The 280,389-nt window shown below is 48.6% G+C and overlaps 1 protein-coding gene across 6 annotated transcripts; it reads right to left on the minus strand.

Annotated features, from left to right (window-relative positions):
- Window positions 1–7,126: 7,126 nt before the first annotated feature.
- Window positions 7,127–144,913, minus strand: LOC147725710 (uncharacterized). 6 transcript variants are annotated; one of them, XR_015309802.1, is made up of 7 exons: window positions 144,766–144,913; window positions 86,221–86,247; window positions 61,362–61,455; window positions 51,609–51,722; window positions 10,582–14,106; window positions 9,659–10,253; window positions 7,127–9,614 (listed from the first exon to the last, which is right to left on the minus strand). XR_015309802.1 is itself a non-coding variant. In XM_086964396.1 (6 exons), the coding sequence occupies exons 1-6, from the start codon at window positions 144,787–144,789 to the stop codon at window positions 10,095–10,097; spliced, it is 3,945 nt and encodes a 1,314-aa protein (XP_086820522.1). In that variant the 5' UTR covers window positions 144,790–144,913; the 3' UTR covers window positions 7,127–10,094. The 6 variants fall into 6 exon arrangements, 5 of the variants coding, with proteins under 5 accessions (XP_086820522.1, XP_086820523.1, XP_086820519.1 ...); XM_086964396.1 differs by having other exon boundaries at window positions 7,127–10,111; window positions 10,438–14,106; XM_086964397.1 differs by lacking the exon at window positions 51,609–51,722 and having other exon boundaries at window positions 7,127–10,111; window positions 10,438–14,106; window positions 144,766–144,895.
- Window positions 144,914–280,389: the final 135,476 nt, after the last annotated feature.

Consider the following 280,389-nt stretch of genomic DNA (forward strand, 5'->3'; position numbering starts at 1 on the left):
AGTGTGGCTCTGGCAGCCTGCGATGGCAGAGTAATGGTGGTATGGATGCAGCACGGACGCCAGGTGTCAGAGCTGGCAGCAGTGTGGCTCTTGCAGCCTGCGATGGCAGAGTAATGGCGGTATGGATGCAGCACGGACGCCAAGTGGCAGAGCTGCCAGCAGTGTGGCTCTTGCAGCCTGCGATGGCCGAGTAATGGCGGTATGGATGCAGCATGGACCCCAAGGGGCAGAGCTGCCAGCAGTGTGGCTCTTGCAGCCTGCAATGGCCGAGTAATGGCGGTATGGATGCAGCACTGATGCCAAGGGGCAGAGCTGGCAGCAGTGTGGCTCTTGCAGCCTGCGAGGGCCGAGTAATGGCGGTATGGATGCAGCACGGATGCCAAGGGTCAGAGCTGGCAGCAGTGTGGCTCTTGCAGCCTGCGATGGCCGGGTAATGGCGGTATGGATGCAGCACGGATGCCATGGTGCAGAGCTGCCAGCAGTGTGGCTCTTGCAGCCTGCGAAGGCTGACTACAGGCGGTATGGATGCAGCACGGACGCCAAGTGGCAGAGCTGCCAGCAGTGTGGCTCTTGCAGCCTGCGAAGGCTGAGTAATGGCGGTATGGATGCAGCATGGACCCCAAGTGGCAGAGCTGCCAGCAGTGTGGCTCTTGCAGCCTGCGATGGCCGAGTAATGGCGTATGGATGCAGCACAGACGCCAAGTGGCAGAGCTGCCAGCAGTGTGACTCTTGCAGCCTGCGAGGGCCGAGTAATGGCGGTATGGTTGCAGCACGGACCCCAAGGGGCAGAGCTCCAAGCAGTTTGGCTCTTGCACCCTGCGACGGCCGAGTAATGGCGGTATGGATGCAGCACGGATGCCATGGGGCAGAGCTGCCAGCAGTGTGGCTCTTGCAGCCTGCGATGGCCGAGTAATGGCGGTATGGATGCAGCACGGATGCCATGGGGCAGAGCTGGCAGCAGTGTGGCTCTTGCAGCCTGCGAAGGCCGAGAAATGGCGCTATGGATGCAGCATGGACCCCAAGTGGTAGAGCTGCCATCAGTGTGGCTCTTGCAGCCTGCGATGGCCGAGTAATGGCGGTATGGATGCAGCACAGACCCCAAGTGGCAGAGCTGCCAGCAGTGTGGCTCTTGCAGCCTGCGATGGCCGAGTAATGGCGGTATGGATGCAGCACGGACCCCAAGTGGTAGAGCTGCCATCAGTGTGGCTCTTGCAGCCTGCGATGGCCGAGTAATGGCGGTATGGATGCAGCACGGACCCCAAGTGGCAGAGCTGCCAGCAGTGTGGCTCTTGCAGCCTGCGATGGCCGAGTAATGGCGTCTTGCAGCCTGCGATGGCCGAGTAATGGCGGTATGGATGCAGCACGGACCCCAAGGGGCAGAGCTGCCAACAGTGTGGCTCTTGCAGCCTGCGATGGCCGAGTAATGGCGGTATGGATGCAGCACGGACCCCAAGTGGTAGAGCTGCCATCAGTGTGGCTCTTGCAGCCTGCGATTGCCGAGTAATGGCGGTATGGATGCAGCAAGGACCCCAAGTGGTAGAGCTGCCATCAATGTGGCTCTTGCAGCCTGTGATGGCAGAGTACAGGCGGTATGGATGCAGCACGGATGCCATGTGGCAGAGCTGCCAACAGTGTGGCTCTTGCAGCCTGCGATGGCCGAGTAATGGCGGTATGGATGCAGCACGGACCCCAAGTGGTAGAGCTGCCATCAATGTGGCTCTTGCAGCCTGCGATGGCAGAGTACAGGCGGTATGGATGCAGCACGGAAGCTATGGGGCAGAGCTGCCAGCAGTGTGGCTCTTGCAGCCTGCGATGGCCGAGTAATGGCGGTATGGATGCAGCACGGATGCCATGGGGCAGACCTGCCAGCAGTGTGACTCTTGCAGCCTGCGAGGGCCGAGTAATGGCGGTATGGATGCAGCACGGATGCCATGGGCAGAGCTGCCAGCAGTGTGGCTCTTGCAGCCTGCGATGGCCGAGTAATGGCGTATGGATGCAGCACGGATGCCATGGGGCAGAGCTGCCAGCAGTGTGGCTCTTACAGCCTGCGATGGCCGAGTAATGGTGGTATGGATGCAGCAGGGATCCCAAGTGGTAGAGCTGCCATCAGTGTGGCTCTTGCAGCCTGCGAAGGCTGAGTAATGGCGGTATGGATGCAGCACGGACCCCAAGTGGTAGAGCTGCCAGCAATGTGGCTCTTGCAGCCTGCGATGGCCGAGTAATGGCGGTATGGATGCAGCACGGACCCCAAGTGGTAGAGATGCCAGCAGTGTGGCTCTTGCAGCCTGCGATGGCAGAGTAATGGCGGTATGGATGCAGCACGGACCCCAAGTGGTAGAGCTGCCAGCAGTGTGGCTCTTGCAGCCTGCGATGGCAGAGTAATGGCAGTATGGATGCAGCACAGACGCCAAGTGTCAGAGCTGCCAGCCGTGTGGCTCTTGCAGCCTGCGATGGCCGAGTAATGGCGGTATGGATGCAGCACGAGCACCGAGGGGCAGAGCTGGCAGCAGTGTGGCTCTTGCAGTCTGCGATGGCCGAGTAATGGCGGTATGGATGCAGCACGGACCCCAAATGGTAGAGCTGCCAGCAGTGTGGCTCTTGCAGCCTGCAATGGCAGAGTAATGGTGGTATGGATGCTGCACGAGCACCGAGGGGCAGAGCTGGCAGCAGTGTGGCTCTTGCAGCCTGCGATGGCAGAGTAATGGCGGTATGGATGCAGCACGGACCCCAAGGGGCAGAGCTGGCAGCAGTGTGGCTCTTGCAGCCTGCGATGGCAGAGTACAGGCGGTATGGATGCAGCACAAATGCCATGGGGCAGAGCTGGCAGAAGTGTGGCTCTTGCAGCCTGCGATGGCAGAGTAATGGCGGTATGGATGCAGCACCGACCCCAAGGGGCAGAGCTGTTAGCAGTGTGGCTCTTGCAGCCTGCGATGGCCGAGTAATGGCGGTATGGATGCAGCACGGACGCCAAGGGGCAGAGCTGCCAGCAGTGTGGCTCTTGCAGCTTGCGATGGCCGAGTAATGGCGGTATGGTTGCAGCACCGACCCCAAGGGGCAGACCTGGCAGCAGTGTGGCTCTTGCAGCTTGCGATGGCCGAGTAATGGTGGTATGGATGCAGCACGGATGCCATGGGGCAGAGCTGCCAGCAGTGTGGCTCTTGCAGCCTGCGAAGGCCGAGTAATGGCGGTATGGATGCAGCGCAGACGCCAAGTGTCAGAGCTGCCAGCAGTGTGGCTCTTGCAGCCTGCGATGGCCGGTATGGCGGTATGGATGCAGCACGGATGCCAAGTGGTAGAGCTGCCAGCAGTGTGGCTCTTGCAGCCTGCGATGGCCGAGTAATGGCGGTATGGATGCAGCACGGACCCCAAGGGGCAGAGCTGCCAGCAGTGTGGCTCTTGCAGCCTGCGATGGCCGAGTAATGGTGGTATGGATGCAGCACGGATGCAATGGGGCAGAGCTGCCAGCAGTGTGGCTCTTGCAGCCTGCGATGGCAGAGTAATGGTGGCATGGATGCAGCACGGACGCCAAGTGTCAGAGCTGGCAGCAGTGTGGCTCTTGCAGCCTGCGATGGCAGAGTAATGGCGGTATGGATGCAGCACTGATGCCAAGGGGCAGAGCTGGCAGCAGTGTGGCTCTTGCAGCCTGCGAAGGCCGAGTAATGGCGGTATGGATGCAGCAAGGACCCCAAGGGGCAGAGCTGCCAGCAGTGTGGCTCTTGCAGCCTGCGATGGCCGAGTAATGGTGGTATGGATGCAGCACGGATGCCATGGGGCAGAGCTGCCAGCAGTGTGGCTCTTGCAGCCTGTGATGGCCGAGTAATGGCAGTATGGATGCAGCACGGATGCCAAGTGGTAGAGCTGCCAGAAGTGTGGCTCTTGCAGCCTGCGATGGCAGAGTAATGGCGGTATGGATGCAGCACGGACCCCAAGGGGCAGAGCTGCCAGCAGTGTGGCTCTTGCAGCCTGCGATGGCAGAGTAATGGTGGTATGGATGCAGCACGGACGCCAAGTGTCAGAGCTGGCGGCAGTGTGGCTCTTGCAGCCTGCGATGGCAGAGTAATGGCGGTATGGATGCAGCACGGACGCCAAGTGGCAGAGCTGCCAGCAGTGTGGCTCTTGCAGCCTGCGATGGCAGAGTAATGGTGGTATGGATGCAGCACGGACGCCAAGTGTCAGAGCTGGCAGCAGTGTGGCTCTTGCAGCCTGCGATGGCAGAGTAATGGCGGTATGGATGCAGCACGGACCTCAAGTGGCAGAGCTGCCAGCAGTGTGGCTCTGGCAGCCTGCGATGGCAGAGTAATGGTGGTATGGATGCAGCACGGACGCCAAGTGTCAGAGCTGGCAGCAGTGTGGCTCTTGCAGCCTGCGATGGCAGAGTAATGGCGGTATGGATGCAGCACGGACGCCAAGTGGCAGAGCTGCCAGCAGTGTGGCTCTTGCAGCCTGCGATGGCCGAGTAATGGCGGTATGGATGCAGCATGGACCCCAAGGGGTAGAGCTGCCAGCAGTGTGGCTCTTGCAGCCTGCAATGGCCGAGTAATGGCGGTATGGATGCAGCACTGATGCCAAGGGGCAGAGCTGGCAGCAGTGTGGCTCTTGCAGCCTGCGAGGGCCGAGTAATGGCGGTATGGATGCAGCACGGATGCCAAGGGGCAGAGCTGGCAGCAGTGTGGCTCTTGCAGCCTGCGATGGCCGAGTAATGGCGGTATGGATGCAGCACGGATGCCATGGTGCAGAGCTGCCAGCAGTGTGGCTCTTGCAGCCTGCGAAGGCTGAGTATAGAAGGTATGGATGCAGCACGGACGCCAAGTGGCAGAGCTGCCAGCAGTGTGGCTCTTGCAGCCTGCGATGGCCGAGTAATGGCGTATGGATGCAGCACAGACGCCAAGTGGCAGAGCTGCCAGCAGTGTGGCTCTTGCAGCCTGCGATGGCCGAGTAATGGCGTATGGATGCAGCACAGACGCCAAGTGGCAGAGCTGCCAGCAGTGTGACTCTTGCAGCCTGCGAGGGCCGAGTAATGGCGGTATGGTTGCAGCACGGACCCCAAGGGGCAGAGCTGCCAGCAGTGTGGCTCTTGCACCCTGCGACGGCCGAGTAATGGCGGTATGGATGCAGCACGGATACCATGGGGCAGAGCTGCCAGCAGTGTGGCTCTTGCAGCCTGCGATGGCCGAGTAATGGCGGTATGGATGCAGCACGGATGCCATGGGGCAGAGCTGGCAGCAGTGTGGCTCTTGCAGCCTGCGAAGGCCGAGTAGTGGCGGTATGGATGCAGCATGGACCCCAAGTGATAGAGCTGCCATCAGTGTGGCTCTTGCAGCCTGCGATGGCCGAGTAATGGCGGTATGGATGCAGCACGGACGCCAAGTGGCAGAGCTGCCAGCAGTGTGGCTCTTGCAGCCTGCGATGGCAGAGTAATGGCGGTATGGATGCAGCACGGACGCCAAGTGGCAGAGCTGCCAGCAGTGTGGCTCTTGCAGCCTGCGATGGCTGAGTAATGGCGGTATGGATGCAGCACGGATGCCATGGGGCAGAGCTGCCAGCAGTGTGACTCTTGCAGCCTGCGAGGGCCGAGTAATGGCGGTATGGATGCAGCATGGACCCCAAGGGGCAGAGCTGCCAGCAGTGTGGCTCTTGCAGCCTGCAATGGCCGAGTAATGGCGGTATGGATGCAGCACGGATGCCAAGGGGCAGAGCTGGCAGCAGTGTGGCTCTTGCAGCCTGCGATGGCCGAGTAATGGCGGTATGGATGCAGCACGGATGCCATGGTGCAGAGCTGCCAGCAGTGTGGCTCTTGCAGCCTGCGAAGGCTGAGTACAGGCGGTATGGATGCAGCACGGACGCCAAGTGGCAGAGCTGCCAGCAGTGTGGCTCTTGCAGCCTGCGAAGGCTGAGTAATGGCGGTATGGATGCAGCATGGACCCCAAGTGGCAGAGCTGCCAGCAGTGTGGCTCTTGCAGCCTGCGATGGCCGAGTAATGGCGGTATGGATGCAGCACGGATGCCATCGGGCAGAGCTGCCAGCAGTGTGGCTCTTGCAGCCTGCGAGGGCCGCGTAATGGCGGTACGGATGCAGCACTGATGCCAAGGGGCTCCACCTAGCACTGCGGAAGGACTGATAGGGCCAGATTATATCCAGGAATATTCAGCTGATTCACTTCAAGAGTCTGTGGGAGCATTTATCAATAAGAACAGGTTCATTAATTCATCCCTCTTCATTAGGCTGTGTGATAGAATTTGCCATGAGAGAGAAGAAGCAACAGAGAGAGAGTGACAGTTTTGCAATGAGAAGAGTCCTTAGGGCAGCAAGAATTGTTCGACTGATGACTATAGGTAGCAAAAGCAGTTCAGACGAATGGCATAGATCTGTAAATATGCAACTCCGACCTCACCTTGGGTCTAAAGAAGCAACCTGGACTCAAAACTGCACTAACTTGCAATATCATTAGCTAGGGCTCAGATTTCTAGGTCATCCAATTTGCCCAGGATTCATGTAACTAACACTTCCACCTTTCACGTGAGCCAGACAAAAGGTATTCTTTCTAAAAGCTCAACAGGACACACATAAACCCCAAGATCTAAGGTCAAGACACACTGAAGCAAAGAAGGAACAATACAAGTTTGCTTAATGTGGAGACTTCACACAAAACAAGCAGCCAATGGCTTGATATTAGACAAGGCCACTGAGGTTTCTGAGGAAGATCTAACAGCTGCCACGGGGGGTTGGGGGGGGGTGCGCTGCTGCAGCTCCCTTGAAGCCCTGCTTGAAAACCTCTACACTGTGGGGTGGTGGCACACTTCTGTGGGAGGCCCTAGCTAGCACACCAAGAGCTGACAAGTGTCACTATGTTCCTTCAGAGTTTACTATTCTGCATTTTTGCATATTAGTGAGGATTGCATGAGAGAGACCTGTGTGAATACCCCTGTGTGAGGCCTATCTGTGGGCTCGCCTAGAAGGAGGGGAAATGAGGGCACCTTTGAAACATTATCAGGAGAGCGGCTACTGTTAGTGAACCTGGTGCAAAGTCCGACTGTGGGAATGTGAATGCCTGCAGTAAATAAAGGCATCCATCTAGAAGTGAGATTGGTCACAAGTTTATGTAGGAAGTAAAACAAGGCAAACACTGTTCAGAGTTAGAAAAGGTTTATTAAGCAAACATTAAAAAACATTCACTTTTTATATTTTACTAATAAGCAAAGGAAAAATCCCGACAACTTCAAATGCAAGAAACAATGTGGAAGAGATGCAGCTGGCTCCGTAGAGCACATTGAAGACAGGGCCACAACACTAGGGGACAGACACGAGCGGAGACGCAGAGATGCTAAGCGCTGGGCAGTTATCTCAGAAAGACCCAGAGAGAGCCATGCATATGGCCAGGGAAGGGTAGTAAACATGTGGATACCTGGGGAGGGGAGGAAGGATGCTGAAACAAGGTAACAAACAGAGAAGGGCTCAGAAGCAAAGGGGAGAGTGAGTTATTTACAAGAGAGGCAGAAAGACAGACACAAAAGAGGAAGTGAGCAAAAGCACAAAACAAGGAGCCTGATGAGAGAAGAGCGAAAGAAAGTGAGAACAGCTAAATTGAGGTTATGAAAAATGTGTGCATCGACAACACTATTTTCAAAAGACAGGTGTAGTGCACTGGGGGAGGGGGAGAATTGGGGGGCGGCATGTGGCTCAGGTGAAACAAATAATAAAGGGCACGAAGCGGGAAACACTTGCAAGAGCCAAATAGCATATAATCAATGGGCAACAAGCCTCCCCATGGGGCAAGCAGGAAAAAGGGGTGGTAGGCACACAGATGTGGGGATTCTGGTGAGAAGTGGGATGGGGCAGGTACAGTAGAGCAGAAAAGACAGCGAAATTACATCCATGAGCAACCAAAGAAGAAAGCATTACAAAAATAAAAATAGGGCCAATTGAGCAGGAAGGAACTAAAAGAAAAGCACAAAATGGCAAAAACAAAGGGGGATGGGGGTAGGAAGGGAGTTCAAAAATACCAAGCAGAAATGGGGATGCAAAGCAGACAAAGGGCAACGCAGGAAGGGCAAAAAGAGGGGGGGGGGAATAAAGCAAGAAAGGGAAAGAAGCACAAATGTTAAAAATAATAATTAATGATAAACTGCTTCAGGTTGCTCACAAGAAAAAGGTGCTAGTCACAATCCTTCCAAAAGCAGAAACAGCAGAGAAAAATACTAGGGTGTTATATAACAAACATCTTTTACCACTTGGTAGTAACAAAGACATTTTAGAAATATTGCTTTTAGAGTTTATATTATGATTTCAAAATACAAATATTTGGATTTAAGCGCACCATATAATCAATGTACATATGCATTTTTCTAAATTATCTGGATTCAAACTTAGGCAATCTCTAAGTGCACGGAACTTGTGGCCCAATAGGATCATCAATTTGGATCCAGGGTGGGGACAGACTTGTTCAAACTCAATAGAAACTTCACACCTCAGGGCAACCATAATCATGCTTTCAAATCTACACTGAAGAAACTTCTTCCAAATGTGCTTCACCTCTACAAACATTTTCAACTCAATCATTCAGATGTGCTCATTAATTAATATTCAAGAACACACCCACCAAATACAGAGACCAACAGACTCCGTTAGAGAGCGTTTTGAGTTTCGAAGAGAGTGCACCCAGGACAGCTGAAGTGCCTCAGTCACGACGCCAACGAAATGCAGTGGTCATCTTATTATGGAATCTTTTGGTAATGCTACAATAAACTGCCTTTATTTTATCCAATATTCCACAAGTAACTCTTTAAGGGAATAATGAGATCATATACCCAAAACTGGTTATCAATGTGTATATGCTACTGTCTTAAAAATCTGCTTGGTCGAGTACATCTGTAGCGCCTTCCTCTGCAATGACACAGTTACATTTGTTGTGCAAATGCATTTAGATGATGCTTCCATGATTTTCTGACTGGAGTGACTTCAACAGGTTTGTCTTTAAATAATTTATTTTTATGGTTCTTTTAGGAGGCCTGCTTTGGGACATCCTTATTAAAAAGAAACAAATGTAAAGTCTTCACTGTACGAGGATGAATGTGGGTTTGAATTTCTTGCTCTGCTTTAAGGTCATTTCAGAATAAATGGTGAATCTAAGTTCTGAATGGAAAGACCCATATGTTTAGGAAATTTAAGAGATACATTTTTGTCCGCTAAGCACTTGCATCTTTTTTCAAATCAATTGGGGATGGCAGAATTATATGGTAACTAAAAGGTGATTTAAGGTTCTGAATAGGTTTGACTAAGTTTCACGAGCGCATGGGACCTCTCCGTATCAGTTGCGACATGCTCTAGTATTCCTTACCAGTTTTGTTTTCACATGGTTTTAGAGTTGAATTTTGATGCTTCTTCTGTTCGCTCGCTTTCACAGAACCGAGTAGCAGCTTACGCTCTCTCTTCCTTGTCTACTAGTTGCCTTCATCATAGATTCTTTGGTGTTTTTCAAGACCTACTTCTGCTCACATTTAGGGTGAGTGAAGGATCCCTATTCCATATTTTTCTCAGTACACATCTATAGTATCCTCCAGCGCGCGCACACACACACACACACACACACACACACACACACACACACACACACACACCTACACACACACACACACACACACACACACACACACACACACACACACACACACACACACACACACTATGTTGGTCTTCCTTCTGATTTTACAGCCGTTTGTCATGATCTGTAAAGCTCTAGCCACATTCAATGTTAGACACGGGTCATTTATACTTTAGTACACAAATAAATGCCATTCCTCACGTAGGATTTCAGATGCTTTAGATAATTTTTCTGATAAGTAAACTTTCTCCCACACCCCCTGCATGTACAATTCTGTCCATCAGCTTGTTGTTCCTGGAGTTTTTCAAAATCGGTAAATTTCTGATCACACTCCTTGTCAATTAAAGGTTCATTTTCTATTCCGTTCTTAGTACACAAATAAAGGCCCTCCCTGAAGTAAAATGTCTGATGCTTAAGATAACTTTTATGATAAGTGAACTTTCTCCCACACCCTAGGCATGTACAATTTTTTTCGTCTTGCTTTTCCTGTTGTGTTTCAAGATTTGCAACACTCTGGCCAAGGTCACTGTCAATCAAAGGTTTGTTTTCCTTTCTGTTCTGAGTGCACAAATAAAGGTCCTCTCCTAAGTTAGCTTCTTCCTCATGATTTTCATGATGTTGTCCAATATCCATCTTATCGGTAGAGCTCTGATCACTTTCTTTGTGAGTGAAGGATTTATCTTCGGTTTTGGACTTCGCACACAAATATCGCCCCTTCCTCAGGTAAACTTTCAGATGCTTTAAAAAACTTTTATGATAAGTGAACTTTCTCCCACACCCCAGGCACGTACAATTTTGTTCGTCTTGCTTTTCCTGTTGTGTTTCAAGATTTGCAACACTCTGGCCAAGGTCACTGTCAATCAAAGGTTTATTTTCCTTTCTGTTCTGAGTGCACAAATAAAGGCCCTCTCCCAAGTTAGCTTCTTCATCATGATTTTCATGATGTTGTCCAATATCCATCTTATCGGTAGAGCTCTGATCACTTTCTTTGTGAGTAAAGGATTCATCTTCGGTTTTGGACTTCGCACACAAATATAGCCCCTTCCTCAGGTAAGCTTTCCGATGCTTTAAAAAACTTTTATTATAAGTGAACTTTCTCCCACATCCACGGCATGTACAATTTTGTTCGTCTTGCTTTTCCTGTTGTGTTTCAAGATTTGCAACACTCTGGCCAAGGTCACTGTCAATCAAAGGTTTGTTTTCCTTTCTGTTCTGAGCGCACAAATAAAGGCCCTCTCCTAAGTTAGCTTCTTCCTCATGATTTTCATGATGTTGTCCAATATCCATCGTATCGGTAGAGCTCTGATCACTTTCTTTGTGAGTGAAGGATTCATCTTCGGTTTTGGACTCCTCACACAAATATAGCCCCTTCCTCAGGTAAGCTTTCCGATGCTTTAAAAAACTTTTATGATAAGTGAACTTTCTCCCACACCCCAGGCACGTACAATTTTGTCCTTCAGCAAGTTTTTCAAAATCTGTAAATTTCTGATCACACTCATTGTCAATTAAAGGTTCATTTTCCATTATGTTCTTAGTACACAAATAAAGGCCATCCCTGAAGTAAAATTTCTGATGCTCAAGATAACTTTTCTGATCAGTGAACTTACTCCCACACCCCATGCATGTACAATTTTGTTCGTCTTGCTTTTCCTGTTGTGGTTCAAGATTTGAAACACTCTGGCCAAGGTCACTGTCAATCAAAGGTTTGTTTTCCACCCTGTTCTTAGAACACAAATAAACGCTCTTCCTCAAGTGAGATTTCTGATGCTTTTGAAATGTTTTCTGATTAATAAACTTTCTCCCGCACCCCATGCATGATAAACATTTTTGTTTTTTTTGCATTTTCTGTGGTTTTTCAAGATTTGTAACTCTTTGATCACATTCACTATCAATCAACGGTTCATTTTCCTTTCTGTTCTGAGCGCACAAATAAAGGCCCTCTCCTAAGTTAGCTTCTTCCTCATGATTTTCATGATGTTGTCCAATATCCATCTTATCGGTAGAGCTCTGATCACTTTCTTTGTGAGTGAAGGATTCATCTTCGGTTTTGGACTCCGCACACAAATATAGCCCCTTCCTCAGGTAAGCTTTCAGATGCTTTAAAAAACTTTTACGATAAATGAACTTTCTACCACATCCACAGCATTTACATCTTCGTCCTTTAGCAAGTTTTTCAAAATCTGTAAATTTCTGATCACACTCATTGTCAATTAAGGGTTCATTTTCCATTATGTTCTTAGTACACAAATAAAGGCCCTCCCTGAAGTAAAATTTCTGATGCTCAAGATAACTTTTCTGATCAGTGAACTTACTCCCACACCCCATGCATGTACAATTTTGTTCGTCTTGCTTTTCCTGTTGTGTTTCAAGATTTGCAACACTCTGGCCAACGTCACTGTCAATCAAAGGTTCATTTTCCTTTCTGTTCTGAGGGCACAAATAAAGGCCCTCTCCCAAGTTACCTTCTTCCTCATGATTTTCATGATGTTGTCCAATATTCATCTTATCGGTAGAGCTCTGATCACTTTCTTTGTGAGTGAAGGATTCATCTTCGGTTTTGGACTCCGCACACAAATATAGCCCCTTCCTCAGGTAAGCTTTCAGATGCTTTAATAAACTTTTATGATAAATGAACTTTCTACCACATCCAGGGCATTTACATTTTCGTCCTTTAGCAAGTTTTACCAAATCTTTAAGTTTCTGATCACACTCATTGTCAATTAACGGTTCATTTTCCTTTATGTTCTTAGTACACAAATAAAGACCCTCCCTGAAGTAACATTTCTGATGCTTAAGATAACTTTTCTGATAAGTGAACTTTCTCCCACACCCACGGCATGTACCATTGTTTTGTTCTTGCTTTTCCTGGGGTTTTTCAAGATCTGTAATTCTCTGATCACATTCAATCTCAGTCACGGATCCATTTTCCATTCTGTTCTTCGCACACAAATAAAGGCCCTCCCTGAAGTTAAATTTCTGATGGTTAAGAAAGCTTTCCCGATATGTAAATGTTTGCCCGCACCCCGTGCACGCACAAAGTTGTTCTTCCTCATGCTTTTCATGAAGTTGTCCAATATCCATCTTATCAGTAGAGCTCTGATCACTTTCTTTGTGAGTGAAGGATTCAGCTTCAGTTTTCTGCTCAGCACACAAATACAGCCCATTCCTCAGGTAAGCTTTCTGATGCTTTAAGAAATGTTCCTTATAAGGGAACTTTCTCCTACACCCACGGCATGAAAAATGACCTTTCTTAAGCAATTCTTGGCGGTTTTCAACCTCTATGGAGCTCTGTTCACTAATGGAGTCTGTGCACGCTTTCTGATGGGTTCGAAAACGTTTACGAGTGAATTTTTTCCCACACCGACTGCATGTAAAAATCAGTTTTTTTACATGCGTTTCTTGGTGTGTCTGACGCTCCATTGTAACAGTACCACTCTGGTCACAGTCAATAGAATTATAGGGTGTATCTTTCTTCCCTTGTTCTGTACACACATTAAGCCTGTCTCTCAAATGCATTTTCAGGTGGTTTTGAAGATGTACGTTTCTAGTAAGGATCTTGCCGCACTCATAGCAGATATGAAGTTTCTTTTTTATTTTTTCATCATGGATAATTCTCTGGTGGGACAATAAATAGCCCTCTTGAATAAATCCATTTCCACATTCTTCACATGCAAACGGTTTGTGATCGGTATGAATTGTCTGGTGAGTGAGAAGATCTACTTTGCTCCCAAAGATCTTGTTGCAATGATTGCAAGAGAAGATTGTCTCACCCCTGGTTAAGATACATGATTCTTCTTGATGCTTCAGACCTGCGTGAAGACTCTGGTCACTTACTAGAGGCTCTGTCTGGATACAAAGCTGTCCACAATCCTGCGGAGTCTCCTGGTGTCCCTCGCTCTTCTGAACACTTTGGTGGTTGGACATCAGATGCTCTGTTTGACTACAGTTGCTATCACCTATGTGCGTTTCTAGATGGGCCTGTAGATCTCCCTTTTGCACAAAGACATCTCCACACCAGGTGCATGCAAGTGACTGGTTTGTCATTTGGGTTTCTGAATTTTTTGAATGTTCTGCTCCAAGTGTACCACTTTCTTCACTGTCAAGATCTCCGACTGGCTTAAAAGCGGTGTGGCTTTTCTGGTGCTTTAGAAATTCTTTAGAAGAAATGAAATATTCCCCACATTCTGTGCATATAAAGGATATGTTTTTGTTTTCTTTAGAATGGATTTGGGCGCTTTGTTCTGTAGCATTCACAGCACTTCGTGTTGCATTGGTGCAGAGTAATGGCATTTGGTCTTTGTGCAATCTGCGGTGGAGCTCCAGGAGCTTGAATTGATCAAATGTTTTCTCACACTCTTTACAACGGAAACGTACACCTTCCTTGTGAACTTCCTGATGGCTTTGAAGTTTCAGCTTATTTTTAAACACAAGGTCACATAATGTACAAGCAAAGACAGTTGCACGCTCTGTGAAGTTCTCAGTCTCCTCCCAATTTTCTTCTTGGTATGCTGTAAAATAAAAACATCTGTAAATCATCATACAATGTTCCAAGAAAAAGGATTTTAAAAAGGGATCAAAAAAGAACAGGAAGAAGGCCAGATGAAGATCTGCCACAAACCAGTGACTTACACCTGTTTGTGCTCATTAGACTGCATTTATATCTACTCTTTGCCTTTTATTTTCTTCTCAGAGTGTCTTGGACGGTAAGCTGATTTCCATCCAAGTGTTCCATTTACAAAGGAATTAATCTTACCTGGAAGTAACAGTGGGTCTCAAAGCCCAAGCACAGTCATTGCAACCGTAGCTCAACACACCAAACACCACCAAACCATGGGAGAGAAGATTATAGTGTACATTCATCACACTAGAAAGGCTAATGATAAATCGGGTTCATCATTAACCTACGGCAAGAGGAGTAGAGAGACATCCATCACTTCCCTTTGTAGTTGCATTGCATTCCATTCAGTGCCTCCCGGGAGGGAAGTAGCGTCATCAGTAAGATATGGGGGGGGGGAGGGGGCGGTGGAGCTTTAGATCTTCTAACCATCATGATGGCACATAATATTAAGAAACAAGCTACTTACCTTGTGTAACACCGTATCTGGTAGAGACCGGATCTAGCAGCAGATTTCTTTCCTTTCAATTCTCACCTGCCCCTGCCTGGATTCTGAATTTTTTTTCAGCAGTACTTCTGCACATCGGTAGATAGCTTTGTGCAACTATGTAGTGACAAACACCGGATGTGGCACAAGTCCATACATGTCCTTTCCATTATGCTGACGTCAGTTTGTTTGCGACTACATTCCCCACCAAAAACCAGAGAGCCACTTACAGAAACTGGCTATGGAAACAGTGTGCCAATAAGGAGATCTACATCTCCCTTTCTCAATGCATTAATAAGGAGGATTTGTCAAATATCAAGCAGGATATAGAAGGTAGGAAGAAATCAGTTTGCAGAACTGGGTCAGTAAGGAAACTGTGGCTAGATCCGCTCTCTACCAGATGAGGTGTTAACGAAGGTAGGGGCGGTGGTGAGCCCTACATTTTTCAACAATCCCATTGGCATAAACGGTTACAATACACTTCATAACAAGCAGGGAGCATGAGAGGGGCTATTGGGGCAGCGGAAAAAGAAGACTAATGCGGATCGGTAGGGGTACTAAGTGAGAGAAAATGTAATATTTTTAAATACGTAAGTGCAAACAACTCACCATATCCGACAAAGCACCTGTACCCAACTATTTACCAGAAGAAAACGTTACTTACCTCCGCTAACGCATAATCTGGTGTAGACCATATCTAGCTGCTGATTCCTTACCTTTGAATTTTCCAGGCATCAGACAGGATCCGGAAACTTTTGCATGAGCAGTACCCCGGCACGGTGTTGGGTGGCTCCCTTCAGCTCTGCGTGGCGTGGCGTAGTCGGCGCCGGATAGGACGTCTTGGTTACCTACATAGGCGCCCAGGAATGCAGACGTTGGTTTTTCACTATTTTTCAGAAAAGGAGGGCAGTGCTATGAATTAGACTGACCAGTGAGTTTCCAAACTAGGGCCCTGAAAAGGGGATCAACCCTAGCTCTAATAACGTGTCTGCAAAGCTGGGAGGCATGGGTGGGTCTATAAGGAATCTGTAGCTAGATATTGTCTCTACCAGATACTGTTTCTGAAGGTAAAAAATGTGTTCATCTGATAGAGACTTCTAACTGCAGATTCCTTATTTTTGAATAGATACCCAAGCTATACCATCCAGTCAGTAGGCTGCGGACAAATTACTAGACTAAACATTATATCATGACCGAACAGAAGAAATGCCCGTCCCTGCGGACTGGACTGTCCATGCAGTAGCTCTTTGCAAACGTGTGCAGAGATGCCAATTTTGATGCCTGGCAGATATCCAGGACTGGAACACCACAAGATAACGCCGTGGTCGAAGCTTTTTCCCTGGTGGAATGGGCCTGTACGTGTGAGAAAGTGCTATCTTTGTTGCATTGGTATGCCCCCACTTATTGCTGTACTGCTGATGTGCATTGACAGTGTGCCATGGGCTCCTGCCCACCAGGTGCCCAAGGCCTGTGTTCCTTCCCAAAATCTGTGTTGAAACAAAACTCTGGCCACCTGTCAGCCCCTAGTAAATGGTACCCTAGGTACCCAGGGCATGGTGATCAGCGAAGACACCTATGGGCTGCAGCACTTATTGTGCCACCCTTAGGGACCTCTACCCTGACACCCACACACTGCCTTTGCAGGCTAAGTGTCTAAGTACAGAACTAAACAAAGAGTCGACATGGTACACATCTCTGTGTGCCATGCCAGGTGACTGGGTACGTTTTCCCAATCAAGTATTGCTCTGGGGAAACCAGTATATCTTTCAGCATAGTGACACTGGCACCTGTATCCCTCAGGCCTACTACTCTAGTTCCATTAATAGAGGGGTATTACAAATACTTTTTCAAGTTGGGTGGTAACCCAGCTACATTTGCAAACTCCGTTTCCCCCAAGGGGACTAGCCTAGCTTGAGTGTATTCCCAGATATGCTATGGGTACTCCTCTGATCCCATCTGTATGCTTGCTGTCCCTTGAGTAGCTGTACTGGGTGCCTTAGGGGCTGTGTTGTTGGGGCAGTTTTTGTCTACAGTTAAATGTCCCAACTTCTTACAGTTGTTCCAATAGGCCTTGTTAGGATCAAAGTTCTTCCCCTATAGGGCTGAGGTACATAGGGAGTAGTTTGGGACACACCCACCTGTACAGATTTTTGGGGCCGTTTGGAAGACTCAGACTTTTTGTCTTGGAGATTCTTACCACCTTTCCCCTGGGGAGGTTTTGTAACCACCTTCTTTTGGTCACCCCCAGTGGTTGTCCTGGTCACCCTAGTCTTGACCCAATGGTCTGCCTTCTTTCCCAATTCTTGGGGAGAAATTAGACCGAGGTTTACCAAACGCTGATGCAACTTTTCATTTGTGCAGTTACTCAAAATGTGTTCCTTCATAAACAAAAAGTCCAGGAAAATCATGCACATTATGTCCAGTTAACCAACGACCCAGTGTCTTTACTGAGTAGTCTACAACATCTATCCAGGATTGGGTCTGGGTTTTGTGAGCCCCCCTGAACCCAATTCTGTACTCCTCAGTAGTGAGCCCAAATCCCTCGATCAGAGTTTCCTTCATGAGGTCATAGGACCCTGCATCTGGCCCAGAGAGGGTCAGAAGCCCGTCTCTGCAGTTACCAGAGAACAGTTCCCCGCAGGAACGCCCCCCAGAGATGTTTCTTTAATCTTCTCATATCACAAGCCTTCTCAAAGGCTGTGAACCACTTGGTGATATCATCCCCTTCCTCGAATTTAGGGACAATCCCTTTGGGGATTTTAGGATCTTAAGATTGCTCTCTGTCCTTGTTATTGGTATTGCTGCCACCAGAGATAGGGGCTAAGCCCATCTCTTTCCTTTCTTTTTCCAGAGCCAGGAGTCTGGACTCTAGATCTAATCTCTTGGCCAACTTTGCTAAGAAGCTGTCCTCTTCATTGGGGCTCTCCCCAATGTGTCCTCTGGGGCCTAGCCCACCTGTGTGGTTCCCAGGCTCCCAGAAGCTGACTCTTGGAGTTAAGGGTAAGGGGACCCTCACTTCTCTAGAGATATGGCAGGGGGAGGATTACTACCCTCCTCCTCCTCTTCTTCTGCCTCCTCTGACTGGGTGTCACCCTGTTCAGAGGGGTGGCCTTTTGCATACTCAGCCAGGAGCTCCTGGAGCCCTTGTTTGGTTGGATGCAGGCCCATGACTATCTTTTTAATTTTGCATAAGGACCTCAATACCTTTAAGGACAAATGTAAGTAAGGTGAGGTCGAGCTCCTCAACCACCAGGTCCATGGTTTATTCTTCACTAACAGCTGGGTTTCTGTTGAGACATTCTAACCTGACAGTTCTAACCCTCTACCCTAGGTATAGTGACTTATTTTTCTGAAATTCTAATCTGACTGAAGCAAGGCCCCACCAGACTTTCAGTATTTTGGAAAAACCAATCTCAGAAATCTAAAGGCAATTTAAGAGTTCTGTCGTGTGATCAGATGGTAAACAAGTAGTCCAACAAATGCAAGTTTGTATCCCACCGCTGATCCACTAATGTGAGAAAGTGGCTCTATTTATACTGGACCAAAGTAAGGTACAGTGTGTATAGAGTCCACAATGCCCAGAAGTATAAGGAGTAGTTTCTGTCCTATAACTCCAGTTCTGTAGTAGGGGTATCTCTGTTATAGTCATAATCTAGTGAAAAGTCCCGCCCATGTGCGTGGACCCCGGAGCAATCAAAAGTAATCTCTTAAATTGTCAAAGAATTGCAGAACTGCAAAGACACTTAAGAGAGAATTTAAAGACAGATAATGCAGCCTATATCCACAGGCTACACTGTCCAGTACTTCAACTAGAAATTCCACCAAAAACAAACCACAAACAGCACAGCCTGTCCAGAGTTCTCCACAGAGAAATCCTTCCCCTACCAGCTGAAGCCTCTGGAATGATAGAGAAAGTGGTGGACAGACAAGCCCCGTAGGCTGCCATTATATGGCTCAGAACAGGATACTGTGCCTTTAAGAAAACTTTCCAGAACTCTCCCAGTATCCCAGAATGCACAGCAGGTCCCTTTTACTTTCAGTTCTTTTTGAAGGCGTAACACACCAGACCTGTAGCATTCCTACATGAATATTCCTCTCCACCGGTGAGGAGGGCGGACGCTTATGACTATAACAGAGATACCCCTACTACAGAACTGGAGTTACAGGACAGAAACTACTCCTTCTGTAGTACGGGATCTCTGTGTATAATCATAAATCAGTGAATAGAATGGCAAGCCCATCCCCACACCAAAGCGGCGGTGGAGAGAAGAAAAGTAACATCACTATTGTGTGAACAGATTTCGCAGAGAAGCCTGCCCAACCTGAGCGTCTGTCCTGGCATCCGTGTCCAGACAGTAATGCTTCAATCAATCAATCAATCATGGAATTAATATCGCGCACTACTCACCCGGAAGGGTCTCAAGGCACTAGGGGGAGGGGGTCTGCTACTGCTCGAACAGCCAGGTTTTGAGCTGTTTCCTGAAGGCGAGGTGGTCCTGGGTTAGCCGCAGGCGGACGGGCAGGGAGTTCCATGTCTTAGCCGCCAGGTAGGAGAAGGATCTTCCTCCGGCGGTGGCTCTCTGGATGCGAGGGACGACGGCGAGGTTCGCGGATCATAGCAGGCGGGTGGGCATGTAGAAGGTCAGGCGGTCGTTGAGGTACTTTGGGCCTAGGTCGTGGAGGGATTTGTGTGCGTGGGTGAGGAGTCTGAACGTGATCCTCTTGTTGACAGGGAGCCAGTGCAGGTCTCTCAGGTGGCTCGAGATGTGGCTGCGACGGGGGACGTCCAGGATGAGTCGGGCGGAGGCGTTCTGGATACGCTGAAGTCTTTTCTGTAGCTTGGCTGTTGTACCGGCGTAGAGGGTGTTTCCGTAGTCTAGTCTGCTGGTGAAGAGGGCCTGGGTGACAGTCTTCCTGGTCTCGTTCGGGATCCATCGGAAGATCTTGCGGAGCATGCGGAGGTTGTGGAAGCAGGATGAGGAGACGGCGTTGACTTGTCTAGTCATCGAAAGGGAGGAGTCCAGGATGACGCCCAAGTTGCGGGCGTGGTTCGTTGGCTTGGGTGCGGTGCCTAGGGCCGGGGGCCACCAGGAGTCGTCCTATGCGGAGGGCGACGGTCCCAGGATGAGGACTTCTGTCTTGTCCGTGTTCAACTTCAGGCGGCTGATGTTCATCCACTCGGCGACGTCTTTCATCCCTTCGTGTAGGCTGGCTTTGGCGGTGTCGGGGTCTCTGGTGAGGGAGAGAATCAGCTGGGTGTCATCGGCGTAGGAAATGACGTTGAGGTTGTGTTGGCGTGCGACGGCAGCGAGGGGTAATGCTTAGCAAAGGTATGGAACGACTTCCAAGTGGCCGCCTTGCAGATTTCTGCAATTGGAACATTACGCAGCAAAGCAGTCGTGGCAGCTTTGCCCCTGGAGGAATGAGCCTTAGGTTTACCCCCTAAGGTCTTATTAGCCTTTTGGTAACACAATTGTATACAGGACACAATCCACCTAGAAATGGACTGTTTGGAGGTAGCAAGATCGGCCCTGACTGATCCATAATTGATGAACAATTGGTCTGACCTACGAATATCTTTAGTTTTATCCAGATAAAATTTCAACACCCTCCTAACATCCAGGGAATGTAGAGACCTTTCCGCTGGAGATGAAGGATTCTGAAAAAACGTAGGCAAAGTTATGGTCTGGTTGACATGAAAATCAGAAATAACCTTGGGAAGAAATTTAGGGTGAGTACGCTTAACAACCTTAGCAGCATGAAATACAGTATAAGGTTCTTGGCAACACAACGCCTGAATTTCACTAACCATGCGGGCCGATGTGATGGCCACAAGGAACGCCGCCTTCCAGGACAGGTGCTGCAACGAAGCCTTATGATTAGGTTCAAAAGGCTCCTTCATCAATCTGGACAGCACCACATTCAATTCCCATGAAGGCGAAGGAAGCCTGACAGGAGGGAATACTTTCTTCAAGCCTTCCAAAAAATCTTTGATCACAGGGATCTGGAAGAAGGAAGCCTGTGAAGGGCATTTCCTGTAGGCAGTCAATGCAGCAAGATGAACCTTAATGGAATGGAAATTAAGGCCAGACTGCGCCAAATGTAGAAGATAAGGAAGGATGACATCCTCCTTACACGTCGTAGGGTCATAGGTCTTGGACTTGCACCAGATGCAGAATCTCTTCCACTTGTATGCATAGCAAGTCCTAGTGGAAGGTCGCTTAGCCTCCTTCAGTATGTCCATACAATCTTCGGGTAGATTCAAATGGCCATATTGCACTCTCTCAGGAGCCATGCCGCCAAGACGAGAGGTTTGGGTGCACCATCTGCCCCCCGAACTTCGCGAGAAGGTCCGGCGTGCACGGCAGCCGTATGTGAGGAAGGAGAGATCGGTGAAGCAGGTCCGTGAACCACCACTGTCTGGGCCATTCCGGGGCAATCAGTATCCTCCGCACCCTGGACCGGGACAGCTTGATGAGCACCGCCGGAATCAGGGAAATGGGTGGAAAAGCGTACAGAAAGCTGTTCGACCAGTCGATCCATACGGCATTTCCCAACGTCCCCTGCTGGTAGTACCTGGAGGCGAAGTCTCAGCATTTGCTGTTTTCGGTTGTGGCAAACAGATCTACGTCTGGAGTCCCCCACCTTGCGAAGACATCTCCTAGCACTTCGTCGTTTATGACCCATTCGTGGTTTTCCTGAATCAGTCTGCTCAGTGCGTCCGCCTGAACATTCTGCACACCTGGCTGATGGGTAGCCGTTATCGTAAGTCCTCTGGCCAGAAGCCAGTGCCAGATCGCCTGCGCCTCCTGCGACAGAGTGCGTGATCGCGAGCCCCCCTGCTTGTTGAGGTAATACATCGTGGTCGTATTGTCTGTCTGTACAAGCAGAGAGTTGGTCCGAAAGGACGGATGAAAGGCCTTCAGCGCCAAGTGAACAGCTCTGAGTTCCAGGAAATTGATGTGGTACGTGGACGAGACCATGTCCCTTGAATCTGCAAGTCTTCGGAGAGCGCCCCCCCAGCCGTGGAGAGACACATCATTCACGATTGTCCTTGCGGGAATGTCCTTGTGAAAGGGAACCCTTCTGAGGAGGTTCTCCGCAGAACACCACCACTTCAGAGACGGAAGAGCTTGCAGAGACAGTCGTATCGTGTTCCCAAAGAACCAGTCCTCTGATCCCACTGATCCTCCAAGCACTCCTGCAGCGGTCTCATTTGCAGCCGTGCATGAGGCGTGGGGAAGATACAAGAGGCCATCGATCCCAGTAGAGAAGACACCGTCCTCACTGTTGTAGCTGGAGCGGTCATAAGAGCCCGAGCCTTCCGAAGGAGTGATAACCGTCGCTCCTCCGAAGGAGACACCCTTGCTGACAGCATATGGATGGAGGCTCCCAAGTACTGAACGCATTGGACAGGAGTCGGGACAGACTTGGACATGTTGATGTGCAGCCCCAGCTTGTTCAATAGAACGCACGTCTTCTGGAATTGTGCTTGAGCTTCCGAGAAGGAGGAGGCCTTGATCAACCAGTCGTCCAGGTACGGGTAGACAAACACCTTGTTCTTCCGCAGGTGTGCAGCTACTACTGACATGCACTTCGAGATCGTCCTGGGCGCAGACTTCAACCCGAATGGCAGTACTGTGTATTAATAATGATTGGCGCCGACTTGGAACCGCAGGAACTTCCTGTGTTTCTGTGCAGTGGGCACATGGAAGTACGCATCCTGTAGGTCTATAGCACAAAGCCAGTCTCCCTGTTGCAGCTGAGGGTAAATCTGCTGCAACGACAGCATGCAAAATCTCTCTGCAAATCCATTTGTTTGCTTGCCGCAAGTCCAGAATGGGCCTGAACTCGTTCTTGTCCTTGTTGCGAACCACAAAGAACCGTGAGTACAGACCTCTTCCCCTTTGAGACAGAGGTACGTCTTCTATCGCCCTTTTCTTTAATAGGATGTCGGCCTCTGCCTGGAGCTCGCGCAGCTGAAACTGCGAGCTCACCGGCGGAATAGCTGGAGGCGGACTGGTGAACCGAAGACTGTATCCATTGCAAACAATATTCAGCACCCACTTGTCCTGAGTAATTTTTCTCCACTCTGCCATAAAAAATTGAATGCTTCCCCCCACCGGAGTGGGTAATGGATGTAGGTGAAGTAAACGCTCAGGGCCTAGACCAGGCCGGGCCTTTGGTTGCTGTTGCGGACTGTTGGCCTCCTCTGCCCCTCTGGCGTTTCTGGAAGGGCTTCCGGAACTGCTGCTGTTATTGTTGCTGCTGTCCCGAAGTCTGCCCTCGCCCACCGCCTGAAGCTCCAAACCGTCTCTGGAACGGGCGGTAGTAGTTCTTCTTCTCAGGCTGCTCTAACCCGACAGATATCAGGGTTTCGGCTTCTGCTTTCATAAGGGCCATTTCATCGTCCGCATGATTGCCGAACAGGGTTTGCCCAGAGAAAGGCAGGTTGGCCACCCGCTATTGTGCCTCCGGCTTGAATGAGGTGAGGCGCAGCCAAGCGTGACGCCGTTGGTTGATGCCGTGGCAGTATCCATGTGCCGCCAGGAGAGATACATCCACAGCCGCGCTGATGATCTGGTTCGACACTATCATCCCCTCATTTAATATCTCTAGAAAGTCCTCTTTCTTGTCACGAGGGAGGAGTTCAGCGTGCTAATCAGGACACCAGTCTCCATGCTTAAATTTGTATGGTAAGTACTTAGGTACACCCCAGATTGGTCACTGGTGTACCCTCATCAGTCCCGAGTATATAGTACTAAGGTACCCAGGGCATATATTTCCAATATACCCTGGTATTACAAAATTTGGAACGGTCTGACCGCAGCAACAAAACACTATTTTGACGAAAATGAACCGTCTGTTTCCTCGCCCCTCACTTTATGGGAAGCGTAAGGACAGTCCTACGTGGGTAGGTCATCTCCTTAATCACACACTATAAAAGAGAAAATGCGAAAATGGTACTGACACTCAAACACGAACTACAAACACTAGAAACACAACACTCTCATGACCGCTCAGACGCTAAAAAGCATCTACTCCAGCTCAAAAAGCAAGAATATATGGAATACTTGTGGGAAGATGTAAAAACCCAAACAGCCACACGCCATATCATATACGAAGTAGGAGATAAAGCTGGCAAGCTGCTGGCATGGGTAGATAAAAGGGAGCGAGCAAGTCGCTGGGTGGCAGAGCTCCAACAAACAACAGACCCTAAACCATAGTAGACACACTAGCGCACCCCTATGCCAAGGTGTACAACCCAGCAACCACAATTCAGCAGTAGGAGGCGGAGGTGTTTCTCAGAGATATCCAGTTTCCTACACACAAAAGAGGACGCAAGATTACTGGAGTCAGAACTCACTCCTGAGGAGTTACAATAGCAATAGAAAACATACAGGCGGGGAAAGCTCTGGGGCCAAATGGCATTCCTATTGAACAATATTGAAAAAAGTGCAACTATAATCACCCCCTACCTACTTAAAAATTACAACGCAAGCTTAGAAAAAGGAGAACTCCCTAAAGAGCAAATAACAGCAACGGTCGTGGCCATACACACACACCAGGGAAACCAGCCCCAGACAGTGCCTCCTACAGACCCAGCTCTCTAACACAGAATGTATTTATTTATTTAGTGTTTTATAGAGCGCGAACCAGAACCGTGAGGGTATCGGTGCCCTTTACAGTAGTATCAGGTGGGATAAAGGACAAAGGGGGAGGAGAGCCAAGGGATAGGGAAACAAATAGATACGGTATATGACAAGACAAACAATCATAATATCAGACTACATTAACCCCTTAACCGCGCCAGTGCGGAACGTTCTACTGAGCGGGCGGGGCTGCGACGGCCAACGGACGTGCGCAGCACTACAAAGGTAGTGCACGCGACGGCCGTTGGCCGTCAGAAGCAGCCATGAGGTTAAGGGATAGGAGCAAAAACAATACAATAAGCTAGAAAAGAAGTCTCATCACCCTAGAGGTTTGTTCAGAAGTGCAGGGTGGGTAACGTAAGGGGAGGAGGCCAAGGGATACTGCCGTAACGATAGGTAAAGTCAGGTTACGGAGGTGATTGTAACGTGAACTTTAGGAGAGGAATTTGCCCATTAGGAAAGTTTTGGTCTCCTTTTTGAAGTGAGCTAGAGACTGTATTCTTCTAATGGCGGGTGGGAGTGAGTTCCATTTTCTTAGGGCGGCCCCAGAGAAAGCCCGATTGTACGTTCTTTTTTTTCTTGAAGCGTGCAGGTTGGAGCAAAAGGGCTCTGGCGGACCAGAAGGTTCTTGCTCCCTTCGGATAACACAAGTTTCTGTGCAAGAAAAGCAGGGGACTTGGAATAGAGAGCCTTGTGGGTGATGCAAGCCAGCTTAAATTGGATTCTGGCCTGAAGAGGCGGCCACTTCAGAGCTTTAAGGTGGGGCGAGATATGTACAACTTATACGGTAAGAGTCAGACTTCAGCGGTAAACATATCACAGGAGGCTCTAGTATGATCAACCTCGGGGCGAGATAGTGGGTAGCTAAACCCCGTTGTTTAATTGTGATTACAGGGATACGGATATACAACTAGCCTGTGGGATTGGACCTTGATTATTTTGGACAATTTTGGCAAGTTGCAATCAATGGAGGTAAGCTCCTTCATATCCTAACACGGATTATTTATACATAGGACAGGATAATACTGCCTATGCAGAATCAGTGCAAATTAGCTTTAATAATAAGGGTGCAATATATTATTAGGCATGCAGCCTCAATAGACGTGATTAAGCAGCCAGGTTAATACGGCAGCTCTGAAATAACTCCGATTTTGGGAAGGAAATATTTACAATACTGGAGGAACCATTAATAAGGTAGGAACCTGTTCCATTGGAAGGAAACAGTTGAATCACATGATCTCTATATATACATCACCTGAACAATGGGACTGGACTATTTTGACCATTATATTTCGATTTTCAGGGTTGATCCTGATTTTGTGAAGGTACCAGCATCTTAATTTTGATGCACAATTTTCATTATTCAAGCACTTGGGTTCTACAAAATATTTGGAAATTATCGTGGTAAATAATGGGTCTAGAGATTATTAATAGACACCATAAGCAATCATGTATCATTGCAACTAGTACTTAACTTATGAGATATGTCTATACTGTATTTTAAAATAGCAGCATGTTTGGCTACATTGCACCTATGTTTCTTTACGGTCTTGACACGGTCTGCATGAGATTGGTGGTTGGTTTTTGGAACCATATGTAAGAATATGATTACAAATAAACGTTCTCTGTATTATTTCCAGCCTTGACAAAGCCGTAGGTGTCTTAAACCTAGGCGAAACGCGTTGGCGCAAGGAGTGAAGTTCTTATGGAATAAAAGCTATCTGGCATAATACCATTATGTTGGAGTTGGGACTTATAATTTGCAATTGCATTTGAATTTTCTGTGTGCTCCGGGGCATTGTGTTTTATGTGATTTCAACTTTGGTTGATAACTAGTGGGGGAGGGGAGTTGTCTCCCAAAACTCTTGGATGCACCAGCATTATAACCAGAGGAATTAGATTCATATGCTTAAATTCTATATGAGCGCTAGTTACCCGCAACACCCGAAAGTGTAGACGTGGGGCGAGATATGGTTGAACTTCTTGGAGCGAGTTAGAAGTCTGGCGGAGGCGTTGAGGCAGGCTTTCAAGGGTGCCAGAGAGATCTTGGCTAGGTCTGCGAGGGTGGAGCAACCATATTCTAGCCTAGAGATGTCTAAGGCCTGAATTGCCAATTTTAGATCTGTGGGGAGGGAGTCGAGGAAAGGTTTATGGCTTCGTAGGTAGTTCAGATGAAATCTGGCAGTTTTGGCCATCGCGTTGATGTGGTCCGCATGTTCAGGTTGCCGTCTAAGGTAATTTAGCAGAGACAACAATGGTAGGAAAGCAGTTTAGCGCTGTAATAGCCTTGATCCAAACTTGAATGTCTGTATTGGCATTAGGTGGAGAGATTAAGAGGAATCCGTTTTTTTGGCATTGAGTTTGAGCTGGTTAGATGTGAGCCAGTGAACAGTCAGCCTCAGGGCCTCATTCAGGGACGGATATCCTCTGGAGAAGAGATTTTGAAGTAGAGCTGTGTGTCGTTGTCATACATGTGGTAGGAGATATTGGCAGTACCTCAGAGCGGTTCGAGGTAAAGATTGAAGAGGGTAGGGGACGAGGTTGATCCTTGGGGGACTCCAACTGTGATCGGAGAGGAGGCGCATAGGTTGCCGTTGATCAGGACTCAGAGTGGTTCTGGAGGAAGGACCTAAACGAAGCCAGAACGGTGCCATCCAGGCCCATCCCAAGTTTGAGGTGATTCAGAAGAATTTCGTAGTTAACAGTGTCAAAAGCAGAGGATAGGTCAAGGAGGATCAAGAGACAGGTTTTGCCTTGGTCAGGGGCTTGAAGGGCATCATCTACAATGTGGAGGAGTGTGGTTTCCGTGCTGTGCCCAGGTCTGAAACCAGATTGCAAGTCGTCTAGAAGGTGGAAATTGGTGATGTGTTGGCTCAGCTCTTGTTGTACACATTTTCCCAGCACTTTAGCTAGGAGAGGCATGTTTGAGATAGGTCTGTACTTGTCAGGAGAAGCAGGATCTAGTGTAGGTTTTTTAGAATGGGGACACCCTGGCCGGCTTTGAGAGGGTCAGGAATCGATCCCTGTAGGAGGGAGGAGTTGATTATTGTCGTCCAAGAAGAGATGATAGCCTGAGAAACAGAGGCAAGGCAGTTTGACAGGAGAGGGTCATTGAAGTGATTGTTGGGGCTTAGAGAGGAAAGAATTTTTGAGACCGAATGTTCATCATAGACTTTGAAGTTGGACCATGACGCTTGGTTTTTGAGGGAGGTTTGGGACGGCAGTTCGGAGTGGGGAGGTAGAACCGAAGGGGTTTGGGAATAGGTAGCAGACATGAGTTCCTTTCCTAGGGCAGAGAGTTTATCACAGAAGGAGGAGGAGAATTGCTTGCATGGGATTGGAGACATAGGGGTTTCTTTGGTTGATTTAGCTAGTTTGTTGGATTGGTGTTTGACCAACTCGAATAATTTGCAAGGTCTATTCTTAGCATTATCCAGTTCAGCTCTGAAGAATTATTTTTTAGAGTTGATGATTTTTTTGTTATAGGCGTTTCTGGCCAGACGGAGAATTTTAAGATGGTCTGCGGAAGGGTGATTTTTCCAGTTCCGTTCTGTTTGCCGGAGAGAGCTCCTCTCATTGTTAAGGGATCAGTTGAACCAGGGGTTCCTGTCTTTGATCTGTGTTCTTTTCAGTTTTAGCGGGAGAAGGTAATTGATTATATTGGATATCGTTGTGGAATAACGTTCAGTGAGGATGTCGACCGTGGAGATATGGGGGGTAGGGAGGGAGGTCAATTGCACAGCGGGGAGCCTATTTCTCGTGGTCCAGGTTCTTGATGTCTCTGATCCATCTTTTGGGGATCACCGGTTGCTGTGTCCATGTCTTGTGAGTGCCAGACAGAAGCTGATCGTGTGGTGGTCAGACCAGTCGCCCGGATCTAAGGAGGTGAGTTTGACCGCAGATTCCTTGAAGATGATCCAGTCTAGAATGGCACCTTTTGAGTGAATAGGGAGGGAGCAGGCTTAGGTAACGGCTTGGTCGGCCAAGAAGTCTCTGATGGCGTTGACCTGCGGGTCCTTGGGGTCGTTCCAGTGCAAGTTGAAGTCTTCAAGGAAAATGTCATTGGGGTTCTGGGTGGCCTTGGCTGTGATGATTTCCATGAGGTAGTCTGTGAAGGTGTCATTCTTGCCTGGTTGGTGGTAAAAGATGTGCAGTCTGCACTGAAGGGAGGTGTTGTTGCAGACGGAGAGGGCAAGATAGTCGCAGGAATCAGTAGGTTCGGCCAGAAGTTCAGTGATAAGGAGGTTGGAGCGGTAGATGCAGGCAAAGCCACCCCCTTTTTTTGTGATTGCCTGTCCAGCCTTACGATAAGATAGTTGGGCGGGACTAGAAGGTCTAGGCAGGGCAAAGAGGATTCATTTAGCCAGGATTCCGTCAAGAATGCTATGTCGATGTTTTGGTTCAGGATGAGATTGGCGACATCAGCTGCATTCTTTACCGTAGAGCGGCAGTTAAGGAGACCGGATACATGGGGGGAACAGGTATGAGAGTCACGACTCGGGTCGGAGGTTGGGACTAGCGCTAGGTTACTGTTGACTATCCTCTGTTGCGGAGAGTGGCTGATCTATAGGGATTGATTGCAACCGTGCGTATAGGTTCGGGTCAGAGGAGCATGAGTATTCATAGCTAACGAGGAGGTCTGCAATTTCATCCTCCGAGAGTTCCATAGGGCTAGTCGTAGCAGGGGTAGGTTTGTAGGGTAGAAGGCGGGCCTGTACTTCTTCCGTGAGGTAGCAGGGCTGCCTGTGAGGGCGCAGGTGTCTCAGGGATAGCGGGAATGGGTGGAGAAAGGGCTCAGAGTAGGAAGTGGGGAGGGGGGGGGAAGAGTTCTGTGAGAGCCTGACATCACAGAAGCCAAGATTTTGGCCAAAGCGTTAGCAAATAGACTTACAAACCACCTAACTAGATTGATCCACGCTGACCAGTCAGGGTTCATGCCAGGCAGAAACACAGCCCTAAATTTAAGGTGACTCCAGAACGTCTTAGGAAGCAAATATACGATACAATAAGAGTCCGTACAACTGTCCCTTGATGCCTGTATGGCTCTTGATATGGTAGCGTGGCCATTCCTATTTGCCGTTCTCGTATGGTTGGGTTTCGGACCTAGGTTCTGCTCATGGGTAAGATTTGCTGTACACAAAACCCCTTGCACATGTAGTGGCGCATGGGCACATATCCAAAGAATTTCCGTTACGGCAAGTTACAAGACAGGGTTGCCAGTTGTCGCCACTGCTTTTTGCCCTGGTGTTGGAACCTCTGGAGGCATGGACAAGGCAAGAACAGATTACTCACGGGCTCTGTTGGACAGAGAGCTGCAAGGATCACATATCCCTATATGCAGACGATATACTGTTATACAGGGCCTCTCCCAGCCGCTCATTGCATAGATCCTGCATATCTGCGACGCTTATGGGAAACTGTTAGAGAGCCAATCTCGGGAGAGGACAGATTTCGCACCTGACCCCCCTGGGACCCACCTCTCTTAGGAATACAGCCGAGCACTGATGGGAGACCCTCAGGTTGAGGATCTCGAATCTAGAATCGTACGCGCTGCGCTAGCACCACTTCACAGAGAAACACCACACTGGAGATTTTTAAGAGAACGTATTCTTTATCTCTTCGAATAAAAATGGATCTTTATGATCCGCAGATTCTTAAGTACAGGTGAGCCGGGGCTCAAAGAGTCTTGGTAGGGATAGGGTAGCGGGACAGTCTCAAAGTTCCAGGTATCCTGGCGCACAGCTCTCAATCCTCGAGCTGGGGGATACGAAGTGATCTTGGGTCCAGCCGGACCAGAGTAGTCTCTCGAGCCGCGATCGAATCAGCAGGGCTCACGGTAGCAGGGGAGCCGCGACAGCGTCAGCAGGGCTCAGTGATCTTCTTGGTTGCAAAGGAGCCGCGAACGAATCAGCAGGGCTCAAGAGCTTCTCCAGATAGTAAGGAAGCCGCGACCAGGTCAGCAGGGCTCTCTTAGTCCAGGATACAACTGCCGGATCGTTCCAGATCCGCCACTGATATAGGACTCCCTTCCTTTGATGTCCGGAGTCCTCGCAGGCGGAGGTCTTAGCCCCTGGGAGCTGGTTGTTGGGGGTTCTGCCTCGGCGGCTCCTTTCATCCTTTCAAGTTGGATCTGGAGGGATCCCAGACACTCAGCAGGCCTGGAGCCAGCCCTCGGGGAGGCCGGATGGGTGATCGAAACTCATCTCTCGAGGGGAGGTGGAAGGTGTGACCAAGCTACTCCTCCCTCTCTCGCTCACAGGGAGCGCTCTACCCCCTGGCTGGGGATGGCGCTGTCGGCCGAGGTCGGACTGGGGCCGTGGCGGCCATCTTAGGTGCAGGGACATGGGTCTCTGCCTCGGATGTCTGGAAAAAGGGGGACTAGGACGGGAAGCACAGGGTCGGGGACGTATATCATGGCGGGTAGGATCGGGTGGTTCAGGGTCTGGGGAAGCTGTCTAGTTCAGGGGTGACCACGCCACGAGGCCGGGTCCAACACGCGTCCCCCCAGCTGAAGGTCGGGGAGAACTACCCATCCTCTTGGGGATTTTCCTCGCTGAGGCGGAAGAACCTGGAGAGGCCGTCAGCGTTGGCGTGGTCGGTACCAGGGCGGTGTTCTACTGTGAAGTCCATCCCCTGGAGGGAGCTCGACCATCGCAGCAGTTTGGGGTTCTCCCCTCTCATCTGCATGAGCCACCGTAAGGGTCAATGATCTGTCTGCACTCGGAAGTGGGTTCCGAATAGGTAGGGTCGGAGTTTCTTGAGGGCCCAGACTACTGCGAACGCTTCTCGTTCGACGGTGCTCCATCTCTGTTCTCGAGGTAGTAGCCTTCTTCTGATGAATGCTACGGGCTGATCTATGCCTTCCTCATTGAGCTGGGATTGTACGGCCCCGATGCCATGTTCGGATGCGTCGGTCTGGACCACAAACTCTTTGGAGTGGTCTGGGGCTTGGAGTATGGGGGCGGTACACACTGCGGTCTTCAAGGCGAACGCCTTTTGGCAGACTGGTGTACAGTGCACGCGCTTGGGCTGCCTTTTTGCTGTCAACTCTGTGAGAGGACCCACTATGCTGCCGTAGTTCTTTATGAACCTCCGGTAGTAGCCGGTGAGGCCCAGGAAGGCTTGAACCTCGGTCTGGGTGGTGGGGGGCTCCCAGGCCAAGATGGCGTCGATCTTCGGTTGGAGCGGGGCGACCTGCCCGCTTCCGGCCTGGTGGCCTAGGTAGGTCACTGACCCCTGCCCAATCTGGCACTTGCTGGCTTTCACCGTCAAGCCCGCCTGGCGCAGGGCTAGCAACACCCTCCGGAGGTGCCAGAGGTGGTCACTCCATTGGGAACTGAACACCGCAATATCGTCCAGATATGCGGCACTGAACTCTTCCAGCCCGGCCAGGACTCGGTTCACCAGTCGCTGAAAGGTGGCCGGGGCGTTTTTCATCCCGAACGGCATCACTCGGAAGAGAGAGTGCCCGTTCGGGGTGGAGAAGGCGGACCACTCCTTGGCTCCCTCTGTGAGCACAATTTGCCAGTAGCCGCAGGTCAGGTCAAAGGTACTCGGGTAGCGAGCAGACCCCAGGCGGTCAATGAGCTCGTCCGCACGGGGAATGGGGTTGGCGTCTGCCCGGGTGACTGCGTTGAGCCCCCGGTAGTCCACGCAGAACCGAAGTTCGGGGACAGCTCCAGGGGCCGCGGCTTTCGGGACCAGCACCACGGGACTGGCCCAGGGGCTGTTGGAGGGCTCGACCACTCCTAGGGCGAGCATTTTTGAGACTTCTGCCTGGATGCAGGTCCGGACTCGATCAGGCACTCGGTAGGCCCGGTGGGCCTACCGAGTGATTCTGGGGACTAGGGAGAACAAATCTGAGAACTGCCCCAAGAGCTGGCGGCAGTCCTCACGCTGCTGAGGGGTGAGGGAGGAAGAGAGGTTCACTCCATCTACGGAGCCATCTTTTTCTTTGGCACACAGGAGGTCAGGGAGAGGCTCAGTTTCCTCTTCCGCTCCGTCGTCGGTGGCCAAGAGCAAGCTCAACTCCGTCCGCACGAAGTGAGGCTTGAGGCGATTCACGTGGAGGACCAGAAGGGGGTTCCGAGGGGACTGGACGTCCACCAAGTAGGTCACTTGGCTCTTCCTCTCCACTTGTCTTGGAGGGCGCAGGGTTTCACAGGGGACATCACCCAGACCTGCTGGCCCGGTTGAAACTCGACCAGAGTGGCATTCTGGTCGTACCAGCGCTTCATTTCCTCCTGACTTGCTTCGAGGTTGGCTTCAGCCAGCGCTCGGAATTTCCGTGTCTGGTTTCAGAGGGTGAAAATGTAGCGGAAAGCATCGGGGGAGGTGCCCGGGGGGCTGCTTCCCATCCCTCCTTGACCAGGCTCAGGGACCCCCGAATGGGGTGCCCGTACAGCAGCTCAAATGGGCTAAACCCCAGGGACTTCTGGGGGACCTTTCGGTACGTGAACAGGAGACAGGGAAGGAGGACATCCCATTTGCGCCGGAGGGGTTCTTCTAGGCCCATGATCATCCCCTTCAATGTCCGGTTAAACCGTTCCACTAGGCCATTGCCCTGGGGATGATACGGGGTGGTGAATTTGTAGCACACTCCACATTGTTGCCACAGGGACATCATGTACTTTGAGATGAAGTTTGTACTGCGATCACTCACGACCTCGCGGGGGAAGCCTACTCGGGAGAAAATCCCCATCAGCGCCCGGCCCACCACGGGGGCAGTCACGGTGCGGAGGGGAATGGCTTCGGAGTACCTGGTGGCGTGGTCCACCAGGACCAGGATAAATCGGTGACCTTGGGAGGTTCTGGGGTCCAGGGGTCCTACTATGTCGATCCCGACCCGCTCAAAGGGGGTGCTGACGACTGGAAAGGGTTGGAGGGGAGCCTTGCGCGCGCCTCCACTCTTTCCACTAGCCTGGCACGTGGGGCAGGACTTACAGTGGGTCTCTACATTCGATTGCATTTTGGGCCAATAAAAGTGAGTGACTATGCGATCGTAGGTCTTATCTTGGCCCAAGTGTCCCGCCAGGGGTACATCATGGGCCAGACCCAGGAGGAAGTCTCGGAAGCGTAGGGGTACCACGAGCACCCGGCCAGACCCTAGTTCCGCAGACTTCTGTTCACTATACAGGAGGCCATTCTCCCAGTACAAGGAATGAGTCCCAGTCTGGTTGCCTGCAGCTTGGGCCGCCGCTTGTCGTCGGAGTCCGACCAGGGACGGGAAAGTGGCTTGCTCCTGGCAGAACTCCTCCCGGCAGGGGCCCCCCCTCGTGACGCCACTGCGCCAACTCGGGCAGATCATCTATCTCAGGGAGCTGGGCGGCCTCAGGATGCAAGGCCTCATGGTCGGGGACGGGTTCTCCTCCTGGGGAGAGGCCGGGGGCTCCGCTCGATCTTCCCTATCTTCCTCTATAGGGAGGTGGTTGGGAGGCTCGGCGTCAATCGCCCCGATGTGGGGTAGTCGGGCGGACATGGAGCGTGTGGTGGCGCACACCCACTCGGGTAGGCCCATCATGCCCAGGTGTGTCTTACGTTCTACCTGTCTCCATGGAGAACTTTCCAGGTCGTTGCCCAGGAGACAGTCTACGGGTTGGGAGGCCCTGACAGCGACTCGTAACTTCCCTGTCACTCCCCCCCACTCGAACGGTACTAGGGCCATCTTGCATAGACTCTCTGTGTTGTCAGTGGACAATACGGGGCATAGGACATTCGGAATGATCTGGTCCTCCCTGACTAGGTGGCTGAGGATACCTGTGATACTTGCCCCGGTGTCACGAAGAGCCTCCTCCCGGTGGCCGTTCACCGTCACTAGTTGTCGGTACTTCTTGGTATTATCGGGTAAGGGGGCCCCAGGGATCATCTCTCGGTCTCCTAGGGAGACTAGGACCATGGCGGCGGGTTCCCACTATTCGGTGTCCTCCATCTCCTCCCCTAGAGCTACATTTGCTACCTGTCTGGCTGGGGGAGCTGTTGCAGAGGGTCATGGGACCCAGGGGGTACCTAGCGTAATGCCCGGTTTGTTGGCATCTGTAACAGGAAATCGTGACCCTGTGCCCACGGTAGCCCGGGGGTGCGGAAGTTGCTGGTATGGTCTGGGTTTGGCCTCTGGGGGGGCTATGCTGGGGTCCTGACTGGGAATCCCTCCCCCCACCCCTCTGGCGGGGAGATCCCCGACTGTTTTAGGGGGGGAGTCTACTACGGGACCCCGGGGGTCCCGGGTATTCACCCAGCTATCAGCCTCCACGGCCAGCTTCCTCGGGTCGGCAAGCTTGCTGTCAAGCAGATGCTGGCGGAGTTCCACAAAACAGATCACGGACAGATGTTTCCAGAGCATGAGGTCAGTGAGTTCTTCCATGGTGGTCACTTTGCTGCCCTTGACCCACCCGTCGAATGCTCTGCTGAAAGAGTTGACGTACTCCACCCATGTAGTGCCAGGAATCTGCTTACAGTCCCGGAACCGCTGACGGTACATTTCTGGAGTGAGGCCATATCTCGTCAGGAGGGCCTCCTTCATGTGGCTGTAGGAGTTCTGCATAGATGATGGTAGGTCGAGCAGGGTGTCTCTCCCCTCACTCAGGAATCGGCCCCACAGCCCAGCTCCCCAATCTTTCTGCGGAACTCGGTGGGAGGTCATGGCGACTTCGTAGGCTTTAAACCATTGCTGGATATCATCGTTCTTATAATTCTTATAATATTCTTTCACCACATCCTTGGGGATGTGGACTTTTGGTTCCATCGGGGGGGCCGCTTCTCTGCTCCCCAAGGTGCGATTCTCTTCGCTCCGGGCCTTGAGCTCGATTTCCTTCAGGCCGCGCTCGTGCTCCAGCTGGAGTCTCTTGTCTTCATGTTCTCGTTGGAGCTTCTTTTCCTCCAACTCTCCTTGGACTCGTAGTTGTTCCACCACTAATCTCTTTTCGGCTAGCTTCAGTTCACATTCAATTTTGAGTTTGGCCAATTCAAGTTCATGATTGCGGGTCCTTTCTCGGTCCGCTAGTCTCCAGGGGAGAGGCCACCATCTGGGAAGCTGCTATGTACCGGAGTGCTGCTGCCTGCTCTTGGGTTGGGTTCGGGGTCGGTCGGTTATTCCTCCTCCTGACGGGGGAAGGTGGTCTTCGGACTCAACCCAAGTTTGTAGAGCTTTTTGCATATCTTCTTTGGTATTTAGGCCTGTGGTAGCGATTCCTCGTTCCTTGCAAAATTCCTTCAGTTCTCTGTGCGTGTAATCTTCTAATCGTTCCGGAAGGAACGCGGGGCTTGCATCACCCTGAGTGGCACCCTTGGTATTCTTCTCTGCCATCCCCGTTTGGTAGTGCGTCAGCCGCTTACTGTACGATATCTAGATTTACGGACTCGGATCCCACCGCTTGCCACCAATGTTAGAGGGCCGATCTCGGGAGAGGACAGATTTCGCACCTGACCCCCCTGGGACCCACCTCTCTTAGGAATACAGCCGAGCACTGGCGGGAGACCCTCAGGTTGAGGATCTCGAATCTAGAATTGTACGTGCTGCGCTAGCACCACTTCACAGAGAGACACCACACTGGAGATTTTTAAGAGAACGTATTCTTTATCTCTTCGAATAAAAATGGATCTTTATGATCCGCAGATTCTTAAGTACAGGTGAGCAGGGGCTCAAAGAGTCTTGGTAGGGATAGGGTAGCAGGACAGTCTCAAAGTTCCAGGTATCCGGCGCACAGCCCTCAATCCTCGAGCTGGGGGATACGAAGTGATCTTGGGTCCAGCCGGACCAGAGTAGTCTCTTGAGCCGCGATCGAATCAGCAGGGCTCACGGTAGCAGGGGAGCCACGACAGCGTCAGCAGGGCTCGGTGATCTTCTTGGTTGCAAAGGAGCCGCGAACGAATCAGCAGGGCTCAAGAGTTCTTAAGGTAGCAGGGGAGCCGCGACAGCGTCAGCAGGGCTCGGTGTTCTTCTCAGGTTGCAAAGGAGCCGCGAACGAATCAGCAGGGCTCAAGAGTTCTTAAGGTAGCAATGGAGCCGTGACAGCGTCAGCAGGGCTCGTTGGTCTTCTCGGTTGCAAAGGAGCCGCGAACGAATCAGCAGGGCTCAAGAGCTTTTCGGGATAGTAAGGAAGCCGCGACCAGGTCAGCAGGGCTCTCGTAGTCCAGGATACAACTGCCGGATCGTTCCAGATCCGCCACTGATATAGGACTCCCTTCCTTTGATGTCCGGAGTCCTCGCAGCACATGGAAGCTGGTTGTTGGGGGTTCCACCTCGGCGGCTCCTTTCAGGTTGGGTCTGGAGGGATCCCAGACACTCAGCAGGCCTGGAGCCAGCCTTGGGGAGGCCGGATGGGTGATCGAAACTCATCTCTCAAGGGGAGGTGGAAGGTGTGACCAAGCTACTCCTCCCTCTCTCGCTCACAGGGAGCGCTCTACCCCCAGGCTGGGGATGGCGCCGTCGGCCGAGGTCGGGCTGTGGCCGGGGCGGCCATCTTAGGTACAGGGATATGGGTCTCGGCCTCGGATGTCAGGAAAATGGGGGACGAGGACGGGAAGCCCAGGGTTGGGGATGTAGATCATGGCGGGAAGGATCGGGTGGCTCATGGTCTGGGGAAGCTGTCTGGTTCAGGGGTGACCACGCCACGAGGCCGGGTCCAACAGAAACACTCAGGGTATACCATCAATAGGAGCAACTCCATACTTTACGTTCTGCAAGGTCAGCCCCCGAGACAACCTAATGGTTGCGCAGTAAAAATAGTAGAGGATAGCTTCAAATTCTAGGGATCCACATTACTTCTGACTGAGGATTTCATGACCCAAAATCTGCTAGAACCTCTAAAGCGATTGTGTAGAGACACTAAACATTGGCAATCATTGCCACTAACACTCCTAGGAAGAGCAATGTAGTAGAGTAGGATCTGCTTCCTATGGTTACCCCCACTTTTTGCTGTGTTTCACTGGTTTATCGACTTTAGTCTGGCTGTGGCCCTGATCAATCGGGACCACAGCCTAGAGGTTCTCTCTCTAAATTGATTACCTGTACGTTTGGTACACTCCAGATTGGTTACTGGGTTACCCTTGTGAGTCCCTAGTATATGGTACCCTAGGTACCGCAAAGGCCTACCAGGGCCTGAAGCATGTATTATGCCACCCCTGGGAAGCCTGCCAAAATAGCACCACAGGTCTGCACTTGCAGCCTGGGTAAGGTGGTGTAAGCACCCCTTACTTAGATATAGTATACCTGACAGATTGTAAATCGGTTCCTGAGGCGGAAGCCGGGAACGTGTAATTAGCTTTTTAACTTTTAAAATTGTATATGTAATTGTACTGCTTACTTTATTTTTGGCACTGATTTGTCCATTTTAATAATTCCTGACTGCACGCACTGCCTGCATTTACGTCTCGCCCCCCACAGCAGCCGATTAGGTGCTGCCTGGGATCACCCCCTTTAGCCGCCATCTTGGGTGAGTAAGAGGGCGAGCGGACAAGTTGCTCGGCCCTCCCACCCTCACAGGCATAAAAGTCACACTCTTTGATGCGCGTGCAGCCTGACAGATTGTAAATCTGTTCCTGAGGCGGGAACGTGTAATTAGCTTTTTAACTTTTAAAACATTGTAAATGCAATTGTACTGCTTACTTTATTTTTGGCACCGATTTGTCCATTTTAATCATGCCTGACTGCACGCACTGCCTGCATTTACGTCTCGCCCCCCACAGCAGCCGATTAGGTGCTGCCTGGGATCACCCCCTTTAGCCGCCAACTTGGGTGAGTAAGAGGGCGAGCGGACCAGTTGCTCGGCCCTCCCACCCTCACCGGCATAAAATGGTCACCCCTCCTCGAACGCGCAGCGGAGGAGCGCAGCGGGCGTGCCGGCGGTGCGCCAAAGGTGAGCCCGTCTGCGCCCGTCCGCCCTGGGACCGGGCCTAGGGCCACCTCCCCTGGTACTTGTTCCCTAAATCTTCCATCCCAGAGAATCCAGTACAAACCCGATTATTTAAAAACCTTACATAAGACAATTCATACCTGCAACCCCACAGATCTGGGTCAATTGAACTACTCCCCTTATATTTGCCCTAATTGTCCCTTTCTTGCCATGGATAATCCCCATTTACCTTCTCCTGCGAAGAATAAGCAAAATAAGCCTCCTAGATCCACCAAAGTAGCACTGGTTAATGTAAGATCGCTCTCTAAACACACATATGAAATATCTAACATCATTGAAATCTGGAATCTGGATATTCTTTCCTTACAGAAACTTGGGGTGACCCGTCTTGTGGTCCCGATTTCACCACGGCCACTCCGGAAGTCTTTACAAATATTAGACCCAACAGGCTTTTAAAAAAAGGAGGAGGCATAGCGATTTCACCACGGCCACCCCGGAAGGCTTTACAAATATTAGACCCAACAGGCTTTTAAAAAAAGGAGGAGGCATAGCGATAATACATTGCGACAATTACATTTTACGAACGGAGCCCCTAACCATTAGCTCGTGTGAAGCAATTAATTTTACGTTTTTTACTCCCTATTCCAGTTCATTCAGAGGCATCCTACTATACCGGCCCCCAGGTCCACGCTCAGTGTTTCTCTCATCTCTGAGCTACCTCTTAGAACCCATAGCAGGGGAAAATAACTTCTCCATCATAGGAGATTTTAATTTCCACTTGGAAATGTGTAAAGACCCAGACACGATCACTCTCCTTACTGAAATGGAAGCAGTAGGACTAACTCAATTAGTCCACTCTCCTATGCACTCCAAGGGACATACGCTAGATGGAATATTCTCCAATCTCAAGTCTCTTTCCACAGAGAAGATACTCCCCCTTTCGTGGACTGACCAAGCAGCTGTATGTTTCAATATCTTCCCCCCTAATCCTCCTTCCATCATACCCCTCAATACTAACATTTTTAAATCATGGAAAAGCATCGATTTCGATGCCTTCAACTATAAACTACATATGATGCAAGGTATTAACACATCCAATCCAGAATTAGCTGCCGCCACTTACGCTAACTGCTTCCAGAATATACTGGATGCAACAGTTCCCATCAAGAAAAGATCCACTAACAGAACATCTAATTTTGTCCCTTGGTTCAATGAGAGCCTTAGGCTTGAAAAACAAAGCTGCAGACGGCAAGAACATAAGTGGGGCAGAAACTATGACCCTGATGAGAAAATAAATTCGCTATAAAGATAAACTAAGTAAATACAAACAAATGATCATTTGTCAAAAAAGTAGATACTATAATAATCAAATTGAGTCAGCACAAGACTCAGTTAAACAACTTTACCAGGTTGTCACACAGCTAACAGTACAGGACAAAACAATTACTAAAGAGGCTTCTCAATCTATGTGCAACGCCCTAGCAATTTACTTTCAAGATAACATTTGTGACATTTATTCTAAATTTAATAAGCATACCAAAAATTTCACAAATTCTAATAAATCATCTGATCCTATTATGAACAATGTACCAACTTTTTCCTTTGACCAGGTCTCGCCTGAACTAGTTCATAAACTTATGATGACCGGTGCCCTCCCACAATAATTAAAATGGCTCCTGACATTATCTCTCATATACTCACTGATATCTATAACGCCATGTTCACTTCAGGTATCTTTCCATCAATATGGAAAAAAACAGTAATCAAGCCACTTCTCAAAAAAACCACACTGGATCCATCCAACGTCACTAGCTACAGGCCAATAGCACGTCTTCCTTTTCCTGCTAAAATCATAGAAAAAATTATGAACATCCAGATCTCTGAATTCATAGACCTTAACAACTGTCTTGACGACTCACAGTTCGGATTCAGAAAGGGCCACGGCACGGAGACTGCTCTGATAAAAGCATCTGATGAAATCAGAATGATCTTGGACGGAGGGGGTGCCGCGGTGCTTATAATGCTCGACCTCTTCGCGGCCTTTGACACAGTCAATCATACCATCCTGATCGACCATGTCAAAGAAACCGGAATTTCTAACAATGCCATCTCCCTTCTTTCTTCCTTCCTGGCCAATCGGGAACAATCTGTGACTATGGGCGGTTACTCATCCTGTTCATTTGCTCTCCCCTGTGGTGCCCCCCAGGGATCCTCGCTAAGTCCAACGCTTTTTAACATTTATGTGGCGGACTTGGCAAGGATCATTAAAACTAATCGCCTAGCAGTTACATCATATGCTGACAATACACAGCTTGTCCTGGCAATTAATAACAATGGACTAGAAGTAGCCAATAACTTACAACAGGGAATGCATGCCATCAACAATTGGAGTAGTAAAAACTGCATAAAGCTTAACTCGGATAAAACAGAGGTCATGGTATTTGGCAAACTCACTCCTATATAGTCCCCCACTTGGTGGCCACAAGATCTTGGACCCCCACCTATTCCAGTCAACAAAGTCAGGAACCTGTGAGTGATCTTTGACAATAAACTTTCTTTTACACATCAGGCAAATTCTATAGTCTCTGCTTCCTTCTTTACATTAAAATGATTAGAAAACTTCTACCCTATCTTCCTACAAATACCATAAAATCTTTGGTTTCCACCTTGCTAATGTCCCGAGTTGACAATTGTAATGCCGTCTTGCTTAATGCTCAAGAAAAGGTACTAAATAAGCTCCAGTTGGTGCAGAATGCAGCCGCCAGACTTATTACTGGAACACCCAAATTCAAACCAGTTTCAAAAATCATTCGAAAACTTCAGTGGCTGCCAGTGAGACACGGAATTAAATTTAAGGCTCTGTGCAAAGCCTTTAAAACCATCCATGTAAAAGGACCAACTTTTCTAAAGCACTCCCTTTGCCCTTATAGGCCATCACGTACCCTTCGATCCTCTAGGGCAAATCTCCTCAAGATAGCTAAAACAAAGAAAGTTACATGGGGTGACAGATCCTTTTCAATTGCCACCGCAAAACTGTGGAACTCACTGCCAAATCAAATAAAAAGCACTACAACTTTAATACCCTTTCGGAAACAAGTAAAAACTTGGTTATTCAATCAATAAACAGCTATATTGTGATCTTTCTGTACCTCCGGGTGGTCGTGCGCTTAACAAGTTTTATAAATAAATAAATAATACATCTACCATTTAAAACAGACACATATTAACCTATAAGTCACTCCTATGGCAGGCCTTGACAATCCTGAAGACAGAGTGCTTGGTTTTGTGTGAGAGGGTGCCCAAGCATGAGCTGAGCCCATCTGCAGCTTTCGTAAATCCTTCCCTATAGCTGGTCTGTGATACAGCCATATCATATACTCGTAAGTGCATTATAATCCTCGCGGTTAATGCTAACTTTGGAATGGCTGCATCAAACATGATGTGTTTGGTGTCAAACACTGGAATACTAACCCTTGCCAGTTCTGGCGGCGCGGGTAGCATTCCACCCTTCTAGAGAGAGAAGACATGTACACACTTACTTACCCGGTAAAGGTTTAAAAGAGCCCCAGCATCACAAATTGGATGCTGCTGCCACAGACACGAGTCTGACCTCCTGCTGCTGGACGAAACTCCGGCAGGGGAGGCTTGGACAAAAGGTTTCCTGTCCAGAGAGTTGCCAGCACCTCCCCAGACAGGCTTTAATGAATTGGGGCTGGGTGGGTGCATTCAGTGAATGCTTTCCGGACCGTGCCTGGGGCACACAAGGTGTCCCCATGCATTTCCAAGTTCAAAATGGTTGCTGGGGCACTCAGACCCAGCTCTGGTACGAAACTGGACAAAGGGGAAGGGGTGTACCCACCCCCTCCCCAGGTCCTCCCATAGGTGGGACCCTAGAGTTAGTTCAACCCCTAAACTTGGTATAAGTATAGGTACCCAACACAGTCACTAGGACTTTAGATTACCCTGGATGAAACTCTGAAACAGAAATCTTGGACCTTCGACATTCCATATCGACTGGAAGACGGAAGAAATCTCCCTTGGGGTCATGGAGTGACTCCCCTGTTGAAACAGGCACCAAAGAAGTATCTTCCTAGTCTGCTTTTGAGGTTCCAGCCGGATCCCAAAGAATCTGTGACACAGGACACAGATTTCCAGACATCTCCGAGGCGGACACGAGTCCCCAGCAAAGCTGAGACCTGTAGTGATCACGAGTGACGTGGGACCGGAACTCGTGGACATCCTGAATATTTGCTGCTGCACCTACTTCCTGAGCTTTCCCGAGGTTGTGCATTGGGCTACTTGTAGTCCAAGCCCTGAGCACCTTTTGCATCGAAGATTGTGGGACTAGACTCCACGAGTGTTCCGTGGGCCCGCTTTCAGCATTTCTGCTCGAGGCTCCTTCGTGATCCTTAGTCCGTTGACTGGTGGTACCCTACAAAGGTAAATCCTTTGTTTCTTGGGCTCTCTGGTTGCTCCAGACGTGCCCTGACTCCCCTCCAAAGGGTGAGTCCCTCAGACCTTGCTGGTCTGCACCTAAGCCAATCTTTCCATCTTGCGTGGGTTGCTGTTGCCAAGGCTTGATGGGTCCAATCCGGATACAAACACTGCAGCACTCGACATCCGACGTGGGACAGCTCGAATACAGCTCCTGGTTGTCGTCGAGGCCTCCTGGACCTCGTGGCTGAAGAATCAAGCTTCACCTACATCACCTAAAAGCACTGGCGAGTGACCCAGACCCCGTCCCCTCTGTTTTCAGGTTCTTCACATCTCCGATTCACCCTTGGATTCATCTGGACACTTTTCCTCTGGTCGTCTGCATCACTTCTTTGCAGCTCTCTATTGGAAACGACAATGAAACCAGACACGAAAAGAAACCTATGCACCCGACTTCCCTTGGTGAGGTAACACGAGTACTTCGGTGCTCCTGTGGGTCTCGACTCTCGAAGTGTCCAGTACTGAAAGGATTTTACCGTAGTCCACTCCTAAGTGTCGTTAAACTTTAAAACTGTCACTTTAACTTTCTCCATAGAAGTCAATGGTGATTCCCAGCTGTGTTTAGACATTGCACGCGTCTTCCGTGGGTCTCCTGCGTCCCTACCTTGGGTGGTTCATGGTTGCCCCAGCGGTTCTACAGGCTCCAAGCCTGGTCTCTGTGTTGAGAACGGTACTTATACCACTTTCTTAGTATATGGCTTGTGAGGCCCCGAGAGCAAAACGTATACTGTGCTAATTTACTGTGTGCTATGTAAGTTCTTGTATTGTACTTTTGCCGCTAGCCTCATAAAGAGACTAGAGGGGCGTGTTTAGAATAAAAACCTATTTTATATATATACCTGGTGTGGTGCTCTTTTCATTTGGTCATTCAAGAGATTATAGACTGGTAAAACAAGCTGCTTTACATTCCCCCCAAGACTTAGCCTGAAGGCTGCTCTACACAGCTACCACTAGGATAGCTTTCTATAAAGGCTGTCTAAACCTACCATCAATAAGGGTCGTTTGGACTGGTGCAAGGTGCCCACTAGAATAGTAGACATCATATGCCAGGACAACTTCTCATAAGCAGCACTCTTCAAAATGATGGCCCTTCCCCGATTTCTGTATGCCCTACAGAACACCCCATTTTTGTTCCCCCACAGCCTACTTCCGGGCTATAGAGACAGAGGTGACTAAACTCCTGTGGAATGGAAAACCGGCCCGGATAGCGATGACCAAATTATTTTGAACATGGTACGAAGGAGGAATCACACTACCAAATATACAAACATACTATTGGGCATCCTAACTAACCGCAGTAAATCACTGCATCCATATCCCTCACACTGATACGGCCTATCACCTCGATAGGCTTGCACTATGTGTAGAGGGACTTTACCCAGCACTGTATAACACTAACAACAAGATGGCTTTATTAGGGCCGACAAAAAATACAATTGATCTTTGGCATATAGTGCACAGAAAGCTCCGATGGAACAAAAAGATAATTCAAGCAACGCCCCTTTGAGATACTGGCATGCTAGGCACATAACGCAACAGTAAAGGGTTCAAGCAATGGGATGCCATAGGAATAGCACGGGTGGGAGATTTATGGGCCAAGGGAAAAGTAATTCCATTCACCCAACTCCAGGACCAATACGAGATGGCACCTACAGAAATGTTTTGTTATCACCAAATTAGGCACGCATTGGAGGCAGCCATCCCGCCTGACACCGTCCTTCTAGAGGCTTCTTCCTTGGAGGACAGACTACTGACGGAATATATCAATAATCACTGGGCCCCCACACAATCCCTCCGGGAGAAATGGCAGAAAGAGGTGGGAGAATTGGACAAGACGGATTGGCAAGAGGCACTGGCATCTCCAAGGGAGGTGGCAATTCCTTCAAAACTACGCTTAATCCAATTTAAAGTGCTACATCGGATTTATTAAACTAGGTCTACACTATATAAAATCGGAAGGTCAGACAGTTAACCCTGCTTACGACAATGTGGAGCAACAGGCACACTTTATCATACACTGTGGGAATGTCCTGAAATAGTGACATACTGGGAGGCAGTTTTGTCCACAGTAACAGTAAGTGGGGCCCCTGTACCACCAGAGCCTAGGAGATGTTTATTAAACATATGGGACGCCACAGATCTTAACAGTGCAGCACAAACCTGGGCGACACTAGGTATGACTATAGCGAAGAGGAACATCGCAAAACAATGGGGGCACGGAGTTCTCCCACTGAAAGGGATTGGAGTAATGACATGGATATGACGATCGTGGCAGAAAGAGCAGTGTACAGGCCTAGAGGATGCCCCCAAAAGTGGGAAAGGGTGTGAAAATGGAATGCCTTTAGAGGCAACATATGTGCAAAACCGGCTGGTGATTCATTAATGGAGAACAGTGAATGAACCGTAAATTATAGAATGACCCTAACTGTAAAGAATTCTTGTATTTACAATGTATAAGTTATCATGTAACAGAAGAAGAATCTACAACGTGTGGGAAATAATGGTCTCTATGATTATTGAAAATAATAATGTTTTGTACCAAATAAATACCGTAGGCGTGCATCTTTGGTGAACTGCTCAAGGTCCTCCGGCCCGTGGGTCCTCCCGATGGTCTCCTTTGATTACTGTGGGCTCCCCGGATTGCTCAGGGCCTGCCCTGGTGTCCCTGTTTGTGGTGAGTCACCTACACCTTGCTGGTCCCGATACTGTAGCTTCTTCACTTTCCTCGTTTGGTCTTCCACAGCATTGCCTAGCCTGCACAGCTGCAGTTTTAAGGTCACGTCAGCTCTCCTGCAACACTCGACATCGGCGGGCATTCGTCTTCCGTGCCTCCTGGTCACTCCTGAGTGGCATAGACTCGGTCCCCTCTGCTTGCAAGTACTTCTCATCCTGAATCCACCTTTGGGTACCACTAGACATTTTCACCTTCTCCAGCAGCAGCATCTTCCGGACGTCCTTCATTGAGTTTGACGGCGGTTTCTGAAGCCACTTCACACCTATGCATCCGGCTTCCGTGGTGTAGGTATCCTGGTTCCTAGGGTATGCACAGGTGAGTTGGATCTTCAACCTTCTGTCTTCCACAGGGTTTCTTCAGGGTCCCGTGGGAAGAGTCCTTCTTTAAAATTGCAACCACAACGTACCCATTGACTTGTATTGAACCTGAAGTCTTGTTCCCACTCTGCACACGGCCCCAGTGGGGTTCCCGATTACTTACCTTAGGTGGTTCCTTGGGTCATCAGCACTTCTACGCCTTCTGGGTATAACCTTGAGTCATGGTTCGCATACCACTATTTTAGTATATGGTTTGGTCTCCCCCCCCCTGCCCCCCCACCACCCCCCGGTGTACTTACCCGTTTCTATTGAAATGTATTGTGTGCACGGAGTATAAATCCGGGTAGAAGATATCTGTGTAGGTTAGGGAGTGTCTTATAATAAATACATATTTTTATAAATACCATGAGTGGTTCTTTTTCACTTAACCTGTACATATAAGATTATGTTCTGGTAAAACAGCTGCCTTACATTCCTTCTGGACTAAGCCTGCTTCTCTCAACAGCAACCCTTACAGAGCTTTCTAAGGTTGTCTAATACCACTAACATCATGATACGGGTTACCCAAGTGTGAATCATATACAAAGCCAGCTTCTCACAACTTTACAAACAAATATGGCAGTCAAATGCATGAAAGTAACTAGTGTCAAGTAGAAAATAAGCGTTGGCAAAGCCAATAGGTCTCGCCTACGCAAGAGCTTTGCGCTCTGCTAATATGTTTTAGCCTTGTTGCACACCAGCGTGGCTGCTGTTCAGCATTGCTACAAGTTAAGTGGGGTAAAGGGAACTGGAATGGAGTGGTGTGGTGTGGAGGGAGTAGAGTGGCACAGCATGCCCTGGAGTGGCATAGAGGGTGTTGCGTAGAGCAGAGTGGTTTAGAGTAGATTGTCGTAGCATCTGACGGCATAAAGTAGATTGTCAGAGGGGGACGGCAAGGAGTGGAGTAGTGTAGGAGAATAGAATGGCATAGAGTTGAGTGGTGTAGTGTCAGAGGGGTGTGTTACAGAGGGGAGTGGGGTCATAGAATAGCATTAGGTAAAGTGGCATTGAGTGGTACAGAGGGAGTTGCATAGAGCGTCAGAGTGAAATAGTGTTGAAGAGTTGAATTGAGCGTCAGAGTGGAGTATCGTAGAGTGTAGTGTCAAGAGTAGCCTAAAGTCAAATGGCATAAAGTACAGTGGTGCAGAGTAGATTGGCAGAGAGTGCATTGATTTTAGGGTAAAGTGGTATACAGTGCACTGATGTAGAGCTGAATGGCGTAAAATGCAGCGATGTAGAGTGCAGTGGTGTGGAATGCAGTGCATACAGTGTATCATAGTACAGTGAAGTGGCGTGGAGTGGTTCAGCGTAGAATGGAGTGGCGCAGAGTGCAGTGGCATGGAGGACAGTGGTGCAGAATAGATTCGCGTGTTGTAGAGTGATGTAGAGTAGCACTGTATGGTTGAGTGGTGCAGACGGCACTGCTGAGAGTTTGCAACAGAGTGGAATGAAGTGCAGTGACGTATAGCGTAATGGTGTACAGTGGCATAGCATGCAGTGGTGTGGAGCAGAGTGGTATTGAATGCAGAGGCGAAGAGTGCAGTGACTGTGCAATATTGCAGGTTGGCATAGCTGGCAGTGGTATAGAGTGCAGTTGCGCAGAGTAGATCGGTGTAGAGTGGTACAGAATAGAGTGGAGAAGAGTACAGAGGTGCAAAGTAGAATAGATTGGCGTATTGTTCAGTGGCATAGAATGTTGTAAAGTATAGGGGTGAAGAGTGCAGCGGTGAAGAGTAGCTCGAGAACAGTGCACTCCGAGTAAAGTGGTGAGTGCATTGGCTTACAGTGCAATGGTTTAGAGTAGAATGGTGTACAAGGTAGTGGCGTAGAGTGGTGCATCACAGAAAGTAGTGGTGCAGAGTGCAGTGGTTTAGAGTAGTGTACAAGGTAGGGGCGTAGAGTGGTGCAGAGTAGAGTGGCGCATCACAGAAAGCAGTGGTGTACAGCAGATGGTTTCAGAGTAGAGAGAAGTGGCGTCAAGTGGAGTGGGGCAAGGAAAAGTGCAAAAGCATAGGGTAGTGGCGTAAAGCACAGCAGTGTAAAGAGGAGTAGAGTAGCAGAGTAGATTGTTTCAGAGTGGAGTGAAGCAGAGTGGAGTGGTGAAGGATAGAGTGCAGTAGCAAAGATTAGAATGGAGTGTAGTCAACTGGGATTTAGAAGCCAAGTAGGCACTGTTGAACAATGTCTAAATTTGAATTTGATTATGGCCAAATACACCATTGTTAAAAAATCCCCTCTTTATTTAGGTTTCATGGATCTGAGTTCCGCATTTGATTTTGTTAATCGTTATAGGTTGTGGTCACTTCTGCTTGATTATGGTTTGGATGACTCACTGGTGTATTTTCTTTCTTATTTACATAGGGACCTAAAAGCGAGAGTACGAATCAGTAATGATGGCGATCTATCCAATGATGTTTTTATTAGCAGAGGAGTTAGACAGGGCTGCGTACTCGCCCCACTGCTTTTTATTTTATATATCAACGGGTTGAGTAGCACTTTGAGTAAGATCACTAAGGATGTCCCAATTATAAATGGCTCCCCCATTACTACCTTACTTTATGCGGACGACGCAGTATTAATGGGGCGTACCCCGAATGCTTTACGCATTTTAATCTCTGGGTTTGTTGCCTTTATGTCCGACCTTGGTTTAAATACCAATTTAAAAAAATCTTTTATCATGAATTGCGGACCAAAAAAGTACAATATTACATCAATTAAATTTGGCGACAATATTTTAAAATGCACTAGCACTTTCCCCTATTTAGGGTTGTTATTCTCCAACTCAGGCTCATGGCAGCCACATGCTGCCTATGCGAGAAATAAAATTGGCAAGTCAATCAATTCAATTTTATCTCTCCGACAACCCAAACTGGCTGATGTCGTTACCCCCCTGCTCAACATTTATCGCACTCAATGTCAGCCAACTGGGACATATGGAGCAGAAGTGTGGGGTTACTGTAACAGCACGGCTCTCCAGTCAGAGGAAAATAGATTTTGTAGGAGGGTGCTGGGGGGAGCTCTTTGTGCCCCTACATTTATCTGTCACAATGAACTGAGGCTGCCTTACATTGTTGATTTTATTAGGTCTAGGCCTGCGCTTTTCTGGATCAAAATATGGTTAAATCCAGCAGCATCCTTAACGCGCAGTATAATATCTGACTGTTTGTTAAGCGATAGATTCCATCACATACCTTGGTTAAATGCAGTCAAGAATAGCCTGCAGAGCGTGGGTCAAGGTGCTCTATTTAGTTCCCCTAATTCTATTGTACCCGCTCACAAGAATAGTATTAAACGGGCATTGCTTGACTCGTATAAAGAGGAACGAATGAGATCTGAATCTATTAAACCTGTTGTTACTAGATATCTGCGCACTATTGATTCGGGCAGTGATAACTTGAATAATCTTTTCAGATACTTGTCAATCCCAATAGGAAGATGGAATCGGAGCCTTTTATTCAGGTTTCGGGATGGAAGCATAGTCAATTTGCTCAGCTTCCCCCTTGGCTATAACAAAAAACTAGAAGAGTTGAATTGCCCCTGCTCTCAGGGTGGAAAACAAAGCTTATTGCATTATCTCTTCTTTTGTGGCCATTACAAATTGTATACCTGTCAATATTTAAGGCCGATTCTTCGCAAATACAACCTCAGAGACTTCAATCTTGCACTAAAATGTTTTCAAATGCTGCACACAGATGAAGTTATATATACTGTAAGCTGCTTTATAAAAGTTTGTGTGAGATCGAGGGCAAGTATGGAACATGGATAATGGATAACAGTACTATGCTATCTTATGCACTTTTTGCACTTTATCACTCTGTTATAAATTGACTACAGACTCAATTGTATATGTGTCTTGATATAAACAACCACTTCGGGAGTATATAAATTGAACTCTGTGACTAAGCACACTAAACAGATTAATGTTTCTCCCTCCACTATGTATTTCGCACTTTATACTATGTACATCGCACTTTATGATATATATGCTGCTTAATCCCAACTGGATAATCAGTTTTTAATCTTTTATACATGTTTTTAATCTGTTTTAAATGTATTTTCATTCTGTATGTACTTTTATGGATATACTAAAATCCGAATAAAGATCATTTGAACTTGAACTAGAATGGAGTGGCCCAGACTGGTGTGTAGTGCACTGGCAGAGTAGAGTGGTGCAGCGTAGAATGCAGTGGCGCAGAGTGGAGTAGTGTGGCGTAGAGTGCAGTGACATAGAATTGATTGTTTCAGAGTGGAGTGGAGGGGTACAGGGTAGAATGTGGTAGCAGAGAAGTGGCGTAAATCGCAGTGGACTAGAGTGGTGTAAAGTGGCGTAAAGTGGAGTGGTGCAGAGTAGAGGTGAAGAGTGCAGTGGCGTAATATGTAGTGGTACAGGGTAGAGTGCAGTAGGATATCGTGCATCGGCGTAGAGCCGAGTGGACTATGTGAAGTTACGTAGACTGTCGCACCAGACATCAGTAGTGCTAAAGCCGGTCTTGGTGGTAGGTCATTGCTGTTTTAGTGGAACATGTTCACTTATTTCATTGTGGACAACACACGCATCCGTTAAATAGTATTAAAAACTGTGTTTTGTCATATGCAGGATGTTGAAGACTGTAGTGTTAATAATGTAGTTGTTTCCGGCGATCTGTTTGTAGATTTCAGGAAAGCAGTAATCTGTGCGGTCTGGGTTTTTACAGCACGGTGCGGTTGCACATGCTGCAAATAATTAGGCTATTGCTCTTTAAGTGCAGTTGTGTAGGCTACACCTTTTGGCTTGCCAATGCTTGTTATTAGTAAAAGGGTTTGCTGCTCGGACTCACAGACTGTAAATAGAAATATCATTAGACATTCACAAGAGTCACATTAAGCAAAAGCAAACAGTGGCTTGATAGAAGCAGCTCAACATGAATATTTGTTGCCTCAGAATGTGCGTGCACCTCCTCTCCGCAAGGCTTGCTTCAAGGGTTATGTCACAGCCTCGTAAACTGGAGCACAGGAGGGGGCTCCATGGGGAGAGTAATCTGCATTCCAATAAACGCTCCCACTTTGAAGTCACAGAAAGAAAAGTAAACACCAAGCTCCCTCGGAAGACAGAGCCTGACATTTGACCTTTGTGTTTAAATGCACAGCAAAAGTATCAAGACTATAGCGATTTAAAGGCCTGTTTACAGAAAGTGATATTTCTGGAGGATTCAGTAAACAAGGATCACGCTAGGAAAGGGACAAACTCAAGCTGGACAATCTAAAACAAATAAAGCCACCAAAAAGAAAGAAAGAAATAGGAGTTACAAACCAAAGAGCCAATGGTAAGCAATGGGCAGAAAGCATTCCCAGGGAAGCTTTCCGTGGGTCCTCTAGATGCCGTTTGCAAACCAGACAGCTGTGCCGTCTAGTATGCTTCAAGATAAATAAGGTTTAAAACGCTTATGCTATTTAAAGTCATCAAGAGTTGCGAAAAAGCAACATTTTCTTATAGCAAAGCAATGCCAAAATGATGAAGACAGCCTAAAGTTCAGGGATCTTTCCCAAAGGAGCCAGAAAACAAAACTGAAGCGACTGCCACTAATGGATGATCGGACGGAAACTTTCCTTAAAAGAGAACTGTTACATTTAAATTCTTACAGCTGTTCATGCGAAAAAAGACCAAATACATTTTTTTTAAAAGATGAGCTCTGGCAGCTGGGGAGATGGCAGAGGAGTACGAGTCTTCAGAAAGAAGGAAAATGTCACATCCAAGGAATCCGGAGGGATTTGGACAAAGGAGATCAGTGTTATGCTTTAGGAGTATAGATTATTGAACACATTTTATGTTAAGTAAACAAACCTGTATGGGTTCGCCGGTGGCATTGAAGAGAGACGAAATGGCGAAAGCTCTTTGTGCACATTCTGCATGGATAAGGATTTTCCGGCAATGCCTTTTTAGTGTCTGGGTTGTTCTCTGCGGAAAGAAATAGGTCACATTATTAAATAACACTTACTCTGGGAATGAGTGCTTGGTCTGTTAGTGAACAGAGGACGCTACAATAGGTCCTAGGTGGTCCTTTGTGTAAATAGCAGCAGATGACGCCTTGACTGGTTCAAAGGAGGATGCCCACAGTGCCGGTGAGGGGCCACACTGCTTACATTTAGTTGTGAGCTTGAGGGAGCAAGAGTGACAGTCACTCTGCGCACCATACAGAGGGATTTGAAGTCATTTCTTCTTGTGCTGGAAGCGAACGTAGGGCGGTAAGATCTGGCATGGCGGAAGCACCGAAAGCAGCCCCAATAGGAATTCTACTGCACAATTAGAATAACTTATAAACAATAGAAAGGTAGATAGCAATACATACAAAGCTTGACTACAATCACAACCTTTACTAGGGTGGCTTCAACTGCTTTGGCCGGAAGAAATACAGATTCAGTGAAGAGTAGAACTGCCCAAGTTTCAAGATGTTTCCAGAGTTCTGAATTCACACCTTTTCTTAAACCTTTAGCGGGGATGGGTCGCAGTGACATAGGGTGATCGTTTTTTCAGAAGCATTATCAGAACCACCTGCTGCAGGTAAATAGGGACAGTGGCAAAGGTATAATGTGAAACAGGCAGCGGCAGAACACTAAGATGAGAGGGAGGGCAAAGATTAATAGAGAGACATTTCATGCTTGATAGGCTGGAAAGAACAGCTTCCTGATCTAATTGGCCAAGGATCAACCAGGGGAATGTTTTCAGCTTGAGGGCGCCAGCGACCCTGAGGGTCCGGGTGCGCCCGCCGGCCCAGAGGGTTCTAGCTCCAGCTGAGCTAGAGGGTCAGGGCCGAAACTATTTCCAGATTCAGGGTTGGACTTGGCTACAGACTCAGTGTGGCAATTTACTACAGTACTAGTGAATCCATAGGTGATCCAGTGAAGGAAAAGAGTGTTTGGGCGATGGGATTCAGGGTTGTAGTTCGCACCAAGACCCAAAGGGGCAGTTGCAGGGGGGGGGGAATCTATGGAATGGCGGAACACTGAGGGTCGATCAAAGAGCAGGGGCGGTTACTGTCTCTAATGGAAGATGCTTACGGTGGCACCCTGAGGCGATCTGCAAACCCTGACAACCAAAGGAATGGAAAATCGGAAGGAAGGGAGCAACGTAGTAAGCAGGGTGGGAAACCGACCAAGTACGGAAAAGTAGTGAGGAAGAAAGGGAGGAGTGAGTGATCCTGGCAGCAAGGCGACGACAGACACACACCTAGGTACTAAAGAGGAGTGAGTGACCCAGGCAGCAAGACGACGACGGACACACATCCAGGTACTAAAGAGGAGTGAGTGACCCAGGCAGCAAGACGACGACGGACACACATACAGGTACTAAAGAGCAGTGAGTGACCCAGGCAGCAAGACGACGACGGACACACATACAGGTACTAAAGAGGAGTGAGTGACCCAGGCAGCAAGGCGACGACAGACACACCTAGGTACTAAAGAGGAGTGAGTGACCCTGGCAGCAATGCGATGAGACATCCAGGTACTAAGGAGGAGTGACTGACCCAGGCAGCAAGACGACGACGGACACACATCCAGGTACTAAGGAGGAGTGAGTGACCCAGGCAGCAAGACGACGACGGACACACATCCAGGTACTAAGGAGGAGTGAGTGACCCTGGCAGCTGACGACGACGGACACACATCCAGGTACTAAGGAGGAGTGAGTGACCCTGGCAGCAAGGTGATGACACTCCGGTACTAAGGAGGAGTGAGTGACCCTGGCAGCAAGACGACGACGGACACACATACAGGTACTAAGGAGGAGTGAGTGACCCTGGCAGCAAGACGACGACGGACACACATACAGGTACTAAGGAGGAGTGAGTGACCCTGGCAGCATGACGACGACGGACACACATCCAGGTACTAAGGAGGAGTGAGTGACCCTGGCAGCAAGGTGATGACACTCCGGTACTAAGGAGGAGTGAGTGACCCTGGCAGCAAGACGACGACGGACACACATCCAGGTACTAAGGAGGAGTGAGTGACCCAGGCAGCAAGACGACGACGGACACACATCCAGGTACTAAGGAGGAGTGAGTGACCCTGGCAGCAAGACGACGACGGACACACATACAGGTACTAAGGAGGAGTGAGTGACCCTGGCAGCATGACGACGACGGACACACATCCAGGTACTAAGGAGGAGTGAGTGACCCTGGCAGCAAGGTGATGACACTCCGGTACTAAGGAGGAGTGAGTGACCCTGGCAGCAAGACGACGACGGACACACATACAGGTACTAAGGAGGAGTGAGTGACCCTGGCAGCAAGACGACGACGGACACACATACAGGTACTAAGGAGGAGTGAGTGACCCTGGCAGCAAGGCATTGACACCCAGGTACTAAGGAGTGAGCGAGTGACCCTGGCAGCAAGTTGACGACATCCAGGTACTGAGGAGGAGTGAGTGACCCTGGCAGCAAGGTGATGACACTCCGGTACTAAGGAGGAGTGAGTGACCCTGGCAGCAAGACGACGACGGACACACATACAGGTACTAAGGAGGAGTGAGTGACCCTGGGAGCAAGGCATTGACACCCAGGTACTAAGGATGAGAGAGTGACCCTGGCTGCAAGGCGATGACACCCAGGTACTGAGGAGGAGTGAGTGACACTGGCATCGAGGCGACGACAGACACCCAGGTACTGAGGAGGTGTGAGTGACGCTGGCAGCAATGCGATGAGACATCCAGGTACTAAGGAGTAGTGAGTGACCCTGGCAGCAAGGTGATGACACCCAGGTACTAAGGAGTGAGCAAGTGAGCCTGGCAGCAAGTTGACGACATCCAGGTACTGAGGAGGAGTGAGTGATCCTGGCAGCAATGAGACAGCAGACACCCAGGTACTAAGGAGGAGTGAGTGACCCTGGAAGCAAAGCGATAACACCCAGGTACTAGGGAGGAGTGAGTGACCCTGGCAGCAAGGCTATGACACTCCGGTACTAAGGAGGAGTGAGTGACCCTGGCAGCAAGGCAATGACACCCAGGCATTAAGGAGGAGTGAGTGACCCTGGCAGCAAGGTGATGACAGGCACCCAGGTACTAAGGAGGAGTGAGTGACCTGGCAGCAAGACGACAACAGACACCCAGGTACTAAGGAGGAGTGAGTGACCCTGGCAGTAAGGCGATGACACTCCCGCAATAAGGAGGAGTGAGTGACCCTGGCAGCAAGGCAATGACACCCAAGCATTAAGGAGGAGTGAGTGACCCTGGCAGCAAGGCGATGACAAGCACCCAGGTACTAAGGAGGAGTGAGTGACCCTGGGAGCAAGGCGATGACACTCTGGTACTAAGGAGGAGTGAGTGACCCTGGCAGCAAGACGACAACAGACACCCAGGTACTAAGGAGGAGTGAGTGACCCTGGCATCGAGGCGACGACAGACACCCAGGTACTGAGGAGGTGTGAGTGAAGCTGGCAGCAATGCGATAAGACATCCAGGTACTAAGGAGTAGTGAGAGTACCTGGGTGTCATTACCTTGCTGCCAGGGTCAAAGGAGTGAGTGAGTGACCCTGGCTGCAAGTTGACAGCATCCAGGTACTGAGGAGGAGTGAGTGACCCTGGCAGCAAGGCGATGACACCCAGGTACTGAGGAGAAGTGAGTGACCCTGGCAGCAAGGCAATGACACCCAGGTACTAGGGAGGAGTGAGTGACCCTGGCAGCAAGGCGATGACACCCAGGTACTAGGGAGGAGTGAGTGATCCTGACAGCAAGGCGACGGCAGACACCCAGGTACTAAGGAGAAGTGAGTGACCCTGGAAGCAAAGTGATAACACCCAGGTACTAGGGAGGAGTGAGTGACCCTGGCAGCAAGGCTATGACACCCAGGCATTAAGGAGGAGTGAGTGACCCTGGCAGCAAGGCAATGACACCCAGGCATTAAGGAGGAGTGAGTGACCCTGGCAGCAAGGCGATGACACTCCGGTACTAAGGAGGAGTGAGTGACCCTGGCAGCAAGGCGATGACACTCCGGTACTAAGGAGGAGTGAGTGACCCTGGCAGCAAGACGACAACAGACACCCAGGTACTAAGAAGGAGTGAGTGACCCTGGCAGTAAGGCAATGACACTCCCGTAGTAAGGAGGAGTGAGTGACCCTGGCAGCAAGACGACAACAGACACCCAGGTACTAAGGAGAAGTGAGTCACCCTGGCTGCAAGGCGATGACACCCAGGTACTGAGGAGGAGTGAGTGACCCTGGCATCGAGGCGACGACAGACACCCAGGTACTGAGGAGGAGTGAGTGACCCTGGCATCGAGGCAACGACAGACACCCAGGTACTGAGGAGGTGTGAGTGACGCTGGCAGCAAGACGACAACAGACACCCAGGTACTAAGGAGGAGTGAGTGACCCTGGCAGTAAGGCGATGACACTCCCATACTAAGGAGGAGTGAGTGACCCTGGCAGCAAGGCAATGACACCCAGGCATTAAGGAGGAGTGCGTGACCCTGGCAGCAAGGCGATGACAGGCCCCCAGGTACTAAGGAGGAGTGAGTGACCCTGGCAGCAAGGCGATTACACTCCGGTACTAAGGAGGAGTGAGTGACCCTGGCAGCAAGGCGATGACACTCCGGTACTAAGGAGGAGTGAGTGACCCTGGCAGCAAGGCGATGACAAGCACCCAGGTACTAAGGAGGAGTAAGTGACCCTGGCAGCAAGGCGATGACACTCCGGTACTAAGGAGGAGTGAGTGACCTGGCAGCAAGACGACAACAGACACCCAGGTACTAAGGAGGAGTGAGTGACCCTGGCAGTAAGGCGATGACACTCCCGCACTAAGGAGGAGTGAGTGACCCTGGCAGCAAGGCAATGACACCCAAGCATTAAGGAGGAGTGAGTGACCCTGGCAGCAAGGCGATGACAAGCACCCAGGTACTAAGGAGGAGTGAGTGACCCTGGGAGCAAGGCGATGACACTCCGGTACTAAGGAGGAGTGAGTGACCCTGGCAGCAAGACGACAACAGACACCCAGGTACTAAGGAGGAGTGAGTGACCTGGCAGCAAGACGACAACAGACACCCAGGTACTAAGGAGGAGTGAGTGACCCTGGCAGTAAGGCGATGACACTCCCGCACTAAGGAGGAGTGAGTGACCCTGGCAGCAAGGCAATGACACCCAAGCATTAAGGAGGAGTGAGTGACCCTGGCAGCAAGGCGATGACAAGCACCCAGGTACTAAGGAGGAGTGAGTGACCCTGGGAGCAAGGCGATGACACTCCGGTACTAAGGAGGAGTGAGTGACCCTGGCAGCAAGACGACAACAGACACCCAGGTACTAAGGAGGAGTGAGTGACCTGGCAGCAAGACGACAACAGACACCCAGGTACTAAGGAGGAGTGAGTGACCCTGGCAGTAAGGCGATGACACTCCCGCAATAAGGAGGAGTGAGTGACCCTGGCAGCAAGGCAATGACACCCAAGCATTAAGGAGGAGTGAGTGACCCTGGCAGCAAGGCGATGACAAGCACCCAGGTACTAAGGAGGAGTGAGTGACCCTGGGAGCAAGGCGATGACACTCCGGTACTAAGGAGGAGTGAGTGACCCTGGCAGCAAGACGACAACAGACACCCAGGTACTAAGGAGGAGTGAGTGACCCTGGCATCGAGGCGACGACAGACACCCAGGTACTAAGGAGGAGTGAGTGACCCTGGCAGTAAGGCGATGACACTCCCGCACTAAGGAGGAGTGAGTGACCCTGGCAGCAAGGCAATGACACCCAAGCATTAAGGAGGAGTGAGTGACCCTGGCAGCAAGGCGATGACAAGCACCCAGGTACTAAGGAGGAGTGAGTGACCCTGGGAGCAAGGCGATGACACTCCGGTACTAAGGAGGAGTGAGTGACCCTGGCAGCAAGACGACAACAGACACCCAGGTACTAAGGAGGAGTGAGTGACCTGGCAGCAAGACGACAACAGACACCCAGGTACTAAGGAGGAGTGAGTGACCCTGGCAGTAAGGCGATGACACTCCCGCACTAAGGAGGAGTGAGTGACCCTGGCAGCAAGGCAATGACACCCAAGCATTAAGGAGGAGTGAGTGACCCTGGCAGCAAGGCGATGACAAGCACCCAGGTACTAAGGAGGAGTGAGTGACCCTGGGAGCAAGGCGATGACACTCCGGTACTAAGGAGGAGTGAGTGACCCTGGCAGCAAGACGACAACAGACACCCAGGTACTAAGGAGGAGTGAGTGACCTGGCAGCAAGACGACAACAGACACCCAGGTACTAAGGAGGAGTGAGTGACCCTGGCAGTAAGGCGATGACACTCCCGCAATAAGGAGGAGTGAGTGACCCTGGCAGCAAGGCAATGACACCCAAGCATTAAGGAGGAGTGAGTGACCCTGGCAGCAAGGCGATGACAAGCACCCAGGTACTAAGGAGGAGTGAGTGACCCTGGGAGCAAGGCGATGACACTCCGGTACTAAGGAGGAGTGAGTGACCCTGGCAGCAAGACGACAACAGACACCCAGGTACTAAGGAGGAGTGAGTGACCCTGGCATCGAGGCGACGACAGACACCCAGGTACTGAGGAGGTGTGAGTGAAGCTGGCAGCAATGCGATAAGACATCCAGGTACTAAGGAGTAGTGAGAGTACCTGGGTGTCATTACCTTGCTGCCAGGGTCAAAGGAGTGAGTGAGTGACCCTGGCTGCAAGTTGACAGCATCCAGGTACTGAGGAGGAGTGAGTGACCCTGGCAGCAAGGCGATGACACCCAGGTACTGAGGAGAAGTGAGTGACCCTGGCAGCAAGGCAATGACACCCAGGTACTAGGGAGGAGTGAGTGACCCTGGCAGCAAGGCGATGACACCCAGGTACTAGGGAGGAGTGAGTGATCCTGGCAGCAAGGCGACGGCAGACACCCAGGTACTAAGGAGGAGTGAGTGACCCTGGAAGCAAAGCGATGACACTCTGGTACTAAGGAGGAGGAGTGAGTGACCCTGGCAGCAAGACGACAACAGAAACCCAGGTACCAAGGAGGAGTGAGTGACCCTGGCTGCAGGGCGATGACACCCAGGTACTAAAGAGTGAGTGAGTGACCCTGGCAGCAATATGACGACATCCAGGTACTGAGGAGGAGTGAGTGACCCTGGCAGCAAGGCAATGACACCCAGGTACTAGGGAGGAGTGAGTGACCTTGGCAGCAAGGCGATGACACCCAGGTACTAAGGAGGAGTGAGTGACCCTGGCAGCAAGACGACAACAGACACCCAGGTACTAAGGAGGAGTGAGTGACCCTGGCTGCAAGGCGATGACACCCAGGTACTAAAGAGTGAGCGAGTGACCCTGGCAGCAATATGACAACATCAAGGTACTGAGGAGGAGTGAGTGACCCTGGCAGCAAGGCGATGACACCCAGGTACTAAGGAGGAGTGAGTGACCCTGGCAGCAAGGTGATGACACCCAGGTACTAAAGAGTGAGTGAGTGACCCTGGCAGCAATATGACGACATCCAGGTACTGAGGAGGAGTGAGTGACCCTGGCAGCAAGGCAATGACACCCAGGTACTAGGGAGGAGTGAGTGACCTTGGCAGCAAGGCGATGACACCCAGGTACTAAGGAGGAGTGAGTGACCCTGGCAGCAAGACGACAACAGACACCCAGGTACTAAGGAGGAGTGAGTGACCCTGGCTGCAAGGCGATGATACCCAGGTACTGAGGAGGAGTGAGTGACCCTGCCATCGAGGCAACGACAAGCACCCAGGTACTGTGGAGGTGTGAGTGACGCTGGCAGCAATGCGATGAGACATCCAGGTACTAAGGAGGAGTGAGTGACCCTGGCAGCAAGGCGACGATACCCAGGCATTAAGGAGGAGTGAGTGACCCTGGCAGCAAGGCGATGACAGGCACCCAGGTACTAAGGAGGAGTGATTGACCCTGGCAGCAAGGCGATGACACGCCGGTACTAAGGAGGAGTGAGTGAATCTGGCAGCAAGGCGATGACACTCCGGTACTAAGGAGGAGTGAGTGACCCTGGCAGCAAGACAACAACAGACACCCAGGTACTAAGGAGGAGTGAGTGACCCTGGAAGCAAAGCGATGACACTCTGGTACTAAGGAGGAGGAGTGAGTGACCCTGGCAGCAAGATGACAACAGACACCCAGGTACTAAGGAGGAGTGAGTGACCCTGGCAGTAAGGCAATGACACTCAGGTACTAAAGAGTGAGTGAGTGACCCTGGCAGCAATATGACGACATCCAGGTACTGAGGAGGAGTGAGTGACCCTGGCAGCAAGACGACAACAGACACCCAGGTACTAAGGAGGAGTGAGTGACCCTGGCTGCAAGGCGATGACACCCAGGTACTAAAGAGTGAGCGAGTGACCCTGGCAGCAATATGACGACATCCAGGTACTGAGGAGGAGTGAGTGACCCTGGCAGCAAGGCGATGACACCCAGGTACTAAGGAGGAGTGAGTGACCCTGGCAGCAAGGTGATGACACCCAGGTACTAAAGAGTGAGTGAGTGACCCTGGCAGCAATATGACGACATCCAGGTACTGAGGAGGAGTGAGTGACCCTGGCAGCAAGGCAATGACACCCAGGTACTAGGGAGGAGTGAGTGACCTTGGCAGCAAGGCGATGACACCCAGGTACTAAGGAGGAGTGAGTGACCCTGGCAGCAAGACGACAACAGACACCCAGGTACTAAGGAGGAGTGAGTGACCCTGGCTGCAAGGCGATGATACCCAGGTACTGAGGAGGAGTGAGTGACCCTGCCATAGAGGCAACGACAAGCACCCAGGTACTGTGGAGGTGTGAGTGACGCTGGCAGCAATGCGATGGGACATCCAGGTACTAAGGAGTAGTGAGTGACCCTGGCAGCAAGGCGATGACACTTCGGTACTAAGGAGGAGTGAGTGACCCTGGCAGCAAGGCAACGATACCCAGGCATTAAGGAGGAGTGAGTGACCCTGGCAGCAAGGCGATGACAGGCACCCAGGTACTAAGGAGGAGTGATTGACCCTGGCAGCAAGGCGATGACACGCCGGTACTAAGGAGGAGTGAGTGAATCTGGCAGCAAGGCGATGACACTCCGGTACTAAGGAGGAGTGAGTGACCCTGGCAGCAAGACAACAACAGACACCCAGGTACTAAGGAGGAGTGAGTGATGCTGGTAGTAAGGCGATGACACTCCGATACTAAGGAGGAGTGAGTGACCCTGGCAGCAAGGCAATGACACCCAGGCACTAAGGAGGAGTGAGTGATACTGGCATTGAGGCGATGACAAACACCCAGGTACTGAGGAGGAGTGAGTGACCCTGGCAGCAAGCCGATGACACCCAGGCACCAAGGAGTGAGTGAGTGACCCTGGAGCAAGGCGACGGCAGACACCCAGGTACTAAGGAGGAGTGAGCTTTGTGTGCTGAAGTCCACTGGGGATATCCCGCTGGGAGAGGTAGATTTAATTGAGTAAACAACCATTTCTGAAATCTTACCATAAACTGGTGCATTAGGAAACAGTATTGGATGCTATTTTCAGTAAAGTAGACATCTGTCCATGAGCTAATTAAAATCGTTCTCCGAAACCACAGAAAAACAGGAATATGCTTTGGATAGAAGCAAATGTCGACTTACTCTGTATCTCATGGAGGACTACGTTCTCTTGGACCAGGTCTAGCGGGAGCACAGAGAGGAAATCATCATTCTGTTCAGCAAGCATCTCTACCATCTGAAATTATATATAAAAACAAATAACACCACCTATTAGTCAGCCTTCAGTCAAGCACCCTGCGGAGAAGATAAAATGATATGTTTGTTCTTACTTTAGCACGGTTATGTGGGCAGCAGAGAATTGGTGCTACTTTTACTATAACGTTTCTGTGACAAAAAGCTTCTAGATAAGTTTTAGGACAGCCTATAGATTCTAGGTTTTGAACTGCATGGGTTTGTTAAAGCCAGGATTTTGCTGAGTTTGTCCTCTAACTCTTTTTAGGGGCATGACTTAAGCCTGCTATTGGCCAACAGGGTCATGTGATCTACTGTGAACAATAATTTGCTTTCATAAACAGGTTTCACATCGCAGTTTTCTGCCTGTGACCTACAGAGCCATGTAATCTACTGTAAACCATCTCCGTTCATATGTAGTCTTTGCCCCAGTGATCCGTCACTTACAGGATCATGTGATCTACTGTGAACCATCTCCACTCATATGTGGGAGTCCTCTCTGCAGTGTTCTACCTGTTGCCTACAGGGTCATGTGATCTACTGTAAACCATCATCTCCCTTTACATGCAGGTTTCCCCAGGAGTCCTCACTGCAGTGTTCTGCCTGTGGCCTACAGGGCCATGCGATCTACTGTGAACCATCTCCACTCATTTTTTTTTTTTTTTTTTTTAAGACGTTTATTAATGTTCAAAGGTGCAGTACATATAGCAAAGCCTACAACCCTGCGGGCCGGCTGCAAATGAACGGTGAATCGTAAGGATGTAGGTCAGCATAGGAGGGCGTGTCATTGCGCCCCTTGTGTCCCCGGTGTACTAGGACATAGATAAGATAGTCACATTATCTTAAGTTCAAGAAAAGAAAAGTCCATAAATGACGCCTTATTTTTCATTTTTTTCTAGAACTGAGCCATGAAATCGGCAAACTAAACAAAACAGTTCGTATCGGTATGTCCCAATGTTCCTATCGCGACCTCACCACTTGAAGTCCGTCCCACTTGCACGGTGTTAGTAGGAGCCACCTCTGATCGGTGTGTTGTTTGCCGATGCTGTTACAGTGCAACAGGAGGTCAGAGGTGTGTATACGCAAGCGTGCTCGAATTTAGAGTGGGACAGCCCCTGTGGGCCATGGTGGTTCGCCGGTCGCCGGCCTTGTTAGTGGAGCATGTGGCAGAACCATCTCCACTCATATGTGGGAGTCCTCTCTGCAGTGTTCTACCTGTTGCCTACAGGGTCATGTGATCTACTGTAAACCATCATCTCCCTTTATATGCAGGTTTCCCCAGGAGTCCTCGCTGCAGTGTTCTGCCTGTGGCCTATAGGGCCATGTGATCTACTGTGAACCATCTCCACTCATATGTGGGAGTCCTCTCTGCAGTGTTCTACCTGTTGCCTACAGGGTCATGGGATCTACTGTAAACCATCATCTCCCTTTATATGCAGGTTTCCCCAGGAGTCCTAACTGTAGTGTTCTGCCTGTGGCCTACAGGGCCATGTGATCTACTGTGAACCATCTCCACTCATATGTGGGAGTCCTCTCTGCAGTGTTCTACCTGTTGCCTACAGGGTCATGTGATCTACTGTAAACCATCATCTCCCTTTATATGCAGGTTTCCCCAGGAGTCCTCACTGCAGTGTTCTGCCTGTGGCCTACAGGGCCATGTGATCTACTGTGAACCATCTCCACTCATATGTGGGAGTCCTCTCTGCAGTGTTCTACCTGTTGCCTACAGGGTCATGTGATCTACTGTAAACCATCATCTCCCTTTATATGCAGGTTTCCCCAGGAGTCCTCACTGCAGTGTTCTGCCTGTGGCCTACAGGGCCATGTGATCTACTGTGAACCATCTCCACTCATATGTCGGAGTCCTCTCTGCAGTGTTCTACCTGTTGCCTACAGGGTCATGTGATCTACTGTAAACCATCATCTCCCTTTATATGCAGGTTTCCCCAGGAGTCCTCACTGCAGTGTTCTGCCTGTGGCCTACAGGGCCATGTGATCTACTGTGAACCATCTCCACTCATATGTGGGAGTCCTCTCTGCAGTGTTCTACCTGTTGCCTACAGGGTCATGTGATCTACTGTAAACCATCATCTCCCTTTATATGCAGGTTTCCCCAGGAGTCCTCACTGCAGTGTTTTGCCTGTTGCCTACAGGGCCATGTGATCTACTGTGAACCATCTCCACTCATATGTGGGAGTCCTCTCTGCAGTGTTCTACCTGTTGCATACAGGGTCATGTGATCTACTGTGAACCATCTCCATTCATATGCAGTCTACGCCTCAGTGTTCTTTTCACTTACAGGGTCATGTGATCTACCGTAAACCATTATCTCCGTTTGGTGAAGCGGCCAGGGCAGCTGACTTCGGAGCACAGGGTTCACGGTTTGATCCCCGGCTCCGGCGGCAGCTTAGCTCAGTACTGTGCGACTCTGGGCAATAGCTCACCTAATTTCCATGACGGCAGCCAGCGCCTTGAGACCTGTAAGGGTGAGCTGCTTGCGCTTTACAAATCCGGATTTACAATTTTTACATTTTACATGCAGGTTTCCCCGAGAGTCCTCTCTGCAATGTTCTACCTGTGGCCTACAGGGTCATGTCCATGAGAACTTCATATGGTTATACTTCTGGCCTCTTGTCCACCCACACATGGTAGGAAGCATTTTAAATCAGGAGAAGAGCAGGAAGCCAGGGTGCTAAGACTTTGGACATTGTCTAGAAGTGTCAGTTTTCAATCACATAAATCAGAGAAAAGTAGCCTTTTTAGACCCATACCTTGACACTCACAGGGCATTCTGGGTAGGACACTGTGCTCTACCCAAGCGAGCCACACCACACTGCGTTTCTAGGCTTCATAAACACTCTGGCTTGGTAGGGTCCCCAGTATGCTGGCAAAGCCAGAGCCCAAATAATGCAGAAATTCACCAAGGCAAGTTTACCTGCTTTCTCCAGGTCCCTATGATAAAAACTACAAATAATCCAGCCCTCCTATAACTTGCCATGGGAACGCTTGAGGCCCCAGTGGGGCAGACAGACTGTTGGGGGCTTTAGAGGTGGAGCTGAAGTCCGATGCCAGGACAGCCACCAATCCTTCAGAAAATACAATGTTTCCTATCAATACTTGACTACCATCCGTCTCCAGTCTTGGTGCCGGGGGCGAACAAAGGAATGTTGGAGAGGCTGCAGCAGAAGGGGCACCTTAGTGCGCTTACTATGGCATTGCCCAAAGCTGGTCCAATCCTGCGGACAAGCCCTGGATGCCATAGATGGAGCCTTAAATACAACAATCCTGCGGTTTCCTGACAACACTATACTGGGGAATCCTAACCTGATGACAAACCCTCTGCGGTGGATGATTGAGGGGGGCAGATTGCCCTGGCTTTAGGGGTCGCTAATCAGGACATACTCTCTGCCTTGGTCTCAGATAGGATCCCCGATTATACAGCTCGGTTACATAAACTAGGATATATTTTGGAGCTGGAAAAGCTATCCTTAGCAATGGAATCGAAGCAGGATACCTACCCTGAACTGTGGGCCCCATATATCACCATTCTAACCACCAAAGCCACCTAATTGACTTGCACACCTTATCTCAAGCGGTTGCAACTGCACCCCTCAACACAAACCCCCACTGAAACAATCCCGCCCAGGTGACTGAGTAACCTCCCATGCTAACTCTGGTCTGCAGCACAACCTATCATACCAAGGATGTATGTCATTTATGCTACTCTTATGGAAGGAGTGATGGGGGTACGTGTAAATTATGTGGAATGTTTTAGGAGTTTGTTTTTGGATTAGGATTTTGGGGACACTGCCGGCGCAGGGTTGTAGGCGGACAGCTGTATAGGTCACCTGATTTGCTTCTGCTTTCTACAGTAAACACAGAATTGATCCATAAAATAAAAATCTATCAATTGCATCCAGTGGGCTTTCTGCAGCCACCCCTTTTTACAGGGCTGGATTCAAGGTAAATCTTCAAAACTCTGCCACAGGGAAGACAAAGGCTGTAGCAGGTTTTGGGATTAAGGTATGGTCAGGTGCCAAGACAGGCCATGCCCACTCAAAAACAGCCAGCTGCATTTAGGAGCTTTCTGCCCTGGGTTGTGTAGAGGAAATTAGGGATAACCCTCCCAATCTGTGCCATGGGAGGTGCAGAAAGTCTGCTGGTTTCATTACGAGGTGGGGCACCTCCCGAAACTAGAGCAGGCTGTCCCATTCCCCCTCCCCCAAAATATCCAATCCTTCGTATCTGCCAGGGTGAAATCACCCCATTTTATTATTTGAATTAAAAGATTGTGGCTTTTATGCCACCTTGGATGGCAGATTGGGGTTTAGCCATCCGATTACCTTCCGGGCAAAATGTGCACACCTCTTGTGCCTCAGTTGTGGGTGCTCCAAGGTAAAGAGCATCAGTCGGGGGTGTGGACAAGATGGCGGAAGATACATAAGGGACCTCTTCTGGGACCTGCCTAGGATGTGGCGGATGCTGAAATCAAGATAGATAGGGCACAAAGGACTGGCCAGCCCTGATCAAACACAGCACCCCCTGCGGTCATCCTAGTTTGTGTACACGACTTCCAGGTCAAAGAAGAGATCCTGCGCAAAACCCGAGAAATACTCCTGATCACATTCAGGGAGGAAAACCTGATCCTCTACCAAGATCTAGCCTCCCTCACACTGCAGAAACAGAGGGTGTTCCGCCCTGTTACAGCACACCTCCCCAACCAGGAGATATCCTACTCATGGGGCCACACTTTTCCCCTAATCTTTCGCTTGGAGGGTAAACTCTACCAACTACGATCCTTAATGGAGGCCTGCCGGGTGTTAGGGCTGGACTCGCCTGAGGGGCGCGGATTAATTGGCCCCCCTCTATCCCAACTGTAAGAGCGGCATCTGTGTTGGAGGAGGCAGGGATCGTGACAGAAGGCGAGGTGACCAGACTCGCTGGAGATAATGAAGGGACAGCAAGCAGCTTTGGCAAAACCAAAAGTAGCTGGGAACTCTTTAACATTTCAAACGAGTATAGGGGCTGGGCAGTGAGAACGGGGAAAAAGTTGGCCACATGCAGGACCACCTATGGCTAAACGTGCAGCCCTGTTTGGCTGCAGCACTGAAAGTAAGCTGTTGTTCCAATTTTCAAGTTACTTCCTTTCTATTAGTTTTTTTGTATTTTTGTTGGGGCTCACAATCACTTCCACAATTGACACAGTGAAACCCCTACAGGCCAGCTGCAGAACTTATGGTGGCGTCTTAAAGACTTCCTATGCATGACAGGTAACAACACCACATACCTTAACACTCGTCCCTATCCTCCATGCAGCACACCCCACTTAGAATCCTTACTCTCAATGTGAGGAGGGCTCAACAACCCGATAAAATGCAGGGCAGTGCCATCATACTTGGAAAACTCGAGTGCAGATATGTGCCTCCTACAACAGACCCATTTGCTCGACAGGGTCTGTCACCGCCTTAGGTCGCACGCTTTTCCCCGCGCTCCTTCCGGGAAGAGGGGAGGTGAGGGGGAGGAGGGTTGGGTGCAGAAAGTTGCTGACTTAGAGGTAGGCTCCTCACTTATAGCTTCACACTTGAGTGCAAGACCTTGGCGGGCTCAATCTACAGAAGGTTGGCTCAATCTACACCCTGAACAACAGACAAGAGGTATTTCTCTGTACATCACTGGAAGAGGCAATGTCCACTGACAAAAGAAAGATTTTGCTGGGTGGAGACCTCAACCTGGTATTTGATAATACTTTAGAAAGATCGGCACAGAGACATGGGCAGGCGGGGGCCTTGTTGAAGGAGGCACATGCACGGATGAAAGACTTAGGGCTGTGGTGGCCGGCAAAAAACCTTCCAATAAGTTTGTGTTTAAAATAGGGACACACCTTGGATATAGTAAACACTTTTCCCTATCTGGGCCTTTTGTTTGATGGTGAAATTCAATTCAGCCCACTGGTCGAGGAACACTGTACTAAGCTGGTCTCTTCGAACGGTGCAATATTAAGCTTTGCTCATAGGCTGGGACGATGGTGCCCCAACAAGTAATGACTCTATATGGTTCAGTTAGTATGGCAAAGGCCCTGTACGGTGCGGAGGTATGGGGCTTCAGGGACTGTAAACAACTACAAGTAGAGGAAGACAAATTTCTCTACAGAATCCTGAAAATCCCACACTCCACCTCTGCCGAAATTGCTCACACAGAACTTGGGATTCCATATATTTCAGACTATGTCGAGTTGAGGCCAATTATAGCATGGATCAGAATTTGGACCAACCCAGAGGCAGCATTGAGCAGGGAAATTGTCACCGACTGTTTGCAAAGAGATAAGGGGTTACAAATTCCCTGGTTAAAATACGTTAAATGCACTTTAGAGAATATAGACCAGCATCTAATTTTTAGTGACCCTTCCTCAATTTCTATCAGTTGTAAATCAAGTTGCTTTTAGAAAAATTTGAAACTGTTAGGCTTGGTCCTAGACCCTTAAAGAGATCAATAGCAGCTCATGGTCTAGTCAGTATTGGGGCGGGTATGGAACCCTATCTGTTTTTGATGTATAACCAGCATGATAGATTTTTAATGTGCCGTTTTAGGCTCAATCTGTTACCTAATATTCTAGCTTATCCCTCTGATTTAACTGTAACGATTGAGCAGAAAGGTGTCTGCGGCTGCGACAATAGGTCTCCGCAGGACACCTTTCATTTTGTACATTTATGTTCATTTTATCGAAATCCTAGGCGTAGATTTTTGGTTGACATTCTCAGGAAGCAGAAATTTCGCCATGCAAGAGCTGCACTGCTTTTCTTACAGAGAGCTAGTGATACGCACACCTTATGCTCTATTATAAGCTTTTTAAAAGTAGCAGTAATACTGAGAAACACAAGAAATTAACCAACCTTTGTACATAATTATTATCTTTCTCTATGAATTGTACCTTCTACTCCCTGTAGTTTTAATTTGTCAAAAGTTCAGAAATGCAATTTATGTATTAAATCTTTTATTAAGCACAAGCAAGTATCATGCACCTCCAACATGGTGTGTGGGCCTGCACAACATTGGGGAAGCCGGAGCCTGAGACTCCACCGCTATCCACGACAGGATCAGTGGGCACAATGGTCGTTAACACAGCAAGCCGCCTACAACCCAGTCGGGCCGGCCGAGTCATAAGAGGTGCTACAGAGGTGCGGGCTATGTAATCCGAGTGCAATTATAAAGAGACATGGAAAAAACATAGAACTTCAAACAACCCCCCTTACCCTTCCCACCCCTACCCCCCCCTCTCCTTGTCCATTTCCGGGAATAATCGATTGGCTATTGTCTTCCATCAATGGTCAGGTGGTGCTGCTCTCGCCGGGCCGGTGCGCTTGTGGGAGCTTGTCTTGGGCGTTGGGAGAGGTGTTTCATCAAGGCGCAGCAGGCGCAGATAGCGTGGGCAGCTCACCTCTCGGAATTCCCCGGTAAGTAAGGCGAGGAATGGTCGCCAGAGCTCCGCAAATTCTGTTCCCCTCCCTGCCGCTGCCAGTGACAGTTTCTCCATTCCCAGGATCGCCCAGATCCGGTGGAGCCACCCCAGTTGCTGCGGCGCCTGGGTTGCTCTCGAATGGGCCACAATGTTTTGGACCGCCGCCCCCAAAGCAAGTGCAATCAGCCGCCCCCTCCAGGACTCTAGGGGATACATGAGATCGTTCGGGAGGCCTAACGAAATGTATGCGGGGAAGCGCGGCAGCTGAGTGTCTAAGTGTGCATCAATGAGATCCAGGATAGGGTCCCAATAGGGGCGAAGCGCCGCGCAGCTCCAGAGTAAGTGGTCCAGCGTACCCAGTTCCCCGCACCCTCTCCAACACCTATCGCTGACTCGGGCATCCCATTGGTGCAACCTCTCAGGGGTGTGGTACCAGTATGTGGCTACTTTAGTCAGTGTCTCGGTGAGCCCGGTGTGGTGTGCTGAGTGCCTGGCCCTGTGGTACACCCCTTCCCACTCCTTCCTTGTAAGCTGCCGCCCCAGGTCCCTCTCCCACCTAACCTGTCCCGCGTTGTATGTGTGAGCCTGGGTGAGGAGTAACTGTTGATAGAGGTCTGAAATCAGTTTTTTGTCCGAGGTGCGTGTCAGTAACCACTTTTCATAGGGCGTGAGGTGTCGTCGGGCACCGGGCTGGAGCGAGGGGTGGAGCACCCAGTGTCGCACCTGAAGGTACTGTAGGCGTTCCGATTCAGCCACACCGTAGTCCGTCTTAACCTGTTGGAACGAGAGGATCCCCTTGAGGTCGAACATGTGGCCCGCCGCCCTACAGGGAGTCGTTCGCCAGTTCGTGAAAGTTCTGACGTCCAAGCCGGGCGTGAAGTCAGGGTTTTCGAAGATGGGGTCATAGGCGAGGGAAAGGTGGTCAGTCCCCTGGCTACGGCCACTCTATCCCACACCCTCAGCGCGGTGCTTGTGATGTCAGAGGCATAGAGATTAGGGGGCCTGTGCTGGCGTGGTAGGAAAGGCACTCCCTGAAGGGTACGACCTGCCACCGCCTGGTCCTGGAAGAGCCAGTGCTTACCGGACTCCAGTTGAAACCACTCCACGAAGGTGCGCAATTGCGTCGCCTGGAAGTACAGGGCGAGGTCGGGCACCCGACCCCCCCATGGGCTGGGGGCAGAGTGGCGAGTGTGTGCTTAAACCGCGGTCGGCGGCCATTCCAGATGAATCGCGACAGCTCCGACTGGGTCTGTTGCAGCCAGCCATCTGGAGGATTCAAGGGGAGCGTCTGGAACAGGTATAAGATTTGCGGTAACAGCGTCATTTTGACGGCGGCGATTCTGCCCAGCCACAATAGTGTAAGCGGCTTCCATCTCCGTAGCTGCTCCCAGAGTTTGTCAGTGAGCGCCGCGTAGTTGGCCCGTGCAGTGCCCCGCACAGTAGGGGCTAGGCGGACACCCAGGTAAGGGATCGCCGCGTCCGACCACTGTATTTTAAATTCAGACTTAATCTCGGCCACCACGTCCGGCCCCAGGGAGATGTTTAGAGCTTCGGACTTCGCTTCATTGATTTTAAAACCCGAGGCCAGGGCAAATGTGTGAAGCTCCACGAAGAGAGCACGCAGGGACTGCATCGGGTTTGTGAGGGACAGCAGGACGTCGTCTGCGTAGAGGCTGATTTTGTGCGTGTCAGCTCCGAATTTAATGCCGGAGATGAGCGCATGTTGTCGCACCCTCTGGGCCATCGGCTCCATGTAAAGCGCAAATAGGAGCGGCGATAATGGGCAACCCTGGCGCGTGCCTCTGCCAATATCGAATCTCGGGGAAGTATGGCCGTTCACTCTCACGGTGGCGTTGGGCCGGCGATAGCAATTGAAGATGCGGTGGCGGAGCTTCTCCCCAAACCCGAAGTGGCGGAGAACCTGGTCGAGGTAGGGCCAGTGTACCCTATCGAATGCTTTCTCCGCATCGATGGTGAGGAGCATGCAGCCCGGTTTAGTGCGCGAACCAGCCTCAATGAGGTGCAACACTATCCTGGTGTTGTCGCTGGTCTGCCGTTGGGGGATAAAGCCCGACTGGTCAGGGTCAATTAGCTGCTGCATGTATGGGGCAATGCGGCCTGCCAGTATGCCGGTGTAAAGCTTCAGGTCCACATTCAGCAGCGAGATGGGCCTGTACGAGCCGCAAACCGTCGGGTCCCGGCCCGGTTTGGGAATTACTGAGATAGACGCCTCCAGCAGGTCCGTGTGAATGGCACCAGGTTTGTCGAAGGTGTTAAACAGGTCGCGCAAGAGGGGGGCAAGCTGCTGACAAAAGGACTTGTAGAAGGCCGCGGTAAAGCCGTCTGGGCCCGGGGATTTCCCGACTTTGAGGCGGGCAATCGCGGAGATGACTTCCTCTAGGCCTATGGGCCGTTCCAGGAAGTCTGCTTGGGCTTGGGTGAGGATGGGGAGCTCAGCCCCCTGTAAGTAGGCCGGTCCGGCAGCCGGGTCCAGGTGATCCGCGTCGTATAGCGCCGCGTAGAAGTTGCCGAAGGCCGCCGCTATGGCAGCGTCCTCCGTGAGCTGGCCGCCACCAGCAGATAGGAGGGAGCGCACCTGTTGCCGTTGGGTTTGCGCCCGCAGTCGGCTCGCCAGGAGTTTCCCGCAGCGGTCGCCTCCGGTGTATTCCGCCACGTCTTGATCTAAAGCCGCCAACATTTTACGCTCGGCGCACAATTGGCGCCATGCCCGAGCCGCCCCCGTGCGTTGGTGCATTTGTTCCAGTTCTGCCACCCGTTGGGTAAGTTCAGAACGCTTCAGGGCCCGTTCCATGTTGTTGGCGGTGGCTATGGAGATACGTTCACCGCGTAAGACCGCTTTGAGGGCCGCCCACTGCGTGGCCTTCGTGGTATCGTCGTTGGCGTTGTGTTCCAGGAAGTGGTCAATCGCGGTCTGGAGCCGTGTTTGGGTGTCGGGCAGGTGCAAGAGGCCGTCCCGCAATCTCCAGTGTCGCTGTGGAGCCGGCGCGGTCCCCATTCGAAATGTCGCAACTACCGGGGAATGGTCGGATAGCGCGGCAGGCATTATCTCCACCTCCTCCGCCCGTAGTGCCAGCTGCGAGGAGCATAGGAAATAGTCAAGCCTTGCATAAGTCTTGCGCGCAGCCGAGTAATATGTGTAGGCCGTCGTCTGGGGGTGGATGTGTCGCCATAAATCTACGAGTCCCAAGTCTGCTATGTGTGTGTGCCCTGCAGCAGTGAGCGCCCCTACCTGCCCGGATCTCTGGCCTGAGCGGTCTGCTGTGTTGTGAAACACGATATTGAGGTCCCCTCCCAGCAATAGGTGTGTATATGTGGTGGATGTGGAGGCCTCCAGTGCCGTGTGTAGGAACCTCTCCTGTCCCTCATTCGGGGCATAGACTGAACCCACAAGCAAAGTGTGGCCTGCAACCTGAAAGCTATAGAGTAAAAGCCGCCCTTTAATTTCAGCTTCTTTCTGGAGGACCCTCCCCTCAAAGGACTTCGCCACTAGAATTGCTACCCCGGCTGCCTTTTTCAGGGAGGAGGAGAAGAACTGCCAGGGAAAGGCGCGTGATTTGAGTCTGTGCTGGTCGCCACGGACAAGGTGCGTTTCTTGGAGGAGGCAGATATCTGCTTTGGAGCGTTCAAGAAAGGACAATATGGCTTTGCGCTTGTTCGGACTGTTGAGACCCCGCACATTAAGCGAGAGGACTGTTAGGTGTCGCGTCATGTCTGAGGCAATAGGGGAAGTGCCAAGTCCCACCTGTAAGCGCCAAGTGCGGGCCGACGGACCAAGGAAGACACTGCGCTGGGAGTCCGAACGACCCCATCTGTGGTGGTAAAATCCCCTGGACAAGGAGAGCCCCCCCAACCCTCACCCTCTACCCCCAACTCTGGTGCAACCTCCCCCCCCACCCCCGAACCCTTGTAGGTCCAATGTCCAAACAATGGAAGAGGTGCAAGTTCCGGTGCCACCCCCTCCCTACCCTCTGCCCCTGTCAACTCAACCAAAAAGAAGTCTGAACCATCATAGTCCCAGATCCAGGTGAATGTCCGCTGGATCCGTGGTAAGGGAAACACTTGGAGTGGAGGCGATGGCGACGGTGTCGGCGGACAGTGCACATCCCCGACTGGGTCGTCCATCAAGCAATGGCAAAGAAAGGTGTGGGTTAGCGAGGTGTCACCCCCGCCGCCGGAGCGAGCGATCCCGGTTGAGCCGTAGCCCCGAAGGTCCATGAGCCCCCGGCCGGGGGTCAGTCGTTGTCCTGGCTCACCAGACCCTGTGCGACGGTCTCCACGGCTGCACGTTGGCCTTCTTCTATCTCTTTGGTGGCGGGACGCCGCGGCCTGTGCCGCCGCTGCCGCCATCGTCCTGGTGCTTCTTCGCTGGCGGTGCCCCCCACCCCCGGGTCCTCAGCCACGGCCGGTTCCTCGATGTTCAGGAGGCTGCATGCCTCCCTGAGGGAGCGGACCTTGTGGAGGTTGTTGCCCATCTTGAAGACAAGTCTAAAGGGGTGCCCCCAACTGTAGGCAATGTGGCGGTTCCGCAGCTCTGCTGTGACAGGTCGGAAGATGCGTCTTTTCTCCAGGGTCAGCGCTGCAAGGTCCTGATACAGAGCTGGGGAGTGTGCACCGTAGGTCACCGGCGCCATCTGGCGTGCTTTGTTGAGGATCTCCTCTTTGGTCCGAAAGTCCTGGACGCATGCTAGGATGTCGGCCGGGTGGGCCGTTGCCGCTCTAGGTGGGCCCGTTCTGTGCACTCTGTCTAGGCCCAAGGGAGAGTCCGCCGATCGGCCTAGGATATGATTGAACAGGCCCCGGGTGAACTGAAAGAGGTCCTCTGTGTCTGGAGAGTGCTTCACCCCCCGGATTCTGATGTTATGCCGCCGGGAACGGTTCTCCAAATCCTCAGCGTGGGTCTGGAGGTCCACTTGCTGGTCATGTATGCGCACCAGTTCCTGTCGCAGTGCCTCAATCTCTATATCCCGCGCATCGCTCTTCGTCTCCAGCTCTGCCACTCTCTCATCAATGGCGTAGGTATCGCGGCGCACCTCTCTGATCTCGTCTTGCAGTTCTTTCTTCAACATTTGTATGTCCTCGCACTGCCCCACGAAGAGCGACTCCAGGAAGGAGCGTGTGACCGGGCCCTCCGGATCCGCCTGTCCCTGGGATGGAGGGGTCTGGCATTTCTTCTCGGAGCCCACTCGGTGGCCGGCCGGTGCGACCTCCGCCTTCTTCCCCACCGCACCGGGGGTGAAGAGCTCGGCAATGGAGCGGTCCTTCCTTGTCCTAGCGTTGGACATGGCTCCCGCGTTGTCCCTTGTCTCGCAATCGGCCGCTTCCAGGACCGCAGGCCCAGGTCGTAGGTGCTGGAGAGGAGAGCGCGTTCGATGCGGTGGCTATGTGTCCAGCCGGGTGCTGACGTCCCGATGGGTCAGTGGCGCCGAGGGGTAACCTCCGGCCGGCGACCAGATAGGGCAGAGTCCACTCAGGCCCACAGCGTGAGAGGGCAGGGCCGGGCAGGTCCCCCCGCAAGCCGCCGCGCACCAGCGGCAGCCGGGTTGGGAGCCAGGCCAGCGGCGGGCTTCACTTCGGCCTCGACACCAGGCCGCACAAGATGGCGGATCTTCGCGCCTCCGGCCACTTCTCCCACCGGCCGGGCCAGGCGGAAAGCGGGCCCGCGGCGGGGGGGGGGGGGCCTGGTGGTGCTAAGTCTCTCCCCCCCCCCCGGTTACCTCGCCGCCGCCGTGCTGAATCGCCGGGTCAGGCGTAGGCTCCCTCGCGCCTCGCCCACGTGCTTCGCCCGGTCCCGGGCTCCGCTGGTGAGGCCGGCGGCGGGCGGCAGTCGATGTCCAAGCGGGGGTCGACGTCAGGTGTGGGTGGTAGGTCTGCAGAAGCCTCCGCGCTTGGTCGCGGGAGGCCTCGCGCGATACCGCGCGGGCCGGACCTACACTCTGGGTTGCAGCCCGCCTCGGGCGTCTTCAGGCGGCCCCGCGGCTCCTCCCACCGCGGCCTCACTCTCGTCCCCGCTCGCGGCCCCTGGTTCGTGCTGGGCCCCAACTGCCGCTGCCTCCGCGGCGAGTCTACGCCGGTGTCGGGCCGTCTCCGGTCACTGCACCGGCTCAGGAGGCTACCGCAGCCGCGGTACCGGGGTCAGGCTTCTTTTGGGACCGGTTTCGGCCGGGCCAGTGCTATTTTAATGCTGAATTCGGCGTCCGGCGGCGGGAGCTCAGCAAAGCACGTCCGCTCACACCGCCATCTTGGCCACGCCCTTCCAGAAATGTAATTTAATGAAATTTTTATTGTGTAGTGTATTTTTATGATGGTTATTAATCGTCGAAATAAAGATTTACTGAACTGAACTGACTTAGGGCTGTGCATATTTTTTTTTCCAACGCACATAAGACATACGCCATGTTAGACTACATCCTGGGCATGAAGGATAAACACGCACTCATGACAAAGACGGAGACCCTCACAGAGGTGCTCTGACCACAGCTGTGACAATCTTGCTGTCCATCCCAGCGGCGGAGCGCCCCTCCAGACAATGGCACTTGCGAGACGCCATTCTGCAACGCCCAGAAGTGATAGCGCAAATCCAACAAGCGATCACGAACTACCTACTACACAATGACTCTCCTGACGTTTCTACTGCAGTACTACCAGAAGTGCTCAAAACAGTTATAAGGGACAAATTTATTGCGATCTCAGCTGCGGACAACTAAGTTCGCAAAGAGAAACAGGAAGCCCTTTCCAAGCAAATCAGGGAACTGGGGGTGGGGGGGGCTGGTGACAGACGATAAAGCCATGGCGAACACTGTGTACTCGGACCTGTACACAGGTCAACCTTTAAACCCAATAGACGGCAGCCGGTATCTCCAATTAGTGCAAACGACCCCCTCACTCCAGAACAAGCTGAAATGCTCGATGGAGACATACGCATTGAGGAAGCCTTATAAGTTATCTCCCAGCTGACACTGGCGAAATCCCCAGGCCCAGAAGGATACTTATCGGCCTTTTGCAAAACCTACCTTGTCCTAGCGCTCCCTCTGACACAACTGTTTACCACCTTTGCCGACCCCAGGGCAATACCGGCCTTGATGCAGACTGCTTCAATAGTCGTCATCCCCAAGCTAGGCAAAGACAATTCACAATGCAGTTCATATTGATCAATCTCCCTCTTAAATGTTGACCTGAAGCCGTTTACGGGCATCCTGGCAAGCAGTTTCAATCCATATATATGCCCTCTATAAATCGGCCCAGACCAAGGGGGCTTCATCCCCCAGAGATAGACTAGCGATAATACCAAACAAGTCCTTCATGTTATTGAGAAAGCCTTGTGCGCCCCTGGCGAATACATGCTTTTAGCGATCAACGCAGAAAAGGCCTTCAATAGGGTCAATTAGCACTAATTGGAACAAGTCATTACACATTTTGGCTGGGGGGGGGAGGGGCTGAAGGGGATGCTCAAGACTCAGATTCTAAATTGCTATTGCACACCCACGACGACTGTCCAGATCAATGGCAATGCCTCCACTCTCAACGATGGTGGAGGCATGCGCCAAGGCTGCCCCTCGCACCCCAGCTATTTGCTCTCTACATGGAGCCATTGGCATCGGGCTTGATGGTCAATGTCGAGAAATCACAGGCATTTAGTCTCTCCCTACCACCTCAATTGGTGGACCAGCTGACAAGGGAATAACGCATTCAATAGACGACTTAGGCAATCCCGGACCTGGGGATCAACTTGGCTGCCACAACGCAGCCCACCACTTCCAGTAACTACTGCTTGCTGCACAGGCAAAGCCACAGCAACTTAGGGTGGTGGAAACCTCACCTGAGCTCCTGGCAGCAATAAAAATGACAATTCTCCCAAAGAGACTATACCTCTTTCAGACTCTACCTCTCCCGCCACGCTCTGGCAGGAACTCCGATCTCCAGACAGAGCTACTTGGCAGGGGAACAGACCTCACATGAAGAAAGCCCTTGGCTTTCTTCCCCCCCAGTATCAGAGGCCTGAGCATTCCGGACCTTCAACTATACTACCAGGCGGCGCAATTGCACTACCTGATTGAGTTGAAGTGGGCCGAATCTGAGAAGCACTGGTTATTCCAAGGTGGTGACAATCAGACTGTCACTCTATGGGCATCCTGTTTGACGAGGAGGGAGTGCTCTTTCCCTCAGATACATGTAGATTATGGACTTCCCGAAACAGAGCAACCCGATTATTTGCAACCCCAACATTGGATATCACACCCACAAAATAAACCGAATGCACAGCGACATCTCACCCAATACAAAAAATGGCGCCTAAATAAAACATCAGACAAGGGACTGATCTCCGAACTACATGCATCTTTGAACCTCCGTAAAAGACATGTACACAACACTAGCCGGGCCAGGTGGGAAAAGGCCCTGACGAGAACGCTAGGAGACAAAGAATGGGAAGGAATATATAACAAAGAGCTGGGTTTGTGGCACTCAACCAAACACTTACTAAAGTTGCTACCTTATAGTATTATACCCCGGTGGCAGGCCTCCAGAGCAGTCAGTTGGAACAATCTGCGATGTACTAGCCAACAAGTTCTACAAAATGAAAAGTGGTCGATGAGGGAGCCTTACCTGCGGTTTAGTTCTCGTTCAGTTTTCTATCCGTCCTAGTGCCCGTTGGGTCTAGGAATTCCCTCAAAGCAGACGTGAGCCTGTGCACTTCAGCGTTACAGATGAACTAGTAAGTTACCTTCGGTAACGCTTTTTCTGGTAGATACAGTATCTGCCTGTGGATTCCTCACCTTGTGAATATCCCCCTGCGTCAGCAACGTTCGGAAAACTCTTTTGTAGCACGCCGGCGTGGACGACGTCACAGGAGCACGGCATCGCGCACGACTCCAGCAGACAACACCGACTCCTTATTAAGCCTACGTCGGCGTGATGACATCAGTTCCGCCCTTTTTTCCGTTCCTTCGAGGCACCCGGACGGACCAATGACAGCAGATATACATATATACAGTGTACATAGTACATACAATTCAAAACTGCACACATAGTGCGCAGGAAAGGTATTAAAAACCCCATATATATACAAATATAAAAATCCATAAACTCATGTATAGCAGAGTGAACAACGGGGAGGCGGGTGGGTCAGTGAGGAATCCACAGGCAGATACTGTATCTACCAGAAAAAGCGTTACCGAAGGTAAGTAACTTGTTCTTCTGATAGATACATCTGCCAGAGGATTCCTCACCTTGTGAATAGAGTCCCACAGCAGTCCCCACTCCCGGAGGAGGGTGTCCACTCTCCTATACCAGAAAACCCTGGAGGACAGAGCGCGCAAAGTGGCCGTCCCTCCTCACCTCGGTATCCAAGCAGTAATGCTTTGCGAAAGTGTGGAGGGAGGCCCATGTCGCGGCTCTGCAAATATCCTCAACAGGTACACCCCTAGATAAAGCAGAAGTTGCAGACTTTGCTCTAGTTGAGTGAGCTCTTATACCCTCAGGAGGGTCCTTACCCGCCAGGGAGTAGCAGATCTTGATGCATAAAATTATCCATCTTGAAAGTGTGCGCTTGTGCACAGATCTTCCTTTCCTGCAGCCAGTAAATCCAACGAACAGCTGGTCATCCAACCTGAACTCCTTTGTCCTGTCCAGGTAGAAGCTCACCACCCTCTTAGGGTCCAAGCGATGAAGCCTCTCCTCCTCCTTGGAAGGGTGAGGGGGAGTATAAAAAGGTAGGGAGGGTAATGGACTGTCCTAAATGGAATGGAGTAACCACCTCAGGCAAAAAAGCAGCCCTGGTCCTGAGAATCATTCTATCAGCATGAATGGTCAAGAACGGGAGCTTAGAGCTTGAAGCTCACTTACCCTCCTTGCCGAGGTAATCTCGGCCAGGAAGACCGTTTTGAAAGACAAAAGTCTGAAGGGACATGAGTGTAAAGGTTCAAAAGGAGAACCCATCAAAAATGTAAGAACAAGGTTCAAGTCCCATTGAGGCACAATAAATGTTGTAGGAGGAAATTTATTGGTAATGCCCTTAATGAAACGTAATACAATCGGAGATTTAAACAAAGAGGGCTGGTCAGGCAAACAAAGGAAAGCCGATAAGGCTGACAAATAACCTTTGATAGTTGCCACTGCAAAACCCTGCTGGGCTAATGAAAGTGCAAACTAAAGAATACTGGACAAACGAGCTCTTAAAGGGTCAATGGACCTCTCCCCACACCAAGCAACAAATTTAGACCACCTATAAGAATAGTTGGACTTGGTGGACTCATGCCTGGCTGATAACATGACATCCTTCACATCGTGAGGGAGAGAAAAAGAACTCAGGTTGCCCAGTTCAATCTCCAGGCATGAAGGTGTAAGGTCTGGAGGTGGGGGTGTAGAACCTGCCCCTCCATCTGGGAGAGGAGGTCTGCCCTGTGAGGGAGACGTAGCGGCGAGCACGAGGAGAGGTGGAGAAGATCTGTGAACCACACCCTTCTTGGCCAATCCGGGGCGATTAATATAACTTGGGCCCGGTCTTGGCGAATCTTCCTCAGAACCCGAGGAATCAATGGTATGGAAGGAAATGTGTAAAGGAGTTGCGAGTCCCAACTCAACTGAAACGCGTCTACCAGAGCTCCTTGCATCGGAAACTGGAGACTGCAGAACGACGGGCAGTGAGCATTCTCATGAGTGGCAAACAGGTTCACCTGAGGAGTTCCCCACATCCGGAAGACGTGACGTACCCCCTCCGGGTGTAGCCTCCACTCGTGGTCGGCCGAGAACTGCAGACAGACTGTCTGCACGTACGTTCAGAATCCCCGGCCAGATGATTTGCCATCAGACAAATCTGATGGTCCTGAACCCAGGACCAGAGACGCAGAGCCTCTCTGCAGAGACACCGCAACTCCACTACTCCCTGCTTGTTGACATACCTCATCGCGGTGGGGTTGTCCGTCTGGACTTGAACCGACCGACCGCGAAGGGAAGGGAGGAAGGCCTTGAGCGCTAAACGTATCGCCCGCAATTCTAGAAGGTTGATGTGAAGCAACCTTTTCTCTGGAGACCAAAGACCTTTGACCTCCAGGTCCCCCAGAGGAGCACCCCACCCTAGAGTGGATGCATCTGTTCTCACTGTGGCCACCGATGGAGGCAGCTGGAAAGGCTTTCCTTGAGACAGATTTCCTTCCACGCCCCACCAAGACAGATCCGCCGCAGTTTCTCTGGAGATCCTCACTGACTCCGAGATCTCCGTCGTGCTGATACCACTGCCTGCGGAGACACCACTGGAGTGCCCTCATGTGCCAGCGTGCATGGTTGACCGACAGAATGCAAGAAGCCATCAGACCAAGCAGACGAAGGACCTTCAGGAATGGGACAACCGCTTCATTGTGAAATAAAGGTATTATTTCCTGTATGTCGCAAATCCTTTGAGGAGGAGGGAATGCACGACACACAGTAGTGCCCAGTACCGCACCTATGAACAGGTTGCGCTGGGAGGGCACCAGGTGAGATTTGGGTACATTTATTGAAAAAAACCAACCCTTCGCAACAACTGAGTTGTCTCTTGCAAATGATGGAGCACCTTCTCTGGCGACTCTGCTTTGATCAGCCAGTCGTCCAGATAGGGGAACACTGGAATCCCCGACCTACTGAGATGTGCGGCCACCACAGCCATCACCTTGGTGAAGACTCAAGTCTAAACGGAAGGACCGCAAACTGGTAGTGTTGCGAACCCAGAGTAAAACGGAGATACTTCCTGTGCGACTTCAGGATTGGAATTTGAAAATACACATCCTGCAAGTCGATTGACACCATCCAGTCTTCTTCCAGCAGCGCTCAAAGAAACTGCGCAAGAGTGAGCATCTTGAACCTCTCCTGTTTGAGATAGAGGTTTAAAACCCTGAGGTCCAGGATTGGACGAAGTCTGCCATCCTTCTTGGGGATCAGGAAATGTTATGTTATGTTATGTTACTGGCATTTATTGTGCGCACAGCTGCTCCAGCGAAGGAGCGTCCCGGCGCCTGACAAGGAAGCCACACAACATAACTGAAGAGATGGACATTAGGAAGGGAGAAGACTACGGGAACAGAAGAGTCTTGACAGCCCTACGGAATGAAAGCAGGTCGGCGAGGGTCCGGGTTTCAAATGGAAGGGCATTCCACAGAGCAGCAGCATGCACCCGAAAGGAGCGTCCCCCAGCTCGGCTGCGTTTAAAACGTGGGACTGCTGCTGATTCACGGTCCGAAGAACGTAGAGAACGACTCGGAATGTAGGGACACAGAAGGTTATGAAGGATCTGGGCAGAGGGACCTTTTAAGATCTTAAAGGACATACAAAGCACTTTAAAGTGGATCCTCTGCCTAATGGGTAGCCAATGAAGAGCACGCAAGGTGTGGGAAACAGGACAAAACCTAGGAAGGCCTACAACTGCTCTGGCAGCTGCATTTTGCACTCGCTGGAGACGGGTGAGCTCGGCCTGATTTAACCCTATCAAAAGGGAGCGGGCATAATCAAGCCGAGACAACACCGTCGCCTGTACCACAAGTTGACGGGTCGTGGCGTCAAAAAATTCAAGTTACGCAAGATGCCAAAGCAGCAAGCCGCAATCCTTTTAGTGTGGCATACAAAGCTAAGAGTAGGGTCCAACCACACCCCAAGATTTTTTATCTCCGAGACCGGAGTGGGGGTGGGACCCAGCTCAGGGGGCCACCATGTATCGCCCCAGAGTTCCGTCTGTTTGCCAAAGACCATAATCTCTGTTTTTTTGGCATTCAGTTGGAGACAGTTGGACGTCATCCAACTGGCCACCGTCCGTAGTCCGTCCCGGAATCTTGGGGCCTCCACCCCAGAATCCCCTCTGATCGTGACCGCTAGCTGAGTATCGTCCGCGTATGACACCATGGTCATACCGCAGTGCTTTACGACCTCAGCCAGCGGCCTCACGTAAAGATTGAACAACATGGGACTCAGCGAGGATCCCTGCGGGACCCCAAGCGTCAGAGGATGGAATTTGGACTGATGGGGCAGGACAGCCACACAGAAAGAACGGTCCGCCAGAAACGATCGGAACCACTGCAATGCGGTGCCAGTCACGCCTGCCTCCTCAAGGCGCTGCAGGAGGATCCCATGCGAGACGGTGTCAAAGGCGGTGCTCAGATCTAATAAAACAAGCGCCGCCGTTTGACCCGCATCGAGCACCGCCCGCAAATGCTCAACCATGAATAGGAGTGCGGTCTCCATACTGTGGCCAGCTCGAAATCCATTCTGTGTGTCATCCAGAACGTTAGTGCGCGAGAGATGGTCAGAAAGGGCGATGTTGACATGCGCCTCCGCGACTTTAGCTGGCCACGGGAGAAGCGATATCGGGCGATAGTTCTCTGATTTACTGGGATTGAGAGATGGCTTCTTCAATATGGGCATTACTACTGCCTGCTTCCACTTCAAAGGTACCAGGCCTGACGTAAGCGAGATGTTAATCAGATCGCAAACTGGCAGGAGATTAGAGGGTGTCAAGTCTCTAAACATTGCTGGCTTGAGCGGGTCTGCATGAGACCCCAACTTAACTTGAAAGGCCAGAGTCTTAAAAATCTCCGGTGTAAGGCAGGGGAAAGAATCTAAGACCACCTGTCTGGGGAGACTATGCAGCCCGGCGCCTGTATGCCCGACCGTGGGAAAGGCTCTATAGATGGTATGAACCTTCTCCAGAAAAAAGGCCGCCAGCGTTTCAAGGTGAGTGTTAGAGCCATTAACGTCCACAGAGGGCTTTTTAGCCACAAGGTCCTTGAGAGCTTTAAAAATGGTTTTGGATGGATTCAGACTGTTGCGGAATTCCAGGGCATAGAATGTTGCCCGGGCTCTGCAGACAGCTTGATGATAAGACTTGAGGGTAGCCATATAAAAGGCTTTTTTACTGTTGTCATAAGTTTTCCGCCAGTCTCTCTCTGCGCGTCTGCAAGAGCTTTTCAACGCACGCAGTGTACCATCATACCAAGGACTTGAGTCACGCGATCCACACTTGCTCGATGTCATTGGAGTAAGGGAGTCAAGGGCTCTGGTAACCCATTCGCAAAAACGGTCATAGCCAGATTCCACATTCTCCACTGGGCCCAGTGGGTCTTCGGAAAGAAGACGGTGGAGGTCTTCCAGTTTTAATTTACTCCAACGACGTCTGAGCAAGACTCGCGCCGAGGGCTTAAAAGGAGACTCTGGCAGTGGACATTGGATAGTCACCAGCGAGTGGTCTGTCCAAGACATGGGAAGAGGGGTATCATCCCTGACCCCTCTCCTGCTTCGGAACCACCTCTATCGCACCCTTTCTGAAAAGAGCCAGGACTTCTTCCTGCAAGAGAAGCAGGTGGTCTTCCGAACAAAAACCTTGGCAAGGAAGGTAATTGGGGGGAAATTCCCGAAAGGGAAGAGCATACCCATTCTCTACGAGATTGAGAACCCAAAGATCTGATGTAACCGATTCCCAATCTCGTAGAAAATAGGTAAGCCGACCCCCTACAGGACCCGCATGATCCAGAATTGTGGATCTAGGGCTGCTTTGCTGTTGTAGGTGGGGGGTGGGTATTAGAGGAGGAGGTTGAGGAGGAGGAGGCTTGACTACCTCGGGCACGACCCCTTTGTTTAGCTCTATAGGACTTGTACAAAGGATTCTGCTGTTGCTGCTGCTGTTGGTTCTGCCTATAGGCACGAAATGTAGACCTTCAAAAACCCCTGAATTTCCTGGTGGAAGTGCCTCTAGCCTGTAAGCCCAAAGACCTTGCAGTCGCCCTGCTATCTTTAAACCTTTCTAGGACAGCATCAGCCTTCTTCCCAAAAAGGCCAGTGCCATCAAAAGGCAAATCCATTAGAGCAGCCTGGACATCAAATGAAAATTCAGACGATTTTAACCAAGCGGTCCTTCTAGTGGCGACTGAAGATCCCATTATTCTAGCCACAGAGTCCGCCGTGTCCATGCCACTCTGAATCACCTGGTGAGCCGCAGCCTGCGTGTCAGACACAACCTCATTGAAGATCTTCCTATCCTCCTCCGGATGCTTAGATGATAACTGCTTAACCGTGTCCATCAAGGCATGTACATATCTTCCCAGCAGACAAGTAGCATTTGTCGATTGCAGGGCCATGCTACTTGACAAGAATACTTTCTTGGCATTCTGATCCACTTTTTTTCGAGTCCTTATCCCCTGGAACCTCGGGAAAAACACCTGCCGACTTTTTCGAACAAGCCGCCTGAACAACCAGACTTTCTGGCGAAGGATGGGAAGTTAAGAAATCAGGGTCACCAGGTGCCACCCTATAGCATCTCGCCACAGTTCTAGACACCGCAGGAGCAATCAAGGGCTTTTTCCAGACTTCCATTATCGGTTCAGTAAGAGCCTCAGTGAACTGGAGAGTCGGCTCAACAACAGAAGAGGGTGAATGTAGAACCTCAGTAAGGATGTTAGATTTAAACTCTACTGAAGGCAAAGTCAAGTTCAGCAGTTCTGCAGCCTTTTTAATTACAACATGGTATGGAGCCACATCCTTAGAGGGTGCATCAGAAACTGCAGGCAACCCCCATTTCGGTGAAAATTCCAAACCACTTGCACTATGCAGATCCTCAAAATATCTTCCTGATCCTAATCCTGAAGCTCTCCTTCCTCTACTTCCGGATCCTAATACTCCTTTTTTTCCATGAGACGCTGTGCTCTACGCCTCGACCACTCCAACCGAACCGAAGTCGTCTGATCCGGTAACGACTCCGATGGAACCGGGGCCAGCGTCGAGTGAGGAATAGCCTGAGGATGGGAAGCCGGAACCGGCGTCGAACCTAGATTCCGATCCCGAGGTCGCTCCGGAGCCGGCGAAGCCGTGCGCGGAGTCGATGACCTCAGCGGCGCCGAACCAAGCCAAGGTGGATATGGCGTCGGCATAAACGGCAGAAAAGGCGCCAGGGCGTAACCTTGAGTGACGCCCAAGTTGTACGACGATGGACCCATGGGACCAGCCCGTGCACCAGTGGGGTACATTGCTCTCGCATACACGCCATACATAGCGCTAAGGAAATGCGAGGGGTCCTGAACAGGACCAGGAAACAGAGGGTACGAACCCACTGGCTGCTCCAGAGGAGGGTGCACTGGAATCGCATCTTCACGACCCTCCTGTTCCTCTGGATGATGCACCGGAGTCGCCGAAGCCTGAGGATTCTCAACGTCTTCTTCCTCATGCTGAGAAGACGGACACGGATCCAGAGACGGATTCGGTTCCGGAGAAGGCCCTCGGGACTGAAAGGGCGAGGCTTCACCTTCAGGCTCACGAGATGGTGAGGGAGACAAAAAGTCCTTATGGTGCTTACGAGATGAAGATCTCTTCTTCGAATCCGACTCCTTGCCGGAATGATGCCTCGAACTATGCTCCTTCCTCTTACGTTTTTTCTTCGAGGAACCCGAAGAATGACCCGAAGCAGACTTAGATGCCGACTCCGATTGGGACCTCGACCTCGATCTCGTCTTTGACCTCGACTTCGGCCTCGAGCGTCTGGATCTTGACCTCGAAGACCTCTTGGCATCTTTTTCCTTTACCTTGGCCAGAAGAAGTTTAGCCTCCCGTTCACGCAGAGCCTTCTGTTTCATTTTAGAACAGGATCGACAGCCTCCGACATCGTGGTCTGAGCCCAGACACCACAAGCAATCACTATGAGGATCGGTTATAGACCTTATCCTGGCAAACGATCCACACTGCTTAAACCCGGTCTTCTTCAACGAAATCTTCGGCGAAGAACAACAGCTCGAAAAGATACAGAAACACACAAATAGCAACAAAGTTACTATCCGCAACACAAGAGATCCCAAGAAACCGTTAGCGTCGACGACGCGGAAAAAAGGGAACTGATGTCATCACGCCGACGTAGGCCTAATAAAGCGTCGGTGACGTCAGTCAGAGTCGTGCGCGATGCCCTGCTCCTGTGACCTCGTCCACGCCATTGTGCTACAAAAGAGTTTTCCGAATGTTGCTGACGCAGGGGGATATTCACAAGGTGAGGAATCCACTGGCAGATGTATCTATCAGAAGAAGAATTTGTGGGTTTGTGGGCATATTACTTCAGTCAGAGCTCCTCCCCTCACTGTTCCAGGAGTCTCCTGAACTACTCTCAGTCGGAGAAAAGGAAGTTAGACGGCTGACTGTCTAATGGGTTTTCCAGAGAAGAGAATCACTTGCAGCTAAGTGGCTTGGCAATAACAATTAGTTTTGATTTCATTATTAAAATAATGTTATTTGACTGAGGAAATTTATGCTGCTGTAAATATATGGAAGTATGAAATACAGATAACAAAATAAACTTACCTTGGGGTGAAAACCTTTAGTTCGTTCCTGAAAGAAATTAAAAGACAAGTTGTTAAAAAGACATTAAGAATATAATTTACAGGGCTGTACCACAGACAGTATTCTAGATATGCGCAGCTGCGACATGCGTGGCGGGCGGAGGCGGCGCTGGTGGGGCCCTTACCAGAGTATGCACCGCTGGAAGGGCGACTGTTGCAGGAACACATCCCGTGTAAGGCAGTTTCCCTGGCCTAGAAAACATTGATCAATAATATACCGGATGGGCTGGTAAAGCTTAGAGAATCGTGGGAGCACGATGTGGGGGAGATGGATACGGTGGATTGGGATACTCCCCTGATGCACCCCAGGGAAGTAGCCATCAAGTCCCGCCTGCGTCTTATCCAGTATAAAATCTTGCACAGGGTGTATTATGATAGGGTACGTTTACACCACATGGGGAGGGCTAGCGACACACAGTGCCTCAGATGTGGTCAGGAGAGGGGGGATTTTTACCACACTGTCTGGTTGTGCCCCGTCATACAGGCGTATTGGGCGGAGGTCCTGAGGGAGTTGGGGGGAGGTACTGGAAGTCACCCTACTGCCAGATCAAGAAATTGGTGCTGCTAGGCATACCGAATGATATTGACCTGAGCCACCCCCTCATGATCTTCATAGTTCTGGCGGTAGCTAAGAGGGATGTGGCGCGGGCGTGGGGGCCCCTACCCCGCCAAGATTGGATGAGTGGAGGAGGGGTATGGACCTATACATGGCAGCAGAGAGGGTCACGTACAAGGCAAGGGGGTGCCCTAAGAAGTTTAATAGAGTATGGGGGAAATGGCGCTGATACCATGGCTTGGATGGAGAATTGTGAACCAGGGAGGGAGGGGTACTCGGCTGCTCTGGTTAGGAGGTGGGTCTAACTGGGAATGTGTTTTACTATTTTGGGGCTCTTGGAGAAGCAATGTAAAGTCGAGAGAAAGACGAGAGTATGGTTTCGCGGGAGGAGGGTGGGGGGGGGGGGGTGAAGGGTGGTGGATGATAGTCTTCTGTGACATGCTTGTTGTATTTATGTACTGTAAAAAGCAAATAAAATTATTTTTTTAAAAGAATATAATTTACAACCACAATGGATAAGAAGAAATATATTCAAACGAGAACAATTCAGCTTAGGAGATTGAGGTAGGTTATTCCTCATGTAAGAAAGAGTTAGCAACTATAGTTAAAATAGGAAAAGAGAAGTACTAAAGAATAATATTGTTTGTTTAGTTCCTTAGAGAACAGTTCTAAGCTACGCAGAAATAAAATAACTTGCACACTGTGTAAGAATAGAATAACAAGAACCAGAAGAGAGGCTCAGTATCCAGGAAGTTTAGGTAGGCTAAAAAATGTTTCGAAAATAATATAAACATAAATAAAGGAGTACAGATAGAGTAGGAGTTGTAATAATTCTCATGTGCTTAGTCTCCTAGGTTTCCTCGATCGCAACTTTACGGAGAAAAAGTCAGACTAAGAGGGAGAAATTTGGAAGCCAGCATTCCAGGACAGTCTCTTTGTTATTTTATCCAATTCCCCCTTTCCCTTTGGGGGTCTGTTGGAGACAAGATTGAATGTCAGTCTCCAGAGTATCTCTGAGGGGGTGTTGCAAAATAGCAACTTCTGTTCCTGTGGAAGTTCCTGGTAAGAGCATGTTTACATTTGACTGAATGAAGTGCCCACATTTTATATTTTTAATATATTGTTTTAGTAAGCTTCTCAGGCATACCAGTTGTGAGCCCACATCTCCGAGCCCCTGGCCCGGACGATGGTCCTTTCACTGTGGACTCGCCCTTCATACTGACCCCCAGTTGTGGAGAAAATGTAATAGGTTTGGACCTGTTGTAGTTACATGCGACTATTTCATGCTCCCGGATGGCGATTATATGACCATAGGACCAACTGTGGTGACTGCTAAGCAGTGTTTGTCAAAAGAGGAGCCTCTTCCTGTTGAGTTTAGAGAGGTTCCAATGACATTATGCGCTAAGGGGATACAGATGTAGAGTTGTTGCAGATCTCTCCGGTTTCCATTAGAGGTAAGGACAATGCTGTCCTGCCTCGTATTCCCCAGTACAAGATCCCGAAGGCAGGCGAACAGGCGCTGCTGCAGATTATACAGGACTTGATTGCATCTGGTGTTGTGGAAGAGACAAATGCTAATGTGTGCAATAGACCAACAGAAGCACGGCGTTGACAACCACACACACACACACTCAACAACAGGAGAACAGCACTGCTGCCCTCCTCGCCCCCTCACACACATGCCAGGAGCATGCTGCTGCCCCCCTCACACGGGTGCTCGTGAGAGCAGCCGAGCCAGCAACACATCAGGGAGTGGAACAAAGGCATACCCCGCACGTGTTGTGAGAGCTGTTGCACAAGCTGCCCTGAGGGTGCGGATGAGAGCGGAACGAAGTTTTTTTTTACCTGATATTGGCCCCTGTAAACTTCGGGACCTGATGTGCAAAATTGCGCCGACAGATTATTAACTCGACATCAGTCGGGCCGAGAGCAAGATATACCGGGTCAAGCTAGCACTATATAAAACTTTTAAAATAAATAAATAAATAAATCTCAATCCCCTCTGGATTTACCCTGCAACTTGAAATGGCACTTTAACCTTTCGGACAGTGCAATCCCCGCTGAACTCCAGGGGCGATATTCATCTGACCGCGCTTGCCGTAGCTCCGATACTGGCTGCGTCCGTTACACCCCGAGTGACATCAATACAGACACGTCGAAACCGGACGTCTAAATCTAACTCGATTCGCTGCCAGGGTGATCGCAGAGTGTCTTGTGGTCTCCATCTGGGCCCCCGCAGGAGCCTCAGACGTTAAGATTGCCCAAGGTGGCGGGGGGGGGGGGGCTGGCTACTACTGCCGCAGTGATTGACACGGTCCTGGAGCTGCCAGCAGGAGCCAGAGGTGAGTGTGGCTCCGGAGCTCCTCTGTTCCGGAGTAACAGGGGCTGTATAAGGAATCCCCCTCGATTTACTGATTTGACCTGGGAACTTTGTTTGAGGCAAATTTTCTCTCAGACAAACCCTCATAGGGCAGTGCCTGACCTGAAGATGGCAGCTGGGGCCAGCCCTGATTACCACCGCAGAGGGCTCCTGAGGCTTTGGGGCACTCCCAAACCTAGCAGTAGGGGCTCTCCAGCTGATACCCCCTTGTGATGGCGCTCTATTCTGGGGGCTTTTTGTGACCTGGGTATCATCTGCAGGGAGGGGCCTGGACAACGCCTGACCTTAAGATGGTGCCTTCGCCTTTTAACTCCATTCTGCCCGCAGCCTAGCTACTTCTCTGGCAGCTGCCACTACGGGACGTTGAGCCCCCGGGTGGACTGCGCCTTGATAGCATCAAAACATTAGCCCCCATCCACACCTGGGTTCTGATTTGACTGCGGCTCTCATCTCTCCTACTCCCCATGTGAACTTGACCTTTTTCAGATAAACCCTGATCACTATACTAACAGCAGAGTCCGAGCAATTTGGCTGATGCCCAGTGGAGCTGCCTCGACATCTATAGAGGAGATCAGCCCTGGTTCACCCCCTCTGCAGTCACCTACCGAGCCGGTCATTGGACACAGTTTCTTCCCGTCTACCTGTTTATGTCTCCCCTCCCACCAACAAACTACTGTAACATTGCATTTCTGTCCTAGGTTTAATCTATACTCTTACAACAGATGTAACTTGTAACTCACTGTTCCTCATGTAAAGCAGTCTGATACCTCCGGGTCTAGCCGGCGCTATATAACTCAAATAAATAAGTTTAAAAAAAATAAAAGCCCTATTCTTCTTATCTTAAAAAGAGCATCCCCAGGATCCCCAGAGGATCACCCCGATGTTTACCGTTTTGTGATTGAGCTGCGAGAGGTGAAGATAGTCCTTCCCTGGTTCACTGTTGTCCCAGACATCACTGCTCTCCTGACCACAATTCCTTCCTCTGCCACATACTTCTCAGTCATTGATCTGAAGAATGTGTTCTTTAGCATTCCTATACACCCAGATAGTAGGTACTTATTTGGATTCTCCCTGGCCGGCAGAAGTTTTAGATTCTGTCGGCCTCCTCAGGGCTATACAGAAAGTCCAAGTATTTATAGCCAAGCTTTAAAAGATCAATTAAACTTCCTTGTCCTTCCCTAAGGCAATGTCCTATTACAGTATATGGACGACCTTATGATAGCTTCAGATACTAAAGAGGGTTTCAGGAATGCAACTGTTAAATTATTACTACATTTGGCACACCATGGACAAAGTATCCCTTTCTAAATTTCCATATTGTCGACAGGAGGTTACACCAGTGGGTCACCTACTGTCGAAGGAAGGGGACCAACATCTGAGCGTATTGCCGCCATAACAAAGATTACTATCCCTAAAACCACTGCACCGGAGCAGGACCACTTGAGGAACGTGCAGACCGCTATCCAAAGGTCAGCAGAGAGCAAATAGGCTGCAACGAGCCAGAGGCACACCTGACGACAGTTAAAACCAGAAACTGCCAGGCATCCAACTCGCGTTGTGGGGCGATATACTTTTGACAAAAGATACACAGATGAAATATTGATGTACATCAGAATACTCAGCTAACCTGTAGCATCTGGAATATTGAAATATCCAATGAGACACAGACGAAATATTGGCATATATTAGAACACTCAGCTAGCATTTGGAATACTGAAGGACCCAAATGAGAGAAAACATTCATGTAACCTTCACTAACTATAAGGAACCTTGAAGTATCCAGCTGCATGCCAAGGTGATACTCTATACACACAAAGAAATGACCAAATGAATTACCTAAGATAAAGCTATAACTACTTGAATGAAGTGACCCCAATCACTATTTTGTCCTGAAGAAGGTGGCTCCATATCTTTTGGACTTTGAGCACCGAAACGCGTTGACGCCTGTTTTTTTCTTGAAAGAAATCCAAAAAAGCCAAGGCACCATATGAGATACAAGAAAATGTCTTTGTACAATAGGTTAATTGAAATTTATTTGGCAATTGGATCAGTTTGAATTACAAATGTATCATTAATATCATCTTTCCAGTGGGGTAGTACTCTAATGTAATGTCCATGTGATTGTGTAAAGTATAGGATATATCAGGATGCTTGTTCCTTTTTAAATGCTAGTACAGTTTTTTAGTTAGCCTAAGCGAAGTGAATTTTATGTACCTAGGAAGAGTGTGCAAAATACATGATCGATAAAGTCCTCGGATGTTCCCGATTTTTAATCATATACGAAAGTATTGTTTTATGTAATGCATTTTTTATACATGTGAATAAATTGTGATAAATACCTCATTTTAGTGTGGGATTATATTGAGGAATCATTCAAGCGCTGTAAGAGTGACGAATGTGTGGTATGAAAAGCATTAAGTTGTAGCAAAGAAAAAAAATGTAATAATATTTCCAGGGATTTCTCGGAGGCTTTTTGTATCCCTAAAACGCAACAAGATGTGCGAACCTCTACAGGTATCACCTCGTATTGCCACCACTGGATTCTTAATTTTGCTTTACTAATAAAACCTCTACTGCATTTAACAATTAAAAATGTGCATGAACCCCTGCCCTTAACTCATGGCTGTCAGAATGCTTTTGAGCAATTAAAAATAGAGCTTTGCTTTTCCTGTGCTTGGTACCCCAGACTACCAGAAGCCGTTCACGTTGCATGTACACGAAATGGCTCGTTGCACGCTCTCGGTCTTAACACAGGCCTTTGGAGGTAAGCAAAGGCAGAGTGCTTACTTCTCCGCTCTGCTTGACAAAGTCCCTAGAGCCCTCCCGAGCGGTCTGAGAGCGGCAGTGGCCATTTCGATCCGACAATCGGCAGGGCTAGTCCTGGATACTGATCTTACAGTTATGGTTCCACATGCTGTGGACATACTTTTGAATAGAACAAAGACGCAGCACCTTACTAGTGCACGTATGACTGGCCATGAACTCACCCTGTTTGCACCACGTCACCATCAAAAGATGTGCTACTCTGAACCCAGCCACGTTACTACCCCCTCCCTTCTGAGAGTGAGAAGAAGGACATGCATGATTGCATCTACCGTACGGAGGAGGAGACGAAGGGACTGGTAGACTGGACTGATGTTCTCCTATATTGTATTATACTAATATTGGTGCTTGGGATAATGTACTTTCTCGAAGAAAAATATCCTATGCATACATTGATTGGTACTATGCCTGTTCCTCCCGAACACATCTTGGTTACTCTAGGGCCCTACAAGGAGGGAGCACAGAAAGTCTTCTAAAGATAATGTCTTTATTCAGACCCTGGATCAGACACATGCTGTTTAGAATATGACAAAGAGCTGGTTGTGTGGATTGTTGCCCTTGGTGACTCAGAAGTCAGAATTTGTTATCCATGCCCCTATCATATGACAGTAGTTGCGAGGGGTGGTTTGCATTGCTCAGCATGGTCCGTTCCCCTTCCCAAATTAGTCCACTGGATTGAAAAAGTACTTGTTCTCATACCCTGACCCAGAATGTACATTTCAAACATAGGGTACCTCCTGGTGACCCCACAGGTCAAGAGCCATTTGGCAGGTTATTCTTGAGTTCCTGCATGCAGGCGTTCAAGGGGGTAAGGAAAGGGAATTGGTCCCAGGTGGAGATGGAATATTTCCTACAGTTCAACATGTCTAAGTACTATCAGTCCTTTCAGGCCAGCAACGTTACTGAAGACAAGCAGATACCTTTGTCAGTGGTGGATGTCATTGCCCCGTATTGCATCCAGGGGGTTGAAGAGTTAGGAGGTGGGGAGAGCAAATGCAACACCACATACAATCTGAGAGTAAAGAGTCTGTTCCTTTTCCCGCCACCTAATGTTTATTTCGTCTGTGGAGTTCACGGTTACGTTTGGCTCCGTGAAGGATGGTCGGGAAGGAGTTACCTCTATGGCCTGCTGCCACCAGAGTACATAGCCACACCCAATTATCATAAAGACCATTGTTTGCATCGAAGAGGTGCCCCTGCACCCCGGTCTAGGCGAATTATTAGCACTGATGACATAGATCAGACTGACACCACCTTACAGCAGTTCACAGATTCCATGAAAGGCATCATACCTTTTTGGGGTCCATTGGCTAACAGTCTCAATATCAGACGGCTCACTCGGGTAGTGGAAGGGGTCATTAATATGACTGCATGAATATTGACAAACATCACAGTAGAGGTCCAGGCTACGAGACTTGTTGCCCTTCAAAATTGTATGGTTTTAGATGTTATCTTAGCTGATAGGGGTGGGGCCTGTGGCATCATTGGTAGTAGCTGCTGTGTATACATCCCAGACCACGCCCCACTGTATATGCAGACATACATAAATTGCACAAACTAGCCTCAGAGATACATCAGGAGAATGAGACATGGTCACTTCAGGGTGGCTCTGGAACTTGTTCACTACTTGGGGCTGGTAGATTCACATTTTTCTGATTACCAGAGGAGGTATCATGCTGACCTGCTGTCTGTGTACACACTGTGTCCTTGCCCGTTGTGCCTGCTGTATATCAATGTTCAAGAGACGTCCTGCAGCTCTGAGGCGTGATTCTCATGCAAACACTACGATGATGCAGGGTATTCAAGACTTGCTCAACATCGATGAAGGCATATTCCAGTACTAATTATGTGTTAATATGATGCGATAATAACACTACTGTATAATTCATATGCTAATAATGGTAGTTCATGTGTGAATATTTCCCCTCCTCTGTTTTAGAATTGGAAAGATCCTTACCTGATAGCACCAATAAAAATTAGCATGCATGCTAAACGGAGGGTCTGTTAGATTTGAAATGTAATTTCCGTAATGCGCAGAATCGAAATGCCCTTTACGCTATGCTTCAACTCTATTTCGTGTTTAGTTAGCATTCATTGAACCATCTTTATTGGCCCTATCTTGTTTTGTAACCAAGTTAGAGTTTCTGTTTCACAATGCCCGCCTCAGCAGAAAGGTTGCCACTGCGCCTCCAGTTTGTACTTCTCAGGCGTGAAGCTTTGCTACACTAATGAATGTCCCATTTATTATTAAATACCTTTGCTGTTAGAAAGACTTGTTCCCATACCTTGGAATGGTAGGTACACTGGCCAAGCAGCCTTGAGGTCAGGATAGCATGTTCCCAGCCCTGTGCCACACTCATCTATGTGTGCCTTCTTTGTTCATCATGGCCTGAGCTGGAAAATTCTGATTTAGGCGGGTCTTTAGAGGTGTTGGAAATGTATATTTTGTGTTACCGTGTAGACACGGGTCAGTCCCCGCGGCAGTCACCTCAGGAGACTGGTCAAACTGGGTTCCACTGCAGCGTATTACCAATAAACTAACTGGTTTGTATTCTCTACTGTCTTCTCGACTCTTCACTTATTGGGAAGGCAGAAAGGTGGTTGGGAGTGACCAGAGTGACCATAAATGGGCCACTTCCTTCACTCCCATATAATTCTGTGGAGGACTTTGCGCCGTTCCTCTCCTGTTGGACCGCCCAAAATGAATAACTGGGGTGAATCCTTGGTGGCTAATTGCAAGATTACTCGCAAGGGTCTGGCCACTTTATGCTCAATCGTCCACTTGGACAGTGCTGACTTTGGCAGTCAGAAGTTCTCTGATGAAAATGTAATCTATTGTTGTTATGTTCCTAAATGTGGGATGAAGTTCACACTATGGCTCACGTGATTTCTCTAGAGTTAACAGGGAAGCTAGCTTGTGGTTGTTGAGAAGGCTCTGAAGCGAGCCAGCCTTGATGGTTAAGCTGCTTGTTTGAGATTGACAGCCCAGGCCCCTCGTGTCGAAGTCTCCTGCCAAAATTGAGACTGGAGTGAAGTATTTATTTAGCAGTGTTTAAATTCAATAGTTATGGCGTTTAAGGCCCCTGGATGAAGATCGCATGGATCATGAAGTCCCTTGACGGCAGGTCTGTGTTGACGTTGGTGTTGGCCGGACTCGACACGCAACAAGCCTTGGTAGGAGTAAGGACTCAGGTACCCAGGATATTGGTGCTGAGAGGCTGGGAGGGGCCAGTGGCTCGATACTCAGTGACAGCAACAGGGCTGACCACCTGGACTGGCGAGTTGCTACCTCTGTGGGCGGATGGCCAGCAAGACGAAGTACCGGGTCGATAAGGTCAATGTCTGCAGATGCAGGGGAATGCTCTTCCACACCAAGGGAGGTGCTGCTAAGTTGGTGAAAGTAAGAGCAGTTCTCCAAGGGCTTGAGGTTCAACTTCTGTAGGAGTCCGTTTTTGTGACTGTCAAGGTACAAGCAGCCAGGAATGGTTTGGCGCCAATTTCGGGGTAAGGATCTCCGTTCTCATGACTTCGGCTCTTCTCTGTCCTTCCTTCAGTTCCCAGTAGACTAATCGGAATCCTGGTGTAAGAAAGACCCGTAAATACAGATTTTTATTTTAATAAACAAGTTTTATTAAGTTTTGCACAAAGAGTGTAACAAGACACTGTTCATATAGCAGAACGTGATACAGCACTTAACCACTGAGCAGACTATGGCATTAAAGGATACTTCAGGATAGAGCAACACCAAGAAACTTATCACAGGGTACAGCCCTAGGTCAGTTGTCATAACCATTTCCCTAATACTAGACCATGCTTCAAAGGGCAACCCGGGCCTCGTAAACTGTTTTCTCCTACTGTGTACACCAATCAACACCCCGCCGCTGTCGCCACTTCAAAAGGGTGGGGGAGCAGGGTTTAAATACTGAATTTAGTGGCGTTTAGGAGTGTATGGTAGTGGCCTTTGGGCTACTTAACCCCTTCCATGCTCATGACGAGCTGAGCTCATCATGAGGCACAGTTGAGCTGTGCTGATGACGAGCTGAGCTCGTCATGAACAATGGTAAATCTGGGAATGCAGCGCAGAAGGAAAATATCGCTAGCAGCCAAGGTGTTAATCCTGGGGTGAACCCACCCCCTATGTAACCACTTCCTGGGGACAGTGAGCACAAACTGGACTCTGAGTACTTAGCTTACCCAAATTCAATATGGTGAAACCCTTCACTAGCTGTCCACTTCAGGTGGCCCACATTACAGGTGTGCCTGGCCTAAAAAGTGTTGCAGCAACAAATTATGGATTGAATGCTGAACGAGCCAAACATTCATCCAAAGTCAAGAGATCTGGGTTACCCCCATCGTTCTTTTGCTTACTATGCCACCCCACTGTGGACCCAGCCATATGCAAATCAGTCTTGATCCTGTTACTCATGGCAACAGTCCAGCCTGAATTGCCAAGCTGGGTCCTGCCTGCACCGGAAACAAGCATCCTGGGACAAGTTTCAGGGTAAAACCTCTTATCAGCCAGGCAAGCCTGAATCCAGTTGAACAAAGAGGAATGGACCCACGTCTGGGCAAACCCATCTCACTTAGGGCAAAACGTGCTGTGGCAACAAATGATGGACGGAATGCTGAATGAATCAAACGTTCGCCCCAGTCAAGAGATCTGGGTTAAATCCATTGTTCTTTTGCTTGCTAAGCCACCCCAGTTGGACCTAGCCTTAGGGCAGGTGGTGGCATTCACCCAGGTCTAGGGGGAAGCAGGTGTTGCATAGTCAAGGCAGTGGAGGCTTTGAAGCCTCAAACCTTGACATGCTAGGTCACTAGCCATCCTGCTGAGAAGGTGTAAACAACTTCCCCCGGAGTAGGCATTGTTTTTGGCCTCTGGAAGTGCAAGCTCTCACCTACAGGGAGTCAGGAAATAGTCTGTGGTGGCAGGCTGGACAATACCAGTCAGCCAGTACACTGGAGGACCACTAGGGTTTTAGGGGAGTACATCTAAGGTGTCCACTGGGTGCATGTCATAAATCTAGCACTGGCATCAGTACAGATTTGTTAAGACAAGGTGTTTGATACCAAACATCATTGGTTTCAGGGCAGCCATCATGTATCTGGATACCTCGTAATGACCAGTGCCCAGGACATGTCTTCAAGATGGCTGCCTTATCACGTGCAATATCTAGCAATGGAACTAGACCTCACAGGCGCCTATCTGCTCATGTGGATGGACCCTCAATATAATGCAGCCGGTCTTAGGACTCAAAAGCCTGCTGTAGTCATGACTTACATACAGTACAATAAACATAGAGAATCTACCCATGTAAGATAGGCAAAAGATTTCAAAAGAAGGTCTGGGAAGGGAAGTAGTGAGCGGTAGGGTCAGAAGTGAATGGTAAGTGAGTGTTAAAAAATACCTGGCATGTGAGGGCTAAAAAGAATTTTAATATACCTCCCAAGTGGTATAGTTAAACAAGCATTTGCAATGCAATAGGTCTCTCATTAGGAAAGTTTGAGCTATTGGTATTGTAAATGACAAATTTTGTATTCATGTGTTGGTTTTGAAAATAGCAAAATTAATAGCTTTGTCATTTACAATGCCAATAGTTTTAACTTTTGCAAGTGTGACACCTATAGCATTTGTAATACAATATGTGTTGTTTTTACGTGACTTCGATGTATTGATATTACAAATAACAATGGCATTTATTTATTTTTTAATAATTAATACTTAAATAAAAGTTATTGTAATTTATAATGGCAATAGATTAAACTTTTGTAAATAACTTTTGTGAAGATTATGTTCAGTGCATTTTATTGTGACGAAAATCCAGGAACAGAAGTGAAATATTAACATCTTTTTGTGACATTTGTAACAAAGCTTGAAACATTGAGAGAACATATTTGAACCAGTTGTTGTTGAATGGTTGCACAGATTGATGCTGTGGTGGTGCTAAGTGATGTTGTGGTGGCAACAAGTGATGCAGTGACGTTCAGTGATGCTGTGGTAGCGCATAGTGATGTTGTGGTGCCCCTGAGTGATGCTGTGGTAGTGATGAGTGATGCTGTGGTGATGCGATAGATAGATTGAGTGAGTGCCATAGATAGATAGATAGAGGGAGGGCGATAGAAGGACAGTGACGGACAGAGGAGAGAGAGAAGGACAGTGAAGGACAGAGAACAAGACAGTGAGGGACAGATGAGGGAGAATAATGACAGTGAGGGACAGAGGAGACGGGCAGTGAGGGACAGAGAACACTGGCAGTGAGTGACAGAGGAGGGAGAAGAAAAACAGAGGGGCAGAGAACAAGGACAGTGAGTAACAGAGGAGGGAAAACAAAGACAGTGAGGGACAGAGGAATGAGAAGTAGGTCAGTGAGAGACAGAGGAGGGTGAAGGACAGTGAAGGGTGAAGGACAGTGAGAGACTGAGGAGAGGGACAGTGAGCAACAGAGAAGGTAAAAGAAGGACAGTGAGTGACAGAGAAGGAGGAGGACACTGAGGGACAGAGGATTTTATTTATTTATGATTTTTATTGAGCGCGCGGCTACCCGTACGGGGGAGTCCCGGCGCTGGGTAAGAGTGGTCTGCTCAATTCAGACACTCTGTTCATCACCACCCCCTTTTGTAAATCGATTTTGGCCACTATAGGTGTGGCAGGGTATACTCAGACATGAGTCCCTTTCTCACTGCTCCATCAGGATTCAAGCAAGCCGGGCCGAAGAGGCTGAAATGCCAGAAACCGGTCCCCGGTAGCTTGTCTCCTTTCTGGTAAAGAATTGGCTTGGTAGTTTAGTCTGCCCTGTTCCCATGATGCACTGGGCCAGGGACAGACTGATTTGCATATAGCCAGGTTCTGAGCTGGGATGGGGCAGTGAGATAAATAACGGTGATGGATCAAGCCCTGATCTTTGGACTGGGTAAGAGTGGTCTGCTCAATTCAGACACTCTGTTCATCACCACCCCCTTTTGTAAATAGAGGACAGCAGCGGCAGTGACCATGGAAGCTAATAGACTGATCGAATCAGAATCCCAGTTCAGGGGAAAATTGAAGACATGGCTGTTCTCCAGCTGAGGTTTAACGGGAGGGAATTCCATAGCTTTGCAGTAACCACCGCAAAAGCTCTACCACCTTTTCTAGATCGATGGAAGCGGGGAGGGAGCAGTAGACGGAGGTGGTTGGATCCAAGGGCTCGTGATGAGTGGACTAGCTTGAGCCTGCGTCTGAGATAATCTGTTCCCTTCCCATTCAGGGCTCTGAAGGTCAAGACCAGGGCTTTGAACTGGATGCGATGGAATAGGTGTAGGATCTTTAAGTGTGGGGGGATAGGGTGGCGATCTGGGGCCCCCACGTATAGGCTATTGGAATAGTCTAGATGGAAGGTGATGAGGGCGTGCACAATAGTGCTCATAGAATCCATGGGCAGGTAGGGGGGAGATCTTTTTTATCATGCGCAATTTGCCAAAGCATGCGGAGGTGACTTTTTGATTTGAGTCTTGCATGATAACTCGTTGTCAATTTGAAAACCCAGATTCCGAGCGGATGAAACGGGAGACGGGAGAGGGTTCAGCTCGGACGGCCACCACAAGGATGGCAGAGATGGGGATTTTTGGTTGAAGAACAGCACCTCAGTTTTATCGGTGTTCAACTTCAGAGTATTAGAGGTCATCCAAGATTCAATGTTTGAGAGGCAAGCTTTGAAATTACAGGGCTCGACAAATCTGAAAAATTGTACTAGTCCTGCAGGTCTAGTAACTTGGAAAATCCCCTCGACCCAACTGCAACCTATTTGACCTCTGTCTTTGAAAACAGAGCAAAAGTGACAAGTTAACAAGATTTAAAGGCATCTTTATTGCTTAGTTCCTTTGTGAGCAATAAAAATGCCTTTAAATCTTGTTATCTTGTCACTTTTGCTCCGTTTTCAAAGGCAGAGGAAAAAAGTTAGTTTGTTTCCTACTCGCCAGAAAGGGCGAGTAGGAGCTAAAAATAGCTCGTCCTCATCCATTCTCCCTCGCAAATGCGAGCGGGCGAGTGGATTTGTCGAGCCCTGAATTAGCTAGTCCATTGTCAGAGTGGTCTCTAAACGAGAATATTAGCTGAGTGTCATCAGCGTTAAGAGACCACTCTGACTCCATAGGCCTCTACTACCCTCACCAGTGGAGACAGACATTGAAGAAAAGGGGGCTCCACAACTTAGGGGTTTCTTATCTTTGGAACGGAAGGGTCGGCACCACACTGGTTGCGTTCTATCCGTTAAAAATGATTTTAACCCTGCCAAGGGGGTGTCACGTATCCCTATATTGTGGAGTCTGTCCAGCAATATGGAATGGGAGACAGTGTCGAAAGCTGCGGACAGATCGAGGAGCACTAACATGGATACCTCGCCTCTGTCCACGGTCTCCCTGATAGTCTCCGTGACTTCTAATAGCGCTGTCTCCGTGCTATACCCAGATCTAAATCCGGATTGAGAATCATGGAGAAGATTACAAGATTCCAAATAGTCGGCCAGCTATTCTTGCACAACTTTTTCCAATATCTTAGCAGGTTTGGGTAGAAGTGATATGGGTCTGTAGTTGCTGTGAATGGACGGATCAGCCTTTGCCTTTTTTAGAATGGGAATCAACATGGCCTGTTTCCATTCTGTAGGGAAGTGGCCAGAAGAGCGGGAGGAGTTCCAGATAGAAATGAGAGGGGGAGCGATCAGTGGAGCCAGGGTAGTGACCACCTGGGCGGGAACCGTGTCGGAGAAACAGCGGCCCTCATCCTCCTAGACCTCTCCGCGGCCTTCGACACTGCCTGCCACCGTACCCTAGTACAGCGCCTCAGCAACGTCGGAGTCCAGGAGAAGGCACTGGAGTGGATCATCTCCTTCCTCGCCGGAAGGACACAGAGTCCGCCTCCCTCCGTTCAGATCTGAAGCCACCGAAGTCATCTGCGGCGTTCCTCAAGGCTCCTCCCTCAGTCCAACCCTCTTCAACGTCTACATGAGCCCCCTCGCAGACATCGCACGCCAGCACAACCTCAACATCATCTCCTACGCCGATGACACCCAGCTGATCCTCTCCCTCACCAACGACCCCGCCGCCGCCAGAACCAACCTACACGAAGGGATGAAAGAGGTAGCCGAATGGATGAAGGACAGCCACCTGAAACTGAACTCGGACAAGACGGAAGTCCTCATCCTGGGATCGTCACCCTCCGCCTGGGACGACTCCTGGTGGCCCCCCGCCCTAGGCAGCGCACCCAAACCAACAGACCATGCACTCAACCTGGGCTTCATCCTGGACTCCTCCCTCTCCATGACCAGACAAGTCAACGCCGTCTCCTCGTCGTGCTTCAACATCCTACGCAAGATCTTCCGGTGGATCCCCACCGAGACCAGGAAGACGGTCACCCAGGCCCTCGTCACCAGCCGTCTGGACTACGGCAACTCCCTCTACGCCGGAACCACCGCCAAACTCCAGAAGAGACTCCAGCGGATCCAGAACGCCTCAGCACGACTCATCCTGGACATACCCCGTCGCAGCCACATCTCCGGACACCTGAGAGACCTGCACTGGCTCCCGGTCAACAAGAGAATCACCTTCTGACTCCTCACCCACGCACACAAAGCCCTACATAACCAAGGCCCAGGATACCTCAACAGCCGCCTCAACTTCTACGCTCCCAAACGCCAGCTTCGATCGACCGGCCACGCCCTCGCCGCCGTCCCCCGCATCCGAAGAGCCACCACAGGGGGACGGTCCTTCTCCTACCTCGCCGCCAAGACATGGAACTCCCTCCCGACCCACCTCCGCCTGACCCAGGACCACCTCGCCTTCAGGAAGCAACTCAAGACCTGGCTGTTCGAGCAGTAGCGGACCCCCCCTCCCCTAAGCGCCTTGAGACCCTCTGGGTGAGTAGTGCGCTATATAAATGCTTGATTGATTGATTGATTGAACCTGATTTGCACCGCTGAATTTTTAATAGGGCAGCGTCCATTGAGATGGGTTTGAAGACACTGAAGATCTTTTCGCTAGAGGGGGTGGAGTGCTGAGACGAAGAGCCCTCTCCGGGCCCCTTAATGCAAATAAAGGAGGAAAAAATATCGACAATTTTGTTGTGAAAAAAGTCTGAGAGGCCATCACAAAGTTCCTGACTAGGTTTCGTAGGACAGGTGAGGGTTGACGGTTTTGTGAAATCTTTCACAATTTGATAAAGGGTTTTGGACGAATTATCCGCAGAGTTAATTTTCTTAGCAAAATATTCTTTTATGGTGGCCTTTTTTAGTTTGTGGAATTGTTTTAAGGTAGGTATGTATTAGCAGGGGGGTCGTAGGTAAGTCACCACAGACGTTCGAGCTTCTTACATTTTCTTTGTTCCTCACGGAGAGTCTGAGAGAACCAGGGGGCAGAGGGTTTCGTACAGACAGAGGAAAGGGTTTGTAAGGGAGCAATAGCGTCTATTGCTGTGGAGAGGTAAATGTTAAACTTATTAACATCGGTGTCTAGGTCATCCGAGGATTGCCAATTCATGTTGGTCATCGTGGGTTCGAGCGCGTCGCAGGTAACTTTATACCACTTTCTACCCAAGTTCTCAGCCCTACTGTGCATGGCCATAGGGGACAGGGAAGTTACATTAAAAGGGATAAGGAAATGGTCGGACCAGGTCAGGGGCAGTGGAGGCAAGGTTGTGAGGACCGACAGATAAGTAAATACAAGGACCCGCACTGTGAGTAGAACCGTGTACTCTCTGGTCTAAGTTTATGCCAGCTAACGTTTCCACCAGGGACCTCGCTTTTGAACAGAAAATGTTGTTAACGAGAAGGTTGAAGTCTCCTAAAATGGTAAAGTGAGGGTGTTTCAGGGATAGGTCTGCAAGGGTCACTAATAACTCAGTGAGATATGAAGGCTGTGTACCAGGGGGGTTGTAAATCAGAGCTCCTGCAAGGATCAGATGAGTAGAGTCTGAGATACTGAAGTACATCGCTTCAATAGGGACAGTGTTCGCTAATTTCCTAGAGGTTATCTTCCATTGGGGCCATAATATAATGGCGATCCCTCCTCCCACTTTTGTACCTGGCCGACTGATCCCCACAAAGTGATAATCCGGGGGAATCGCCAGGGAGATGTCCGGATTGGAGGTGTCTTTAACCCAAGTCTCGGTCAAAAACATCATGTCCCATGAGTAGGAAGTTAGGGAAAGCAAAATGTCGCCCGCATGCCGTGGGAGAGAACGGCAGTTCAGGAGACAAGCTTTTATTTCCCTGGGAGACTGTCTGTATGACTCAATTTTGCAACCTTCTAGAGGGCTATCTGTTAGAGGGGCGAAAGAGAAGGAGCAGTCATTACACATAAAGTGTCTTGTAAGCTGCTGAGAGGAGTTGCACTTGGTGTGGCATCTACCGGCCATAGGCCTCTGAGCTAATAGTGGAGACCGTGACCAGCAGGTTCGCCTCGTTGAAGGACCACCGGCAGCATGCCTGGCGCTGGTCGCGGCACAGGCTTGGCTTAGGCCCGCCAGCGGCACGCCCGCAGCGCGCATACGCAGCGCGCATACGCAGCGCGTCCGAAAGTGCATATCCTTAAGTGGTTGACGCGCTGACCCCTGAGTTGTGATTGGCCGCCCTGCCTACCCTCCACAGCAATCGGGCAAGCCCATGGTGGACCGGGGTAGAGGCAGAAGTAGCTGGAGTTACAAGTGAGTGCAGAGGAGATCAGGCACACAGAAGGCATTTACAATAAAAGCAGATTTTAAAAGTAACAGGACAGAGTTAAAAGCAGCATAACCTGTAGCAGCTAGCTAGCTATTTTTAGCCAGCATTGGAAGGGACGTCAATGCATCACGGCACCATCGCCTGTCATGGGGGTGCAGTAATTACAGCCTCGCTCCGGGGAGGCTTTGTTAGCGGTGGCGACGCGGGGAACATCGAACCAGAGAAAGAAGTAAATGGTGGGTTCCCCCCTGGGCGCCAATGCCGCGCGGGAACAGGTTTCAGAGGCAGAGAGGCCAGTGATGGGTGTGGGGCTTGGGGGTAGATAGGCTTTGCTGTCAGCACAGTGGGACTTATGACTCATTAGTGGACTGGCAAGGGGATACGGTGACTTAGGGTCTCCTTCTTCAGTAAGTGCTTCAGCTACAGAGGGTGCCATGAAATGAATGGTCATTCATAGGACGGTAGTTAACAAGCTCTCTGTTGGGTGCATCTGAAAAACAAGTATAACAGAGACAGAAACTAACGAACAGCCATAGAAAGATCCCAACAGTAACAGACAGATGCAAAGACAGACAGGAAGTAACAGATTTGCAGATACAGAGTTGGCAGAGACCAATGCTTGTGGCAACAGAAAGAGAGTGTGGCCCGCGCTGGAGAGGGAGGGGATGGGCTGCCTGCAACTCGAGTTACCATATGGAGAGGCCAGCAAGTTCGGGAGCGCATACCTTTGAAGAGTGCTGGTGTGCGATGTGCACGTGGGGGGCGGGGAGCGGCAGGCTTGGAAGTCTGATTGGGGGTTGGGGGCGGCGGTAGCCTTTGTAGTGTGGGAGGGAAAGAGCATATGGGGATGGGGTGTGACTGAGGCCACGCGCATGCTGGCGAAGCGTCACGCTTCAATAGATCACATGAACTGCTTGTAATCCGCTTGTTCAAAGAGTTTGTTTCAACTTCTATAGATCTCGACATCTGCAATGAGCAAGCGCATTGGCAGAGGTCGAGACCTAAAAAGGTGCAGTGGATGTTTTGTGTAATTAATGTACTTAACCTTCTATGTGCTTCTGACCCTACCACTCACTACCCTCACACACACCACGCATAGCGATTACATCAGTGCTCCCATGTACTCGCTGGTTAGTAGCACGCCGCGTTCCGTAGAGGGACGCGAATACCCCTATGAAGAAGCATGACACCAAGGGCCCTTTTGATGTGCGAGGGGTATTTTAAGAACACTATGTGCTTCCCACCAATGTAGGAAACTCTTCCTTCCCAGACCTTCTTTTGCAATCATTCGCCTATCTTACATGGGTGGATTCTCTATTTTTATAATTATAGCTGGGAAGATTGAATCTGCCCCGTGTGTCTGTTATTGTTAATTGGTATTTATATAAAATTAAATCACCATCAGGTCTCTTAGCGCTCAGGAGGGAGTGGCTAACTGCTAGACAACAGAAGGGATCGAATGTGAAAAGATTTAGACCCTGTTTAAGACCTCCATAAACAGGATTGTTTGAGCTGTTTCCTGAATCGGAATAGAGTGGATTACTTTCGAAGTTGTTCAGGTAGCTGGTTCTAAAGCTGGTGGACCAAGACCGAGAAAGCTCTGCCCCCTTTTGATACAGTATTGTACCGTGGGCAGAACAGATGACAGGCCTCAGAGGACCACAATGTGCGTCCGGGAACATAGATCTCAAGGCGTTCTTTAATGTAAGTTGGGGCTTGGCCATAGATTGCTTTGTGAGCAATACAGAGGCCCTTGAATTTTGCTCTTTGCCTTATAGGGAGTCAGTGGAGCTTGAGCAGCAGAGGAGTGGCATGAGACCTTCTTGGGAGCCGGAAGATCACTCTGGCTGCATCGTTCAGCACCACCTGCAGTCTGTTAGCCAGTTTGTGCAGGAGGCCAATGTATAAGGCATTGCCGTAGTCCAACCTCGAGAGGATAGTGGCCGACACTATCATCTGAAGTGGGGTGGTCGAGAGGAGAGGGACAAGTTTCCGCAGCTGCCTTATCAGGCCGGTGCAGATACCAACCACAGAAGACACTTGGTTGGCCATGGAGAGCTCGGAGTCTATTTTTATACCAAGACTCTTAACGACCGACATGGGTCGGGGTGGGACCAAGTTTTTGGGGCCAAAAAAGGTCCCTCCAAAGGGAGTTTTTGGTGGGGATAACAAGGACTTTTGTCTTGTCCGGGTTGATTTTTGTGAGTTTGCGGTCATCCAACTCACCGCAAATCTGAGAACGTTTTGTGCATGGTCCTGTGCTTGGGAGTATTGTTGCTAAGGATAAGTTGTGTGTCATCCGCGTAGTTAAAGATTCTACCATCCATGTTGGCTAGACCTGCTGCCAGTGGTTGCAGATAGACATTAAAAAGGAGTGGGGATAGGGCTGAGCCCTGAGGCACTCCACAGCTCAGCATACCCTTGTCTGATACCAGCTCACCCAACTGAATTCTCTGGGGCCGACCTGATAGGAAGGATTCGAGCAATTGAAATGCCAGTCCATGGATGCCCAGGGCAGTAAGTCTGTTCAGTAGTTGAGCATGGCTGGCAGTATCGAATGCCGCAGATAGATCTAATAAAATCAGGGCACTGGGTCTTTTACTGTCAGCCATCAATCACTCTGAGCTTGTCAAGTAATCACATCATGACTAGCTCAGTACTGTGGTGTGCCCTAAAACCTGCCTGGCGCCCCTGGAGTAGATGGTGGTCCTCCAGGAAAGATGGACACGTTCCCTATCCACTCCCTCTTTTGATATATATTACATACAGTACAGGCAGTGTAGCTTGGATGGGACATATGGAGTGTACCAGGTCGTGTTTTCAAAATGGTTGGCACCATTGCACACATCCTGCACCTTAGGGTGGTATAATGCATTCTGCAGCCCCTAGAGACCCTCTTTAGTGCCCTTGCCCTGGGTACTAGGGGTACCATTTACTAGGGACTTACAGGGGTGCTAAAGTCCTTGTCAACTAAGTTACAATTAGACATGGACATTGAGTTTGGGAAAGAGCACTGACGCCTAGTAAGAAGTGTCCCAGTGCACTCTCATAGTGAAATCTATACTACTATTATAAAGAGAGAACTTGCACCTTTAGGCAAGGTAAACTCGGGAACTACAGCGCCAATCTACACACCCAAGACATCTTAGAAAACCTCAGGGCAAGCAGAAGGACATAGGCTACATAAAAATAAAACGTTTTCTAAAATATTAATAAATTTAATAAAGTAGTCCCTTGCAACTAGCACCGGCCGGGACGTCTGCGTGAGGGAGGAGCGGCGTTGACCAGAACCAGGAAGAGCGGAGGACAACAGCGCCGGTAGGAGCTGCGAGAACCGGAGGAGCAGTGGCTGTGAGAGGTACGTTGCTGGGGCGGAAGGGAGTCGGCGGGTGCACCGCGCGGGCTGCTACCTAATTTAAAACTATTGTTTATGGAGTCCGGCCGGGGACACGGGAGGCGGGGGGGGGAGGGGCTGCTACTTAACTTAATTCGAGTCCGGGCGGGAGGCGGGAGGTGGGCGGGGCGGGGGGGGGGGAGTCGGCGGGTGCAACCCTCGAGAACATGCTGCCCCAGCCACCTTCTGCCCTGGGGTAAAAATGCAGCCCCCAGCCCCCTTCTGCCCCAGGCAACGCTGGGGCGGGCTGCTAGTATAATAATAAAATAAGTAGAAAACCAGCATGAATTCACATGTGTCAGTCACACAATCAAGAAATCAAAGAAAATACAAAGAGATTAAGCAGTAATTATAAACACAGAATTGACATCCACTTTGGATTCAGGGCTCCTCTAATCAAACTAAAACACACACACACACACACACGTGCAATGTTAGGAGACTCGCGGTACTTGATATGTTAGAAACAATCTATAGAAGCAAGACGGGAAAGATGCATGAACAGATTTCAACACACTTTGCACACCACACAAAAGATCTAGGGCTGAAGAAGTACAAGAGCTTTTCTTTAACCTGGCAAATGATGTCAAAGAATTGCTAGTGACATAGGCTGAAGAAACAAACATATTAAGGTATAATGAAGTGCCTGAAGGAGAGATTTGGCCCACAAAAAAAACCTCAACTATGACGAGGCATACCAAAAGGAAGATGAAATGATGCATGACTTTGGAACTTGTCTGCACAAACTAGTAACCTATTGCAACTACCACGGGTTTAATAATGTGGAGAAAGCAAAGTTACAGGTAATAGAAAGCTGCCACCCGAACCAGAGTCAAGCTATTAACCCTTTAATTGCTGCCGTCGGCCAACGGTCGTCACGAGCGCTACCTCCCCAGTGCTGCGCACGACCGTTGGCCGTCAGGTCAGCATTCGTTCTCCGAACGTTCAGCACTGGGCGCTGAACGTTCGACGCTGAGAAAAGGTTAAAGGACCCACTGGATTCAGTAAAAACTCCTATAGAGTCTGAATTGAACACATAACGACCAGGTGAGAACCCCACCATTTTACATGCTCATGTTTAAGTTGACATATTTTCCTGCATGTTGACACTTGACAGACATTTGCTGGCGTACCCAAATGGAATAATATTCTCTGAAATGACTTTGCTTACATTTACATTTCTTCGTAAGAATATTCTCAGTCTTGAGTATTCTGTACAATGGCTAAGTTCACTGCTCAAAACGATGTTTGTTGTTGTCCACTCTGCGACAACTTTGCGAGGATAGAATCAAAAATGGAAGCCTGGCTGGGGCTTCAGCATGGCAACATTTGTGCAGTTTATTATATAAACATGATAACTACTTGTTTAATTAGGGGAGCATTTTGCCAACACTGTTGAGTCGCCCGATGCCGGATCTCCAGCCCAGCGGATTTTCGTTTACCTCCTATGAGGGATGATGCCCAGCTCGATACCAAGACAGGCTCCCAGATGAAATATACCCACAGGTAACTGGGGAGTTGGATCTTCTTAAGGGATTCTAGTAGATTCACCTTCCTTAGGAACACTAGGATACGAAGGAGAACAACAACTGTTCTGTATAACAGCACAATGGTTAAATTGTTCATTTCTTTACCATTCTTGTGATGCTGATCACTCTGTTTTGCTTCCTTCTATTGATAATTGCAGTGCACATATTTTACACAAAAATCTTATTGCTTCAATAAATAATTGAAATGCCAATTCAAGTATTTCTTGTCTCTCTCTTTGGGCATACATGAGTTACCAAACAAATGGGCTTTAGATCGGTTTCCACAATTTCCTTGGAGAGTCAGGGTAGTCATATTCTGAAAATTAGACATACCACCTGTTGCCTTTCAAGGTTATAGGTGCAGGTGGTGCACTGTGAGCTAGCAAGGACTGTGGGAACATATCCCGATGGTGTGCGTGGAAACAGTCGTGTGCAGTTTTGACATGAATGCTATGCAAAAATGCAGTTTTACTGTGAAAGTATAAACCATATGACATCGGCTGACGGAGCAGAAGTGCATACAATATGAATTGAAACAGAAAGGATCGTAATTGCAGCAAATGAAACTTAGGGAAGCGAGAACCTAGTGAAATTGCTGAGAACCTGGCAGAATGTTAACTTGGAAACTAAAATGTGTTATAAACGTGGGATGATATTTCGTACGTTGGAGTATGTCCGGCCAAAGGGCAAAAATTCCACAATTGTAAAAATATAATCAATTTGCATCTGTCTGCTAAACCAGAAGAAATTACAGCAGATTTAAGGACAGTGCAATATATGACAAGAACACTAAACGGAATAGGAATGTCAGACGAATGGATGATTTGAAATAGAAAATAATTATGAGGTTTATCCTTTAAAGGGGGGGGGGGGAAATCACATGACAACTATTACAGATGGAAGATAATAGTTACTAATTCTTGTGGACCAAAACAAGATGAAGTAAACATCTTCAGTGTGGCTAATAGTGTTTGAACATCTAACAATCGTTGTGCTGGATAGTGAGGCCAACTACTACATCGTTGGTCTAACAAAATATAAGATGGACAGTAAACATTGCCCTAGACATCCAATGCCAATATATTCCAAAAGGAAGAACGCATTACTGGGAAGAATTTAGGCAAATTTTAAGAATGGAAGTGTGTCATTGCAAGAAGAGATAGATGTGCTGTAGTGGGAAATTCATGCACCTTGCTTACTGAGCAAGGAGACTGCAAAAGTGATGAGGAAGGCTGTAATGACATAGAGTTACAAATAATCCTTATATAATGCAGTGCGGCTGAGAATTATTTCAAGATTTCGGTTGACAAATAACTTCACATAAATGAAGCACTGAAAAGAATAGCACAAAATCGCAGAGGAGTACCTATACATGCCCAATTAAAGGGGAAGGAAGAAAAAGAAACTTTCCCGAAAAACATTATAATAAAACTACTGACTGGATCAACCCCTTGGGTGTCTGGAAATGTGTCAGGGACACAAAATGGAATGGTTGAGACCCACGCCTGTGTTGACATGTGCATACCGGATACTAACACTAACCTCTTGGATCTCCGTTAAACATGTTCAATTGTTTGAATGGAGCAGACACATGCATAGAATGTGAGATCATAGACTCAGTGAATCTGATGTGGATACAGACCAGGTGGTGGCAATTCAGTTACACACACAAACATGTGAAGACATCAGAGGATTGGTTTTAAACAGGATACCGCAGCTGGGAGGGGGAATCAACAGCACAAGACATTGTAAAATGCTTCTCCTTTTTAGGTCTCGCCTGGCGTTGCAGCGCGAAAGCGCGGTCGCCAGCGAGATCTACCGGATTGTCTTGCCTCCCAAGTGATACAGGCCGGTGCACGAGCAGATTGTGGTCAGTGGACGCGCCGTGCTTGTAAGACGCACTTGCATTTTGAACGCGCGCGCACACGCACCAGCCGCCCCCAGCCACTGCATACATATTCGATCGCGCACTTGTGAAACGCACTTGCAATCTGAACACGCGCACACACGCCCCAGCCGCGCACACACGCCCCAGCTGCCCCCAGCCACTGCACTCGTTTATCACATTGTTATTTTTCTCTTACAAACATTATACACAGTGATCAATAGGTTTCTTACTTTTTTTTCAGCAATACCAGTAAGACCGGTTTAATGTGATAAATATTTATGCATACAGTGCCCTGTTTTCATTTGTTGGTACACTAAAGCCAGACCAATTGGCTTTGCCAGCCGATTGTTTCTAGTCTCCAAGGAAACTTGACTTCCGATTGACTGGTAAGAAGTGATAGTACATCAAGGACCTGTCATGAACAGTGTTCTTCGCAACAAGTCAACGAATGCTCAAGTCTTGCCAAAGTGGGATATTTGCCGCACAAAAAGGGCGACGTGTTCCCATTCGTGCGAAAAATAACTCTCCTGGCGGGTGACAGGAATTTGGGCTTTATAATTTGCCTGTTAGTCCGCAAAATTTGTAAATGGAGCACCGCTGAAAACAAAGTCAGTCATGGATAGGACAAAACTGCCACTACCTAACCGCCCTGGCAGTAATGCGTTTTTGTTGTTATGATTGGCCCAGCCGTGGTCTAGGAGGGGTCGCGAGGCACGCCCACTGAGTGCGACAGAGAGGAAGGATGGCCCCTGCTTGCTGCTGCAAGTAACGCTTGGAGCCATAGCCGGGGGAGGCGGTGTCAGCGTTTTTTAAAAATTTGTATTTATTTATTTTATGCGTTTTTATATAGCGCGGACTTTACCCGAAGCGCTTCACAATAGGAACAGTAATGACACATGAGAAGAAAATCAACAAGTGAGCATGTTACAAAAGCAAACGTTAGGTTACATGAGGCAATAGTGACAATTGTGCATGTATCAAGAACAAACAAAATACAAGAGGTAGCAAACGGTACGTTACAGCTAAAGATCTACTGTTACAGCTAATGAAAGAAATCCTTGAGTTAGAGGACAAAATCAAGTCATCTACTGTGACCACTGAAGCCCTCACTCTGGTACTTCTGGCTTTAGTCATCTCTCGGATCGACTACGCCAATGCCCTATACGTTGGCATCCCACAATACCAAATTAACAGATTGCAGCTGATACAGAACCAGGCAGCCCGCTTCATCTACCATCAACCAAAACATCACCATGTCCGTCCTCTTCTTAAGGCCCTACACTGGCTTCCTATCTCGGAGCGCTGCAAGTTCAAACTGGGCTGCCTGACTCATAAATCTTTGGCCGGCACCGGTCCTTCCTTTATTTCCTCTCTTCTGCACCTTTATACTCCCTCCAGGCACCTCCGCTCCTCTCATCTTGCGCTCCTTCAGACACCCCGTTTTAGGCGCAAAAAACATGGAGGTCTTAGATTCTCCTTCTTGGCACCCTCATTCTGGAACTCTCTGCCGCTGGAACTAAGACTCTCCTCCTCTCACTCTCACTTCAGGTCTCTCCTAAAAACCCACCTCTTCCGTAGCATTTACACATAACACTCTTCTCTCCTTGTCTCCTGCCTCTCACCGAATAAAGTGAACAGCGCCAAGAAACCGTCCGGTGTAGGCTTTACAAGTAATTTTTACATTACATTACATTACTGTCATAGATGACACTAAAAAAGCATTAGAAGACCTTGACAGTGAATTAAATTCCTATAGCGACTATTTAACATGAGGCAATAGTGACAATTGTGCATGTATCAAGAACAAACAAAATACAAGAGGTAGCAAACGGTACGTTACAAGAGGAACAAGCAATTGCAATGCAATATGTCTCACATTTACGCGAGTCTAAGCTATTGGCATTGTAAATGACAATGCCTTTTATTTAAGTTTTAGGAGCGGTTCCGTCATGAGCGCCGGTTGGGCTGTGCTCATGATGGAACCGTTCCGTCATGACCACACCCGTTTTTAAGAACGTTCAGCACAGCGCGAAAATTGCGCGCCCCGCTGAACGGGTTAAACTCGCGTAAATGCAAGACCTATTGCATTGCAAATGCTTTTGAGGTCGAGTTATACTCGAACCTATTACTGCTGAACCAAAGTCTCTTAAACCAGCCGGATTTCCTACAATGGGTGCTAATTGTTCATCCGTGACTTCTCGAGCGCGCGCTTGGCCCGTTCCCTCCCACTCGCTGGCATCCCGCCTACCCACCAGGCTTAAGCTTCTCCAGCACGCCAAGAGTTTCACTTCAAAGGGTTCCCTCTCCCGCCCCCTGCTTCACACTTCAAAGGAAAGCGCCCACGCCCACGCAATGCCGAGAGCATTTCCCGGACGCTTTTCATTTTTTTTTTGTTCCATGTACTAAATCAGAATGACAACAAACTAATGTATTGCATGGTATTGTTTCAATTGTAAGCAATATGTTCAGCTTTCACAAAATTATTGATCCTTTCAAATCTAGACACCTCATCAGTCCAAAATTGAATACTTTGTTCTAGCTTAGTTTATAAATGTAATACTTTAGCATGGTCTAAAAGATGCATGTGAATCATATATGCCAAATTTGTTATCGTCCTTTTCAAAATCGTGTAGTCTTTTGAGATTCATATTTTACGTGTGCTCACTCGTATTGCAGAAATTAACGTACTTTCCTGCATGGAAGGCTGTTGAAAGCACCCCAGTGACCTTTAATTCTGTACTTCTATTATTGCTGTCTTTCTGACCACCGGGGTTGTAAAGTGCTACAAGAGTCAAAGTAGTTCTGATGACTCCGCAAATGTATTCTGCCCACACTTAGTGCTGTTTGCTTTATTTCAAGCTCCATTCTTTTCAAAAGATTGGAATGTCCCTATATAAGGTGTATGGGGGACCTTGTCATCACTGTAAACTAGTGAAATGACCAGTGTTGAAAGGTCTCCAGGACGCTGCTTGCTTTGATGTTTGCATAGTACATGCAGTGATGCCTTCTGATGTTCAAATTAGCATAAAACGCAAAGGATGATGGGATAACCAAAAGGTGGCGAGTACAAGCAGTATGCGGATTGTTGAAGGATGAATTAGTTACCATATGAAAATTATTTGATCCATGTACGTAGAGTTGGTGTTGTCCGTTGTTTCCTTTGTGGCTTATGTATTTTAACTATATTTAGAGCTAAGTAGGGACCTCTTTCACTCTGCTGTGCCATTGGATGCTGTAGCGAAGCCTGCATATCTAAACTGCTGGAGAAACGTTCCTGAATTGATTTTCAGCGCCGTCACTTTGAAAGCGCTACTTGACAGCGCTGGTTAAGAACTGCTCGCGTTTCCCGCTGCGCGGGAAACACTTGTGTGAGGATTGAAGGCGGCTGGCGGTGGCTGGACAATGAGAGTAAACTACAAAGCCCACAAAGCCATCTGGGCCAGGAACAACTCCCCGCCACGCCCCCCTCACCTGGCTACAATTGCGCTGAAGGTCCGCTGTGGAGCGGAGACCTCTTTCACTCTGCTGTGCCATTGGATGCTGTAGCGAAGCCTGCATATCTAAACTGCTGGAGAAACGTTCCTGAATTGATTTTCAGCGCCGTCACTTTGAAAGCGCTACTTGACAGCGCTGGTTAAGAACTGCTCGCGTTTCCCGCTGCGCGGGAAACACTCGTGTGAGGATTGAAGGCGGCTGGCGGTGGCTGGACAGTGAGAGTAAACTACAAAGCCCACAAAGCCATCTGGGCCAGGAACAACTCCCCGCCACGCCCCCCTCACCTGGCTACAATTGCGCCGAAGGTCCGCGCATCGCGGAACGCGCGCGGGCGTCACCGGGCTAAGCACGGGCAAAGGGCGGGCCCTCTGTGGCCCTCAGTGACCGAGGTAGGCTGGGCTGGGCCCGGTCATTTACATTTTGTTATTGCTTCAATGAACTTGTGTTAACTTTCATAGATTTGTGAACGATTCGCGTACTGACATAATTACACCGTTCCTCATACTTGCCTGGCCGGGCAGGGACTGTTGATACTCCGGTTTTTACAAGTTTTACTCTTTTATTTATTTATTTTTTTTGATTAAGTCTATCGCTGTGGAAAATAGTGTGGAAATGTCTAAAACTCTACGCTCAGGAAGGGTAGTGGGAGAAAAACCTGGCCGAAAATTAACTACCACCCGCACAAGAAACAAATCAGTAAACAACCCACCGTTGAAAGGCCAATGTCAACTATCTGAACTTTGGGATCTATCTGGTGTAAAAAAATCCAAACTGGCTACTCCAGAAAGATTAGATACTAAAGCTCCGGAGCTTCATACACCAGCCCCCATAGACCCCCTACTGCCTCTGGTACAGCAAGGGGCCCTACAATCAATGGTAGGGGGGTCTCCCTTACGGGAATCTACAGAGGGGAAGGTGATGGCCGTAAGTGATCCAGTGCATATACCACCGATCCCTCAGTCCCCTATGAATGATAGGCCGGGGGGCGACTTGTCGGCACTATCTATTGACCTGGAACTATGGGGACGCTACGTAAGCCCAGCTAAAGTGGAGTCTTTGGAACAGTTTAAAGCTTCAGGAGCTGCCACCCCTTCTGGGTTGTTGCTGTATAGTAGCACCCCCTCGTTAAATGGCCACGAAATATCCGACCTGTTAAATGTTTCCAGGAGCCCCGACCTTAATCTCTTGGATAATTGTTGCGCGGTGGAAGCACGAGAAAAGCCGATCTCAGAGTCCATGATCGCTCTGGAAAAACTCCTAGCCTCAATCTTACTGCTTTTGGGGAAGTTTGTAGGCAGCTCGGACTGTATTCTTGAATCAGTCACTCAAATCTTAAAGACTTTGCTGCTAAAACCGCCAGCTATGAGTAATGCCTCTCCTCCCAAGTCTGAGCATTACTTGTCTGAGGGGAAAACCAGAGTCACCAGAGGGGAACTGGATAGGAAGGCTGAATCTCCTATTCTGGAGTCCCACAAGGATATGCCTCTTACTGCAGCTCCTAACTGTATCAAAAACTCAGTTCTGGAGATAGAGGAGGATGATAAACCTTTGCCTGGCCCTAAAGCGGTCCAGGAGTTATTTCCTATTTTCGTGCCTGAGAGCGGAAAAGAATTCCTGGACGACAAACCGGAGGTAAAAGAAGAAAGGGGAAAAAATGGTAAACAAAAAATTAATAAAGGTAACAAGAGGAAACCAATCCGAAGATACAGAAAGAAAAAGCAGCGGAGGATTATTTTCCAAAATATTTCAGCGTCAAGGGAGAATGATGAAATCAATGTGGAGCCCTCTTCTACTTCCTTAAAGGTGGACATTGATCTGAACTTAACTACTTTAACCTTTGTAAAGGGGGAAAATGAACATCGTAGTCTGTTTACCCAGGAAGATACACCGCAAGCAGGGGGCTCTCTCCTATGCTCTCCTTCACGGAGCGCATTAGGAGTGCCAATTTCTTATCCATGTGGGGCCCTTAACCCTTTGGCCCCCCCCTTCGCTGTATCAGTAGAGTCTGAAAATTACTGCCCTCCGGCCCGACCTGTAAACATTACTAAGGCCCCGGTGGATGTGCGTGTGTTAGATTTTGTTCCTTTATTTGATACTGACCTTTTGTTAAATAGAGCTTGGCTTCTCAAACGTTTTAGTGAGGTTGAAAGTCTCTACCATATTCAATCTAGAGACATAGAATTGGTGTCTCTGTTGGGTGGAAGTAGGGTATTGAGTATATGGGTGAAATTTTATTCGCCTATTATAGTAAACTTGATACTAGAACAAGCCGAAAACTTTCAGCGCTTAGGTATTGACATTCTCCCTATTGCCAACCCAGGCAAGTCAAATCTTTTATGTAACCAGGCGCTTGGGGGTGGTGAGCAAAATGGGGTAACCTCTCCCCTTAGGGACCTAAAAATCTGGGTCTCTAGGGGAAAACGCTCAGTTTCACACGTGAAGCCACTTCCACTAACTGAGAACTCTTCACTCATAGACGAAAATAACCGGTGGAATTGGCTCCATAGTGCATTATCAACAAAAACAAAGGATAACCCCAAATTGTTTCACCATCTTTAACACCGCATTAAAAATAATTTCCTGGAATGCGGCTGGATTCCACAGCAGCCCAGAGAAACTTGCTTTTTTATCTTCTCTGGGTGCGGATGTATTGTGCATTCAGGAAACATGGTGCATTGATATGCTAATACCATCAAAAGATTTTTATGTTCTGGAAGTACCAGCTGCGCCCTCTAAGAAAGGGCATGCCAGGGGGGGGATTGCCTGCTTACTGTCAAACAAATTGCAATGGAGATTCTCCCATTATATTGATCCTAGTAGACTTTTCCACACAATAACCCTAGAAAATCTGTTCCATAATGGTAAAAAATATCCTATGGTAATTTTTAATGTGTATATACCCCCTGAGGAGTGTTTTAATGCCAGTCTGCAGCAGGTTTTCCGATATATTGAACAGATAAAAAACTCCCCATCTTCCCCTGTAATCTTGCTTGTAGGTGATCTGAATTGCAAAGTTTCTAATGCTAGTCTAAAACTCTTCAGGAATAAAGTTAAGGAAGAGGTACATTTTATTCCCCAGACGCTTTTTCCTGAGAATCTGGTGACAAATAAAAGAGGGAAGATTTTGTTAAAAGAACTAGAGACAGGGGATGGTATTATTTTAAATGGAAGATTCCCATCTGACGTCCCCGCTAATTATACTCATAAATCCCCCTTTGGGTCATCTATTTTGGACTATGCTATTGCAGACTATGGCCTGTTTCCCCATATTCACGACCTTAAGATTATTCCTACGTCACTCAGCGATCATAGTATATTGTTTTTAACGATGTCTTTAAATCCTTTGAATACGGTGTCTTGGTCGCTTAATGGCAACGAGGCTACCTTCCACGTCTCTTCAGGAAGGTGCTTCTGGAACTCTGCCGCCATTAATGGGGTGCAGGACCTTTTGGCCGATACCCTAATGGTAATAAACGAGTGGAATGGCAGCGAATTAGTTTATTTTTAAGAATTCATGCGAAAGATGTTATTGTACGCAAAAAAAACTGTTCCCCCTAGGAAAGGAGAGGTAGTCCCCAATGTATTGCGTACTTTGAATAGGGAATTAAATAAACTAGTTCGCGAACAGTATTTAGAAAGAGTCCTGGAACGTGGGAAAGAAATTGCCAGGTTAAAAAGAAAGAGAAGCAGACTCAAGCAAAAAATTAAAAAGGAAAGGGAGGATGAAGTTTGGATTAAACTGAGGGAATCTGCTGTACATGGTAAAATTAAAGACTTTTGGGCAATAATTGGGAAGGGATGTGGTACACGCCATAGCCCCATCCCCATTCCTATACCAGAAGAGATATGGTCCTCTCATATCCGAGAGCTCTATGCAGGGAATGGGACTTCAGGTACTGATCACTCCATACATGCTGCCCCTGAAGACCTGGTATTCCATCCATCAGAGAAAGAAATCGAGACGGCAATAAAAAATATGCGACCCTCTGGGGCCATGGGACCGGACGAGCTCCCTATGACGGTCCTCAAACAAGATCCCTTAAGTTGGAGCAAAATTTTGTACCCCTTGTTTAAGGCGTGCCATCTCTCCAAAATTATTCCTGCTTCCTGGAGAGGAAGTATCTTGGTCCCCATCTTTAAGAAGGGTACAAGGGACAGCCCTAGTAATTACCGCATGATTGCACTCCTCGACTCCATCGGAAAGGTCTTTGCGAAATGTCTCCTTAGTTCTCTTTCCGATTGGGTCGAGGACGGCAATATTATGCCGTTTGAACAGACCGGTTTCCGAAGGGAACATGGTACGTTAGATAATCTTACCGCCCTTCAGGTGATCACTGATAAATATGTCCAGGTGAGAGGAGGAGTGGTATATGCCGCCTTTATTGATTTCTCCACAGCCTTCGACAAAGTAGATCGTGGAACGCTGTGGAGAAAATTGGCGACGCTTGGTGTCCCTATCCCCCTGTTGGAACTGGTTCGGGTTCTGCATACCGAGACTTGGTGCAGGGTCTTAATGGGGGGCGAAAGGGGGCTTTCGGCCAAAATACCATCTCGGAATGGCCTTAAACAAGGCTGCTTATTGGCTCCCCTTTTGTTCTCCTTATATACGGCTGACCTCCCTGCTGCCGTGTCTGCCAGTGAGGGGATTGCCCCGATGATAGGAGGGACTCCAATATCCTGCCTGATGTATGCCGATGATGTTCTTATTCTTGACTTGACTCCAATCGGTCTTGCAAATCGGCTACAGGCACTCCAGGCCTTTGCTAGCGATCATTACATGAAGATTAATATTACTAAAAGTAAAGTGATGTGTATAGCTGGTAAGAAGAAGTGCCGCTCTACAAATTACGGTTGGGCTATTGGGGGGCATAGATTGGAGGTCGTAACCTCCTATACTTTTTTGGGAAAAATATACTCGGCCAATATGAGTGAGAAACTCCATATACAGCATTGTTCTCGCAAAGCTCTTGCCCATGGCAATGGGTTAAAGTCCCTATACCAGGCAACGGGGAAAAGGCACTTTGCTAGTCTTCTAGAAGTTTTTAGAGCAAAAATCCCCGCAACTATCTTGTATGGTATCGAATTAATAGAGGTGAAAAACTGGGACTTTTGCCACAAGATTGAGGGGAAACTCTTAAGATCCCTCTCGACCCTAAACAATGCTTGCCCACTAGCCGCTTGTAGGCTTGACTTTGGACTCAGGAGTTCCTGGGTTCAGGGGCTATGCGCCCTAATAAGGTGGGTGGCTAGTTTGCTAGAGCGAGAGATGGCACCCTGCGAGTTCTCCTCAAAAATGAACTATTGGGCAATTTTAAAGAGTTCTCTAAACTCGTAAGCAACTTTAGAAGGGCTGTAAAGATACTTAATCTTGATGAAAGTGTTCTATTCTCCTACTCTCCCACGCAGTTAAAACATGTCCTTAAGGAGGCTTCGTGGGAGTTTTGTTTCCTTTCTGATAAAAAGTCAGTTGGTGACAAAAGAAATGTGGAACCTCTCATCTCTTCCTACAGGTTGAAGCAGCCACAACCCTATGCCCTATGGAATCTACCGCATGGGATACGTAGATTTTGGTTTTTACTACGCTATGATTTAATTCCACTAAATCTACTGTTATCCAAATGGCATGGTACTTCTGCTTTGTGCAATTTATGTAAAATGAACAACCAGGACTGTATGCATGTATTATTGATTTGTCCTATGTTACGTAATTTGCGCAATCGTTGGCTAAAAGTAATTTGTCTCCGCCTTAGCATTGTCACTTTTAAGGATTTTCTTCATGCACTTTATTGCCCTCCGAACGAAATGTTCTGTTCCTACATTTTTAACTTTTTTAAAGGATTTTTAGCTATTTATTAATATAACTGGAGATATTTGGTCTGTCCGGCCTTGCATGATAGATTTGCTGATGTATATCGATTGCGGATCGAATTTTGTTCTCCAAACTTTTTCTTTTTTATCTTTTGTGTATTTGCTGTTGTGTATTGTACTTGTTTATGTGGCCCTCTTTGAGAGCCAAAACATAATAAATAAATTTGAAATTTGAATAGGGACAAAGCAAAAGCAACTTAAATCTTCGTATATAATACAAGGTCACTAAACTCTTATTTGTGGAAGTTCAACTGCCTACTTTGCTGTAAATAATCTTTCCTACCAAGCGAAATTCTTTGAGCAGAGATGAATTCCATATAAGAATTTCTCACTTCTGCAGCAGGTGCAAAAACAGCCGACAGGGCCTGTGTTTACAGAGTGGCAGATTTTTCAGTTTTTGCGAGGGAGCACCATGAGAAAGAGCATACAAGAAAGGGGTTGTCTGGTGTTTGTCGCCTAAAGGATGGCAACCAAGTGTGGTTGGAAATCCCCTAAGGCCACCCACATCCTAGCAGGTGTCTCTCAACTAACACTCCCCAAAACACGGGTCAGCAGAATACGGTTTGCTTTTGCTGGTGTTTTCAACGACTGGCCTCAAGATAGAAACATGATATTCTAGACATGCTGCAAAGTCCACCAACGCAGTCCCTTGCAAAGCAAAAGCAACTGCTCCCCTCTGCATAAAATCCTTTCCTATTCCACCTGCACACAGCGCAGAGCATTTTCAATGCTTGATGGGCCAGAGTGTGTGTACTCAACAGTTTTCACCCTTCACTCTCGTGTAGAAACCATATGCTATCTTTCTTTCTCGCTGAATTCAAAGACCTGTTATAAGGTCTTGAATCCTACACTTTTTGCCTACCCGGGGTGTCGATGGAAATTGATCAGCAAAACGAACCTATATCACAAAAATCGACTTGATTCTTCAGGATTGGGCAAGGGGGTAGGGCTTTGTTAGGAGCTACAGCACATGCTGGAAGTGTGCTACTGAAGAGTAGAACAGAAAAAACAAAGTGTGTTTAAGAAGGGCTGAAAATCCTAGCACTGAAAAAGCTAAGGCTTTAGTTACATCTCTCCTAATGGCTGTTTTTTCTTGGTTGTGGCCAGTGGCTTTATTCAAGGTAAGGTGATGTTAATTGGGCGATGAATATTTGGTCTGACAGGCTGAGGCAAGTAGCAGATTCATCTGACGATGATGACCAGTGCTTTAAACTTTGTTTTTTTTTTAGGTCGAGCAGAGTCTGCTGAGACCTATTGTTGCCCGTATTTGGGAATGTAGACACGAGAGGGGCACGAGCGCAGATTTCACCTCGTGGGCGCGCACGCCGCCATGCCCCTCTCATGCCTCATATTCCCGTGCGCAAACACACTCACACAGCCACACTCACGCATGCGCACATACATAGCCACACGCACCCCCCCTTAAACAGACACACGCGTACACAGACAGACGCGCACACAGACACACACACTCGAACAGACACACGCGAACACACAGACACACACGCGTACACCCCCACCCTCACCCCCACTCACCGGGCTCCTCTCCCCTTAGGCATGGGAGCCCCTTTTCGATGTTCTTCACGACGGGACTTCAGCTGCCGGACATGGTAGGGCGGGGGCTGCCCGCGCATGCGCGGCATTTCTAACCGGGGCTCTTCAGAATGAAAGTGAGAAATGCCGCGCATGCGCGGGCAGCCCCCGCCCTACCAGGTCTCGTCAAACACCACGTAATACACGCAGTGGATAACCAGTGAGGCCGTTTCAGAAACCCGTGAGGATTTTAGAAAGTAACTATTGTATTGAAATTGCATTTATATAGCATTTAAAATCGAATTGGAAAGAAAGAGCAACCGTGTGAATTGGTGATGCACAGAGGATTAACCCTGAAAAACATTCCTGGTGGGCGGACAGTGCTGATTGTGAATGGGTTATTAGTAACAGATGACAGGGAGAACACTCCAACGAGTAGAGAGTGGTCCTTGATGTCCAAGGGGAAGTCCGCAAAGAACATCATGCACCGGTTAAGTTTCGTGACTTTGTTATGAATTAATTGTCCCACCAATAATTATGAAGCAATAACTTTTCCAAGTACGGTTTAAACGGTTTCCTTTTCATTGGTTTTTTCATTGGTAAATAGGAGATGTGAGACAATATTAGAGTTCACTAGAAGGATTTGTATATTTTCTCCTCATTTATCTTTAATGCAAGCCACAGTCCTCTTCTGACTCAGTTTGGACACAATCTTTCATAGTATTTCATGGGTTAACCACAGAGTCAACATCTTTTTCCATGATCATTATTGCAAAGAAATAGACATGTGTATACTGTGCCTGCGTGCAGATATCTGCCTTCGTGCTCTCGCGCCTATGTCGTCACTGCCCACCGTGCCACTGAAACCAGAGATCTTTGTGAGGTCACTGCATTCCGGAGGTGTTTGGCGGTGATTTACAGAGAGCAGGCGGGGGAGCTCCTGTTTCGCTGCCGGTCGTTGCTTCCTCTTATTATTATTTCATTATGCATAATTGGCAATCTGAGAAATAGACGGAAGCCTTCGTGTGAACCAGCGGCCTGCCTGAGAGCAATTTGGAGGAGGTTGTGCGCCCCTGGGTGGGAAGCGGCGTGGGTACTGGCTGGCGCCCTTTGATTAAAGACAAAGGCCCGACCGGCTGTGGGGCAGGTGAGCGGGCACCGAAAAGACTAGAAGGCAGGCTGCAGCCGGCAATACTGTGAGTAGAAAGGCTCCTGCTTAAGAGATACTGGGCCACAACTATCATGCATGTTACCGGTCGCAAACTGCCAATTCGCAGAATTGCGCCGTTTGCGACAGGTAAAATGCTTTTTGGTATGTATGAATTCCTATTTGCTATATGGTTACATGTTACCGACTCGCAATATGGAATTTCGAATACACAACAATTCCGTATTAGGAACGGGCGTGTTCAGGATGTCCCATCATAATACCGAATCGCAGTGTAAGATTTCATTTCATTTAAGACCACTGCCTGCTGTTAAAAAATGACAACAAACGTTTCTATGGTTCCACCGATACAGCTTTCTATATAACTTGTGTTCACCACAAAAGCTCCGTGGGCCAATGCCTACCTGCTTTGCACACCCTTACAATAATGAGGCCTTCTGTCTCACTCTCTCCTGCCCCTTCCCTGTATTGGCCTCTCCGCTCTTCCTCTGTTTCCGGCTCTCACTCTCCTGCCCCTTCACTGTCTTGGCCTCTATTTCTGTTTCACTCTCTCCTGCCCCTTCACTGTCTTGGCCTCTCCACTCTTCCTCAGTTTCCGCCTCACTCTCTCCTGCCCCTTCACTGTCTTGGCCTCTCCTCTCTTCCTCAGTTTCCGCCTCACTCTCTCCTGCCCCTTCACTGTCTTGGCCTCTCCACTCTTCCTCTATTTATGTCTCACTCTCTCCTGCCCCTTCACTGTCTTGCTTCTGTTTATTGTATTTGCACAAATCTAATATCTTGGTCTATTCCTTTTCAATAATCAGGCATTTTTAGTTTTTTAGGTGTTTATTTTTTTGATGGGTTTATTTATAGGCTCTTTCTATCTACCTGTCGCCCTCACTCTATCTATCGCCCTCACTCTATCTATCTATGGCCCTCACTCTATCTATCTATCGCCCTCACTCTATCGCCCTCACTCTATCGCCCTCACTCTATCGCCCTCACTCTATCGCCCTCACTCTATCGCCCTCACTCTATCGCACTCACTAAATCTTCGTATATAATACAAGGTCACTAAACTCTTATTTGTGGAAGTTCAACTGCCTACTTTGCTGTAAATAATCTTTCCTACCAAGCGAAATTCTTTGAGCAGAGATGAATTCCATATAAGAATTTCTCACTTCTGCAGCAGGTGCAAAAACAGCCGACAGGGCCTGTGTTTACCGAGTGGCAGATTTTTCAGTTTTTGCGAGGGAGCACCATGAGAAAGAGCATACAAGAAAGGGGTTGTCTGGTGTTTGTCGCCTAAAGGATGGCAACCAAGTGTGGTTGGAAATCCCCTAAGGCCACCCACATCCTAGCAGGTGTCTCTCAACTAACACTCCCCAAAACACGGGTCAGCAGAATACGGTTTGCTTTTGCTGGTGTTTTCAACAAATGGCCTCAAGATAGAAACATGATATTCTAGACATGCTGCAAAGTCCACCAACGCATTCCCTTGCAAAGCAAAAGCAACTGCTCCCCTCTGCATAAAATCCTTTCCTATTCCACCTGCACACAGCGCAGAGCATTTTCAATGCTTGATGGGCCAGAGTGTGTGTACTCAACAGTTTTCACCCTTCACTCTCGTGTAGAAACCATATGCTATCTTTCTTTCTCGCTGAATTCAAAGACCTGTTATTAGGTCTTGAATCCTACACTTTTTGCCTACCCGGGGTGTCGATGGAAATTGATCAGCAAAACGAACCTATATCACAAAAATCGACTTGATTCTTCAGGATTGGGCAAGGGGGTAGGGCTTTGTTAGGAGCTACAGCACATGCTGGAAGTGTGCTACTGAAGAGTAGAACAGAAAAAACAAAGTGTGTTTAAGAAGGGCTGAAAATCCTAGCACTGAAAAAGCTAAGGCTTTAGTTACATCTCTCCTAATGGCTGTTTTTTAGGTCTCGCCTGTCGATGCGCATGCGCATCGAGCAAGGCGAGAGTATTGGGACTTATCCACTCTTTATCCACACTGCAAGGAATCGTGGCGATTCCTTGCAGTGCCCGTGACTTTTAAGCTCAATGCGCATGCGCATTGAGCTTAAAAGCGCGTGCACGTCCGTCTTTGTTTACCCGCTCCGCCCCCTCCCCTTCCCGCCGTGTCGCATTTCTCCTCCCCCCTCCCCTCTCTTCCCTCCGTCTTGTTTATTTTACCCGCTCCGCCCCCTCCCCTTCCCGCCGTGTCGCATTTCTCCTCCCCCCTCCCCTCTCTTCCCTCCGTCTTGTCTTGTGAGTCTCTGTAACTGTACCCTGCCTTCAGCGTCACGCTGCCTACGGGGCCAGCCTCCTACAAGCATCCTTTCGCCTGTTAGCATTAAGGGCGCTCCTACCTTGCACTCTCCTTACTGAATATTCGCACCTGCGAGCTCCCCTTCTCCTGCACTCTATATGCGAACACGTTGCTATTGCAAGCTTCCTTTTGTTTGCACTCGCTAGTGGAAATTTTGGCTGCTGCAAGCGTCATATTCCTTACACTCTGGTTGGCTGTTGCAAGTTTCACTCTGCTTGCAATCGCCGATTGAAAGCTTGGCTGCTGCACGCTTGCTTGCACCCTGTGGTCGAAAGCTTATGTCAGGCAAGTTTGCTTGCACTCTCCGGTTGAAAGCTTGTCTGGTGCAAGCTCCCTTGCACTCTTGTTGAAAGCTTAGCTACTGGAAACTTCATTACTCCTGCACTTTACCACACACGCCCCTAATCTCGCTGCACAGTGGTGCCAGACTACTGCAAGCTTCCATCCACACGCAGGCTCTCCTGCACACCAACGTCATTCTTTTCGTGTGACCCGCCACAGACCGACCTTTCTACAGGGCTGAGGAGGGGGTGGGGGCAGCAGGGCGTCCTTTGCAAAAGGTTTTAAACTGTACAGTTTAATCGATAAACTTTCCATTTGGTGCATCAAGCAGGCATGCATTCCTGAATCAACACTGCATGACCCAGTTTGTGGTAATTGTACAGTTTTTCAATCCCTGGTTTAATTTCGTTCCTGTTTTTTTTTTCATTTCTTCAAGTTGTCTCCTTAATTTAAGTGTAAGGCTTGCAAATTATTATAAACATAGATAAGAACGGAAAGACACACTCCTTTCACGTGCCCCTGGCTGTAAAAGGAAGTGACACATAGGTTGAAAGCCTACAGAGCGTGTTGTGCACATGAAAGTGACAATGCGGAAACAAAGCAGCTGGCTGCTCTGGAGTCTGCAGAGATCTTATCGACTCTATAACCGTCTCCACCACAAATGGGCCCCAAACACTGTCGATCGCACAAACTGGCCGTATGTTAAAGTGATGCTGACACTCTAATGGATGTTTTCCACTTTGAATTCTCCCAGCTCTGCCCAGAAGAGAAACTTTTTCCTTTCAAACTGATTTGCCCAGTGCAGTTCTATTCACTTTAATCCTAAATGTGAATTCCTGCTTGCGTACAATAATATTGTATTTGTGCACACAAACGAAATGGATGTGTTCCTAAAAAGCAGGGAATACATACATGAAATAAATGCACATTTGAATCGTTCATTAAGGATAAAAGCATATTTGGAAATTAATTTGCCAGAGTGCCTGTGTCAACCAGGGAGGCCTTGAGGACAAATAGCTGGGCTTTCAGAAACTTGATCCCAAACACGACTTGCTCATAATATGAATGTCTCTTTTTATGAGTGCCTAAGTTCATTGTGTTTTGTGGCTTGGAGATAACACGCACAAATCTAGTCAGACGCAAATGCTATTTCAAAGTGTTTGTATATTGAAGTCAAATCGTTTTCCATCAACAAGCACATTTTCAATGTCACTTCACATTGTGAAATGAATGGAAACGAACAGCTGTGTTAAGAGATATATTGTTTGCATTAAGAGATATATTGTGTGCATTAAGAGATATATTGTGTGCAACTACTGATTACAGAATATGCAGCCCTTCATGTGTGCGGTCTGTGTGCGGACACACATTTATAGCATATCTAGTTTTAAAAGCCACCATATTTTTCGTATTTTACACTGGCAGTGAGCTGCTCTTTAAGCAGGAGCTTCCCATGCCACTGACACTGCCCCAGCCCTTACAGTGTATCTGAAATGGCAATATGGAATTTTTTACTTTTACTAGAAGGCACCACAGTTTTCACCTTTTACAGTGGCAGTGAGTTGCACGTCAAGCAGGCTTTTCTATTCCGCTAATACTGCCCCAGCCCTTCCAGACTTTCCAACTCACACTCCACCTACACATAATACCAGTACACTCAAAATCACATAACTACTATCCATATAATGCCAATGCACACTATGCCACATAATTCCACTACACACATGCACCCCACACCAAACATTTACCCGTCACACAATTCCACAACTAACAATTCCAACCCAACCTACATAATTCCACACTGCATACATGTACTCGACTGCACAACACACCCTCACACCCTCTCACCCTCACACACCCCCTCACCCTCACTCACCCTCACTCACTCACCCTCAACCCCTCACCCCCTCACCCTCACTCGCCCTCACCCTCACTCACCCTCAACCCCTCACCCTCAACCTCAACCCCTCACCCCCACTCGCCCTCACCCTCACTCACCCTCAACCCCTCACCCTCAACCCCTCACCCTCAACCCCTCACCCTCAACCCCTCACCCTCACTCACCCTCAACCCCTCCCCCTCAACCCCTCACCCTCACTCACCGTTACTCACCCTCACTCACCCTCAACCCCTCCCCCTCAACCCCTCACCCTCACTCACCGTTACTCACCCTCACTCACTCACCCTCAACCCCTCACCCTCACCCTCAAACCCTAACCCCCTCACCCTCACTCGCCCTCACCCTCAACCCCTCACCCTCAACCCCTCACCCTCACTCGCCCTCACCCTCACTCACCCTCAACCCCTCACCCTCAACCCCTCACCCACCCTCAACCCCTCCCCCTCAACCCCTCACCCTCACTCACCCTCAACCCCTCACCCTCACTCACCCTCAACCCCTCACCCTCACTCACTCACCCTCAACCCCTCACCCTCAACCCCTCACCCTCAACCCCTCACCCTCAACCCCTCACCCTCACTCACTCACCCTCAACCCCTCACCCTCAACCCCTCACTCACCCTCACTCTCACTCACCCTCACTCACCCTCAACCCCTCACTCACCCTCACTCATCCTCACTCACCCTCAACCCCTCACCCTCACCCTCACCCACCCTCAACCCCTCACCCTAACTCACACTCACCCTCACTCACCCTCACCCTCACTCACCCTCACTCACCCTCACTCACCCTCACTCTCATTCACCCACCCTCACCCTCACTCACCCTCACTCACCCTCAACCCCTCACCCAGTGCAATAGGTCTCGGAGCATTTGAGTTAGAGCTTTTAGAATTGTTTATGGCTTTTTTTATTTGTAATTCTTTAGCATTGGCTACAGGAAACAAAAATGCTAAAGATTTACAAAAAAAAACCATAAACAATTCTAAAAGCACTAACTCTAATGCTGCGAGACCTATTGCATTTCCAATGCTTGTTCTTGGTTGTGGCCAGTGGCTTTATTCAAGGTAAGGTGATGTTAATTGGGCGATGAATATTTGGTCTGACAGGCTGAGGCAAGTAGCAGATTCATCTGACGATGATGACCAGTGCTTTAAACTTTGTTTTTTTTTTAGGTCGAGCAGAGTCTGCTGAGACCTATTGTTGCCCGTATTTGGGAATGTAGACACGAGAGGGGCACGAGCGCAGATTTCACCTCGTGGGCGCGCACGGCGCCATGCCCCTCTCGTGCCTCATATTCCCGTGCGCAAACACACTCACACAGCCACACTCACGCATGCGCACATACATAGCCACACGCACCCCCCCTTAAACAGACACACGCGTACACAGACAGACGCGCACACAGACACACACACTCGAACAGACACACGCGAACACACAGACACACACGCGTACACCCCCACCCTCACCCCCACTCACCGGGCTCCTCTCCCCTTAGGCATGGGAGCCCCTTTCCGATGTTCTTCACGACGGGACTTCAGCTGCCTGTCTGAAACTGTACTAGTAGGTACTGTGGCGCTTTAAAATACTTTTGCTTTTTTTCAAAGATCTGTGGAGCCTCATCCGCTCCTTGTTTGCTTGTGGCTGGCTTTTACGTCCTCGGCCAAGAAGTGCCTGCCTTTTCTTTTTCTAGCAGCAACGTGTTCACAGAGAGTTTGAGCTGCTTGGTATCTCGAGAGAGAGGGAGAGCAGCCACCTCTCCCTTTTCACAGTGAAGGCCTTTCTCTTGTCAAATACTGCCATTGCGAGCACCATTTCTCTGTCATAGAATTGTATCACCACCTCTTCAGGTGTTTGCAAAATGCCAAAACCATATAATTTTCACAAGAGCAAACATGCTATTTATCTTTCAAGTAGTTCTGTAAAGTGGCACTACTCACAATACTGGACGTTCACACATGCCCACAATCCTAGTGAGCCACCAGCTTGCAATGGTCCACCTCATAAACGTGCCAGTTATCCCTGAACAACCCATAGTGCTGTGATATCAGACCGTGCCACTCCACGCACCTTGCAAATGTCAAATAATAATAATAGTAAAAAAAACTCCATCCGGAGAACTGGTATCCTGTCAGTCTCATTCACCTGTTCTCCGATTCAAAATGGCAAGTTTTTTTTTTAGGCTGGTAAGATGCACATACCCCATCCCTGCTCCCTTCTATGCGCTTGGCCACCTCCCTTGTGGACTTGGACTCTCCTAAGAACGATCTTGCTTCGTTCTTAGATTCTGACCGACACAAAGCTGCCTGGAACCACTGCCTGTGTGGAACCACTGCTGCTGTATTTTACATGTAAGTGGTGTCTCAGCCAGCATGGGTAATCAAACACTCTGCACTCTTTCTCTTATTAATCTAACTTTGACGGGTTCCAAAAATACACTGATCCATTCATCATCTTTGACAGGTGCCTGGTAAGGCCACATTTAATATAATGGCCCTGAGAGCTCAACATTTCAGGCTCATTTTACTGTAGTTAAAAGGCGGGTACTCCTTAGCAGTGTAGCTCTTGTCTTGATTTTCGGGTGAAATTTCCTTAATCGGAAATTCAGGAATGTGTTCTTTGATTTAGGAGTGGAAGGGGTTTTCTATTTTCTTCCATTCGCAGTGTTGGCAGTGTTGAACATTACTCACCTGTGATGAGCCTGGAAGAGGTAGTGACCTCACAGACGAGTGCTTTCAGGCCTGTTGTGTTTCACACACTGACTTTTAGAAAGCGAATCAAACTTTTCTTTTGATTTTTAGGTTACTCCTAATGCTGTAGTCATTGTGTCTCTACATAGGTTTGATAATGACATCCTCTCAGCCGAGTAAAAAGATACAGGAAGATATTGAGAGCAATAAATTGAAATACAATATGTACATATAGAGCTACAATTAAAAGGCGGAATCTTGATTCTTATTCAAGGACACTTTTCACTAGGTAAGACCTGGCAAAGTGTGTCCATGTAATATAGCCCTGAGTGTCGAAGGCAAATGCTGAAATGTAAAAATAACAATTTCAGCAATAACTCTAAAACCCTCAGGGCAGTCTCCTAATGGAAGGGTAACACCATAACCGGAAATTATCACACTCCATGCTTTCGGGATTTTCAGGTAAAATATTGCTGCATCAGGAGTGCCTTAAAAACTTAAGTGTGAGGGCTGTGACAGCTGTGAGGGCTGTGACAGCTGTGAGGGATGTGAGAACTGTGTGGGCTGTGAGAGCTGTGTAGGCTGTGAGAGCTGTGTAGGCTGTGAGAGCTGTGTGGGCTGTGAGAGCTGTGTGGGCTGTGAGAGCTGTGTGGGCTGTGAGAGCTGTGTGGGCTGTGAGAGCTGTGTGGGCTGTGAGAGCTGTGTGGGCTGTGAGAGCTGTGTGGGCTGTGAGAGCTGTGTGGGCTGTGAGTTGTGTGGGCTGTGAGTTGTGTGGGCTGTGAGTTGTGTGGGCTGTGAGAGTTGTGTGGGCTGTGAGAGTTGTGTGGGCTGTGAGAGTTGTGTGGGCTGTGAGAGTTGTGTGGGCTGTGAGAGTTGTGTGGGCTGTGAGAGTTGTGTGGGCTGTGAGAGTTGTGTGGGCTGTGAGAGTTGTGTGGGCTGTGAGAGTTGTGTGGGCTGTGTGGGCTATGTGCGCTGTGAGAGCTGTGTGGGCTGTGAGGGCTGTGTGGGCTGAGAGAGCTGTTGGCAATGTAAATAACAATGCCATTTATTTATAAGTTAAAAAAAAAAAAGAAATGTCATGAGCAATGCCAATAACTCTAACTTTTCCAAAGGCGAAACCATTGCATTGTAAATGCTTGTTTCATTGGTAAATAGGAGATGTGAGACAATATTAGAGTTCACTAGAAGGATTTGTATATTTTCTCCTCATTTATCTTTAATGCAAGCCACAGTCCTCTTCTGACTCAGTTTGGACACAATCTTTCATAGTATTTCATGGGTTAACCACAGAGTCAACATCTTTTTCCATGATCATTATTGCAAAGAAATAGACATGTGTATACTGTGCCTGCGTGCAGATATCTGCCTTCGTGCTCTCGCGCCTATGTCGTCACTGCCCACCGTGCCACTGAAACCAGAGATCTTTGTGAGGTCACTGCATTCCGGAGGTGTTTGGCGGTGATTTACAGAGAGCAGGCGGGGGAGCTCCTGTTTCGCTGCCGGTCGTTGCTTCCTCTTATTATTTCATTATGCATAATTGGCAATCTGAGAAATAGACGGAAGCCTTCGTGTGAACCAGCGGCCTGCCTGAGAGCAATTTGGAGGAGGTTGTGCGCCCCTGGGTGGGAAGCGGCGTGGGTACTGGCTGGCGCCCTTTGATTAAAGACAAAGGCCCGACCGGCTGTGGGGCAGGTGAGCGCGCACCGAAAAGACTAGAAGGCAGGCTGCAGCCGGCAATACTGTGAGTAGAAAGGCTCCTGCTTAAGAGATACTGGGCCACAACTATCATGCATGTTACCGGTCGCAAACGGCCAATTCGCAGAATTGCGCCGTTTGCGACAGGTAAAATGCTTTTTGGTATGTATGAATTCCTATTTGCTATATGGTTACATGTTACCGACTCGCAATATGGAATTTCGAATACACAACAATTCCGTATTAGGAACGGGCGTGTTCAGGATGTCCCACCATAATACCGAATCGCAGTGTAAGATTTCATTTCATTTAAGACCACGGCCTGCTGTTAAAAAATGACAACAAACGTTTCTATGGTTCCACCGATACAGCTTTCTATATAACTTGTGTTCACCACAAAAGCTCCGTGGGCCAATGCCTACCTGCTTTGCACACCCTTACAATAATGAGGCCTTCTGTCTCACTCTCTCCTGCCCCTTCCCTGTATTGGCCTCTCCGCTCTTCCTCTGTTTCCGGCTCTCACTCTCCTGCCCCTTCACTGTCTTGGCCTCTATTTCTGTTTCACTCTCTCCTGCCCCTTCACTGTCTTGGCCTCTCCACTCTTCCTCAGTTTCCGCCTCACTCTCTCCTGCCCCTTCACTGTCTTGGCCTCTCCTCTCTTCCTCAGTTTCCGCCTCACTCTCTCCTGCCCCTTCACTGTCTTGGCCTCTCCACTCTTCCTCTATTTATGTCTCACTCTCTCCTGCCCCTTCACTGTCTTGCTTCTGGTTATTGTATTTGCACAAATCTAATATCTTGGTCTATTCCTTTTCAATAATCAGGCATTTTTAGTTTTTTAGGTGTTTATTTTTTTGATGGGTTTATTTATAGGCTCTTTCTATCTACTTGTCGCCCTCACTCTATCTATCGCCCTCACTCTATCTATCTATCGCCCTCACTCTATCTATCTATCGCCCTCACTCTATCGCCCTCACTCTATCGCCCTCACTCTATCGCCCTCACTCTATCGCCCTCACTCTATCGCCCTCACTCTATCGCCCTCACTCTATCGCCCTCACTCTATCGCCCTCACTCTATCGCCCTCACTCTATCGCCCTCACTCTATCGCACTCACTCTATCGCACTCACTCTATCGCACTCACTATCGCACTCACTCTATCGCACTCACTCTATCGCACTCACTCTATCGCACTCACTCTATCGCACTCACTCTATCGCACTCACTCTATCGCACTCACTCTATCGCACTCACTCTATCGCACTCACTCTATCGCACTCACTCTATCGCACTCACTCTATCGCACTCACTCTATCGCACTCACTCTATCGCACTCACTCAGCACCACCACAGCATCAATCTGTGAAACCATTCAACAACAACTGGTTCAAATATGTTGTTATCTCAATGTCTCAAACTTTATTACAAATGTCACAAAAAGATGTTAATATTTCACTTCTGTTCTTGGATTTTCGTCACAATAAAATACACTTAACACAACCTTCACAAAAGTTATTTACAAAAGTTTAAGCTATTGCTATTATAAATTACAATAACTTTTATTTAAGTATTAATTATTTTAAAAAATTAAAAGCCATTGTTATTTGTAATAGCAATACTTCTAAGTCATGTAAATACAACACATATTGCATTTCAAATGCTATAGGTGTCACATTTGCGAAAGTTATAACTATTGGCATTGTAAATGGCAAAGCTATTAATTTAGCTATTTTCAAAACCAACACAGAAATAAAAAAAATGGCATTTACAATACCAATAGCTCAAAATTTCCTAAAGCGAGACATATTGCATTGCAAATGCTTGTCTTGATTAATTTTTCCATTTTCTAGGATTTTGTACTCCATTCACGTCATCACCTGTACAACTTGCATGGGAAGACATACCTTGACGATTCTTCTCTCTACATCATGCATTTGATATACTTTATAAATTTGTTTTAATAGTCTGAGCTTGTAATTTTTCTCAGCATCCCTTCAGCAACATACCATGAACACGCAAAATATATTCTATCTCTTAAAATTATGACTAAATCACAGTCCATGCTCACTTAAAAAGCAGCAATATAATCTGTTCCACTTGAAAAAAAATAGTACGTTTGCATGCATCCATCCTATACGCATGTATGTAGTATTTCTGTAGCGCAAACCTAGCTAAGAAGAATCAGAGCTCCGTACATGGTCAAAGACAAGCATGATGTCAGTGGGTGATAGAGGTAGTTAGTTTGTGGACCGTTATTGCATTGTAATGTAGTGTTCTTTAAATAAAAGTGAGCCCTCACCTCTTTCCTAATTTGGACTGGCTACAAAAGGCTTGCTGCAATGTTTTTTTTAGGTCTCAACTATTATATCCCGCAGGGATAAATAGAAAAGAGTATAGTAGGCAAACCAAGCTCTGAAACCATCGCGGATTGCGTTCAGTTCATGTGGTGCGCTCGTGCGGAACTCGAGTCCACATCAAACCCATCAGCCTCCCTCCCACAGGCATCTGAAGCTTCCCCAGCGTGCGCTCGGCCTCAGGCATTCACCCCAGCGCGCGCTCAGCCTCACTTCTCCTCCCCCCTAATTACATTCCTGCTGTTTCACTTTCACGGCCGTGAGGCCATGCTCTCACTTCAAAGGAATGCGCACCCCACCCCTGCAATGCCGAGAGCATTTCCCGGCCGCTTTTAATTTCATTTCCCCAAGCCGCATCTTGTTCCTCGCACACTCAATGGTGAACGTGCATGTTGCGTCTCTCTAGCCCCATCCTGATTTCCGCGTCATAAAGTAAGTGGCTTTAACTTGTTTTTTTTTATTTTGGATCCATTTCACTCCAGTCTCTTGCCCCTCGTTCACTATCCCTCCTACATTTCCCCATTCCACCCCATCTCTGCCCTCCCCGTCCAATCCTCTTTCACACCCACCTGATTTTCTTCTCCTAAGCCCTGCCCATGTTTCTTTCGCCCCTCTCTCTCCTCCTCCCTACCTCGCCACCCAGTTACTCCCCCGCCCCTCTTCCTTTCTATCGGCATTTCCCTCAATAGCTTTTTAGTGGCAGGCTGTTGTATCTTATGCCTCTCTTAATTTGCCAATCCGCCAGGCTCTGGTTTTGGTTCGTGGTTTCTAAACGTTTAAAATGCGTTTGCTTTACCAGCAGCAGCTTTTGTCGCAAGTTCACTCATGCTACTGCTCTTGCCAAAACTACTAACAATAACATTATGGTTCACAATACCTCGCCACCCCGTTACTCCCACGCCCCTCTTTCTTTCTTTCTATCGGCATTTCTCCCCAATTGCTTTTTAGTGGCAGGCTGTTGCATCTTATGCTGTTTTTACTTTAAATCGCCTGGCTCCGGTTTTGGTTCGTGGTTTCTAAACGTTTAAAATGCTTTTGTTTTACCAGCAGCAGCTTTTGTCGCAAGTTCACTCATGCTACTGCTCTTGTTTTAGAATTGAAGATGTTGGGTTTACTTTTTGTGAGATTCATGAAGTGGTGGTAAATGTAAGAACTTTTGGCCAGGCTATATGACTGTTGACTTGTATGGCAAAGAAGTGATCTTTGGATAAGACTTCTAGGTTGTCACATATTTCCAGGATGCTTCTAGAGGAGGCAAAAGACTTATTCTCCAACGAGACTTTGAAGTCCTAAGTTACTAGGAGGAGGTTGTGGTGAAGGGCAGGCATCTGAAGCTTCCCCTAGCGTGCACTCGGCCTCAGGCATTCAAGCGTGAAGCTTCCCCAGCGCGCGCTCTGCCTCACTTCTCCTCCCCCCTAATTCACCCCTGCTGTTGCTTCCCGGCCGCTTTTAATTTCATTATTCCCTTGTTTTTGGCACCACACAAATCTCAATATTCAATGACCTGGTGATTATTATTGTTTGTTCTCGTTACAACCGAACTATATTTACATTTTGCCATTAGGTATATAAAACCACAAACATCTTAAAAACTTAAAGGCAAGCAGGACTAGTGTTGTATAGACTAACGTTCTAGCAGTTTATTTTAAGGCCCATATGTCAACTCATACATAAAGTGTATATCGTGTTGTGTGACTAATGGCATTCTGGGACCCCCTCCGTTATATGACTCCCTAATGTGGTCTGATCTGTCGGAGGCTCCCTCTGTTGGCTGAAATGACACTTCACCACCACAGCACCACTCCGCACCACCACCACAGCATCACTCAGCACCACCACACAGCACCACCCAGCACCACTCAGCACCACCACATTATCACTCAGCAATCAATCAATCATACAAGTTTGTATAGCGCGCTACTCACCCGCTAGGGTCTCAAGGCGCTGGGAGGGGTGGTGGTGGGGGGGGGGTCGCTACTGCTCGAAAAGCCAGGTCTTGAGTTGTTTCCTGAAGGAGAGGTGGTCCCGGGTCAGCCGTGGGTGGGTGGGGAGGGAGTTCCATGTCTTGGCCGCCAGGTAGGAGAAGGATCCTCCTCCGGCAGTGGTTTTGCGAATTCGTGGGACGGAGGCGAGGGAGAGGCTGGCGGATCGGTGTGTAGAATGTGAGGCGGCTGTTGAGGTATTTGGGGCCCATGTCGTGGAGAGCCTCATTGTGCGTGGGTGAGGAGTCTGAACGTGATCCTCTTGCTGACGTAGAGCCAGTGCAGGTCTTTCAGATGGGCAGAGATGTGGCTGTGACAGGGGATGTCCAGGATGAGTCGTGCCGAAGCGTTCTGTATGCGCTGGAGTCTTTTCTGGAGTTTGGCTGTGGTTCCAGCATAGAGGGTGTTCCAGTAGTCCAGACGGTTGGTGACGAGGGCCTGGGTGACCGTCTTCCTGGTTTCGGGGGGGATCCACCGGAAGATCTTTCGGAGCATGCGCAGGGTGTTGAAACAGGATGACGAGACGGCGCTGACTTGCTTGGTCATCGTGAGGGAGGAGTCCAGGATGAAGCCCAGGTTGTGTCCATGGTCCGTTGGCTTGGGGCGGTGCCCAGGGCTGGGGGCCACCAGGAGTCGTCCCAGGCAGAGGGGGATGGGCCCAGTATGAAGACTTCTGTCTTGTCTGAGTTCAGTTTTAGACGGCTGAGCTTCATCATTTCGCGACGTCTTTCAATCCTTCCTGGAGGCTGGCTCTGGCGTGGAGGGGTGAGGGAGAGGATCAGCTGGGTGTCGTCAGCGTAGGAGATGATGTTGAGGTTGTGTTGGCGTGCGATGGTTGGGAGGGGGCTCATGTAGACGTTGAAGAGGGTGGGCCTGAGCGAGGAACCTTGCGGAACGCCGCAGATGACTTCGATGGCCGCGGATCGGAACGGGGGAGGCGGACTCTCTGGGTTCTTCCGGCGAGGAACCAGATCCACTTCAAGGCCGTTCCTTGGATTCCGGTGTTACTGAGGCGCTGTATCAGGGTGCAGTGGCATACGGTGTCGAAGGCTGATGAGAGGTCCATGAGGATGAGAGCAGCTGTTTCCCCGTTGTCGAGCAGGGACCTGATGTCGTCGGTAGCTGCGATGAGGGCGGTCTCGGTGCTGTGGTTTGCTCAGAAACCGGACTGCGAGGGGGGTGGGGTCGATGGATCCGTTTGTCTCGCGGAAGGCGGAGAGTTGTTTGTTGACGGTCTTCGATGACTTTGGCAGGAAAAGGGAGGAGCAAGATGGGGCGGAAGTTCTTGAGGACCGTGGGGTCCGCAGTGGGTTTCTTCAGGAGGGCGCTGAGCTCGGCATGTTTCCAGCTTTTCGGGAAGGTGGCGGATGCGAAGGAGCTGTTAATGATATCCCGGAGTTGGGGTGCGACGATGGAGTCGGCTTTGTTAAAGATGTGGTGTGGGCATTGGTCGGTTGGGGAGCCGGAGTGGATGGTGTTCATCGTGTGGGTGGTGTCTTCGGTGCTGACCGAGGTCCAGGTGCAGAGGGTCGTGGTGGGGGGTGCTGGTTCGGTGGTTGGGGGCATGGTCTGTGCGCCGAAGCTGTTGTGTATGTCGGCGATCTTGCGGCGAAAGAATGAGGCTAGTGAGTCGCAGAGGTCTTGCGAGGGTGTGATGTTGTGTTGCAGGCGCTGGGGTTGGAGAGCTTTTTAACGACGCTGAAGAGTTCTTTGCTGTTGTGGGTGTTGTTGTCCAGTCGTTCTTTGAATGTTGTCCTTTTGGTGGTGCGGATCAGCTGGTGGTGTTTGCGGGTGGCGTTCTTGAGGGCAGTCATGTTTTCTGTTGTCTGGTCGAGGCGCCAGGCTTTCTCGAGGGTGCAGCAAGTTTTCTTGGAGTTTTTGAGGTCGTTGGTGAACCACAAGGCTTTCTTGCTGTCGGGTCTGCTGGGAGGGTTCTTCAGTGGTGCGAGGTCATCGGCGCAGTTGGTGAGCCACCGTGTGAGGTTGCGGGCTGCTTCGTTGGGGTCCGTCATGTTGGTGGGAGGGTTCTGGCTGAGGGAGGTTTTGAGCTGGTTGGAGGTGATCTTGCTTCAGCTTCTGCAGGGAACCTGTTGTGGGTGGTGGTGGGTCGTGGTTCTCCTGAAGTTGAAGTAGACGCAGCTGTGATCTGTCCAGTGTAGTCCGGTGAAGTGGCTGAAGGAGATGTGCTTGCTGGAGGAGAAGATGGGGTCGATCGCGTGGCCGGCTTGTGGGTGGATGTGTTCACCAGTTGCTTGAGTCCGAGGGCGGCGAGGTTGTCCAGCAGGGTGGCGGTGTTGCTGTCATTGTTGTTCTCCGGATGGAAGTTGAGGTCCCCTAGGAGGATGTAGTCTGAGGAGGTTAGAGCGTGCGGGCTGACGAAGTCTGCGATGGCTTCGCTGAATTGTGTGCGTGGTCCCGGGGGTCTGTAAATGAGAGTGCCTCTGAGGGTGGTCTTGGGATCGGTGTGCATCTGGAAGTGAAGGTGCTCGGCGGTGGTGAGGGTGTCGTCGGAGTCGGTCGTGTTTCGGATGGTGTTTCTGTGGACGATGGCAAAGCCTTCTCCGGTTTGGTTGACGCGGTCCCTCCGGGTGATCTTGTAGCCATCCGGGATGGCTATGGCGATGTCGGGGGCTGAGGAGACGTTCATCCAGGTTTCTGTGAGGAAGGCGACGTCTGGTGATGTTGTGTCGAGGAGGTTCCAGAGTTCGACGGCGTGCCTGTGGATGGAGCGGGTGTTGAGAAGGATGGATTTGAGGTGATTGTTGCTGGTGCTAGGCTTGACGGGTGCCGGGCAGATGAATTTGCAGGTTTGGCAGGTGAAGGGTCTGTGGGAGCGTGTCGGGGTGGCTCTGTAGCAGGCGGGGTTCCGGCCGGCGTTGAGAGCGGGAGGGTGGCGCGTCGTATGTCCGTCGGGTGAGCTGGCATCGTCGAGGGCCAGGGGTCCTGGCGCTGGGCGCGGTCCAGGCGCAGACGGGCTTGCCTTTGGTGCTCCTTCGGGAAGCCAGCGGTGCCCCCACTGCGTGCGTCCACTTCGCGGCCTCCATATGAGGGTAGAGGGAGGGCGGAGCAGCTGGGAGGTGGGAGCGGGGTGGCCAATGGGAGTGAAGGGGGCGGTGCCGCGGGGCACAGCGGAGAGAACGAAGAGGGTATGGAGGGAGGGGGAAAACAGAAAGAAAAGAGGGGCACAGTGGGGAAAAGGAACTGGTGGAGGCAAAAAGGGGTTAAGGGCACAACAGAAGCAATCTAGGCACAAAGGGAAGGAGAAAAAAAACGAGGCAAAAACGGGAAGGAAATCGAGCAGGGGCAGTCAGCCCAGAACCTAGGCAACACAGCAACAGCCGGGACGCAGGCAAAGGCAGCGGATCCGGTCACACAGAGAGCTGCGTGGCGGTGAGGGGAGCGACCTGCCTGGTGACAGGGTCAGAGGTCAGCAGGGTAAGCACCACTCAGCACCACCACAGCACCACTCAGCACCATGGCATCACCCAGCGCCACCACAGCATCACCCAGCGCCACCACAGCATCACTCAGCGCCTCCACAGCATCACCCAGCGCCACCACAGCATCACTCAGCGCCTCCACAGCATCACTCAGCGCCTCCACAGCATCACTCAGCGCCTCCACAGCATCACTCAGCGCCTCCACAGCATCACTCAGGGCCTCCACAGCATCACTCAGGGCCTCCACAGCATCACTCAGCGCCTCCACAGCATCACTCAGGGCCTCCACAGCATCACTCAGGGCCTCCACAGCATCACTCACGGCCTCCACAGCATCACTCACGGCCTCCACAGCATCACTCACGGCCTCCACAGCATCACTCAGGGCCACCACAACATCACTATGCGCTACCACAGCATCACTGAATGCCACAGCAACACTCGTCGCCACCACAACATCACTCCACGCCATCACAGCATCAATCTGTGCAACCATTCAACAACAACTGGTTCAAATATGTTCTCTCAATGTTTCAAGCTTTATTACAAATGTAACAAAAATATGTTAATACTTCACTTCTCTTCTTGGATTTTCGTCACAATAAAATACACTGAACATAATCTTCACAAAAGTTATTTACAAAAGTTTAAGATAATTCCCATTATAAATTACAATCACTTTTATTTAAGTATTAATTACTTTAAAAAATTAAAAGCCATTGTTATTTGTAATATCAATACATTCAAGTCACGTAAATACAAAACATGTTGCATTACAAATGTTAGAGGTGTCACATTTGCGAAAGTTATAACGATTGGCATTGTAAATGACAAAGCTATTAATTTTGCTATTTTCAAAACTAACACATACATATAAAAATTGTCATTTACAAGACCAATAGCTCAAACTTTCCTAATGCGAGACCTATTGCATTGCAAATGCTTGTTTTTGTGGCGCTGCCTTTCAGGCTATAAGTGCAATGTGCTGTGTACTGCCACTACGAGCCAGAAAAGTAGGATGGATTCGCTGAAAAGTGAACAGTGAGCGCCGACTGGGTTCGTTGTATAGCCCCCGTAACGAAAGCAAACACTAAATACCATCATTTTCCTACTACTTTAGACACCTGTCCACTACTTACGGGACCATCCATGAGTACAGCCTCACATCTGTCGTCACCAGCTGATCTCTTAACGGATGTAAGTTGTCCTTAAAACCGTGGCACTTCCGTGTCGCACATCACCCAAGCCTGTGGCTGAACATAGTCTGGGATTGGTCGTTGCTATCGTGTAAAATGCCTTAGTGTTGGAGGCATTGGGGAACCCAACCAATACCAGTGCACCATATATCATCGTTATAGTGGTGATTGGCCGAGGAGTCCGCACGTGCCGCTGTTCACCCCGCCTCTTAAAGTTGGCATGGTCCGCCCTTGTTTAAATTGCTGCTTTCTGGCCGTGGCTGGGTGTTTGAATTGTATACGCTTTTCGTAATCTGTGCGGCTCAGGCGGCGTGCTGCACTGCTTACGAAAAAGTTACAATATTGAAAAATTGGAGTTTGCGAGCCACGCCTTGCTTTTCTCTGGCAAGGCTCGCAAAACTATTTTTCAATATTCTGTATTTTAGGTGCTTGGGCCGCTCTCTGGCCAGCTCTCAAGATGGCGGGGACGGGACAGCGCAAGTCTGATGTCAGCACCTGGCTTGCTTTCATGGTCTGTGTTGAGTTCTGCAGAGGCTCCGTAAACCTGGCACCTCTATTGCTCCCTCCTCCCTGCTGCCCCTGCCACTCGCCTGTTTTTCCCCCATCACATATTTTTTTTTCGTAGCACAAGAGCTGCAATTTCCTGTCCGACTGCACCTTGCTGAAAAAATGCACTTTGTCGCACTTCTCATATTGTCTTTTTGCAGATGTTGAAAGCATTGACAAAGCCAATGGGTTTGTATTTGCAAAACTCATTAGCTTTGCCAATGTTTGTCTCCTGAATCTGATGCAGCCTGGGACTTCCTGAGAGCTGTGGAAAAGAGATGCCACCTTGAAAGGTAAGTTTTGTTTAGGAACCGCAGTTTTTTTCTGAGTTCGTTTGAAACGCTCCTATTACATACTCTTTCTCATGCATTTATTTTGAAACAAGAATGGTCACGCTTTGGCATTTACAATGCTTTTGGGCTGCGTCCTGACTTCTTTAACCCTACTCTCATCTGTTCCATTAATCCCTTCTAGGTTCACGGCTATTGTTGTCTAATTGTGGCGCCCATAGTTGTCATTGCTGTGTTTATGTGGAGGATCACGCTATGTTCCTATGCGATATGCCTCACTAAATAAAGGGTTAACAAAAATGTTATGTGGGTGCCACCACTTACTTTGTATCCCACCTGCCAATGTAAACTTAACTATTTACTGATGTTTATTCGTGTTTGGAATCTGCCAATTTACTCTAAGCAGCTTATCACAGCATGCATACTTGATAAATACATTCTGACATGTACCATCTAATAAATGCAGACCGGAAGCAGCAATATATTTGTTTTTACTTGCAACTTGCCTTAATTTGTGATTTTTATGGATTGAGAAAATCAGAACAGATGAATTTGACAGACCTCCCCAGCAGATCCATGCTTAATATATTTATTCATGCCACTGTCGATACAACAAATAGAAGACCTTGAAAATAATAAAATCGCAAAAGGGAACGGAGCTCTCGTAGGCCCATTGCAGTAGCATAACAAATCATCAAACTTAAATATTTACTCTTTATTATTCTCCAGTCCTTTCCACAAATTATTATCATATGTCGTGATCACATGGAGCTGTTCAATTTCCATTGTAAGGTCCACTGCCTTGTTCTTACAGTCTTCATTTGAGCTGTGTCTCTCTCTCCACTCCCAGTGGTCAACACTTTATTCAAGCGTGCTTTTGCATATTGTTCAGAGACATTAACCCTAAATTTCTCACAGCTCATGACGGAGCATTCTAGAAACCTACTTCGAAAATAAGCTCCTCTCATTTTCAGCTAAAAATAGCCAAAGTACAGTTTTTATGGACCTTTATCGACTAATCATCTGAAATCAACTTCCTGCATTGACAACCCAAAAACAAACAATGGGTCAATTTAACCATCTGGAGATATAGCTGCACTGAAAATGCTTGTTTTCCCATTAGACTAACAATATTTCCAGAATATGAGGTGAGCTACTTTCCAACCACAATATTTCGGAAAAAGCTTAGGCAAGTAGCATTCACTAAGTTCTGTGTTCAATTAGACTGTGTCAGCTGGGACTGCATGAAGACTCGGGGCTCTCTTTGTGCCAAGAGGGAATATAAATATTCAGATCCCCGCCTTCTAGGTGTTCAAGTTTGCTTCAGTCAATTTTAGTCTTTAAAGCTCAAAAATATTTTGTCAAACAGCATTTTCTGTGATGCTCTCTTAATAGCTGCTATTTTGTAAACAGTTTTGAGTTTGTTGTTAAGTATTGTATTGCACCATTTATATAGCGCTTACTATTCCTGTGTGAGGCACTAAAGTGCTTGCCTACCTGCGTCATCTGACAAGAAGTAACTCTGAGACAGGTTAGAGTGCAGGTACAGGGGCCCTTTTATCTTGTTTGCAGTTATCTTGTTGTATTCTTCCCTGTTTTGTTAACGAAGTTGGAGGCGACTTAACAATGCATCAAGGACAACACCTTTGGTGCTGCTTTTTTGCCTTATTGCCCCACAAGTGTGTTCAATGAATGAATGCAATTAATTGTCAACGCATGTTCACCCGAAACCCTTGTTGTGCTACAACTATGCCAGAATGCTACGAAGTGATGTAACTGAACAGACATGTTTTAAGGGGCTTTCTAAAGGCAGTATCATTAACTGTGGAGCAGAGTCCCAAAGGATAAGTGGTTCAAAATTCAAGGGTTAAGACAGGAAAAAAAAGCTTTCCATTCAACACATGCCTGACTTTAATGGATAACAGTTAACAAAGATACGTAAGGAGCAGCCTAGGGTTGGTAGTAGATCTCAATAAAGACAGACATTATACAAAGTCCAAATTTAGTATTTCCAACAGTTGGACTGTTTAAGGGCAGATTTAGATTTTACCCACGGCTACTCTGCTATTTTCTTAGTACACTGTAAGCCTATAGATTGCATTAAGCCCTAAAGCTACTTCCGAACAAGACCTAGAATGTCTCCTACAGAAGTGCCCCCAAACGACCCTGCTCACTAAATTGAGCCTTGCTTAACTTACTTCCTTGAGTCAAAGAAGTTCATTCCACCCTCAAAGTGACATTGCTGGTCCTTCCATGCCATCTTTCAGTAGTCTTCCTACCTTTGGGCCATCACCATCATCACACCCGGCAAAAGCTCAGTACTTTCCAGTTATGCATGCCACCTTTGTTGTACTATGAGCACTGCATCAGGCACCAAAGAAATCCCCTTGGACACAGAACAAATGTGTTGACTGACTGTGTCTTTCGAGTTGTGATATAGGATATGTCCCAAGAACTCTTTAGTATGAGTCATTGTCCAGTTTTTCTTCCGCCGAGGGTCATACACTTGCCTCATCCAGTTTTGTTTTACAATCAGTGCAGCAATCCATAGTTTGCTTTTTGCACCGTAGTGAAAGAAGTACTCTTTTTGGCAGAAACTATCATTGCTCAGTTGTTATACATTGCTTATTCAAGCTAAGCTATTACTGTCAGATGCTGTTTTTTAGGCTGAGTCTGGGCAGCTCATGCGCTGCTCTGCAAGACATGCTGTAATGAGGTAGAGACTTTAAGCTCTGCCCACTCCCCACCCATATTTTTCATTGCCTGGGTCATTGTCTACTGAAAACTGTGCCTGTTCATTGGTCAATAGGCTTAGTCGTCCCTTCTTAGTACCTCCCACAAGGACACCTCCCTGTTACGTGTGTTGTTACTCAGTAGGCTTTAATTACAGCCTTGGAACACTATTTTCTCAAATAGCGTGTCCTGCCTGCTGTTGAAGGCAGGACACGCTCTCTCCTAACGCGTAATTTATTTTAAAAATCTTTATAACACAGGCGCTAAACGCATTTCCAACGCTAATGGCATTGTAAATCACAATGATTTTATTTATCTGTATTAAAAAACAACACATAAATAAAAGGTATTGTCATTTACAATGCCAATAGCTCAAACTGTCTTAAATGCGAGACCTATTGCATTGCACATGCTTGTTCAGAGGAGCCGCTGGAACCTCCTGTGGACTGCCAGGAAGCTCATGATGAACTTGACAGCTGTGTTCAAAACAGCTGGAGAGAGATCCTGGAAACTTTCGATGGAGGCACTACACAAACGAGGTGAAGAGGCAGGAACAGGAAAGGCACCAGAGATACTGCAGAAGGGAGGCGGGGGGGGGGGGGGGGGAGATGGGGGGGTGATGATGGGGGGGTTGACAAAAGGGGGGGGGTGGACAGGCGGGGGAAGGGTGACATGGGGAGGGGGATAACACGGGGGGGGGGAGGGAGGTGACACCGGGGAGGGGGATAACACGGGGGGAGGGGCATGACAAGGGGGGGGTCCTCACCTGGGCGGGGGCCGGCTGCGTCATGTCCGGGCAGTGTCAGCAGGAGGTCACCGGGGGATGCACGCGCCTCCACCGGCTCCAGCTGTTTGAAAACCAACGGCAGAGCCGCGAGGCCCCGCCCACCGCGCCGGGCGTGGACAGAGACGACGGACTGCGTCACTCCAGCCAAGGACAGAAAGGGCAGACTATGACACAATAACAATGAACAGAGAGGACGGACTACGGCACGGCAGTGGCGAGGACAGACGGATGACTGTTGCAGGTCTAGTTGTTATCCTTTCCTCCCCTCCCTCCTCCCTCTCCATTGGTTAATGTCATGACGTACATCGGAATGTTCAGTAATATTTATATGACAGGCAGCCCCCTGAGCCAGTCGGCTTCATTTTTTATTTATTTATTTATTTATTTATTTATGCAATTTTATATAGCGCGGACTTTACCCGAAGGTGTCAGAGCGCTTCACATAAGGACCAATAATGAAATACAAGAACAAAATACAGATGCATACAATACGTTACATGGATCAAAAGTGACACTAGTGAGCAACCAAAAATACATGAGGTAGCAGTCGGTGCATTACATGAGAAAAAAAAGTGAATGGGTGCAGGTTACAAAGATGTACAAAACACAAGTCGAAGAATAGTACTGCAATAAAAGGCAGACACTCCATCACAAGAACAAACGTTACGTAGGCAATGGAGGCACTTGTGCAAGTATCTAAAACAAACAAAATGTGTGAGGTAGCGAACAGTGTGTTATAAAACAAAAGTGACGTGTGCAAGTTCCAAAAGGGTACCATACACAGGTGATTAGGATATTACTAAACATTTAAACTATCAAAACACACTGGGGAGGAAGACCATTCTCCTGGCCAAAAGACTTTCCAGTAATGGGAGGTCTTCCTTCAAACGAAGGCAAGGGTGTGAGTTAGACTTGGAGGTGCCTTTGGAGGAGGAGAACTTTAAGGTCCCGTTTGAAGGCCTGAGAGGAGGAGGTAGTCCGGAGCTGAGGCGGGAGAGAGTTCCAGATTCTCACTGCGCTGCCTGAAAAGGATTGGGCCATCGATCTTTCCTTCTTGAAAGTGGGGGGTTCAAGCAGAAGATTTTCCGCATTCCGAGAAGGTCTAGAGCCTCCAGAGAGTTTCAGTTTATTCGACAGGTAGCGAGGAGAGGAGGAGTGCAAGGCTTTGTGGGTGATACAGGCAGTCTTGTAGATAGCTCTAGCCTCGATGGGAAGCCAACGCAAGGAGGATAGCAGCGGTGTGATGTGGTCGCTTCTTTTAGCCCCATAGATGAAACGGGCTGCCGAGTGTAGGACCGATTTCAGGGGGGATAGGTGGGATTTGGGGAGGCCAGTAAGAAGAGAATTGCAGTAGTCCAGTCTGGAGAGGACCAGCGATTGCACCAGTGTTTTAAGGTCATGCTCAGGAAAAAAGCGACGAATTCCCCAAAGAAGTCGCAGTTGGTATCGTGCAGACTTTGCAATGGAATTGATGTGAGGGATTAGATTGAGATTCTTGTCGAGTAAGACACCAAGGGATTTTGCGCTTTCAACAATGATGTGCTTATTGTTGAGTAGATTTGTCTGATCCATCCAAGATTGAACCGGGGGAGGGGCAAGTGAGGCAGAGAGGAGGAGGAATTCAGTTTTGGAGGGATTCAGAATCAGTTGGTGCGTTGACATCCAGTTTTGAATGGAGTCGAGAGTTGATCTAAGGAAAGTGAGATCGTGGGTGGAGGCAACTTTGAGGTAGATTTGAGTGTCATCTGCGTAGAGGTGATAGTTGATCCCAGATTTACTTAGGAGATTTCCCAGGGGTTCTATGTAGAGGTTGAACAAAGTAGGTGCAAGTATAGAGCCTTGAGGAACCCCTTGACCTACCGCCAGAGGAGATGAAAGGCTGTTCGCTATTTTGATCATTTGGGATCTATCTGAGAGGAAGGAAGCAAACCATTTAAGCACATTACCCTCCATGCCCATTCTCTGTTGCAGAATGTTGAGGAGAGTGTCGTGGTTGACAGTGTCAAAGGCTGCAGAGAGGTCAAGGAGAATAAGGAGACAGGACCCCCCAGAGTCGAGTATCCTCAGCGCGTCATCAATCACTTGCAATAGGGCTGTTTCAGTGCTGCAGTTTTGGATGAAGCCGGACTGACATTTGTCAAGAAGATCATTGTCCTTGATATAACAAGAGAGTTGTTTCGCTACACATCTTTCTGTGATCTTCGCAAGAAAGGGAAGGTTAGTGATGGGGCGGTAGTTATTGAGGTCATTCGCATCAGCAGAGGGTTTTTTAAGCAGAGGGGTGACCTGCCCTGTTTTAAAGGAGACAGGAAGGGAGCCTTGGCAGAGGGAGAGGTTGACCAGAGTGGTCCAATAGGACAGTGAGTGGGAATAGAAGTTGATAGCAATGGCACTAGGGATGGGGTCAAGAGAGTGGTTGGAGGGCTTTGTTTCGAGGATGCATTTGAGGAGGGCATCTTCAGAGATGAGGTCAAAGTTCTGCCAAACGGCTAAGGATTTGCGCTCCTCAGGAGGGGTAGGGTGAGCTACCTGAGCCACAAGGGATTTCACTTTTTCGTCAAAGAATAGAGCAAAGTCTGTTGCTTTCTTGGTAGAGTCCTCCAACTTGGAGGTTGGGGGAGAGTGGTTGGGAATCTTGATGAGATCAAATAGTTTTTTGGGTCTATTTTTGGCAGAGTCAAGGAGGGTTCTGAAGTGCGACGCTTTCCCAAGGAAGATGTTCTTATGGTATTTGGATCTTGCAGAGCGAAGAGTGGCTAAGTTATCGGTGGAGGGCGCTTGCCTCCATTGTTTCTCCAGGTATCTTAGCTGCTTCCTTTCTTCATAGAGGGCTTTGTTGTACCATGGTGCTGAAGGAGTGGGCCTAACCTTTTTGCTTTGGAGAGGAGCGACCTTATTGATTTCGACTGCAAGGACTTTGAGGCATTGTGAGGTGAGTACGTCCACATCAAGGTTCGGGTCTAGCTTGGGAAGTGATAACAAGGATGATTCACAGAAGGAGCTAATGTCAATATTTTTAACATCACGGAACCAAGAGGTAGCCCTCTTAGGTTGGCCAAGAGTTATAGAGTGAGAAAGGTGAAGAGAGAATGGGATGAGGAGGTGGTCAGACCAGTCCACCTGAATAGGGGCAGTGATAGAAAGCCTGTCTGCTTTGGAGATAACAAGGTCCAGGATTGAGCCCTTAGAGTGTGTTGACTGTGTGCAATGTTGTATAAGATCGTTTGCAGAGAGGAAGGTGGCAAGTGAGCTCGCAGAGGAGTCTTGCTGTGAGCCCCAATGGAGATTGAAGTCCCCCACAAAGGTCTGATTGTCACTTTCTGAGTATTGGTCGCTGATGAAGTCAGTGAGTTCTTCAACAAACAGAGGGTCGCTACCCGGTGGACGGTAAATGACATGGAATCTGATGGGTGAGCGATGGTGCAAATGGAGCTCAAGAGAAAGGCCTTCGAAGGTGCGGAAAGGGCTGAAAGGAAGAGCCTTCAGTTGAAGGGAGTTTCTAAAGATGACTGCAACACCACCCCCAACGCCGTCGGCTCTGTCTTTCTTGAGTATAGAATAGCCTGTGGGTAGTAGGAGATCAAAGATGGAGTGAGAGGTGTCGTTGAACCAGGTCTCAGTGAGAAAGAGCATGTCAACATTGTGAAGGGTGATGGTATCGGAGATTTGAAGTTTGTGTCTTACTGCTGATCCTGTACAGCTGTTCCTTTCCTGACGTGAGCTCGTCTGTTAAAGTACTTCACATTATCATACGCTTCGTTTCCTGCTTCATTGAACTTCCGTTCTACAACAATGACAAACAAGCATTTGCAATGAAGAACACTCACATTAGTGAAATTAAAAATTCGCTGTCAGAACAAATGGCGAGGATAACGCATTTCTTTCTTCACTCTTGTTAACAGCACGTTTTTTTTTTTGTTTTTTTTTTGTTTGTCCTCAATTCACTACCGATTAGCACCAGTCAATACGCCCTTCTGTGGTGTGCGGGGGCATGGGCCTCGCACGTGGACATTCAGCGCACACAGAATAACGGTGTGCCGGAAAGACCCCGAGCGGTCTTCCGCTTCTTTATTATATAGCCCGGAGCGAGCCCGCCCCGGGGGTGTGGGGATGCATGTGGATATAGATACAAAGTATGGATGAGGCCGGGTGGCTCTCTACATCCCTCCTTCAATTTAGTTCGTCCCTATGGCTGAGAGCTCATTAGGGTGAAGTCCAGGCAAAGTCTCTTAGTCTCTGGCTCGGGCCTGGATTGAGCCTCAGGTGGTATCGGCGGCTTCTGCATGCGGGGGAGCCGGCAACCCCGGCCGGGGTTGTCTCACCACTCCGCGCTGGAGACGTGGGGACTGCCATGGTATTATGGGGTGCGGCAGCCTGGCTGGTCTCTCCGGTCGGCCCTTCTCGGCCAGGTCGCGAGGTTGAGGCCTCAGTCCATGGTCCTTCTTCGTCCTGAGAGGCCTCTTCAGGTGCTCTTTCAGTGACACCTGCGGGAAGGCCAGCCGGCCCTCCCGCCTTCTTGAAACAGGATATGTTCCTGGTAACTGTCTGATGGCCTCGACGCGCAGTCACCATGGTTCCTTGAATTTTCTCCACTGCCCATCTCTCGGGTTCATATGGTGTCCGGAATTTCCACCCCGGATGACGATCTTGGACTACCACGGTGTCTCCTTCTCGTATGTCCGGTTGTTGGGCATGCCGAGCCTCACTCGCCTTCTGGTTGGTGGTTAGCCTCTGGGATTGAATGGCTTCACTGTCCCTTGTCTCGGGCGTCCAGTTAGACGGTATATTGCCTCAAGGTGCCTTTTTGAACAGGACGTGCGCTGGGGCACATTTCGTGGTGCTGTGTGGGGTCTGTCTGTAGGCACTTAGAAATTGATCCAGGGCAGCTTCCGGGTCATTTCCGCTGTCCACAGCGATCCTGAGGACTCTATTGAGGGTTCTCATGAGTCTTTCTACTTCCCCATTGGCCTGGGGCCACAGCGGTGTGATCTTTCGGTGTCTGATTCGGAGGTTTTCCAGATAATTTTGGAAGTTCCTTCCTTGAAATGGCGGTCCGTTGTCAGATTTTATCTCTTCAGGGAGTCCCATCGTCGCAAAGATGTGGTTGAGGTCTTTTCTGACTTGAGGAAACGCAACTGACTGGATGACCTCCACCACGGGAAATTTGGAAAATGAATCTACCACTACGAGCGTGTGTCTGCCATCGGGGAAACTTCCAAAGTCGATGCTCAGATGAGTCCAAGGGGTTTGAGGTGCGTCCTCCGTGATGACCGGTGCTGGCGCCGGGTCTCCTCCCATTATGGTGCAGGCGTGGCAAGAGCGTACCATCTCATCTACCATGTTGTCCATGGCAGGGAACCAGACTTTGTTCCTCAGCCTGGCTTTGGTCTTGTCCATCCCCTTGTGGCCCATGTGGGCGATTGTTAACATGTGTCGTTGGAGGCTCTCGGGCACTACAATTAGATGTCCTCTGAGTAAGACCCCTTCATCTCCTACGCTCAGCTCGTTTCGGATTTGCCAGATCTGTTGCCTGGCGTGGCTCACTTCAGGCCTTAGGCTCTGGATCCCGCCTAGGAATCGCGTCCAGCGATTTTCTTTGAGGGCATGCTTGACCCGGGTTAGTGTCTCATCAGCGGCTGTGGCCTCGCCTATCTCCTGCAGCGTCATTGTGTCCGGGCAGGCTGCTTGGGATACCATGTGGACAAACTCTTCCGCCCGTTGTCCGTCAGTGAGTGGGAGAGCCTGCCTCGTCACGTCTGGATGCCGGGAGAGATAATCTGCAGGGTTGTGTGCCCCCAGTCGGAACACTAAGTTGAAGTTGTATCCTTGCAATTGGACGCCCCCATGTTCTATCCGCGGAGGTGCAAGTGAAGAGGGGCAGTAGTGGTTTGTGATATGTCACTATAGTGAACTCCTGTTCACATAGATATAGATGAAAGTGTTGGTACGCCCACTTTATGGCGAGGGCCTCCTGCTCGATCTGAGCATATCGAATGTTAGTTAGGGCCTTACTCACGTATGCGACTGGTTTCTATTCGTCTCCGCCGTATTCTTGCAGTAACACGGCCCCCAGGCCCACCGGGCTGGCGTCCACAATCAGTTCCGTTTTCCGGCGTGGCTGAAAGTATGCCATTACCGCCTTGTCAAGAAGGCTCGCCCTGATGTTCTGGAATGCCCGATTAGCTAAGCAAGTCCACTCCCACTCCTGATCCTGTCGAGTGAGTGCCCTCAATGGTTCTGCCAGGGCCGCTAGATTAGGAATGAATCGGCCACAGTAAGTGGCCATGCCAAGAAAACTCCGCACCTCGGAGGGATTCCGCGGGGTGCTTGCGGTCCGGATTGCTTCCGCTTTCTTCGGGTCCACCTTTATCCCCTCTCGTGTGAACATGTACCCAAAGAAGTCGATGGATTCTTGGTAGAAGGAACACTTTGACCGATGCAGGGTCAACCCGTGTTCCGCCAGCCTCTGCAGCGTGGCTCTCAGATGGGTGTGGTGTTCCTCGAGAGTGTTGGAGTATATGAGTATATCGTCGCTCAGATTGATTACCCCACTCAACCCGGACAACACCTCCCGTATTGCGTTCTGGAACACTTCTGCGGCGGAGGATACGCCGAAGCTCAGCCTCTTGTATCGTCGGAGTCTGACGTGGGTCGAAAAAGTCGTTATGTAGCGGCTCTCGGGTTCCAACTCCAGTTGTTGGTACCCCGCGTTGAGGTCCAGCTTGGAGAACCACTTCGCCCCGTTTAGGTCAGCGACGATGTCATCCATCGTCGGAGTGATATGGTGTTCTCTCTTCACGGCGGCATTGGGGAGCCTCATATCAACGCACAGTCTGATGGCGCCTGGCTGTTTGGGTTTAGGCGCCACCACCAGCGGCGACACCCACGGGGTCGGGCCTGACACCTTCTCTATGACTCCGAGATCTTCCAGTCTTTTGAGTTCGGCCTCCACCTGTGGCCGCAGGTTGAACGGCACTCTCCGGTGCCTGAGAGCGACTGGGCGCACAGAGGTGTCGATGTGTAACCGAACTTTCTTTCCTTTTAGTTTTCCTAAGTCGCTGAATAGTGCTGGGAACTCCTGCAGCATGCTGTCCGCATGTGACTGATGGACTTGATTTGAGAAAAATACTAACCCCAGGTCTTCGGCTGTGTGACAGCTCAGGAGTGTGCCTTTCTTTCCTTCCGTAATATGGAAGCGAGCTTCCGTCGAGTATTCGCCGTTCACGATGGTGGTGCTGATGACCCCTCGCAGTGGCAGTGGGTCAGTGCCCTGTAGGTGTAGATGCGTGCGCTTGAGGGTGCTAGTGCAGGCTTGGGTGACATTTGCTCATATTGTTCGGAGTCCATAATGTTCACCGACGCCCCTGCGTCTATGAGTACTCGCATTTCGGTGCCTTCGACGGAGACAGTGCACATGGGTGGTGGTCTTCTCTTCGTATGATACCACGTATACTTCGTCATCATCGACGTCTTCGTACTGTGATCTTCTTTCCTGGGCTTGGCTATCTGGGGGTGGATGTTCGGGCTCCAGCGACAGTCGCCTGACTCGTTGTGTTAGTGACTTGGGGCCATACCCTCCACGTGGTCTTGGAGCATTTGGCCTGTACCTCCCTCCTTGGCATACTGCTGAAAAGTGGTTCAGCCGGCCACACTTTAGAAAAGTTTTTCCTTTTGCACTGCACGTTGCTGTCGTAGGGTGGTCCTCCCCGCAGTAGGCGCATTGCGTGCCTCGGGATTGCCATTGTCGCGGACGGTTGGCCTGCGGTCTTCTTTGTAACGCGTCCACTCTTTCTTCCTTGATTGGCGCCATTTTGGACCTTGCTGGTAGTGCATTTGGGGAGCGCAACGCCGCTTCCATTTCTTCAGCCCGCGCATCCGACAGTTCGTGCGACCGGGCAAGGACGAGTATTTCATCTAATGTGATCCCCGGCTGTCTGAGAATGAGCTTCCTTAGCAATTTCGAGCGACACCCCACGATGATTTGGTCTCTTATCTCCTCTCTCGGATTGAGGAATGGGCAACTACTGGCCAACCGGCGTAGCCTGGCATAGTATATGTCTTCCGATTCAGCTTCCGTTTGCCATTCCTTCTTGAACTTGAACTTCTCGAAATCATTGTTTTGTTGGGGGTCAAAGTGGGCGTCGACCGCCGCATCGTAGTCGTCTTCCCTTCCAGTGTCAGGGAGAGTCTCAAAAAGGTCATATATTTCAGGGCCTCCATACAGAATGAGGAGGGACCTCTTGACTGTTCCGTCCGTTTTGGGGGTTCCCTTAAAGTATAGGTTGAGTCGACCGAGCCACGCTTTCCACCGCGGCGCTAGAGGTGCGACCCCTGTGTGGGCATGGCTGATAGTCTGGGGACCTGTGGCGAGGTTCTGAGCAGGTCCTGCGGGGCCAGGTGGTGGTGGTGCTGTCGCTGTGGCTCCTTGCACGGCGTCCGTCATCGTGCTCCCCTTTCACGGGAGGTGCTGCGGCTCCCTGGGAAGTAGTAGGCTAGGTCTTGTCGTCCCAGCTGTTCTGAGTGGCATTCTGTGGGCGTGTGTGACTCCGGACAGGTAGAGCAGGCGTTGTTGTATGGCTATTCCCTTCCAAAATGCTGCATTCAAGCTCCTAAGGGTCACTAGTGTGTGTTGTCCTGCATACGCTTGCTTTGGCCAATGCTTGTTGGATGTGGTATGCACTAGGTTCTGTGTGTTCTGCCAATGCTTGTTTGCGGTGGTAGGCGAGGCAGGCGGGGCTGCATTGAGGTGTTCCACGCAGACTGGGGAATGGCTAGGCCAGCAGGAAAGAGAATGGAGCTGACGTGCAGCGTCGCTCCTCTTCACTCCTCCCCCTTCAGGGGCTGCGCGCGGTTGTTGCACGCCTGGGGGGGGGGCGCGTGCCTTGAGCCGAGTCCGCTGTGTGAGTGGGCCGTGCAGGCCCCGGATGCGCAGCGCGGGTGGGGCCACTGATAGTTCACTCACCCTCCAGGCGCACGCGCGGCGAGTCCCGCCAGCTGAAAGCGCTCCTTCGAAGGAGAAGCGTGGGCGGGCCTCGAGCCGTCGCGCGGGCAGGTCGTCGGCTTGAGCGGGTGGGCTCCGCGATACACTCCGTCAGGCGCAGGCTGCGCGCTGAAGAGCAGGCACCAGCGGGGCACACGTGAGGTTGGTACCGGCCTCGTTGCCAATGTGGTGTGCGGGGGCTGGGCCTCGCACGTGGACATTCAGCACACACAGAGACAGCAGGTACACAGAGTAACGGTGTGCCGGAAATACCCCGAGGGGTCTTCCGCTTCTTTATTATATACCCCGGAGCGAGCCCGCCCCGGGGGTGTGGGGATGCATGTGGATATAGATACAAAGTATGGATGAGGCCGGGTGGCTCTCTACACCTTCATGAGTGCCAAAAGTCGTATACAGATCAATCAAAATTACTGGGTTATTTCGAAGTTTGTTCTGCCCTCCTAGTTACTGAAATGAGAGGGTGTGATTATTGGACAAACAGATCTTCAATATTTTAGCAGACTATAGCAGGCCTGCCAAGTATCACGCATCAGGCGTGACGCTACCGCATTTCAGTGTGGTGTTCCCACATCACAGCACTGAAATACATTGTTACACATTTTTGCCACTGACAGCACTCTGCTGACAGCGCTGAAGGTGGTTTCCCGCTATGCCAGGTGCCAGCGCGTGCCGGAACTCAGACACACCTGTGTGCGCCTCGGGCCGCAGGCAGCAGACTTCACTTGCCGCCAGCAGCAGCACAGTTAATAAACAGCTAAAGATCTGCTCTCAGACTCAGTGTTACAAATGTTACAATCTGCCCTGCTGTCATTGCGATAAAGGCTGTGGCGCCGTGGGGGGTGATTCAATCGGATGTGACCTTACGTCCTCCTGGAACAGAAAGGAAGTGAGGTGGAAGCAGCGATGGGCTGGGGAGTCGTCTCTGGGATTGTCATCGGTCGGCACTGCCTCCCTCTCAGCATAGTTTGAAACTGAGTGAGCTGCTGCATGCACAGCAGCAAGGTAATAATTTAATTGAACCTGCGGATGGCACAGTATAGTATGTGTCTCAATAGCTTAATAATAACAAAGAGACTCAGGAAAAAGTGTCCAAGTAAGGAATCTTTATTCCAGATGCAGAGACCCATGACAGCTCCAGTAAACAGAAAGTCAAAGAATGAATAGACCACAGCTAGAATTCTAGAATACAGAGTACAGTGACCCTATACATTCTTATTACCTCACATTAGGATTACACACAACTTTATTAATAAGCAAGAACATATGAGAAACAAATATACACTCTCTACACCCACCTTCCTATAACAAGAAAAACAAGAAAAACAAAATAAAAGCAAAACAAAACAATTATTAATACACAAAATCATTAGAACGAAAAGGAGCAACTCTGAGCCGAGAGCTACTCCTCAATTGTCTGCCATCACCCGATCCACTAGAGATTTATTGATTAGCATTTTCATCTATATTACTAGAATGTGAAATAACAAAGCCATCTGAATAAGGGCGGTGTCTCAAGCGCGGCGCTAAAATGGATACAATCATTTTTAACTGATCGCAGTTTCCAGGTAAGACAGGGTGTCTACTACTCTAGAGCTGTGAAACTGGATCAGGGTGTGCCGCAGGGCTCCGCCCTGAGCCTCACTTTATTTAATCTATATGTATCCCCAGTGGCGAGTATTGTGGACACGCGCTAGTACTCCTAACGCGCTAGCTGCTTCAGGTCACGCTGTGTTTTTACCTCTCCCCTGTTATTTTAAATAACTTTTAATTTTATCTTGTGTGTGTGACTGTCTCCCCGGCACTCGCTCGTAACGCCAGCTACTTCCGCCCCGTACCCCGGTCCACCACAGGCTTTCCCAATTGCTGTGGAGGGTAGGCGGGGCGGCCAATCACAATCTCTGGACGCTGGGAGGGTGGAGTCTGGGGTCAGCGCACCAGCCATTTGAGGCCAAGCTATTAACCTGATCGCTGTGGACGCGCGCTAGTAATCTTAACGCGCTAGCTGCTTCAGGTCACGCTGTGTTTTTACCTCTTCCCTGTTATTTTAAAGAAAGTGGAGAAGTGTGGCTCAATGATTAGAGCTGTCAACAACAGAGGGGGGAGAGAGAGAAAATAAATCGAAATGGATTTGTTCTCCCATAACATATGTAAATAAACAAACAGAATCTACTCCTCGTGTTTAGGGTGTATCATTCACAGATTGGGAAACACCCTCCTTGTTTTTAGGTCCCCTCACACACCAACAGGCCCCTTGGTGTCATGCTTCATCATCGGGGTCATCGTTCCCCTCTACGGGGAACCGCGTGCTGCGACCTACGGATACGCGGGAGCACTTGGTAGACTATGTGTGGTGCGGACGAGGGGTTGTTTTTATGTGAGTGTATGGTGGGGTTTAGAACTAAGTGAAGGTTAAAAAGGACCTGGCTCGTGGGGTGACTAAAAAATATTTAATAAGCCCCCGGGTTGGTGCTATTAAAATAAAAGTGTGGGAGGTTACCACGCAGACAATGTGCGTTACCTCCTCTCTGTGTGCGTCGACATGTTTTGGTGTAAAGACACCTTCTTCAGGACGGGGTACACGAATCCCCATCTTACTCACGTTTCTCTAACTCGTATCAGAATCTCCAATAAAAGTGAGAATTACAGTGCAGGTAAAACAATGTACCTAGCAAAACGTTTTTTAGTCAACCTGTAAAAGAAAATGTTAATGTTAATGTTATGGGTGTCTTATATAGCGCTCGGCTACTCCAAGGAGTGTCCCGGCGCTTTCAAACCCACAACAGACTACAAAAGGCAGGCAATAAGGGGAGAGAGATCAAGCAAATTACTGTGCATAAAGCCACGTCTTCAGACCCTTTCTGAAGGTCAACAGAAAAGAAGACAACATTTTTTTTCTGGTAGTCTACTTCTCCACATCCATAGGCAAATGACCAGTAGTTACAACTGACAAACTTGTGGTCAGGATTGTTACTATAAGTGCCAATTATGCCTACAGTGGGATGAATATATAAGGACAAACTAGACTCACTGACAAAAAACATAAAACACACACTTTTGTATTGTGGTTATGGTGTTTAGCGTGGTTTCAGAGCGTTACACCATTTGTGGAAAAACTGTCTGAGCAAAATTGTATTGTGCCCCTGTAAAAAAGAGAAGAGACGCTTCATGCTTTAAGTATTCACAACATACTGTTTTGAAGTGGATGAAAAAGCTTCATGAGCCAAACGTCCGGATCTGGTATGCTATTTAGCACCTGTTTGGAGAAAAAGAATATTGAAATCCCTATTTTACTTACATTAACGTTGTGGAGACACTAGCCGCTCTTAACTCCTTCTACTCACGAATTCAGCAAGGAAATTCCTCCCGATCGACCCCTTCGTGGCTCCGGTGATTATGCCAGAAGGAGTCTAAAGTACGGGTTTTTATATCCTTCCCCGAGGTTGAGTTAATTGGGCGATAGGTTAATTGGTGTTTCCTTATGCTCATATAAGGATTTCTGCTGGTTCTGCTTGCGACTCGTTAAGTAAGCGTGTTCTGTTTGCGCATGCGCACCTGTACACGTTTGTTTCAGTTTTACGAGCGCATGCGTTTCCATCGCGGTAGGATCGTTTTCTCGCTTGCCGCTTGGAAGGGCAGTGTTACAAAAAAGGCGCATGCGTTTCCGGACGTGCCTATCACATTCCTGCTACTGTTATATTGGCTGTATGGGTGAATTTCAGGAACCGGTTCTGCAGATTCAGCCAATCCATGAACTCTGATACAGATTCTTGGTTACCCTGCCCTATCACAAGCACATCGTCGATGTACCTCTTTAGAAAAGGAAATGCAGCAGATTTTAGTGACATTTCTGGGAGAGTGGCCAGACAGGGTTTAGGACAATATATCTGCGTGCACTCAGCTAGTGTCTACTGTTGTCCAAAAAACATTCTCCGTGGGAGCAGTAGGTAATCTCATGGGAGACTGCCTATGCTAACTGACCCCAGGGAATATTGTCATTCAGGCCAACGGTGCTAGTCCCAAGTCTAAAAACCCATCTTTGTTCTTTCTCAAAGAGTCCTTGATCAGACGGTAGCTGTTCAACTACTGTCCATTTGATATCGTTGACACAATGTTCATTTTTCAAAAAATGGGTGGCCATTTTTGTTGTTGTCTTTTTGCACCGTATGTTGCTCTTGTGCTCACCAATTCGCACTTTCACTGGTCTTTTGGTCATACCAATGTATTCCAATTTACAAGGGCAGGTAATCATGTAAATAACATTCTTGCTGGTACAGTTAGTTAGCTTTCGCTACTCCCATTTGGTTCCATTGGCAAAGGTCAAATGTTTACTCTTCTGAGTGAGGTGGCAGCTTGCACAATTACCACATGGGTAGTGACCTCCTAGACCATGTTGTGAGAGTTGTAGCTGTTGTTGTTGTTTCGGGCGTGTATGCACCAGCATGTCCTTGAGATTTTTGCCTCGTTTGTGGGCAAAAAGAGGTTTCTCAATGTCTAGAGTGCCACTCGTCAGAATGCGCCAATGTTTGTTTAGGAGTTTAGACACTTCATTAGTTTGGGGGCTGTAAGTAGTCACACAGATCGGTCTGGTGGCTACCTGATTGGTCTGGATTTTGTTTTCTAATAAAGCTTCCCGGTGGTTGTTTCTCGCCCTCTTCATGGCATTGTTGATGATCCTCTCAGGATACTGTCTTTTCTGTAGTTTGTTTTTTAAGTCCTGTGCTTGTGCCTTGTAATCTTGGATTTGGGTACAGTTTCGTCTTAACCGCAGAAATTGTCCATACAGTAAATTGGTTCGTAAATGTCGTGGGTGGAAGCTGTCATAGCGGAGGAGACAGTTCCTTGCGGTTGGTTTGAAGTGGGTATTGGTATGTAGTTTGCCATCCCTGGGAAAAATGTTCAGGTCAAGGAATACCAATGTCTCCCTTGAAACTGTATGGGTGAATTTCAGGAACCGGTTCTGCAGATTCAGCCAATCCATGAACTCTGATACAGATTCTTGGTTACCCTGCCCTATCACAAGCACATCGTCGATGTACCTCCTCCAGGTGTTGATGTGATGTCTGTATGGGTTGTTGGCGTGTAGGATTTTTGTGCTTTCTAAATGGTGCACGTACAGACCCGCCAGGCTCGGCGCGAATGTACTGCCCATGCTGGTACCGTGGTGTTGGAGGTAGAGGGTCCCCTCATACTCCAAAAAGTTTTTATTTATGGCCAGCGTGATGCATTCCATTACCACGCCTCTTGGAGTCTGATATTTCCAGTTGGCACTGTACAGAACCTCCTCAATGATAGCTATGGTCTCATCATGAGGGAGGCTCGTGTAAAGGCTTTCCACGTCAAGATTTGACATGGAAAGCCTTTACACGAGCCTCCCTCATGATGAGACCATAGCTATCATAGCGTGGTAATGGAATGCATCACGCTGGCACTAACTAAAAACTTTTTCGAGTATGAGGGGACCCTCTACCTCCAACGCCATGGTACCAGAATGGGCAGTACATTCACGCCAAGCCTGGCGGGTCTGTACGTGCACCATTTAGAAAGCACAAAAATCCTACACGCCAACAACCCATACAGACATCACATCAACACCTGGAGGAGGTACATCGACGAGGTGCTTGTGATATGGCAGGGTAACCAAGGCTGAATCTGCAGAACCGGTTCCTGAAATTCACCCATACAGTTTCAAGGGAGACATTGGTATTCCTTGACCTGAACATTTTTCCCAGGGATGGCAAACTACATACCAATACCCACTCCAAACCAACCGCAAGGAACTGTCTCCTCCGCTATGACAGCTTCCACCCACAACATTTACGAACCAATTTACCGTATGGACAATTTCTGCGGTTCAGACGAAACTGTACCCAAATCCAAGATTACAAGGCACAAGCACAGGACTTGAAAAACAAACTACAGAAAAGACAGTATCCTGAGAGGATCATCAACAATGCCATGAAGAGGGCGAGAAACAACCACCGGGAAGCTTTATTAGAATACAAATTCCAGGCCAATCAGGTAGCCACCAGACCGATCTGTGTGACTACTTACAGCCCCCAAACTAATGAAGTGTCTAAACTCCTAAACAAACATTTGCGCATTCTGATGAGTGGCACTCTAGACATTGAGAAACCTCTTTTTGCCCACAAACGAGGCAAAAATCTCAAGGACATGCTGGTGCATACACGCCCGAAATAACAACAACAGCTACAACTCTCACAACATGGTCTAGGAGGTCACTACCCATGTGGTAATTGTGCGAGCTGCCACCTCACTCAGAAGAGTAAACATTTGACCTTTGCCAATGGAACCAAATGGGAGTAGCGAAAGCTAACTAACTGTACCAGCAAGAATGTTATTTACATGATTACCTGCCCTTGTAAATTGGAATACATTGGTATGACCAAAAGACCAGTGAAAGTGCGAATTGGTGAGCACAAAAGCAACATACAGTGCAAAAAAGACAACAACAAAAATGGCCACCCATTTTTTGAAAAATGAACATTGTGTCAACGATATCAAATGGACAGTAGTTGAACAGCTACCGTCTGATCAAGGACTCTTTGAGAAAGAACAAAGATGGGTTTTTAGACTTGGGACTAGCACCGTTGGCCTGAATGACAATATTCCCTGGGGTCAGTTAGCATAGGCAGTCTCCCCTGAGATTACCTACTGCTCCCACGGAGAATGTTTTTTGGACAACAGTAGACACTAGCTGAGTGCACGCAGATATATTGTCATAAACCCTGTCTGGCCACTCTCCCAGAAATGTCACTAAAATCTGCCGCATTTCCTTTTCTAAAGAGCAACTATTTTTTCACCAAGAGGGAACAGGTGATCCATTGTGTGATTAACATCGAACGCACACAGCTAATATAACAGTAGAAAGAATGTGATAGGCACGTCCGGAAACGCATGTGCCTTTTTGTAACACTGCCCTTCCAAGCGGCAAGCGAAAAAACGATCCTACCGCGATGGAAACGCATGCGCTCATAAAATTGAAACAAACGTGTACCGGTGCGCATGCGCGAACCGAACATGCTTACTTAACGAGTCGCGAGCAGAACCAGCAGAAATCTTTATATGAGCATAAGGAAACACCAATTAACCTATCGCCCAATCAACTCAACCTCGGGAAAGGATATAAAAACCCGTACTTTAGACTCCTTCTGGCATAATCACCGGAGCCACAAAGGGGTCGATCGGGAGGAATTTCCTTGCTGAAATGGTGAGTAGAAGGGGGTAAAGAGCGGCTAGTGTCTCCACGACGTTAATGTTAGTAAAATAGGGATTTCAATATCCTTTTTCTCTAAACAGGTGCTAAATAGCATACCAGATCCTGACGTTTGGCACATGAAGCTTTTTCATCCACTTCAATACAGTATGTTGTGAATACTTAAAAGCATGAAGCGTCTCTTCTCTTTTTTACAGGGGTACAATACAATTTTTCTCAGACAGTTTTTCCACAAATGGTGTAACGCTTTGAAACCACACTAAACACCATAACCACAATACAAAAGTGTGTGTTTTATGTTTTTTGTCAGTGAGTCTAGTTTGTCCTTATATTTTCATCCCACTATAGGCACAATTGGCACCTATAGTAATAATCCTGACCACAAGTTTTTCACCTGTAACCACTGGTCACTTTGCCTATGGATGTGGAGAAGTAGACTACCAGAAAAAAAATGTTGTCTTCTTTTCTTTTACAGGTTGACTAAAAAACAACGTTTTGCTAGGTACATTGTTTTACCTGCACTGTAATTCTCACTTTTATTGGAAATTCTGATACGAGTTAGAGAAACGTGAGTAAGGTGGGGATTTGTGTACCCCGTCCTGAAGAAGGTGTCTTTACACCGAAACATGTCAACGCACACAGAGAGGAGGTAACGCACATTGTCTGCGTGGTAACCTCCCACACTTTTATTTTAATAGCACCAGCCCGGGGGCTTATTAAATATTTTGTAGTCACCCCACGAGCCAGGTCCTTTTTAACCTTCACTTAGTTCTAAACCCCACCATACACTCACATAAAAACAACCCCTCATCCGCACCACACATAGTCTACCAAGAGCTCCCGCGTATCCGTAGGTCGCAGCACGCCGTACCCCGTAGAGGGGTACGATGACCCCGATGATGAAGCATGACACCAAGGGGCCTGTTGGTGTGTGAGGGGACCTAAAACAAGGAGGGTGTTTCCCAATCTGTGGAGGATACACACTAAACACGTCAATGATTAGAGCGGCAGACCCTGATGCAGAGGTCTAGCCCGGGACTAGGGTTCAATTCCCTGCCTCGGCGGGTCTTGTGTTCAAAATTCCACGGACCTGATAATTCTCGCCTCGGGGCCTCTTCCAATCATGGAGTCCCACTCTGCAACTCTGGGCAATAGCTTGCCTAATCTCCATAACGGCCCCCACAACGCTAAGGATGCCTGGCCTCCACCTTGGGGGTGCCCAGGAGTGGACGCCTCACAAGGAAAGCCAGGATGGGTTCCACAGCGGTATTCGTACAAGCGCCTTGAGACCCTTGCGGGTGAGTAGTGTATCAAGTATCAATTTACATTTACAACTTTTAATTTTACCTTGTGTGTGTGACTGTCTCCCCGGCACTCGCTCGTAACGCCAGCTACTTCCACCCCCTACCCCGGTCCACCACGGGCTTGCCCAATTGCTGTGGAGGGTAGGCGGGGCGGCCAATCACAATCTCTGGACGCTGGGAGGGTGGAGTCTGGGGTCAGCGCACCAGCCATTTAACGCCAAGCTATGAACCTGAACGCTGTGGACGTACGCTAGTACTCTTAACGCGCTAGCTGCTTCAGGTCACGCTGTGTTTTTACCTCTCCCCTGTCATTTTAAAGAACTTTTAATTTTACCTTGTGTGTGTGACTGTCTCCCCGGCACTCGCTCGTAACGCCAGCTACTTCCGCCCCCTACCCCGGTCCACCACGGGCTTGCCCGATTGCTGTGGAGGGTAGGCGGGGCGGCCAATCACAATCTCTGGACGCTGGGAGGGTGGAGTCTGGGGTCAGAGCACCAGCCATTTAATGAGATGCACTTTAGGACGCGCAGCGGGCGCGCCGCTGGCGTGCCAAAGGCGCGCCTAAGGAGAGCCCGTCTGCACCCGTCCGCACCTGTGTTGCGACCAGCGCCAGGCAGGCTGCCGGAGGACACACAATAAGGCAAATACGCTTGTGAAGGGGCGGACCTTACCTCCCGGGCCCAGCGATCCCGTAGGAACGCCCATACGGGCGACAACACTAACCCACAGCCAAAACCGGCTACACCTCTCTCTGTCTCCCTGCAGGCGCCGACAGCAACACCGGAGCACAGCGGACCGGAAGCGACCTGGATTGACCCTGGAAATACAACGGCCACTAAAGGACCGGAAGTGACCCCGCCTGACCCCGGAAGCCTTTCCTTAGGAACCCGAGCGGATGATAGAAAAGCCGGCGACACAGAGGTGGAGAGGTTCCCAGCGGTGGACTCGTGGCAGGAGTTGGCGAGACGCGAAGGACCGGCAGCGAAGACTGTAGGAGAGAGGACGAGGCGAGAGAGGGAAGAAGAGGAAGACGTTTGGTGCGAGGATTGGTGGCATCCTCAGGAGGTGGCTGGAAAGCGGCCGTAACTCGGATGAGAGTTACGGCGGGGCACGTGAGTAAACTGTTACCATTCTCCGTGTTTCCCCCTCCCTGTGTAATTAGTATAAATAGTGTAATTCTTGTACAGAAGTCACGCGCACCCCACTGTATATTATAATCACCCCCTACACTGTATAATACCTTCCACCCAACCCCCACCCACTATTGACACTCTTTCCCTACACCCCGTCTTTTCTTTCCCCTCTACCCCTACCCTACCGTCCTCCCTCACGGTCTATTTCCATCCTTACACTCCCGGTGCCGGTGTCAGACGAGTGAGTTCCGTGACCATTGGAACTAACTGCCCTGTGTCTCTTTCCTTTATCTCCGAGGGACACCCCAACGCCCGCAACCAGGAAGGAGAACACCAGCCCTGCAGTGGAAGACCTACCTGTATTCTCCTCATCGGACCCCCTCGCGAGGAACCCCAACCCGAACACCGAGGATTATACCTAATCACCGTGCCCAAGGGCTTGACTTTTCTGTATATAAATAAAACCCTTGCTAATCATAGCACACTACATCCGGCCTCCACGCCTGTTATTCCGGCCCGCCCACCCCCACACTCCACAAGTGGTGTCAGAAGTATGATCGCCAGGAAGCATGGAGGCCGCCGTCAAACAGCTGGCAGAAGGCCAGGAACTTCTCGGCAAGCTGATGGAGCGGTTCCTCAAGACCGCAGAAGATGACAGGGGACAGTTGCACGACGTCCTGAAGGGGCAGGGCACGGCCCAGGACCAAGCTCTGGAAAAGTTAACGACCGTCATGGGGCAGCAAAGACCCATGACATCACTGCCCTCGGTAGTCCTGCAAAAGTATGTGGCTGGCGAAGACCCCGATTTTTTCTTCACCAATTTTGAACGCCTCGCTCAGGCTGCTGCTTGGCCCGCTGATCGATGGGGTCATTACCTTGGTCCTCTTCTGACAGGAGAATTGCAAGCAGCCTATCAGCAAGCAAACATCCAGGGTCAAACCCCTTATGCGGATATCAAAAAGTGCATATTGGAACGTCTGGGGTAGACGATGAAACATACAGGGTTCGGCTCCGTCAGGCCAAGGAGGGGCCCCAAGAAAATCCCCGGGCATTGTCGTTCCGCATACAAGACTTGGCCGACCGATGGCTAAAACCTGAGACCTCCAGCAAGGCAGAAATAATGGCCAAGATATACCTGGAACAATATCTAGCTTCCCTACATCCCGCCACGCAGAAGTGGGTCCGCCAACATGCCCGACTGACCCTGGACAGTGCTGTCGAAATAGCCAGTGCCTACAATCGAGCCCAGGAATCCCAGCAGGTGAAGGAAGAACACCCTGCTCACATAGCTCGTGGCAGCCATCCCCGACCACCGAGACCACCTCCGGTGGTCCGAAAACCAGAACTAGCCCCCTTGATGCCCTATCCGGTCATGCCGAGACCACCTCAACCCGGTCCTCAATGTTATCATTGTGGTGGATTCGGGCACATAGCCCGCATATGCCCCCAGAAGGAGGAACCCATGGAGATAGGGTTGACCAGGAACTATGTATGTCTCACCACAGAAACAACCCCTCTGCCCTTCCGTTGCCCCGTACAGATCGACGGACACAGCATGATGGCGCTTGCAGATACCGGGTGTCGCCATAGTGTTCTGCGTCCCCAAGAACTACCTCACGCAGTGGGACCCGTGACCGGGTCGGTGGCCATCAAATGTGTCCACGGAGACACAAAATGTTACCCAACAGCACAAGTACGTGTGCAACACCCTACCGACAAAGGAAGCTTACTGACAGTCGGTTTGGTGCCCAACCTACCCGAACAGGCAATTTTGGGGAGCGACTACAGCGGTCTTCCCCATCTCCTTCAAGACACCACAGACTCCTTGAAGAAATGGTGGGCGGAGGCTCCGTTCTCCCGTGATAACCCTGCTTCAGTGGAGATTCCCAAACCCTTGAAGACCAAGGCCCAACGAAAAAAAGAAAAGAGGGGGTTCGCCCTGGCCTGCCCCGCACAGGTGGACAATCATCCGTGGGAAACCGATCGGGAGTTCCGTGCCGCACAACAAGAGGATCCAGTGCTGCAGGATGCCTGGGGTCGTGCGCTTCCCGATGAAGACCCCTTACACGTAGGTCCCTACTTCTTTATACGAAACGGACTCTTGTATCGGAAAGGAGGGGCCCAGGCTAAAACTCAATTGGTTATCCCAGGGCTGTTTCGAGATAAGGTATTGTTTCTGGCTCACAGCCATCTGTTAGGTGGACATTTCAGTGATGAAAAGACTGGAGAGGCGATTTTGGAGAAGTTCTACTGGCCAGGCATGTATGCTCAGATTAAACGCTACTGTCGGGAATGCCCGGTGTGCCAGAAAACCAGCCGGTACCGACCACCGAGAGCTCCCCTACAGCCCCTCCCTCTGATTGATATCCCCTTCACTAGGGTGGGGATGGACATTATAGGCCCCATGTTACCCTCCAAGAGCGGCTGTAGGTATGCCTTAGTGGTAGTGGACTACGCCACACGATTCCCTGAAGCTGTGCCTCTCCGTCAACCAACCACCCAGAACATAGCCAAAGCGCTCATTTCCATTTTTTCCAGGGTGGGGTTTCCACGGGAGATTTTGACCGATCAAGGCACACCCTTCGTCTCCTCCCTTATGCGTCAAGTCTGTTCCAATCTGGGGATTAAACAAATAAGAACTTCCGCCTACCACCCCCAGACGGACGGCTTGGTGGAACGCTATAATGCCACGCTAAAGACCACCTCGAAAAAACTTTTGGATCTTGAGAGCAAAAGGTGGGAGGAGTTGCTTCCTTTGGCCCTCTTTGCCATCCGGTGCAAAGCCCAAAGCATCACGGGTTATTCGCCCTACGAACTGCTATATGGTCGGGCTCCCCGGACTCTTTTGGATATGGCTCGTGAGGCCTGGGAAGCCGAGCCCGATCGGACCCGTCCTCTCCCTGAATACGTCAACAATCTGAAAACACATTTAGGAGAGATCAGAGAGATTGTGAGACAGAACCTGCTGGCCGCCCAAACTTCTCAAAAGCAACAATACGACAAGGGAACCAAACCCCGGTCTTTTGTCCCCGGGGACTTAGTACTGTTGCTCCTTCCCTCCTCGGACCATAAGTTGCTAGGACAATGGCAGGGTCCCTTCACTGTAACAAGACAAGTGACTCCGGTCACGTATGAAGTCCAAACAGACGTTACCAGGGGGTCCGCCCAGATATAGCATATCAACCTCCTAAAGAAATGGGAGGGCCCTCTTCCCGTCTTGTCTGGTGTTAGCCCCCTCCCCTTTGAGTGCTGCTTTGATGCAGAGCTGTCGGAGAGCAAGAAACAGGACCTGTGCCAGACCTTGTCATCAGTACGAACGGTGTTTTCCTCCCTGCTGGGACACACTACAGTAGTGGAACATGCCATCCATACGGAACCCGGGAAAATAGTCAGACAGCGACCATACCGTGTCCCGGAAGCCCGAAGAGCTGTCATAAAAGAGGAAACCAATCAAATGTTAAAAATGGGCATCATTGAACCCTCCTGCAGTAACTGGAATTCGCCCATCGTCTTAGTACCAAAACCCGATGGCTCCACCAGATTTTGTATAGATTTCAGGGAGGTGAACAAGATCTCAGCCTTCGACTCATACCCTCTTCCTCGTGTAGACGAGATGGTCGAACGCATCGGCAGGGCTAAATATATAAGTACCCTTGACCTCTGCAAGGGATACTGGCAGATCCCCTTGAGAGCAGAGGACAAACACAAGACGGCCTTTTCCACCCCAGAAGGCCTGTTCCAATTTAAAGTTATGCCCTTCGGCCTTCATGGAGCCCCAGCGACATTCCAAAGGGCCATGAATCAGGTCCTACAACCCCACTCCCACTACTCGGGCGCTTACCTAGATGACATAGTCATCTATAGTGACACCTGGGAACAGCATCTGTCTCATGTACGGTCAATTGTCACCTCCCTAGGCGCCTCCGGCTTCACCATTAACCCCTCCAAGACTACATTAGCGGCCCAGAGCGTGAAGTATTTAGGGTACCTGCTGGGGGAGGGGCATATCCGTCCACAAGACAGTAAGGTCAGGACCATCCAAGCCATTCCTTTTCCCCAAACCCGTAAAGAACTCCGTGCTTTCCTGGGTATGTTGGGATACTACAGGAGATTTATACCCAACTTCTCCCATACTGCAGCCCCCCTGACAGATCTCCTGAAGAAAACAACGAAAACGGAAGAGATCCTCAAACACCCAACCACCTTGTTGTTACGTGCCTTTCATCTCAGGGGTGGGGGAATCGTATCGCCCGACGCCCGAGCCATGTTGATTTTTATCACGGGCAAGAAGATTTAATGTCTATTGTGTCCGATGGACAAGTAGACATTAAATCGCGTACATAAAATACAGGATTTGCGCACTTTGGGACTCACGACCAATCAGAAAGCCCGAACATGCTTTTAAGGCCTCTGATTGGCTAGCAGCCCATGACTGGCTGTAGCCTGTGATTGGCTGGGGGACTGAAGCGTCAGTCTCAACAAGCGGCAATGTCAGCAATCTGGTGTCTCGCTTTCTCAATATCAATGGGTTGGACGTGCAGAGAACCACGAGGAAGCCGTTTCCATTTTAACACACGAGGATAGCACAAATAGCTCGATGCTGGGGCGCGACCTTTAGAACGAGGTGAGAAGAAACTGTGACATTATTGTTAATAGGCTAATGCAAAGTGAACTTGCGGCATCAGGGTCGTAGGAATACATTTCACATTATTCTCTCTGCTCGCAAATGGAAAAAGAAATGCAAACATCCTGCTGAGAGCTCCACTGATAACAGTCAAAATAACGCGGCATTACGCTAGTGCCCAGTTCAGATTCCACTAGAGAAAACAGAGCGTGCTAACTTGGGGTTTGGAGCGAACTGACTAAGATCAGGGCGGGGGAACTGCAGGTGTCTCTACATTATATGTGGTAACTGGTATTGTATTGTAAGTGGTGCTCATGAGAAGCGCTCCGATACCTTTGGGTCGTGATCGCGCTATATAAACTCATCAGCAAAAAATAAATGCTCACCTGACCAGCACGGTGCTTTCCTTTCACAGACGAAGCAGACTCTGAAGCTTTCCCTTTTTTAAAGGTGAAAGGAAAGAATCCTGCATCTTGAACTCAGACTCTACCCTCATCAGTGCAAGAGGTGCATGGAAAATGCCTCGGTGTTTAGGCCTGTGTCCTAGCTTGATAATATAACTTGCATTTGTACAGCACACATTTACCCAGAGGGGTAATTTTGTGCTGAATAATACATTTTTATTGTTACCCAACTTAATGAAAATGTGTTACATGCACACTAGTTGATAATTGGTTGCAGGGCACATGGACACATCTGCACACATGCTGTACAACCACTCAGTACAACAGTTGCATTTGAGAGTGAATGACCATGCACTGCATAATTGGATTTGCATTTGAAATATATATTGCTCAGTATGTTGCAATGATTGCAGTGCAGGTTCTCTCTGTGCAGACCTACCTTAGTAATTTATTGAGAAGGCGGGGCAAGCAGTTACCTTCCCAGGACAAGTAGATTTATGTAACTTTTTGTCCCCTGGCCAAGTAGATTTTTGAAAAATTTCCACACCCCTGCATCTACTCAAACATTCCCTAACAACGGAGCCAGTACTGATGAGTCCTGACTATACCCAGCCCTTTATATTGCAGACCGACGCGCCTGACCAGGGTTTGGGGGCGGTGCTGTCCCAAAAAGATGCAGAGGGGGCAGAAAAACCTGTCCTGTATCTAAGTAGGAAATTGTTTCCCCGAGAAACCAATTATTCAGTGGTTGAAAAAGAGGCACTCGCCATTAAATGGGCGATCGAAAGCCTCCGGTATTACCTGGAGGGGCGGGAATTCATTCTGTACACAGATCACGCCCCTCTGGAATGGATGGCACGTAACCGTGGTAACAATGAGCGAGTACTCAGGTGGTTTCTCTCTCTCCAACCCTTTCGCTTTCGAACACTACATCGAAAAGGGCTGGAGCAGGGCAATGCAGACTACCTCTCCCGGTATCCACCTTCCCCAACCCCTATAAGAAACAATCCTAGGGAAAGGGGATGTGAAGGGGCGGACCTTACCTCCCGGGCCCAGCGATCCCGTAGGAACGCCCATACGGGCGACAACACTAATCCACAGCCAAAACCGGCTACACCTCTCTCTGTCTCCCTGCAGGCGCCGACAGCAACACCGGAGTACAGCGGACCGGAAGCAACCTGGATTGACCCCGGAAATACAACGGCCACTAAAGGACCGGAAGTGACCCCGCCTGACCCCGGAAGCCTTTCCTCAGGAACCCGAGCGGATGATAGAAAAGCCGGCGACACAGAGGTGGAGAGGTTCCCAGCGGTGGACTCGTGGCAGGAGTTGGCGAGACGCGAAGGACCGGCAGCGAAGACTGTAGGAGAGAGGACGAGGCGAGAGAGGGAAGAAGAGGAAGACGTTTGGTGCGAGGATTGGTGGCATCCTCAGGAGGTGGCTGGAAAGCGGCCGTAACTCGGATGAGAGTTACGGCGGGGCACGTGAGTAAACTGTTACCATTCTCCGTGTTTCCCCCTCCCTGTGTAATTAGTATAAATAGTGTAATTCTTGTACAGAAGTCATGCGCACCCCACTGTATATTATAATCACCCCCTACACTGTATAATACCTTCCACCCAACCCCCACCCACTATTGACACTCTGTCCCTACACCCTGTCTTTTCTTTCCCCTCTACCCCTACCCTACCGTCCTCCCTCACGGTCTATTTCCATCCTTACACTCCCGGTGCCGGTGTCAGACGAGTGAGTTCCGTGACCATTGGAACTAACTGCCCTGTGTCTCTTTCCTTTATCTCCGAGGGACACCCCAACGCCCGCAACCAGGAAGGAGAACACCAGCCCTGCAGTGGAAGACCTACCTGTATTCTCCTCATCGGACCCCCTCGCGAGGAACCCCAACCCGAACACCGAGGATTATACCTAATCACCGTGCCCAAGGGCTTGACTTTTCTGTATATAAATAAAACCCTTGCTAATCATAGCACACTACATCCGGCCTCCACGCCTGTTATTCCGGCCCGCCCACCCCCACACTCCACAACGCTGGTCTAGGGCTCAACTGCTGGCCATGAGGCCTTCGACCTGTAATAGTAGCCCCAAGTGCAACCTTTCTCAGCTACTTGTCGAACACTTTGTGTGCAAAGACTGCTGCTTCCTTCTAGATACACCTACTATTTGTCTGAGTAAAAAATACTATAAAGCACCAGACCGTGAGTCGCCCGGAGAAGTTAAGGCGTGCCTCCTCAACTGTCGATCTCTCCCACGACATGCAGGCGATATTTGGCTACCTCTCACTATTCATTCATGGGACCTGATGTTTCTCACTGAAACTTGGGTCAAAGAGTCCTCTAACCCAGATATATCGCTTGCAATTCCCCTAGACTACCACTTTGCTGGGATTAGTCGGCCAGGCACTAAAGTGGGAGGTGGGATCGCCATTATTTCACGGTCCCAATGGAAAATAACCTCCAGGAAATTGCCTAACTCAGGCCCTATCGAGGCGATGTACTTCAGTATCACGGACCCTACTCACCTGATCCTTGCTGGTGCCCTAATTTACAACCCCCCAGGCTCACAGCCCTCTCATCTCACTGAGTTATTAGCCACCCTTGCTGACCTATCCCTAAAATGCCCACATTTTACCATCTTAGGTGATTTCAACCTACATGTGGATGACTCTTCCTGTCCTAAAGCGAGGTCCCTAGTCGAAACATTAGCTGGAATAAGCTTGGACCTGAGAGTTCATAGCCCCACCCACACGGCAGGCCACACCTTAGATCTGATTTTTACGAACCTGCCATCTTTTTCTACTCTGCCACCACGTCCCCTGGCCTGGTCCGACCACTCGCTCACCCCTTTTACTCTGACTATCCTCCCCCTATTAACCACACATAGTGTAATTCCGAACTTGGGAAGAAAATGGCACAAAGTCACTTGTGACGCACTTGAACCAGCACTTTCGAATAAGGATTGGCATCCGTCAGAGGATTTAGACGCCGATGTGAAAAATGTCAATACCACTCTCACCACAGCGATAGATGCAATCGCCCCCTTTTCTCCTCCTTCACACCGACGAGGGAGCATGGCAAGGTCATATCAGTCCAACCCCCTCTACCGGCTAGTGTAACCACTTTTGAGGCGTTCAAACCTATCGTAAGGGATTCCGCCCTACACATAATGCAAAAATGTAAATCTGGCTCCCCCCTAGACCCAGTTCCGACTCAAGTATTCACGATGCTGACCCCCTAATTTGGTATCTGGAATACCTCCCTCTCCTCTGGCCATTTCCCGGCGGAATGGAAACAGGCAATGTTGATCCCCATATTAAAGAAAGTGGATGCTGATCCGGCGGTATTTAGCAATTACCGACCTATCTCACTACTCCCCAAACCTGCCAAAATTTTGGAAAAAGTAGTATAGGAACAGCTGGCTGACTACCTGGAATCTAACACTCTCTTGCATGATACTCAATCCGGATTTAGATCCAGATATAGCACAGAGACGGCCCTCCTGGAAGTGAACAGAGACGAGGTGGCCATGCTGGTGCTCCTCGATCTGTCCGCGGCCTTCGACACCGTATCTCACTCCATACTACTGGACAGGCTCCATGACATGGGGATACAGGGCACACCACTGGCATGGATAAAATCATTCCTAACTGGAAGAACGCAACAGGTGTGGTGTCGACCCTACTTCTCACGATAAGAAGCCCCTCAGTTGTGGAGTCCCTCAGGGGTCGGCCCTCAGCCCTCTCTTTTTTAATGTTTACATGTCGCCGTTGGCGAGGGTTGTTGAGGCCTGTGGAGTCAGAGTGGTCTCTTACGCTGATGATACTCAGCTGATTTTTTTCATTTAGAGACCACTCTGACAAAGGGCTCACAAATTTTAAATTTGTCCTCACTAACATTGTTTCATGGATGACATCTAACACACTAAAATTGAACACTGATAAAACTGAGGTGTTATATTTTAATCTAAAATCCCCATTGCTGTCCACCATATGGTGGCCGCCTGAGTTGAACCCACCCCCCATCCCTGCCAATTCTGCCCGGAACCTTGGGTTTTATATTGACAACGAACTATCATGCAAAATACAATTTCAAAAGGTCACCTCTGCTTGTTTTGGCAAATTAAAAATGATTTAAAAAATCTTCCCCTATTTATCCAGGGACTCGTTGAGGAACGTTGTACACGCCCTCATCACCTCACATCTGGACAACTCTAATAGTCTCTATGTAGGGGCTCCTACAGATCTACGTCATCGATTACAGATCGTCCAGAACGTGGCGGCAAGACTGATTTGCCACGTCCCCTACCGGCACTCCATTTCCCCACACTTAAAGAACTTGCATTGGCTGCAGATATTTCATCGCATCCAGTTTAAAGCCCTGGTCCTGACCTTTAGAGCACTTAATGGGAATGGACCAGGCTATCTCAGGAACAGGCTGAAGCAGGTCCATTCAGTTTGTTCTCTCAGATCTAACCACCTGCGTCTCTTGTACCCTCCCCGTTTCCATCGCTCCAGAAGAGGAGGTAGAGCTTTTGCGGTGGTTACTGCTAAGCTATGGAACTCCCTGCCGCTTAACCTCAGACTAACTGAATCGGAAACCCAATTTAGGTCCAAATTGAAAACACATCTGTTCTCCAGCTACTAGCCGCCTTGGTCACTACCGTTACTGTCCACAGCGCCGGGACACCCCCGGTGGGGGTAGGCGAGCGCTTAACAAATTTAATAATAATAATAATAATAATAATAATAATATTAATTGTGGAGAGCTTTGGGATCCAGATCGTGTCATATGCTGATGACACACAGCTGGTGATTTCGCTATCACGGGCGCCGGATCAGGCTGCCTTCAACTTCAGAATTAAGTTGTTTTGGGCGTGCGTCGGGGAAAAAGGAGTCGATTAGATCACCAGATTTGATTCTTAAATTCTTTTATTCTTTTATTTCGTATGCATGGGTAAAAAGTTCTTTACAGTCCAACCAACGCGTTTCGTTCTCTTACCGAGAACTTCATCAGGGATGAAAGTACATATATATAAATCATAAGTAAGAAAACTAAACTTCATATCACAATACAAAAAAGCGGACATAAAAATAACTTCAAAAAAGTACAACAATAGAGGTTGTCATGATCTAAAATTCTCAGATTTAACTTGAAATTTCATTTCTTGTGTTAACAATACAGCCAAGATACAATATACTTGTACAAAATCTTTCTATATTCTATAAATGGGAGAGAAATAATCGATTTCCAAAAGACAAAGTCATGATCACATATTCAATAATATGGCCATAAAAGTCAAAACATAAAGCCGTAGTGTATAAACATAAGGAAGACAAAAAAGAAACGAACAATTTCATTGAATTTTCTAGTGAAGCTTGAGAGCCTAAAATAGAATTACATGGGTTGAGGGTAAAAGAACAGTTATTAAAACATTCTCTTTACCGAAATATCCACAGAAATGCACATTGGGATCCAAAAAGGAAAGGTAACCTTTCTAGCGAGAATACCAGTAATTGCCTTATTGGTGTATATAATTCTTGATAACGCTAAAGGGCATGTCTCATTGGGCAAGAGTAACAAATTGTAAAACACTCTTAAAAAGTGCCTAGTATCCTACCATACTAAACACTACAATGCTAGCCTGGATATATCTCACCTTTAATGTATGTAGAATCTCCAGAGTTTCCTTACTAGCTGCCTTCCTAGCAAGGAGAATTGTAAAGCGGGATTCAGACGTGTCCCAAGTAACTCTCTATAAAGGACCAGAACAGTGAATAAAAAAATATAAGAAGGTGTATAATTCATACAAACTGTCAAACTCGGCATCTATATTGCCATTACTGAACCTATAGACTCTTAGATCCGCTATACCAGGTAACTCCGTTCTATCATGTTAAAGGACATGTCTAAGGAGCGTCCTTTATCATCCATAAAATGGTATTATGTTCAAGACACCTATAGACTCTTAGATCCACTATACCAGGTAACTCCGTTCTATCATGTTAAAGGACATGTCCAGGAGGCGCCCGCGCTTTAGCTTAAGATGTTCAAAGTTTATGCGCAGGTGCTGTCATTATAAAAGATGGTGCAAGTGTAGAGAACGAGTCTTTTAGTGCCTCTACCTCTCCTGGTCGTCACAGGGAACGGTCAGCCGGGGCCATCACAACACAATGCTCCTGGCACTTGGCAATCATGGGAGCGGAGTCAGCACTACGAAGCAAAGTCAACAGATTAGTGGTAAATTGTGGGTGGCGCAGCACCTCTCGCCCTGTATCCTTGTAGGACAGTGCACCAGGTACCTCTCTTCTCGGTGCTCCTGAAGCGACCTTTAAAACCCTCCAACAGGTGCAAAACGCAGCTGCGAGAGTCCTTATGGATGTTCCCAGAAGGCAGTCTGCTGCTCCGGCCCTCAAAGCGCTTCACTGGCTCCCCGTGAAGGAGCGGGTGAAATTTAAAGCGCTATGTACAGCCCACAAAATTCTACATGGCAAAGGTCCCCCCATCCTTGCTAACATGACCCTTCCTTACAAACCCCCACGTCTGCTGCGCTCGGACCAAAAACATCTTTTGCAGTCAGCGAGAGTAAGGAGAGCCCGTTCTGGAGGCAGGCGTTTCTCTGTGCAGGTGGCGACTCTTTGGAATTCTTTGCCCCTCAAGATTCGCTCAGAGCCCAAGATCCTACCATTTAGGAAACTTCTTAAGACCTACCTGTTTCCACAGTAGTGATTAGCTGAGTCTCTCCTTCTGGTCTGTTGCGCCGGGATGCCCCCGGGTAAGCTGAGCGCATTACAAATTTCATATTATTATTATCAAGCGCAAGGGAAAAGTCCTTTGTACCAGCCCCATTAGTAACATCCCAGAAGTCAAACAAGTGTCTCCGTGGTAGAAAAACATGACCAAGGTGGCAGATGTGTATCTGACTGTCTCGCTGCCACCCTAACCTTATGGGCCCTGCTTATTACTTTGTTATGTAGATGTTGCGCGGCATGTGAAGGAGCAGCTAAACTTGGGTTATTATTACGTTTTGTTTAATCGTGGCAGCAGCATTATTTCTATTTAATCTACCTTTCTTTTTTCGTTTTGCACCCAAAAAAACATACTTTTTAAATACTAGACACTGTATTAATACTATTTTGGATTATTTGCGTAAATTTTAGTAACACTTACGTATTACCTTGGAGATAATCATTTCACAAATATCTGTGATTTTTTTTGGTTGGCTGGGCGCTACTTTATGTTTTACACCAGCACCCACGCATCATTTTGAATAAATAAATAAGCTTTATGGACCACATAGTTATTTTATTTGCAAAATCTGCGTATTCTCAGTAGGGTGCTAAATTTATGATGTTATGGCTGAGTTATTTATGTTGTGCCTGAGATCTTTGTTTATTTAAGAGAAAGTGGGAGTTTCCTTCAACATTCAGTGCGCCATGCGCACTTTCACTTTCCAAACAGCCCGCTACTTTTCAAGGAAATAGGTTTTGCATTTACAAGAGTTTGAGCTATTGGCATGGTAACTGCCAATGCCTTCTATTTACGTGTTAATTAGCAAAACAGATAAATAAAAGGCATTATCATTTACAATACCGATAGCATAAACTCTCGCAAATGCAAGACCTATTGCATTGCAAATGCTTGTTTAATAAGAACCCAACCACCTGGAGACAACAACGTCACTTTAACATGTTTTCTTTTATCACAGTTCTCCTTGTACAATGCTTGTTTTTGTTTGACATGTTCTCTCAATTTATGCAAATCCACAGTATCAACTCTGTCCATCAACCAAGAGGGAGTGAGTAAAATGGGTTTCCTACCTCTCAACAATGCATAAGGAGAAACATTAGTGGTGGAATGAGGTATTATATTGTAACTCCAGACATTTTGACTCACATACTTAAACACATCCGACTTGTTAGCCACTACAGTTTGCACACCTTCTTTCAACAACTTGTTTGCTCTTTCAACCAGACCATTGGAGGCCGGACTATATAAAGGTCCCAATATATGTCTAACAGAGAGACAGCTCCCTGAAAATTTTCAAACTCATTCAATGGCATAATTCTGTACAAAGCGAGCATAATATTCGCTGAGACCTAAGAATGCCTGTTGTAACTGAAGTTAATGCCCCTTTCCCTTTCCCCTGTTCCCTGTTTTCCCCCCTCCTCTTTACCCCATGTTGGTACATTCCCCTGGACCGCCAGGCGCTCGCTGTGGAATGTTGACACAGTGACCCGGGCCTCCAGGTTGACAAGCTGACGGCAGTCTGTGTGTTATTCTGGCAATAAAGTAATTGACACTTGACTCTGGTGTCATTCGTCACTACATTTCTTGGCGACGAGGAGAAGGAAACTGGGCCAGGGACAGTGACTGCCGTTTCCCTGGTGTTTACTGAGCGCTTGTCAAGTAAAAGAAAATATCCACGGAGCCTGTGAGAAAAGAACATGAGCGCGAGCAACCCTTTCCTGCTGTCACGAATGCTGTGTAAATCAAACAAGTAAGGTGACAAGGCTTATCAAAGCAAACCAAGTTCATAGACTATCGGAAAAAGAATTATATTTCCAATCTTGGTGGGGGTTGTCGACTGGATCGAGTGCCAGGTCGGGCACAGCGCTATCTTTTTGACAGGGTTTGTCAATAATATATGAGGGTGGATTTCAGGCTGAAAGAGGTCGGGAGCTGTCTCCAGTCAGAGACTAATTTTTAAAATAACATTGTTGTGGGAGTTAATGCAATCGGTTGCCAGGTCGGGCATCGTGCTTCCTGTTTCTGCTGGGAAATTTTAAGAAGGAACTAAAGCTGAGTTGAAGAAAGGAAAAAGGGGTGAGAGTGCGCTCATTCCCGTGTGCCGGTCGGGCACAAGCTTAAAGCAGAGGGGAAGTGCGCGCTGTACGTAGACACTAATGGTCATGACTGAACCTTTCACACGAGCACAGTTTGAAGGTGGTCTGTGGTACATTTTTAGCCTGTTTTCTGCTGTGACAAGCTCGTAGTTTACCACACAGCGCGAGGCTCCAGCGTGGACAAGCTGTCTCGGCGCTTACTGTTCATGAGTGATTGGCTTCACTTCAAAGCTCCCTGCGCGCACTGTTAAACAGCGCTGAATAATCCTCTACGCTAGCGGAGCGCTCACCTGCAATCCCCATGTGGGGACTCCGAGTTTTATGTTCGCTTCCCACTCTGGTGAGGGCATTGTGCTGAGGTATTGTGAGGGGCAGCAGTCCAGTGAAGTGCGTTTCAAGGGATAACAGCGCCATTTCAAAAGCCGACTTCTCTCTGACTGGAACATTCTTGAGGGGAAGCTTCTCCACAGGAAGTTCCCGCCTGCAGGAGAAAAAGCAGGCAGTTTAATTGGACAAAATTCTTGTAACTGTGGAGACAGAAAGAGGACTGCTTAAACCTCTGTGTTAATGTTATGGTCTCAAAGTGGTACAAGTATTAGGTGGCAAAGTTATAAAAGGGAAGATTTATGGCAAATGCGAGTGAAAATCCCTCAGTTTAACATTGGCAGCTACTGTGGAGAGTTGGCTCAAATATTTTTCCCTACCCTTTCATATATTGTTACCCTTAGCTGAGATAACATATTCCCACTAGGTTTTTAGGAAATACATGGCAATGGCAGGTGCAGGAATGAGCCAACCTCCACCTTTCCTCAATGAGTTAGGAGAACCAGTTATCCCATGGAGGAGGTGGGAAGGTATCTTTAAATCTTATCTGATAGCAATTGGGGGTAGCAACTACACCAATATAAGGAAACAACATATATTGCTACACAATTTGGGCACACATGGGAGGAAAATATACGAGGACATAACTGGGAGATTGATTGAGGATGAGCAAGAGGAAGTGGACGAAGGTGTCAATGTTTATGAAAGCACGCTGAGGGAACTAGCGTCTCATTTTAAGGAGAAAATAAATGTGGTGATGGAAAGACATAAGTTCTTTAAGAGAGTGCAGAAGAGGGAGGAGAAAGTGAGCAATTATATAGCGGTATTGAGAGGATTGTCCGCCACGTGTGAGTTTGGTCAACTCACGGATTCTTTAATAAGAGACCAACTGGTGAGATGCACCAATGACTACAAGATACAAGAGGAACTGCTTACCAAGAACCCTAATCTAGAGGAAGCAGTAAACATAGCTAAGGGTCTAGAGCACACAGCACGATGCATGAGGGAAATGAGAGCCCCTGAGGGGACAAACAGAGAGAGATCTGAAAGCAAATCTAGTACTGAGGGTGAAACAGTTTGTAAAGTAGGTGACAAAAGTAAAGAGGTTAATCGCAGCAAGTCTAGTTCCTCTGTGTGTTATAAATGTGGTAGTCCCAATCACATGGCAAACAACTGGAAATGTCCGGCAAGGAATGTACAGTGTAGAAAGTGCAACAGGTGGGGACATTTTTCCAAGGTGTGTAAGGCTCCTGGAAAAGCAGTGCATGTCATAGAAGAGTCACCCCAGGAAGAGGAAAGGGAAAAGTCTTATGTTTTCCAAGTGGGGGATGAGGAAGATAACAGTGATGAGGCTTACCCTAAATGTGATGTTTTACTTGATGGAGAGTTGTTTAGCATGTATGCAGATTCATGCTCCCCATATACTTTAGTAGACAAAAAAATGTTTGATGATAAATTCGCCAACCGTTCTGTAAAATTGTTGCCACCAGACATCAGTCCAAAGGGTTACAACGAGGGGAAAATTCCACTTGAGGGCATGTTGACCATGAGAATCTCATTCAAAGATAGACACACTATAGGAAAGGTGTATGTGTCAACGAGAGGATCGACCCTACTGAGTTGGAAACATCAGAAGCAGTTAGGCATCACTCTTGATCCAAACAACAGAGAGCAGGTGTTGTTAATTGATCCTGTGGGAATATCAGAGGATCTCACTAAAGAGTTCAAAGAAGTGTTCAGTGACAGATTGGGTGTCTTTAAGAATTACATGCACAAGATAGTGCTAAAGGATGGGGCAGTACCAGTGGTGCACAAGACGAGGTCTATACCATTGCGCATGAGAGAGCCCCTTCAGCAGGAACTGCAGAGGCTAGTCAGAGAGGGGGTCATCACAGAAATTGAGAGTTCAGCCTGGTTGGCCCCAATTGTCATCATGGCCAAGGATAAAGGGAACAGCATAAGACTCTGTGTGGACCTGAGGGACCTCAATGCGAATATCCTTGTCGACAGGTTTCCTCTTCCTAGAATAGGGGAGATGCTAAGCACCATAAGAGGGGCCAAGTTTTTCAGTGTGCTGGACCTATCGTCAGCCTATTACCAAATCAAGCTTCACCCGGATTCCCAACTACTGACAGCGTTCACTACCCCATTTGGTAATTTCAAATTTCAGAGAATGCCCTTTGGGTTGGCATCGGCAGCTGCTGCTTTCCAAAGAGTCATGCAACATGTGTTGAAAGACTGTAGGAACACCATCTGTTTCCAAGATGACATACTGATCTTTGGAGGTTGCGAAGAAGAACACAATGAAATGGCCAGAAGAGTGTTGGAAAAGTTAAAAGAGGTAGGCTTCACCACGAAACCCTCCAAATGCAAACTAGGAGTAAGTTCGGTGGACTACCTTGGACACACCCTATCTGAAGACGGCATCAAGCCAAAACTTGACTTAGTGAAGGCAGTGGAGGATGCTCCCACTCCCAAGAGTAAAGAGGACATACTTTCTTTCCTAGGTCTTGCAGAATATATGGCCAAATTCATTAAGGACTTTGCTATGGTGTCGCAGCCGCTAAGAGACCTCATAAAGAAGGACAGTGTTTTCAATTGGGGAAAGGAACAAGAAATGTCCATGAAGCGTATAAAGAAGGCAATCATTGAGGCACCATTTATAGGGAAGTTTGATCCTAACGGTGAAACCATCATCTCCACAGATGCGAGCAACAGAGGCATCGGGGCAACTTTGGCGCAGAGAGAAGGCAGCAAGATAAACGTGATAGCCTTCGCATCTAGAACACTCACAGGGTCTGAGAAAAATTACTCGACCATAGAGAAGGAGGCACTAGCTGTCTATTGGGCCATTTGTCACTACAAATTTTTCATTTGGGGAATTCCGTTCGAAGTACAGACGGACCACAAACCTTTGGTTTCCCTGTTCACCAAGAAGGACATGGAAAGTATGACGCCAAGGATAGCGAAATGGGCAGTGGGTCTACAAGCCTACAACTTCCGAGTATACTACATACCTGGACAACAAAATAGAGTTGCAGACTTCTTATCGAGAGCACCCGCAGAAGAAGGAGAGGAAGAAGAAGTGAAGGGCAGCTCAATCCTGGAGGTGCGTCTAGCAGCAGTGGAAAAGGGGTCATGGGAGACACAGATGGAACTCGATGAAGTATTGAAGAAGGTGAGGAGACATATACTATCTGGATGGCCCAAGAAATGCAAAGACACGGAGACAGAGATCCAGCCATATTGGAATGTGAGGGAGGAGCTATCGGTGGATGGTGATTTCATACTGAAGTCAGGGAAATTAGTCCCACCTGAAGCCTTAAGAGACAAAGTAGTGGAATTGGCGCACGAGGGACATCTAGGAAGAAGCTTGTGCAAAGCCAGACTTCGGGCAGACTACTGGTTTCCTACAATGGACAGAGAAATGGAGGACAAGGTACGGGACTGCTACGCGTGCGCTCTGAGTGACAAAACTAAGATCACAAGAAGAGCACCGCTGTCACCAGTTGAAGTACCGGAGGAACCGTGGAGCAAGTTAGGCTTTGATATAGCTGGTCCCATCCATGGCAAGGGACCCCAAGACTGGTACTTATTGGTCCTAGTAGACTACTTCTCAAGCTGGATAACCTGCAAGACCGTCCACGGTGTGAGCACCAAGGTGATAGTAGATTTCCTGAAAGAGGTGTTCACATTAGAAGGCATACCCTCAACACTGGTGACCGACAATGGAGTGCAACTGGTCTCGGAAGAGATGAAGGATTTCCTTAAAGACTGTTCAGTGACCCACATTCGCACACCACTGTATTGTCCTAAAGCAAACGGGAAGGTGGAGAGAGTCAACCGGATGCTGAAGGAGTGCATACAGTTGGCCAACCGTGCAGGGGAGAACATAGAGGAAGCCATAAGGGACATGTTGTGGGCATACCACACCACGCCTAAGTCCACCACGGGATGCACGCCCTTTGAGTTATTGAGGGGAAGAAAAGCAGGCACCAAACTCACACCAGGTTGGATGGGAAGAAAACAAACAACGGAGATCGAGCACAAAGAGGTCAAGAGGAGAATTGAAGACAGTCAACAGAAATACAAGGAATGGTACGACAAGAAGTGGGGAGTGAAGGAGAGAGAATTTCAGGAAGGACAAGGTGTTTATGTAAAGAAACCCGTGAGACTATGGAGAGGCGGCAACAAGTTCTATGCCTCCAAGAACGTCAAGCGGCAAAATAGAAACTCCGTGGTCGTGGAAGATGGGAGACTATGGAGTCATGATCGAGTGGTTCCAGCAGAAGGGCGAGAACATGGGACAGAAGTGAGAAGAGCTGGTGGTAATGACATCAGTGAAACCATCAGACGAGACAGAAGGAGTGACAGATTCAGAACCTCTCCTCAGTGGCACAAACAGTACATAATGAGATAGACACATACACTAAAGTCATAGCATTCATATCGCCAGGGGCTAGATATCCTGTTCCTTCACCTGTTTCTTCCCTTAAGGGGGATGATGTGTTGTAACTGAAGTTAATGCCCCTTTCCCTTTCCCCTGTTCCCTGTTTTCCCCCCTCCTCTTTACCCCATGTTGGTACATTCCCCTGGACCGCCAGGCGCTCGCTGTGGAATGTTGACACAGTGACCCGGGCCTCCAGGTTGACAAGCTGACGGCAGTCTGTGTGTTATTCTGGCAATAAAGTAATTGACACTTGACTCTGGTGTCATTCGTCACTACAATGCCCTTAACGAATCTTTGTCTATTGGTTTGGGTGCATCCTTAATAGCTTTTAGTAACGATAGCTCAAACAATCTCTTTAATTTCCAGGGTCTCCTAATCTACCGCCCACCTGGGCCTAAGGCCTTGTTCTCACACACATTAATGACACACTTGGAATCGTATATGGACTGTCACCCTTTTATCATTCTTGGTGATTTCAATTATCACCTGGAATTAAATAATAATCCAGACACAAGCAGACTATTAGATAATCTGGCAGCCTTCGGATTTAGTCAGCTAGTCTTGGAACCTACTCATCAGGCGGGCCACACTTTGGATGGCATTTTTTCTAACAGTTCAGAGATAAGTCTGTCTAAAGTGGTAGCCCTCCCATGGACACACCATAAGGGGATATACTTTAAACTCAGGGTTGCATTGCCAGCTCACCGAAGGCAAACTAAACCAGTTAGGATAAAGACCAGGCGTTGGAATAAGGTTCAAGCGGATGACTTAGATAGAGCACTGGGTCAAGTTTTACTGCCATTGGATGAAGACAATAACGATGCAGCATCCATATTCAATGAATGGCTCCTGACAGCAGCCAATCATGTGGCACCTGAAAGATGGTCAACAGTTAGGAAACTAAAGCCTTCATCTCCCTGGTATAGCTCTGAGCTGAAGGACCTAAAGACAATCTGTAGAAAAGCGGAGCGTTTATGGAGACAAGATTACAGTAGCGACAAGAAAGTAACTTACAATCTTGCTCTCAAACAGTATCAACTGGCAATCATTGCCGCAAAAAGACAATTCTACACAACCAGGATCAAGGAAGCTGGTAATTCCTCTAAGGAACTGTTTAAAACGGTTACTTTGCTTTCCAAATCTCAGCAGGCAAGCTCTTTTCAACCTGATCAAAATATGTGTAACAAATTGGCTAACTTTTTCCAGAATAAGGTCCAAGGGCTCGATTCACAGAACTAACTTAAGACAAAATCCTAAACTTACTACTTTTGGTATTCACAGAAGTTAGGATTTTGTCTTAAGTTTGTCTTAAGACAGACTTAAGACAGACTTAAGACAAAATCCTAACTTAAGTCTGTCTTAAGTCTGTCTTAAGACAAACTTAAGACAAAATCCTAACTTCTGTGAATACCAAAAGTAGTAAGTTTAGGATTTTGTCTTAAGTTACTTTGTGAATCGGGCCCCTTGTAATTTATGATGACCTCCTGAATACAAGAGCAGGTTCAGACAAGCCAGATCTATCACAGGTGGAGGCAGAACAATTAGATGCTAGATTAGACAGGTTCCCGGAAATTACGAAGGAGGATGTTTGTAAACTCCTCCTCTCCATAAAATCAGGTTCACCCAAAGACCCCTGTCCGGCCGCGATCATGCATTTGGCCGCTAGCAGAATCTGTGAACAACTGACCCCTTTAATAAATCAAGTGCTGGAGTCCGGCAGCTATCCAACTTGTTGGAAGAATGCTGCGATTAGGCCCATCCTGAAAAAGTCTACCCTAGATCCCACCGAGCCCAAGAACTACCGTCCGATTGCTGGTCTGCCTATAACAGCCAAAATACTAGAGAAGTCAATGAATAAGGTATTAACCAACTATTTAGATTCTAACTTGCTGCTGGACTCAACCCAACATGGCTTTCGAGCACACCATTCCACTGAATCTGCCTTGATAGTAGCGGCTGAAGAGATCCGCGAAATAGTGGATGGAGGGGGCAAGGCAGCCCTAGTATTATTAGACCTGTCAGCCGCGTTTGACACCGTGAACCACGCGGTTCTAATTCAGCGGCTGCAGGAGGTAGGGATTGAGGGCTCTGCTCTGGCCCTCCTATCGTAATTCTTGGAGGGGAGGGAGCAGTGCCTGCACTGGGAGGGCATGCAGTCTGACAGTTTTCATGTCCTCTGTGGGGTTCCACAGGGCTCAGCATTGTCACCAACAATGTTCAACACCTATGTTATGCCCCTGGCCAGTCTTGTTAGGAAGCATGGTTTTACCCTGGTGTCATATGCAGATGATTTTCAACTTATAATCTCGATAGCCAAACAGCCTGAAGAGACAGCCATCAGGGTTCACGAGTGTTTGTTTGAGATCATGTCCTAGATGAACCATAGCTTCCTAAAAATCAATACTGATAAGACTAAGGTTATTGAGTTTGGCCAGGGGCGATCCCTATATAATATAGTATATAATGTGACTCTAATGAATCCGTGTGAATTAAAATGTAATCTTGGAATGCTTGGATTCCTTTGACTTGTGTAAACAATTGGTCCCTTAATCTTTGGAAAACACTTGCAGCGGATGCTAAACCGAAAGGCATCCGCTTATACATGTAGACTCCAAAGGGAGAAACAAATGTGGTAAGAGACTGAGATTCTTTGGAGAGGGAAATCTGATGATACGCTGAGCGTAGATCAATAGTGGTGAAATACTTGCTACCCCCAAGACTGGCAAGCATTTCTTGAATTCTGGGTAGGGGATGGCAGTCGACCACTATGTTGCGATTAAGTACTCCGAAATCCGCACACAGACGAATATCACCTGAGCTCTTAAGTGCGACCACTGCAGCAGAAACCCATTCAGAGGATTCAATAGGTATAATAAGCACATATCATCCGACATATTTTTACAGTCATCCCTGGCAGATAAAGGAACAGGTCTGCATTTATGAACTACTGGAATGGCATTCTCTTTTAGTCTAATGGTGTGTTGGAACCCTTTAACCAAGCCTACCTTGTTGCTAAATACACGTGAATATTTTGAAAATAAATAACACAAATCAGAATCAATAGGAATTTGGAGAATACTCGTAGTTTCTTGTTCAATTGATAGAATGGGTAGGTCACCCAACAAAACAGGTTCAGGGTGACCCGGTCTTAAAATGATGCTTAAGTTAGCCTGGTCTTGCCACCCTAGAATATCACAGCCATTAAGGGCTATATACATTTTGGTATAAATCTCTCTACCTTTAAATTTGATGTAATCAGAAAAATATCCAGACATGACAATATCATATTCCCCAAATGCATTGGGATTAACATCCGTAGGTTTGAGCAACACGTTTGACCAATTTTTTTTAAAGGTTTTTTCATCCAGTATAGTATTAGGAGATCCAGAGTCAGCCATAACATTAATATCAATTGGTCCCACTAATACATTACACATAGCCCCTTTACATCTTTTGGTATCGTTGCGTAAAGTATTGATTTCAATAGTGGACAACATATTGCTCATAGCCTCACAAAGAGCATCCTCTTCAACATTAAGAAAATTAATTTTGCCCCTTTGTTTAGCTGATCTACACACCGTGTAAAAATGTCAGATTTTTTTACAAGTGTTACACCTCTTACCTTGTGCAGGACAATTAACATTGTTACCCATATGATACTTGGATCCACATCTGTACCAAGAACCTTTTTTTCCAACACTTATGTGAGCTTTCGGTTTGGTAGAGACAACGTTTAAATGAACATCACTAGGTTTACCAGATGAAGTTCCATGCATAACTTTAGAACTCTCAGGAAGTTTACAAGCAGAATCTTGAGTTTAAATTCTTGAAGATACCACAGAATGTTCAATGCTGTGTGTAATACCCATTCACTTCCTCAAGACAAGGAATCTTACAAGTTAAGATACGCTCTTGGATATTTTTGTTAAAGCAATTAAAAACTAGTTGGTCACGCAAAGAAATATCTAAATAGGTACCAAATTGACATTTAAAAGCCAAAACAGGCAAGACTGCTAAATAATCCTCAATGGATTCATCTTTTGTCTGTTTGCGTTTAAAGAACATATGTCGCTCAACTATGACAGATGGTTCATCAACATAATGTTTTCCCAATCGTGCCAAGGCTTCAAAAAATACATTCCAAGTTTCGTCACTAGGTCGGGCTGGAACTACAGGCGAATTGTCAAATACAACTTGACCTGCGCTACCTAGATGATTGAACAAAAGCGCTCTTTTCCTAGAAGTAAAATATTTGGTAGCATCAATGGCCTCCATATAATTATCAAATATTCTATACCACTTGTGCCAAGGATTGAGAGGTTTACCAGGATTTTGTAAAAATGGAGGTGATTGCATAACATTATTGGAAGAAGACATTTTGCCCTAAATTGATAGCACTAATAAAAGCAGAAGAAATAGGTGGTAGTTATTTAAGGTAATAATGAAAAATGAATAAGAGAAGTAACATTAAAACTAAACTGTAAAATCTTCTATATAAATAAAAATGTAAATGTTCGTTTGTTCAAAATCGTAAATCTCCTAAAGTTCTTCACCGATTGCGTTGAAATTTTGACACAACGTTGGATTCGAATACGCGCGTGTTTTTATATACACTGAGGTACCGGGTTTTTATGGACCCGGCGGTGCCAGGGGGAACACCCAAAGACCTCTTGAGTCCTTCCTGTTTCGGACCACAGAAACATAGAGTCTTCTAGGTGATGTCAAGGATCGAGTTTATTGGCTGCAACCAGTAACAGTTATCCTAGAAGTACAACAGCATGAAGCGCATGTATGTTCTCAGGAGACTGCTCGTTTTTACAGAACCAGCCTTCTCTTTTTATACAAAATAATACACTTCAGGCAAGAATTCTTTGTTTTACAGTTGGTCATATAAATATTTCTACTACAAAGAAAGAGCAGAGTCATGATGGCAAGCCCATATTTTAGTTTGTCCAGTTCGTGATAGATTACCCTGCAAGGCCCAGAACTCTCATCAGATATCAACGGACCCCCAATAAAATCGGGCACCTCCTCCTTGTAAAACAAGTCATAAAGAAGAAACAGGGACAGGTGTGTGTGAGATTAAGCGTAGCTTGTATGCGATGAACGGTTTATGACATGTTGTGCCTTGATACTAATCACGCTCGGCCATTGGGAAAGGAACTGCCCGAACAGGTTTGGCTTGGGGCAGTGGAGTCAGCTCGCCCAGGTCACAGAGGAGTCAGCAAAGGTGTACGTGTCCTTTTAGATCGAATTCGGCCTTGGTCATTTGACTATGTAAGGGCAATCACAAAATGGATGCCGCTCACAAAATGGAACCTGAGGGTTCAAGACAGAAACTACGATTTCGGGGTGATTTCGTCACTCGATCATGACGCAAATGCTTAGGTATAGTGTCTCAATCATTACCGGTCTGCAAATACCAAAATCGTCATGATACGATGATATTTTTGACACGAGTGTAGAGCTTCGGTACCACATAATAGCAGGGTCCAGGATTCTCAGTACCACAGACCCTCCTTTTGCCCTTATATAGGCAATAACCTATGCTCATGCTAATCTGAGTCCAGGTCTGTATACATAAAGTCATTGAGATGCTGTTGTAGCATCATCCTATTACTTAGTTCATCTCTTGACACAGGCTTCCTTACACATGATGTAGCACAGAGGCCACATATTGCAGGAGCGCACTGTACACACAGGCAGAACATGAACAGAATGGCTAAAACCATCCCGATGACTATCAGAATTTTCCATCCCCAGGCAGATATCAGTTCCCAGAACCACCCCATTAAGGACCAGTCCCCTTTATCCACGTGAATGGATTCAGAGATCTTATGCAGTTTGGAGATGGCCTGGTATACTGTCGGAGGATTATCGGGGATGAAAATGCAGCAACTTGATTGGATCACTTTACATACCCCACCACGGTCTGAAAGTATGACATCTAGGGCAACTCTGTTCTGAAGAGTCATAAGGCGGTCCGACTGGAGCTCCGCAGTCAAGTTACTAAGGCCACCAGCCGTTTCAATCACGGTGGATTCAACTACCCTCGTCAATTGGCGAATGTTCCTGCTGTTCACCATAGGCCCCCAAAACGGCAGAAAACCTTTTGCGAAATCCCCAAACTCCTGTTCCGCAGTGTCGTCTTCACTCACAACACCCCTAACTGTCCTTGTCCTATGGTAATCTGCTTCGGCCGTGTAGGTAGGTGGCAACAGGAACGAGATAAAACATGTGCCCGAAAAGTCAGGGGGCAGCCATGAATATGCTCCTATCATGGCAGACGAAGTAGGTACCTTTGGCTGCTAAGAATGAAGGGGAGGTCTGAGACGAGAAGACATAAGTTTCAGTACAGACACTCTTCCCTAACTGAGCTCTGGGGTTTTTGCCATTTCCCTGCAGACATAGGTGACCCTGATGGGGTACTATCCAAGTCGGGGAGGATTTCTTTGCTCGTTGGCTCTCACCAGCCGCGTAGCTAGGGGGAGGGGGGGGGGGCGGTCTGCCCCAGGCGGCACCTTTTTTGAGGCGGCACCTTTTCCTGAGGCGGGCCGGCATTCACTTTGATAATAAACCCGGCCGGAGTTAGCACAGAGTAGACAATTTCTAGGGATTGCAGAATATATATGGCACAAATACTATAACAAATTGTATCGGTTAACATCACACACAAATAATCATTCTGAAGTGAACCCGACCGTTGTTGGGCGCGCCCCACCCTCCCCGCCTCGCTCACACTAGTCCAGGGCCGTCAATCAGTGGTAGCAAGCGCAGTGCGAGCGAGCGCAACCAATGACGGCCCTGTAGGACATTTTTGGCCAGCCCCCTCGCCGCACCGTAGCTTTGTGACGCGTTACGCGCTCACTGCCCCCTATGCTCGGCTCGCTCGCACCCCGCCGGAGTCGGAGTGCGTGGACGATGGACTCGGAGACCACCATTCTGTAGTGTGACTTGCTGGCAGTGTGCAGCTTAATTCAAGGTGAGACAGACTGAGAGAAAGAAAGAATCCGTCCGTGGTGGTGGCCCAATTACAATGATTGCACGACGGCACCAAGTTACACTCTTAGTCAGTCTTATTTCCAAAATAAATTCCAACAACAAGCGCTGACGCACGCACCGGCGCACCCAGACCCGTTTTGCACTCTGTCGCGGCGCGCCAGGCGGGTGGCCTCCTTGTATTCAGTGAGGATGCTCATTCTTCGGGAAAATTGTCAATAAAGTGAAATCAGGCTCCCTCTGTGAAGCAGCGAGGTTTTAAGGGGTCTCCGCAAGGGTTTAGTGAAAGCAGACAGTTTCCCCAACCTTTTAGCAGAAGCTGTTATCTGATGACGTGAATTAAAGTCTCTCAAATGACTAATAAACACGCGGGGGCAGCTGTCAGCTTGTAGATTGGAATAAGAGGGTCTGAGCAGATTTGCCTGCCTCGATGTCCCGGTGCTAAGAAGCTAATGTGATAGGGTCATACACTAGGCCTAATGTAAGAAAGACTGACTAGGATGATTGCTGGCCTGATCATCATCAAAGTAGTGTAGCTGTTGGGGATATCTGAGATGCTCAGGGGGTAGGCAGTAAAAGGGCAATTTCTAGGTCAAAGAGTAAGAATGGAGTAGCGATTAAAAAAAATCGGAATCACATTGAAAATGGTAGTCGGGCTGAGCCAAGGGGGGCATCGAATCCGCACCCATAATGTGACAGTTTGGCTTATCATAACAGTACAAGAGAGCAGGGCAGTAAGGGATACTAATGCGATGAAGGGGGGGGGGGGACTACAAGAATGGTTTACACAATACTGACATTGTAAAAATAAATAAATAAATCAATAAGTGCTGGGGATCAAAATTCTTGTTAGGAGCAACAATTTTTTTTCTGATCCAAGATGGAGGACGTCACTTGGTATAGTAAATAAGTGTGGCTCACGGTGTAGAGCAGGCAGACCCGGAAGCTGAGGTCAGACCCGGGACCAGGGTTCAATTCCCGACGCGGCATGGTCTTGAGCTCAAATGTCCACGGACTCGATAATTCCCGCTTCGGTGCCTGCTCTAATCATGGGTTCTCACTCTGCAACTCTGGGCATTAAGCTTGCTTAATCTCCACAACGGCCCCCCTGCGGCGGGATGCCTGGCTTTCACCTTGGGGATGTCCTGTAGGGGCTATCTCACAGGGAAAAACCAGGACGGGTTCCCAAGGCAAGCGCCGGGAAACCTCCGGGTAGCTGTGCACTCAATAAATGCAATAATAATAATAATAATAATACATTTTGGATTGTGCTAAACCACATTTCAGCAAATGGTGCAGGCTGGCAAAAATGCAAAGCTGCCGTCCCCTTCAAGACATAATAAGAAAAATTTAAAGTTGAAGAACTGCGAGGGGTGGCCAAGCAACAGAGGCGTACGAGAGGATGTCACAGGGGAATGAACTAAAAATGAAACTAGGGTTGAGTGGGGGGAGAAGGGATAACATTGGGAATGATTAGCATAGGCGTGAGAGAGCAAACCTGAGCGTGGGGGAATTTGATAGGAGAGAAGCATACAGGAGAGAGCAGAAAGCAAGCTACAAGAAACACAGAGGGTGGGAGAATGGGGATTTGGAGACCTGGAAAACACATTCACTGTCATGGATTTCTTTAAGAAATAGAAAAAAGTACTTCCCTAACAATGATCAGCACAAGAAAACAGGCCATCATATCAAATGTCTTGTAAAAGAGCTATGCTCCACGGGAGAGGCAAACAGAAGATGAAGGAAATCCACTGACTTAAAAAGCAATGAAATAAGAATGACCATAAAGCCAACAAATACAAGTAATCGCTGGGCTCAAAGACTACAGTAATTTTTATGGATAATTCACAAGTGAAATATCTCAACCAGTGGTGTCTGGTAGGGGGCACCTAAAAATTAATGCTAAGGCAGACTGTACATTCATGGGGTCAGATTTACAAGCCTCATGCGCCACTTTTGCGCCCCCGTTGCGTCACTTCTGTGATGAAGTGGCGCCGTAAAGCTAGCGCCATGCTGCGGGGCATTTACAACGTGACGCATCTTGGGAGATGCGTCACGTTGTAAAGCCCTGCGCCACATAAAACCTGCTTCAGGTTTCATGTGGGCGTACCAGCGCAGGGTGGGCGTTCCAGGGCAGGATCGCCTCGGAAAAGTGCCTGAGTGAAATCTACAAGATTTCACTCAGTCACTTTTCCGACAACCCTGCGCCAAAACCTTGTGCCTGCATGAAGCAGACGTAAGGTGTGACGCACCATGTGGAAGATAGGCCTCAAACTGTAAAGCGCTCTGATATCCTTCGGGATCAAGTTCGCGCTAATAAAACTTTATAAATAAATAAATGTAACTTGCATAATCAAGGTAACTGTTAGCAGCAATACTACGTGTATCTCCTCGGAGACTCGGACATCTTTCAAGTGCTCACCGCCCTTTTTCCCCAGGACCCCCTCCCCAGGGGCGGCAACCTGAGGGGTAGCCCCGGGCGCCACAAGCTCTAGCTACGCCCCTGGCTCTCACTCAAGGAAATTCCATATTTTGTTATGTTCCATCTACTGTAAGCCTTCAATTCATCTCTGGGAATCGTCCTATACGTGTCGATATCTCTACTCATATTTCTGATTCCTGCCACTAGTGCCTTGTTGCTCGAGTTGCTTCCTGGGGAATATGGTTCGAGGGCAAATAGGAACATTGTTTGAAATGCCCATAAAGAACCATAGTAGCTAAATGGCAGAACAAAATATGGGATACCCTTGTCTGTCGTGTGTGGCATAAGTCCACACACCCAACAATTTGTCGTGTTCATTACAAACTGGTGCTGGTGAAGGAGCTGAACGAATGAGTTATTTATAAATTCTAATCTTCTGGCAGACTCGTGTTCAGGTAGAGGATGAAAAGAGCGCAGGGAAACAATAGGAGGAGGTGTGGGCTGTGTGGTGTGTGCAAATGATACTCGAAAGGTGAATGAAGCATAGCCTATTAAAAACATCATTACGCTACACAACATAAAAATGCATGTTACTAAAAATCGTGTTTTTGCCATCACAGTGCATATTCTTTTTTCAAAGTTCGTTGATCTGGCAGGTCTCTCCATCTTGGGAAACTCCATCCTCTAAATTGCTGCCCGCGGTGGGAGGTTGTTTCTGCTAGGGAGTGCTTCTGTCAGTCCAGGGTAACTCCCTTGAACCAAACAGAACTGTCGACCTAACCGTCTCCAGCTGCACTCCAAAGACTGTGGCAACCGCGACCCTAGCAGCAGAACCGGATGTCGGTTCGAAAATCAAAAATGAGCAAGTTTCTTGGATGAGAGAGCTGCACAATCAAAAAAGAAAAAACTTTTATTTGTCCATAGTCATACGTCTTGGCCTCAAGTTGTAACGATTTCGACCAGGTGCTGTGTGGTCTTGAAACAAGAGTTCAGGCTCAGCAGTGTTCAATCGAATTGACGGAGGCACAGCTTCTTGTAAAGTGTTGTCGCTTTCCTTTTCAGAAGTAGTTCCTTTCAGACGTGCATCACTAAATGGTAGGAACCGAGGCACGGTCTCAGCCTCAGAGTCAGCAATTCCCTCCTGGACCCACCGGTCATACGTAAGGGGCAGAGGGATCCTCTTGCAATGGTTTCCGTGCACCCAATGTTTCTTTCCTTCCACCCGAACGGCAGATCTGGTCGAGAGAAGGACTAGGTGAGGGCCGTCCATCGGGGCTGGTCATTCTTTGTTCGCTGGAAGTTCTTGACCAGCACATATGATCCAGGATCGATAGGATGCCCTGGAGCTTCAGAGGCCTGAGGTAGAATGTCGTGGACCTGTTGGTGTAAAACACGCAATTTAGCCGTCAATTCATACAGATAGTCAAGCAGTACAGGATGCTCTATTTCACTGAACCTGGTGGGCCTTGGCACTCCCCATATGTTGGCCGGGCGGCCGAACACAATTTCATGTGGACTAAGTCCCACTCTAGAGTGAACAGTCATTCTTGTTGATAAGAGTGCCAAGGGCAGAGCGTCAGCCCATTTAAGACCTGCGCTCGCTTGAATCTTGGCTAGTTTCAACTTTAACGTGCCGTTATAGCACTCTACTAATCCAGCTGATTGGGGGTGATTTGCAGCGTGGAACTTCTGTTGTATCCCTAGCCCCTCACACACTTTCTTCATCACTCGTCCCACGAATTCACTCCCATCAACATTCCAGACCATTCTAGGCATTCCAAACCTAGGGAAGAACTCTTTGACAAGGGCTTTAGATGTGGATAAGGCAGTGTTGTCCTTCAGGGGGTATGCTTCGATCCATTTTGAAAAGGCACAAACAACAACGAGAACGTATTTCAAATTGTTGCACCTTTCCATGTGGATGAAATCTAGCTGCAAAACCTCGAACGGATACGTTGGAGGCGCAAAATGACCAGCTGGAGTTGGGGTTCCCTTACCAGGATTGTACTTCAGACACACCACGTTCTCTGCACACTTAGGGATCCCACTATTTTGCCATACTGGAGCCAGCAACTTAAAGATCCCTTTCACGCTGATGTGAGCCATTCCATGAGCCACTGTCACCACTGCAAGCACATACGCATCGGGTAACAACCATCTCTGATGCTCTGACAATTCAATCCAACAACCATTCGCATCCAATTTACCCTTACTTCCTCTCCATTCATTCACCTCTTTTTCTGTGGCTTCAGCTTGGATGGACTTCACACTCTCAATCGTATCTTCACACATACCAACATCACCAATCCATCTTGCAGGGCCTGCAACATACATTTGACTCATCACATTCCTTGCAGTTTCTTTTGCAACTTCATCCGCAAACGCATTCCCACGACCAACATCATCCGTCACCTTTTTGTGTGCACTGCATTTCACAACTGCAACTTGTAATGGCAAGGTCAGTGACTCGAGAAGCTCATTTACTAACTGACCATGTTGAATCTTTGTGCCATGCGATGTCAGGAACCCACGTTCTCTCCACAATCGTCCAAAACTGTGAGCCACGCCAAAGGCGTATTGGCTGTCTGTGTACACATTCACTAGTTTTCCTTTTGCCAACACACATGCTCTTGTAAGTGCAATCAACCCTGCTGCTTGCGCTGAATTGTGGGGGATACGTGCAGTTTCAACAATCGTGTGTAAAGTCGTAACTGCATATGCTGCAGTCGTATCACCATTCGGCAACTTGAAACACGAACCATCAACCCACAAGGTATCATCACATTCAGGAAGAGGAGTGTCTTGTAAATCAATTCTCCCTCTTGTCTCTTCTTCCGTCCTAAAACAGCAGTCATGTTCTTCGACCTCATCTGTCTCCACTGGAATGGGCAATAACGTGGCTGGGTTCAGTGTGTCACACCTCTTTATGTGTATGTGACTCGCTAATAGTGTCAGCTCATAACTTGACAATCGAGCACTAGTTAAGTGATGTGTCCTTGTTCTGTTTAGCAAAATGTCTACTGCATGTGGGACCATGACAATCAGCATATTATTCATTACTAGCCCAGCAGACTGTTGAATACAGACAGCTGCTGCCGCAGTGGCCCTCAAGCAACATTGGCAACGCCTTAGCTACCGGATCTAGAGTCGCCGAAAAATACGCGCATGAACGCTGTTTGTCCCCAAAAGATTGTGTCAGAACTGATAATGCACAACCTACCTTCTCATGGACATATAATGTAAAAGGCTTACTGTAGTCGGGGGTACCCAACACAGGAGCCGAACACAGTGCATCACGTAATTCGGAAAAACTTTTCTGACACTCTTCAGACCACGGAATGGGTTTCGGTGTATCCTTACAAGTTAATGCCACCAAAGGTTTGGCCAACAAGGAGAAAATCGGTATCCTTTGTCTGCAATATGATGTAATGCCCAAGAAAGCACGCACTTCTCTCTGTGTCCTTGTGACACTCAATTTTGCAATTGCCTGAATTCTCTCAGGGGGCAGTTTCCTTCCCTCCTTCGATATGAGGTGACCTAAGTAGGTCACTTCTTGTCGACAATATTGCAACTTTGAAAGAGAGACTTTGTGGTGCAGATCACATAAATGACGCAACAATGACAGAGTGGCTTGTTTGCAAATCTCCTCAGTATCTGCAGCGACCAACAAATCATCGACGTACTGAATAAGAGTAGCGCCGTCAGGTAAAACAATCGTGTCAAGCTGTGATTTCAGAGCCTGACTGAATATTGATGGACTTTCACAGTAGCCCTGAGGAGCTCGTTTGAAGTGGAAACTTCGGCCTCCTAAATTGAATCCAAAAATATCTCTGCTCTCCTCGGCAATCGGGATGCTGAAGAAAGCATTCTTCAAGTCAATCACCGAGAACCAAGTGGCTGAAGCTGGAATCATAGTCAATAGGGCAGTGATATCAGGAACAACTGGAAACTGTGGCACAACAATCTTATTCACCTCTCTAAGATCAATCACAAACCTATAAACAGGTGGTTGGGAAGGATCAGTACTCTTTAAAACCGGCAGAACAGGACTATTACAAATGTTGCCTGTTGTCTCTTCAATGGCATCTTTCTCAATCAGATCATAAATGATTGCTAACAACGCCTTTTCACCTTCGCTAGAGATCTTGTATTGGGGAATACGTGGCAGCCTAACATTGGCTTTCAATGTTATAACATATGGCGCTATTTCCAAAAGACCCACATCATTAGAGGGAGTACCCCAAAGTATATCTGGAAGAGAAGACAATTCTGTTGGAAGTTTTTCCCTTGACAAATACATTGGAGAAACCACTTTCTTACCCAGTGTAAGTTGTACTCCCGAAGGAGAACAGTACAAAGTTGCATATAATCTCTTTAACAGATCCAATCCCAACAAGTTTTCACCACAACCTGTTGTAAGAATGAGGGGTGCTTCTAATTCACATGGCCCAACAGAAAGGGACATAGGACTAGAGATCGGGTACCTAACCGGGGCGCCAGAAAAACCTACTGAAACGTTCATTTCGCCAGACAAAGGTGCGCCAGGGAGCTTTGAGTGCATAATAGAACTCTTTGTAGCACCAGTATCCAACAGAAAAGGTTCTGACACTCCTGATGTAATCACCTCAACATAAGGTCCCTCCTGATCTACTGGAACTGAAACGACTCCCTCTCTTTGTCCATGGCTGTCCTAGCAATCATTACCCTCCATATTCTCATTTTCTTCATAGTAGTCATCAGCATAGTACTGAGCTGTCCTAGAAAACGCATTATTCTGTTGGTCAAAGCTGTTCATGGAATTCTGAGGCGGGAAAGAAGGAGCATTTCCATGGCCTCTACCTCTAGGAGCCTGTTGAACACCTCGACCTCTTGCACCAGAAGCACCATTCATACGCCGTAACAAAACCGGACAACTACTCTTGAAATGACCCTCTTCCTTGCAATACGCACACTGATTGGGTCCATACGGTAAACGTGGTTGAGAAGACTCGTTTCTTTGAGAGTTTCTCGAATACTGCTGGGGCTGCTGATAATCGCGCTGACTAGCAGTACGAGGTGGATAAGCTTGCTGCAGAAGGACTTTAGTTTTCAATTCTTTAGTCTTTTTGTCCGCTTTCTCTAGCTCGTCTTTGCGTCTATTCTCATAGTACTGGGCTGTGGCTAGTATCTGCGCTGACGTGAAAACAGCCCAAGCACTCTCAGAATCCTTCAACTTGTTGCATAGTTCAGGAAGCAAATTATGTACAAATTTGTCGACAAACAATCTTTGGCCACCCTCAGTAGCCATATCCTGACCACTATGATCGACGAAGGTCTCTTCAAACCGCGTGAAAAAGTCAGACACATTTTCATCTTTCTTCTGCTTGCACACAGACAACTTGACCCAATTCACACGCAATTCGGGCATTAAAGTCTTCATATACACAATAATTCTACCATGAAGTTCTGCTACTAAAGGCTCGGGCTTAGAGCCACCAACTTGTCTAGCATCAGCAGCAGCAATATTAACCCATGTATCGCCTAACTCTCGGTCATGATCTGCATGACGAATCTTTCCCCATAAGGGCTGTGGAACAACATTTCCAAACAACATGTCTATATCGGCTAGATTCATGATGCAGGAGCTTGCAGTCTGTGATAACTCCTTATAATACCCTGCAGGATTTTTACGGGGATCAGGCAATGTCTGTTTTAGAGCCAAAACTTCAGATCTTTTCCAAGGAACATGGACCCACACGCGCTGAAAATGCGGCGGAATGGCTGGATTGGCATTTGCATCACCTTCCCTCCAAACTGGGGGAACCTCTCTCATGGGATACTGTCGCGCCTTCTTCCTACCTGGCATGTCATGCTCAGATAGTGAACGAGAATTGCTTCCCTTACCCCTATAAGACAACAACGTCTCAATCGGTTGTTCAACATCGGCACCCACAATCATGCCTTCTGAGAACTTGAATCGCACACCGAATAATTCAGGCATGTCGTGCTCTGGATCATTTCCCTTCAAATCTTTACGGAGATATATACACATTTGTTCAAAAACATATCTCTGCGTAGATGCTTCCCACTGACGGAAGACTTCCATGACGGACTGAACGTCATACTTTACAGTATTGGTAACCCATTTACGCGCTAACTCATTTAGTACTTCTCTCTCTTGATAGTCAGGCAGTCGACTCCGCAACTGTCTTCGTTCTAGGTTAGGGGTCGTATTAGGCGACCCAAAGAAAGGTGAGAAAAGACCAGTAACAGTGTTTGCGAATCTCTGCCGAACAGAAGGAGAAGCTGACGGAAAGGCAGAAACGCCAGAAAAGACAGGCTGATGTAAAGCAGAGGTGGAGGCAGTAGCAGAGGGAGTATTAGGATAAGCAGTTGGAGCAGTAGGCGAAGTCGTAGAAAAGGCAGATGGAGTAGGTAGCAAAGACGGCGGCCCTTGAGAGGGCTGCGCCGGAGGAGTAGGAACCAGCTGAAAAGGAGCTGGTGATTGTGTTAGGACCTGTTGTCCAACAATAGGGGGTTGTACAACCAAAGGTTGTTGCGGTGCTGTAGCACTTTGCGCATATGGAGGTGGTGAAGTCAGTAGATGAGACATTAAGGGATCTTTATCGAGTTATTCTTTTGATCCTCGTCCTTTACGTGGCAGAACTGGGTAGCATTTGTCTACTGCCAACTTCCTACTTCTAAGCGCTTGCTCATTTTCTTGCTCTTCCTCATTATCCCTGAACGCAACGGCAGCTTGTACTATTGACATACCTCGTTTATTTTTCTTTGCTAATTTCATCTCTTTCTGTTTGGCTTCTTTGCGCCATAGGCCGGGCTTTCTTCTTGAAAAGTTTGACCTCTAGATTATCTAAGATTTCTGTGTCAAAACTACCATATTGGGGCCATTTTAGAACACCATCGTTTCTGGTGTATCGGATCCACACTTCATTATATGTGATAGGGCCTACGCCATGCTTCACATAGAGCTCATATGTTGGAGTTCCAATCGGAGGAACCGGACACGAGTCCTCCAATCGGGAGTCCCTGCTACAACCAAGACAAAACAAATTTCCAAGTCTGCTAAGACCAGGCATCTTCGCTCTCTAGTCTAGCTTCAAACTTCAAAGGATTATCGAGTACAATAGCCTCGTGAATACACGAGTCCTTCGGCTTTGGCGCTTGCAAGTTCCAAATCAAAGCTATCCCAAAGGATATCAAACTAAGAACCGAACTAAGGACTGGGAGACGCTCCACTTATGCTTAACTGAAGTATTGATGATCGATGACGTCACTAGAAGACTCGCCTATCGTTTCGCTCTACCAATCATCAAGGGTCCAAAACAGGGCGATAGTCAGGGCAGCAGTCCTTCGTAGCCGTCGGGACGCGGGGAACCTCGCAGCAAAGACCTTCGGAACCACGTCGAGATGCAGGGGTCGCTGAAGTGGCTGGCCGTCCTCTGGAATTTTCACACAAAGCTCCTCACGAACCTCTGGCTTGGACCGATACCGCTTGATACCGCCCCACGTGGGTGCCAACTGAGGTACCGGGTTTTTATGGACCCGGCGGTGCCAGGGGGAACACCCAAAGACCTCTTGAGTCCTTCCTGTTTCGGACCACAGAAACACATAGTCTTCTAGGTGATATCAAGGATCGAGTTTATTGGCTGCAACCAGTAACAGATATCCTAGAAGTACAACAGCATGAAGCGCATGTATGTTCTTAGGAGACTGCTCGTTTTTACAGAACCATCCTTCTCTTTTTATACAAAACTAGCAGCCCGTCCCGACCTTGTCCGGAAGCAACAGGCTTCCCAGACCCCCGCCCGCCCTGACATTGTCCAGCAGCCCTGGCCCCCGCCCAGCCCGTTCCCTGCCTACCCCGACCCCCGCCTGCCCCGACATGGGTCCCCTTACCTCAGTCGCCGCTCCTCCCGCCTGTCCGCTGCTCGCACCGCCGCTGGCCTGTCCGCTGCTCCCCCGCGCCATGTCTGCCGCTCCCCTACTTCACCCGCCGCTCCTCCAGCCTGTCCGCTGCTCGCATCGCCGCTGGCCTGTCCGCTGCTCCTCACGTCACCGCTCCTCCCCCGCGCCATGTCTGCCGCTCCTCGTCGCGCTCCTGGACGCCGTTCCTCCCCGCGCTCCTGACGTGAGCACGCTCGTCGCGGCCGGCGCTACTTCGGAGGGACTACTTTTTTTTTACTGTAAATTTTTTAAATAACGTTTTAAAAAAAAAATTATTTAGCCTATAACCATCTACACACCCTGACGATTCCAACGGTGTATCGGGTGTGTGGATTGGCGCTGTGGTTCCCGAGTTTACCCGCCTCAAAGGCTGAAAGTTCTTCCTTTATTATAGTAGTATAGATAATACACTTCAGGCAAGAATTATTTGTTTTACAGTTGGTCATATAAATATTTCTACTACAAAGAAAGAGCAGAGTCATGATGGCAAGCCCATATTTTAGTTTGTCCAGTTCGTGATAGATTACCCGGCAAGGCCCAGAACTCTCATCAGATATCAACGGACCCCCAATAAAATCGGGCCCCTCCTCCTTGTAAAACAAGTCATAAAGAAGAAACAGGGACAGGTGTGTGTGAGATTAAGCGTAGCTTGTATGCGATGAACGGTTTATGACATGTTGTGCCTTGATAATAATCTCGCTCAGCCATTGGGAAAGGAACTGCCCGATCAGGTTTGGCTTGGGGCAGTGGAGTCAGCTCGCCCAGGTCACAGAGGAGTCAGCAAAGGTGTACGTGTCCTTTTAGATCGAATTCGGCCTTGGTCATTTGACTATGTAAGGGCAATCACAAAATGGATGCCGCTCACAAAATGGAACCCGAGGGTTCAAGACAGAAACTACGATTTCGGGGTGATTTCGTCACTCGATCATGACGCAAATGCTTAGGTATAGTGTCTCAATCATTACCGGTCTGCCAATACCGAAATCGTCATGATACGATGATATTTTTGACACGAGTGTAGAGCTTCGGTACCACATAATAGCAGGGTCCAGAATTCTCAGTACCACAACACAACGTTGGATTCGAATACGTGCGTGTCGAATAAGCGCTTTTTTTAATAGAAAGCCCGAACAGACACATAAAAATGTCAATCTTCGTTTGTACAACATTTTGACACAACGTTGGATTCGATTAAGCGCGTGTTTAGACATACACACACTGGTATAATCTCTTCCCGTAATACAGAGTAAATGTAGTTGGGAATCCCGTTTGGACCTGCAGCTTCCCATTTTTTTGCATTTTCAAAACGTCCAGGATTTCACTACCATCTATTTCTCGTCCTAACATGAGGACTTGAGCTTCTGTGAGTTTAGGAAGTTGCTTGCTTACGAACCAACCTTGTATTTCTTGTTTAGTTACCTTTAGATCTACAGTGTAAAGCTCCTGGAAGAAGTTAGTAAATGCAGCTCTGATTTTTTCACTCACCTCAACTATGAGGCCGGACTCCTCTTCAAGAATCTTCCCTATAAAGGTTTGGTTTCTGTCCAACCTTGATTTCCAAGCTAAAAGCTTTCCACAGCATTCCCCTTGTATAATGCTCTAGATCTGCTCACATCCCACTGTTGAGTTATTTTCTCCTCAAATTTGATTCTAAACTTCAACCGCAGACCTTCCAACTTATCTGCCCACTCTTTTCTTTCTCTTTTCCAGCCTTTATCTGTTAATATATTTTCCATTTTGCCTATCTCCTCCTCTATTTTATTAAGGCATTTTTTATCTTCTCTGACCCAGTATACTGTTAGATTTTTAACAATACTTCTTAACCAAGCTTTATAGGAGTCCCATACCGTGTGAACAGGGGCTGATCCCAGGTTCCAGGGAAAAAAATCCTCAGTATTGCAACGTACCTTCTCTATTATTGCGGGCTGTAACATAATCCTTATATTCATTGTCCACCTACCTGCATGATCTGAGAGATGTATAGGCAGATGGTCTATCCCAACAACCAACTCTACTTCTTTCTTGTCCATGTACAGGTAATCTATTCTTTAAAAATGGCAGGTTTGGACGAAATGGAATGTGTACAGGGGGGAAATTTGTGACCCCTTGCTGGAAGATGATCAAGATGTCTCCGACGAGGAAGAGGATGAGGGGTAAAGCTAAGTGAGATGTGTGAGGAGAAGAGAAGCCAAGGATACTGTACGGGATCTCCTATTTGAATTGTTACGTGGGAGGCTGGGGGTGGATGTAAGGGTAAGATTGGTGGGGAGTGATCGAGTATATGGGTATGGGACTAGAGTAGGCCTCTCCTAAGAGGTACTTGTAACTCAGACTGTGTTGATTCATGCAAGATCGTAATAATATTCCTAACGTTTGAAGTTGAAAGTTGTTGTTTTAAAAAAAAAAAAAAAGTAAAATCAAAAACCTCATCCAGCGTCGATATAGATATCTGGGATGCAGTTTTCTTTCGCAGCGACCTTATTTGGATTTCTACAGAGATTGATGGTTTAATGACTATTTTGAAATGCTGCATTTTGAATCACGAACTGTGTTAGCGGCCGGCCCACTGGGTTGTAGGCTTTCCGCTGTGTACTATACAATGTGCAATAAAGGTTTTTAAAAAAATACAAATAAAATGGCAGTTCTTCTTACTATGGAAGGAATAACCCCTGCGTTTTCCCTCAACTCTGTGCAAGACATCACACAGATTAAAATTCTCTATCATATCTAGTACGTATGCCCTCCTCTTAGGGGAGGTAATTTGAGCCCAAACTGACGACCTATCAAGATCATTATTCAATAGGACGTTAAAATCTCTGGAGAGGATAATAGGAGATTCTAAATCAACCAAGTTAGAGAAAAGCTTGGTCATTACATAGTCTATATTTGGGCCTTAATAACTTGCAAATGTATATGTTACAGTGGCTATTTTAATCTCGGCTATTATCCAACATCCGCCCTCATCTGCTCTATATCTAAGAAGCTCACTACCTGAGTTCGCCTTTAATATTATTACTATCCCTTTAGTACAATGGGCTTGCTCAGTAGATACCCACTCTCCAATCCATTTTTATTTAGAGAGAAATTCCCTTCATTCCTGTCTTAAAAGATGCGTCTCCTGAAGCATAATTATTTGAGCATTCTGATCTTTTAAATATTGTGCTATCATTCTCTGCCTTTTTTTGACCCGTAACCCGTTCACCTTCCGACATAGACTTGTCAGATCTTTATTATTCATACTCCTATGGCTTCATCTATTATTGTCCTTGCAAGCTTTGTTTTTGATAATTTATAAAAGGCACTCTTTTACTGATGTGAAGACAAAACATAATTTTTTCCCTATGCTCCCCACCACTAGTGCCCCCTTCTGTGGAAACCCTCCCCTCAAAAAATATTTTATAGGCATCCTTGCTGCCTTTTGAACTTATGCTACGGGGGAACCATTTTACCTATATTATCTTCGCCACCTTCCGCCGTCTACCTTCTATATGCTACTAGAATCCCTTGATTTCACTTCCTGAATAAATTTGTCCACCTCAATCGGTCTGAGAAATTGTGCATTTTATTTTGCCTCATCATTTTAAGAAAAGCCGGAAACCTCGATTGAACGGATGCCTCCAGTTTCTTTAAGTCATCCATTCTGTTGCCCAGTTCCCACTGTCTATCGGCAGTCTCCTTTGAAATATCTTACCTAACTCTATAGGTTAGGTCAGATTCCTGCAGGGGTGGACAAGCTCCTTTCTAAGGCCATTGCCAGGCGCAGGCCCCCCTGCAGGAAAGCGTTGATAAACTGTCCGCCCAGGTCTTCAAGGGCACATGGATCCTGGGGAATGGGGGGCTGGGCCTAGTGGGGTGAACCCGGGTTCACTCACTGAAGGCAAATAAGCGTGACGCGGGGCACCTTGAGGGCTTCAGCCGGATGACTGAAGTCTTTCACAGGAGTGCCAAACGCTTAGAAATGCACCCTACCAGGAGGAAGACATGCCCGGTGCTACCAGCGATGAGGTCACCACATATTTCGCCCCCGAAGAGGGGTTCCCTGACATGGGGGAGGGTGAATTTGACAAGGACCAGGGCTTTTCTGACAAGATGCAGGACTCTGACAGGTTTTGGTGCCCACAGTCTTCTAGTTCAGACCCTGGTGAGGGGGAGGGAGCCCCTTCCGAAATGTTCGACCCCAAGGGTATATTTAGACCGCGTTCTACGGAGTGGGTCCCAGACAGGAAAGTGACTGAGTACGTGGGCAACAAAATTAGACAACCTCTCAGTAAAAAGGCGAGAGCTCGCCTTAGATCGAAATACCTTCGACCATCCCCGGCCAACAAGGTCACAGCTAACCTCCAGATAGACCCTAAGCCGAGTACCTTCTTCAGTAAGTACATGAGTGACCCCTAGAAGGGGATGATAGATCTTGGAGAGCCTGCCATGACAAGCTTCTGGACGTGGTTGGTCTGCTAACTAAGATCATTGAACTCACTGAATGGTCAAGAGAGTCAGGTCAGCCCCTTCCCACGGATGATGGAGCGGGGCCGGTGCAGAGGGCGGTATGTCTTCTGGGCAACGCCAACTGCGCCCTCTCAGCTGAACGTCGTCGTTCTCTCCTCCTGAAAATAGACCCAAAGTTGGGGAACTCTTGTCATCTGAGGCAGGTCCCATAGCCCAGGGCTCCCTCTTCAGCAAGCCCTTTGTCAAGGAGCTCGGGAAGTTTGTCTGAACGTTCTCAGCTCTTGACAAAGCCCAAGCATTGATGAAAAAGATCTTCCCTGGGAAGGTTTTTGGCAGGCCAGAAGAGGCAGGGGTCGCTCCTCCGGCCGCCAATCCTATCAAGGCCCTAACAGAGTCCAGGCGAGACAAAATAATGGATGGCAAGGCGGCCGTCAAGGAACCTACTACCTCTCCCGGGGCGGGAAAGGAAAGAACAACCGAGGCCGTGGAGGGGCCCCCAACAGCTCAGGCGGATACAGTGGCAAGCACCTTTCTTTTAACACCCCTTCAGTTAAGGGGGAGAATAACCTTGTTTTTTTCGCAAGTGGGCAGAGATCACTTCAGACCCTTGGGTGCTGGAGACGGTCAAGGGGTACCACATAGAGTTCTACGGAACTCCAGTTCTATCGGTCAAACCCAGTCCATTGGTTTTCTCCTCTCAGGAAGAGTTTCGTATAGACCTGGAGGTTCAAGAACTTCTGACCAAGGGGGCAATATGCCTTTAAGAGTTACACCCCAGGGGATTCTTAAGCAACCTGGAAAAGAAGGACGGGGGCTTTTGGCCCGTCATCATCCTCAGGTCATTCAACGAGTGGCTGGTGTACCGCCACTTCAAGATGGAGGGGATCCACCTCCTCAGTGACCTTCTTCTACAGGGCGACTGGTTGGTGCATCTCAACCTCAAAGACGCTACTGTCTTTTCCTATTTTTCCCCCGCACTGCAGGTTCCTCCAATTTGAGTGGAGGGAGCAGGTCTTCGAATTCCGGACCCTCCTGTTCGTCCTGTCATCAGCACCATGGTGCTTTACCAAACTCCTCAAGCCAGTGGTGGAACACCTGCAGACCATGGGCATCAGGCTGATCATTTACCTGGACGACATTCCATTGATGGATCAGTCTCGAGTTCAACTGATCAGCCACTGGAATATCACCATAAATCTACTCCAGAGTCTGGGATTCACCATCAATTAACAAAAGACGGACCTGGTCCCACATCAGAGCATGATATTTTTGGGCTTCAGGGTAGATTCCAGATCGGCAACTCTGAATTTTGCTGAGCAAAAGATCGTCAAGATCAAGAAAGAACTGAGGAAGGTCCTCAGGCGGGACAGAATCGTCTTGTGTCAGCTGGCCTAGATTGCTGGTTTGTTATCTTCCTCGATACAGGCCATCTTCCCGGGACCGCTACACTACAGAACCCTGCAGAGGCTGAAGGCATCCCATCTCCAGAGGGGACTCATTATTCCGAACTAATCTCTCTGACACAGGAAGCCAGGACAGAGCTCCAGTGGTGGATAGACCACATGGAAGCCTGGAACGGACGGGCAAACTTTGGCTCTCAACCGGATCTGCTGATAGAGTTGGATGCCAGCCGCCTGGGCTGGGGTGACAGATGCAGATTGACCTCCATGGGAGGCACGTGGATGGAGGAGTGGCTTGCTCTCCATATCATTTGCCTGGAACTACTGGTGGGCTCTTTTGCTATTGGGTCTTTCACGAGGGACAGAGTGTCATGCTGGGTGCTCCTACAGATGGACAGCAGGACAGCAGTGCAATACATCAACCGCCCGGGTGGCACCTGATCCAGAACACTAGCGGAGCTTGCCAAGGACATTTGGCACTACTGCCTCCACCGCCAAATATCTGTGATGGCAGAGTATCTCCCCGTAACACATAACTCCGTAGCGGACTGGAACTCCAGACACTTCCGGGACGCCAGCAGCTGGAGACTCAACCCAACAGTCCTCCAGGCTCTAATGACCAGTTGGGGTCCTTGCCAGGTGGACCTCTTCGCTTCCAGAATTGGCTTGGACACCCCGATACGACTTCCATCTTATGACGAAATCTTGACGGACCCCCTGGCCCATCCTCATCCTTTTTTTTTTTTTTTTACATATTTTTATTGTAGCCAAGTCATAGGAAAAAAGGCACAAAGCATACCGACATCAACACTGTTGATATGCAATCAGTAAGAGTATGCAGTTCCAATGACACTACACATCCATGTATGGCCCACATCCCGGAGGCTGGGCGGCGTAGGATCAGAGCATGTTTAACAAAGGAGAAATTTGCATTTGTGCTCCAAGGATATGAAACCTATCAGTGTCTTCGCCATTTTTGTCATTTCACATTCTTATATTACATAACAGTTTAATAACAACTATTTACCCCTCGAATGGCATCGCTAGTACTGATCCAATAGAGTAGGACATTTGTGTGAGGGCCAGCTAAGGCCCAGTCAATCAAGGCAGTATAGACCTATGGGAATCTCAGCTATATACATGCATAGATATTAAGGGATCTTAGCGTGGCAACGGAGGACACCTACACTGTCCCACGGCCCTCCCCTCCAGCACCCTCTCCTCCACAGTCAGACTCCGAGGCATCAGAAGAAAACAACTCGGCGCTGGTGGCATCTGAGTCATCCTCCGCCAGTCCCTCCATGCACAGTGTCCTCCAGGCAAGCAAATCATCTTGCAACTTTCCATCCCTGCGGGTGTGTTGCATGTGGGTCTCCTCAGCCAAGGCCCATTCCCTCGCGTCCTTCAGCCACATGGAAATCTCAGGCGCCCATCCTCATCCTTATGTTCTCCAGGGCCATCTCCATCTTATGGCGTGGAGGATTTCATGCGACGCTGGACAGATGTCAAGCTTTCACAGGGGCTGAGTTTCTTATCCAGCAGGCATGGGCCTCAGGGACCATCAAGAGGTATAGATCGGCTTGGAGACGATGGGTACATTGGTGTGTGGAGAGACACCTGGATCCCGTGGGCACCAGCGTTACGGATATAGTCAACTTCCTAGCAGAACTTTTTCCAGAAGGCCTGGCCTATTGCACCATCAACTCCTTCAGATCGGCCATTTCAGCAGATCATTCAACGGTGAATAGTGTTCTAATGGGGAACACCCCTGGGTGGGTAAACTTCTCAAGGGCATTAGGATTTCTCGTCCCCCCGAACCGCGCTATGCAAGCCTTTGGGACGTCAATCTGGTCCTATGCTTGGTGTCATCTTGGCAGGACAATCAATACCTGTCCAGAAAGGAAATATCAGTTAAGCTGGCAATGTTGCCCTACCTCATCTCGTGCAAGAGATCTTCAGACGTGAGGGCCTTGGATCTGTCTGCCAGAATTTTTACCCCGGAGGGTGTCACATTCAACATCTCAAGGAGAATGAAAAGTTCCAGGTCGGTATTCTATCCAGCTTTTCCCGAATCTCTGAAGTTTTTGTGGTCAGATGCCTAAAAGCCTATGAAGATATGACATTGGAGGTACGTCGTCCAGAGGAACGGCAACTGCTGATTGCCATAAAAAAAGCATTCAAGGCAGTGTCATCTCTGACTATTGCCAGGTGGGATAGATGGATCATGACAGAAGTTGGCGTCGATAGTAGCAAGTTTGGTACGCATTTCACTCGGGGGGCTTCCAAAGCTATTCAGGTAGGGGGTAGGTTGGAAGATGTTATGAATTCGGCGGATTGGTCATCCGATTCAACTTTCAAAAAGTTTTATTTTAAACCAATCCATGATGCAGCCGCACTGGTGGTGTGTAAGCTTTAAAAATGCATAATCGGGGCGTGGACAGGCAAGATGGTTGAGTGGACGTGATCCACCTCAGCTCCGAAGACATGGACCCACCGTACGCAGATTCCTCTACTTGGAGGTACTAAAAGTACAGAGAACACATTGTGGGGGTGGTGTGAGGCTGTGGAATGCTTGGCGCAAGCCTTCATGGCAGCATATCCCTAATTTTACAGCCCTTTTGAATCGTGAGGCCGAAGGCTGCAACGGAGACAAGATGGAGCTGAGGCCGCCACTCCAGCGGGATCTCGTAAAGCCGCAAACCCACAGCGGCTGCACTGAATACAGCAGCAATAAAAGCAGTCCACCGACCTTCCAAACGGCAGGCAGAGAGGCGGAGAGGGGCTCTTGTACTCTGGTAGAGATCCATGGTGCAGACAAGGCATATGGTGCACGTTGATTGAAGCTGCAACAGGAGATCGTGTAAGTGCTGATAGCGAAACCGGGGGGTGAGCGAAGACCCGGGGCACACCATATTGACCAGCTGTGGGGAGATCCAGGACCCTAGGCAAACAAGGACCCGTTCTGAGGGGAATCTGTGGAGAACTGCTTGAAGGAGGGCTAGGCAAGTACAATGCCTGACCCTATCATGGCACCCAGAGCATAGTCTCAGTGCTCATTTTAAAGTCTCTGAAGCACATATTATGGGCAATGGGACTGTTTTTTAACTAGTGCTGCCACAACCTCACATACTCTGAGAAAATTGCATGAAGAAAAAGAGGGGTGTCCCACAACCCCGGGTCTGCTCATCTTGAATGCCTGACCTTGTGATGGCTGACCTGACCTGACCCCTGGACGCTCTGCCGCCAAACGCATAGCAGCCTACACGCCAGTCTCTGCCTTCTTTCATTTTGCATGAGTGGCACACGAGTTGGAAGGAGAGTTGTGCACTTCGTAAGCCCGTGCAGCGCCGCAGCCCTTATGCCACCAAAAAAGGTCCCCAATTAAGTTTCCAACTATTTTGCATCAGCTGAGAAGGGCCCAGCACACAACGTTGGAGAGCAACCCACTCAAATTGCGCTTACAAGAGACAACTTGGTAGCAGCGCTGCAAGACTCTAAAAAGGATTAATCACCTGGAAACAATTGAGGAGGTTGATAAGTAACCGAGATAGCAACTAACGGTTGATACTGCTTACACAGAGAGAGATGGATGCTTCGGCACTTTGTGAAATGGCAAATGCGAGGACATGTAATTAATAAACATGCTCGTCTAAGAAGAGCTGAGGTTAAAAGAATCTTCGTTATTTTAAACTGGATGTAAATCAACATGTCACGGTAAGCGAAAGAAGTTAAGTCGGTTAAGAGATAGTAGTGGCATTTTGAATGTATTGGGGAAAGCTTTCAGTTAAAAGTATGACACAACTTGATATTAGTGGCAGTTTAAATTATGTGAGCTTTTTGTAAAGTGGATTGCTGTTGAAAAGTTGTGATTGATTCATAGAAAGAATAAATAGGGTTGGGAACTGATATTTAATTGGCATATTGATATATATAGAAATGATTTTGTGTACACTGCATTAAATTAATTTGTCACATGAAATGGATGTGTAACAAGAAGCTAATTGTCTTATACATGAATTTCTGCATTTTAGAAACCCCTGACGAAGGGATTTTGTTTCCCGAAATGCATTGGGTAATTTTAATAAAGACGTGACACATGGAAACCTTCACGCCTCCTGTGTTTGAGTGACCATCATTGCATTATACGTGGATGAATAAAATGAATTGAAAGAACTGAAAATCTGTGAAAATGAAAGTGAATAAAATATGGATAAACAGAAGAGTAAGGACTAACAATTTAATTGATTGGATTCATTCAGCGTTTTGGCTGTGCAGCTTGAATAGGCACCAAAAGAGGTTCCTTTCTGTTCTGTTAAGTTGTGCGCAATAGGGCGGCGCGTGAATCAAGCTTGCATGCCTGCACAGTTTTGAAGATGTCAAGCTTTGGCAAAAATTACGAGTACATAGGTGTGCATCTCACCACCTTTGCTGCTCTTTTCTAGACTGGATCACATCTTCGTAAGTCAATCCATGCTCGGCTCCTTACAGGCTACGAAAATGCTCCAGATTACGCTCTCAGACCATAGCCTAGTGACCATCAACCTCTCCTGGGGTCCCAGGGAGCAGGGTACACCAAGATGGTATTTTCCGCTCCCAGTAACAAGGGATAGGGTGCTGAAGGACGAGTTAAGAACTGCAATTTCCGAATTTTTCGTACTGAACCAGCCCCAAGCCACATCAACTCAGAATAATTGGGATGCTTTTAAAGCATTCATTAGAGGCAAATGTATCCAACTAAATTCCACAGTAAATAAGCGAAGGGCTAAGGAATGAGAAGAGCTAAAGGTGGAACTGGAGAAGGTAGAGAAGGCCCATAAGAACGCACCCTGCCAACAGCTGCAGCGCCAACTAAGTTCTCTGAAGGGGAAAATCAAGGTGATTTATACCAACAGGGCGGAATATACCTTGCTGAGACTCAGGCAGATATCCTACGTGCAAGAGGGGAAAGGTGTGCTCACACTTAGCGCGACAGAGAAGAGAGAGCAGGAATACATTGGGGGCATACTAGATCTGGATGGGGCATTGACTCACTCAGACGAGTCCAAGGACAGCATTTTTGGGCAATTCTATAGGGACCTTTACACTGGCTCTATTGCTGACACAGCTGCGCAAACGCTGTACCTAGACTCCGTAGATCCCCCCTATATCCCACAAGCTGGGAGCGACCATTTAAATGCCCCTATCACGACGGACGAAGTAAGACAGGCAATTGCTAAACTCAAACTCCACAAAGCCCCTGGGCCTGATGGCCTGACGGCTCACTTTTATAAAGTATACACAACTGAACTTCTCCCTCACTTTACGGTATTATTCAATGCCCTAGCGGATGACATCGCAGTATCGACCTCTATGGCAGAGGCGGTGGTCACTCTCATCCCCAAAGCAGGGAAAACCCTCAAAGCTGCGCCTCCTACAGGCCTATTGCACTGGTAAATCTAGGCGCCACAATATTGGCTTCCCGATTAGAGAATCTGATGCTTCCCCTAATCCACCCTGATCAATCCGGCTTCATAAAGGCAGACAGACGCACGATAATATCCAGCGCACAATTCACCTGATTGAAACGGTCTCCAAATTTAAAATCCCAGCGATATTGGTAGGGCTGGACGCAGAGAAAGCCTTTGACAGGGTGGACTGGTCCTTCCTCTTTCTCACCATGCAAAAGCTCGGCTTTGGGGATCGATTTTTTAAGATGGTGGAGCTACTTATAGACATTCACACTCTAGAGACCAGATTACTGGCGTTTCGTCCTTCCCATTTTAGTTAAGCAGGAGCACAAGGCAGGGATGACCTCTCTCCCCTATTATTTGCTCTCAGCATTGAACCCCTAGCTACCCAAGTTAGAGCAAACCCAGAGATTAAACGCATCCACTTTGGGGTACAGAACACAAAGCCTCACTGTTTGCAGACGATATTCAAATGACACTCATGGATCCGGGTCCCTCACTTCAGACCGAATTGGGTAAATTTGAAGAGGTGGCTGGGTTCAAGGTCAATCTGTCAAAATCCTACATCTTGAACCTTACAGTCCCCAAAAGGAGGCCGAGCAACTTCAAGAACAAACTTCCTTCCAATTGGCCAAACGATCCTTACAATAGTTAGGCATCCAACTCACTCTACGGATCTCTGACCTGTGTAAGGTTAACTATCCCACTTTACTATCTCAGACCCAGCAAGGGCTTAAATGCTGGAAGCTGTTTTTTGTTTCTTGGCTCGGGAGGATAAATGATATTAAAATGACACTGCTCCCCAAACTACTTTATCTATTCCAGGCACTCCTAGTCAATTTAGACACCAAGTTACTACGAAGAATTCCCTCCCTCACCACTAAATTTATATGGCAAGGGGGCAGGGCAAGGCTTCCATTCCATGTCTTACGACATCCCAAAAGGGGAGAGGAGGTTGCTCTCCCGGGCTTTGCACTTTATTACAAAGCGGCACAACTAAGAGTGATGGTGTAGTGGTCCATGGGGGAATCAGACAAGCACTGGCTTCATAGGATTAGGCTATAGTGGGAAGGACGATATGGGATGTGCTATGGAACCCAAAAAAAGACAGACCGGCCAACACCAGCACCCCGACACGCACTACTCTTAAGGTCTGGGAAAGATGAGAGATGGACTACCTTCCCCTAACCATACACTCCCATTCACTTCAATCCAGATTTTCCCCCTGCAATGCGGGAAGGCCCATTTGACGGGTGGCGTCAGGGGGGATGCTTGAGAGTCTGAGACCTATTTCATAATTTTGAGATACTTACATTTGCGAGCAGCCAGCGGGACTTTCAGGTTCCGAACAGCGAGCACTATCACGATCTTCAACTCAAACACTGGGTTTCCCAGCCACAGAGGAGAGAAGCAGTCACCTGAGAGCGCAACCAACTAGAACATTAGATAAAGAGGGCGGGCTCGATGAAAGGGGCAATCCCCACACTCTACTCACTGCTATCATCAACAATACAGGCTCCCCGGGCACGCTATCAAGCGTCCTGGGAACAGGTAGTGGGGAGAGACAGAACAGGACTGGGGTCATATATGGACGGACATACCCAAACACAATCATTCAATATCCTTGAGGGAAGCCCACTATAAGACTCTGTTTGATTGGTATTTATACCTCTCCAAGTTCAAACAGATATTCCCAGACACTTCCGTGCTGTGCTGGGGTCTCCTTGGGGACTTCTGTCACATCTGGTGGGATTGCCCTGCTATACGACCCTTCTTGGACAAGATTTTATCACATATAAAAGCTAAGCTGGGTTACCCCATTACAACTTCTGTGGAGGGAGTGCTCTTGGGAGTTAGAGACCCTGATCTTGAGCACCTAACGCGGGCAGACAAAGCCTGGAAAAAGAAGGAGTCTCCAGCGATATCGCGTTGGCACTCACGTCTCTGGAGCATCCTCACCATGGAGCTGACGGCGGACATCTTCAGGAACTAATAAAAAAAATTTGAAAACAAATGGGGCCCGCTGATTACTTTTATGTCCCGGGATCTTCCCTCAGCTGTATGTCCCCCTTCTGTCAGAGCTAGGCACCTCTTTCATTTTTAAACTAACAAACCTCCAATTCATTTTTAAGGCCTCAGTTAGTTAAGAAAGGCCCGATATTGGGGTGTAAGGTCCTGCACATTCTTATGGCTCACACCTGACAGCCCACACACAAACTGTAGATACTCCACCACCACCAGGGAGGGTGGGAGGGAAGGGAGAGTTAAAGAGGGGATTTCCGTTTGTTTTTTCCTGTTGATTTAAATTGTCTGTGGGCTTCCCCCGATGTTGGGTTTTGGTAAAATAGACAGGACTCACCAGGCGTAATGGGGGCAAGGGGACTTTTCACCATTAGAAACTGAATCTGTATTAGTTGATCCTACACATGGAAAGTCCTATATAATTTGCAATGTGTTGTATCCTTTGCAGAAGTATTGTTGAATAAAAAGAACATTGACAAAAAAAATGCATACTACTCTCCTCCGGTCCTGACATAGAATGAAAAATGTCCTAGTTAACATGAAGGAAAGTTTCAATCCTATTAAAGTTGCTGAGGCGAGGATTTTCCCTCCCTGGCATTCTACACCAATGTCTCCTCCCCTCGGAGAGCTTACGCAGCAACATTCATGAGGCTACAATGGACACAAGTTCCGGTGTTTACCAGGAAAGTAACGCTTCCTGTTCTCATGGGACATATGAGTATGACTATACATCATGTATTGGCATTGCTGGCTATGGTTCACGGTTCCTCTGTTATTCTCTGAAGTTTACAGTGAGACTGCAGTATTCCTTGCATTTTATTCTTTTAATGCCATGTCTTATGATACTCTTTGGTGGTACATTTCTCTGCCTTGTCTTTGGATTACACTGGTGAAAGGTTAATGGAAAGTTCTTGATACCGTATCCGTATCTTCCTAGGTTCAGATTCTAAGACGGAATAGGATACATCGGGCTTAACTTCCTCCAGCGAAGAAAGAGGAAGGACTACTACACCAGCTTTATTATATGGACTAACGGAATGCAGTGTGATTGGACTGTTGGTGACCATGGTTACTTCTAATGTTCATGGGGGCTGCAGTTCAGTGGTATGTTGTTTTTTTACTTTATTTTTAAACATGCTGTTAATAAAGAGTGAAAAAAGAAATGCATAATCCTCGCCTCCGTGTCCTAGTTCATGTTAACTAGGACATTTTAAATTTACTAGTTAACATGAAGGAAAGTTTCAATTCTATTAAGGACGCACAGGTGGCTGAAGTAATGACCTGGAGACTCAATGAAGATGTAGGTTTCTTCTTTATTCGGCAACCCGGAGCGAGGCCCGGGCAACCATCAATATCACCAGCTCCATTGAATCCGTCTTAACATTCTAATATAACTCCATAAATACAAAGGAACAGTCTAATTGTTCTGATTCTTAATTCCACAGAACCCGGACAATGCGACATGGCAAATTACAATAAAACCCCAACACTACACATCCCCCTTCTTACAGAACAAGGAGAAGAAAATAGGAAATAAAGAAAACAAAAGAAGAACTGGTGAGCCTAGACAAAACAAAAAAAGAAATCAAGAATTACCTACAAAGTCTTCAAATCACTTGGGTTTCACAATGGTTCTACCAAAACTCCTAATTTTCTTTCCACCCAACTCACCTTGCTTAGAACCAAGACATGGCTCAGAGCAAACTTCATTCCTCAGATCATTTCTGAACACAAATTTTGGAATCAACAGGAATGGAAGAAGACAAGCTTTTGGTATCAACATCAATCCACCAATAGTTCTGCTTGCTTCCTTTTTGTTGAGAATAATTAAACGTGTGACAAGGAACATTCTTAGCTAAAGGTAAGCGACTCATATGGCATATACTGCCCTCAGTTAATCTCACAGTGTTGTCCATTACCTTAACAATTTGCACAATGAAACTAAATTTGCTTTTACCTTTAGCTACCTTTCTATTGGATTTTACCCAAACCCATAGACCAACAGTCAGCTTTAAATCACAGACACCATGTTTCATATCAAAAGTATTTCATGTTCTTGAGTTGAGAAGGTAAAATACAACTCCTGATCCTTTTTGCTTCCCATTCCACTTCTTTGCCTCTATCGATCTAACCTGGGTTGACCTCAGAGTGAGAAACACGGCCCCTCATAACACCAAAGGGACTCTCACCTATGGCATCGTGACAAGTATCTCTGCAGGACCATAGCATTTTCTTAAGTTCATAATCAATATTTTTTCTGCTTTGATTAGCCATTTGCAACACGCCCTTAATAATGCGGTTCAGACTTCCCATGGCCACATTACCCCTAGGGTGATAGAGTGCAGTGAATCTATGTAAAATCCCTGCCACCTCAAGAAATTCCTTCATTTGAACAGACTTAAAATGGACACCATTGCCTGTAAGATTGTTTTTAGGGAAACCTTCAAGCAGAAATACACTGTCTAGGTATTTGATGACACAACTAGTGTCAACTTTATTGACAACTTTGAGTTCAATACACCTTGAAAATAAGTCCACTAACACAAGAATATACCTGTGAGACTCATCAGACCTCACAATGGCACCCACAATGTCCAAATCAACATCATCCCGAGGTAGAGAAGGACAACCTAAAGAGCTTAAAGGAGGGTTTACTGAGATGTATCCGAATACTCACATTCCATGCACGATCGCACAAATCTTTCTGTTTCAATATCATTTTTAGGCCACCAAAACAATGATTGAATGTTTTTCTTAGTACGTGTTATACCAATGTGACCCTCATGACAAAGAGAAATACTTTTACTCCTCAAACTGCGTGGAGGAATAATCTTGTCTTCTCTCACAACAAACAAACCATCAACTCCTAGTTCATTTCTAACTTCCAAAAACGCTTTTAACTCACCAAGCAGATCAGATTTAATACAACCTGGACCACATTGAGTTTTGGTCCTGACAAGGTTAAGAATTTCATCCTCCTCTTGAGCCTTTTCCCACTCTTCTTTTTGTAAGCCTTTTTCGTCTTTATTCGAAAAAATACTCGTAACACACATCATTCCAAGGACCGGCATCCACTTCCTTCAGAGGAAGAGACATTCTACTTAAAAAATCATCAGTGACGTTCTTTTTCCCTGGAACATACTGTATATTGTAAATAAAATTTTGTACGCGCATGGAAAGTCGGCAGTTCTTGCAGACGCCCTAGATAAACCATCAGTAGTAAGTAATTTAGTTAACAGCTTATGATCACTGTGAAGTTTCTCCCTGGGTTTGATACCTTCCTCACTAATCTCATGGCCTAGGTAAGTGGCTTTTTTTCAGCAAACTTACATTTAGTAATTTCAGCAGTTAAACCTTTCACACAAAGAATGTTGAGTCCCCCAACTCCGGAACATCATTAACAGCTCCTTCGCATCCGCCACCTTCCCGGAGAGTTGGAAACATGCGGAGCTCAGCGCCCTCCTGAAGAAACCCACCGCGGACCCCAAGAACTTCCACCCCATCTCGCTCCTCCCTTTTTCTGCCAAAGTCATCGAGAAGACCGTCAACAAACAACTATCCGCCTGCCTCGAGACAAACGGATCCCTCGACCCCTCGCAGTCCGGGTTCCGAGCAAACCACAGCACGGAGACCGCCCTCATCGCAGCTACCGACGACATCAGGTCCCTGCTTGACAACGGGGGAACTGCTGCCCTCATCCTCCTCGACCTATCGGCCACATTCGACACAGTCTGCCACCGCACTCTAACAACCCGCCTCCACCACGCCGGGATACAAGGGAAAGCCCTGGAATGGATCACCTCCTTCCTCTCCGATAGAACTCACAGAGTCCGCCTCCCCCGTTCGGCTCAGCGGCCACCAAGATCATCTGCGGCGTTCCTCAAGGCTCCTCGCTCAGCCCCACCCTCTTCAACGTCTACATGAGCCCCCTCGCAGCCATCACACGCCAACACAACCTAAACATCATTTCCTACGCTGACGACACCCAGCTGATCCTCTCCCTAACCAACGACCCCGCCACCGCCAGAGCCAGCCTCCAGGAAGGAATGAAAGATGTCGCGGAATGGATGAAACTCAGCCGTCTGAAACTGAACTCAGACAAGACGGAAGTCCTCATCCTCGGACCATCCCCCTCCGCAACTCCTGGTGGCACCCCGCACTGGGCACCGCCTCCAGGCCCACGGACCACGCACACAACCTGGGCTTCATCCTGGACTCCTCCCTCACGATGACCAAACAAGTCAACACCTTCTCGTCATCTTGTTTCAACACCCTGTGCATGCTCCGAAAGATCTTCCGGTGGATCCCCACCGAAACCAGAAAGACAGTCCCCCAGGCCCTCGTCACCAGCCGACTGGACTACAGGAACACCCTCTACGCTGGAACCACAGCCAAACTCCAGAAAAGACTCCAGCGCATTCAGAACGCTTCTGCACGACTCATCCTGGACATCCCCCATCACAGCCACATCTCTGCCCACCTGAGAGACCTGCACTGGCTCCCTGTCAGCAAGAGGATCACGTTCAGACTCCTCACCCACGCACACAAGGCTCTCACGACATGGGCCCCAAATACCTCAACAACCGCCTCACATTCTACACACCCACCCGCCAGCTCCGATCCGCCAGCCTCGCCCTCGCCTCCGTCCCACGAATTCGCAGAACCACCACCGGAGGAAGATCTTTCTCCTACCTGGCGGCCAAGACATGGAACTCCCTCCCCACCCACCTACGGCTGACCCAGGACCATCTCTCCTTCAGGAAGCAACTCAAGACCTGGCTCTTCGAGCAGTAGCAGCCCCCCCCCTCTCCTCCCAGCGCCTTGAAACCCTATTGGGTGAGTAGCGCACTCTATAAATGTGTTTGATTTGATTACTTTCCTCAAAATTTCATTGTGATGCTGTTTTGTTTTACCCATAATCAAGATGTCATCTTGAAAAAATGTTACCTGCTTTAAGTCACCAAACAGTTTAAACATAAGCCTTGGGAAGACAGCAGCTGCAGATGCTAAACCAAACGGCATACGCTTGAACTGGAAGTAACTAAAGGGTGTGCAAAAGGCTGTAAGGTGTTTACTTTTTTTATCCAATAAAACCTGATTATAAGCAGCAGACAAATCTAAAGTGGAGAACCATTTGTCATTTCTAGTTAAAGTTAACATTTCATCGATACGTGGGAGGGGAAATTGATCCACGATGAAGTTATCATTAAGACCTCTCAAATCCACACATAGACGCACCTTGCCATTGGCACGTCTGGCTACAACTAATGGGGAAACCCATTCAGAAGCTTCTATGGGCTCAATAATACCAGCTTCCAGCAATTTGTTCAATTCCAACTTAACTTCATCTCTAACAATGAAGGGAATGTTGCGTGCTTTGTGAATTTTAGGTGTGGCCGTCCAGTTTTAAACTAATAACATGAGTGAAACCCTTCAATTTTCCGATGTTACCATTAAAGACAACTGGCAATGCTTGTAGGACACAGTTCTTAGTTTTTTCTCCTCCACAAGCTACTAATACTTGCTCTGGACTGTTGGGATCTTGGATAACCTTACCTTTTTTCTGAACCTTCCATTCCGAAACTGAGGGTTCCTTTTTAGCTACATAAAACTTACATAAAGCATGTCTACCCTTGAATCTAAAAACAAGCTGCCTAAAACCAATGACATCAATCTCTCTCCCCAGTAAACCTTTCAGGTCAAATGTCTGGAGGTTCAAACTGATTCCCCACCACATCCACACAATGTTTAAACCAAATACTCTCGGCAACTATGGTGTGGGGAGAGCCAGAGTCTGCAGCCACCTGTAGAGAAACACCACTGAAGGAGACCCAACAGAGAGGTTTGCTTCCACCTAGACTAGAGATATTTAACATTTTCTTTCTCGTTATTCTTAGCGTTGCTATCATCACTACTTTCTTCAGAACAAGAATGCTCATCATCACTCTCTTTAATGCAAGCAACTTTGCCTCTCCGTTTCTTTTTCCTTTTGTGCATGCATGCTCTAGGAAAATGTCCAATTAGATCACACTCAATACATTTGGCAGGCTAGGCAGAGCAATTGTCGAAACGCGCAGAATGAGCAGAGATTCCACATGTATAGCATGCATAGGTAGGGTTCTTGGTATTGTCCACGAGATCAAACTTTTAAAATTCCTTCTTGCCGTTATGTTGTTTAGAGTTAAAGGAAGTATTTTTTTTTCCTTCAAAGATTTTATTGACAGAATCCTCCACATCCGTTTTTTCTTGTCCTAAAGTTACTTAGGCACAACGTTCAGACTGCTCAGCTTTTTTTTTTTTTTACAATAGCCATAATGTCTTTGAGGTTAGACTCACCATCTACTCATAAACTCTCTTGGATAGACTTGTTCTTGGTACACATTATAATTTTGTCCCTCACAAGATCATCATGAAAGTTACCAAATTTACAGGTAATGGCTATTTTTTTAAGTGCGGAGACGTAATCTTCAATAGATTTGTGTTTTTCTTGCTTCCTTTGAAAAAAAGCATGTCTCACAACTGCTTCACAAACAGTGGGAGAAAAATGTTCATCCAAGTCAATCAATCAAAGCATTTATATAGCGCGCTACTCACCCAGAGGGTCTCAAGGCGCATGGGGAGGGGGGGTCCGCTACTGCTCGAATAGCCAGGTCTTGAGCTGCTTCCTGAAGGCGAGGTGGTCTTGGGTCTGGCGGAGGTGGGTCGGGAGGGAGTTCCACGTCTTGACGGCCAGGTAGGAGAAGGACCTTCCTCCTGTGGTGGCTCTTCGGATGCGGGGAACGGCGGCGAGGGCGTGGCTGGTCGATCGAAGCTGGCGTGTGGGAGTGTAGAAGTTGAGGCGGTTGTTGAGGTATCTCGGTCCTTGGTTGTGTAGGGCTTTGTGTGCGTAGGTGAGGAGTCGGAACGTGATTCTTTTGTTTACCAGGAGCCAGTGCAGGTCTCTCAGGTGTCCGGAGATGTGGCTGTGTCGAGGGATGTCCAGGATGTGTCTTGCTGAGGCGTTCTGGATCCGCTGGAGTCTCTTCTGGAGTTTGGCAGTGGTTCCGGCGTAGAGGGAGTTGCCGTAGTCCAGTCGGCTGGTGACGAAGGCCTGGGTGACCGTCTCCCTGGTCTCGGTGGGGATCCACTGGAAGATCTTACGTAGCATGCGCAGGATGTTGAAGCATGACAAGGAGACGGTGTTGACTTGTCTGGTCATGGAGAGGGAGGAGTCCAAGATGAAGCCCAGGTTGCGTGCGTGGTCCGTTGGTTTGGGTGCGCTGCCCAGGGCAGGGGCCACCAGGAGTCATCCCAGGCGGAGGGCGAATATCCTAGGATGAGGACTTCCGTCTTGTCTGAGTTCAGTTTCAGGCGGCTGTTCATCATCCACTCGGCTACGTCTTTCATCCCTTCGTGTAGGTTGGCTCTGGCGGTGGCTGGGTCGTTGGTGAGGGAGAGGATCAGCTGGGTGTCGTTGGCGTAAGAGATGATGTTGAGGTTGTGTTGGCGTGCGATGGCCGCAAGGGGGCTCATGTAGACATTGAAGAGGGTGGGGCTGTGCGAGAAGCCTTGAGGAACGCCGCAGATGACTTTGGTGGCTTCTGATCTGAACGGAGGGAGGCGGACTCTCTGTGTCCTTCCGGCGAGGAAGGAGATGATCCATTCTAGTGCCTTCTCTTGGATTCCGACGTTGCTGAGTTGCTGCACTAGGGTGCGGTGGCAGACAGTGTTGAATGCCGCGGAGAGGTCCAGGAGGATGAGGGCCGCTGTTTCCCCGTTGTCAAGCAGGGCTCGGATGTCGTCAGTGGCTGCAATGAGGGCGGTTTCGGTGCTGTGGTTGGCCCGGAAGCCAGACTGCGAGAGGTCGAGGGATCCGTTCGTCTCGAGGAAGGCGGCCAGCTGCTTGTTGACAGTCTTCTCGATGACTTTGGCAGGAAACGGGAGGAGCGAGATGGGGCGGTAGTTTTTGAGTTCGGTGGGGTCCGCGGATGGTTTCTTCAGTAGAGCGCTGAGTTCGGCGTGCTTCCAACTCTCCGAGAAGGTGGCGGTGTCGAAGGAGGTGTTGATGATGTCCCGCAGGTGGGGCGCGATGACAGCGTCGGCCTTGTTGAAGACGTGGTGAGGGCAGGGGTCGGTTGGAGATCCGGAGTGGATGGAGTTCATCGTGCGTAGGGTTTCTTCGGTGTTGATCTGGGTCCAGGCTCGGAGGGTGGTGGGGGGGGTGCAGGTGCGGTCGTGGGGTGCGTCGGCTGTGTGCTGAAGCTGTTGTGTATGTCCGCGATCTTGTTGTGGAAGTAGGAGGTGAGGGAGTTGCAGAGGTCTTGTGCTGGGGTGATGTCGTTGTTTCCGGCGCTGGGGTTGGAGAGCTCTTTGACGATGTGGAAGAGTTCCTTGCTGTTGTGGGCGTTGTTGTCCAGTCGTTCCTTGAATGCGGTTTTCTTAGTGGCGTGGATCAGTTGGTGGTGTTTTCGAGTGGCGATCTTTAGGGTGGTCATGTTGTCTGGTGTCAGGTCTCTGCGCCAGGCTCTCTCGAGGTCTCGGCAGTTCTTCTTGGAGCTCTTGAGTTCGTCGGTGAACCATGGTGCTTTCTTACTGCCGGGTCTGCTGGGCGGGGTCCTCAGTGGGGCGGGGTCGTCTGCGCAGTTGCGGATCCACTTCGTGAGGTTGTTGGCGGCCTGGCTGGGGTTCGCTGAGCTGGCGGGGGGGTCCCGGCTCAGGGATGCGGCGAGCTGGTCGGCAGTAATCTTGTTCCAGCTTCTGCATGCAATCTGTTGCTGGTGGTGGTGGATCGTGTTCTTACTGAAGCTGAAGTGGACGCAGCTGTGGTCCGTCCAGTGGAGTCCGATGGTGTGGCTGAAGGCGATGTCCTTGCTGGAGGAGAAGACGGGGTCGAGAGCGTGTCTGGCGTGGTGGGTGGGGGTGGTCACCAGCTGCTTGAGTCCGAGGTTGGCGAGGTTGTCCAGCAGGGTTGTGGTGTTGCGGTCGTTGTTGTTGGGAGGCGGGAGCGGGCGGCGAATGGGAAGGGAGTCAGAGGGAAGGGGGTGGGGCCACAGGGGCCGCAGGGGAGCAGCGGCGAGGAGCGGGCGGGAAACGCGACCGGGGCTGGGCACAACAGAGGGGGAACAAAAACGATTAAGCAAGTCCATCAAAGTTAACTTAAATAGATCCGAATCACCAGGTCTGTCATGTTTTTGAAGCCGATTGTAAATTCTTAATCCCGCTGGGCCCAAGCAGTACATTAAAATCCTTTTTTTTTCCCTTTCTGGAGAAAAAGAACCACTACAATCCTCCAAATTAGCAATGTAATTTAAAAAGTACTCCTTCCATTCAAGCCATTGAATGTTGGGATTATCATGAGAAGATAAAAACTCTTTGGGCGAATTAAGATTGAAGACTGAGTTGTTTCTGGGTGGTTCCTCTGGTGTAGACATAATATTATTATTATATTTAATAATTTTAACGCAGAAAAAAGGAAGAAAAAAAATAAAGTACTTACTCAATATCTTGAAGTACCAAAGGATTGTTGCAGGAGGTGATCGTTATCACTACAATTTTAACAAATTTTTTATACAAAGTAAGACCCAGAAAAACAAACTTGCCAAAAGCGCTTAAGAAACGGACTCTCCTATGACGGAGGAGAACCAAAATGGCGGCACATCCAGGTCCCAACCTTGCGTGCCTACGTGATGTGCAGCCATCGAACGTGGAATGTTGAGAAGATCCCAGGACTCTGTAGATGCACGGCGGAACTCCACACGAGCGTTCGAGTGTTGGCACACCGCTCCAGAGGATGGTACAGAGGAGTCCTCGCGGTTGAACATTGAAAGCGGGACACAAGCAAGCACATTTGAATAACAACTTGGCTGAACGGTGCTAGCATCGGATCAAAAGTGCTGTAATTGGGAGGAGGAGCTACGTCAGCAAACAAGATGGCTGCTTAGGCTCCCGGCTCCGCCGACCTCCGTCACCCGCCACGACATCCTGTACATTATCCTGACTTTACGCCTGGTCTCTGTGTGCATGAACTGTTCCGCACTCCGATGGTGAAATCAGGAAACTTTTATCGGCTTGTTTGACGAAGTTCCATCGTGTTGAAGTTTGCGGCCTACTCCAGTGGTGAAGCCGGGGCCTCGAGTACTTTCACAGCCGGGCTGCAGTGCAACAACATCGGCCAGAAGAACCAGGCTGGGTCAGGTCAACCGGAGTGGAGGCTTTGTTTAAGCCCGAATTTGGCGGCGATCGTCTCTATTGCTCAGTATCGATGGAGGAGTGATTCTGCTTACTGCTGGCTGTGAGTGGGGGTCCCCGTCCCGCGGACCCGGTACTGGGGCCGCCGGGGTTCGTGGTTCGGGGCCTCTGGCCTGCGGCCTTAACCTTGTAGACCGTGGCTGCGAATAAAGACCGGTCACCCTCCGCATCTGCACGTTCGCGATCCTGTTTGTCCCCCCCGAGGATGCCAGATTCACCCGGGGAGGTGATTGTGATTGATGCCGGGCATGCGACTATGGATCGAACGGTGCATGAGCCATCGCTGAGGTTAATACTGGCGGAAATTTGGGCGTTTCGCTCACATGTGGATATCTTGTTGAGCAAATTGGACTCGCGCCTATCTGAGATGCTCCTGGTAGAACCGGACCAGGCCTTACTGTTGGAACAGGAATCTGCAGCCATTCAAACCGTGGCCATTTTGACTCCGTGCGAGAACCCCATGAGGAAACAAGTATTGGAACCATCGGATGGTGCCCTGGGAGACGGTGTTCCCGAGTATGTCATGGTACCGCCGAACCTTCCACCACTATCTGCTTTGGAGATATCAAAGGGCGTTTCCCTCCCGGAGACTTCTGTTTGTGACTTTCCTTTCATTTTGTGGTCATCTTCTCCTTTCTTGGTGACTCTACGACTCCTGTGCAGGATACATTGGGACTGTTCATCTAGGAGGGAGAGTTCTTCAGCGTCTAAAGTTCCCGTGGACCCACTGCCTGCGAGTCGCCATGGATTGATTTTTGATGACTCTTTTCTCCTTTATTACCTCTTTGTGTGAGTTTGGGTCTCGCTGGGGGGGGTTCGTGTTCTTGTTCGGAAGGGCCAAGGTTAGGATCGACTAGGTCGGGAAGGGTTGGAGTGGCTTTCACAAGTGTTTGATCTGCAACTGTTTGCTCTAAGAGGCTGGGCGGTGTCTCACGGTACCCTCTAGTTTCTTCTATAGTGTTGTCATAAGTGTGTCTTTCAGTGATAGGGGGTGGCTGTTTCTGGCGGGGGGCTGGGAGCCGTAATGGATATGCCCTCCTCTATTCTTTTTCCTACCTTTAGGGTTTTAGTTATTAGGGGCGACAGGCACGCTACTAGTGGGGTCAGACTGTAGCCATTTGCAGGGGTGCAGGGTGGGGGGCTGGACAGGGTTTTTTTATTTTGCCTTTTTTATTTTCTATGGCCTTTCTTTTCCCTCTCTTTCTTTCTTAAGGATCAGTATAGCTATGAATCATTCGGATTCTTATCATATGCTTATATTTAGTGCTTATGCTTTTATGATATCCTGATTTCCGGGTGGGCAGGCTCCGAGAAGTGGCGCAACATGGAATGTATATTGTGTGTTCATTTGCATCGATCTGTATGCTTTGGCGCCAATGCTCCATTATAGTGGTTATTATATGCATATCCTGTCTCTTACCCTGTCCCCCGCATTCTTCTGTTTGATTGTATGGCACCTGATCCTCTCTTATATAATATAAAATGAAACCTCTGACTTATCCTGGAACCCAGTTGTACATTCTAATACAAGTTTTGTCCTGAATCGCTGCCGAACCTCTGGGTTGTCGGCTGATGAGCTGTATTGTACTGTAATATCGCTGATCTTAATTTGTCTAGCGGCTGGCCCCCACGGTTGTAGGCACATGCTTGTATTTTTATTGAATGCTAAAAATAAAGGTTTTTCAAAAAAAAAAAAAACTGCTGTAATTATGTAAACATATACCAGGTTGTGGCAGAAATCGCGGAGTAGCTTGTCCAGATTCAATCGTAACCGCAGTGAAGGCAAATTTCGTAGAGGTGTATGCAGCAGCGAAGCATGCACACACAGCAAAGTGCATGAACGTACGAATAACCACTCTGTGGGTCCACAAGGTTGCCAAGCTTGTCGCCAAATTTCTGAAGTAAAGACCAGGAGACAACCCCGAGCGAGGCCCAGGCAACTTGCAATATCACCAGCTCCAATGAATCTGTCTAACATTCTAATACAACTCAATAAATACAAAGGAACAGCCTAATTGTTCTGATTCTTAATTCCACAGAACCAGGACAATTCTACATAGCAAATTACAATAAAACCCCAACACTACAGCGTCAATTATGCATTACTTTCTTCACTCGTTATTAACAGCACGGTCAAGGGTAAAGTAAAAAAACACATCAATGAACTACAACTCCCATGAACACTAGGAGTAACCATGGCCACCAACAGTCCAATCATATAACAGTCCGATAGTCCATAAAATACTGGCGATGTCATAGTCCTTCCTCTTCTTCGCTGAAGAAAGTTAAGCCCGCTGGACCTTATTCCGTTTTAGACTCCGAACCTAGGAAGATATACATAAAAGGTTAAAGTCTCTCCCTTGATTGATTCTTACCAGTGTATCCAACATTCAGGAACAAAAAAATTGAGCACCAAGAGAATATTACTGAACATGATAATGATTATCAAACGAATCCAAGGAGTTCCATAATCTCACATTAGATATCGATGTACAATATAAGAACTAGTTTCTGTTATGAGCAGTATCAATATTAAACCAAAAGCACAACAATAAACCATAGCACATACGTAAAATTTCAGTATTTTCCTGATAATCACAGGATACCGTTCTCTTATCTGTAGAATCCATGTAATTCATTGCATAAGTCCTCCTAGGGAGAGAGGCATAGAGAAAGCATGCAAATGGGAGGGGGATAATCCTCACCGCTGCGTCCTTAATTGAATTTAAACTTTCCTTCATGTTAACTAGGAAATGTTTCATTCAATGTCAGGACCAGAGTTGAGGATTATGCTTTTTTAAAGCTTACTTACCACCAGAGCAGCTGCGTTATGGATTGTTTTTTTTTTTTTTTTTTTTTTTGTGTCCTCATTAGCCAAAAAGTCGATCCAACTATGCTCTTGTCCTCTCAGACATGAGGATCGACCCCCCCCCCGCCGTAGCACCTAGAAGCCCAATGCTGAGCTCCAGGTGCCCAGAGAGTCAGCCCCCATGCTGCCAACAGGGCTTGGACGGACATACTCCCTTCAGACCAGTTCGGCCAGTTGTCCAGTAGCTGTACGATACCACCCTTTTGGACAGAGAGATTTTAGGCCTAATCATCGGACCGGGGGAAAAAAACAAAAAAAAAAAAAACCCGGGTTGGCTAACTATCCCTCCTCCAATCGATCAAGAGGTCCCAAAATTTAAGAGATCGAGGGCTGCATGTTCTCGATAGATCCAGCTTTGAAGTTGCATATAATGAAGACAGCCACTCTGCATGTGTTGGGGGATTTATGTTAACCCAATTTTTACAGATTTCTCTTCTAGCCAGTAAGATGGCATAAAACAAAAAATCTCTCTCTGATCCCTTGATGTTGTGATTTAATCCGAAAATGATTAAAGACCATGAGCACGGGATAGTGATACTAAGAATAGATTCGAGTGTTGTTCTGACTTCGTGCCAAAAGGTGGCAATGATCGCACACTCACAAAACATATGAAGGTCTGAGGCTGCTGGTAAAGAGCATTTACAGCAGCACTTCCCTGTTTGAAATTTCGACAGCCTTTTAGGAGAGTAATACGCTCTATGAAGTGTGAAGAAGTGGTTGCGCCTCAACCATGCTGGCTTGGTGATTTTATAGAGGAGGGTAAAAGATTCCTCCCAAATATCTCCCCTATCTGGTTCTCCCTCCGCACCCCAAAGATTTTCCGGGAGGTTAAAGTCTCGCTCTCCATCCTCTATAATATGCCAATAAAAGAGTGCAACTTCCTTTTTTCCGGCCGGTCTTTCAACTAGGATATTTTCTAAAGGACTCTCCTGTCCCATCATTCCTTTCTTCTTGATTTGAGTCCGAATCCAACTTCCTATTTGTAGATATACTATCCAGGAGAGTGGTGATGTTACTTTTAGCTTGAAGATATCCCAGTCCAAGATTGATCCTTCCGTCGGCAGATCCCCCCACTTTGTGATCCCTGCGTCCAGCAGGATTCTTTTGGCTGTGTTGGCTTCTTGTAATGCTAGTCCAGATAGGTCCCAAATTGGGGCATGTTCAGATAAGTGTCCTATCCCGGCCTTAGATTTTATTTGAGACCACTCTTTTAAACTACTCAATAGTGTCTTTAATCTGATTTTTTTGAAAAACTTCTGGTGGCCGAACTTGAAGAGAAAACCATTCACTGGAAGGTCCGATCCCAATAGCATTGCCTTGTACATAAGCCCATTTGCATTTTCCCAGGGGAGCTTAAGTAACATCCTAGAGTGGGTCAGATGAAATGCCCAGGCATAATATTCCAGGTCTGGCAATGCAAGCCCCCCTTTTTCTCTTCTCCTTCTCAATTTTTTCCAAGCTAATCTGCTGGATTTATATCCCCAAATGAAAGAATTAATATTTTGCTGACATTTTGCAAGCTGCTTAGTATCAAAGACTAGCGGAATGGAATTAAAGATAAATGTAAATTTCGGGAGAATACTCATTTTTATCAGGCTAGTTCTCCCATAGATGTTAAGCGGGAGAAAGGACCAGGCTTTCATCAAAATTTGGGATTCTCGGGAAATACAGGCTAAGTTGTTTTGTGCCAAGTGTTCTAGATCTTTAGTTATTGTAATTCCCATTCATTGAGGATTTTACCGGGAGTTGAAGATTCCAAACCATAATTTCGGTTTTTCCTGCGTTAATTTCGTATCCCGAGAATTTCCCGAAGTTCTCCGCTTTCTTTATAATTATGGGGAATGCCAATGTAGGATCAGTTGTATAAATGAGTATATCATCGGCATAGAGGCCAATCTTCTTTTCCCAGCCCGAAAAAGTAAAATGTGGAATGTTGGTATCCTCCCTGATAGATTGTGCAAACGGTTCTACATATAAATTAAAGAGAAGGGGGGATAAGGGGCAGCCCTGCCTTGTTCCTCGGCTGATTTTAAAAGGAGTTGTTCGTGTACCATTTATTAGTAGAGATGCTCTAGGGTTGTTATATAATAAGCCTATGGTCCTACAAAATTTGGGACCAGATGGAATTTATTCATTATTGAATTTAAGTATGCCCAATTTACCCTATCGAACGCTTTGGTGGCGTCGAGGGTCATGATGGCCAGGGGTAGGCCGAAAGTTGAGGCGATGTCCGTGGCTCCCACCAAATCATAGGTTAGATCAGCCAGTTGCCGGCCTCTAATAAACCCCTTTTGATCAGAGTGGATGATCCATCCAATCTCGCAGCCAAAATTGAGGTAAAAATCTTGTAGTCATTATTGAGAAGCGAGATTGGGCGATATGATCCACATTCGGCTTGGTCCTTGCCTGTTTTTAATATTAAAGCTATATTGGCTTCCCCCCAGGAGCTTGGTGGTGCCTGCCCTCTAATCATTATGTCGTTAAAAAGGTTCGTAAGGACTGGGGTAAGCGTAGAATTAAGTACCCTATATAATTCCCCGGGGAGACCATCTGGTCCCGCGACTTTGCCCTGTAATAGTTGCTTGATAGTGTTAGAGACTTCTAATTCCGTTATATCTTTATCTATATTTTCAGTTTGGGAACTCTCCAGTTCCGGAAGAATTATATTATTCAGCCATTCGTTCCTTTCATCTACATTAACGTTCAGTACCTCTGTGTATATATTCTGGAAGAACTCACTGAAGGCTTCCCCTATGGCCGTGTTTGTTGACCTACTATTGGCTTCTCCAGCGACCCTCACTTCTTTAATGAAATTTCTAGATTGATCCGCTTTAATTTTCCAGGCCAACAGTTTTCCTGCAGATTCGCCATATTCAAAGTGGGCAAGTTTGCTTGCCTGCCATCTTTTATTTATCCTCTCCTGCAGTAGTGTGTCTAACTTGGCTTTTAATTCTGTTTTCTCCTCTTGATTATCTGAGGGGAGCTGATCTAAGGATTCTAAATGAATTAATTCTTGCTCAATATGTCGAATTCCCTCTTCATATTTCTTTCTCCTGTATGAGGCCCTCCCTGTAATGCAGCCCCTAATGAAGGCCTTCCAAGCCTCCCATACTATGACCAAAGAGGTAGAACCTAAATTTTGCTCTAAAAAGGAGACTGTTTCCTGCGTCAGATAATCTTTCTCCTCTTCCTCCAGTAGAATTGTTCGGTCAAAAGACCAAGAAGGGTGGGTAGATTTCTGATCTAATTTTACAGAGAAAAAGATAGCAGAGTGATCTGACAAGTGTAGAGGGAGGTATGTTATGCTTTTAACCCGATCTTTAATGGATCGACTAAATAGAGCATAATCAATTCGTGATTTATGTCTGTATTTGTAGTTATGGTAGGAGACTCCCAGGGCATTGCCAGCCCTTTGTCTCCATAGATCTATTAGGCCAAGATTCGACATACATCTGAGCAATGTATCCCTCATATTACTATGAGCGACCGCTCTAGAAGTAGGAGATTTATCTAGCTTTGGATCTAGGACAAGATTGAAATCTCCCACCCATATTATGGGATCAGAACAAGTAATCAAATGGTTCTGCAGGATGTTTAAATAAGAAGGGTCGTCCTGGTTAGGTCCATAGTAGCTGATGATGATAACATCCTTCGAATGTAATTGGGCATTAACTATCAGCCACCTGCTACTCGCATCTGTTTCCCAACTCGTAATCTGGGCCCTTGCTGCTTTTTTAAAAATGATGGCTGTACCACGAATGCTAGTGTTGTGGTCCGTAGTTATAAATTTATCAACCCATTTGAGCTTTTTAAGTATATCTGTAATCTCCTGTTTATTCAAGTGTGTTTCCTGGATCGCAATGATCTGCGCGGGTGAATCCCGTAGGTATTGTAAAATTCTATTTCTTCTAGCCCTAACACGCAGACCATTTACGTTCCAGGATAGAAATTTAGTGTCCGACATTAATATTTAACGGAGTTTCCCACCCCACTCCTCTGATACTTTTTTTGCAAATATGCCTATTGTTAATTATATCTCTTGCTATTTTGACCAAACAGCTGCTTTGGAACACTGATGGATCTATATTCTTCATGATTTTAAAATTCGGTTTATGAGGACTATTATATTTTGCCTTACCCTTCCCACCCCCCCTCCACTGGAATCCCCCCCCCCCAACTTACTCTGGCTTGATGTGTTGCCAGCTTGTCGTCTCTGATGTTTTCCTGCTCCATGCCCTAATATCTATCTTATTGGTCACTATGTTTAAGATATAGGCAGTGGTGGCTCATAAAGCCGTATTTTAAGTCCTTTATATAGTAGTTGTCTTATAGCATTTTGTTACTATTGAAGATACTCAGGTGGCCAAGGATGGATTTGGACCATAGTATGGGAATTGAAAGTAGGTCCTGATACGCCTTGTGCCTCAGACTTTTAAGGATAAGTACGCTAGGGGTTTAAGATCTGTAGTGAGATTCCCGATTTGATAAACTTATATTTATCTTCTGTAGTGAGATTCCCGATTTGATAAACTTATATTTATCTATCACACACTACTGTTTAGTTTTCCTATGTTCTAATATCGAAGTTATATAACAACACCCAAGTGTACATACTTTTGTGTATTCCCTCTTTATTATTTTGAATTTTTTTTCCCTTTCCTTTCTTTTCTTTTCTTTCCCCCTTTCCTTATTTTTTCCTTTTTTTTTTTTTTTTTTTCCTTTTCCGACTATTGTCTTTCCCTCTTTTTTCCCCCCTTTTTCCTTTTTTTTTTAATTCCCCTTCTCGTCTCCTTTCTTCCTTCCTTCCTTTTTTTTTTCCCTTTCCCCATTATGAGTTTTGTTCTTTTTCTTGCTTTTCTTATTCTTATTCTATTTTATTTTCCCACCTCTTTTTTTTTTCTTTCTTTCTCCCTCTTGACTCATTTAACAGATTGCTCTATTATTTATTTATTTATTTTTTTTAATCAGTTTTATTTTTTTACAAAGATTTTTCACAGGTGATCCGGAGGATTTGCGTGTTCGCTAATAGTGACAAGTAACTCATCAGCTTCAAAGGGAGACTTGACATTGTACATTTTATTATTGTACATTACCCTTAGAAAGGCGGGGAATCTCATTTGGACAGTAGCTCCTAAACTTCTGAATTTTTCCATCCGTTGGACTAGTTCCCACTGTCTATCCAGTGTAGTTTTGGACAGGTCCGATCTCACTTCAAAAGAGAAATCTAAAGTTTTCAAAGTCTTGGCTTTCAAGGCTAAAGTCAAAATCCTCTCTTTCAGAGAATATGTTAAGAAATTCACCAGTATCTTCCTTGGTTTATCTCTACCCGGTTTAAGGCGGAACGGATCTCGGTGTACCCTCTGAATGTCTGTTTCTATCTCGGACAGAGGTTCATCCATATTTAGAGAGTCTTTTAATATAGTTGCGACAAAGTTCTTTAAGTCTCCTCCTTCTTTTCCCTCCGGTATTTTTAGGAGCCTTAAGTTATTTCTTCTAGAGAAATTTTCTAGGGACTCAACCCTCTCTTTGACTGTATTGCCTTCTCGTCTTAATGTCTGAATCTTTCCCTCGGCAACCTCCAGTTTTGCCATGAGTTCTTCCACACAATTCTCTAGGCCCCCGGTTCTTAGTGAGAGACCATCTACCTTAGACTCTAAATTTTCACACATTGTACGGATCTCTGATTGAGTGAGTCTGGATTCCTCAAAACATCTCTTTGATTCCTCAAATCCGTTTCTAATCTCTTTCCTCATACCAAGAAGTATGGCTTGAATGGTATCGTCGCTGCCATTATCTTCGCAACCCCCACTGCATTGATCCAAGTCTTTTGTATTACTTCCTGCTGCTGCAGTGAGGACTTGCTGATCCGGAGAAGAGGTTGCATCAGAAACTCGATCTACTGGGTCCCCCATCTCTATACCTCTAGCTAACTCTCCTTCGCCTTCCAGTTTTCCTTCCTTATCTCCCAGATTACCGAATATAGCTATAGGAGGTGTAGAAGTAGTTATAAGTCCAGCCTCTTCCACTAATGAGAGTGCAGTTTGTGTACAAGGAGGTTTTTGGGCCTCTTGATTTATGTTTAAGACCTGGGGGAGGACCTTAAAATAAGACTTCAGTGAGGGTGTGATTCGGGAGATTTTTCTAGTTTTTGTTTTGGAGCCCCCCTTAATCAGATTGGCCTTATGCGGCAGCTCCTTCAGGGCGGTATAACGCAACTGATGTTCCTTACCCCTCTTCGCTAACCTTAAGGCATGGGGTTGAAATGTATCAGTTGCAACCTTGTGTTCCAATTTGGCCTCAGACTCAGACTCAGACTCTATGAGGGGCTGCTCCCCTGGGCTTTTTTCGGTTCCCTGCACTTGACCTGTATCACTAGAACCTGTAGCGACAACTAATTCTTTGCCTTTATTGCTGCCTTTTCCCTTCCCCTTAGCCTTCCGCTTCCCCAGGGTTCTAGCGGTAGTTATATGTGAGGTCTCACTCGATGTCTGGCTAGAAGTTTGTTGTGCGTTGAATCTAAAGATTTTAGGTGTGGGGTCTGGATTTTGCAAGGACTGATAGCCCTGTATGTCTACGGGGCCCTGGCTATCTCAAAGCAGACAACGCCCTCCCCCTCTGCTAGTCCCCCTTACCGCACCAAGTAGTTGTTGCCACTTTTTTTGCTGATATGCTGTACACCGCTGCCCTTCTGCTTCTTCGGAGCTCCACGGCTGCGTCACCCCAGCGGTAATGTGCGGGGAGTAAAGGCTCCCCCCAGCACATTGGCAGCTCTATTCAGGCTTGTTTTGATGCAGCACTGGTACCTTTCTTGCGCCGTCTGACTTTCGATCTCTTCCTAGGTACAGCAGAGCAGCACAACGTTTGTCTCAGCAGATTACAGCTCCATGTATATAAGCCATCTTGACCCAAGCCTGAGCCTGTTCGAATCGTCTCAACCTTCAGGCAGTGTCTCAGTGACTATGAAATTCAAATGAGACTTATCACCGCTCCACTCTGCTCTGCAAGCTTCAGTGTCCCCAAGTTCTATTGTTCTGAATTATTTACGCTGCGGTCTCTCTCCACCTGTGCCTGAACCTGCTCACTTTGCTCACTTTCTTAACATCATCTTAACACAAGTCGCTTCTCAATAGAATTGTCTCCGTTAACCTCAGAACCAGGATCTCCCTTTTTTTCCTTTTTTTTCTAATACTCGCCGCTCCCACGCCGTTCTCAGAGCGTCACTGCCCCCCCCCCCCCCCCCCCCCGCAGCTCAGCTGGCTGCAGCACGCCGCAGGCACGCCGCGGGCTCCAGGAGCCTGGAGCTCCACCCGCCTTCTCCCTCTCACTTCCCCTCAGCTACGGAGCCTCCGGAGCTCGCTCCAAACCTCCAAACCTCCAAGCCTCCGCTGCGGACCCGAAAGTTTCTCGGTGATCTTGGGGATTAGCTTTGCTTGCAATAGAATCGTCTCAGTTAACCTCAGCCGCTACCGCGCCATTCTCAGAGCCCCGCAGCTCAGCCGCTCCACCCGCCTTCTCTCTCTCACTCCCCCTCAGCTACAGAGCCCGCTCCAAACCTCCGCTGAGGATCCGAGAGATTCTTCCGTGATTTTAGGGATTAGCTTTACTTACTTTGCCGTCCACTGCTCGCACGAACCAAGAAGACCAACGCTACTAATTCACGCGCCGGGGCATAACACCAGGAGCTTCGTCAAAGGCGAGCGCACCACCCTAGCTAGCGGCCGCCATGTTTTCCCAGTCCTTCACAGTCAATGTCCCCGTTATGGATTGGTTTTAAGTAATACTTTTTCAAAGTGGAATCAGAGGACCAATCCACCACATTCACGATATCCTCATATCTGCCCCCTACCTAGACAGCCTTGGAAGCCATAGCCCCTCTAGTGGAGTGTGCCCCAAACATGAAGTATGAATGCTGGCCTCTGCCATGATCCATCTCACCCACCTGGCAATGGTCAGGGATGACACAGCCTTGAAGGGTTTTTTAATGGCAATCAGAAGTTGCTGTTCACCTGCAGACCGTACCTCCAATGTCATGTCCTTCGTAGGCCTTCTGACCACACCGAACTTAGGAGACTCAGGAAGATGTGGATAGAATACCGACCAAGTACTCGTCTTCGTCGTCCTTGAGATATTGAATGTAACCCCTTCAGGGATAAAGATTCTAGCAGATAGGTTTAATGCCCTCACAAATCAAGATCTCTTACACAAGATGAGGCAGAGCAACATTGACAACTTTACCGACATTTCCTTCCGGGACAGATATTGATTGTCATGCCAACAGGCGTAGGAACTGGTTGATGACCCAAAGACCCGTGTAGCGAGGTCCGGGGGGATGAGAAATCCTGATGCCATTGAGGAGTTTACTCACCCATAGGTGTTCCCCCACCAGAACATTATTCACCGGTGTATGAGCCACTGAAATAGCTGATCTGAAGGAGTTGATGGTACAATAAGCCAATCTTTCCTGAAAAAGTTCCAACAAGAAGTTGACTATATCTGTAACGCTGCTGCCCACGGGATCCAGGTGTCTCTCCACACACCAACGTAAAATCTCCTCCAAGCCGATCCATACCTCTTGATGGTCCCCGGTGTCCAAGCCTGTAGGATAAGGAATTCAGCTCCCTGCGAAAGTCTGACGTCTTGCCAGCGTCGTCTGAAATCCTCCATGCCATGAGATGGCCCTGGAGAACCAATGGGGGAGGCTGGCCCAGTGGGTCCAACAGAATCTGTTTGCATGATGGAAGTAAATCCGTGGTGGTGCAGGCCAGTTCCAGGAGAGAGGGGAACCATACTTGCGATTGCCAGATCAGAATGATCTGGATTAGCTAGGCCCTCAGGCGCCAGGATTCTGCTGCCACCCGCTGGATGAAGAGAAAGGGAGGGAAGGCATAGGCCAAATCCCTCGACCAATACTGACAGAAGGCATCTACTGGTTCCGCCCCCGGATCTGGTCTGCAGCTGAAGTATCGGGCGGTTGAACGTTCTATTTGGAGGCAAACATGTCCACTTGGGGCAAGGTCCCCAAAGTGCCATTAGTGATCGAAATTTTTTGGGTTGATTCGCTAGTCGCTGGCATCTCTGAAGTGCCTGGAGTTCCAGTCCGCTACGGAGTTCTGCACCCTGGGGAGGTATTCCGCCATCACGGAAACCTGACACTGGAGGCAGTAGTGCCAGAAGTCCTTGGCAAGCTCCACTCGGTTGATATACTGCGCCGCACACAGAATGATACTCCGTCCCACGTAAGGGATCGAATAGCAAACGAACCCACTAGCAGCGCTAGACAGGTGATATGGAGAGCAAGCTCCTCCTCTATCCATCTACCTCCCATGGAGGTTGATCAGCATTTGGCGCCCCAACCCAGGTGACTGGGATCCCGTTCTATTACCAGGTCCAGTTGTGAGCTGAAGATCGCTTGATCGTTCCAATCTCTCCATGTGATCGTTCCACCACTGGAGTCCCGTCCTGGCTTCCTCTGTCAGAGACACTAGATCGGAGTAAGTGATTCCCCTTCAGAGATGGGATGCCTTCAGTCTCTGTAGTGCTCGGCAGTGTAGCGGTCCCGGAAAGATGGCTGTATTGAGGATAACAAACCAACAATCCTGGCCAGCTGATGTAAAGAGATTCTGTCCCGTCTGAGAACCTTCCTCAGTTCCTTCTTGATCTTGGCATTCTTCTGCTCAGGTAGATTCAGGGTCACGGCCCTCGAACTTCAACAATAAGTCCGTTGGAATGAGGCGCGATTCCAGGTGCATAATATCCTGGAGAGAGTCGACATACGCCACCCACATAGGAATTCATTATCATTGTTCCACTGCCCTCGTCCTTAGGAGGCCGAGAAGATCCAAAGGCTGAAACTCGTCCGCATCAACTTTTTTCTTTGGAGGAGTCATCATTAAATGAATAATGAGTGATTTATAATTGTTTGTGACACTAGAGAAGCTATAAAATAAGGCATTTTTTGCTCAGTGCACATCTTGACTACCTCTGAGTGTATTAACCCGAAGAAATGGGTTAACACTCGCGAAAAAAACTTTAGGGTATTGGCAATGTAGAGTTGATTTCATTATTGGTTGTTTGGTATATTTTATATGTTTCTTGTATGTCTTTATGTAATTTATTGTAATCAGGTTGCTCCAAGACCGATTCCATTGTGCATGTGTGCTTTATATCAATTAAGGTAATATATGTTTGTAGGATTGAAAACTGAAGTTAGGGTAATTGAATGTTCCCTACGATAAAATAAGATAAAATAAAAATAACATATTAATCCCCGGTACCTTTCTTTGTTCTACACTGTTGCAGGACCAGGTCCGATTTCTGTTTATTCATGATGAACCCTAAATTCTAGAGAAGAGTTATGGTGGTATTCAGGTGAGTTATCAGTCGGTCTCGGGACTGATTCATCAATAGGACGTCGTCCAAGTAAATAATCAGCCTGATGCCCTGGGTCCGTAGATGCTCCACCACTGGCTTGAGAAGTTTGGTAAAGCACCAGGGTGCTGATGACAGGACGAACGGGAGGGTACGGAACCCGAAGAACTGCTCCCTCCACTTGAATTGGAGAAATCTGTAAGGGGGGGGAGATGGCGACAGACAGGTAGGCGTCTTTGAGGTCGAGACGTGCCACTCAGTCATCCTGGAGCAGTAGATCTCGGTGAATACCCTCCATCTTTAAGTGGTGGTACACCAGCCACTCGTTGAAGGACCTAAGGTTGATGACGGGCGGAAGCCCTTGTCCTTCTTTTCCACTAAAAATAGGTTGCTTAGGAAGTCTCAGAGTGGCATATTGCCCCTTTTGCCGGAACGTCCTTGGACCTCCAGATCTATAAGGGATTCATCCTGAGAGGAAAAGAATAGGGCACAGGGTTTTGCTGCTTGGACTCTACGTGGTACCCCCCCCAAATCTCTAGAAACCAAGGGAAGTGATCTCTGTCCATTTTTGAGAAAAGGTGCTTATTTTCCCTCCCAAACAAAGAGGTGCTAACAGACTGGTGCTTACCATTGTATCCACTGGTGTTCTAAGCTCCCATAAGCCCCGTGTTGCCGGTAGTAGGTGTAGGAAGGTGGCTACCTGACTATGGTTACCCCAGATTTTTTGCCTTGTGTTTAGCTGGTTTTCGACTTAGTTGGCCTGGTTCCCTGCTAATCAGGGCCCCAGGCTATCTGCTCTCTCTGTAAAATGGATTCCATGTACCCTAGGTGCATAACTAGATTGGCTTGGGTCACCTTATCAGCCCCTGTACAGAGCACTATAGATGCCCAGGGCATAGGTGCATCCAAGGCCTACCAGGGGCTGCAGCATATCTTTTGCCACCCCTGGCTGGCTATCTAAAATTGACACAACTGGCTGATCACTCAGCTGGGGCAAGGTGGTGTAATCACCCCTTGCTTAGATATGGTATGCCTATATCTAAACCTATCTGGACACATATAAACCTGTGAGTCACTCCTATGGCAGGCCTTAACAATCCTGGAGGCAGAGTGCGTGGTTTAATGTGAGATGGGACTCTAGCATGAGCTGAGCCTGTCTGCAGCTGTCGGGACCAATTCCCTTAGCTGTTCCGGGATAATGCCAAACCATATACTATTAAGTGCATTATAATCCTCGCGGTTATATGTTAACTTTGGTTTGGCTTTATCAAAACATGTTGTGTAAGGTGTCATACGAATTGGAATACTACCCCCTCGCCAGTCCTGGCCACGGGGGTAGCATTCCACCCCTCTAGAGGGGACGACATGTTACTTTTGCTAAAACACGGTTGATTTTTAAAAGAGCCTCAGATCCACAAAATGGATGCTTCTGCCACAGACACATGTCTGACCTCCTGCTTCTGACCGAAACTCAGCAGAGGAGGCCTGGACAAAGGCTTTCCTGTCACAGGGAGGTGTCACACCACCCCAGACAGGAGATAGTGGATTGTAGCAGGGAGGTTTGAAAGAAACCAGACAGTGCCTGGGGAGCACAAGGCTTCCCCTTGCATAATCCGGTCAAACCGGTTCTGGGGCACATCAGCCCCAGCTCCAGTGCGACCTGGACAAAGGGAAAGGGGTGTAACCACCCCCTTCCTGGGTCCCACCCATAGGAGGGGACCTAGCAGGATGTCCAGCCCCCAAGATTGGAATAAGAGTGGGAGCAGTGCCAATGCAACTCAGATCATCCTGAAATCAACTTTAAACTAAGAAGACGACTGGACTTCGACTTTCTGATGAATAGAAGACTGAAGAGCATCTCCCTTGTGGCCTAGGAGGGGCCACCCTGTGAACACAGGCACCACCCAGCACCTCGACGTCTGCTTTGCCGCCGCCTCCCGCCGGAGCCCGAGTGCAGAGCCTGACAAGACCCAGACTCACAGACTTCTCACAGCCCGATCCACAGTCCCTGCAAAGAAGGGACCCGTGGAGGCACCGAGAGACGTGGGACCGGACATCTTGAAAGACCACCGAGACGCTGACTGCGCAGCACCCGAGGCACCCTGACTCTGTGCTTTGGGGTTTAAGAAGCCCTCCAGCTTCTCCACGATCTGCGTGGGCCCTTTTTGCTTTGTGCCACTCAACTCGCCATCCCGGCCACTTGCCACGTGGTCAGCGGCCATCTTGGCGACGAAACCTACAATTTACACTGCGGGTCTGGTTGCTCCAGACCTGCCCTCGCTCCTGTAGAAAGGAGTACCCGCTCTGACCTTGCTGGTCCGAGTAATAAGCCCTTTTCACTTTCTGCGTGGCTTGCATTAGCCAAGGATTGTTTGCTTCAATCGAGTTGCCGACACCGCCATCCGCTAGAGCCTTCGTGAGACAGCTTGTGATCGACTCCTGGACGTCCTTGACCTCTTCGTGTCCACCTGGCTGCAGAGAGAAGCAACACCTCATCACCTGTTTGCACCCGACTTTGCCTGGTTCCAATCTGGTTCCACGGTGGTCACTGGTCAGTGACTTTGAACATTGTCCCCTCTGCTTTCAGGTCTTCATCACTTCAGATCCACCCTTGGATCCACCGGACACTTCTCCTTCCCATCGCCTGCAGCATCTTTAGCTCCAAGCACCATGAACCTGCGTGTCAAAACCCAACGCCACTTCGACCCTATGCACCCGCTTCCTGTGGGTGAGGTAACATTGCAACGCCGGTGTTCCCACACTGGTACACACCTCTAGGGTCTGTGTCTAAAGTTTGGTTCCTCTTGGTTCAGCGGAAGTGTCCTTAAACTCTATTTGTGTAACTTTTACGCACCATTGACTTTGCATTGGTGCAAGCCGCACTTTAAGTGCTGCACCCGAATCCCGCGGGCTTTTCCCGACTTCAGCATTGCTTGTCCCGACTGCTCACAGCGATTCCCTAGGCCCTAGGCCTAACCACTGTTCGATTGGTATCTCTTATAGCACTTTTTTAATATATGGTTTGAGTGGCCACCCGCCCTCATCCATAACTGTGCAACTTTGTATGTTATACTGTGCTTTTGATTTAACGTTTGTGCCCCTTTGATCATAAAGAGTACTGGGGATTATTTTAGAAATAAATACATATTTTTATAATATATACTTGTGTGGTGTCCTTTCATTTGATATTATAGGATTGTATGTGGTAAAACAGCTCGCTTAACACGACCTCTTAAGTTAAGCCTTTAGGCTGCTTAGTCCATGCTACCCCTAGGATAGCTTGTCTAACAAGGTTGACTTACAACCAGACACCATAAGGGATTGTTTGGACTGATACAAGGTGGTTCCAGAATTGGAAACATCACATATCAGGCCAACTTCTCACAGTAGGAAACGAGAGAAAGAAGTGAATATATTTATGGGATAAGCCCATAGGTCGTAGCTCAGCATGGTGTCAGGCGAGGGTTGGGGGGGAAAGAGGCACGAGCGGGCGGACGCTCAATTCCCCCAGGTGCGATACGACCACCGGAACACAGCTAGCTGCTCTCTGGTGCGGCTGAAATGCGTTAGAAGCACGAAAGTACGCCACCTAGCGCACCCACGCGAGAACAAGAAAGAGACGAGCTTGGGCCAAATAGCCTACCGTGCGGTTGTGAAGCGGAGGTGAAGCCGCTGTGAAGGGAGCACTCGCAGAACATGTCAATCGCAAAGTTAATCACAAAGCCCACCATCGCCAGACAATCCCTAAACCTAACCCCCAGTCAGGAAGAAGGAATGAAGGGACTTAACTGACAAGGCAGCAGTGAAGAAAGAGGAAGGACTACGACATCGCCAGTATTATATGGACTATTGGACTGTTATGTGATTGGACCGTTGGTGGCCATGGTTACTCCTAGTGTACATTGGAGTTGTAGTTTCCGTGATGTGTTTTTTTCTTTATCTATGAATGTGCTGTTAATAAAGAGTGAAGAAAGTAATGCATAATCCTCGCCTCCGGTCCTGACATAGAATCCACTTTTATTAAACAGTAAGTTCAAAGTGTGAATGCTGAAATAGAAATAAGAAATAATACCACAAATACAGCTCTCTGTCAGCACAGGAGATAGCAGAATTTATTGGAGACCAACAACCAATACAGAATACGTGCGGCACAGAGACAGACTGCATAGATACTGAATGTCCAATGATGTGACGTATGTGACACTTTATATAGGCCCAAACCGCAAAGGATGCAGCATCATATCATACGTAGCACAACTTAAGCACAATTCATTTGTCCAATAATTATGGGCCTACAGTGTGATTTTACCATGTAAGGTCCTAAGTCTACTGTTGCTGACCACGTGACCCACGAGGGCAGCTTTTGGGACTTTCCACCCTACTGTAAGATCTCTATTATGGTCATTTCAAGATAATTATTGCAACATAATAACAGTGCCCAGAAACATTGCGAAATGTGATATGCTAGAACAGTGTTTCCCAAACTGGGGTCCGCGGACCCCCAGGGGTCCCTGACACATTCCCAGGGGGTCCGCAGGCAGCAGTTTTAAATGCACTGCAAAGTATCTTGTATAATTAGCAGTTTTCAAAGAACAATAAAAGTGCCAGTGATTAATTTCCCTGCTGGAGAGAGATGAGAGTTTTGTCCAGTAGCAGCTTTGACTTATCTAATGTAGCACAGAGGGTTAATATGCCTACTGCGAGGAACGTGTACCATGCATTTAAATAAATAGTATTTTATATGCATAGGTCAGTGGTTTACAGCTTTTATCAGAGAGATTCTTTTGTTAAAGTGCAGTTCATAAGTGACAATCATAATCTAGCACAGTAACCTATAAACTGTCATCAAACAGTCTGTGACTTATGGTTTTTCCTAGTCTGTCATTATCCTGATGCGACTAAAAAGGTTTATTTGTGTGGAAATACATTTTTATTGTTAAAGTCAATGCAAACCACTTTGTTATGTTCTGAATCCTGAGTTTGTGCTTCTCCAGACCAAACACTCTTTAAAAATGCCTACCAGTATGAATGACATCTGAGTTCTACACCTTTGTCCCCTTTGCCTTATGTAACATTTTCTATACACTGATTTGCATTTATGATTCACTGTCTCTATATGTGTGTGATGTAAATTGCATTGGGTGAAAGGGCGTCTTATTTACAAGACACCGTTAAGCCACGTTAAGGCTTAACATTGCCTTGTAAATAAGGCGACGCCCCTATCGCCACAGGAACGTCTCAAAAAGTGATATTCCCATGGTGATAGGGGCTTGTAAATATGCCCCTAAAATCATTAGTAATTTGAGTATTTGTTTGGTGTGCACACGTGTTAATTTTTTACGAATTATGGCTTTAATGTTGGAAATTTAAATCCTACAAATTGCTTCGGGATCCCCGGCTTCCAGTGGTGATTCAATGGGGGTCCTCAGGACTCAAAAGTTTGGGAACCACTGTGCTAGAACATTAATTGTGGAAGCGAGCATCTTCTTTTGCCACGTATGTTTGTTTGGAGCAAGCCTTGCGTTACTAAAGCTGTGTCTCTAAGGGTAAGGAAAAGTACCAGCATCTTGTGCCATTCTTCTCATGTCCACTGAACATGGCCTAGAAGCTTACTGCATTTGGTATCACATTAGAAAGACGGCTTCTACAAAAGTTCAATAGTAAAAACATTTCTATACAGTACTCCAACTTCCCTGAAACACATGGCCACCTTAAGCCAATTCTATGTCAGGACCAGAGGCTCCGATTATGCTTCTCTATTCTTTACCGCTTTATTTTATAGCAGCCAATCACAATAAACTTCGAAAAAACACTAGATATCCCATGATACTCTAATAATGTGATCAACCATAGAGTAGGTGCCCTATATAACACCTTTCTCACATAAACATGTCCTCTTTCTTTGCTGCTTTGCAGACAGTTAAGTGCACTTGAACTTTAATACCTTTTGTTGTGTAATGCCTTTATAGCGTTGTTTAATATTGTTCTTTAAGGGATTGCTTATGTTTATGCATATGTATGATGGCTTTGCTAAATCTTTGCGGTGTAGATTTGGCGCAACCCTTCCGCGTCAATTTTACACATCGCGGGCTGCGCCAAATGACTGCAAGGGAGCTAATAGCTGCCCCCGCTTGACTGGAGTCGAGCGGAGTTCGGGAGCAAGGCTGCGCGTCTGCCTGATGCACAGTCCTTTTTAGGTCGAGCTGATGTGGCATTCATGCGAAGCATGAATGCATCAGCTCGACAACTTATGCTGCCCGTATTTAGGAGAGTGGACAGCAATCAGACGCGCGCTTTCCCATTGTCAGATTTCACCTCGGGAGCGCGCGTCTGATAGCTGCGCATGCGCGGTGCAAGCCCTGGCTCTCACACAGGCAGCCCCCACCCCTCTGCATGCACGCACGCACACACACAGGCGCAAGCCCTCGCTCACACACAGACACAGGCAGCCCCCACCCCTCTGCATGCACGCACGCACACACACACAGGCGCGCGCATCCACACGCAGGTACACTATCCCCTGCCTCGCATTCTCTCAATCACACACAGTCACGCATGCGCACACACATGCACACACGCACACACGCACACACACACGCACGCACACACGCGCGCACACACTCCCGCCCCCTCCCCTCCCCTCCCCCACCCCACAGGCATACACACAGGCACGCACGGACTTCACATTAGCCCTGGGCCCCACTCACCGACTGCGCTCTTCCGGCGGGGCTCCTCTCGCGCTCCGCTCCTCTCCTCTTCTTAATCGGGGCTCCCTCAGGTCAGAGGAGCCCCGCAACAGGCGCCACACTCCTCCTTCTCCCAGGACCGGCAGGGTGCTCTATGCGCCGGCGTCTCACGGACCTCAGGAGGCGGGACATCCGGTCGGCCGCGAGCGGATTGGCCGGCCGGCCAAGAGCTTCCGGGTCGCCGCGGGTCTCGCGTCTCTTCCGCCTTGTTTTTTGTAGTATGCTGGTTAGAAGTTAAACCAGTTATTATTACCTTCAACAAAACTTCATGTTGCCTATGGGGGCTGGGCCGCATTCGGGCACCTTGGCACTTTGTCACTTTACATGCATAATCCGCTCAGAAAACCTATGCAAACTGCGCGTCGATTGGCAACTCCTGTAGAAGCTTCTCTTTGAATATTTTTCACACACCCAGTTTTGAATTGGGCTCTTTATTTGGCTGGTGACTGGTTACGGACATCTAAAATACCTGACGATGTCTGTAGTTTATTGCATTCCTTTTGGCGGCCACGTTTGCTGTAGGTATACATTCATGCCTGTTGTACATAGGACACTCACAGGTGACGTGTCTATCGTCGCTGTTTATTTTTTGATAGCAAGTTCTTTCTGGTACCCTCTGAGTTCTTGCTCTAGTCCTCGGTTGAAGGAAGAGAGGTTGATGTGTGCAGTGTCTTTCTGGCTTCATGTTTGGAAGGTTGCTGCATGGTTCGACCCCAAGTTTGTGAAGTGGGTGCCAAGTCTCCTTGTCCTAACGAGGTGGTTGAGAGGCATTTTGGGCGGCTTCATTTATAAACATTGGCCTGAACATAGACGGAGGTGGATCAGAAAGAGTGGCATGGGAACACAAAGCGGGGCACCGTAGTGTCAAACTGATGGCTGTGGGGCACAGAAGGAACACAGAGAACAGTAATGCAGCTCAGCAAGAACTGCGACTGAAATAACGCAGACCGCTTGCTCAATGCATGCATAGCGATGTTGGTGAAGCACACCAGGAAATTACTCTCTCTATCCATGTCTTCAGTTTTACTCTAACCTACAGATGCATTCATAATATATTCATGATCTTTTCTGGTTGGTTTTGAGTTGAATGTGCATTACTGTGTTAATGAACGTCCAAAATATTAATCAGGGATGCTAGATTAAGTTGTTGTATTATCTGAGTACATTTACGCTCTTTAAGTGAACATAGAGCTTCAGCACATCAGTGGTTATATTTCACTTTAAATAAATGAAGGGTGCTCCCCTTCACACCCCCTCACCCTGTCACACCCCCTCACCCCGTCACACCCCCGCACCCCGTCACACCCCCGCACCCACCCCTCACCCTCACACCCCCTCCCCCTCAAACCCCCTCCCCCTCGCACCCCCTCCCCCTCACACCCCCCTCACACCCCCCACCCCTCACCCACCCCTCACCCTCACACACCCTCCCTCACCCACCCCTCACACCCCCCTCACCCACCCCTCACCCTCACACCCCCCTCACACACCCTCCCTCACCCACCTAGCATAACAAAACAAAGTGTAGCATAATAATAAAACACAACAAAACATAGCATAACAAAACATAGCATGGCATAACAAATCAAAGCATGGCATAACAAATCAAAGCATGGCATAACAAATCAAAGCATGGCATAACAAAACATAGCATGGCAAAACAAAACATAGGATAGCACAACAAATCAAAGCATAGCATACAGCATCACACCGGACCACCACAGCATCACTCAGGGGCACCACAACATCACTATGCGCTACCACAGCATCACTCATTTGCCATCACATCACTCAGCGCCACCACAGCATCAATCTGTGCAACCATGCAACATCACCTGGTTCAAATAGGTTTTCTCAATGTTTCAAGCTTTATTACAAATGTAACAAAAAGATGTTAATATTTCACTTCTGTTCTTGGATTTTCGTCACAATAAAATACACTGAACATAATCTTCACAAAAGTTATTTACAAAAGTTTAAGCTATTGCCATTATAAATTACAATAACTTTTATTTAAGTATTAATTATTGAAAAAAAATTAAAAGCCATTATTATTTGTAATATCAATACACGTAAGTCACGTAAATACAACACATATTGCATTACAAATGCTATAGGTGTCACATTTGCGAAAGTTATAACTATTGGCATTGTAAATGACAAAGCTATTAATTTCGCTATTTTCAAAAACAAAACCTAAATAAAAAAATTGTCATTTACAATACCAATAGCTCAAACTTTCCTAATGCGAGACCTATTGCATTGCAAATGCTTGTTTATTATTACTGCCACATGCTGGGCAGCCCCGCGTATGCCCGGCGGCTATTTTAAATGCCTCAGTCCTGACAGGCTTAAACTGAACACGTGAGGAGACGCGTATAAACTGCTCCAGGTCCCTGGCCCGAGTGATTGCTCCCTGGCGACGCCCTGTAGCTAGAACTGCTCAGGGTTGGCAAATTGTGACAGGCTTAGCCAAGAGTGGTGTAAGCAGGCACTCCCTCCACAATTATATTCTGGTAAATAATCCTCGTCTGGTTTAGGGGTATAAATTAACTGCTCCCCCTGTATTAACACTACATGGGGCTGGTTGGACTATATCTTTCTCCTGGGACCGTGTTTCTCTGCTTGGCAGTACTAAGTATAATGGAGGAATATTATGAGTAAGATTTTTACTACGATGACCCTACTAAGTCATTGGTGCAAGACCTGGGGGGGTCAACAGGGCACTGGTTAAAGCCATCAGCCCCCTAAAACGCCACCTCTGTGGCTACGCAGAGCAACAAGGATGGTTGCCAACCTCCCCCCGCTGAGTGCCAAGTCCAGTAACAAGTCCCCCAAGGGTCCCCACGCTGCAGACTTTGCGAAACGGGCTGATTCACTGGCCTCTGAACACGCACAAAGTATCCCGAGTGAACCTTTAGTACTAGACCCCTTGCAGGACGATGAAACTACATCTTCATCTAACCATGATTAAGACCAGGAGGAGGCCCCTGGACCCAGCAAGCATAAACGCAAAACGTGCCATGCCGAGCCACGCCCACAACCGAAGCTGCTCATGTCTGAGCCCGCTAACATTAGGCATCCTAAACCCTCAGCCTGGCTTCCACCTCAGGAGGTGGTGGACTATGTGCAGGCTCAATTGTGCCAGGCCTTCGCTAAAGACGTGCAGACAAGGCTTCGCTCTGAGTGTCCCAGAGCTGACTTACCGGTGAAAGTCGCGAAGACCCCACCCTAGTCACATATCTTAAAAAATTCATGAAGGACCAAAAAAAGGGGATTGACAGGGCCTGGCGATCCTGCCATGACAAGCTACTGGATATGTCTGGACCGCTGACAAAAATCCTGGAGCTAGGATTCCGCATGAAGGAATCGGCCATGGCCATTGATTGTCACGAGCTCACAGGGTGGGCACAGCGTGCAGTCTGTTAATTGGGCCATGTCCAGCGAGAGGCGAAGGTCCATTCTACTGAAGCTGGCCCCTAAGCTTACTGAGCCAGCATACTCCGAAGCAGGCCCGATTGTGCAGGGGTTGCTGTTCAGCCAGCCATTTTTGAAAGAACTCTCAAGGTTCGTTGCTACCTTCAGCAACCTGGACAAAGTGCAGTGAACCCTTCGTAGGGTGTTCAGACCGGTTTTTGGCTGCGCTGGACGATCTAGAGGGCATCAGTTTGGCGTGGGTACCAGCAGGGACATCAGTGGGGTTACTAGCAGCAGCATTGGGGAGGGTATCAGTACCCAAACAATCCACCTTCTACGCCACCCACCGTGCCAACCGAAACCGCTTCAAGAAGGGTCGCTATGGAGGATCCCAAGGAGACATTCAGGATTCAGGGACCAGATGTGAGACTGATTCTGTGTTCAGAAGTGGTGTTGGGGGGTGAGATTCAGTTTTTTCTACAGGTTTGGCAAGCAATGACGCAGGATGCTTGGGTCCTAGAGACTGTGCAGGGTTACAAACTAGAACTGTACAGCTCTTCCAGACAGCTGTCCCCCGTGATGTCTTATTCAAGTCACAATCAAGATTTTATCTCCTCCGAGGTTCAGACCTTCTTAAAAAAAGGGGCGTTGGTTGGTACAGACCCTCCATTTTTTTTAAACAAAATGTATTGGGTTTTATACAATCCGCATACATAATCACATTCTTTATCAATCGTCTCAAGAAACCATTCCCCGTAAGAGCTCCCGACCTCTGATCTCCAACATGCTATGCTATACAACCACTGTGGCGCAGTATGCGGTCAATGTCAATAGCTATATCCCAATGTTAAGTGTATCCCCAACTCCCTCCCAGCAGGTGGTGCCTCCCCCCCCCCCTCCCTCGCCACTGGTGTGTATTCCGTTTTGGTCCTGTTTCATCTTGTGGGTACAGAAGTCACTTCTCTTTTAGTCATTCAGTGTGACTGGTCAGGTTCGGGGACGTCTACTGCTGGTGCAGCCTCCTCTCTGTCGCCCTCCGTCTGGTAATCTTGTAATGCTTGCACTAATGGTTCCCATGCAGTCGCTGCCTCCAACGCTCTCTCGTCTCGTCTTACCTGCTGGTATCTAAGTGTGCTTTCGCTGCTTACCCATTTCACAAACTCAGCCCTCCATCTCCTGCCGCTAGGCCCTACCGTTGCTTTCCAATGCCTCGTAATTTCCCGCTTTGCCAGTAGTAGCCCCATGTCCACGAACTTGCTTGATTTTTTGGTCTTCGATGTGTGGGGGAACCAATGCAAAACACTAGTGGCCATATCAAAGGTCAACTGTCGCTCCGTGATTACGTTCAGTTCAGTGCTTCTCCCACCTCCTCCCAGTAAGCCCCCAACGCAGGGCACGCCAACAACATATGCATCAAGTCTGCTCCTATCTGTGCACATCTAGGATACGCAGCCACCGCTATCTCAAAATATTTCCGGATTTTCCCTGGCGTCATATATGCTCTATGGAGTATATAGAAGTGCACTAGTTGGAATCTTGCGTTTCTTGTGCTCTTCCAGGCTCTGCGTATAATCTGCGTCCAGGCCGTTTCAGGGATAGCTCCCTATATCGACCTTCCATTTCTCCCTCTGTGTCTCTAGGGGTGCTAGTCCTTCATTAAGCATTCTGGTATAGAGATACGTGACCGCCTTGAAAGTTCCGGCTGCCATCATGGTATATTGGCACACCATGGTCGTCTTAGGCTCTGCCAGCCCTACCCGCTAGTGTGCTTGGAGTGCCCTAGTCAATGTTGCATGTAAGAGGAAACCCCCTCTCGGCAGATCATCTCTCTCCTGCAGTGCCTGAAATGACATCATTGCCCTATCCTCGTAGAGGTCTCCCAGTACCTGGATTCCTGCATCCTCCCATTCTTGTAATGGTGTCCAATCACCGCCATGTGGAAGCGCTGTCGCCATTCAGAACGGGATCTCGGGCGCATACGGGTGCAATACTCCCGCCCTGCGTTGAGAGCGATTCCAGTAGAGCCTTAGTGTCTTTTCTTCTGTTAGGAGACCCCTAATATCTCATTTCTGCTGCAGCAGTACGAAGGACAGGACAAAGCGTGGTATTCCCCTACCTCTCTGGTGTTCAGGACCTCTGAATTCCTGCGCTACTGCCTGCGTTAAGATCTGGAGTTGGGCCGCCAGGTAATACAGCTCAAAATCTGGGCCCGATAATCCTCCCTCAGATTTGGGCCTAACGAGCATTTGCTGCGCTACCCGGCGTCTCCCCGTTCCCCATAGGAAACTCACTATGAGCGATTTCAACAATTTGAACAGGGAGCATGGGATCCATATTGGGAGAGTTCTAAAAAAGTATAATAGTCGAGGAAGTGCTACCATTTTCAATAGAGCTATTTGTCCCGTCACCGACAATGGGAGGGTGGACCAAAAGGTCATACTACCTTTCAAAGCTCTCACGGCTTGCCCCACGTTTCCTTCCAACATGTCGGCGGCAGTGTGATATACATGTACTCCTAGATATTTCAAACATGTGGGTTCCCATCTCACATCCCTATCCGTATGGGGCCGGGGCTCTCCCTGTCTAACCGGGAACAGGCATGTTTTCAACCAGTTCACTCTCAATCCCGATATGTCTCCAAATCCGACAATAGGGACCCAGGTCTCGTCAACGCTTTTTCTGCATCCTCAAGAAACAACAGCAAGTGTAGGAACTGGGGTCACCAGTTCCCCGGGGGGGTAGCTTGGCCCGAGCAGGTAGGCATCCGAAAGCTTAGGTGTAAAGTGACAATACAGCACACACATCCACTGAGGCCACACACATCCACTGAGGCAGGAAACTCACACAATGACTGACACCACACCAGTAGGTTTGATTCAAATCAGTAAGTTTTATCTAGATCAAGGTTACGTCTGGTAGATCATTTAGAGCAAATCAATAATCACAACAGCAAAACTCATTAAGGTAGTTCATCAATCAATGTAGCATCTCGCAATAACCATTTCATTAAAAGAATAAATGCTTCATTTCTCAGCAATAAACATTTCATGGAGTAGCTAAAGGCACCCAGGAAACACTGCATTAGGCAGGAGTATAAGACATTTCATCAAGGATCAGGCCACATCTCATTAGGTAAGAGTAAAACATTTTTGTTAGGCAGGAATAAACATTTCATTTAACCTGGGTAGCATTAGCTCTCTCAATCAGGATTTCCTTAGGCAGGAATAACCGGCTCATCAGGCAAAAAGTGAGCATTTCATTCAAAATAAACCAGGCATAAGGCTACAATAACGGTCATTCAACTGTACGCCAGGCAGGGGTTAACTTATCAATTTAGGCCCCCACTGTGACTTTAGGGGCCAAAAAGGGTCAACGGGGCCCAGCCACAGTCTTCCCCAGGGGAGGTGCGAACTCGAGGCCTCCTCCGGCCTTCCGCCCTCCTCCCCAGGGGGTGGGGGGGTTTACCTTGTCTCTTCTTCGGGCCTTTCCGGCCCCTGTCGGTGGTCCGGGAGGGGGGGGGGGGCTCGTGCTCTTCTGAGAGCCCCCTCTTTGAAATGCAGGCCTCCGAGCAGCGCCCGGCGATGTCAGGGCCGGACCGGGACCAGCAGGAAGGTAGGGGGGTCCCCATTCTGTCAGGGGACCGTCCTCGTGGCCTCCCGATGTCTCCTGGGGGCTGTGGATCAAGGCCAGCAGCCCAGGATCAAGGCGCACGTCAGCGGCCAACCAGAGCGTGGCGGGGGCGGAGTCTCTTCCGACGCCCCCGTCACATGAGGCTGGCTGGATGGCTTCAGGCCTAGTCGGGCCTAGGGCGGCCTGGCTCGGAGCAGCGGTGGTCCCCTCCTGGTTCCAAGGGCCGCCGGGGGGGGGGAGAAGAATTGTCACTGGCCGCGGGGGTCTCCACAAGCGGCGCCAGGGCCGCAGCGGTGAGTGCAGCCGGCGACAGGGCTTTTCTCCCAAGCGCTTCAAGGCGGGTCAGCGCTCCCTCTCTCAGGGCACAGAGCGATGAGGCAGAAGAGCGCTCGACACTTCGAGCGTCTCGGGGGTCACAGCTTTTAATCAACAACAGCGCTTCAGGTAGTCCCGCGCTAGCAGGGCAGGGATAGCACCCATAAACTTTGCGGCGCTGCGGGGGCAGTGACAGCAGTTCTGGCCAGCCTTGCGCTCGGCGGGAGGAAACAGTACAGCACTTTTATGGGCAATTACGACAGCGCCTCAGGGCAGCAATCTCTGGCAGATTGCAGCGCTTCTCAGGGCACAGTAGGAGAGCGCTGAGTAGGCAGGTGTTATCCTCCAAGTCCTCGGAATCAGCGTGATGCAAAATAAGGGCCACCTCCTGATCTATCCAAACCCTGAATGCTGTTATAGCCAAAGGTTAAGGAAGGATCAGGCGAGGGCAATAAAGCCCACGGGGAGGGGAGGAAACTGCGGGGAAGGAGATCTGAAACGACAAACATAAAGAACGTGAGTCACATCTTTCTCTTATTTCCTACCAGCAAAACACAATGTGACATACCCCAGCTACTAGCCCCTTTCTTAATGTCTACCTGTAAATAATATGAAAGGCTCTGTAATGTGGAAGATAATTCTCTTCACCCACATCCGGGACTATGTACTGCTGAGAACAACGCTATTACACCCAGTAATACACAACGTACAACAACCCTTCAACACCGTCCTAATACTAGGCTACAGAAATGCATATGAAAAGGATGGATAATGTACGTACCCTCCTTTAAAGTCTTAACTGCGAAAGGGACATCATGGAGGAACAGCGTAATTGAAGCTAATAACGTAGCGTCAAAGTAATCCAGAGAGGGTTAATTCACCCAGTAATGTATTTACTTGAAGAAACAGTACCTTAACTCCAGTGAAGCGTCAGCAATCTGTGTGGGGAGGGAGGCACTTTCATGTGTACCTGATCGTTCGAATCCACAAATCTGAATACACAATAGCGCAACAATGCCAAAGGTGTTTCTATGCCAGGGCAGCAAGGCGCAATTCCCTTGCAGACAGACCGAATACCAAGCCTGGTACCGTCCGTATTTTACTTGTAGAGATTTTGTCCTCCGCAAGAGCCTTCGAGTCAAGCTCACCAACGGAGGGCAAAGTTGCAAAGTAACTCACGCCGCCAGACAGGTAATCAAGGATCAGTCGTCCTCCGCATGAGCCCATGAAAAGCTCAACCAACGGAGGGCAATGTTGGGTCGGGCTTCTATAGACGGTCAAAAAACAATCGTCCCCCGCATGAGTCAACCGGACTCGCCAACGGAGGACAAGGGGCAGGATTATCGGCAAACAGGCCGATCGTAAGAACACATTGAAATGCAGCAGGAAACGCCGTCTTGGAACAAGGAACAAGGAACAAGAACTCCGAGTACCGCAGCCGCAGTACACCTCACAGGGTCCGAGGTCCGAAGAATATCCGACACCGGAAACAGGAAGTGTATTCCCTAAGTAACCTCCCACGGTACTGCAAAGGCCTCTGGGAAACATAGTTTTTTAATGGGGATAACGTCGCAACTCCGCTATACTAATTGCAGCGGCGCTCAACCGGGATCATAACAGCAGGGCGGGCAATGTAGCAGTACCAGCAGGATAGGTAGTTCAGGAGGCTAGCACTACGAAGGATGAGCGCTTAGCAGTACAGACAGTCTGGTATGGGGAAGTTAGACAAGACAGCGCAGGGCCCAGGTGAAGTCAGGGGGCGCAAGTGTAGCACAGTCCGGTACCTGGTTGTTCCCCCAGTAGTCCTGGTTAGCTCAGGTGGGTTTCTTCTTGGCGCTTGGTGGTTCTAGCGCCCTTGGTAGGCAGTTACTTGAAGAGGGGGGGGGGGTTGAGTTGAAGGCTGCTGACAGGATTCCTCAACAGGTCACTGCAGGTGGTCCCTGGGTTCCCCTCCGGCCGGGCCAGATCAGTGGGCTAGTTCAGTGTTCCTCACACAGCTTGGTGGGCAGCGCCTAAACTCTGTCACCCCCAGTGGTATAGGTTTCTGACTAGTCCCTACCACCTAAGTCTCCTGCGTAGGGTCCCCCAGGTCAGTGATGCCCCAACTGACTAAAGTTTCCCTCCTTTCTTTATATATGCCCAGGTCAGGTGACCACACTTTAACGTGGCAAAAGCAGACCCCGCCCCTATTCTAGGAGGTTCCAGGAGCTTCGCTACTCTAACTATGGGCAGGCAAGGCAGGCTGGTATTGCAACAATGTTTAAGGGTTCCAGCCAGCTCCTGGCAACTAGGGTGCTACTAAAAAGACCACTCCGCAGTAGCAGGGGCCTGTGGCAGCCATGTTAGAAGTAGAGAGCACCTGCACCTTAGCATTGGTTAGCAATGGGAAGGTGCTCGGAGACCTAAGGCCAACAAAAAAAGAAGGTGGGAAAAATGAGGCAAGGGCGAAAAAATAGGGAAAGACCACCCTAGGCTGACAGGTCTAACAGCAAGTCATCAGCGTATAACGATATGAACTGCCGATCTCCTCTACACCGCAGACCATCATAGTGACCCCCCCAGTCGGATCGTTGCTGCCAGATGTTCTACTGCCAGGGCGAACAATAAAGGGGAAGCGAGCAACCCTGCCTGGTGCCACGGGCCACTGGGTATTGTGAGGATATCAGTGTTCTCACTCACACCCTAGCTACAGCTGACGCATACAACACTGTCGTCCACTGCACAAAGTCGGATCCCAGGCCAAAACACCCCATTGTCTTATATAGGTATCGCCACTCCAAGCTGTTGAAAGCCTTCTCTATATCCACTGATAATATCATTGGTTGTCGGGCCTCCCGCTGATCTTCCTCAAGCAACCTCACTAACCTTCTACCTTGTAGTCTGTATTCAGCATCGATAACGGGCGGTAGGAGGTCCCCTCCCAACCTGGTTTCAAAAGCGGGATCACTAATGCCTCCCGCATAGAGGTGGGCAACCGACCCAGCTCTCTCGCTTCCTTGTAGACTTCCAGTAGTCTCGGCGCCAACAAAAACTTCCCGTAGAATTCTATCGGCATTCTGTCTACTCCTGGTGTCTTATTCCTGGCCATGCGTTTAATAGCGCTCCTAATTTCACCTAACTCTATAGCCGGACCCAAGCATGTTGCCTGCTCCCGCTCCAATTCTGGAAGGGGGATTCCCTCCAGAAAGGAACTGATTTCTAGGTCCCCTGCCACCAACGAGCTCTCATATAGCCCTTCATAGTATCTCAAAAAACGGTGCAAGATCTCGTTTTGGGTATACACCGTCTCCCCGTCTTCCTTCTCTAGGGCCAAAATAGCAGAGTCCCTGCTTTGTCTCCCTCTGCATGAACCCTCGCTGTGTAAGACTTGTAATCAAAGCAGCGCAATCGTTCCACATCTGTTGCAACCTCTTCCTTCGCTGCCATGAGTTCGGTCTGAAGCTCAGGATGATTAGGCCTAGCTAATTCCGCCTTACGTAAACCGTCCTCAGCTCGGTTCAGGTCTTGTAGGAGCACCATTCGTACTCCTGCATATTTCCCTATGCATATTCCTCTGATTATTCCTCTGATTACCACTTTAAAAGCATCCCATTCCATTGGCCACGTTGATGCCGAGCCAGCATTCTCCGCGAAATAGTGAGTGATCCCTTCGTCCACTTCTCTCTGAAAAATCGGGTCCTCTAGGGTGTCATCCTCAAAGTGGGTATACTCGATATCCCAGTCATCCAGTGCAAGGTGAAAAGCAACGGACTATGATCGGGGATCGTCCTAGTGAGATACTCAGTCTGTACTATAGCGGGCAGGACCATTGGCGAGCACACTACTGTGTCCAACCGGACATGCAGATCGTGCATCCCGGAGAAGTAGGAGTAATCACGATCGCGCGGGTGCTGAATGCACCATGCGTCTACTAGCCCCCAGCTATTTTGCCATGCAAGCCTCCTTTAGTCAGCCTGTGTATCGGGGAATCGACCAGTGCGGGGTGGGACCTATCTAACGATATGTCCGTTATATAATTAAAATCTCCCCCATCACCAGTGAGCCCGCAAGATAATGAGCCAGCGAACCAGAGAGCTGCGTCAGAAAACCCACCTGATCCACATTAGGCGCATACACACTGCAAAAGGCTATGTCGCTGCCTCTTAGCCTACCCTCTATGGCCACGTACCTGCCTGCTGGGTCTATCGTCTGCCTTGTGACCTGGAAGGGGACCCCCTGCTCTAATCCAGATCAAAGCTCCTCATGCATATGCCGAATAGGTAGTATTGAACACTTGCCCCCTCCAACGCCTCTGCAAAGCTAAGCCCTCCGCTTTAGTTAGATGAGTCTCCTGGAGCAATGCTATGTGTACCCCCCTGCGAACTACATATGCATGCACCTTGTGCCGTCACGTCATGGTGTGTAAGCTCCTCACATTCCATGTAATACATTGTAAATCAGCGGTATCTCCCAGTCCCCACAAGTAACATCTGCATTCCACATCGTACTCCCGCTACCACATCGGTGAACCTCCTCCCCCCACAGTCTCCCCAACTAAACCCACTGCCCACCCCCCCCCGCCCCCAAGAACAGGACCTAGTGACACACCGCTAGTTCCCATCCAAACCAATATACACTCTAGTACACTACTATGCCCAACAGTATTCACTGAGGGCACGCCTTAAGGGCGATGAGGGAGGACTGGGTGCCGACGGGCCTCCTCCCAACTTCTGCGTGCCTCGCATCTCGAACTGAGCCCTGGATAATTAGCAAAAACTATTTTAAACGAACCCTCCTCCCCCCACCCACACCCTTTCCAAAACCTGTAACAGCAAGTCCGCTTAAGCTGCAAAGTCTCGCCATGACCAACTTGTTAGCTGCCTCAGCCCTCGTCCAGTATCCCTTCTGCCGTTGCCGGTCTGACCCTCGGCAGGTGCGTACTGTCCGCTTCTGAGTGTTCGGTATCAGACCCATCTGTGTCCTTTTCCGAATCTGTTTCTCCTGGAGACGGTCTTCCCTGTGCTCCCGACAGTGCAGTTACCGCGCCCAGTACATCCCGCCATTCTGCTTCGGTCTGTAGCAACAAGGGCCCACGCGGTTGCTCAGGCTCTTCTTGCTCCCCCCGGCCAGTTAGCTCATTGTCCGATTGCTGCTGAGCCCCTTCCTTCCTGCCCTTCAATTTTACCATGGTGAGGCGCCGCAAGGAGGAGAGCCTTGCGTGTCTCCAGCCAGATGAACCCTTAGAGTCTCGCTCCGGTAGGGCTCGCAACTACTCTCTCCCTAGTGTCGAATTCGGCCACTCGGCTCCCCTCCCAGCAGGCTGGGATCAAGTCCAGACAAGGTAGGGCATTCGCGTGGAATTTTCACTGGTAGAGTTCACTCGGCCCCCTAGGCGTCACAATAGCCTCTTCCACTATGGTGGCAAGGTCTCCCAGCCGTTCCTCTATGCCTCCTGTCCAATGTCCTCAGTGGACCAGTGATTGTGCTTCCAGCCAAGGCCTCTTTCACCCTCAAACACATGGGTACCACTCTCACTGAACTCGAAGCATCTCAAAGCCCATTGGCCGACCACCCGGAGGGTCACCTGCTGCCACCAACAGGCTCCCTCGTCGCATTTCCTCTCCAGGGGAGGCAACGGCCCCCTCCGTTCAGCGCCCGGCCCCCCGCTACAGCCCGGCGGGCCAGGGTCCTCCGCCACAATCACCGGCAGGTCCCTGAACCCCAGGCCGCAGCCCCCGGGCTGTCTCCGATAACTCCCAGCACCTGGGTATAGCCAGTCCGCTCAGGGCACCGCTCTCAGGCCCGTACTCGACTCCACTCCTCCTTGTTGGCCTCAAAGCTCGCGGCCCCAGCTCCTCTGCACCGCCCGCACCAGCGCCGGACTCAGGTCCCCCGCCACAGTCCACAGCTGCGGAGACTCCACAATGGCTCCGCCTCAGCGCCCGCAGTTCCCGGCTGCTCCGTCGACGTCTCCCGGAGCAGCCTTGAGTTGCCCGCTTCCCAGGGGGGCCCGCTCCACTCACCCACCTCCACCAGGAGTCCGACGGCTCTTCAGGACCCACCACCTCTCAGTCTGTCACCGTTCGACTGTTCCAGGAAGGCGCCGCTACCTTTATGGTCTGCGCCGCGCTGGGTTTTGCTTTCTCCGTTGAGCCGCCATCCTAAGCCGTGCGTCCCTTTCCTCGCCGGCCAGGCTTCCAGCGGTCACAACTCGTGTCTCGGGACAGGCTCACGTCCCAGGTCACCACCGAGTGGGCTCGACCCCTACACCTTTCATCTCAGCGGGGTAGGGGGCTCGGAGTACCGTCAAAACAGGATTAATGTGGGCTCAGTGACGGCGCTCGCGATTCAGGCGGCCTCCATCAGCGGCCCCAAGCCACGCCCCTCCTTGCTACAGACCCTCATCCTCATGGGTTTTGCAGTTGTGTCTTCCTCGTGGAGAAGAAAGGGGACCTATCAAATTCATTGGATAGGTGGTATACGGTCACTTCAAGATGGAGGGCATCCATTCTGTTGTGGGATCTTCTCTGACAGGGAGTTAGGATGGTCTGGCTAGGTCTGAAGGACATTAACCTTTCCGTCCCCATTTTCCCGCCCCACCAATGCCTTCTGAAATTTATGTGGCAAGACGACTGCTAGGAATACAAAGTCCTCCCCTTCAGCCTGTGCTCGGCTCCGTGGTGCTTCACAAAGCTCCTTTGCTCGGTAGTAGAGTCGTTGAGGGCTCGGGTGTCCAGTTAATTGTTTACCTGGCAACATCATCATCATGGCACAGTGCCCTCGTCTAGTGGTCACTCACCTGGAATGGTTGATTCCCTGATCCAGGAATTGGGTTTCATTGTGAACGCATAGAAATCGGTTCTAACCCCGGCCCAAAACATAGTTTCTGGGATTTCAGACAGACTCTCTCAAATGCCACCTGTTTCTTCCATCACAGAAATTCAAGAATATCAAGAAGGAGCTGAGATTGATTCTGAGCAGGCAGACTGTATCATTGCGCTCAATTGCCCGGGTAGTGGGGTTGCTACACTCTTCGATACAAGCCATTTTTCCTGGCTCCCTTCACCATAGTGTGCTGCAGAGAGTCAAGATTCGGCATCTCTGGAAAGGTCTCAGTTATGCTGAACAAATTTTCTTCTCAGAGGAAGCCAGGTCGGAGATGTAGTGGTGGTTGGATCACATGGAGTCCTGGAATGGCATATCGATTTTTGGCTCCACTCAGGAAATTGTGATCGAGGCAGATGCCAGCCGTTGGGTTTGGGGATCCAGGTGCAACCCACTTTCCACTGGGGCCTCTGGTCTCAAGACAAACTCTCTCTACACATCAGTTGTTTGGAGCTCCTGGCAGGCTCCTTTGCCATTCGCGGTCTCTTCCCTGTGAAGACAGATTGCTGCATCCTGCTGCGCATGGACAATGTCTCAGCGGTTCGCTATGTGAACTAACTGGAGGGGGAAGAAATCTTGCATTCTGGTGGAGATTGCCAAATACTTTTGGCATTTTTGCCTTCAGCATCTGATCTCAGTTTTGGCAGAATATCTTACGGGAGAAAGCAACACAGTGGCGGATTGGCAGTCCCAACATCTGCGCGATTTCAGCGACTGGAAACTCCATCCAAAAGTTTGCCATGCGTTGAATCATCTATGGGGCCCTTGAATGATACACCCGTTTGCCTCACGTCTGAATCATCAGATCCCAGACTTCTTCAGTTGGCGCCCAGAGCCCTTGGCCATGGATGTCTTTCTTCAGGACTAGGCTCCCAAGCTGTGTGACAAATTTACCCCGTTCTTGATGATACTGGAGTGTTGGCACAAGTGCAACATCAACGAGCGGAACTAGTGTTAGTAACGCCCTTTTGGAGACTGCAAGCCTGATTCCCAGTTCTCCTGGAATTGACTTGTGCCTGCCCAATAATGATTCCCTTTCATTGAATCGAATCCATTGATCTTGTCAAGCCACCTCTCCCTAGTGGCTTGGAGGGTTTCCGGGACAGATGGAATGTCCCAGGTCTTTCCCGAGAGGCTAACTAATTCATCAATCATTCCTGGCCGCTAACACTCACTAACAATATTACTCCGCTTGGAAACATTAGGGTAGCTGATGCAGTGAAGCGGAAACTGATCCAGTTAGGGCACATTGCTCTTTGGGGATTATCGGTCTTCCCTCACCTTGGCAGGTATGGCATACCTAACGATTAATAACTTTAAATCGGTCATTTCAGCTAGACACACTTAAGTGGATGGTAACAGATTGGGGAGCACACTATAGTTTGTAAGCTTTTGAGGGGCATCTGTATGGTCCATCCGCCTTACCCTAAGTACTCAGTGTTGTGGGATGTCTCCATTGTCCTACGATTCTTGGAGTCATGGCCGAGCAATTAGTAAATGTAGCGGAAACAGCTGTCAGCCAAGCTTACCATGCTGCATTGTCTTGTTTCATATAAGTGTCTGACGTCCATTTATTGGATTTGGCTGGGCGCACTTTTTCCCTGAAGGGGGTCACTTTCACCATTTATAGACATACCAAATGCAAGACTGATTCGGTTTCTTACCCTGCATTTCCAGATAATCCTAACCTGTGCATGGTACAATGTTTGAAGGCGTACGAGGTGACTACTGCAGAGTTTCGTTCTGACATGAGAGGGCAATTGTTGATCGCCTTAAAGAAACCTTTTCGCCCCGTTGATCTGGCTACGCTGTCGAGAGGGGTGTGTTGGGTTATGGGTGAAGCAGGCATTGATGTGTCCATGTTTGGTGCCCACTCAGCACATGGTGCAATGGCTTAAAAATCTTTTGCCTTGGGTTCTACTCTCTGTGATATTTTGAAAGCGGGCGACTGATCGGCAGAATCTATATTTAAAACATTTTGTTGTAAACCCATTGTTGATGTAGCATCTGTGGTGGTGGCTAAGCTATAAACAAGCATAATCGGAGCCTTGGCCCTGACAATTCAAAATTTGCAAACATTCGTGACAAGAATGATCAATTCTATTAAGGACACGAAGGAGAGGATTATGCTACCCAATGTGTAATGTGTTGTACAGCTCTTGTATGTAATCGATCTGTTTCCTAATGTTCCTAATTTAAATGTTGTGGTTTTGTGAAAAGTTAGTGAAACCACTTTTACGGCTTGCTTTTGCTTTTATCAGGTTCTGATGGAAAATGATTGCTGGAGTGGTGGAGTTTCCTGGGCTATGGGCCCCCGGTATGGTGAAGACATGGTTCTCCATGGAGAGGTCAGATCGACTACTGGATGTTCTTCTGTTCCAGTTGGTTGGAGTTATGAAGCAGACCCACGTTAGGTCACACCTTAGCTGTACGTGAGTAAGGGCTCACGATTCTGGATGTTCTTCAGTTCCCGCTGGTCGGAGTAATGAAGCAGACTCATGTTGGGTCTCATGTTGGCCGTAACTGAGTAGAGGTTCCCTGTTGTTACAGGATCCTATTTCTGGATGTTCTTCGGTTCCCGATGGACAGTGTTACGAAGCGGACCCACGTTGGAGGGCGTGAAAGGAGTGCATAAAGGAAAGATATGAAGAGAACTGGGCATAGCAGAGATGGCAAAGGCCAGAGTGGCACATGATGAGAGTGAAAAGAGGAGAAGAAAAGAGTTATAGGGGAAAAAAAGCAGTCTTAGAGGGAAGGGCATGAAAAGCGAGAGAAAGGAAAGATGTGAAGAGAACTGGGAAAAGAAAGCAGAGATAGGGAGAGCGAGAGAAGAACATGATGAGAGTGAAAATAGGAGAAGAAAGGAACAAGAGGGAAATAGAGCAGTCCTAGAGGGAGGGCGTGAAAGGAGAGTGTAAAGAAAAGATAAGAAGAGGACTGGGGAAAGCAGAGATAGGTAGAGCGAGAGAAGAACATGATAAGATAAAAAAGAGGAAAAGAAAAGAGCGAGAGGGAAGAGGAGCAGTCCTAGAGGGGAGGTCGTGAAAAGGGGGCGTAAAAGAAAGATGTGAAGAGAAATGGGGAAAGCAGAGAAGAACATGATGAGAGTGAAAAGAGTACACTAAAAGAGCGAGAGGGAAGAAGAGCAGTCCTAGAGGGGAGGGCGTGAAGGGAGAGAGAAAGGAAAGATGAGAAGAGAACTGGGGAAAGCAGAGATAGGGACAGCAAAAGAAGAACATGATGAGAATGAAAAGAAGAGAAGAAAAGATCGAGAGGGAAGAAGTGCAGTCCTAGAGGGGAGGTAATGAAAGGAGAGTGCAAAGGAAAGTGGTGAAGAGAACTGGGGAAAGCAGAGATAGGGACAGCAAAAGAAGAACATGATGAGAGTGAAAAGAGTAGAATAAAAGAGCGAGAGGGAAGGAGAACAGTCATAGAGGGGAGGGCGTGAAAGGAGAGCGCAACGGAAAGATGTGAAAAGAACTGTGGAAAGCAGAGATAGGGAGAGCAAGAGAAGAAAATGAGAGTGAAAATCAATCAATCAATCAACAGCATTTGTAAAGCGCGCTACTCACCCGTTAGGGTCTCAAGGCGATGGGGGTTGCTACTACTCGAACAGCCAGGTCTTGAGTTGTTTCCTGAAGGAGAGATGGACCAGGGTCAGCTGTATGAGTGGGGAGGGAGTTCCATGTCTTGGCTGCCAGGTAGGAGAAGGATCTTCCTCCGACGGTGGATTTGCGGATTCGTGGGACGGAGGCGAGGGCGAGGCTGACGGATCGGAGCTGGCGGGTGAGTGTGTAGAATGTGAGGCGGTTGTTGAGGTACTTCGGGCCAGTGTCGTGGAGAGCCTTGTGTGCGTGGGTGAGGAGTCTGAACGTGATCCTCTTGTTGACAGGGAGCCAGTGCAGGTCTTTCAGGTGAGCAGAGATGTGGCTGTGGCGAGGGATGTTCAGGATGAGTTGTGCTGAGGCGTTCTGAATGCGCTGGAGTGTTTTCTGGAGTTTGGCTGTGGTTCCAGCATAGAGGGTGTTCCCGTAGTCCAGACGGCTGGTGACGAGGGCCTGGGTGACCGTCTTCCTGGTTTCTGTGGGGATCCATCGGAAGATCTTTCGGAGCATGCGCAGGGTGTTGAAACAGGATGACGAGACGGCGTTGACTTGCTTGGTCATCGTGAGGGAGGAGTCCAGGATGAAGCCCAGGTTGCGTGCGTGGTCCGTTGGCTTGGGTGCGGTGCCTAGGGCAGGGGGCCACCAGGAGCCGTCCCAGGCGGAGGGAGATGGTCAGAGGATGAGGACTTCCGTCTTGTCTGAGTTCAGTTTCAGACAGCTGATCTTCATCCATTCCGCGACGTCTTTCATTCCTTCCTGGAGGTTGGTTTTGGCGGTGGCGGGGTCGTTGGTGAGGGAGAGGATCAGCTGGGTGTCGTCGGCGTATGAGATGATGTTGAGGTTGTGTTGGCGTGCGATGACTGCGAGAGAGCTCATGTAGATGTTGACGAGGGTGGGGCTGAGTGAGGATCCTTGTGGAACGCCGCAGATGACTTCGGTGGACGCGGAGCGGAACGGGGGGAGGCGTACTCTCTGGGTTCTTTCATCGAGGAACAAGATGATCCATTCCAGGGCCGCTCTTTGGATTCCGGTGTTGCAGAGGCGATGTATCAGGGTGCGGTGGCATGCGGTGTCGAAGGCTGATGAGAGGTCCCGGAGGATGAGGGCCGCAGTTTCCCCGTTGTCGAGCAGGGACCTGATGTCGTTGGTGGCTGCGATGAGGGCGGTCTCGGTGCTGTGGTTTGCTCGGAACCCGGACTGTGAGGGGTTAAGGGATCCGTTGGTCTCGAGGAAGACGGAGAGTTGTCTGTTGACGGTCTTCTCGATGACTTTGGGTGGGAAGGGGAGGAGCGAGATGAGGTAGAAGTTCTTCAGGTCCGTGGGGTCCGCGGTATGTTTCTTCAGGAGGGCGCTCAACTCGGCGTGTTTCCAACTCTCCTGGAAGGTGGCGGATGCGAAGGAGCTGTTGATGATGTTCCGGTGTTGGGGTGCGATGATGGAGTCGGCTTTGTTGAAGATGTGGTGTGGGCAGGGGTCGGTGGGGGAGCCGGAGTGGATGGTGTTTATCAGGCGGGTGGTGCCTTCGATGCTGACCGAGGTCCAGGTGCAGAGGGTGGTGGTGGGGGGCGCTGGTGCGGTGGTTGGGTCCATGGTCAGCACGCCGAAGCTGTTGTGTATGTCGGCGATCCTGCGGTGGAAGAATGAGGCGAGTGAGTCACAGAGGTCTTGCGAGGGTGTGATGTCGTTGTTGCAGGCGCTGGGGTTGGAGAGCTCTTTAACGATGCTGAAGAGTTCCTTGCTGTTGTGGGTGTTGTTGTCCAGTCGTTCTTTGAATGTTGTCTTCTTAGTAGTTCGGATCAGCTGGTGGTGTTTGCGGGTGGCGTTCTTGAGGGCGGTCATGTGTTCTGCTGTCTGGTCGTGGCACCAGGCTTTCTCGAGGGTGCGGCAGTTTTTCTTGGAGTTTTTGAGGTTGTTGGTAAACCACGAGGCTTTCCTGCTGCCGGGTCTGCTGGGTGGGTTCTTCAGTGGTGCGAGTTCGTCGGCGCAGTTGGTGAGCCACTGTGTGAGGTTGCGGGCTGCTACGTTGAGGTCAGTTGTGTTGGCGGGGGGGTTCTGGTTGAGGGCGGTGGTGAGCTGGTCGGCGGTGATCTTGCTCCATCTTCTGCGGTGAACCTGTTGCGGGTGGTGGTGGGTCGTGGCTCTCCTGTAGTTGAAGTGGACGCAGCTGTGGTCTGTCCAGTGTAGTCCGGTTGAGTGGCTGAAGGAGATGTGCTTGCTGGAGAAGTGGGGGTCGAGCATGTGGCCGGCGTAGTGGGTGGGGGAATTCACCAGTTGCTGGAGTCCGAGGTTGGCGAGGTTGTCCAGCAAGGCGGCGGTGTTGTAGTCCTTGATGTTCTCCAGGTGGAAGTTGAGGTCCCCTAGGAGGATGTAGTCTGTGAAGGTGAGGGCGTGTGGACTGACTAAGTCTGCGATGGCTTCGCTGAATTGTGTGCGTGGTCCCGGGGGTCTGTAGATGAGGGTGCCTCTGAGGGTGGTCTTGGGGTCGGTGTGTATCTGGAAGTGAAGGTGATCGGCGGCGGTGAGGGTGTCGTCGGAGTTGGTCGTGATGCGGATGATGTTTCTGTGGACGATGGCGATGCCTCCTCCGGTTTGGTTGACGCGGTCCCTACGGGTGATCTTATAGCATTGAAGAGGAGTAGAAAGGAGGAGAAGAAAAGAGAAAAAGGGAAGAAGAGCAGTCCTAGAGAAGATGGCGTGAAAGAAATGCGTAAAGGAAAGATGTGAAGAGAACTGGGAAAACCGATAGGGACAGCGAGAGTGGAACATGATCAGAGACCTGGAGGAATGCTGGGTGGTATGAAATTTGTATCAGCCTGGTGATTTCACAACTTTCCCACACAGAAGTGAGGAACATTTTATTTTTTCAGCTACATTTGATGTTTGGAGGGGATTCTGGGTAGGGAACGTTGGGGGATCCGTGCAAGCTATATCTCCGTGGACTCTCCAGGGTGTCTAGTTTTCAGAAATATGTGGGCTTGGTAGTTTTCCGTAGATGGCCGCTGAGCCCAGGGCAAAACTCCCAGGTGCTTCCCCCCCCGCCCCAGCAAAACCAGGCCGTTTTGTGATAGGCAATTTTGGAGTCTACACAAGACATTTTTGGCCATTGCCTGTCGTGGGTACTTGACCCACCCACACGAGTGAGGTACCATTTTTATCGGGAGACTTTGGAGAATGACGGATGGGTGGCTGTTTGTGGACCCATGAACATTCCGGAACTTTCCATCATAGAAATGTGAGGAAAATGTGTTTTTCTTTTTTAATAAGTTTGCAAGGGATTCTGGATAACAGAACCTGGTGAGAGCCAGATAAGTCACCGCATCCTGTATTCCCCTGGGTGTCTAGTTTTCACAAATGTATAGATTTGCTAGGTTTCCCTAGGTGCCAGCAGAGCTAGGGTTCACAATCTAAAGCTAGGCACTTTGCAAAAAAGGGTCAGTTTTCACTGTAAAAATGTAGTGTTTCCACGTTGCATTTTGGGCAATTTCCTGTAACCGGCACTAGGCATACCCACACAGGTGAGGCACCGTATTTATTGGAGGACTTTGAGGAATCCTGTATTCCCCTGGGTGTCTAGTTTTCAAAAAGGTATAGGTTTGCTGGCTTTCCCTAGGTGACGGCAGAGCTAGAGTTCAAAATCTACAGCTAGGCACTTAGCAAAAAAAGAGTTAGTTTTCGCTGTAAAAATGTTGTATGTCCATGTTGTGTTTCGGGAAGTTTCCTGTTGCGGGCACTAAGCCTTCCCACACAAGTGAGGTGCCATACCAACTCAGTGGAGGGCCACCTGGCCGCCAGAATAACATTACAGACACCCCAGAATGAAACCCAACCTAGCGACCTTTCTGAAAAGATCTTCCAAGGATCTAAAAAAATTAACCGACAGGTCTTTGAAAGGCTGCCAAGATAAACTTGTTGACCGGACACAGCCCCTTTGTAATATACTGCAAATGTCGGTTTCTGCTAAGGACACAGGTTCTCCTATCGACCCTGACATTTTATCAAGGTGGACCCAGAGGGTTCTTATTACTTCTGGGATAAATGTGGATTGGGCTCTTTCCACTTGAAAGCCGTAGCTCCATCCTTTTCAGAATCAACCCCAAACTAGGTGCGTTAGCCAATGCTGGACCAGGCTCGAATGCTAATGGTTTCCTTTCCGAGTAGAGATTCGGAAAAGACAACAGGAAGGTGTGCCCAAACTTTTACTACCTTGGACAAAGCGCAGTTGTCTCTACAGAAAGTATTTTGCTCACAGCACCTTTTTGGATGGGTCGGTCTATTCTGAGGGGGTTCAGCCACCCGTCCATATTCCTCAGGCCTTTCCAGAACCTACCAAAGAGGGAACTGCTCCTACGGTGATGAGGCACGCACCTCCTTCTACTCCTCCAGAGGCTGTGGAGGGTGCAACCGGTCTACCGTGCCCCTCCCAGAGGCCAAGGGAGCTTCAACTCCTCTTCAAGTGCTTCAGGTAAGCCTTAATTGTCCCCTATCTGTTCAGCTGGGGGGCAGGAAACAGCTATTCGTAACCAATTGGGAGTCCCTCACTTAGGATCAGTGGGTTCGGGAGACAATCTCTGGATTCAAGATAGAATTCTTCAGGGTTCCCTTCCAAACCTCCCCCTCCACGCCCTCTCCTTTTTTCCCTTCAAGATTGGTCCTTTATACCGCGATTTCTATACGCACTCCAGAATACGTTTGATGTTGTTCTGGCGAGTTATTTTCGAGAGGTGGAGAGTCTGCAGAGAAAATTGATCTGGGACGGACGCTCGCGTATTGCCCTCGCCAAGCTCACACTTCCCTGGTATGACGGAGGTATAGCACTTCTGGATATCAGGCGATATTATTAGGCCTCTCAGTTGAGAGCGATTAACCACGGAATGTATGGACCAGCCTCTAACCCTGCATTTGAGATGGATAAATACTTGTAACCGGGTGGGGACTATAACAGGGCCCTTTATTCTAAAGCAGCGGGAAGGGAACTTTCGGGACCCACCAAGATAGCGGTCCAAGTGTGGCATGATGCGAATGCGGCAACGGGATGGAGGGATCGACTGACCCGCGCGACTCCACTTTACGCGTCTGAAAGACTGGGTTGCCTGTGGAAGACGAAAGGATTTGAAAAGTGGGATATGATTGGTATTAGTAGGGTGAGTGATCTGTGGGTCAAGGGTAAAGTCAAGACCTTTGAGGCACTGAAGGTAGAGTATGAGCTGAGTGATAGGGAATTCTTCCGTTATGCACAGATTACCCACGCATTGAGTTCGGTTTTTCCTGAGGGTACTGACATCCCCGAATACTCCCCACTAGAAGATCAGGTGCTTGACAGATACGTGCCCGACAGCACTATTTCTTTGATATATAAGAAATTGATCAATAATCGAACTGATCTGTTGGTGCAGCTCAGGGAGGTTTGGACCAGCAATGGTTTAGAGTTGGATGACGAGGACTGGCAGTCGGCGCTATCCTCGCCTAAGGAGGTCGCGATTCCGGCCCACCGCTTACTCTTTCAACTTAAAATCCTACACCGGATATATGTAACTGGCCCGCGCTTGATTCGTATGGGTTATTCAGTGGACGGGTTATGTAGGCGTGGTTGTGGACTGGTCGGAACCTTCCTTCCTTCATATAATTTAGGAGTGTCCGGAGGTGGTGGTGTTCTGGAATCGTGTACATGCTGTGAAGGAAAGAGTCACAGGTGTGGCATTATTACCTGTTGAATGTATGGGGACCAAATGACTATGATGTGGCACAGATGCAATGGGCAACCCAAGGGAATATGATTGCTAAGAGATGTCGCGCAGATGTGGGGCTCCCAGCGGCCGCCCACGGTTTTGGCATGGAAGGAGAACATGGACTGGTGTATGTTTAGGGAGAAGACGGTGTATGTGGCACAGGGTATACTCAGGAAATGGAATAAAATTTGGAGCCAGTGGAACTCCTACTGTGGGAATATATGTACGCCTCCATTCGTGGAGACCCCAGAGGTTTCCCTTTCCCCCTGATCCGGCGTTCCAAGTCTGGTGCAGCTTTTATGATTACTGATTTTGTCCCCTCACTTGCCCCCCCCTTGCTGCAATGATGTTTGTATTATACTGTACTGCAGTTACACTCCTTCTTGAACACAGATCCGAATGTATTGTCTTATTGCCTTGTATCGAAGTTCTTTTTCTTCAATAAATATAAAAATGATACCAAAAAAAAAAAGATTGGTTCTTTATTCAAAGAGAGCTAACACAACTTCTTCATAAAGGACAGATTGCCCAAGGTTACCCCGATCCCTCAGGGTTTTGTAGCAACATTCTCGAGGTCCCAAAAAAGAGAAGGGCTCATGTTTGGTCATCAGTTTGAAGGAGTTCAATTCCTGGATTCTTTATTGACACTTCAGAATGGAAGGGATTCAACTCATCAGGGACCTCGTTTGGAAAGGGGACTAGATGGTCCGCCTGGACCTGAAGGACGCATACCCCTCCATCCCCATCTTTCCCTCGTATCATAAATTCCTTCAATTTACGTGGGGTGGTCAATAGTTCCAGTTCAAGGTCCTTCCTTTCAGTCTGTCCTCCGCACCTTAGTGTTTCACCAAGATCATGTTGCCAGTGTTGGAACTGTTGCCTGTTTGGGGAATTACGGCTCATCATATAGCTAAACGTTATCCTTCTGAAGGTATAAAACAGACAACTGCTACTGACACTTCTGTTGTGGACAATTCAGTTGCTCCAGGACTTGGGCTTGCTAATCAACCAGCCGAAATCCGTCCTTTGGCCCACCCAGTGCATAGAATTCCTGGGATTCCTGATAAAGTCAATCTCAGCCATCCTCTCTCTACCTCGTTTATAAATGATTTGGGCCCCCCTTTCCAAGGACAGCATTTCCTTGAGGGGTTCTAGCCAGGATTGTAGGCCTATTGGCTTCAACCATTTAGGCGATATTTCCAGCCCCCTTTATCACACATTATCAGGCACTTCAACGTCTGAAGATCTGCCACCTTCAACGCGGTCTCTCTTACTCAGAGATGATCGGTCTCACGCCAGATACTAGGGCAGAATTGCAATGGTGACTCAAACACATGGGTGCCTGGAACGGCAGAGCCATATTCGCTTCTTGTCTGGATGTCATAATCGAATCAGATGCCAGGCAGTGGTATTGGGGAGGCATATGTGGAAACACTTCCACGGGGGGCCGATGGAACTCGAAAGAGTGACACCTCCACATAAATTGTCTAGAGCGCTTAGCAGGGTTATTCGCCATCAAGACCCTGTTGCCCCACGCTTCCAGTTGTTGTCTTCTACTGTAGATGAACAACATTTCCGCAGTCCAATGCATCAACAAATGGGGCGGAACCAAATCACGAGTTCTGGTGGAGATTGCCAAAGAGTTTCGGCCTTATTGTCTTCACCACTGCATCACAGTGATTGCGCAGTATCTCCCAGGTCACAACATCAAAGTTGCGGACTGGAACTCTCCTCATCTTTGGGATGCCAGTGAATGGAAACTCCACCCATCTATAGTCCTACGACTTCAGGGACTATGGGCCCGTGTGACACGTATCTGTCACTTCACACCTATCCAACCAGCTTTCGAAGATCTTTTCATGGCGTCCGGATCCAATGGCTTCAGCCACAGACCCCTTCCATCAGGACTGGCACGATCCTCTTCACGATGCTTTTAACCCCGTTTATCCTAATACCGAGAGCGTCAGCTCAGATTTGCATCCAAATAGCGGAATTAAGATCACTCCATTGTGGAGATCCAAAAGTGGTTCCGCATTGTGATGGAGATGCCGTGCGAATATCCCTCTTGAATCTCTCACCTTCCCAAACTTCTATTGGATCCATCAGGCCTTCCACATCCCTGGATAACACAAGGCCTCCTGCACCTCATGGCGTGGTGCATGTCCGGGATCCGAGTAATTTAAATGTACTCTGATGCAATAAATGAGCATAAACTGTGCTGAATCCAAAGAGCAGAGACGCCGGAGTGACCCTTTCTCAGGAAGCTGCACCTGTTGTAACCTCGCATGAGGAGAGCAGTCCTCATGGGAGGTTAGAACGGGAGAAAAGCAGATACTAAGGAGGGAATACTAAGCCTATTGACAAATCAAAACCTATCATTTGCAAAGGGCATTAACAGGAGGCAATTGAAAAGATGGGCGGGAAATGAGCGGCGCTTCAATCCATACCTGAATACAGGATGTCTCGGAGAGACTGAGCAAGCGCTGCCTAAGCAAGACTTAAAACAAGCATTTGCAATGCAATAGGTTTCCCATTCATCACGGTGTGAGGTGAGGAGGGAAAGAGGTGTGATCTAAAGGGATGGGGGAGCGGTATGGCTTGGGGGTATTAAACTTTATGCGGCGTGCAGATGCTGGGGTGCAGCAGAGAAGGAACATCTGGCATGTGATTGTAAAACGATACGTGAGCAGTTTTCCATCATTCAGAGGCAAGAAGGTACAGGGGTGCATATTGGTCCACAGGTGGAAGTTTGTGTGTGCAATATGTAACAAAAGGGACCCCCTGATACTACTAGATAGTTCCTAGGTCAGGGCACAAATATTATATAAATAACTTATCCTAGGCAACTAATATGTCCTGAGGGGATAGCAGGAACTGTGAAACATCAATTGTTGTAGCCAAACAACATAGAACATCTAATGTAGTGCACATCAAAATATTAACAGTAGAAAAAAGTTTTGTTCATGATTCATTTATTAAAAATACACAAAATATTTATTTAGATCGCTGACATAGTTAAACAAGCATTTACAATGCAACGGTTTCGCCTTTGGAAAAGTTAGAGCTATTGGCAATGTAAATGACAATGCCATTTATTTATCTGTTTTCAAAACCAACACATAAATACAAATTTTGTCATTTACAATGCCAATAGCTCAAACTTTTCCAAAGGCGAAACCGTTGCATTGTAAATGCTTGTTTATATTTGCTAACGCAAACCACTTCAATCTGTGCACCAGCTGACGGGAAGAGATGCAGCAACCCTGCATGATTTACTTGACCTTGAAATGCTGCCCTGCTTAAGTGGAAGTAGCTGGAAAGCATCCTTTTAAATATTCTCCATTCCCAAAAGCATTAAGCTATGAAGGGAAAATATGAGTCCACAAACCATCATCTCTTTGTTTTGTTTCATTCTTACGGTTTCTTCCTCCAAAAATATTCACATATTAAATATTTAGCATTCCTGAAATAGATCCGATGAGGTTTCTTATACACGCAGTATGTGAATACTTTAACAAAGCAGGATGGATTTCATGCATAGGAAAAAACAGTAGTAAGCTTGCATGCCTGCTTAGGAAAGTGACAATGACCCTTCTGGATTCGGTTGCACAATCTGCAAAGTTGTGATGTAAACTCCAAATACCTTGCAGCCTAATCCATCCTTGGACTAAGGTCCAGTAACTCATGTAAAGGACCATTCCTCAACTGTCTGTTAAAATCTCGAGGTTACCCACCTGCCCTCAACCTGCTTGCTATCTGCCAATTCAAGTAGGGGCAGTCCAAGTAGGATATCTCACCAAGTATAAGACCAGTGCATCATGAACTTTGTCCTCATTCACTTCAGGCTTTCGCATAAAACACTCTATGGTTACATTTGACTTCAGCCTTTAACAGACCGTTCTATGGTTTCGTTTGAACACCCAGCTTTTCAACTCTGCCTATGACCTTAACCTGTCCTTGTGACCTCCGCATCAAGACATCTCTATTTTCTAAATCCTACTTTCCAAACTGCAAGTAGTCTCAAGCCATCCCTACTTTCACATGGATTGCATTTCTACTCGGCATGATGAGAACATTTCTCAATGTGGATTTAGTCTTTTTTTCATTCCCTGGAAGAGCACATGATGGGTTCTGAACCTTTAAAGACCTGTCAAGCTTTCCACAATAACCACAGGTAACTGCAACCATACAAAATAGTCTACAAGAAGGGCAATAGTGCAGGCATAATGAACAGCAATGATGCTCACTGTATGTAGGGCATCAGAGAATGTTGTACCAGGTACACTTGTACTCAGTGGAACACAACAATCTGTCCAAGACCTGCAGTTGACTTGCCAGACTGTCTGACCATTCTGGAGCAATGGACAGCACTTCTCAGAAGCCTTTGATATATTTTGGTTTGGAAGGCTCCCAAGAATTTGACAACGCAAGATTTCAGACGTGCCTGCAAAGCACCTTTAGAAGCCTAAAGTCCCACATCCTTGAGTACACTACCACATGGTTGCTTAGTCTCAATGGCACCCAACGTTAATAGAAAAATCACATTAAGAAATCATAATTTTAGTAAAGACAATATTGTTGGTCAGAGCAAGTCAGGTTCAGAGCCCAAGAACTCTTAGAACGCTATATTATGCATCCTTGTTGACATCTGATTAGTTTGATGCGTTTTGTTTAATCTCCATTTAATTTTATTGAGCACTTTCTGCATTGGAAGCAATACAAGTGTTGCTGCTATAGACAAGTACAAGTTGAGTCCCTTCTTGGACGTCTGAACCACTTGACATCATCACTCCTCAAACACCATTTTCGGGATGTGTATGACCTATAGTCTCTCCCCTATAAAGCGTTCTCAAGACACTGAGTTTGCACACTAAAGTAATAACTTCTGTACTGTATTTCGTTACACCGTTTTAAAGATTGGATTCTCAATGCTCGCCATAGTAAAGTCCAATACAATAAAGAGGAATATGATTTAATACTGAGTTTAACAGGTTATCATGCTGCTGCACTTATCAAGCTCTTCCTGGGGTCAATAACCATACAGCATTTATTAGCACAACAATGCCACTTCCAGACTCCGAACCCACTTTTGAGACCAAAGAGGTGTGCGTGAATCATTTTCCTTGACAATCTTTAAATATTCCATCAAAGCTCGCAATGACAGGCCAGGTTTTTCTACATGCTAAACTAAAATATAATTTAAAAACAAGGGTTCTCGCCTCCAGCCATCGCTGCGCCTCGGTGAAAGCCGGCTCGCAGTTTTCCGTGGGGCTGTCTCTCCACTCCATGGCCGGCGGGACTGGTGCAGGCGCGGGGAGGGGTGGTCAGCGGGCGGGCAGGGGTGGTCAGCGGGCCGCCGAGACTTTATGCCGCTGCAGAGCTGAGCTGGAGTTCCCTCTGCCTGGCCAGTCAGTCCTGCTGCTTCAATGAATTGAACGAGGAAGCGGCGGGTCACACGCCCCTTCCCTGCTGCTACCGCTGTCTTGGGCACCAATGTAATAAAAAACCTGCGCACTCCCGCCACGGAGGAGGTTTGAAGAAAACTTTCTGCAGGACGCTCCTCCGCACAGCGGTAGAGTTGTTCCACAAATTGAGTCACCCGTTCGAGGAAAGCGGCGGGCGAGGACACATCCCCAAAAAAAACAGCCGCTGGAAGGGGCTACCGAGGAAAGGAGGGCTCGGTCCAACCGCGGAAGGGGGATGCAGAGGGTTACCCCACGTGCTCTTCAGACCAGGGGTGGGCTGCACTCCGGGGCTCTCCTTTCGTCTGCGCCGTGGAAGGGAGGTCACTTCCGGGTGTCTTATCGTCCCGCCCCCGGCCTGCCTGACTTCCGGGGTCACGGCTGCGGCCAATAGCAGCGCGGCCCTGGGTTGGGGAGGCGGGAAAGCACCTCACAGAGGATCCCCGGTTTATTTATTGCGATTTTATATAGCGCGAACATTACCTGAAGGTGTCCGAGCGCTTTACAAAAGAACCAGTTAGATACATAAGTAATTAGGATTACATAAAAGATACAACCATGGAAAGAGCCTTCAAAAGAAACAAGGTCATTTTGGGATTCGGGGGCGGCATTCGGGGGCGTGTTTGCGTGCTCTCCCCTTCCCATTGGCTGGAAGGTAAAATTCCAGCCAATGGGAAGAGGAGAGGGCGTGACTTAAAAAAAGTCACGGAAACGCCCCCGATTCGCGTTCCGAGGGGAAAGAATGATTGACAGCCAATGTCTTCCAATGGCTAGCCTCCATTTATGGAGCTAGCCAATGGAAGAAGGGGCGGATTCAAATCCCCCATATAGTAAACAATAGCTTTCGACTGGGAGGGGCACTGCTTCGCAGTGCCCCCACCAAGGTCGAAACCTAAAAATCATACAAAGTTTGTGTGTGCACACTTCAAGGGCAGGGTGCTGTCCAACTGGGGCAGCACTGGAGTCGGGCCTCAGCCGTCAGACACATGGAGGCAAAATGCACAGTGCCCTAGGGCGGCTTGCACTGGGAAGCAGATCCTGTAGCAATTCAGCTCAAAATATCTCTGCAGGGCTGTTTGTGGGTGTCAGCGCTGGAAGACAAGCTAGCAGCACTGTCTAGAGGACTTAGAACGAGGAATTACCACTGGGACCAGCAAAGCCACTAAAAGCAATAGTCTAGAGGACTTAGAATGAGGAATTACCGACCTGACCAGAGTAGCAGCTAGCAGCACTGCCTGGAAGACCCAGAATGAGGAATTACCAATGAGACCCGAGAAGCAGCTGCAGCACTGCATTGAGGACTTAGAATGAGGAATTACCGACAGGACCAGAGAAGCAGCTAGCAGCACTGCATAGAGGAATACGAATGAGGATTTACCTTTTGGACCAGAGACACAGCTGCTGAACTGCATAGTGGGCTTAGAATGAGGAATTACCAGTGACACCAGAGAAGCAGCCGCAGCACTGTCTACAGGACTTAGAATGAGGAATCACCAATGAGACCAGAGAAGAAGATAACAGCACTTTTTAGAGGACTTAGAATGAAGAATTACCAAAGGGGTTAGTGAAGCAGCTAGCAGCATTGTCTAGAGGACTTAGCATGAGGAATTACCAATGAGACCAGAGAAGCAGCTAACAGCACTGCCTTGAGGACTAGAAGGAGGAAGTAACACTGGGAACAGGGTAGCAGCTAGAAGCACTGTCTAGAGAACTTAGAAAGAGAACTCCTTTACTGCAGCGCAAATTCCGCCGCGGTTAGAAAGTTCTGAAAAGTGGGCAGGCCGCGCCGGCCAACGTGTTCAGCACTACAGAGGTAGTGCTCGCGACGGCCGTTGGCTGGCGTGCGAACGCAAGGTGTTAACACTGGGATCAGAGTAGCAGCTAACAGCACTGCCTTGAGTTCTTAGAATGAGGAATTACCATTGGGAAAGAGACACAGCTGTAGCACTGCCTAGAGGACTACAAATGAGGAATTATCATTGGGAACAGAGACATGGCTGCAGCACTGCTTAGACTTAGAATGAGGAATTACCACTTGGACTAGAGACACAGCTGCAGCACTGCCTAGAGGACTTCAAATGTGGGAATTACCATTGGCACCAGAGAAGCAGCTGCAGCACTGTCTTGAGGACTTAGAATGAGGAATTACCACTGGGATCAGAGAAACCGCTAGCAGCATTGCCTAGAGAACAAAGAATGAGGAATTACCGATGGGACCAAAGTAGCAGCTTGCAGCACTGCGTAGAGGAATAAGAACGAGGAATTACCATTGGGAACAGAGACACAGCTGCAGTTAACAATAGATTTGCTGGGCACCGGTTCCAGTCCTACAGCCCTTGATCGGCTTGCAGGGTAAAGCGGGCACACAAATTACCCGGGTTAGTGCTCATTATCTGACTGTCACAGGTAACATGTGTGGTAACCCCAAATTGCCTGTTCTCCTGTTGAGTTAGAGTAGCGTATCTCCCACATGAAGACTTTCTGGCCTGGACCCAGCCTGTGCAGGACTCCGTGTTGGGCTCCAACACATGCGCCTCTCCTTTGGGCATACATGCACCTCTGCATCCAGAAGCTACTAAATGATGAGTGGGGTCAGGATGCGCAGACACTAATGGGCCGGAACATAATTGGCCGAGGTTAACTCAAATTCCAGGGAATCCAATCGTAGCAGCGGGGAGAGAGTTCAGACTTTAGCCAGGACTTGAAACATTTGAAAAATCCCTCCAGTTGAAGTGTTAAGCTATCATTGGTCAGGCACTGAGAGGCCTCCCCTTTCGGGAAAAGTTTAGAGTGGGGCGGGGACTCAGTCAAAGATCATCAGCTTGTGAGGAAATTGACCAAAAGACCTGGCCAGGAGTAATCTTGCAGCTCTGCTTTTGAGTTACCCTTTTAGATTTCCTTGGTGGTACCGCCACTACAGAGGTAAGTGGGCTTGGCGGCCTCGAAGAATGAGGGCTAGCGGAGGAATACATAGTGAAAGGCCAGGCAGGTCCGCTTCTGGGATGGATAAATGTTCCACCAAAGAAGAGTTAGACTGGCTTGGACCAGCTACAATGGGCGCCGCTGCCGACTCTAGAACTTAAGGACAACCTCCTTTCTGTGAGCGCGATCTATCCACTGACGACAATATTGGCACCGCCAACATCAGGTAGGTTTAGTAGAGGAGTAGTAATAGAGTCAGGAACAGGAGCCTTCTTTTTCGCCACAATGGTAGAAGCAAATAATGTCAGGCATGTGATACATTTGTCAGGCAAGAAATTCCAGTATCACATGGTCAACAAGGTCTCAAAAGCAGAATCCACAGAGAATGATGTCATGCAGAGTTATAGCCACCAGAAGATTCACAAGACTGTACCTGCTAACGTGGCGAGCCAAGAAACCAGGCCCAGCATAGCCTCTTCTGCCCAAAGACGGGCCTGCCCTTGGCCCTGGCTTCACAGGACTGTGACGCGCTTGTATAGCGATGTTGGCACACATGTGAGGATGATGGCGCAGGGGGCTGTGGGACAAGTTGTGCCCAGCGGCCGCAGCAGCTCACCACCCTGAATAATGTTCAAACGTGTGTCCAAACAAAGGTCAGGGGCTCCTGGTGATGTAGTAACTGGCAGGAGAGATCAGCAGCCCAGCATGACGAAAGCGCAGCCCCCGAACAGCAGGACTGTGACGGGCTTTTATTGCATTCTTGGCACACAGGTGAGGATGAAGATTATGATGGTGCAGGAGGTTGCGGGACAAGCAGTCCCCAGCGGCCGCACCTGCAGCAGCTTACCACCCTGAATAATGTTCAAAACTGTGGCCAAACAAAGGTCAGTGATGTAATTACTGGCAGGAGAGACCAGCAGCCCAGCACGATAAACTTCCACCTCCTCTCAAAAATAAGGACCACAATTTACATTCCTACCAGAAGAGTGTACTGAGAACTCATCTACTCTTTTTTATTATTCATGAGCCCGTGAGAGTCCCTCAAGATCATAAAAACAATATATAATTATTTTCTTCATAGTAGTTATTCCTTAGACACCTCATCTCTAAATCTAAGGGGACAGCATACCTTTCTACTGCCCCCTAGGAGTTTTTTTTAACATAATTTCCATAACACCTCCAATTTTTCACAGAAAACAATTATGGCTACCATTTCAATTCCAAAATTAAATCAGCCAGCCAATCAGAGCACTTACTCTTGAAGGAGCATGAAGGCTCACAGGAAAAATGTGCCTCTCCACCAATCACAAGTCTCCATTTTTAAATTCACGCTCTCACTGGAGGCTCACGAGATTCCTACAAGCCAACTTACAAATATATAACTATATTTCACCCTTAATATCTCAAAAACTAGTGAACAATTAACACCAAATCACAAAAAGTACAATCTGTGGAACAAGATTTAGCTTCCTACCAAATTAGGTGTAATACTGTTCAACTGTTTTTGCTATAACCTGTCTTAACCATTTGCATGCGCTGGATCCCCCCCGGCCATCCGACATCACAGTAGCCGCGTGCGTCGGATGGCCGGGGGCCATCCGAACCGCGCACGCGTGCAATTCGCATGCACCATGTTTTGGGATCCCCTTTATTCTTGTCCCTGTTTGACGAATCACCCCAAAACTTTCCAGGAAGAGCGGAGGTGGATGAAATTTTTGTTTTTGGAAAGTTTTGCGAAGATTCGTCGAACGGGGCCAAAGTTATTAGCAAACCAAAAAACGCTCTGCCTGTAAACGGCACAGGAAGTCTCGGTCACGACGACGCTCCCTGTCCCGGGGTGGCCTCCCGGATGGGACCCAGCCCGACACCGATCAGTCAGGGAAAGAAAACTGAGCACCATGGGAGTTCGGCCTTCGATCCTTAACCCTCGTCCTTTGTTGGAATCTACAGGGGGCCCGGTGTGGCTGCTCCATCGGTCGAGTGGATAGCGTCAGCTGCAGTGTGACCTGAACATTGGCTTGGCTCCAGGGAACTGACGCCGGAGGTGTCCGACTGCACTGATCTACTCGTGTTCTGAAAACTGTGGTACAATGGGGTTCGGGGTACTGACCTGTAGGGCGGCCCAGTCCTCCCACCGATGGGGGTGGCCCTGGGAGAAGGTCCTGTTAGTTGGGGGAGTAGTTGGGATCCATTGGTATGGTGGGCTTTGGGCGCTCCGTTTTGGGCCTTAAGCTCCCCATGCCGCGACAGGTACTTCAGTGTTTCATGAGGTATAGGGGTGGGGGGCAGGGAATTGGAGTTGAGTTGTTGGGGGGGTGGGGTTGGTGGGTGGGCGTGGGGGGGGTAGTGGGTATACTGAAGGGGGTGCACGTGATTTCTGCTGCATTGTTGTGTATGGTATTGGGTGCCTGGGCCGGGTCCTGGGGGCCTCAGAGACTTTTCCATCGAGACAATGGTTGACGTATCAGGGCAGGAACTCGCTGGTGACGCTATGCGAATATTGAGTTGGAATGTCAGGAGGATGTTGGACAAAATCAAGCGTGGGGCAGTCTTGCGCTGGGGTAAGAGAAACTCCGCCGATGTGATGTTACTCCAAGAAACGTATGGATTAGTTACTTACCTGTAATCCTAGTTCTCTTCCAGGGGTATCCTCATCAAAGTCATAAGCATTAGAATATTCCCGCCTACGTGCGGGACCCCGGAAACACTATATTATATGTGCCCCACATATAAATACACATATATATATAAACCATATATATATATAAAAAACAAGCAATAGCAGCCAGATCACATTAGAGCTGAAATATGCTGTGAAGAATTTCCACCATACATGAATAATAAGCATTAGAAACAGGAGAAAACAACACCAAAGCTTGTTTAGGAATTGTTTTAATGCTCAAAAGGCAGTAGAAATTCTCAGAACTCACTGGAAGCATAGAAAGCTCCCAGGCTGCATTGCAAACACACAGTCTAACCAGACTGAAAAGCTAACCTGTAGCTAAATAACAAAAAACTGACACTGTGCCTTTAAGGCACTCATGACCCCCTGAATCCCATCATGCCTCAGGAGTGGCAGTTAGGCAGTTGTTCTTTTCGGAGACTGAAAACCAAACCCAATAACACTTAGGTCAACAATATCTCCTTATGAACAGTTATTCCTTGCCCGGGGAGGCGGGAGGGTTGCTTATGACTTTGATGAGGATACCCCTGGAAGAGAACTAGGATTACAGGTAAGTAACTAATCCTTCTCTTCCAGGGGATCCTCATCAATAGTCATAAGCATTAGAATAGAATAGCGAGCCTCTCCTCATCTCTGCGGGCAAAGGAAAGATAAGACAGAAATCTCATCAACAAGCTTGAGTAGACAGAACCGACTACCCAAACAGATTCCTCAAGGAGGCTTGCCCTACTTGAGTGTCAGTCCTGGAATCAGAGTCGAGGCAGTAATGCCTCGTAAAGGTATGCACTGATTTCCAGGTCGCGGCCTTGCATATTTCTGACATGGGAACGTCATGCAAGAAAGCCACTGTGGCCGCCTTCCCTCTAGTGGAATGCGCTTTTGGAGACATCAACAAAGGTTTTCCCGCCAGTTGATAGGCCAGCTTAATGCAAGAAACAATCCACCTAGAAATGGACCTCTTTGCCGCTGGAAAACCAGTTCTCATAGCACCATAGTTTACAAACAGTTGGTCTGTTTTCCTAATCCCTTTAGTCATTTCCAAATAAAACTTCAGCACTCTTTTAAGATCTAATGAGTGAAGTGACCGCTCAGCCGGGGTCGCCGGATTTGGAAAAAAAGAAGGGAGAGATATAGACTGATTGATATGAAAATCAGATATGACTTTAGGCAAGAAGGAAGGGTGAGCCCTCAAAACCACTCTGTTATGGTGGAATACCGTATAAGGTTCCTTTGCACAGAGCGCCTGTATCTCACTGACCCTGCGTGCAGAGGTAATCGCCACCAAAAAAGCTGCCTTCCAAGAGAGATGTTGTAAGGAAGCTTTGTGGATTGGCTCGAAAGGTGGAGACATCAACCTTGATAGAACTAGGTTTAATTCCCACGGAGGAGAAGGATTTCGCACAGGGGGATACACCTTCTTCAACCCCTGGAGGAAATCCTTGACCACTGGAACCTGAAAGAAAGACACCTGGTCAGGCAACTTCCTGTAAGCCACAATAGCTGACAAATGCACTCTAATGGAAGCGTACTTTAAACCAGCTGTTGCGAGTGAAAGGAGGTATGGTAATATGACGTCCTCCTGCCCCTTAATCGGATCCAAATGCTGATCCCTACACCACAAGTAAAACCGTTTCCACTTGAAGGCATAGGATGCTCTCGTGGAAGGTCTCTTAGCCTCCTTTAAAATGCTCATACAGTCAGGAGGTAGGTTCAAATGTCCGTATTGCAGGACCTCAGGAGCCATGCTGTTAGGTTCAATGATGGGAGGTTGGGATGCATTATCCTCCCGTTCATTTTGCTCAACAGGTCCGGTCTGCAAGGGAGTCGTTTGTGTGGACACACAGACAGATGTAGAAGGTCCGGATACCACCACTGCCGAGGCCAGTCCGGAGCAATTAGGATCATCACCATGTTCGTCCTGAGGAGCTTGGACACCACTCTCGGGATCAGAGCCAGGGGAGGAAACGCATACGCGAACATCCCTGCCCAATCCAACAGGAGAGCGTTCCCCAGCGTCCCCGGTCTGTGGAACTTGGACGCGAAGGCGTGGCACTTGGAGTTTTCGTCGTCTGCGAACAAGTCTATGGACGGACGCCCCCAGCAACGAAAAAGTTCTTCTACTACTTCGTCGTGTAGCACCCAGTCTGGCTGATCTTCGAAGTGCCTGCTGAGTGCGTCTGCTTTGACGTTCAACTCGCCCGGAAGATGTACCGCCACCACTGTGAGACCTCGAGCGAGGAGCCAATGCCATATTGTTTGAGCCTCTCGAGACAGTGGGCGAGATCTTGTGCCTCCTTGCTTGTTCAGATAGAACATGGTTGTTGTATTGTCCGTCTGAACCAAGACTGAGTTGGCTGTGATCGCTGGCAGGAAAGCTTTGAGAGCCAGGAATACCGCTCTGAGTTCCAGCATGTTGATGTGGTATGTCTGCTCCTGCGCAGACCACCGGCCCTGAATCTGAAGCGGACCCATGTGTGCTCCCCAGCCGTGCAGGGAGGCATCTGTCACGATAGATAGGGATGGGATGGGTTGATGAAACGGCACTCCCACCATCACATTGCGTCTCCGAGTCCACCATCTGACAGACTCTTTTGTCGCCTGGGAAAGATGGATATGGTCCTCCCAGCGACCTGTCGCCTGGTCCCACTGATCCTCCAGGGCCTGTTGCAGAGGACGCATTCTCAGCCTGGCGTGTGGGATGAGAAAAATGCAGGACGCCATGGAACCCAGTAGAGACGCCACCTGTCGTGCTGTTGAG

The sequence above is a fragment of the Lissotriton vulgaris genome, chromosome 3_2 (assembly GCF_964263255.1).
Source record: "Lissotriton vulgaris chromosome 3_2, aLisVul1.2, whole genome shotgun sequence".
Classification (NCBI taxonomy): domain Eukaryota; kingdom Metazoa; phylum Chordata; class Amphibia; order Caudata; family Salamandridae; genus Lissotriton; species Lissotriton vulgaris.

Excerpts from the sequence above, each read along its gene's own strand:
- LOC147725710 (XM_086964393.1), bottom strand. The coding sequence starts at position 144,789 with ATGACGCAGCCGGCCCCCGCCCAG. Across the intron at positions 51,723-61,361 it reads AGTCCTCCATGAGATACAGA|AGAACAACCCAGACACTAAA; the intron begins GTAAGTCGACAT and ends TTCTTTCCGCAG. Across the intron at positions 14,107-51,608 it reads CCACCGGCGAACCCATACAG|CATACCAAGAAGAAAATTGG; the intron begins GTTTGTTTACTT and ends TTTATTTTACAG.